General features: G+C 33.3%; 8 protein-coding genes across 12 annotated transcripts; 3 read left to right on the top strand and 5 right to left on the bottom strand.

The window, feature by feature from the left end:
• Positions 1 to 2,647: 2,647 nt before the first annotated feature.
• Positions 2,648 to 41,852, top strand: LOC132736827 (uncharacterized). Its single transcript, XM_060724042.1, is given in 35 exon segments — positions 2,648 to 2,886; positions 3,367 to 3,534; positions 4,255 to 4,583; positions 5,087 to 5,222; positions 5,822 to 6,046; positions 6,344 to 6,554; positions 7,216 to 7,263; positions 10,003 to 10,014; positions 12,961 to 13,510; positions 13,764 to 13,874; positions 14,342 to 14,452; positions 18,469 to 18,606; positions 18,933 to 19,025; positions 19,719 to 19,736; positions 19,739 to 19,955; positions 20,403 to 20,587; positions 21,236 to 21,941; positions 22,179 to 22,384; positions 22,808 to 22,921; positions 23,380 to 23,453; positions 24,014 to 24,159; positions 24,736 to 24,827; positions 25,464 to 25,601; positions 26,566 to 26,724; positions 27,170 to 27,290; positions 28,007 to 28,085; positions 28,641 to 35,431; positions 35,996 to 36,211; positions 37,602 to 37,676; positions 38,064 to 38,197; positions 39,416 to 39,651; positions 39,937 to 40,066; positions 40,332 to 40,427; positions 40,978 to 41,045; positions 41,520 to 41,852. Coding segments are annotated over 35 exon segments (12,453 nt in total). The 5' UTR covers positions 2,648 to 2,672; the 3' UTR covers positions 41,626 to 41,852.
• Positions 41,853 to 51,483: 9,631 nt separating this feature from the next.
• On the bottom strand, positions 51,484 to 66,150 carry LOC132736829 (TBC1 domain family member 23-like). 2 transcript variants are annotated; one of them, XM_060724044.1, is made up of 15 exons: positions 66,009 to 66,150; positions 63,469 to 63,577; positions 61,961 to 62,066; positions 61,270 to 61,474; positions 60,775 to 60,898; positions 60,318 to 60,489; positions 59,405 to 59,508; positions 58,509 to 58,643; positions 58,087 to 58,212; positions 57,281 to 57,356; positions 56,686 to 56,823; positions 56,176 to 56,315; positions 55,470 to 55,665; positions 53,152 to 53,290; positions 51,484 to 52,630 (listed from the first exon to the last, which is right to left on the bottom strand). In XM_060724044.1, exons 1-15 carry the CDS (start codon positions 66,035 to 66,037, stop codon positions 52,354 to 52,356), a joined length of 2,076 nt encoding a protein of 691 aa, XP_060580027.1. In that variant the 5' UTR covers positions 66,038 to 66,150; the 3' UTR covers positions 51,484 to 52,353. The 2 variants fall into 2 exon arrangements, with proteins under 2 accessions (XP_060580027.1, XP_060580028.1); XM_060724045.1 differs by having other exon boundaries at positions 51,487 to 52,630; positions 58,087 to 58,182; positions 66,009 to 66,149.
• A 4,809-nt stretch (positions 66,151 to 70,959) lies between these two features.
• On the top strand, positions 70,960 to 115,098 carry LOC132736830 (E3 ubiquitin-protein ligase CBL-B-B-like). 4 transcript variants are annotated; one of them, XM_060724046.1, is made up of 10 exons: positions 70,960 to 71,540; positions 90,338 to 90,484; positions 94,212 to 94,343; positions 96,345 to 96,482; positions 97,730 to 97,949; positions 98,862 to 99,166; positions 100,359 to 100,468; positions 102,294 to 102,443; positions 107,153 to 107,270; positions 108,335 to 115,098. In XM_060724046.1, exons 1-10 carry the CDS (start codon positions 71,002 to 71,004, stop codon positions 108,570 to 108,572), a joined length of 2,097 nt encoding a protein of 698 aa, XP_060580029.1. In that variant the 5' UTR covers positions 70,960 to 71,001; the 3' UTR covers positions 108,573 to 115,098. The 4 variants fall into 4 exon arrangements, with proteins under 4 accessions (XP_060580029.1, XP_060580030.1, XP_060580031.1 ...); XM_060724047.1 differs by having other exon boundaries at positions 107,174 to 107,270; XM_060724048.1 differs by lacking the exon at positions 102,294 to 102,443.
• Positions 115,099 to 116,952: 1,854 nt separating this feature from the next.
• LOC132736828 (protein AAR2 homolog) lies at positions 116,953 to 122,028 on the bottom strand. The gene is made up of 6 exons (XM_060724043.1): positions 121,889 to 122,028; positions 120,910 to 121,083; positions 120,478 to 120,530; positions 119,985 to 120,111; positions 119,301 to 119,460; positions 116,953 to 118,517 (listed from the first exon to the last, which is right to left on the bottom strand). Exons 2-6 carry the CDS (start codon positions 121,074 to 121,076, stop codon positions 117,927 to 117,929), a joined length of 1,098 nt encoding a protein of 365 aa, XP_060580026.1. The 5' UTR covers positions 121,077 to 121,083; positions 121,889 to 122,028; the 3' UTR covers positions 116,953 to 117,926.
• A 1,817-nt stretch (positions 122,029 to 123,845) lies between these two features.
• On the top strand, positions 123,846 to 147,000 carry LOC132736832 (PHD finger protein 14-like). The gene is made up of 23 exons (XM_060724050.1): positions 123,846 to 124,003; positions 125,307 to 125,420; positions 126,560 to 126,658; positions 127,117 to 127,438; positions 128,411 to 128,567; positions 128,979 to 129,034; positions 129,758 to 129,869; positions 130,333 to 130,427; positions 131,248 to 131,290; positions 132,031 to 132,171; positions 132,753 to 132,828; positions 133,183 to 133,277; positions 134,925 to 135,018; positions 135,716 to 135,822; positions 136,128 to 136,223; positions 136,731 to 136,825; positions 137,252 to 137,383; positions 138,305 to 138,452; positions 139,317 to 139,667; positions 140,415 to 140,511; positions 143,861 to 143,978; positions 145,248 to 145,365; positions 146,207 to 147,000. The coding sequence occupies exons 1-23, from the start codon at positions 123,937 to 123,939 to the stop codon at positions 146,234 to 146,236; spliced, it is 2,763 nt and encodes a 920-aa protein (XP_060580033.1). The 5' UTR covers positions 123,846 to 123,936; the 3' UTR covers positions 146,237 to 147,000.
• A 925-nt stretch (positions 147,001 to 147,925) lies between these two features.
• Positions 147,926 to 153,898, bottom strand: LOC132736833 (uncharacterized). Its single transcript, XM_060724051.1, has 3 exons — positions 153,600 to 153,898; positions 151,858 to 152,007; positions 147,926 to 151,197 (listed from the first exon to the last, which is right to left on the bottom strand). Exons 1-3 carry the CDS (start codon positions 153,859 to 153,861, stop codon positions 151,037 to 151,039), a joined length of 573 nt encoding a protein of 190 aa, XP_060580034.1. The 5' UTR covers positions 153,862 to 153,898; the 3' UTR covers positions 147,926 to 151,036.
• A 44,691-nt stretch (positions 153,899 to 198,589) lies between these two features.
• LOC132736834 (zinc finger protein 862-like) lies at positions 198,590 to 207,317 on the bottom strand. The gene is made up of 5 exons (XM_060724053.1): positions 204,696 to 207,317; positions 200,498 to 200,683; positions 200,208 to 200,351; positions 199,803 to 199,995; positions 198,590 to 199,631 (listed from the first exon to the last, which is right to left on the bottom strand). Exons 2-5 carry the CDS (start codon positions 200,606 to 200,608, stop codon positions 199,450 to 199,452), a joined length of 630 nt encoding a protein of 209 aa, XP_060580036.1. The 5' UTR covers positions 200,609 to 200,683; positions 204,696 to 207,317; the 3' UTR covers positions 198,590 to 199,449.
• LOC132736835 (zinc finger protein 862-like) lies at positions 200,846 to 203,920 on the bottom strand. The gene is made up of 4 exons (XM_060724054.1): positions 203,608 to 203,920; positions 201,818 to 202,031; positions 201,309 to 201,681; positions 200,846 to 201,115 (listed from the first exon to the last, which is right to left on the bottom strand). The coding sequence occupies exons 1-4, from the start codon at positions 203,912 to 203,914 to the stop codon at positions 200,846 to 200,848; spliced, it is 1,164 nt and encodes a 387-aa protein (XP_060580037.1). The 5' UTR covers positions 203,915 to 203,920.
• Positions 207,318 to 212,487: the final 5,170 nt, after the last annotated feature.

The raw sequence follows: 212,487 nt of genomic DNA on the forward strand, positions 1-212,487 counted from the left end.
TTTAATCGAATTCCCCCAATTGTTGTAATGTTCTAAGCGACTCATAATTGGTTATTTTTGGAAGTAATCATGGCGAGGTTACGTTTTCCTGGCCGTCCTGGCCATCGCTTTGATCGTTTTAAGCCTTCGGTATTTTTGCAGATGACATTAAGAATTCGCAGGATCCATTCTTTAGCATTTTTGCCACAATTCCAACACGGTCTCAAGTCATTTAGAGACATCGGTTGGCTTGTCGGATGAGGTAAAACATATTTGTATTTCCATCGGCTTTCAAAATGGCCGACATCGCGAATAAAAACAAGCGTATGAATTGAAAAAGTGAACGTATTTAATGCGTAGAGAACAAAATAGTTATAACAATGATTCCCGTAATTGTTGATTCAAGCTGATATGCATCACATCTGAAAAATAGTAATTGATAACGTGAATTGAGATTATTTACAAAAAATAAGAGGATTCCTTGAGCATAGCATAGCATTGACTGATGCATTTGTATCCTTACCAACATTAACAATTTTTTGTCAACAAAGCAGGCCATACATTAGTGCTTTGAAATTTGCAATTTATTTAATTATGATATCAATCTTATTCAAACAATATAATGTCAGTGCAGTATAGATAATGTGTAACATATTTGTAACAATCTTAAAAATTCATTTGATATCAATAATGTAGTAACATATCTACTTCTGTGATTATAAAAGATATTACACATTTACTTTTGGTCAGTAAAGCATGTATGCATGTAGTAAAAGCAAATAACCCTTACACATTGGATTGATGGAATTGTATAGATTTGCAATACAGTAATTTTATTAACCATATTATACATTGAGGTATAAAATGCAGGGTTGTCATTAACATTTTTTGCAGAAGGTTTGTTTTTTGAACTTGAGGCGGTCATTTCTGTCTTTATCATGCATAACAAGAGTGTTTTCTTAATTTTGAGGCGGCCCATAATGCATTTGAGACAGGCAGTTTGGCCTCCTGCCGCCTCTTAATGGTACACAAACATATTTACAGGTTGCCCATTGCAAAAAAAAACTTCTTTGATACACTGAAGAGTAAGTAAAAACCATTTTCTGCTGAAATTATTGTAAATTGTGACATGTGTAATTGTGTACAATAAAAAAAAGGCAATTGGAATAAAATTTCTGTCCAAATTATATTCAGTGTGGTTGTGGATTAATTGGTACAGTAACATTATAATAAACAACTGTTTTAAATGCATCTTCAGCAAATGTTTACTGCGACTGTTAACAGTTAGGTATTTTGTGGTTGGTTTTTTTGAACTTTTGAATTCTTGTTTTTAACTAGAATCATTTCTTGTCAGCAGAAAAAGAAGAAGCATTTTACCACCATGAATGTGTTTTTGCAGTTTTCTATAGAACTGAGTTAAACATTTGATTTTTTTTCTTTCGTTCCTCTATAATACTTAATTATTCATCAATTTAATCAGTAAAGGACATTGGGCTTCTAACCTTAATTAATGGAAAAAAAATTGATATTTGACAATTTGCCTCTAATAGAACTATTCACATTCTTTATGTCTCCTGTACATTTTTATTTAGCCATTATCAGGTTCAGAATTTTGCTAGTGACTTTATTTTTAATGTTGGAACAACCCATTTCTTACATATAGAGGATTTCAATATCACAGAGCCCCCGTTAGTAAATAGTATTGAATATGGAATCTGATGGTATTGCATAGAAATTAGATGACAAAGGGGATTTTAGGACTAGTCATTATTGCGCTACTGTTAAGAGTAAGAATATGGGTTTAATTAGGAAATTCATAATTGACACTCTAATTACAGGATGATGAATTTGAAGGATTCACTGCTAAAGAACTCAAAGATGGTGAGAAGAAGCTTACTTTGTTTAATAAAAGAGCAGCAAAAGAAAGAAGAAATGGAGGCACAGATGTCAGAGCTGGGCGAACCCGTAGAATATGGGGGGGAAAAGCTCAGGAAAATACGTATATCTTAAAATCTTGGCCAGCGCCAGTAAAACCTGGAGTGAAAATGAAACATGTTGAAAAATCCAATGAAGTCTTACTTGAAGACAAAAAGTGTTAGTCCAGGTAAAGCTAAATTTCATTCTACAAAGTTAAAAGGTTCAAAGTTATTTGACCACAGAAAGAAACCAAAGAAATTTAAATTGGACTATAAACATGGACTTCATGATACTGGTAATTTGGAAGGGAAAAGTAAAAAATCCGACATGGACATGGCAAAGTTCTTGCTTGAGAAGGCTAAACAAGCTAACAAACTACAAGAGCAAGCTAAAGCCCGCCGTTTGCTGCTTCCAAGAAACCGTCCAAGTTCAGCGAAGAGAGTTTGTATTGCCAACACAGAGTTCGCGTTCATCTCGGGTGATTAAACCAAATAAGAGGTTCTTGGAATCAGATACTGTGAAATACAACTGTTTATTAAAAAATCCAAATGTGAAGAAATTGTCGAAACTACACCAGAAAAACAACCAGACTTGACTTTCAAACTTGAACGAAAAAAGAGTTTAGACAGTTTCCGTCCAGTTTCAGTGGCAGTCCGAACAGTATAGGGTTACTTGACCAACCACTCATAGTGGACGGTAAAAGACAGAAAACCAAGTTTGAAATTACAAATGTCTGATGATATGAGTCCTCCCTGTTCTCTCCTACAAAGTCTGCGATGACCAGTCCATTGGCAGCACCCAAACTGGGAACCAGTCTGTTTGCAGGGTCCCAGTTTCAGAAGGCATCAGAGAAACAGAAATTTAGCATGATGGGATTTGGTGCCTCTAGGTTACACGGAACATCTATTGTTCAGAAAGCCAAGTTGCAACTTAATAGGGCAGCCCTGAATAAGTCAAAAGCAGCGTTGGCGAGGTCACTGAAGCAGAAATGAAACGTGAAGCTAAATATGCAGAACAAGCAAAACAGTATGAAGCTGAAACCACTACGGCAGTACCAACTGATAAACCAGTCATGGAGAAAGGTATGTTGTAATTTGCACTGTTTTATAATGAAAATATTTACACAGTTGCTTGTTTTTCTTACAAGAGATGACTGAATGTAAATTGCTTTGTGTGTAGATATATTTTATGAATATATAGGAAACTGTGAATCCTTTCTGTAATTCGGTGCCATACAAACTTCATGAAAATGTCAGCAAGTTGTCATGATGGTGTCTTAAATATAATTAAATAGTACTGATATTTAAATGATCTCTGAGCGGGCCCTGTTCACATGGCATAGAAATCAATTTCTTTTTTGGCTGCTGGCTTATTAGTCACAGGTTTCTGTGATCATTGATGCTGGTTTTTTAAAAAAGGCCATATTTTGCCATTTGCAGTGAGTAATAGTACAGAACATACTGTTTTCAGGGAAAAGGGGACGAAAGAGAAAGAGTTGTGCTGTCTGCGGAAAGAAAACAGATTTGACTGTTTGCTATGAGAAGATATTGGCCTGCATGTCTTGTAGAAGATTTTACAAGGAAATTAAATGGTTCATTAATGTAGGCACTTTCACCAAACCAATCTGTTATAAGAATGGTATGTACATGTACTTATGATACAAGTTTTCTTCCCAGTTCAGAGTGTTTTCCCATTCACCTGTCACAGTGATATTTGTGCAAGAAATAAAAGTTGGGTAAAGGCCTTTTCTTAATTGGCCAAACGCTTTATAGTAGTCCTAACAAGGCTAACATTTAGGGTGATGGAAGGTCATGCAAAATAGATGACCTCGATTTATTTGAAAAAAAAAATCATTGCACAAAAAAGGTTTTATAATGAATTAAGAACGTATTTACATTATGTGGAAGAGTTAAACCATATGCTTATTCACCAGTACTTGGCAATGAGGACAGTGTCACAGAATATCATTGTCACAATGACCATATTAGCAGTCCTGATCTTAAAAAAGTTAACAAATCATCATAAGACCATGTGTCATAGTTCATTGGTTCCCATTGAGGGGGTCATAGTACTCATACATGTTTCACAAACATCTGTGATTCAGACTTGTTTTAAAATATTTGCAGAAAATTCCAACGGATTTGTTTCATGCATAATTTGTTCAGAAATTCTAATTATTGATAATGAATAATCTTCACTCCTGATTATGTTTATGCTTTTCTAAAGTAGACAAAGCAGTACAAGTAATGTGGATAACTTAAGACTCGTTTATCTTATGGTATTTCTGTATTGTAATGAAAAGTGTATAATATATTGAAATAATCTTTAAACTGACTGATATATATGTAACTGTTTCAGACAAGTGTAAGTTGATACCTGACAAAATAAAATGTAGATTTTGTCGTATAAAGAAAGCTCTTCAAGTTGGGTTTCCAGCCTTACCTGAGATGACAGAGCTGTTTGTAGAGGAAAAGAGGGAGGTGAAGAAAGCTGTAACGATCGAGGAGCCAGTTTATGTAGATGTCGAGACTTGTTCCCCGGCTGTAAAGAAAGTTGAAGAGATTTGTTCCCCGGCTGTAAAGAAAAGCGTACGAAAAGGCACACCTGTACAGTCTCCGATACATGTATCTGAAACACCAACACTTTCTATATCGCCTCCTCCATTGCCTCCAACATTAGATGAGACGGTATGTATATATTCCTAGTTATGTAGATGCAGTATGGTTTTAATAACTTTAATTATATCTGCAATAGGGGTAACCTTCTTGACAATGTTTGTTGAAGTGATATAAGTTGGCTCACAGGGTTGAGGAAAATTCATTCCTCTGCTCTTATTTACTCACATAATTTGAGAGACTGCAGAAGGACAAGAATAAAAAATGTACCCTGTAGAATTTAGTACTTACTTGAAAGTTGATATGAAAATGTTTTTGAATCCCTAGCTCACACATCTGTAATTATGTATTTGTGTCTTTTCAATTGAGGAAACTTTTCAGGTATTTTATGGAAGTGGTTCTACTCAAGTGCCTTCAGTAAAGCTGGAAGATCTCTTTGCGTGCCATAATTGTCAGTGTGTCAAGAACATAAAAAAAAGAAAGAAAAAATTGCATTGTCACATCACTTATTATGTTGTTTCTTTTGATAAAATTGCAACTCCAAAAGTTCATTTGTCTAATTTCACTTATTTCAGCCAACAAAAGAACAGGAGTTATCACCCCTGAAAGCTGGGGAAGGTTCTGAGAAGCGACAGAGAAAGAAGAGGGCATTTAAAGAGCTATTGCGCAATAAACAGGATAAAGTGGAAGAGGAAGAACCAGTTCAACAAGGTAAACATGTACATATTTTTTTTTTTATTGATTGGAAATAAAATGGTTTGTATCATAGTGTGTAAAAGGGGAAAAGCAATTGTTATCGTTTTGTTTTGCTATTGAAAATTATTGTGAAAGTTTATTACTTCCTAATGGTGGATTTTTGATATCTTTTCATACATTCAACACTTGGCTTATATAGAATGTATTTTAGTTTGTGTAGGAAGCTTTAAGCTTATAAACACACTTTCAAATCTATTCCTGGAACCAACCAGTACTGATCAATGAGTGTAAAGTTTCTTGCTCAAGTAAACAACAACTTGCCCCAGGCGGGGTTTGAACCCATGCGGCTAGCAATCATTAGATTACTACTCTGACGTGTTAACCACTCAGCCATTCCCAACTTAAATTATGAAACACACACAAAATTTGAAACTTTCTTAGCGAAGATTTTGTGATAAAAACTTATGTTTAGCAGCTAATTGAACAAATTTTACCAAAAAACATGAAAGAGTAGATAGGACTTGCTGGGTACTCTGTTTATAGACATTGTCTAAACCAATTGATAGCACTTACAAAAACTATTTAACTATTTAAATTTCTTTGTTTACCTACAGAAAAACCTGTCATTCAAGAACCCATACCTGTAGTTGCAACAGGAAGTGTTGAAATCTCCCCACGCGGTGGTCCAGGTCCAAGGATCAAGCATGTGTGTCGCAATGCAGCTGTTGTCCTAGGACAACCTCTGGCCACATTTCCTGAGAAGTCAGAATTACGTCTTAGTGCACTGCCAACAAAAGATAAGGTTCAGTTGTGGAAGAAAGATGAAGAGAGTAAAGCAGGTTAGGGGTTTAACTTTCTGTATTTCATTGTTCTTGTCAACAGTATTAAAATCTAGATACAATTCTCGGTCGCTTAGCTCAATAGGGAGAGCATTGGATTTGTAATCAAGGGTTTGCTAGTTTAATCCTTGGGCAAGGGGAAATTTTGAGTGACAACTGATCTTGGACATCAGATCTTATGGTTAATAGTCGAGTCACTTGGTGGAGAAATTGGTAATTACTGGTTAAATATCAAGGGTCAAAATGTCAATGCCAATTAAAAAATTCAGTCAATAATCAGATATGTACATATTTCAGCAAATGACGAGTCTGATGATGATCGACCAATGGAAGAGATCATACAGCAGTCTGGTGATAGTGTTGTGATTATGAAGAAATCTCCGGCAAGGGGAAAGATCAGCAAGAAGCTGACCGGAGCTGGCGGTTTACATCTTTACAAGAGGAAGATGAGGTGTCGTCAGTGTCCGGGCTGCGTCAGACAAGACTGCGGGATATGTCGGCATTGTCTGTAAGCTGTAGTGTTTGTTATTCTTATTAAGTATAATATATTTTAATTACATTATGATATCATACATTGTTATTTAACTCACTACAGTGTTGGAAGCGCTTGCAGAATTCATGATCACAAGATAGAAAAATATCGCTTTTTTACGCTGATTTTTACATTTTTAATTCATAATCATATATAAATCATGTGTGAGTATTATTGTATATAAATCGTGTGTGAATAGATGATTTTGACACCTAAAAGTGCATTTTGAAGGGTGAAAAGGTGTGATATTAGCATTTAAAAATTCAAACACTTTGTCTGGTATATACTGGAATACAGTTTTAGTGTGGTACTCCAATCCTGTTTTTAAGTCTCACTCATAATGATTAGTTGAAATGTTTTTGTTTGTGAATGTTGTAAAGGAGGTGTAGTTCACTCAACCATATGATAGCATGTATTAAAATCAAAACATATGTGTCTATATACAATGTAGATCAATTTTCTTTTATTATCTATATTTAATTGATTCTATTTTCTATGTACATTGTAGATGTTTATCTGATGAGTTTGTTTCAGGGACATGAAAAAGTACGGAGGCCCAGGGACAATTAAGAAAGCTTGTGTGTAAGTGAATAATTTTATTTCCATAGATTTCATGATTATGATTTTATAATTGCAGAGATAAACCAAAATTTGGTGGACAAGGCGTTCTCAAACAGGGCTGTGTGTAAGTCTATCTGTGTAGTGTATAGTGCTGTGTTAAAGTAATCAGTTACGCTTGTAGTGCTGTGTACTCGTATATGTGTTGTGTATCTTTATAGTATGCTGTGTACTTCAATTTTAGCTACATATGCTTGTGATAACTCTTTTAAATGGTTATTTGTATAACCAGACTCTCTTTAATGTCATTTCTAACTATTAGACAAATTTTATTCAATGGAAAGAATGTATTTTTCTTAAATTGATTTGATATGTAATAGAATAGTTGACTCACAGAATATTATTAAAGGGATATTCAGGCAAATAAATGACAAACATTTCAAAATTATCTTATTTACTCAAATCATGCTAAAATGACAGTTGTATAAGTCCCAGCATGAATTTCTGTATAAATTCTATATGTTGGGTTTGAAGGGTAAATATATCTTTATATGCTGAACGAAATTATGCCACTGACAGAACAAACCCTGGAAGTTACAATAACAGATATTGTGGATATTGCATGATTGAAACAAACCTAAATCATTCATTTGGCCTGTTCTTTAACATTTCAAGAGTTCACTAAGGCTTTGAAACTTTACACACTTGTTCACCAGCATGACCCCAACCTGTAGACTGGAGGAGTTAACTGTATCAAACATTTTGACAGAATTATGCCTCTTTTTGTGCCCCCACGTTAGTGGCGGGCATTTAGATTTACCCTTGTCCGTCCGTCCGTCCTTCCGTCCGTCCTTCCGTCCGTCCGTTCACTTTTGTGTCGCACGTAACTCAAAAAGTATTTGACCTAGAGTCATGAAACTTTACAGGAATGTTGATCAGCATGTGTAGTTGTGCACCTGGGTATTTTCGTCTGGATATTTTTATTATTTTCAGTGTTATTGCCCTTGACTTAGTAAAATTTTGCAATTTTCAACTTGTGTCGCATGTAACTCAAAAAGTATTTGACCTAGAGTCATGAAACTTTACAGGAATGTTGATCAGCATGTGTAGTTGTGCACCTGGGTATTTTTGTCTGGATATTTTTAGTATTTTCAGAGTTATTGCCCTTGACTTAGTAAAATTTTGCAATTTTCAACTTGTGTCGCATGTAACTCAAAAAGTATTTGACCTAGAGTCATGAAACTTTACAGGAATGTTGATCAGCATGTGTAGTTGTGCACCTGGGTATTTTTGTCTGGATATTTTTAGTATTTTCAGAGTTATTGCCCTTGACTTAGTAAAATTTTGCAATTTTCAACTTGTGTCGCATGTAACTCAAAAAATATTTGACCTAGAGTCATGAAACTTTACAGGAATGTTGATCAGCATGTGTAGTTGTGCACCTGGGTAATTTCGTCTGGATATTTTTAGTATTTTCAGAGTTATTGCCCTTGACTAAGTAAAATTTTGCAATTTTCAACTTGTGGCGCATGTAACTCAAAAAGTGTTTGACCTAGAGTCATGAAACTTTACAGGAATGTTGATCAGCATGTGTTGTTGTGCACCTGGGTATTTTCGTCTGGATATTTTTAGTATTTTCAGAGTTATTGCCCTTGACTTAGTAAAATTTTGCAATTTTCAACTTGTGTCGCATGTAACTCAAAAAGTATTTGACCTAGAGTCATGTAACTTTACAGGAATGTTGATCAGCATGTGTAGTTGTGCACCTGGGTATTTTCGTGTTGATATTTTTAGTATTTTCAGAGTTATTGCCCTTGACTTATTAAAATTTTGCAATTTTCAACTTGTGTCGCACGTAACTCAAAAAGTATTTGACCTAGAGTCATGAAACTTTACAGGAATGTTGATCAGCATGTGTAGTTGTGCACCTGGGTATTTTCTTCTGGATATTTTTAGTATTTTCAGAGTTATTGCCCTTCACTTAGAAAATTTTTGCAATTTTCAACTTGTGTCGCAAGTTACTCAAAAAGGATTTGACATAGTCATTAAACCTTATGGGTAGGTTGCTCAGCATATTTAGATTTGCACCTGGGGTTTCGCTTGTGGATTTATCCAGTATTTGTAGAGATATTACCCTTGACTTAGTAAAAAGATTGACAGAACAGTGGCGCGGTGGGGGCACCCGTGTCCTATGGACACATTTCTAGTTCGACTTGGAATTTATGTTAAAGTTTTTGTAATATCTCAAATATTTTCAAAGCCAATTGACATATGGCTTTGAAACTTTGCACCCTTGTTCACCATCATGACCCATCCTGTAGACAGGAAGAGGTAACTGTATCAAGCATTTTGATAGAATTATGCCCCCTTTTCAACTTAGAATTTACATTTAGGTTTTCATACCACATCAGATATTTTCATATTCTATTGAAACAAGTTGAAATGTTATACTCTTCTTTGAGAGCATAATAGGACTCTCTTCAAGGCCTCAAACTGTAACATGGATTTAAAGAAAAATTTTGCCCTTTTGTTAACTTAGAAAATTTTACATTATCAAGGCTTTTTTTAACTATCAAGCACTAAGAATAGTCGAGCGTTGCTGTCCTACCGACAGCTCTTGTATTCTTTATAAGGAGGAAAGTTTTGTTCCTGTGACTGTCCAGTGTATTCATGTTAAACACATTTACAGAATGATAAATGAAAAGTTCAAAACGAAGAAATGAAAATTTTGCCTGTGTCTCCCTTTAAGTATTTAAAAAAGGTTGACCCGCCCCTGTAGCTTGTTATTTAGATTGTAAGCTTTTAACTTTCTTTGCTTGATATATAATTAACAACTGTATAGTTTTAGCTTTTTCTTTTGCTTTAGTGTGGCACTTGGGTAATCTATTGTTGCTCTTACTGACCTTTAATTGTATGAATGGACACGATCTACGTCTGAATTTGTGTAATATACACTTTCTTCTTTCAATTTAAACTGGTCTTTAAACCTTGTTCCGCTGACTGCAACTTAATCTATCAGTAAAACCAGTGCAGACTAAGATCAGCTGGCACATCCTTGCCATCTGATCATGGTCTGTACTGGTTGCTGTGTACTTATTTTGCGAACTTATTTTGCGATTTTCACTAAAAATAATAAATGGTTTTGTCCGGATTAAAAGATGGACAAGTCAAATTAAGATATTTAGTGTGGTAAGATTTATCTTACTTCCATAAAGCTTGAGATAGCAATACTTATATTGAACAACAATCAACTGTATAAAACAGCTGGTCTCAGCCGTCTGGCACCGAAGTGGTGACAACGGCTTCATAGAATCTAACAAAATTGACTGTTTATAGAAAGTAGTGCTTAGCAGTTGTTATTCAAATGCAGCCATGTGTCCATTTATACAATTATTTGAATTTCTTTTTTAGCTCAACTGTCACAAAGTGACAGGGTGAGCTTTTGTGATCGCTTTTCCTCTGGCGTCCGTCCGTAAACTTTTACTTTAAATGACATCTCCTCATAAACCACTAAGCCAATTTCATCCAAACTTCACAGGAATGTTCCTTTGGTGGTCACCTTTAAAAATTGTTCAAAGAATTTAATTTCATGCAGAACTCTGGTTGCCATGGCAACCGAAAGAAAAAAACTTTAAATATCTTCTTTTAAAAAACCCAAAAAGCTAGAGCTTAGATATTTGGCATGAAACATCTTCTAGTGAGTGTCTACCAAGCTTGTTCAAATAAAAGCCCTGGGGTCAAAATTGGCCCCACCCCAAGGGGTCATTGATTTTCCCTATATGCATATACTAAAAACTTAAAAAATCTTCCTTTAAAGAACCCAAAGAGCTAGAGCTAAGATATTAAGCATGAAACATCTTCTAACGAGTGTCTACTAAGTTTGTTCAAATAAAAACCCTGGGGTCAAAATTGGCCCGCCCCAAGGGGTCATTGATTTTCCCTATATGCATACAGTAAAAACTTAAAAAGCTTCTTTTAAAGAACCCAAAGAGCTAGAGCTAAGATATTTAGCATGAAACATCTTCTAATGGGTGTCTACAAAGTTTGTTCAAATAAAAGCCCTGGGGTCAAAATTGGCCCCGCCCGGGGGTCATTGATTTTCATTTTATGTGTATAGCAAAAATTTAAAAATCTTCTTTTAAAAAACCCAATGAGCTAGAGCTTAGATGTTTAGCATGAAACATCTTCTTGTGGGTGTCTACCAAGTTTGTTCAAATAAAAGCCCTAGGGTTTAAACTGGCCCCGCTCTGGGGGCCTATATACAGGTGAGCGAGCTCAGGGCCATCATGGCCCTCTTGTTTTTCCTTTTTCATTGTTTTGCTTGTGTTGTTTTATTTCCCATTTAAAGTTTGTGTTATATGTATAACCTATGTCCTTATATGAATTTCTTTGCATCATTTTTAAATAGTAAACAACACTGAGTGCCTTATAGAATTATAGTGACCGTTCAGGCAGCTGGCAAACTTTGAATCTTTCAATGTTTGAGGCCGACTGGGAGGTCACTATACTGCTGTGAGGTCCGAAGTAATGTGTACAATTTCTTATATTGTACGGCGCTTAACTTGAATAAAATGATTAAAAGTACAAAAAAAAAGAAATTATATTGTTAAAAAAAGTCCAAGTAAATTATACTTTTGCCAGCCAGCTTGTATCGTGTGCGTTTTCTAAAATCTACCTGGCGGTAATACATTACAAAATTTTAGCAGGCACAGGCCTGACTATACTTTTTTTGTTGGACTGCTGATGTCATTGTGAATATTAACATTTAAAGGCCCGCTAACAATTGTATAGATAAAGAAGGAGCACATTTATGTAAGATATTAGATTGCATATTAGTAATTAATTTACCTTATTATGCCTTCCTTAAAAGAACCGAGGATATGTTGCTTTGTATATTTCTGTTCACCCATTTATGGAACAAACTTTGATGATTATAACGGACAAAAACCTGTCAAATTATGAAATGAACTCAAAAACTGTTAATTTTGGTTGCATTGCCCATCACCACAATAGGTCACCTATAGCCTTCAGATTTGGTAGGGTCTTTGATAACATGAGAGTTCTGTTGCCATTAAGTAGTCAATGAGTTTCACTTGACAAACATCTAAAAATAATACTTCACATTTACATAGCTACCCTTTATTTGAATGAACTATTCTTGAAAATATGAACTATTCTTGAAAATATTATTGTATTTATTTGTTTTTGGTCAGATTTTGTTTGCCTTTACACAAATTGTTTATTAGAATGGAAACTATTAAACTGAAAATTTTAGTTAGGCAATAGCAAATAAATTAGATTCTCATCCACACCAGCTTTGCCAGTATTGATCTTCCGCAACATCTTTGTATTTTGGGAAAAAAATGGCATATCAAAATTTCAATTTATTATTATTCAATGCTAGTTAGTACCTTTCAATGTTTAATATTCAAATTATTTGTTTTCCTACCTGAAAAGCATGCAGTGTTGATTTTGATTTTCATCTTATAGAAAACCCATTTCCTCGCGATAGAATTTGAAAACTTTTGAAAATTAAGAAAAATGAAATATAGATACATAACAAAAATATATAACATAGACCAGGCTCATACACCCTAATTTTCCCCAAAGTTTGGATGAGAATCTAGTTATTCATATTCTATTATATTACCTGAATTTTATAACTGTGCCTCTAAGTGAAACAGTTTTAACATGGTAATTTTTATTCTGCTTATAAATTCATTCAGATTTGCTTTAAAGTAAATTGTGCCTCAAGGGAGTGGATACACATGTAGATATAAAGGTTCATATTACATTATAATAGTTTTTGATCGCAATTTTTCAGGGAACGAAGATGTTCCAAGCCTTTAATCAAGCGTTCAGCTACAGAAGCATTCATCGATGAAAAAAAGAAAGATGTAACTGTACCAAGAATTGAAAGGACAAGAGCTGTCTCAGAAAGTGATGGGCAGGAGGGTCAAAGTGATTTTGCTCCTGGTGATAACCTGGAACCAGTCATTCCAGGGTCAGAGGTCACACAGACTGTGTTTGGACTAGAAACTCAGACTGGTACTCTCCTTGAGGATGAAACCCAGTCCAATAATAATGTCTCTGAGAAACCAAATGAAAATATTCCTGCAGAAAAAGAAGTCAAGCCACTTCCTGAGCAAACAAGTTCGCAGAAATTTGATTTAGAAAAGCAGAGGATTGTTACTAGGGGTCAAAGCACAACCACTAGAAGTCATAGTACAGAGGTGAGAAAGTTGACATTCGAGGATATACCAAATTTCCAGCTGGAAAGAATATCCTCACGAAATAAAGAATCTGGAAAGATATCATCAAAGTTGATGAAAAAGATGGAAATGCAGGAAAAATATTCAAAGAAAGAAGGAGGGGTAGGAATTTTTTTCTGTCTTCGACATTTTACCAGTATGCTGTTTTGGTGTGTTTCATTGTTTATTAGTTTTTTATACATAAGAGAAGATTGATTTTAAAAGAAATTTAAGCATAAAAGAAAACATGTGCTATGTTGAATTGCTACAACTTTAGCTTTTTATGAAACATATTTCTTACCATTGTTACATATGACATGGTCAGTTTTGTATATTTATGCTAATGAATACAATTTATATTTTTATTTCCAAACAGAATGATGGCCAATGTTATCCAGTAACCTTGCAGTCAGTTCTACCTGCATCAAGGCAGTGGGGAAGTCTACTTTCACAACCAAAGTACTACCCTATCAAGGTGGACTTCAAGGTATATAATCATTTCTTAACATGATGATTTATAGAGATTAACACTAGTGTAACAAATTTATCATACAATGAAACTTTTGATCAAAGGCCACTCAATATAGGCAAAACATGGTCTTAGTAGAAAAGTGGTCTATATTATAGGTTAGTTTAATCCATTAGTCAATGATAAGATATCAGAAAAATGGTCTTTGTTTACAGGGTTATCTTCATTTAGAGGTGTTCTTTAACACAGGATTGACAGTACAAGAATATAATGAGGAAGAGAAAAAAATTACCTTGGCATTGACCAAGCTTAAATCTTTGAATGGGCCTCCGATCTTTTAATAGGAACTAGCCATTGTTCATTTTAAAGATTTCAAAGTGAAGCTGCTAAATTCACTAGGCCTAAAGGAAAAAATGTACAGTCAGATTTTAGACTGGCCTATGTACTGTACTATAATATATCCTTTGTATATGTCTTTTTTTCAGGGTAAATGTGATTTAGGTTCAGCTTGGAATTATGGGATGGCTTTAACAATATCAAATGCTATGAGTGTTAGAGCCTTGTGTTTCCTGTGTGGAAGTGCTGGTAAACATGAGGTCAGTTGTATGTTTATGAATAATAATGCAAATGAAAATCGCTAGTCAATAGATTGTTAAGCACCCTTATTTTCAAAAGTCTGTTAGTCTCACAGAGAAATTGGTGATTACTGGTAAGTTATCTATTAAAGTCTGTTAGTGGAACCAGCCTCTTGGATTTTACCATAAATGTGTTAAAATTTCACACATTAAATCAATTTTGAAGATAAACTTTGAAAACAAAAATGTGGACATCTGAGGTGTCGTCTTTTGATCATCTACCAGTTATTTATATATTTTGTTTGTGTCAGTTGTATCTAGCTTGGGGTGAAACTTATTTACTTTCGTAATTTGGCTTTGCAAAACAGTTAACCATCAGCTAATTATTTAGGTCTGTACTTGAAGCCAGTATTTGATTTTTATGCCACCGCAGCATCTGCGATGCGGTGGCATATAGCGATTCACCTGTGTGTGTGTGTGTGTGTTTGTTTGTGTGTGTGTGTGTTATATAGATTCTATTTCGTCAAAACACTTTCGGTCTAAATGAGATAGTACTGCGCATGCCGCCCAATTCAGTTTGCTGCATGCCGTCGTAAAGACGACACGCTAATTTCATATCAAATAATTTTGTAAACGCGGGTTTAACAATAAGATTATCGAGTTTTTGTTGTTAAATATCGGATATATTTTGAGAAATATTCATCAAATTGAATTATCGGACGACGTTCGATATTTATATCATTGTGTATTTTGTGTAAAAATAGGATTTTTCGTTGTAACAACGTGGTGTTCAACATAAAATAATGGCGGAATCAAGTAAGAAATTGCCGGAAGAATTTCCCTCTGGGAAAGGGGAAAAACAAGAGACAGGTCCGAACGTAGTTCGGAAAGGCCTGGAAAGGCAAATAAATTAGCAAATTCGTCAAAAAGGAAAATCACCGCGCAACCCGGTAAATCCGGGGAAAAGGAAAATTCTGACGTTGGTCGCGAATACTAATGATAAAATGTTGACGTTGTTTGCAAACAAATTCAAGAGTCCATGAACGAACAAGATAAAAAGTTGAACTAGTGTTAGCAACAGAATGGACTATTTTGAACAAAGTTTTGAGTACGCAGGACGAATGTTCTTACGTGCCTGAGCCTTCGGAAGATGAACTTCCGGTTGAAAATCGCGTAGACGAAAACGCGAATGTGACAAAACGCAAAAACACTGACAGTCGTTTCTCTTCCATGGCGAAGAGGTTTTAAAATGCAAGAACACTGCGATAAGAGTGTTTGATGAAACATTGTCCGAGAACGTTAATGAAATTATTCAGGAAGGAATTGAAGATGAACGTTATTCAGAACTTGTTAAAAGATGAAACAAAATGCCTAGACTGAAAACTGTGACAAGTCTAGTTTTGTTAAAAACAAATCATTTGATATGGGATGCCATATCACAAGGTGCTAGAACAAATGATAAAAAATTACAGAATGTTGAGACTTCTGTAATCAAAGCTGCCACTCATTTGGTGAAATCAGTGAAACAAAATGGCAATTTTTGGAACGTGAACAAAATGAGAAATATTGGTGAGTTAATTGAAAATTGTAAATGATGTTTTGGCTCTTTTGGTCACTCTAAATAGACAAATAAATTTGTTACGTAGAGATTTGATGAAGCCGGAAATAAAAACAGAATATGCACATTTGTGTACACCTGCTGGTTCATATGATCCAAAAAACTACTCCCGTCGGGGAGTGGGGCCATTAAATGCCCTCCACACCCATCCCATTATGTATGAAATTTGTGTTCATTTATGACTTCAGTATAGAAATCGCAGATTTCTTAAAATTTTTAGGCAATAATGCCAAAATGCTTTAAAGACTGAATTGGCGCATGCGCAGTACTATCTCATTTAATCCCTCAAGTGTTCATTTGACTCATAGAATTTCAATCAAACATCGACTTAACCAAGGTAAGTCTCGTTTAATTTTCCAATTATATAGTGAACTTAAAAAATCTTCTTGTGAAAAACCACTAGTCCAATTTCAACCAAACTTGGCAGGATTGATCCTTGGGTGAAGGGCTTCCAAAGTTGTTCAAAGAATTTCATTCCATGCAGAAATCTGGTTGCCATGGCAACCAAAAGGAATTATAAGAATAAATTTAAAAAATCTTCTTGTAAAGACCCAAAAGGCCTAGAGCTTAGATATTTTGCATAAGGCATTGTCTGGACGACCTCTACCAAGATTGTTCAAATTATAGCCCTGAGGTCAAAATCGGCCCCGCCCCGGGGGTCATTGATTTCACTATATGTACATATAGTAAAAACTTAAAATACCTTCTTGTAAAGAACCCAAAAGGCCTAGAGCTTAGATATTTTGCATAAGGCATTGTCTGGTAGACCCTTACCAAGATTGTTCAAATTATAGCCCTGGGGTCAAAATCGGCCCCCGCCCCAGGGGTAGCATTGATTTTCACTATATGTACATAGAGTAAAAACTTAAAATACCTTCTTGTAAAGACCCAAAAGGCCTAGAGCTTAGATATTTTGCATAAGGCATTGTCTGGTAGACCCTTACCAAGATTGTTCAAATTATAGCCCTGGGGTCAAAATTGGCCCCGCCCCAGGGGTCATTGATTTTCACTATATGTACATAGAGTAAAAACTTAAAATACCTTCTTGTAAAGACCCAAAAGGCCTAGAGCTTAGATATTTTGCATAAGGCATTGTCTGGTAGACCTCTACCCAGATTGTTCAAATTAAAGCCCTGGGGTCAAAATCGGCTCCGCCCTGGGGGTCATTGGTTTTCCTTATATGTATATAGTAAAAACTTCTAGTAAAACTTTAAAAAAATTTCTTCTAGCAATTGACAAATGCTAAAGGTTAGCTATTTTGCATGAAACATTGAGAAGTGAAGTTCTAGCAAGATTGTTCAAATTATAGCCCTGGGGTCAAAATTGCCCATGCCCCGGGGGTCATTGATTTTCAATATATACATATAGTAAAAAAATCAAAAAATCTTATTGTCTGAAGGTTCAAGGCTTAGAGCTTTAATATTTGTTAAATGATATCATTTATAGGTACTCTACCAAAGTTGTTCAAATTTTGCCTCTAGTGTCAAAATTAGCCCCGCCCCGGTGTCAGTGATTCTTATTATGTACAAATAGTAAAAACAGAAAATAAAACAAATGTTTTCTGAATGGGAGAAAGCTACAGCTTAGATATTTGACTTGAAATGTTGTTTGGTGGATCTGTATCAAGATTGTTTTGAATTAAACCCTTGGGTCCAAAATTTTGCCTTCCCCAAGGAGACAGTAACCTACTTTCTTAGCAATGAAATTTTAACCATGTGCACAGTTTTAGTTGTAAAATTGAAACTTTGATATCAGGTGACCTAGATTTTGATTATGTGACCTACTTTCTTGTCCTTTGATGCACAGCTAAGAAATTTGAACCATGTGCACAGATTAAGATGTAAAGTGAACCTTGATTTCAGCTTGACCTAGATTTTGATAAAGTGTCTTACTGTATTGTCCTTTGATGTAGTCATAAAATTTAGGCTGTGTGAAATATGACCTTCGCCACCAAATTCACTAAAAACTCGAGTGCATTGATATATTCCTACATGATCTTTTATTGAGTTAACAACAGATTTAACCACTAATCTGATAATAAGAATTAGATTATTTATAAGGTCAGGGATCTATGCATTATGACAATCTTCAAAATTGTATAGAAACAAAAAAAAATCTGTTCCTATTCTACTATTTAGTGTTGTATTAATGCGGTGGCATAGCATTTTTCTCAAATGCAATCTTGTTCCTTCTAAAAATGGCTACTGAATTTACAACTTCATTTATAACGGCAAAATAATATAATCTTAAGCAAGAAATTCATTCAAAAAAAGATCAGGGGAATAACAGCATTTTAAGCATGCAATTTGTCTTATACAGGGGTGTTAAGAGTTTTTCTAGCACTGATATAGACAGTTGAAAATCCCGTCTTACATACAAGAAAAATCCTATTTGTGAGAATTAAATTTTTTTATTTCAGATGATATATTGTAACATATGTTGTGAGCCGTTCCACGAGTTTTGTTTGGAGGATTGGGAACAGCCGACGCCCGATCACTATGACGATTGGATATGTGCAGCATGTCAGTTCTGTCACGTTTGTGGGAGACAGAATAATGTAAGTATATTCATACTGTAAGCTTTGACTTTAGATGAATTAGTAACGAAGCTGACTAGTTTGTGGATCAGCTTCGTGATATTTGTTGTTTTTTTTTGTATCAGCTATTGTGCCTGATTTTAAAGAGTTCATTTTAATTATCATAGTGGAAATCTAAATGTTCATTGTATTTGGCATAACACAGGTTTGGCTTTATACCGGTGGCAAAGGCTGATTGCCTAGGGATCAGCACTTAATAGACACTATTATACACACTTAAAGTTTCCATGTAAAGTCATATTACGTAGAAAGTGTACGTGTATCTTATATTTTATCTTTCATTACAGCTTTTACAATGTGATAAATGTCAGAACACCTACCATCCTGGTTGTCTGGGACCTAATTATCCCACTAAACCTTCTAAAAGAAAAAATATCTGGGTAAGTATAAAATATTTATAATATAATTTACTGGAAGTGCAGTATCTAGGTGGATAATTCTTTCATCTTGTTAATCAGTCACAATTTGAGATATAGGGAATTATATGTATTCTGGTGTCTAATATCAGACAAAGGTTCAAATGTTCCCTTTATTGTACCTTTCTGAGTCCTATTGAAACCAAACTATAATCTGAGCCCAGTCTATTTGATGACTTTTTGATATACATGTACAATGTTTTGAAAAGCTGAAGTGTGTTAGTGTTTAAAATATTTTTGGAAAGAAAATTTGCTGAATTCTATAAATTTCTGAGGAAACAATTTGTATCCATTTTAAATATTTTGCTTTGATCAGTGTGTCAGGGTATGTATATGTTTTGAGTCATAATTATTAATGAGCAGCCCCACTTGAAAACATGTGTAAGTGATATTGTTGCAAGACACCCGCCCATTGATTGAGGTATTTAATACTTAATAGTTGTTGACGCAAACTGCAAAAATCCCTTGTACAAAATTTAGGTTTAAAATGTTATTTGAGTGACTTATAAGTAATGTAAACTTAAGTAGAGGAGGATCATACAAATTGTTACCTCTTCTCGGAGGTTCTCTGTGTATCCTGTAAACTTTATTTTATTCTCTTAATGTTTGAACATTATTCACATAATATAAAAGTTTTGTACTCCTGATTTCTTACAGATTTGTACAAAATGTGTGAGAAATGTAAAAGTTGTGGGGCAACAACTCCAGGTTCGGACTCCCAAGCCACATGGACATATGATTTTTCACTGTGTTTTGAATGTGGTCGTTTGATGGACAAGGGTAATTTCTGTCCTATATGTCGGAAATGTTACTCGGATGATGACTGGGAGTCAAAGATGATCCAGTGTAACATGTGTGAGAGCTGGGTACATTCAAAATGTGAAGGCCTTACAGGTATGGTGTAAATTTGAGTACTTGAAATATTGATGTTTTAATTAAACATGATACACGTCTATTGTTTTGAACCTATTTCGTCTATTGGTCAATAAACTAACATCTAGTTTGTTTAATATGAATTTTGTAAACAAATTTTGATAACATATCATCACCTTAGTGCAATGACTGTTTATCTCTTACTAAGTTTTATAAGTTAACACATTACTGCACTAAGGTGGCAATATAAGAAATGTGCTTGAAACATAGATGAATATCAAAAATTTTTACTTAAATATATTAGTTTAGAAAATATTTTATTCAGAAAATCTTTAGATTTCCTTTACTATTATTATTAAAGCCTAACTAAACCAAGACATTACCTATTATAAGAATTAACCATTTTCAGCTTTTTCAGAATTCTTTATGGTAGATAAACATTAGTTTTCTATCAATTTTTTTTTCCAGATGAAATGTATGAAATATTGTCGTATTTACCAGAAGATCTCTCTTTTTACTGCCGTAAATGTTTTCCTGTTGGCTGTCCTGAATGGGAGAGTACATTAAAACGAGAATTAAGGCTTGGCCTGGAAAATATTCTACAGTCTTTAATACTCTCTAAATCATCGCAATATATACTTAAACAGGAAAAGGTAACATTTATCTATAGGATAATAGACTTAGTTTTATGTTATTACAATGTATACCATTTTATATTTGTGTATGCTTAAGATTTGGCCTCTGTGGTAGAGTGATCTAAGTTACTGACTTCGAATCATGTAACCCTCATTGCTGTTGATTCATGCCTTACAATGTCAACGGATTCATTCATGTGAAGGGAGCTCTCTAGAGATATCTTCAAAAGTCATCTTTACTTGGTTCTACTCGGGTGCCTGCTTATACCTAAAAATATGCATGCTTGGGGTCTGGAAGTTCATAGCATTTAAAACCCCAGGTGCTATACATTTCATGGATTCCACCTGTAGTTATAAGTAACCATATAACAATAAAGTGTTAGGGTGACTTGATTGATACACACTGTCCTTTCTCCTCCCTTTTTTCCCCCATTTTGTTTGTTACCTTGCTGGATGCCTTATAGATGGTCCTGTATGGCCATGTACTGTTGCAGGCTGCTTTTAGTGAATGTCTCCCGTGTTGATATTTCCTTTATATTTAACCAAACTAAAACTTTTAATAATAAAAAATGTATGCTAGAAAATAATGTATAGGTTTTAATTTTCAAGAAAATCGTAAAATATAAAAATGTTCACAAGGTTATGTATGTTTATCCTCTTTTTCAGAAATCTCCTCCAAAACAGCAAGCACTGCCCTCGCATCAAACTCCAGAAAAACAGAAGAAATCCTACACATTAAACAACACTAGAAATACAGAGACCACACAGGAAAGGGTGAAAAGAAACATGAAAAGTTTTGAAAAAATTAAACAGTTGTTAAATTGTGGCAATAGTAAAGGGTTGACTAACGGTTTTGTTGAAGATTCAAACATTGATAATCATGAGTCAAACACAGAAGATTCTTGTGAAAAAAGTCTTCAGACTGATACTAAGTTAAAACAAGCTTGCGTAAATGAGTTTGGTAATACAATAAACGACGCAAATTCAAGAGAAAACCATGTTGCTATGGAAACTAATGATAATTCCGGTGATAACTCGCTGTCTCAGACTAATAATATTGTTGGTGATAATTCTGACATTGCTGAACATGTGATAAATACTGTGAATAGTGAGAATACAAAGCAAAGCTGTGATAATAATGATAATAATGACCCTAATAAGGGCTTCCCTCCTAATGAGGGTTGTCCTGTAACCAAGGGTTGTCATGTAAGTAAGGATTGTGCCACCAGTGAAATTGTTGAAAATAAAGGAATGGTGGAAGATAAAACTATGATCTGTGATAAACAAACAGTTAGTGATTATGTCAGTAAAGTGCAAGGTTGTGATGATGAAAGTGAAATTAATAGCAAAACTGAAGAAATTCAATGTGATAATTCATAATACGTGGATAATCATGAACTTTGGGAGTTTCTGAGCTTCCACAAGATGACGATTCTTAGGTCCAGAAAAGAATCGACGATGAGTTAAAAATGGAGAAGCAGAAGGGTTAGTCCAGCGGGGTGTCACACCATTTGAAGGTAAAGGAAACAGTGTTAGCGTTTACTCAATCAAAAAGCTTTAATGCTGTTTAAATGTGCAAGTTGTGAATGTTGGAATTTCAGGTGTTAAGAACTAAGGCCGTCAGATTTAGCCAACAACAGGCACGCTGAAAATAAAGGGGAAGTTGTTCAGAGAAGAAATACTCGCGTACATTTTAATGTGGATGATTCCAGGAATGAACATGTTGTAGGAGAGATAAAAGAGACTGAAAATAATTTTCCGAAAGATTTGATGGAAATTGCTCAGAAAATGAAAACTGGGGACTACAAAAGTGTGGTAAGTTTGTATGTAATCTTTTAAACAGATACAAAATATAGTTTTAATTCATATTTTCGCTTTACTTTTAATAAACAGTGATATAAAATTAGAATGAAAAAAAGATAATTTCATGTTTGAGAATTTTGACTGTCTGAATTGGGGAAAAAAGAATTGTTTTCCCTATCGGCTATAAGAAAGGACCTAAAGTACCTTGTACACATGAGAATATGACAATGTCAGCAAAAAAAAGGCCTTAAAATACCTTGTTTGTTTGAGAATGATGATATTAACTAAACACAGGCCTTAAACTACCTTGTTTTCTTTAAATATGACAATATAAATGGCTAAATACAGGCCCCACCCTGAATTACTTTGTATAATTGAGAATATCACTGAAAAAAAAACAAAACAGGTCCTTATATACAATTGGTTATGTTACAGGTAATATTTTGTGAGGATATATTACGTGTAATACAAACCTACCTGGATAATGAAGAAGAAGCTAGAACATCCAGGAAGAAAGCCACACAGTCTGCTAAATCAATATTTGCTAAGGTAATAATTATATTTTATCTGAAATTTAGTAACTTATAAAATAATCGGGGTTAAGATTCCTGATTTTAAACGTGTTGCCCCTGATAATTTAAAACCCTGTAAAGGATATGTTATTGTGTTGTTTGTAAGGAAGTAGTTGTGGTATTTTGGAAGTTAACAGGCAGTTCTAATTTCTTGACAAGTGTGTTGCAAAGTGTTCCTGGGATCCTTTTACCAGGCACCACCTGCAAAGCTAGATTGTCATGGTATGACAATTAGTGAATTACAAAGTTTGCTTTCCTATTTTATATCTACACAAAATGTATTAGTAATGTATCATATATTCATGGAAACTGAAAATCAAGTTGATATTTAGAATGAATATAAGAAAAAAAATCATGAAATTTAGTCTTTACTATCTACAGCTTTGTTATACATGCATAGCTAATAAAACTTATTACACTTGCATTATTTGACAGCAACTAGAGAAAGTGTTTCCATGGTTTAACGTGAAGACATGTAGACATTGGTACAGCATGAGAAGTCTACCAGAGTAAGTGTATATTACAATATTTTATTTCTGTTTTGAATGACAAAATAGTTTGATTTTACACCCACTTTATCTAAGTATGGATTTTTTGGCAGCCCAACTTATGGCTATTACTTTTGATGTGCTCTTGCTTAGTGATAGATATTTTCTGAGACTGCAGTTTTGTATTTTTAAGCCATTCTTTTCTCAATTCGAAAAAACTACATGAGCTGCATTTTCTGAGGCTGCAGCTAAGTATTTTATAAGCCATTGTTTTCCCTAAGTGGAAAAAACTACATGAGCAGCATTTTCTGAGGCTGAGTTCTGAATTCTAAGGCATTCTTTTCCCAAGTTGGAAAACTATATGGGTAGCACACTGCCATTACATAAATGATGAAATGGGACAACTTATTAGATTACAGATGATTTAATAAAAAAATATTAAAATCTCAAAGATTCCTTTAAGCTATTTCAACAAAATAATTTATCTTTCATGGATATAATTATTTTTCGTCAGAACTCTTCAATTTTCCTTACTTAGATGTGAATTATCCTTACCCAGATGTATAATGTAATTATTACAGTGGAATGTTACCAGATGCTACATTGCCTCCTAACAATGACCATACTTATGCTCAGTGGTTAGAGCGGATAGAAGTGCCACGGTCACCTCAACCATCGCCATTCAAGAGGAGGACGGCAACACCTGTAAAAAAATACATGCCAATTGGTTAGTTCATGATAATATTTTAAACATGGGGTCATTTTAGCTTGGTTGTGATAAAGTTCGAATCTTCAGTTTGATTTATAAAATAAATAACCATGAGATAGCATGTTTGATACCCCAATAGTTCTTGAACCTACAATCCCTTGGTTGAGAGCCAGACTTTAATGACAAGACAAGGGCAGCAAAATCAATTGTTTATCTTTTTGTTTGTTCGAATCATTCCTTTTTTTTTTTTTTTCTCAGTATGATATTTCTGAAGTAAATTCTTGAAACATTTCACTGGTCCATACAGGCTGTGGGATAAACTGGCCCAGTGAAATGTTTCAAGAATTTACTTCAGAAATATCATACTGAAAAAAAAAAAAAAAAAAAAAGGAATGATTCGAACAAACAAAAAGATAAAATCTTTGAACTGAAAAGTAAGAAAAAAAATATTCAGATAAAATGGACAATTGGACATATTAGTCAAAATCAGATTTTATTGACCCTGCTAGACCAACTATTAGTTTTGACTTTTCTAATACTTTATCTGGCATCTTTTTCATGTGACACATCACAAAATATTTATTATGTACATAGATGAGGAAGATTATGAGCCAGGTCAGATGTATGATGGTGATGATGAAAGAAAGTGTATGTTCTGTCAGACATTTGGTGACCAGGAAGCGAATGTAAGTGCCTTACTTTATATTTTATAATTATAACATGATGTATCTTATCCCTTTCCCACATGGACACGGGTTTAAACATTAGTGCGACCATTGCAGATCCAGTTCAGCCTGCACATCCACGCATTCTGATTAGGATCTCCACTGTTTGCTTTTAGATTCATAAAAGAATTTTGACTGAAAAGCAAACAGTGGAGATACTGATAAGACTGCACAAAGGTACAGGCTGATCTTGATCTGCAATTGTCGCACATGCGTTAAAAATGTATCCATGTGGTAAAGGGTTAAGAAGAGGAAGAATCAAACTTCAAAGGAATGTGCTTTTGGTGACAGTCTTCCAAATTCAAGTTAATTAACATGATTAGAAAGGAACCTTTGAAGTTATTGTACACATTTTATCTTAATCCATTAAGATAAAAAATTCAACCTATATTTTGGTAAATACACTGAATTGTGTTGCCTTAATTAAAAGAAAAGAACTGACATATATGGAATTAAGTAGTTTTATTGATTTGGCTCAATGTTGAGAACTTATTTTATAGTTAAGCCCTACTTGTTATAGTAGTTAGCTAATACTGGTAGTATTTTAGTTATTCTGTAAGAGACGCCCTTTTTAGAAATTGTATATTTTATATAAAGGATGCTGGACGATTATTGTACTGTGGACAAGATGATTGGTGTCATATAAACTGCGCATTATGGTCGGCGGAGGTTTATGAAGATGCTGATGGTGAACTTAAGAATATTGTAGAGGCCTTTAGTAGGGGCAAAATGTTGGTAAGTTCTTAAATGCTTTTCTTTTGTATGGAAAATGATGAGTTGTTTGAGTGTAGAAAATTGGACAGTTAAAGTGCATATGCGATTCTATAAATCAATCAAACCACTTGCCCCTCACTGTTGCTGTTGGTTCGAATCCCGACAGGGACTTTGGATTCTTTCATGTGAGGAAGCTATCCAGCTAGCTTACAGAACGTCGGTGGTTCTACTCAGATGCCCGTTCGTGCCTGAAATAATGCACATAAGGGCACCTGAGGTCTTCCTCCACCAGTAAAGCTGGAATGTCATGATATGACCTATACTGTGTCGATGTGACGTAAAACCCAAAACAAACAAACAAACTATAAATCAAGCAAGTTTTGTTATGGTATTAGAGTAAAAGATTGTTTCTATATAATGAAATTTTAATATAAAAATTACAAGATACTTAAAATTTTTACTAATTTTCAATAGGATTTTCATTGTTTGGTAGGTCTATTTTGATTTTAACTTTTATTAGTCCAATGTCAATAAAAATAATGCAAGATTTGTTTTGTTGTTTAACCAATCTATCTTGATAGTTTGATGGTTGTATTAGTGGTTGTTTGTGTGGTAAACAATAAAATCTGAAATTCTAAAACACTTATATGCTATCCAGTTATCTTGGGAAGGTTCATGTTCTACTAAGGTTTCCACTGTTGACTGAAATTGTGCACAGACTTGAACTTGTCCTCTACCAGTATTTTTTTTTACTGGGTTTTATGTCACACCGACACAGTATATTATAATCATCCATATTTACAGGTGAAGGAATACCTCCGAAGCCATTCTGTGCATTATTTCAGGCCTTAAACTGGAAAGTTTCAGTGTTATGTTTGTTGGTGTGGTTTAAAACCCAACCAAAATTATTTTAACTCATACCACACAAAGGAAAGGAAGCTAAAAGCAATTTTTTATTAACATTATTATTTTTTTGCTTGAACAGAGATGTGACTTGTGTGATAAAGCAGGAGCCACAGTGGGATGTAACACAAAGGGTTGTAAGTCAAATTACCACTTTATGTGTGCACGGAAAGACCAGTGTAGATTTCAGGAGGACAAGAAAGTGTTCTGTAAACAACATAGAATGTACATAGATGCCGAGGTATAACCTTTTACAATTTATTGTATGTGTGACTTGTCAATTAAAATCAAAATAAAAGCAGTAAAAGATTAAAGATAATCTTGTTAATGCAGCCTTAAACTGTGTAAATGAGGATTTTTACCACTGTTTTTGTCTTTAATTAGCTTAAAATGAAGTAATCCATGACATTGTTTGGTTTTAGGTGAAGAATATTTTAATTACAAGTATACAGTTTAATTTTGATGAGAAGTTATATTAATACATAATTTAAACATAAATGAATTTTTTTATGTCTGACCAAAATACTACCTGATTATTCAATGATTTGAAAAATACTGTACTCAAAGAAAATGGTAAAGGGTGAAAAGACCTTCATCAGGGAAATGCTAAAAAAAATTTTGTTTAGAATTTTCTATAGATGCATTTTGAAAGAAGTTCTTAATTATTATTTCTGTTTTTTTTTCAGTTGTTAACAGGAGATCGTTTCAATGTGTTACGAAGAGCTCATGTGGGCACACTATTTGTTCGGAGTGTAAAGAAACGCTGGTCTAAAGGCCTTCACTGTGGAGATGTCAGTGTTCTAATGGGTAATTAATTTGTATTATTCCTGTTATATAGAAAAAAAACCCAGCATTTATTCATTTATGTATTATAATTTTCAAGATTAAAATTTTCAATCCATATTAACAGGAATAGAAAATGTCATATTGCCATGCTGTACCTGCTGAACGTTTTTAGTGTACATAAATGAACATGGATGATCTAGAAACATCAGAGTTCATTTTTGGTGCTCAAATTTATGTATACGTCTGTAATGGTTTTCTGTAAATCTATGTTGAAAGCCATTCAATGTTCATCTCTGATTCATGTATTTAAAATTAGCACAGTAAACCCACACTGGAATACCTTGTACAGGTTTTGAATCAATGTTTTAAGGCAAGCAAATAATATATTTTAAGATTTTATGTCCAGTGTTCTAGCATGACATGACATATGTTGATTTTCTGTAAATGGTACTCTCTTGCCCAAATTTTATTCACTGTTTTAGCTTTGTGTGTTCTGAGGATGCATGATTTTTATTTTCTCAACACTATTGAAATTCTTCTGTGTTTTAATGATATAACAGTCTTCTTTGTCATCAAATGACAAAAGTACTTGCCTTATTTTGAACAAATACTTCTACATTAGGAAAAGACTCCAATAAGCATAAGTTTGCTTCCAATCTAATCCTTTCTTGTATTGATTGTAAATGTCATGTATGTAAACATGTTGAAACCAATATGATTATGCTGATATGTTTCAGGTTCATGTTGTGTGGAGAATCTTGGAAGATTGACTGATTTATCTGACAGCCCTAAATTCTTACAACCAGTAGACTTCATGTAAGTTTATTCTGTTATATTATCACTTGTAATATTTTAACCTTCCCATATGGTTGCTGCATAGCTAATGCAGCGATTATGTAAATTGGCCGTCATCCACATCCATACAGTTTGACCATACTGTAAACAAATGGCTGTTAAAATTTTAATATTTTGATATGAAAATCCTTTATGTTTACAGATTCAGACAGGGCAAGTCTGATCCTTAAGCTTATTAAGGTTGTTGACTTCGAACATTTTACCTCTTACTGCTTTTGGGTTTTAATCCTGCCAGGGACTTAGGATTCTTCCAGTGAGAAAGCTATCCAGCTAGTATTAGAAACATCAGTGGATTTACTAAGACATACAGAGGGACACTCAATGTCTTCATCAGTATTAAAGCTGAAAAATTGTTGAATGACCAGAGTGACTTAAGACCCAACCAAAAAGATTTTTTTTAAAAGTAGAATATTGTAATCTAGATATTATTACATTTCATTACAACAAGTTTTTTGTTTTCCTACATGCTTGTCCAAATTTGATATCCAAATTTATTTCAAGACTTTCACATTACAGAACAACAAGGATGTACTGGAGCACAAAAGATGCAAGGCGAAGGTGTGTGTACACATGTCGTATTGTTGAAGTCCGACCAGAAGCACTGAAGTCACCAACTATTACCATCAAAGACATGAGAATCGTACATGATCAGAATCATCCTGACTTTATACCGTTATCAAATCTGGATCTCACTGGCATCAATACTGTTTCTGAGCAAGAAAATCTATCTATTTTAGGAACAGATTCTGAAAACCCGTTAGTGGATTTAACGTCTGAAACTGCAGATATAACTGCTAATACTGCAGATATCACTGCTGACTCAGCAGATATTACTTCGTATACTGCTCACACTGTTTCAGAATCTGCTGAAGAACGAACGATGGAAATAAGTTACAACAAATCAGAGTTATCTTTGAATCAAAAGACTGATGCTAATTGCTGTAAAAGAAAAGATGAAATTACAAAGAGAAGGGCAAGTTTTAGTGGTAGACCATCTGATAATGCTGTAATAAAGGGCTCGGACAAGTTGAGTATGTCATGGCCAATAGGCAGTATGAAATCTTGTAATGAAAATTTAAAGCAAGCAAACTTAAGCTTTTTGTCACCTAACACATTGAAAATGTTAAACATTAAGGATCCAAGCAAATACATTAAACCTGTGCAAAATAATGAGAATACAAAAGAGGATGAGGAAGAATTTAGTTTGCTTAAAGTAGCAAATAGATTAAACAAAGCAGCTGCAAATAGTTCTAGACGTAATAGTGAGGAGAGACGGTCTGAAGGAAACTCTCCATTACCTTTAAGATCTAACTCAAGGTCACCTTCAGTGGAGAGAGGATGCTCACCAATGCCAACTAGAACATTTTCACCTATTGTTGGTTTAAGACAGAGGTCCCAGTCTGTTGACCGATTTCCTGAAATTAAACCATCGTTAAATCTTCATACAAAATTCTCCTCAATGCTTGAAAGTCTCCCAGAAAAACCATTTTCTCCACCATCGAGAATGCTTTCTAGATCAAAGTCATTATCAGTAGAAAAAGAGACATTATTATTCAAACCTTCATCTAACACTTCTTGTATTTCCTCAAATGAGCCATTTCTGCCAGCAGGTAATGATGAATCACCACAGTGTTCAAGAAGGGGAAGGTCTGTGTCTGATCCTTTGGAAAACATGCCTGAACCAATCAGTTTCTCGTCTCCACTTGTTCGAACAACAGATATGGTTCAAAAGAAGTTTGATTTATCTAACTTGAGTACAGGTAGTGAGGGAAGTAAGAAATTAGAAAGTTGTTTATTTAGCATCACAACATCATTAGAAACCGAAAGTTCTGTTACTGGAAGCACTAATACAGAGGATAATGTACCAAGAGAAATAGCTGAAACAGATACTGAAACATCTGACATGATAACAGAAAATGAGGTTATTGATATAAGTCAGAATATTGATACTGATGAAGAAACTACTGAAACTATTGTTGTAATGACTGAAAGCGGAGAGAGTTTAAGTGAAGAAGATGCAATCAAAATTGTTAAAGATATGATTGAACAAAGAAATTCATCGTTACAAACTGAATATGTGGATCCTAATACTGTTACAGAAGACGATAACAATCCTGAACCTGAAAGTAACCATGTTCACCCCCATGAGAATCAAAGTGAACAAAATGGATGTACAGAGAACAAAAGGGATGAATCAGGAATTGTGAAAGAGGATAATTCAGATAGTCCATTTATTCCTCAAATTGAAAATGAAAGTGTAGTGAATAAGAGAGTGAGAAGAAATACTAATGATAAGAAAGTAGATAATACTGAAGAGAAAAATGATAGTGAAGAAAACAGGTTACAATGTAATGATGATAATGACATTCTTGATATCACAGACAAGGTTGAATGTGATTCAAATGATGGAAAACAATTAGCTAGGAAGAATTGTGAACAACTAGAAGCAGTCACACTGGACATTGTGTCTGACACAGATAGTGATATTATTGATATAACTGATTCAGTTGTAAATGCAGGTAAAGCTAGGGTGGAACAAGATGAATTTGAATCTGATGGAAATACATGTAAAACAACTGAAGTAGAGTCCCAAGACAATGCAGAATCAATAGTTAATGAGAATAAAATGAAAAGAATAGTTTATGATTTAGATGAATCAATTGATAGTGATATTGAAATACTTGATGATTTAAGTACAACAAAGGAGGATGAAAACTATGCTGGTAATATGAATAGTGAAACTGTGAATAATCTTGATAATGAAAGTAATGAACAAGACAATTATGAAATGGAGGATATAGAAAAGGTAGATTTGGTGTCAACAGAATTTAGTAATAATGTAAAACAGTCAGATAATTCTAATAAAGTGCATGTGGGTGAGTCAGATAACAAAACATGTGGAAAAGATGATGAGATTGATGGAGATTCTGTAAAATCAGTTACTCAGAATGTTGAAAGTGTTTCAAAACAGATTATCACATCATTATCTAGTGAGATTGACATTGAAAAGAAAGATAGAGATAATTCAGGGATGTCTAATAATAAGAAACATATTGATTATGATTCCCAATGTCATAGGAAAGATACTGAATGGGAAAATGAGAACTTGCAGCAGTGTGAGAAAGCTATAGTTCTAGAAGATGATAAAATAATGGAAACAGAGAATAGTGATGAAAACTTGGATTCTTCAAAAGAGGAGGTTTTGAGAGGGTTGGGGCTAGGTACTTTTGATGAGGTTGAAAAGCTGAAAAATTCACCTCAGAAATCACCATCTTTACCAATGTTGACTTTTGAAAGTAAGAAAAAATGTTCCAAAAAGATACCTGTGAAATCATACCCACTAAGGAAAAATATTACTTCACCATCAAAGATACAAGAGAAAAATGATGCTAAGTTAAAATTAAGGAACACTAGTAAAGACGAAATTGATGGGTCAAGGGATACAAGTGAAAGTAGCACAATTGAAAGTGGCAAAAACATTATAGAGTTTGATCAAAATCTGAGGAAAGAACTTTCACCAGAATTACCAGTGTTAGATCCTATTGCCAAAAAAATAAAAGAAGAAAGCATAGCTAAAAGCTGTCCTGAAGATAAAGGCCCATTTAAATGTTCAAAATGTCGTAGACAGTACAGGACAGAGACAAGTTACTTAGTTCACATTGAAAATTGTAATTTCCTTGTTAGTTCAAGTGATGATGAAGATATTAATCAAGATGATGAAGACAGTACATCTAAAACTGAAGGGAAAAGAAATACAAGATCTAGAGTAAAGAAAACAAATGAAGAGTGTAGTCAGAAAAGAGAAAGCATATGTAGCTCAGATGACAATACTGACAATAAAAGAACTACCTTACGAAGAAGCACTCAATTCCAGAGAGTTGCCATAGAGGTTGCTGAGAAACGGCAGCAAGAAGAAGAAATCCCAAAACGTGGACGAGGAAGACCACCTCTGAAACATAAAGATAGTTTAGAATCTGACAAAGAAAAGCAGCTGAGAGAACATAAGATCAAGGAGAAATTCAGTAGTATGTCTGATGAGGCTGATGTAGCGGAAAGTACAGAAATACCTGTCAAAAAAGGCAGAGGTAGACCAAGGAAAAGTGAAATTGTATTAAGGAATATGGATGGTGTCTCAGCAGATATTGAATTTGAAGAAGAAAAAGTTTCAGTTAGAGAATCAAGAAGGAAATCTCGGGAGACTAAAATCCTTGAAAATTTATCTCAAAGCAGTGATTCTGAACAAGAAGAAAAACATGCTCATACAAATCTTGTTAAAAGGAAAAGAGGTAGACCAAGGAAAATTGATATCAATCCTGAAGAAGGAAAACAAAACAATTCTGATGGAGAGCCACAAGTTGCTAAAAGAAAACTAAGACATGAAATAAGCAAAAGTGTGGACTCGCATTCTGTAAAAGAAGATGATCATGATAATATGATAGTTAAGTGTGCCGACTTTCAGAAAGTAAAAGATGATCTAAAATCTCAGATTGACAATATAAGGAAAAATCGTTATAGACCTGCTAAAATGGTTCATATGAAAACCAGGAATAAAACTATTCGTATATATGTGAAAGACAGAAAGAAATTAAGGGATGGAAACAACAAATTTGGACTTAAATCTGTTTCAGTAAGATTGCACAAGTCTGACTGCTTAAATAAAAAGAAAGAACTAAACAAAGCAGAAGAAAATGAGAAATCAATGGATGTTGATAAAGATATATTAAGTGAAAATAAGTGTATGTCAGATACTTTTAAAACAAAAGAAGAAAACCAAGAAAGTAAACTTAATGAACACTCAATTCAGGATGATGATGATAAAGTAAAACACGATCTTGCTACAACTGATGGTATTGACCAAGAGAACCAAACAGATTCAGCCGTGTTCCAAAACCAAGAGAGCTCTGAAGAAGATGGGGATATACTAGATGAACTGACTGGTTTGATAATTGACAAGAAAACTGGTGAGACTATTAGAAGTCCTACACAACATACACAACACAATGAACTGAATGATAATGAAACAGATGAAATGAATAAAGGAAATGAGAGTGAAGATACAATGAATGATGCCAGTGAAGAAATAGATAAAGATCAAGGATCTAAAGATGTTTTTAGGTTCAATAGTCCAGAAGCTAAAGAGAAAAAGTTTGATGAAATTGATAATTGTATGGAAGTGGAGGAAGTTGAAAAGGAGAAAAGTACTGACAATATAAATAGTGAAACAATGAAAAGTCCTGCTCAGAATACACATGCTGTAAATGAAGTTAAAATTGAAAATGCACAGGGTGCAACAAAGTCAATGGAATTTAAGGATTTCTCTGAAAATTTACCTAGCACTGTTTTAAAGTTGTTAAAAGATGGACACAAGGTTGTTATTAAAAATCCCAAGCTGAACAAGTGTTTCATGTGGCAAAAAACAGCAGATGGCTACATTGGCAAACCATTTAATAAGGATCTTGCAAAGAGTCCCCCAGTAAGTGAAAAACCAGATAAAAGTATAATACTGCCTAATGTTAGTAGAGTGAATAATGTTGCTACTAATTCTGTGGAAAAAGATTTGCAGGGTTCTATTACAAAAATACAATCTGCTTCTGATATCTTACAGGAAAGGAAAAAATTACAGACACAAATGCATGAAAAACAAACGGTTGAAGCAACAGCAGTAGGTCATTGTAAAGAAAACACGAAAGAAGAACCAGATCTGATTAAAAGAAAGGCAAAATTTGTTGTAGAAAACATTGAAAGACTTATTGAATCAAACTTGAAAGCAAAAGCTAGATACCCCGCTCCTGAAAAACTGAGAAAAGGTTCTGCAGAATATGTTGGAGGTATATTGATTTCAACTCCAAACTCGGTGTCTGTCGATAAAGTTAAAGAGACTATTCAAAATACAGCACCATTAGCTGCCAATGTGTTACAAAATACACTAATTCAAAATAAGGTGTTTAATGACTACCAAGCTAGTGTTCAGCATGTACAGAATAATTTCATGAGTTCAGCTGTCCAGCCAGCTGTACAATCAGCAGTCCCTGTAGTATCACATCCTCTTATACAGCAGCAGCTACAGTCTGGTAATGTGGGAATGTATGTGCAGACTGATTTACAAACTATCCCCCAGACTGGTCTACAAACATTTCAACAAGTCAGTCCTCAGCAGACAATCTCCCCAGCTGGATACAGTAATATTCCTATGAGTAATATGCAGTCCCTATCTCCCGTGAATCAGCAGTACACAGCACAGTTGGTACCATCCCAGGTCATACAACAGACATACCAACCGGTCCAGGTGCAGCAGGTTCAGCAGATGTCTTCCCTAGAGATGGGCATGCTTAATATCCCGATGATGACGTCTGTCGGATTCTCTAATGCACAACTCGTTCAAGCTATTAATACAATGAATCCAATTGCATCTCAGCAGTTTTTGAGCACGAATGCTCCATCACCGTTAATAGTGAATCCGCAGATATCGCAATCTGTTCTAAGTGCTCATTCACCGCAGGCTTTAATGAATCAGTATGTGAATCAACCTATGCTTAGTCCACAGCCAGCACAGTCTGTGATGAATCAGTTTGTTTCTCAAGCACAGTCATTGGTTAATCAAATCTCGCCACAGTCTCAGGTAGCCAATGGCAATCAATTTAGTTCACAGGTACCAGCAAGTCAGTCTTTCGTTCATCAACTCCCATCTCATCTAACAGTTTCGCAAAACGCAACTGGTCAGCATTCTACATCAAATGTGTCATACTTGAAACCCCGAATTATTTACAATCAAACTCAAATTGTTAATAAACTGTCGGGGAATGATGCAGCCTACCAAAAAAGTTCAACAAGAAATGTACACAACACTGGACAAAAACGATTAATAAAAACCCATACATATTCAATATTAAAGCAAAAGTTAGAATCACAACAAGAAGCTGGAAAGAATGAAACAGAAGTTGTTAAGAAAGTACAGTACTTTAATGTGAAACCAGGACTTGGTGGTGGATCGAGCAGTTTAATGGAGAAGATGAATACCTACCTTGCCTTAAAGCAACAGGTTTCTTCCGAGCCACACTCCTCTCTTAAACATAAAAATACTTCACAGATACCTGAAGTGGTAAAATGTTTGGACAACAATGGTGTAATTCAAATGAGATTGGAACCAAAAGATTCTGGGTCACCGAAAAAGCAAAAAATTAAGAAAAAGTTGAAAGGGAAGGCAAAGTTGAAGAAGGAGTTGTCACCAAGGAAATGGAGAAGGCCATCCTTGAAAAAGAATCCTAATTCAAATGTTACAAGTGGCATAGCACTTCCTCATAAACCAGGTTTGTTGATTATTTGAATTATGCAATATTGTTTAATTGAATATACCCATGTGACCAATGCAGTCCAAGATCAGCTGCGCCATCTGAATCCCAATATCATGGTCTGTAGTATATGCTATTCTATCAGTAAATATGACTTTGTCCTAGTTGAAAGATAGGCAAGTCCATTTAAGATGTTAGGCATTATAAGAAACAATTTGATAATTTAAAAAAGTGTTGAACATTTAAAAATATTAATTTAATATTTCTTGATTGTAATGAAAGCTTGATGCTTATTTGACCTTCGCTTATGTCCATCTGTCTGAACTTTACTAGTACTGATCAATGCTATTATGACTCGAGTAGGCTTTTGACCCACAATCCCTTGTTTGAGCTGCAGACTTGTCAAGTACTTGGACACCTCTCTTTTTAATTGAATGTTAACAATATATAGCCTATGTTATAGTTTTAATCGCGTACACACAAAATTTTAGGTACATATTTGACATTAATACTTCTAATGTAGATTAAACATTTGCCTGCCAGCATGATGAAAAACATTTTGTGTTTTTATTTGTTATTCAGATAAAGCAAGCCACCCTATGATTCATGGTCCAAAGGAAGTGACATCACTTCCTGTAGCTGCAGTAGAAGAGGAAGTGAGGGATGTGCCTCTGACTGCCTTCGATGACAATGATGGTAGACAATCTGGTCCAGGCGGCACGTGTCAAAATCTCGGACATCTTGAGTATGAGATCACCAGTGATGATGGCTTCACTTGTAGAAGTGATTCTCTTGATGGTAAGTTATCATACTTGTATACAAATTGTTTCGATTTAAATACATACAAGAAAGCCTACCCAAAGTCACTGATGGAATATAAATAGAAGTCTGACTTTCTTTAAAGTAGCTTGATAGTTTCCTTACACAGGTACAAAGCCCCTGAGGGGATTGAATCAAAATCTGGAGAGTGAAATCCACAGGGGCGAGGGGCATTTTATTAGAACTCTGCAGCTGCAAACACTTGGCAACTATGTATATGGGCTTGCTAAGCAATACAAATGAATATGTCCATGCTTACTTTAAAGGGACTTCGCTGAGGTCTTTTAAGATTTTATGTTTTTAGGCCTCAGTGAGAGGTGCCTGTAAAAACTTCTCTTTTGTATTAAATTGATTCAAGCTAGATTTATCAGAGATGTCACCAAAATAAGATATTTTCAAATAATTCAAAATTATCATGAATTCCTATAGTAGATGGAAAAAGAATAGTAATCTACTCATGGGTAGATAATTCTGAACAGTTTAAAGTACAGTCTAACTTGCCCATGCGACCACGTGTATTAAGCGACTTTTGTCTTAAACGACCACTTTAAATGCCCCCCGATCATTTTCCCTCTATATCTTTAATGTATTAAGCGACTTTTGCTCAACGCGACCAGCGACCGCTAATTAGTCACCTAATTGAGATCAATCTTTTCATTAAACGACCACTTTTACCTGTCAAGTAGTTGTGTTTTTAGAGAACGCCACCTCGTAATGTCACAAGTGTCTACAATCAAAACACAATAAATAAACGTGTGAAAAACTCACACACCGTTTTAGCGTATGCAAATGAAGTTAAGTATACGCTTGACGTGTATTATCCAATAATATCGGATAAACAATGCAACGCTCCGCCCCTACTGAGATGGTGTATACGCTTCGCTTGTTGACATTTAGACTGCATCGAATTGACCTTGAACTTGATCAGCAATTAAATTAATCGTAACAATTAGATGTAGTTTGTTTATTTCAAATGAAAAAATGCACAACAAAATACATCATCACTAATAGCGTTTTCGTGTTGGAGACAAGGAAAAACAATGGAGAAGTTAAAAAATTCTGGAAAAAATGTCAAACATGTACGTAATGGATCAAAACTGTTTTGTCAATAAATATCAGAAATTTATTTTTTACATTTGCATCCATTTAGGTTAACGGAGCGTACTAATTATTCATAATTTATATAAAAATGAAGTTGAAAAACATTCCTATCGCATAAGAAAGGTGTCATTTATAAATTTTGACTTTAACATCATGCTGTCTTAAGAGACCGTTTCATTTAGCGACCGTTTTGGGTGTTTCCCTTGCGCGGTCACTTAATACATGTTTGACTGTATAGTATAAAGAAATTGGTTTTGATTTATTGCAGGAGCATGGAAACAAGTAACAGAGAAAGTACAAGATGCTCGTACAGCCAGTAGACTGAAACATCTCTCCTATGCTGGTAAGAGATAACTCTACCAATTAACACAGCACCTCACAAGAGGGGAAAATTGTAGTGTTTGTAAAAAAATCTTACCATTAAATGTTTGATAAACAGATAAATTTTATCAAATTAGTTCTAGGAAGTCTTTGTTATCAGGATCTTTCTCAAATCAAGTATTTTTCCATTTTTGTTGTTATTCATTTAGGAAAATAAAGTGTATGTCTTTCACAAAAATGTTTTGTATATGCATTTCTTCTTGTTGAAAATAGGGTTTTGTGCTAATAAAATTCCTTTTAAAGAAATTTAATTGAACAGGGGCAGAATGATGATTGAAGTCACCTGCTAAAGAAGAATGCAATTCAAGATCTATATTGTACCTGTATGCATTTCTGTTTCTATTTTAAGGATTGACAGGTGTACAGATGTTTGGGTTAAGTCACCCCAGTGTTGTTTATCTGGTAGAGCAACTATATGGAGCTAGCTACTGTCGCAGATACAAGTTCAAGTATCACCGTCATGAAATGGTGGAGAGGGAACTGGTAAGTTCAGATATATATATATATATTACACCTAAGTTTTATTTCGACTATTTGGAAGATGTGTATGTTGACCAGACTGTTTACTGTTTGTAGCTCAAATTTTATATTTCTATATGAAATACTTTGAACTTTGAATGGATTGTTTCAGATTTAAATCGGGGAATAAAGTCTTCAGGTTAAAGGTTAACAGAGGTTTTTTATGCCCCCACAGAGTGGGAGCATATAGCGTTGCACTTGTCTGTCCGAGTGTCCGTCTGTCCGGAAGTCCGTCCGTACGTCCGTCCGTACGTCCCGAAATCTTGTGAACGCAACTCCTCTTAAACCGAATGGCAGATTTTGCTTAAACTTCCAGGGATGAAAACCTTAATGTGTAGATGATAATAAAGGAAGGCATTTTCGCTGCAACCAAATTTAACAGAATTATGGCCCTTTGTTGATTTTTTCACTATATACTATGTAGAAATTTTGTGAACGCAACTCCTCTTAAACCGGATGGCAGATTTTGCTTAAACTTCCAGGGATGAACAACCTTAATGTGTAGATGGTAGTAAAGGAAGGAATTTTTGCTGCGACCAAATTTAAGAGAATTATGGCCCTTTGTTGATTTTTTCACTATATACCATATAGAAATTTTGTGAACGCAACTCCTCTTAAACCAGATGGCAGATTTTGCTTAAACTTCCAGGGATGAACAACCTTAATGTGTAGATGGAAGTAAAGGAAGGAATTTTTGCTGCGACCAAATTTAAGAGAATTATGGCCCTTTGTTGATTTTTTCACTATATACCATATATATGTTGTCAGTGGGGGCATCCGTGTCCTTTGGACACAGTTCTAGTGTTGTTATGAGACAGATTCTGTTACTATATTACAAAATAAACAGACAAGCCACACAAACACAGACATTCAGTTATTATTTATTGCATACGTTTGGGCTATATGCCTTCATCAGTGCAAGTTTTAAGATCATTCTAGGCTGTTTGTGAAGGAAATTGAAATCTTGTTTATTCTATTTTCATGTTTGAAATTTGCGTCATAAATTTTTGCACAGCTATTATCATCTTGTTGATAAAACATTTAATCTCTGTGCATAGTATTGTTTCTGCAATAAACTTTCTTTATTACATTAATTTGTGATGTTAAAAATCAAATTGAGCCATTCTATTTTAATGAAAACTGCCTTGTTAATTCATAAAAATATTTTTTTTAATTTTATAGGAATTAGTGAATCCCTCTGGTTGTATAAGAACGGAGCCGTTCAGTGGCCGCAATCCGACAGATATGTTCAGTTTCCTGATGTCACGGTACAGAACATTACCGGAATATTGTGGTAGAGACATTAACGAAGAAATAGCCATGAAATCTTCACGAAGAGCAACAAGCATGGATCTACCAATGGCAATGAGGTTTAGAAAGTTAAAGGGCTTCTCGAAGGAGTGCGTTGGTGTATACAGGTAGTTTGATTTAAATGATATATAGCCATGCATGGCTTGTCTATAATGTTTTATTATATACACATAAGTTAAATTATGAAAAATGTCATTCTCATCTAAAATGCCTATACCCGACAAGTCTTCTTTGTTTCACACTTTGCACTGCTGAAGTTAGATTACTGAACTACAGTAGATGTAGTTTTTGTTCGTTAATTGGTTAATGCAATTTAACATTTAAGTGAGTTATTCACAGAATTCAGTATGATTTAGATTTTGTTTAATTCTCGTTTTAATAAATATATACAGATCAACCATACATGGGCGTGGCTTATTTTGTAAGAGAAGTATAGACGCAGGGGAGATGATTATTGAGTATGCAGGGGAGGTAATCAGGAACAGTATGACCGACATACGAGAAAAATACTATGAGAGCAAGGTAGGTACACAAATTTTTATATACATTTTAATGCGCTTAAAAATTTTTGTATTGAATATATATTGCTGATTTATCTTTGTTTTCTTCCATACTTCTGCTCCAATTAAAATCTCTTAAACTTTGAAGGTATGTTCCTGTGTGTTTCCAAATTCAAAGCATGGCAAATTTATGAGGTTAATATTAGAAACAAACCCATGTTTGATTTTATCATTATGCTATTAGTTAATATTTGGCTAATGAAAATGACTTTCTGTGTTACCAACAGGGAATAGGGTGTTACATGTTCCGTATAGATGACACCGATGTTGTGGATGCTACAATGAAAGGAAGTGCTGCCAGATTTATCAACCATTCTTGTGATGTAAGACAATTTATGCATGATATTCTTATAACATTATCTATAAATAAAATAAGTGAAGGGTTTAATTTTCTAATAATGTCTACATTTACTTGCGGTATCGATCATGTTAGTACATTCTAAAGTTAATTTATCGAACATACATTTACTTACCTGATCATAGTGTGAATTGCTTTTGGATACATTAATCTGAATGGTATTTTTCATCTCTAAACTGCCTGATAGAAGGTTTGTTTTGGTTCTATTCAGACATTTCATGCCTGGTATAATGCAGAGTGGGGTATATAAAGCTGGAAACCTTGTGTAATGACTTTAAAGCATCATCTGTTTAGCTAAATAGATTAAGCGTTGGACTGTGAATCTGGTGATCCAGGTTCGATTCACTGATGATGCAGGTCACTTTCATTGTGATTGATCATTAAATCCTTTTTACGGCCATTCATACTGTACCTATGCTGTGGCATGTGTATAGAAAGTATCAGTTCCTTGCAAAAGTGAAGGCAACTTGCAACTTTTGGTACAAATTTTTAGAGTTTTCTTTTTCGTATTTCAGCCTAATTGTTACTCTAAGGTGATAACTGTTGACAACAGAAAACACATTGTGATATTTGCCATGAGGAAGTAAGTACAGTTTACAGTGTTACTTTTGGTAGTAAATTTTTAACTTGTAATGAATAAAATAGCAGAATTTCACAGAAAAAGATAACAGATTTTGGACTAATTTTTAGCTTGTCTGTTTGGAAGTAATTTGAGCTATTATGATTGCTGCAGCGTCATTGTCATGTATAACTTTAATGTGGCATATTATTCAAACATTTTAAAAGGTATCAAAATAAAACTTGAAATGCTAGCTTATCATGACAAAGTACAGATGTTAGACAAGGGGTATAATTCTTTAAGCAATATTTAAAGAGTTCTGCCTTCTTTTTAACTTAGATTTTTTTACAGACAAGTGTTAACACTGCATGTATGGTCTATTAGTGAATCTTTGACCCAATATGAGGGAAACTAAGAATGTATAATTTACTGTAGTATTCAACATATCACATATCAACAGAATCAGGACGTTCTATAGTCCTCTTTCCTATATTTCAGAATTTTACGTGGAGAGGAGCTGACATACGACTATAAATTTCCTATTGAGGAGATCAAGATACCTTGTACATGTGGTGCTAAACGATGTAGAAGATATCTCAACTAGATGTGACATAATTCCACTCTCGGAATACGACAAAATTCCACTATTGGAATACCACTTAACCTGTTATATTTCTAAAATGGATTTGTCCAGTTTCCAGTTTTAGAAGCGGTTTGTTATTGATGTAAGAAACATGATGATGGAAATTTCAAATTGATAAGCCAACAGTATAGATAGAGCTTGGTCACAGTATAGACTGCACAGCAGTGCAGGCTAGGCTGGCTCTATACTGTGATAAAGTCTAACCACTATCAGTTTGTGCAGGATATAGGCTATCTATGCCTTATTACACAAATGATAAGTAAGAAAGATTTGAAGAAAAGTATTTCAGAGGATTTTATTTATTTCACAACCAGACTTTGTAATGAAATTTAGAGCCAGTCTGATTTTGGTTTATACAGGTGACAATAAAGATGCTCCAGTTGAACTGTCAAGCCACCAGATCAAGCGTTGCTATGGAGATACATTTATATAATTACTACAAATGAAATTCGTACATCTGTTTGCAACTTGAATAAAAATACCAATGATTGGGAGAGAGAGGAAAAAAAAAACTAGAATCAAATCATTGATATGAAAAATCAGGTCTGTTTTGAAAATCAGCTTTTTTTACGCCAGTCCTTCATTTGGGTAGCAGCTATTAGAGTGAAAGAAACGAAATTTAGGTTAAAAAAAATACAAAATTTTTTTTATTTGTATATTGAACACTTTCTGATATCTTGTCCAGAAGAATAAGTGACACGTTATTGAAATCAATATTTACAAAATATTATGTTGAATTCATTATACAGTGTTAAGTTTGCAGTTGAAGTTGAAACGATGAAATTGTGAATATACTGTTACAATTACGGTTTATCTTAATATCTGTGAGAAAATTATTTGTGATTTTTTTATAACATATGCAAAACTGTTAAATGTTTATTGAACAAGAACTTTTAGTTCCAAATGATTGTGTTCATCAATTTATGTTATGTGTTTGATACATACTTTGAAATATTGCATTTATAGTCATTTTGTACAAAAAAGAAAAAAAATTATTGTTGAAGGTTTCTGCAGCCAAAGCTCTATTAGTGTTTTTGATGCACTTTGCACACAGTCGGACGGGTCAATTTTTGTTTTGAGTCTATTGGTCAATTAACTTAGTTAAAGAAGAAATTGTTTAAATTTTTGATGATATTGTGGTTTTACGTTGAAAAATTTAAGTGTACATGTAGTCTTTTATATAAAGATTTTAATAGGTATCGTCATGAAACTTGGAGTACATGCTTATCATAACAAGGTACAATTGTGGCATGATTCTGAAAAACTACATTTTTGAAATTATGCCCCTTTTTAACTTTTTAGAAAATATTGTGTTCAAAATTGGCCATTGATAGTCTATGACAGATGTGCTTGTATTTAAAGGATGGCCTTATTGAAGAATGTATTAGTACAACAAGTAGATTTATTTCTGAAATAACGTGAACTATCCTCAGTTTATCTCGAGTCTTTCATGGCTATAGTTTTGTATAAATGGCGAACCTTCCTGCCAAATAATTTTATATTTTTTTTCATGGTAGATAACGGTCCAAACCTCTATGTGTATTACATGTATAAAATGGTGGCGTTGTGCAAAAATTTGTAATTTGATGTTGTTTTTTAAAAAAAGAGTATTACTTAATATAGGGCTATGAAGATACTTTATTTAATTGTAATTTAGTATGACAATTTAGTATGTTCTGTCAATTGAATCAGCAGACGGATTCAGCCTGGGGAATAATGGAAGTATTTATGTTAAGATGATCAAACCCTTATCTTTACTTAATGCTCTTGTGGTATGTGTGGGAATAATTCTTGGCTATTTTTGAATGCCCTTTATAAACCCTGCTTTGATGGGGTGTTTTAATGGAAAAAATTTTTAAAAATTTTGCTCCTTTTCCAATGCTCCTGCAGGGGGGGAACATTCAATAACCTTTTATAATAAAAAGCTTGTTTATTTCCAGTTAAAAAAATGGAACATAAGTTGTGATTATCTTTTTATAGTTATAATGTTTTTTTTTTTGGCACACTTTCCCGGTAATTGAAGATGTTAAATAATTTGATTTGTACACCTAACAATATTCTTATCCAATAAAACAAGTTTTGAATTTTTATGAAATCTGGAGACTTGCCACTTTAACAACTGTCAAACATGAAAGTAAAGTGCTGATGGGCATTTTTGTTTTAGAATTAAGATATTATTTCGATAAATCTCGTTTATGGGTGCTGTTACTGTAGTCATATAAATACCACCTTTGTGTGTTCTTATTTTTATTATGTTTGTGTCATTGTTTAAGTTTGTCCTGTTTAACTTTACATTTAGAGCATTTTCATTTGTACTTCCTATTATTTAATTTGCTATTTGATATTTTCCGTATTTTGTTTTTTGTTTTGTTTGTTTGTTTTTAGCTGGACTATTTGAGGAATAGGAAGTGCTGTTGTACTCATCGGCGTCAAAGCCGACATTAACGTCATACATCAGTTGAGTTTTTACTTGCAATTTGGTATTTCCAAAATTATAGACAAGAATGGGTTGAAACTTCCCACACTTCTCTGTGATTATCTTACAAAATGGACACAGGTCCCATAACTCTTTAGTTACCTTTCAACAGAGTTAAACCCATTTTTTTACTGTCCAGCACTAAGAATAGTCGAGTGCGCTGTTTAACAGACCGCTATTATTTTTGCTGATCTTAAATACTAACGATGTTGACCAAAACATGGTGTCATGATACAGAATAGGCATTTTCCACCCACTTTCCCCTAGAAAAAAGCTACATGTTTGTCTTTCCTGAAAAATTAGCAGTTAATCCTTTTGACAATGCCTTACATTAGTCTTGAACATAATTGGTATAAACCATGAAAAGGTTAATATGTTTTTCAATTTTTGATCTTTGTGTTAATTGAAATGAAAAGTTGTTTCGCTTTTTGTATTATGTAAGATAAATATGGGTATAATCATAAGGTTATGTAAAATAATGATTTTTTTTTTACATTAAATGAATTAACAGACAAATACTGTGTGTATTGTTTGTGTGTGTTTTGTTGTCATGGATAAATGTTGAAAATCATAAATTTATTTGTTAAAGTGACCTTACATTGAATGTTTCATATGCAAAACTTGTAAATATCATATCTATAACCTATTTAAGTAAGTTGTTATAAATATCAAAATTATCCCAACTCCTCACCCACCCATGTTGTTCAAAAAGGTTTGATTTGACCATCTTTGTACATACTGTAAATATATACATATATCTGTTATACATATTTTTGATTCTACTATATAAAAGGCAGCTGTTTCGTAATATGTTAATGATGAGCTTATGTTTTCTTATATAATAATGATTGACTGCTTATATGATACACTGTCTCTGTCACTGCAGTTTAAAAGTTTCTTAATCTAAAATCTCATTGCTTCAGTGGTAGAAATCATATCTGGATAGCTGATGAATTTCTTAAATGGACTTGTCCAGCTTACATTATTTGAAACTGTCCATTATCGTTTTTTTTTCTTTTTGGGGGGGGGGGGGATTTACAGAAAGATGAAAATGTCACAATCAAAATGAATAATTAACCAAATGTTAGCAACAATTATAATGATTTGCCTATTTCATTGGTAAAAAGATTTGCAAGGAAGCATACTTGTTCAATCTGAGCAGATTCTTTACTTTTAGCTTTTTCCATGTTAAAACTCTTTAACACTTAGACAATGATTTAAGTAGATGTAAGAATTTTTTTTATTATATTTAAATGTCTCTTGGGTAAAGTTTAACGTGTATGTTGTTTTATATTTAGGGAAATACATGTAAAATACGAATGTTGATTTTTTGTCAGACATACTGTTGAAAGCCTTCCAAGATTTTTGCAGTTATTGGAATGGTTATTTACATGTATTTAAGAACAATATTACTATCTATTACTTTGCTAAATTTGTGCAATGGTCCTGGTAAGGAATTGGAACAGTTCATTAAATGCTTAGGGGTTTTTATACAGAAAAATAAATATATTGGGTAAGCGTTATATTTGAGGAAGCTATCCAGCTAGCTTATGGAAGTTCTATTAATATGACTCCTTTCATGGATTATTTCAGACACGAAAGTCGTACCTGAGGTCTTCCTCCACCAGTAAATCTGGAAAGTCTCAATATGACAGTTATTATGTCAGTGTGACTAAAAATCCAACAAAACAAACAAAGTCAGTACTTTGATATTGAATCCCATTGAAACTTAGAAACTGAATAAGTCCATGCAGGTATGTATATTAAAGTATGTTTATATATATACCTGGTCCGTGATGGGGGGGGGGGAGCAATAACTTGCATGTTGATTTATATTCTGTATGAAATAATTACTTTGTATAATGTGTATATAATAGCTGTAAATGTGTGCATATTTCACTGTAAATATCTGAGCAGTGTGACCTCTCTAACATGTGTGATTCTACATAGATTAATAAAAAAATATTTATTTATGCAAAACTATTCTTGTTTTATGTAATTTTTGTGATTAAAATGAATGGCTATATTAAGAGTTAAGTATTAGTTAGAATTGTACATAATTAGTTAGATATACATGTAAGTTTAGTGGCTAAGTTTACAGTAGATTACATGTAGTTATAAGGTTAGAAGAATAGTATAAGTTTAGAGGTTTGGTTATAGGTTTAGATGGTGCGTTAAAGTTAAGAGGTTAGTTATAAGGTTTTAATTTAGGTTATTTAGAGTTTAGAGGGTTAGTTATGAGTAGTGATGTTCAGATTGTCGCAAGTCGCCGATAATCAGTTACTGTTATGTAAAACGACAATAATCGATTCACAAAAATTTGTTCTGCGACGTCGGCGAAAATGTTTAAAGTATCAAAGGGAATTAATTCTGACGGTAATTTTCTATAAGGAACACTTCGCTGTCGCAAAAAATCACTCAGAGACAATTTGGAGTTGAACAGGATCAATAAGTGATGCAAACAAGAGTAATATAATGTGATGTGAATGGTATTATTTGACATCCATTGAAAATAAAATCTATTTCGGTTGGTTATAGGGTAGTTATAAGGATTTGAAGGTTGGTTATAGGGTAGTTATAAGGTTTGAGGATTAGTTATAAGGTTTAGATGATAGCTTTATTTTTAAGGTTTAAAGGGTTAGCTATAAGATTAGATTTAGTAAGGAGATAAGAAGTTTAGAGGAATAGTTACACATGTCAGTTCAGATGTTTGGTTATAAATTTGGAGTATAAATGAAAAATTGTTCATTTGTCATGTGCTTATTCAAAGGTACTTTTGAATAACAGTTCATTTATGTTGAATTCTTTTTATGCCCCCACAATGTGGGAGCATATAGCGTTGCACTTGTCCGTCCGTCCGTCAGTCCGTCCGTACGTCCCGAAATCTTGTGAACGCAACTCCTCTTAAACCGGATGGCAGATTTTGCTTAAACTTACAGGGATGAACAACCTTAATGTGTAGATGGTAGTAAAGGAAGGAATTTTTGCTGCGACCAAATTTAACAGAATTATGGCCCTTTGTTGATTTTTTCACTAGATACTATGTAGAAATTTTGTGAACGCAACTCCTCTTAAACCGGATGGCAGATTTTGCTTAAACTTACAGGGATGAACAACCTTAAGGTGTAGATGGTAGTAAAGGAAGGAATTTTTGCTGCGACCAAATTTAACAGAATTATGGCCCTTTGTTGATTTTTTCACTATATTCTATGTAGAAATTTTGTGAACGCAACTCCTCTTAAACCGGATATCAGATTTTGCTTAAACTTACAGGGATGAACAACCTTAAGGTGTAGATGGTAGTAAAGGAAGGAATTTTTGCTGCGACCAAATTTTACAGAATTATGGCCCTTTGTTGATTTTTTCACTATATACTATGTAGAAATTTTGTGAATGCAACTCCTCTTAAACCGGATGGCAGATTTTGCTTAAACTTCAAGGGATGAACAACCTTAATGTGTAGATGGTAGTAAAGGAAGGAATTTTTGCTGCGACCAAATTTAACAGAATTATGGCCCTTTGTTGATTTTTTCACTCTATTATTATAACTATGTAGAAATTTTGTGAACGCAACTCCTCTTAAACCGGATGGCAGATTTTGCTTAAACTTACAGGGATGAACAACCTTAAGGTGTAGATGGTAGTAAAGGAAGGAATTTTTGCTGCGACCAAATTTTACAGAATTATGGCCCTTTGTTGATTTTTTCACTATATACTATGTAGAAATTTTGTGAATGCAACTCCTCTTAAACCGGATGGCAGATTTTGCTTAAACTTCCAGGGATGAACAACGTTAATGTGTAGATGGTAGTAAAGGAAGGAATTTTTGCTGCAACCAAATTTAACAGAATTATGGCGCTTTGTTGATTTTTTCATTATATACTATGTAGAAATTTTGTGAACGCAACTCCTCTTAAACCGGATGGCAGATTTTGCTTAAACTTCCAGGGATTAACAACCTTAATGTGTAGATCGTAGTAAAGGAAGGATTTTTTGCTGCGACCAAATTTAACAGAATTATGGCCCTTTGTTGATTTTTAGTTTTCAACTTGTGGCACATGTATTTTAAAAAAATATTTGACCTAGAGTCATAAGATTGACATGACAGAACAGTGGCGTGTGGGGGCATCAGTGTCCTATGGACACATTTCTAGTTTCAAATAGAACTGTGATCTTTAATTCCTTTCTGAGTGATATTTTTTGTCGACTGTTGATGCTGCTATTTCTCTAAGATTTTAGGAAATAAAGCAGACAGTTTTATGCTTTGATTACTTGTAATATCAATAAATAGCTGTTCCTCAAAAAAAATACCTTCAAATATTTCATATACATTACCCATGATAATGACTGGCATTTTAACATTGTATATTGATCTTGAGCCAACAGATTCTACCCATGTGCCTAGTGCAGACCAAAATCAGCTGGACACATCTATGCCGACTGAGATCATGGTCTGCACAGTTTGCAATTCAGTCAGTGTATGTCTCAATTTCTCCTGAAAATGATGTATAGTTCTTTCCAGATTGAAAACCGGAGGAGTCGATTTAAGATACTTAGTAATTAAGCGTGGTAAGGGTTAAATAACATGAGGTACAACACGTTATATTGCACTTTATTTGATCAGGAAATTTGGTACAAATTAAATAATTTCCAACATTAACAACAACAACACAACTTGAACCCAATCTACAGAAAAAGTGTTCTTATATTAAGTTAATAACATTAAATGCCTAATATGTAATATCAGAAATGTATCCACAGCTCGTAAAACTATAAATAAAAAGCTACAGAAAAGCATTTTCAATTTCTCACCGAAATATGTTTTTGATTACAAATAAGAAATATTTCTTTAGTAGAAAAAAGAGACTTGACAATATTATGGCTTTGAATTGCTAGTTACGGGTGTAAATGTTAAGATTAAAATGTGATTGAATTTTAATTTATATGTATAGCAAAAGCTTAGAATGACCCTGTGTTAATTGATGGATGTAAATGAGAAGCAAATAAAAGCAGACTGCCAGTTCAAGACTGGATTCATTCATGTTTTCAATGATGCCAGATGACCGACGAACAAGATGAATACTTTGAAAATCTTTATATAATTACATGTATCATAAAGTAAGTTTATACCATAACCCTCTCTTACTGACTTTGGTTAATTAAGCTTTAAACTGATAATATTGGGTCATGCAACCTGTCAAAAATATTTCCATTTAACTTGTCAAAAATCTTTCTATTTTTAACTTATAATGTACAACCAAAATAAACTTAAAATTATCATTATTTTCATACAAAGCTTTCCATATACAGTTCTCTCTGACCAGCAATTAAATCTGCATTCATTATAACCCATCCTCATCAATACCTAGTACTCCTTGAATCAATATAATAAGTTATGCCCCCTGTCCCTACCCATTGCATCATTGTTTTAATAAATCAAAAGTGGAAGGTAATTTTCATCATGGGAAACAAAGTAAATAAGTTAAAACTTCACACATTTGTAGACTACATAGAATATCTGTCCAAGAGCACATTCTTCAATAACATAAATGAGGTAACAAAAATCAAGCTACATACATACAAATGTATTTTGATCCTGAAAAATCAATTATAATTTGTATTTTAATTAAGTATGCATAGATATTTTTCAGCATTGTAAAAACAATATAAAGTCAGACCCATTAAGGAGGTAATTTATAACTTAAGCATTTGATAACTTGTTTTAAAACTTATAAATATATAGGGTAACTTCCAGCGCCAAAGTAATTCATAGAAATTCCTGTAAATCTGGCGCTTTTCTGAATTTTTATTTTATTTTTTTATTTCAATTCATTGTGGTATCTGCTTGAAATTTAAAATGGTTAAATAAATAACTATAAATAAAGAAAATGAAATTATTATAAACAAAAAAATTACTTTAATTTAATTACAATTTAGAAATAAATTAAAATTTATATTATAGTATAAAATCGCAACCATGACAGTGAAGCGGTTCATGCCCAGTACATCTGGATGTCAAATTGATTGTATACTTACATGGTGCTTCAATTTCATTTCAACAAAAGATAATTATATTAAAAAACAGAAATCTCTAATTTCAAGACTAATAGAATCTCTAAATAAATACATATTTTTTGTAGTAAATTTCATTTGAAGAAGAACAATCAAAGAAATCAGATTGAAAGAACATAGTAATCAAAGTTTAACATGGCTACAAACGGGGCAGTGTTTATATAAATCTATTTAAATAAATTAACATTTTAGAATGTACATCTGTATAATTATAATATATACATATATATTTAAATACAAAAACAACGGTAAATTTCATTTTTTTTTTCCAGTCCATAATTATTATTATTTTTTCCATAAATACAAACAGCAATAAAGAATGCCTTTACACATAAAAATTTTTTATTTTTGACCATTATTTCACTAATCATTCAAGAAAATTTTTTTACTTTCCCTTCATGTTTTTAAAAAGATTTGAGTCAAACTTTCCAGTTAACCCAAATTTCAAAATGCGAAATTCTTGCGAGTATTTTTGTTTCACTCATAAACGCACAACAATCAATATTTTCACCAATGCTAAGCATAAAATGCCTGTGCAAAATGAATAGCTGCTTTTCAAAAAGGCTTGTAGCTTTTCCATTTATCACCCTACTTTGGAAAATTGAAAGCTGTGATTCCTTGAATTGCTAACAGATAATCCCAAAGTAAAACAAATTTAGAACATTTATTCAGCATGAAAATAAGTACCAGTATAGTGTTGGGCCAACCAGCAAATTTGTGCAGACTGACCATTCTCTATAAATTGCTGGGTAATCAATCCAAGTATTTTCATACCTTATAATAGCCTTTGCATTACTAATGGATTGTTCCAACAGAACAAGTTTAATACATAAATTCAGCATGCCGAAAAAAAGAGTTAAATATTCATTCTTTCCCCCAGAGTTTCCAAGGCCAATGACACATGTAATTAACTACCACACAATGCACGTTAAGCTAAAAGGTTTCAAAATACTATACAATGTCAGGGGAAATGGGATAAAAAATTCAAGGTTAAATGAAAATCAAAAAATAATTGCAAGTGGGTTTCTAATTGCTACGCAATGTTAATATAACCCCCTTTGTACATAAGTGCGGTGGATTCAACTATAAAAAAAAATAAAAACATCTATTAACAAGACAGCCAACATACTCCCCCTTAACCTGCTAATTTTTTAAATGGGCTTGCCAGCTTCTGTTTTAGGACCTGTCCATTATCATTTTTGGGGGTATGAAGATATTTTTTTTTAAAATATTCAGCCAACAGCATAGAGCCTGGACAGACTGCATGGGTGTGCATGCTGGTGTGGCTCTATACTGGTGGCAAAGGTTAATCATTTTTGGTACCAGCAGGTCAAAGGTTCATCAATCTCTATGTGGAATGATGGCCAAATGAAAACATTCATACATCAAATAAACCAACGTGGAATGAATGTAAAATATTTTCACTGAAAGAGCTCTGAGTCCTACCCAAGCACATCTGATTAAAAGTAATGCACAGTTGCAATAGAAACTATACGATGTCTGTATGCATGTAGTTATCTATGCAAAAGCTCCAACAGAAATAAAGAACCAAGATTATAGTACAAATTAGCTGTACAATGAAAAAAAAACAACATTATAATATGTTAACATTTATGTCTTTTCCATTTGCATAAAACCTTGTATCTTGAAAAATAGACCAGAAATCAAACCTAATCAAGACCTTTTATGTCATTTTTTTTTCAGAAATCAGTAAAATGCAATTGCATGATTAAGAATTAAGTGTCAAACAATTCTAAATATTTCTTATCCTCAATTCCATTAATTAACCTTTATACAACGTATGCACTAGTTCTGATAGATATCAACTTGATTGCATCATCAGTATAAATTCAGGCTAGCCTCCTCACCCATGTAGTATCCTCACACCAGACTCTATATTTATAAGTTCTCATATTTTGATATTGACACCTATTCCAACAACAATGGACAGTCAAGGTAAAGTCCATTTTACAAATATAGGGTATGAAAAAGCTTAAACTTTCACTAAAGCAATATTTTCTGGGATAGGGGGATTTGAGTATTTTATGACAAAAACTGGGAAAGTTGTCAACAAATTCACTAACTACTTGTATGTTAATCACACTTTTCATGCATTCGAAAAAATTCAACACAACACGTCATCAGCTTTCCAAAGCATCTAAAACTTTCATAATCTGTTGTTTCACAATCTTGGTTGCCTCCCCTGCGGTCGGTATGACGCATCGGTCCCTATTGGTAATCTTAATCCCTTTCTCCTCGTTGGAACCGTATGAAAATGTTATCAAGTCCGGATGCCGCTTTTTAGATGTAATTTTAACAATTGTTCCCAGTGCACGACGGCTCTGAATGTATGCCATTCCTTTCTTCTTTGGTATTTCACGTAAAATATATAAGTGTGAGTCTGTGACAAGAATATGGCTGAAGTAAAAATCATTAAAAAACAATACATTATTAGAAGAATAAAACAAAAGTTTTACTGTAATTCCATTTAAAGCAGCATGCCTTTAGATTCATGCTAAATAATGTTATTTTTCATAAAAATTTTAATCCACGAACATTACCAAAAAAGTGTCCAATTATGCAAAAACAGCTCTTACTGCATTAGTCATGCAGTAGAAAAATGGTGATACTGCAAAATCAGGCATTAACCACAATTAATGCAATTCATTCAACAGCTTAATTGAAAGCCTTTAAAGGTGATAATCTCAACCTTGTGGAAGTCAAAAGAGAATTTCACCAGAAGTGGTTTCAAACCCACAACTTCCGAATTAGGGAGTCTGATGCTTTACCCCTACACCACTCTTCCTCCACTACAACCTGAACCACCCTTCATGTTTGACTTCAACTACTGATTCTTACTAGAACGTGTGTATAATTACAAAAATTCATCAGGGTTAGGGTTTGAAATATGATAAAAGATGCATGAACATCAGATTTACCTAGGATGAAGGAATCCATTATTATCAAGTTCTCTACACTGACATGAGTAGACAATGTCTGGTTTTTTCAGCCATGTTTCCAGACTAACTATCTCCCTCCTCTCATCATCAGACTGGTCCAGAAACTCTCCTTCATCACCTTAATTAAAGGGGGGATATATATTATACAACCATTAAAAAACACAGTTATCATACTGACAGGAAAATCTTACTTCTACAACAGTGTTCATAAAAGATATCATCTGATTTCATATACATCTCATATCTCAATATTTAATAATAATTGTTTTATATAGACATGATTGAAAAACTCCTTAGTCCAGATACCTTACTAAATTGAACAAAAAAATTGGTTTGGAAGCATTCTGGTATAAAAACAGCCAGTTCCTAAGTTTCACTGCATTTCAAAATAGGAATAACATTTCATTAATGAAATGATTTATCTATGTTAACCTTTAACCTACTGGACCTGAAAATGATTAGCCTTTGCCTCCAGTAAACTGAGTAAAGCGCCAGGCCATCCTACACTTCCAGGCAGTCTGACCGGGTTTAAAACTATTGGTAGCTCTAGATGTACAGTCAAAACTGCCCTATCGGCCACCTTTATAAAAGCGCCACCTGCCTAAGTGCGCCATCTCTGGACATCCCCAATGTAAATTTATATATATTTGCCACCCATTTTCATCCCCAGAAAGCCGAAATTACCAGATCAAACGGCCAGTACAAGAACGTTTGTCGCCATTTTGAATCCAATATTTTTTCTGTACCATACCGTTTTCGTACCGTTTTACATTAATTCTTACCAGTAGTCGGTAAATTTGTTTATAAGTTGGAAGCTATTTATTGTCGCAAATCAAAACGTTACTCGACAAATTTCTTCATTTGTATTGAGAACAACTTGTATTTAATTTCCTTTTGTATGAATAAACGTAATTGATATCTTTTCCTAAAGTTTACGGAGTTGAAAGAAATTAAATTGAATCAATAACCGAGCATAGTTAACTTTGTATGTGCGACGTTTTAACAATAATTATGCCTGTGAGATAATCACAGTTATATAAACAGGCATTCTATTTGTTGAATTGACCAAAACATTTATTTTAAATGGCCATAATATTTCTAAAACTGTTTGAAATGTTTAAAATGCACATTTTAACACTTTTTATCAATTACATGTATATGTTCTTCTTAACATTAGATTTTTAACATTACATATTAAATTCTATGGTTTAAATGTTTTATCTAAAAATAAAAAACGAAATCATTGCAAATCATGGTGTTTTACATCATATCTAAAAAATAGTTAAAAATAGTCACTTTTCCTAGCCAGAGTTCAGCCCTGGATAAGAGAGCCACCTGTATAAGAGAGACACTTTTACAAATCTCTTATACAGGTGGCTCTCTGGACATCCCCAATGTAAATTTATATATATTTGCCACCCATTTTCATCCCCAGAAAGCCGAAATTACCAGATCAAACGGCCAGTACAAGAACGTTTGTCGCCATTTTGAATCCAATATTTTTTCTGTACCATACCGTTTTCGTACCGTTTTACATTAATTCTTACCAGTAGTCGGTAAATTTGTTTATAAGTTGGAAGCTATTTATTGTCGCAAATCAAAACGTTACTCGGCAAATTTCTTCGTTTGTATTGAGAACAACTTGTTTTTAATTTCCTTTTGTATGAATAAAATGTAATTGATATCTTTTCCTAAAGTTTACGGAGTTGAAAGAAATTAAATTGAATCAATAACCAAGCATAGTTAACTTTGTATGTCCTAAGTTTTAACAATAATTATGCCTGTGAGATTATCACAGTTATATAAACATGGCAGTCTAATTGTTGAAATCACCGAAACATTTATTTTAAATGGCCATAATTTCTAAAACTGTTTGAAATGTTTAAAATGCACATTTTAACACTTTTTATCAATTACATGTATATGTTCTTCTTAACATTAGATTTTTAACATTACATATTAAATTCTGTGTTTTAAATGTTTTATCTAAAAATAAAAACTGAAATCATTGCAAATCATGGTGTTTTACGTCATATCTAAAAAATAGTTAAAAATAGTCACTTTTCCTAGCCAGAGTTCAGCCCTGGATAAGAGAGCCACCTGTATAAGAGAGACACTTTTACAAATCTCTTATACAGGTTTGACTGTATTTTTGTATCTTATTTTTGAATTTCCTAAATTTTTTTAATGGACTGTTCAAAATTCAAAACAAGACAGAAAACATTATACAAATTCAGCAAGTTCTGTGTTTGATATAAAATGTATTTTCACTGTTAATAGAATAATTAACACTATACCTTCATCTTCATCACCTATAGTGAACACTGATGCCATATTTCGGTACCGTTTCCCCACCCTGTCTGTATTACTAATATGTCTCTCCTCTGCAATTTGGTCATTCTTGATGTAGTTAGATAATTTCTCTTTCATCTCTGTTGATTTACTCTTCACAACATTTGATAGTCTTCCAAAAATAGAATCCCCAGTATCACCCTGTAACAATAAATTCCCTTCATTATTTTTTACATTTATCTTCAATTCCATCAAAGCTTAATTTTACTGCTAGCACATATATTCAATTTAATTATTCATCCTTGTTAATATTTTCATGCACTTATGGGAGGTATAGCATAAATTATCAACATAGTTTATAACAAACTTCATCCAGATACAGTCAGCACACAAGCACTGGGTCAAAAACATCATCACTTATCTACTCCAGGTTTTTCGTCCTTTTTGACATTTTAAAGTTTTAAGTCAATCCATATCCAACTTCTTAAAGTCACACAAACACTATTAAAGTAACTAGGAAACTAAATTAAATAGCAACATTTTACTTTACATCCAAAGGAGTAACAAACTTGCCACCTGTGCTAATATCTAATGCTTGAGTAAGCATATGGTAAGTATAAACATCCTTCCATCAGCTAGCTGCATTAGAGAATTTAACATTCAAATTGTGGTGTAAACACCTTATTCTGTAATCATATTTAAATTATCTACCTTGGCACTGGCAGGTTTAAAGTCGTCACCACTCTCTGCATCACTTATATTACCAAGTTCCGGTACACAAACTATACAAGATTTAGGGTTGTGGTCCACTATACCATCATTTATTTGCCCATTTAATAAATGATGTAAAGCTGAAACATAAAATAGTTTTATGATCCTACATTTTAGCACAAATGAAAAATACATCAAGGAATTATTTTTTTGCTCAGTGGTCTAGAGTGTTCGTACTAGGTTTTAATATTCATGGTCATAAGTTCGAAACTCAGTCAAGGTGGAATTTTTTCCAATGCAGTTAACAATTTAAAATGTTAATCATTTTTATTTCTAGGCTAACAAAACTTCAAACATATGAACTGGAAAAGTTTTGATAATTGTAAAAGCCCAAAGAGAATTATGAGCTCAAATTGTGTAATATTCTAAGACAATGCACTCTCAAAAATTCCTAACTTTATAACTATGACATGTTAAAGCAATAATCATGTCTATAAAATCAAATCATACCAGCATAACCTCCCCTTGCTACGCTGACATATTGTTGATGTTTCTGTAGAAAGTTGGCAACTACCATGTTAACATATTGGTCCTCCTCATCACGTCCACTGCCAACAAAACAAAGGTGTTCCCCACCAGCGGCTGATCCTAATAATACATCATATATAAAATATATTTACAAAGTCGGACCTCGGTCGAAAAAAAAATACATAGAAATCGTTCACTTAAAGCTTCACATCTTCAGTGTATCAAATTAATCAAAACATCAACTCTAGAAAATAATATCAATAGTTTATGATATCTATAAATATTCACAATTTTCAGAATGAACCCCCCTTGAGGAATGTAGGAGGGATTTTGTCTTCCATAATGGAAGGGCTTTTGTCCTACCCGTACATTTCCCTAGAGACCATTTGTCAAACTTATCAAATCTAAATGAGATTATTTTATTCGGGATGATTGGTTGGTGTGGAGGGTTGTTTTGTTCTCTCTATTTTAACATATCCCACACCCTGTATTCCAGCAGATGCATAGCAGAGCATAATTATATTCTTATTACTCTAGAAATTAAGAATATAGAATATTTATATAACAGGGTACATACCAGCAAGTATGGCTTGCTGCTGTGCTGAGAACAGTCCCTGTACAGCAGTGTTAAACTCTTCAGGATTTTGTAACATCTAAAATATACAATAATTTACATGAAATTACCATAAAAATAAATAGCAAAGATTTTTTCTACATTCAAAATCTCTTGTTCAATATATATGAGATATACAAAAAATCAACTCTACTTATGCCACATAACCTTAACAATGAAATATTACAGCTTAGTTATAAAAGAATTAGACAGCCTAGCGGTTAGGTGTCTGCCTTTCAACCAAAAAATTAAGGGTTCAAGCCCTACCGAGGGTCACATGTTTCCTCATATGACACCAGGTTTGATTAGTTCCCGAAACCAGACTCAAGAATAGTTCAAAAACATGTTACCTCGTTTCCATTAAAAATGATCTAACAACTGTAGAGATGCCTTTATTTACAATTGTTGGGTATTTTTCTGGGTTTTTTTTGTTTTGTTTTTTTCTGGGGTTTTATGTCACATCGACACAGTATAGGTCATATAGCCACGTTCCAGCTTTACTGGTTGGGGAAGACCTCAGGTGCCCTTCCGTGCATTATTTCAGGCACGAACGGGCACCTGAGTAGAACCACCGTAGTTGGATAGCTTCCTCACATGAAAGAATCCAAAGTCCCTGTCGGGATTTGAACCCACAGCGGTGAGGGGCAAGTGGTTGGAAGTCAACGACCATTAATCACTTGGCCACAGACACCCAAATGTATTTTTCAGGTAAATAACAGGTAAAACAATCAGGCAATAAATATTATAATTAAAGAAAATATTTTACTCACTAGATTTGCGTCTAAATGCATGGCAGTAGGAAGATGTCCACTGTTGTATTGTTCTGCTGGTCGACAATCTACTACAAAATATCGTACTCCATCTCCCTGTAAATTACAATCTTCTATACTCTTATACTGCAAACAATAAAGGCTTGTTCATGTCATCAGAATACACAAAGGATAATCTACACATCCATACAGCCCAACAAGACTCTTTACCTTCTGCAACTTAATTTTAGTGCTTTGATCTTAAATCCCTTCCAGTAATAAAGTAAAAATCCAATTTCAAAGAAGGATAAACAACAAGGAAAAGGTAAATAATGTAAATTTTATGAATACAAAGGAATGCTTAATTCAAAATTGATAGTTTTTTAACTGTCCTCTCTCAAATAAAAATTGGTTAAATATCACCGAATAAGTAGGAAATTTACCCCAGCAGGACTGTTGGCTTGTAAAAGTTCGCCTACACCGACAGGTAGGCACAACATCTGCGATAACTGTTGATCGGACTCCTCTGAGATTTTCAACTGTCCTAGACTTGTTCCATACAATGGTCGCTCATAGTCCTGTAAAACAATGAGGAATGCACATTACATACCATTCCTCTGTCAACACACATGTACATAGTGTTTTTGAAAGTTCAATTATATACAAATGTACAATAAACACACTACTTCTCTGTCAGCATTCATGTGAATAAAGAGTTTTTAAAAGTCTATTTTAACAGTCACTTGTCAACAGTCTTGTAAACAACAGCTGTAAGTATGAAAGCATGCTCAACCATTAGTAAAAACCTTGATAATGTAGATTTTCTAAGTTAAAAAAGAGCCATAGTTTTGTCAAAATCCATGTTAAGAGATATGGGCCTTCGATAGTGACTTCATATTATGCTCTCAAGTAAGTGTTTGAAGTTTCAACCAATTTCTTCAGTAGTTTTGTAGATACCAACTTGCAACTTAACCAAAGTGTGACGCTGACACCTGGGTGAATATAATGGCTCTCCCTATTCTTGAAATCAGGCTAATACAGCAATTGAATAATAATAAGTTTCTAAAAAATTTCAAACCACTTATTCATCACAATGTTAGCCAGAATGATGTAGATGCAACAAATCTGGACAAATTCTGATTTTTTAAAATTAAACTATCCTTGCAATATTTCTAGATTAAAAATTCCTAAAATAAAATCTTGCATCACATTTTGTTTTGCATCTGCAAAGGTGCAAGCCAACCATTAGCATACTGGCAGCAACTTATTTTACCCATGCAACCAGTGCAGAACAAGATTGATCTACAATATACCTAGATGTTACAAAGTTAAAACTCACCCGTCTAAATGACTGTGGTGTTTTAGAGGCGTAATACTGTGCTAATGAACAGAAATCTTCAATATCCTCAGCTTCTAGAGCACTTGGAAATGATGCTATCAATTCTGATAAAACACACAAGTTTCATTTATATAGACAAAGTAAAAACCATTTACATATGACAAAATAACAAAATGAAAAGTCACTATATAAATCAACAGAAAATCATATGTGAAACAAATATTAATATGTGGCAGAAAGTTTCCCATATAAATGAAATTGTCTTTTTACTAGAAATATGTCCATATAACACAAATGCCTCCACCATTCCAATGTTTTGTCAGCCTACAAACGGACAGCATGAAGAATGGACAAGGAGTAAACTATATGCTCCCCTGAGTAGTGGGGGCATTAAACAACTAATGTACAAATTTTCATATAGATCTAGGAACCGCATGCATCAACATGGATTGTAGCAAAAATCTTCTTAGGTCAAATCAATGTTTTTTAAATAAAAAAGATAACCAAATTTTGAGAGTAGGATTTCATTTAATGTATACTGTGACCAAGAAATTAATTTACAATTAAGCCATTATATTCACTGACCAAAACCTGAATATAACAACAAGTGTATTTTTTCTATAAGTCTTATACATAAGAGCAACATGGTGGGGAGGTTGACTGGTTAAAGCATCAGACTAGATATTTAAGAATCACTAGCTGCATTGCTTTATTCCCTTTTCAGATGCAAGCTGTTGTTTTCTTGAGCAAGAATCTTTACACTCATTGCTTAGTACTGGTTATTTCCAGGAATGGATTCAAGAGCCTGTCAACAAGCTGAAACTTTTCTACAAAATCTAACTAAAGATGAGTTCAGTATAAACTCCCAACAACATACACTCAAATATTTACAGCATATAGTTTCTATACTAACCAACTATGGCCTGTTTGTCTTTATCTTCAGCTTCTAACAGCTGATCTCTGGCATTAACTAAGATAACAAGAGCCATGAAAAAACAGAGGAACGGATCCGACGTTTGTAGATATACATCCCACATGTTGAGTATTACCTTTAAATCACAAACCGAGGCAAACAAACTTCGAAACTGAAAATGTATAAAAAATGAGGGTTTAGTTACTTTATGTCAGTAAACCATAACTAATTGCAATAAACCATAATTAATTGCAGTAAACCATAATCAATTGGCCAGGAAGTCCAACCTGGCACCTAATATCAAGACAAAATACATGACAACAATGAATGTGAAGCTAGGTCTTTTTAACTCCATTTTAACCTTGAATAAATTCTTCATATAGGACAACTTTATAATGTCATATAAATTCTCTTGGTATCTGTTTCAAACTATCACTAAAAATTACATTCCACTTACCCAAGATTGTGCATAAATATCAGGTGTGATACGTTTTGTGTCTAGAAATGAGCAGAGCTCTGGGTCGTGATACTGCAACAGTAAACGAAATAAATGGAAAGGTTTACCATTCTTTTTGCAATCTCTGAAATAAAAGATTACAAAGTGAATATCAGATACAACTATCACTGCATTTAAAATAGTCTAGTATGTTCATAGTTCTTGGAAGTTCTCAAATGAAAAGAGAAAGGTCATACATTTTTTGTCAAAAATATTCCATTGGAAGATTATATACAACACATATACTGACATTTAATTTGTATTTTGCAAGCATATTGCATCAACCACAGAAGGCTCAAAGTTGCGCAAAGAAAAAAATGCTACACTATTTCCTTATACTCTTTTAAAATTGAGATATTTTGTGATTTCAAATCTCAACATAACTGCCTTTGTCCTTCTTTACACATAAGTTTTACAGATATGTCATTTTTCTAAGACAGAAATTTTTTTACTTACCTTGTAATGTATTTATTTGTGAGAGCATAAAAGCAGTTGTATAGTTCGGATTTACTCAGTTTTAATGCCATCAGAGGTTGTAAAATATCTAGCCAGCCGTTGTCAGACTTATAAGTCTCTCCTCGTGATTTACAGAAGAATGTGATTATAGACTCAATATCTCCAAGTACAGACACTTTCTCTTCTTCTTCATTACCTAATCTGTCTGTAAAACAAGATATAAACATTTTTGTGTGTGAAAAAAGGAATAAACATTATTGTGAAACATTCCTTATTACCCAAGCTGTCTGCAAATGTAAAATAAGAAATCAACTTTTGATGTTTGAAATATGAAATGTCTTCTTCTTTTTTCTTGAGACAACTTTTACCTACAAGAGGCATAATCAGGGATTATCTGCATTAAAAAGTAGGCCAAATATAAGACATAAGTGCCACTATGAAAATTCTTAAAATTATGCCAAGATTTTCTCCTAATCAACTTATGGTTCTGTATTACTTATGTACAGCAATAAAATAGTAACACTTTGTTATACCATAAATCATAATTACACATATTAAATGACTCCAGAATTATGTAAAGTAAACATATAGATAAGTACAGACTGAAAAAAAAAAACAGACAAGACGAAAATCAAGAACAACAAATAATTCAACTTGAAAAACAATTGAAATTAACAATATGAGTACTTACCAACTAATTGTGTGCAATCATCTCTAAGTTGGGCTTGCTCTTTCAGGTCAAAGAAACCATCAAAGGAAGCAAGAGCATCTCCTTTACCTTGAACTTGTAGGCATATCTGTAACAAGTCAATAATATACATACAAGTATTATTATTTTTTTCCTTTCATCAAATGGTTTGCCCTGGTAAACAATTTGTTTTTTTTTCATGACTCGAAAATTTTCCAGTATGACCTGACCTTGACCTACATTGCAACCTTTCTGTAGAGCTATAACCTGTTTACAACAACAGTATCATTTTCCCCAATCTTATCAAATGTTAGACATCATAATAAATTTAACCTCTCCAGAGCAAAACTCTTTCGGAATAGCAAAAGAGTTTGTCTTCGTTTGTCTTCCAAAGGGTGTTGCTTTGCAGAGGTTGCACTGTATAGTATTCCCAAAATGGTGAAAAAAACACAAGCATATTTTCTAGTTTCATTTTGATATATTTTTCTTTAGCACATGATATTGCTGTCTATCCATACAGACCCATAAATGTACATGCATAATATATGTATTTGCAATAATACACTAACAGCTTTTGTTGATATGTTTTGAAACAAACTGCTTTCAAATGGATATCTGTTTCTTCAAAAATCATTTTCAAATTAAACATTATATATTTCTGTTTACAAAACATCTACTGTTATAATAAAATAAAAGAGCCATGAAATATTGTTATAAGTGGAGGAATATACAAATGTATCGTATAAGTACCTAATCTCACACCCAACCTATTCTCAAACCTTTCATTCATGTGCTGTTATTTTTTTACTAGAAGTGACTATGATGTCCTAAATTTGTGTGCTTAAAAGCTTAGTTTCTGACAGATATGTCTGCTGATGTCAAATGAAAACAGTGCATAGGAACAAATATTTACATAACATATTTAATTACTTAGTGTAATTTCATACAAACTGCTATTACCTTTGTAAGTCCCATAAATACACCATTAACTATTTGTGAAAAAGAATATTATAGACAAAAATATCTTAAAGCAGGTACCTGCATCGTGTAGGGTACTTCATTGTCACGTGATAGTCATATAACAATCACTTAATTGACTAAACTAAACAGTAGAATTTTAGAGATACTTGAAGGGGTTTGAGATTAGGTTCTTTATTTTAAGAGGCCATGTCAGTTTTAAAACAGAGGGTTGTGCTTTTCCAAGATGGACATAGAGCTTTTTTAGTTGTTGAATTTCAGTCAAATTTTACAGAAATGTTACATAAAGATGAAAGTGTAAATATGTAAAGAATTTTTATAAAGATATATCTTTATTTACACTAAAAGACCTCTTGAATGCTAAGCGGTTTGAGAACTGGTTAGTCCACGATATATACCCGTATATGTATATGAAAGATTGATCTACATTTGATGAACTTATAGTTTAGTTAGTGATTTTTTTAAGGTACATGTACTATTACTATTGCTAAAAAAATCTGAGATTATGAAATAAACTATGGGCACTTCATTACCTGCCATACATCTGCTCTGTGTTTTTGTGGCACAGGACGTCCCTTGCAAATATTGCGCAATGATCCAAAATCACATTCCTGAAGTAATGCATCTTCTAACTCTTTATTCCTGAAATAAAACAATATAGGTAATGCATGTTAAATGAAGAATGCACCATAACTTCATTCTTTAAAATCATGTAATTTCTCCTAAAATTCAATTTCAACTAAAACCCGAAAAAGATGCTGAAAAACTTTAATAGATTGTCAAACATTTAAATGCCAAACTTCTTTTAATTCTATGAGTATGCTAAGGTATTTCCTTGTCAGCAATAGCTTTACTAAGGTGACTAACAAAATAAAACTATGTGAGAAAATAAAGTAAGGCTATTAGACAAATATTTTATGTTTATCACTTTATTTATTCATGGACAACCTCATTAAAGGAATGTGTATACAAATTACATTATAATACTAATTATCATTTCCATTAGCAACAACACAACTTTTAGTGCCAGTTTTTGCCCAGTAAATCTTGTAACTTTGCGACTACTGGTATAGTCTGAACATAAAGCCAGGAATGGTTTGCACATCAAGCAGGGTCCATCAAAGCCAATTTCAAGCACTGGTCAAAATGCCATAATTAAGCAATGGTCAGACAAATGTATGCAGGTAATAATCAATATAGTATACTATTAAAAGAATGGTTTGTGCCTCTGGCTCAGGCACTTTTTTCCCCACAAATTACTACACACTTCAAATTGCATGATTTACTCCACATGACTACAAAATGTTTGTTACTTTTGAAATACAGTCCTTACAAGTTTAAAAGATTCACTAGATATCTCAAATGAATCTTTCATCATTCATATGAAAACATAAACTCATTTAGAATCCAATTTCGTTACATGTATCCAAACTGGATAAGAATTGCTTTTAGGAAAAGGATACTTCTATTTATTCTATATCTTAGATATTGAAGTATTATTCATGCTAGGCATATTTTTCAAAACCATCATTCTTTGCTAGATACTTGCATTAATGTAATGATTACTTTAGTAGCAGGCCCTTAGCTAAATCAAACACACCAACTAATATGGGGAGGTCAAAGACCGGGCCCGCATCGCGAGCCCGGGCTTTGGCTTGCACGGCTATAGACGACACGTGTATATTTAAAAGAAAATCAAATAAAAAACAATTAAAAAATACATAGAATTCTATACCTATCAATGAAATTTTCAGTGTCAGTTCTAGTTGGGCACCGCCATTTACAATTCAACTCAATGATAATAGGCGGGTATTCCTATAACGGAACAAATCTCAACTTTTCGGATTAATAAAAATCGTTGAGTGTTCCGAGTGAAAACGGAAGCAATGCTTTAAATACCGAATGACACCTTTAAAACGGAAAGAATGAAAATAATTTTTTAACGACTTCCCCGTTCATATGCTTTGCCTAATTTCATAGTATGAATAAGGTTATGCTTTAAAGTCAGCTCTCTGATACAATTTTTTATACATTCACAAGTTAGTATTATGACCATATTTTTTAGACCCATCAGCAGCTGCACACTTTTACTTCACATTGACTACCACTGGAGCTTTATAGCAAGCTCGAAGGGCCCGCTCGCAAAGCGAGCTTTATGGTAACATGAGTACTTGCTAGATAGTGATGGTTTTGAAAACTTTCGTCGGAAGTGCTGATTGGACACATCACAACTTTTCAAATTACAATATAACATGAAATGCCGAGGAATTCTGATTGAAAATGGATGCGTGAACTGGTGTCCTGCACACTTTCAAAGGATCCATGATGGGACAGGGAACCAGAATAAACGGAAGCAGTGCATGAAATACCGAATGACAAGTTTTAAAACGAAAAATGTTAAATAAGAATGAACAATTATTTTATTCTATTCCAAGTATTTCATGGCAAAAGTAAATCAAGCTCGCTTTGAGACTTTGCCTTTTTCATATTATGTTTACGGTCTATAATAAAGATACAACACACTTAGTTGTTATGTTTAGTTGTGTACATCTTGTACAATAAGTCAATATCATTATTTTGCAGGGTTGTCATTAAGAGGCGACAGGAGGCCAAAATACCTGTCTCAAATGCATTATGGGCCGCCTCAAAATTAAGAAAACACTCTTTGTTATGCATGATAAAGACAGAAATGACCGCCTCAAGTTCAAACCAAACCTTCTGCAAAAAATGTTAATGACAACCCTGCTGTAAATGCCCATGATTGGCAATAACATTCATGTTACAGAATGAACTCCCGTCAATAAAGCTAGTATTGTATACCAAGCACTGAGTAGTTCTAATCTATTACAGACAGACACTCAAATTATAATTTAACAAAAATAGCTTACAGTGACCTGGTGACAGCTTTTTTCAAGTTTTGCATGAACTAAGATAGTCCATCAGCTATGACTTAGGTACAACAATCCTAAATCATGTATATATTTGTTAATCCGAACAGATCAGCGATAAAGGCAAAAATCTTTGAATGAAACAAAAAGATTTTGATTGACAGAAGACACAGATTAATATTTACCAGTCATTTTCGTCTGACACTTCCGCCATGTTTGGATTTGACGTGTTTGCCACAAATCAACTTGTCGTAAAATAACATGGTAAAGTAATAATTTAGAATATATTATTTAGATTTACAAGGATAAGTCATCGCCTAATGAACGATACTCATTAATTAAGCTTAATTTAAGTTTGTTAAAGATTTTACGACATTTGACCTGGATAGACTGGTTTCGCTTTAATAGTTTTGCCTTTGCGCTTTTTATAAACGTTGAGTTCATTTGCTTTCTGAGAAATGTTGTATTTGATCTACATAGAAATCGAATTATTTGTATTTTGAAATGAGTCTGTCCTACCTTGTTAAACATTTACGCAAATCTGATATATCAGTTTCATGATAAATACGTTTCAGAGCATGACCGTCACGGGTTTTACTGCCTTTAGTACATTTGTCATTTATATCTTCACAGCGGTACAAGTCAACCCGGCCCCAAGTCAACCCGGCCCTAAGTCAACCCGGCCCCAAAATTGGTCAACCCGGCCCCAAAATTGGTCAATCCGGCCCCACGGTATTTTAATTTGGTCAACCCGGCCCCAAAATTGGTCAGTGCGGCCCCAAAATTGGTCATTCCGGCCCCAAAATATATATTTTACAAAGAAAACTTTTTAAGTCATTTTGTTGTATGATGGAATAAAAATGATTTATTATTAATTGAAGATTATTAACTATAGAACAATAGTAACAACAAGTGTCGGTAAATGTAATTGCGCCGATTAAGTCTTTTATACGCAATATTGATAAATTATTATATAACATCAACAATTATATGTACATCAACATTAATTCAGATGTGATAATCAAAACAGTTTAAAGCAATCAATTAACAAAAAAGGTATAGCTGTGAAAACAAATTCTTTTAATAAGTTGGTAGTATCTTTCATGTCTTTATTCGATGTGTAAACGGGGAACAGTCTTTCGGTTCGATATCACAGGACCGTTTGTGTAAATTAAACAAAAGAAATGAGAATAAAGGCAAATGTAAGTTTTATGAATTGTATTAAATATTTAAGTCATCATATTTCATAATTAACATGCATATAAAATAAATAAGGTAGGGGAAATAAAAGAAAATTGGAAAACTTCCGAGAAATAAAAACAACGGCTTACCGCAATGGTGGTCAGAGCGCTTCTCCCTTTTATGACGTCAAACCTTCACGTCCAAGTGTTCGTTCAAGTTTGACGTCATAAGGTGACGTCATAAACGTGTTAATTAACAGGACACTTGTTAATAGCAATTAACATACAGAATGGGATAAATTTAAGTTGGCAAAAGTGCCAAATGATTTCAAATACTTATTGTTTAGCAGCGTAATAATATTGCCTAACTTTAAACAAGAAAAGTGATCGTATAGTGTTTCAAAAGTGATCGTATAGTGTTTCAAAGGTGATTGTAAAGTATCAGTACTAGCATAATGGAAATTAAGATATCAGAATTAAATAGAAATATAGTACTTATATAAAGTAAATTTGGTCATCTATTACAGATGTAAATTAAAGATGGTTTCGTGAGTGTTAATGCGATAATTAGGAAGAAATGCATAGAATTTCGAGTTAAAAGGTTTGTATAAATATAGTTTCCAACAATATTTTTTTCAATGAATTTGAATGTTTTTATTGAATACGTTCATTATTATAATTAATATTTGTTTCGTTTTTTATTAACTTATTTTCAAAGAATATTTACTGTGGAAAAAAGTATTGGAATATTACTAAGTGCTTGGAAAATTGATAGTGTTTTGTGTTTAATCACTTTATGTCATAAATAAAAAAGTATGCAATTGAATGTATGAAAATTATTTTTTTTTTATATTATTTTGTGTGATTCTTATAAATGGTTACAAACGTTTTTACAGGCTAAAGAGGTTGCCGCAATCGATGTCATGAAATCTGCTGCTTCTTTCGTCTCATTGAACTTTTGTTTTTGTTGTTAATTTTTATCTTATTTCTTGATAAGTGTTTACATTTTAAAGCAAAATAAATAATAAAAAAAAATGGGGCCGGGTTGACCAGAAATAAAATTGTTTTGGGGCCGGGTTGACCAATTTGGGGCCGGGCTGACTTGGGGACGGGTTGACTTGGGGCCGGGTTGACTGTAATTCTCTTCACAGCACGGAGTTCTCGTGTATAGAGACATGGTGCTACTGCTATTGCATAGCAACAATATTGCTTGGTTATTATTTCTGTCACATTATAGGTACAAGTATACTAAATCCAGATTTATTAAATATGTATCTGGTTAGTCGCTGTCTCAGACCTGGGCTTCATAGCTTCAGCGCCAAGCTCCTCACAAAGAAAATATAGCTGATTATATTTTCTGAGAACTTTACCGATCATCATGATTTGTTCAGGAGTTCTTCTTTTTCTTTTCTTTGTATATGTTTATACACTGTGGAGTCCATAAAGACTCAGTCCTTTTGGTCTTTTTATTTTTAATATACGTAAACGATATAGCTCAATCATTTCCAAGGCCAAAATCAGGTACGTGTATGTTAATATACGTACCTGCCAAAATTAAGAAATTTGTGATTCAAATCGAAGCAAATAATATGCGATGGGCTTTATCAAGGTAATGATAAAAAATGCATTTGAATGACTGGTTATATTTCCAGGTATATCTTTATGTAAATATCAATTTCCCAAATCTTTGCAATTATAATGGCATAAATAAAAGGCGTTAAAATGCACAGACCTGTATAGTATCATTTGAAAGACAAACTTTCAAAATGTTAACCCCTTTCATGTTGTAACAAACCATTTCAATTACTGTCCGCGTTCCGCTGTCATGAGATCTTGTTTTTTATCTATAGAGTAGATCTAGCAAAGTTGAATTTAGTATAAATAAGGAACTAAAGATTGTTGGCTCACACATTTTAGTTATGACGTAACAAATAACTTGAGTTTTTTTCACCAGAATTGGTAACATGCAAACCCAACACAGCAAAAATTGAACATGTTATAAGATAGAAAAAAATTATTAGGCCCATTTATTGACGGCAGTGGCAAACGCTAATTACAGACTATGCACGAATTCCGTCATTATTAAATATGAAAAAGTTCAGAGTAAGAATGTAGATGTTTCCAAGGTTACCTAAGATCAGACTCATTGCGGCAGTTTACGGCATATTATTTCGATTTTATAGTAATGCATTGTGTTTTGGTATATGTTGTCGCATCATTTTAAAATCATATCATTTTTGTTTTTGTTTAACTTTTCACTCGAACTGATTTGTTTAAGTATTAACTGCTTTATTTCTTAAAAATGCACATTGATTGTACTACAAACTTTATAATAGCATATTACGGTTAGTAAAGTCAATTCACTCATACATGTATGATAAGTTATAAGTTTCTTGTTGCTCATAAAATAATGTTGAATGACAAACAGACACCATCAGTAGATTTTTATAAGATGATGCTCTAACGAATATTTCAAGTTTCATACTATAAACCATTCAAGTTTCAAACATAGATAATATACGGGTAAATGAATTAAAGATATGACAACGAATATGCTCCCTTAAGGTAGAACGCGACACTTTGCGAACTTTCGAGTAGCGACTTGAAAAGTGACATGCAAAAAGTTGACCATATTTCTGATTAGGTTCCGTTAATTTTATTTCAATAGTTTCAGCCAATTTTTGTACACATGGCGTCAAAGTTATCCATCAAAGCACGTTTTTGAACATGACGTCGTTGCGTATCCTTGGCAACTGTTACGGGTATTTCAACGCCATTTCACGCCTGCCCAACAACCGTTAGCAACAAATAACAAAAAAAAAACAAAAAAAAAACAATATTCCCAACCTAGATTTTTCCATGTTTGCGTGCACAGTAATACATCGGAATCGGAAATAACACACCTGATTTTAAGCTAAGCTATATAAGTACCTATGTGCTATAGGTGTACGTGCTATCAGCAGACAATGGTCCATCCCAAATTGACCCAATAAAGAGGTTAGATCTTATAACGTTAGTTTTAAACAAACTGTTCTCTTCGCAGATTGATATAATTTAGATAGAATTACTGTAGGTTAAATAGATGAATAAGATATTTTATGTTAGAACAATGTATATAGCAGTATCGTCTGCAAAAAAAAGCGGATATATATGTTTTTGTGGGAGGTCATTTATAACGATCCTAGAACTGTGACTTGGGGGACGCGTGAGAATGCTGGGATCGTGTTTGAGCTGCTGGCATTAAGCACAACAGACTGCAGCCTGTTATCTATAGAAAACATTTAACCTATCTTAAAGTTTGTCTGTCGTGTAGTTTTAGCTGTACTTTCTCATGACTGACCGACCGAGTCTGCAATTTTCATGTAATTTTGTTGTGATTAATGCTTCCGAGAGATCACTTTGTTTCTATATTTTTATCGAAATTCTGACTGAAATCTAAGAGTATCAAATCTTCTTGCTTTCCCTCATAGTCTGGCGTGACTAGGTCATTTACCAACATAAAAAATTGCGTAACACATGACATTTTTTCCCTCAAATCATGCTGAAGGTGGAAAAGATGTTATGGTTGGTATTTAATGTTTGATAATACAAGAGGAAACTATGTGTTCCATTACCTTATAAAAACACATGTTTAGTTAAGGAAACGCAGAGATTGACCTAAACATTAAGTTTAGACGTAATGCTTGTGACGGTTTTATTGATATTTTGGACAAACGTTTGCCCAAGAGGACAAATATTTCAATCAGTGATGTCATATTTAGTGAAAGGCTATACAGTACTGTACTGCAAGTGTTAAAACGTTTCATAAATACGTAAAAAAACATTAAATCTGTGTAGAATATTGTATCAGTTTCAAACCGATTAACAATTTATCATTAGCTACTCCTTACTGTACAATGAAATAATCGATACAAATTATGAATGAACAGATATTTTACAGTCAGCGTAAATACTACAAACTGTAAACCAGTCTAATTCAGAACCAGGAAGATGCAATATGGCGCAGGGTAGTAGAACCAGATCAAATCAGCAAGGAATGAACCTTTCAGGCGTGATAGGCGTCTTGCAGGGAGTTTTTACCCCAAATAAATTAGTTGTAGATAAACGGACTATAGAAAAATCATGGAAATTAATGGACAAAGTGGTGAAAATGTGCCAACATCACCGAATGAACTTGCGGAACAGTCCACCGTTCATTCTTGATATTCTACCGGACACATATCAGCACCTTAGACTTATATATAATAAGCACGATGACAAATTGCATACTCTTAATGAATGTGAATATTTCAGGATTTTTATAGATAATTTAATGAATAAATGTAAGAATACAATAAAGTTGTTCAAAGAAGGAAAAGAAAAGATGTTTGATGAAAATTCTCATTACAGAAGAAATTTGACTAAACTTAGCTTAGTGTTCTCACATATGCTAGCGGAATTAAAAGCCATTTATCCGAATGGATCATTTGCAGGAGAAAATTTCCGCATTACAAAAGTTGATGCAGCAGAATGGTGGAAGAAATCATTTGGTGATAGGTGAGTCATGACATGACCTAATTCTATTTAAGTATGTACATGTATAATAATTTGATATTGTTTATCGATACATTTGGATAAGAATAAGGCCTTTAATAATATTTCCAGACAGTGTAAATATGAAAATTAAGTTGGGGAATTTGAATAATGTTAATGATATTTGAATCTGTGAATGTACAGTATTGCAAGGCAGTAGATTAGTTCGCTTAGTGTGACACAGTTAGTCACTACGTCAATGTATGGTCATCCTCAGAGTCACAGTCACACACCTTCCTCGTTTGAAGATCATAAAAATGACTCTGATGACTAAAAGTTATTTTTCTGAAATCAAACGTTAAATTGGGGTAATGGTTGTTAAATTAGTTACATTGTAATTTGGACAGTTTATAACTTATAAGTAGTAATAGTAGATAATCATGATGTTAGCCTGCATGTTATTGTTAAAAATTATTTAGTTTATTAATATTGACCTGTTTGTCACATGTAAAAAAATGTTCATGAAAATAAAGAAATCACAAGGAAAAAACCACAAGTACTAGAATATTTACAACACAAATGAAATGTAGAAAAATGTTGGATTATTATATTTATTTGTTACATGTACATCTGTAAGTAATTCTTTTAAGAACTGCCTCTTATTTTTGTAATATTCGTCTTATATTATAAGTACTGGTTGAGAACCACCAAAACCGGACAACCATCAAATCCGGGCGCCCCCAAAAATGCTTAATTTAGTATTTTATTTGCTAGCCTATGTGGTTGTAAGTCAATTTTTTATCAATAATAAATGTATGTTTCTTCTTAAATTAAGTAAATAAATTTATTTCAATCTCCGTAAATGGTAATATTTTAATGTCTATTTCAAGAATATTGACGTTGAAATTTGGGGGTCAAGAAAGCAATGCCTCACCTCATATACCAGCTATAATCATTCGCAGGTTAAACAATAGAACATCCAAAAATTCAGCATTTGCTGCTGAAATACTGTATAACGTGTTAAAAATAAAAAATAAAAACACCCAAGCTTTTATCTGAATTAAATCACGCCATGTACATATCTGTCCGGACACATGGTACTGTAGTGTAGACAATTTAAATAATTTTGATACCCTCCTTGATGAGCCTCAGATGTAAGTGTCAATACAATCAGAAATAAACAAACTGGTTTGTTAGTTAGGAGAAGAACCTAGCTGTACTGTGTCAAATTTTTAGGTCTCTGGGTTGAAAATTATAAAATCTGTATGGAAAAATATTCAAAAAGTGTCCGGTTGATGGTCCCCGACCAGTATTGCCTGTTTATACTATGGCTTGAAAAAAATCCCAGAGCAGATACAATGGTCTTGTACGTGACAGTATTTTTATGCCAAACTTGTGAAGATTTTAAAGCCTCTCAACATAAAAATTTGTATTTTGTTCTACATTGAAAGTATATTGTCACTGAACATCAAGTGCAAATTATTAGGTTGTTATGTTTACTCATTTATTATGCCCCTTTTTATCGTCTATTTCTTTCAGTGCTTTCCATACTTTGTGCTTTGTCACACTAGATCTATTTAAGTTGGTAGGGGAATTGTCTGCTCTGTCAAAATTACAGGAAAGGAATTGCCCAGGGTAAAAAAAAACAATGGGTATTTACCGTAAGGAATTGTACACCCAGCTGTAGTTATGGGGCAGGAATTGTTCATTTGTCAAAAATAGCTCCAAATACTCTGGAGGGGAATGGTCCAGGAGGGGAATTGTCTGGGATTTCAGAACTGATAAATGTGCCATGAAAATAGACAAAGGTGTTAGGGCTTTCCCCCCAAATTGTGCAGTGTTTAATCTTGTTAGAATGAGTGTGCCTAGGGCCCTATAAATACCACCAGACACAATCTGTAAACTATATTTAGCCTGTTTGAGCTAGAAAACTGTAAACCTAATCTTGCTGTGACTTTTGAGCCTGTGACACAGTTTTTAGTTAAAGACTGATGGTCTTTTACTCATCCTGCTGCATGTTTTCTGAATTGCTCATATAATGTAATAAAACAGAAATTGTGCATTCTACAGATAAGTCCTTATATGTATACATATTATATATCATCATTACATAATTTGTTTCTATGTCTTGCCAGATGATTCCCTGTCTCATATCGCCTACAGTACTGGCAATGGGGCTCCTTTGGACAAAACTGAAGTGAACATAGTGAAGGGGCCCAGGGCTTTCTAAGCACAATTATTTTTCTTGAAATTTCAAATTGTGAGGTTTTATCATTACTTCCTTAAAATTGTGAAAGAGAAAGCATAATATTAAGCTATCCAGCTAGCTTAACGAGCATCATTGGTTCTAATCAGATGCCTGTTTGTGCCTGAAATAATGTACGGAAGGAATCCTGAGGTCTTCCTTTATCGGTTTAGCTGGAAAGTTGCAATAAGACTTACGTCATGTATATACAGTGTTGGTGCAATGTTAAAACCAACCAAAGAAACAAACAGTGACTGATATGGTTGATGTGCAGATTCTGGGAACATTTATAGTCTTTAGCAAAGTGATTTGTCATGTTTTCATGTGACAAGTATATTTCTTTAGATGGTAAAATAGTAAGAGCCAGTTACAACCTAAAGGTTCTTAAATTGAATTAGATATAGCAGATCTACTTGTGTCAGATTGTTGTAATATCCTTTTCTTCCTTTATTTTGTATCCGCTTGAAAAGCATGTCAAGATTCTTTTTCCGACACAAAAGTTTCCAGGCCGTTTTTGGGATTACCCCTTTTTCCTTTTGATATGTTTTTTATTTTGTGTATTTAGCTGTACATTTGTAAATATAAAAAGCAACAATGTTAAGTAGTTCATTTGAATCAAGTGCTAAATTGAAGGGTTTTATTGTACACTATATTTATAGATCATCAAGCTCTCCCTTAGTGAAGGAATGTATACAGTGATTTTTTTTCCAATTTTCAAAACAACCTGTGGCTTTCTGAAGGGGAAAATATAGCGCGATAAATCAGAAAAGGGGGAAATCGAATTCCAATAACTGAAAATGGAATTTACCCACACATTTTATAAAAATCTTAATTTCAATTCAATTTAACATGCATGGTACACAGCAGAGGCTTATATAGGGACAGCTTTCCGTCTTCTAGCTGATATAATAAGTGACAGTCAGATGCTGTTAAGTAATGGTTCTGGTAAAGAAGTGCACAGGGCATTACAGGGGAAAATATTAACTGTTTTAGGGGAAAATATACCTATTTTGAGCTAGGGGAAACAGCCTTTATTCAGCTGTAAAATACATTGAAAAAAATCACTGGTAGATAGCTCATTTGAAACCTTTGTATAAGTACTGGTAGCATTTAACAGTGTATGTTTATTGTTTATTTTTTACTAGTTTAAATATCATAACTTTTAAACTTAAAAGATTAGTAACATTGCCAACTTATATTATCATGACATGTGTAACATTTGCTTTAATAATGTGGAATAGCATCAATCAAGTTCATTATTATGAAATAGTTTGAATAAAAGCTTTTTGTGTCACCAGCTACAGAGTAGTTGCCACATACAGGGATCACTTCTCCATCATTGTCTGTCTGTCCATCACAAAACTTGTCTAGATTACTCCTCAGAAACTATTAGCGCAATTTCGTTCAAACTTTACAGGAATGATCAGTACTTAGTGTAGTTGTGCATTCAATGATTTTTGGCAGAGTTATAGCCCTAAAATGATTTTTATTTTTTTAAACGTTATCCAGAGGCACTACTCCTCTTATACCATTAATGCAATTTCAGTTAAACTTTACAGGATTGATTAGTAGCTTATACATATAACATGGGTTTTCCGGTTGAATGATTTTTGACTGAGTTATGGTCGTTGAATAAAAGGTGTGTTAGTCTGTTAATGATTTTTGTGTCACCAGCTACACAGAACCTGATGCATGCTACAATTTAACCCTTCTCAGTGTATGTCAGTCTTTCTGTCACACTACAAACATGACAATGAGATTTTGACTTTTTTGCACTTATCAATTTAAATATTACCTCATAGACGGTTGATAAGATATGCTGTCTAAAAAGTTTTGACCTGCCGGTGATAAATTACATATTGATAATATTGATTTCGAACAAGGACATATTATATTAAAGCATGTGCTAAAATGTTATTTGTTAGGAATACCATGTTGTTGTTTTTTTGTTTTTTTTTGAGAAAAAATATTTGTTAGGAAAAACATTTTTTTTACAACTTTTTTTTACTGTCACTGTTTCATATAAGTTCAATAAATATTGATACTATATTCTATGTGGCGACTGTAAGCTTAGAATTGGGATATACAGTTGACTCTCGGTAACTCGAAATCACCTAACTCAAAATTCCGCGTTAGTCGAAGGATTTCTAAAGTCCCGTCAAAAATCTTCTTTGTCTTTGTACTTTAACTTCGTTTAAGTCAAATTTTGACTTACTGAGACTCCTTTTTAGTCGAAAGGAGTCTATGGTCCCGTCAAATAAAGTCCAACATATTTTCATCTCAATAAGTCAAAGTGCGAAAAAAGCCGATCAAAGGTCGGCGACATCAAGGTGAGATGTTGTCATTCTGGTTCACACGTTTCATAGAAATTTAATTGCCGGTAATCATGCATTATTAAATGACTTTAATCGGTATAAGGACTTACTTTGTTTTGATAGTTAGATAACTAAAGTAATATGAACTTCCGGTTCACGATATTTGCTACTTATTCACGATCTCAAAGGTATTAGACATATTGTTGTTTAAATATTATAAATGTGTTATTGTGATTTTATAGTAATGAATTGTCATGAGTGTGTGCTTGATATTATTACTGACTTGATATGCATTACGTCATTGCTACGAATGTTTGTGTTTAAGTTTCACTGTAAATATACATGTATTAAATTTAAATTATATCTTTCTGTTCATTTATAATTTGTGGTTGTAGGTGATTAACTGCCAGCGGTTAAATATTGCAGCATTGCCATCAGCAACAATAACAATTCTACTACTTTTGAGATTCAATCAGGCACATGTATATACATGTGCGAATGTAAACATAATGGCCACAGATCCATGTAATACTCAAATTCCGTTTCTCTCGAAGTAAAATGTCCAGTCCCTTGAAATTCGAGTTACCGAGAGTCAACTGTATGTAAAAAACACTAAATATTTTTATATTTCTTTTACTTTGCCAATGCCATCATTTAAGGCCTTACATCACTTTATCAGACCCAAACTGAACATGTTGCACAATTGTAGCTTTTGATACTGAAATTCCTTATAACAGTAATGGACAGTTCCAAATTTAAAGCAGGGGAAGTCCATTATATAGATTTAGGTGCAAAAGGGTTAAAAACAATATAAAAAAAACTTTGTACATTAATCACTCCTCTTCACATTAAAGTGTCATTTAATTGAAATAAAGAACCCATTACAAAAGTCTTAAGCACTGCTGTGACAAGATCCTATTTGTATAATTCAGTAATACCATTAGACATAAACCTTTTTCTGTTGTTTTGTGCCATGAACATTTATTGCTGTTGATCCTCGTTTGGAATTAGAGGGATTGCCTGGTGATGCAATTGTTAACACTGTCTTTAAGGCACGCTACTGTGTGTGGTTAAAGTATTCCCCTCAAATTACTGTACAAGTAATGGATGGAAATAAATAACAGTCTTATAACTTATAGCTTAATAAAAAAAACTAGATTATGCTGAGAGATAAAGATTTTAAGATTATTGATATTTCTATAGAGGAAAAAAAACCCATCTGCATCTATTCTAGTTATGGCCACTCCTTAAGAAAATTAGGTTAGCAGTGATACACAGCATTTGGAGTTCTAAAATAAATAGATATTTTCCCCCTATAATCTGAAAAATTCCCCTCCAAAAAACCAAAAACAAAAACAAAACAAAATGGATAATAATTTTTTTTTCTTTCTTAGATCCATCTTATGATAAGAGTGGGACAGAGAGGGATATTGCTAATATTGAATATTTGAAAAGATAATATTATGTCACCATTCCACTAATAGTGAAAACAACAACAACAACACAGTAATGACTTGTCATTGAGCCATAAAAAAAGTATAGAGGTCAAAAAAGTATACAAAAGGGTCATTAAGCTAAAAAAAAGGTATACAGAAGTGTCAGGCTGTCCAGTTTCTCTTCCAGCAGGTTAAGGCTTAAAATCCTGAAATTAAAATCTGTCCAAGATTAAAAATGTGGAAAAATACAAATTTAAAGTACAGGGCATGTCAATTGATTAAAGGAATTTCACACTGTTAAGGTTAAACAGCAGATGTTGTTCAAGGTCAAATATCAGATCAATTTGTAATGTATTGAAACTTTAATTAATAACAATGCCTAATTGAATAGCAAGGGAATGGCTGTTACAAGTTGCTTTTAAACACATAATTTTTTACAAAGGTTTAAAGTTTCAGATTTTGATAGATAATAGATGGACCTGTTTTCTAAATGTATCACTGTTCAAAAAGCAGAAATCAGAAATAATTAATAGAGCTGTTAAAATTATCGGTGGTTTTTAAAATATTCAGTGGCAGCGGAGAGAAGGATGGGCTTTCAATACGCCTTATTTCAATATTTATTAGGGGGGAGGATAGGTCGCCACTGTGAATTTCATTACTCATTCATTGCAGTTGAAGAAAAAAGTGATGGTTTAGCCTTTATGTCTTTTATAGAACAATCATTGAATTGCATTCCTAGATATTGATGTAGGTGTGTGAACTAGGCAACAACGATATATTGCTGAATCAGCAAGTTCCATGGGAAAACATCTGTTCTGTTTTTACAGTTATTGATGAACATTGAGTCACTGTAAAAAATCTTGTCTATGCTTTTGTATTCATTATATATAGTTTTGAATCGATGCTATAAATACCTCAACAGAAGTTACATTCTTCTTTTATTTTATGGTGATCGTACTTTATATAGATCTGTTTCCTTCTGAATTTATAAAATGGACTTGTCCATTCTTTGAATCTGGAATTGTCCATAAGTGTTTATCTAAGGGTGAGGGATATATCAAAATAATGAAATTGATCAGCCAGTTGTTTATTGTTTGCTGTTTTTGTCCTATTACCTTTGAGAAAATTATGCCTATTTAACACACTGAATTTTACAACCTTTTTACCTTCATTTGAATAATTTTGAGTTTTCATAAAACATTTGAAAACTGGAGGTGATCTCATTTTTTTCCATTTTTAAATTTTTTTAGATTTTAAATAAATCTATAATTATTTGAAAACAACAATCTTCTGTCATAAGACTGGGAATTCCTTGTCAATTATGATTTTGCAAGCTTTAATTGGATTTATTTTAACTTTTGATTTTTAACCATTACTGTAATGCGAAATTTTTTTTACTTTAAGTTTTAAGTTTTTTTCATAAATAAGACGTCATGAGAACAGAAGTGTAAAAAAACAAAAAACTCATCTTAGTTGTGATTAATTACTTTGGGGATGACAAAGATAGATTTAAAAAATGTACAAAAAAATGTATACATGTATACTCTGTATGTAACATTGACTGTTTGTAGGCAATGTCGTTACTTATAGTTTCAAACATCTGATACATGTATATACATAATTTATAAAATTTATGATTTATACGGGTATCTTTCTGTGAGACTTGTCCTAGGTGCTTGCTGGTTTTAAAAATAAAACTCACTCACTGGATCCTCCTTTACTGTTTATGCTTGTCCTGTGACAATATATATAATATTATATAATAATACACATATTTTGGAATTTAAATGTGTTTTGTTCTCCACACCCCAAGTGTCTGTGGGAGGAACTAGAAATGTGGCACGGATGTCCTTGCTTTTAAAATTGGCAAATCTGTATGTGCTTCCCCACCCCTCCCCTGCCTATGAACATGTAGGGGCATAAAATGATAAATAGGGGCATGACATTAAAAGAAAAATGGGCTTGAATGCCTGTGTCAGTAAATCTTTGTCAGAGTTATAATATTAATCTAGCTGGAATGGTTTCATTGAACAAAGAGACTGTGGAATAATGTGGCTTTTTGCCTCTCCCTGTATTAATATTTAATGACATAGACAGACAGAGCTGAAATGATTTACTGTTCAATCAGTGCTCTTAAATGTCCTTGGGCAGGAGGAGTGTGCTGTAATTTTCTAGTGAAACTTTAATGAGATTTTCTAGCGAAATTTTAATGAGATTTGATCATTAAAACACGTAACAAATTAAAACAGTGTGATGTAATTTTGCGGGTTTTAATTGGTTATGTAGCACAGAGTGGATGTGACATAATTAATATTTAATATTGATGGATGGTTTTATGGAGACCCAAAGGTCGAGTTGCATTTTTAATACATTCACCTGTCATTAAAAGCAGTGTATTGACCTTGATTTTAGGAAAAAGTTGAATGAAATATGCAGTTAGTTGTTAATGCTGCATAAAAAAGTCAAATTAAACATCATTTATTTCCCTTAACAGAAAAGCTACACAATCACTATTGAGTGAACTTTATGCACCTGAATTTATAAAATCAACTTGTCTTGCTTTGAAGTTAGAATGTCCATTGCTAATGCACGGGATTTTAATATCACTTTAATCAAACTTCAGTACAACTATATATGTCTATATGTAATAGTACAGAATTTGATCAGTCTTTACTGAAGTACAAACTCAAGTGACATGATTATATGATGAATATCCTGAGTCAGGTTTATGATTGACTGGTGCATTTAGTTTTAATTTATGTTTGAAATTGAAAACAACTGTAGACCTGTCCAGACTCGCAATCCCTTGCGTGTGATTTTTTTACCCTTGGTGTTGACTGATTTTCACCATCTTGTTTTAATATGGCAAAGTTACACAGTAGCTTCAACATGCAATTGGCTATCATGAGGCAACACATAATGATCACTGATTGCTCTTGTGCAATTTTAACATATTTGCAAATAACTATAAATGTATTGTCATACTCATAATTTTATTTTTTTTGCAAATTTAAAATGGTGGAACATGGTCTTGGAAAATCTCATGAAAAATGTGACTTTGTGGGATTATGTCATTTTAAGTGTTAAATAATGACATCATAGTTTCCTCTCCTTGTTATATTTAAGCTCCAAATATTATTATACTAAAGTAACTACTGGGATGATATTATGTACTGAAAACATGTACACTATTTTGACTATAACCATATTGCTAATGAAAGGGTGAATGGTTTTGTTGTATGAAAATAATTTTGTGGTAGCCAGTAATTACCCTTCTGTTAAAACACCCACATTTGTTCACACAAATTGTTTACATGATGGTACATATAGTTACTGAATTGCTTAAAGGTGGCCTATCAAATTTTATCAAATCTTTACCAAAAACAAAACCAGTGATGCAAATTGTTAAACACACCCTGCTGAATTTGTATAATAGACTTGTCCTCTTTTGATTTTTGAATGGTCCATTAACAGTGAAAGGGTTTTAATATTTTAAAAAAATAATGGACATGTCTTGCCTGACTATACTGGTGGCAGTATTATATCTGTTATTATCATCACTTAGCCCTTAAAGGGACTCCCCTGCGATTTAAAAGCCTAAAAACATAACATTTGAATTTCTTACATAAATGAGCTGGGGCACTAAATTCAACAGAAATATATGCAAAGATAGTTAAGAAATATACTTTGAAATAAATTGAAAATCGTATTTTTATGCTTTTCTTAGACCGATTTGAGTCAAAAGTGCTTTTCATTTTGGGTCATTTTTTACAATTTGAATAATTTGGAAAAACGAAGTGCGCGAATGATCTAAAATTTTGCACAAAGATTAGTGGTTTAAACCTACATCAAATGGTACATTTATCTGGAAAAAATATTTTCAGTCCCATCTTGTCAAAAGAACTCAGTGGATTCCTTTTAACCTGCTGAATTTGTTCAAATGGATTTGCCCTTGTTTGAGCTTGGAACAGTCCATTACTAAACAAACAGTATTAGAACTGCACAGGTTAGCTGGCCTGGCACTAGACTGGTGGCAAAGGCTTATGAATTACAATGTATGTTTTATCATTTTTGGATCAGGGGTTAAGTGTTACAGAAAGTTTATTTAGGAGTATTATTGGTTTTCTAATTTTAAGCAGGAAAATAATAATAACCTGAAAAAATTTAATTATTTACCGTAAAAGTTAATTAATTAAGGACATTTCAGAATTCAAACAGGAACAATGTACTTAAGTGATAAAGATAAATTTCATTAACTATTTTTGTATTAATGATAGAATTATCAATTGTGGATAAATTGATTCAAATTTTTTTGTAATTAATACATGTACATGTAGGTAACTAATCAAAAAGCTATAGATATAGTCAGTTACATTGTACTAGGCATGCATTGTACCTGTGAGAACTGTATACTGATTAAGGCACACATTCTGATACACTTGCTACTTTTAAAAGGGCTAAATTATAACAAAGTGTTATACAATATATTGCTGTTAATGTTTAATTGTACAAAGTTTGTTTACTTCCTACAAAAAGCATATGGATTCTGTGAAGAAACTAAGTCAGTTTTCATGCTGGGCAGATGATGTCAGAAGAACATCTGTTGTTTCTATAATATATATATATGCCATACGCTGTTACATCTTTTAACCCATCATGATCAATTCATATTTGAATTCAATTTATATTTATAAACTTATTAACTAGTCTAACTTGCAGATTTTCTTAAATGGACTTGTCCAGCGTCCATTTAGAAACTGCCCATTTATCATTTTTTGGGGGATATCAAGATGGAAATTTAAAGTTTGATAGCCAACAGTGTAGAGCCTGGTCAGACTGAAGGGGTGTGCAGGCTGGCCTGGCTCTATACTTCCTGATGGCAAAAGTTAATCACTTTCAGTGCTTGTAAGTTAAGGTGACAACAGACACTTTCCGTGGTAATCACATAAATGTCATTTAAACCAACTTATTTTAGTAATAATTGTTATTTATTTAATCTTTGTGCATTAAATGTCGTTGATCATCATAAAAAATAACATATTTGAAAAAAAAATGTCTTTGTAAAATGATTTGATTTTTAATAAAAATCCTAAAATTTTAAATCGCCATATCAAAGTCATTTTTTTTTTTTTTTGTCATCAAACTTTTGGAAAATAAACATACTTATAATATCTGGGGAACCGTGTCTCAAATTTTGTGTCTATCTTTTCTCAAAAAAAATATTACGTAACGTCAAACATTTTATGCGACTTTTTTCACCATACATATTACGTAATTAAAGATAATTAAGTCGCTGATTGAGCAAACAAAAATCCCTGACACGGTTCCCTCCGTAAATGAAATTCCCTTTCATGTGCTTTAAACCGCATGTTAATTGCTTGATTATTAAAAAAGTTATGCCGATTCAAAGTTAGTCCGATCCGCATCAAACGAAGTGTCATAAATTGGCTGTTCTCTCTCGGACCCCTACGTTTCACGCTAAATAATTACATAAATACAAAATATCGCACCAGAGAGGGTCACAAGTTGCGGTAACATACACTAACAACATTTTATGACCCAGTGACATCTGACCAATTAAAAAGTTGCTGATTAATATCAGTTTATAACAAAATTTCTTCACATCTTAACGTGATTTACCGTTAGTCTGGTATCGGTTGCACATATCACGTGACTTTCGGTAAAATTTGAGGCACTCGGTGGGGGGGAAATGGGACGTATTTGTGCACCGCTAGCGGGGTATTTAATTGTTTCACATTTGAAGTTTATTATTATTATCATCAGCATTATTATTATATTATACCAGTGTCACTCTATCTGTGTACTCGTGTATGAAATTCCGTTAAAATATAAATTAAAATAACAAAAAAACTGAGCTTCTGACAGTATTTTAAAGTCCATGGTAGATGTACAAATAAGATCGGGATTTTATATATTTTTTCCTCCAAATTGATATAAATGCTTCACATATTTTAATAGAAATAAAAGGTATCACTCGATCATTATGATCTGACCTTCTTGACTTCTATTATCATGAAAATCATCTATGCACGGCATAGAGATCCAGTTTCTACTGGGATATACAATAAATTCCAAACTTTCTCCCAGGTTTATTAGTACTGTGTTCGATTTACTAGCGAACAATTTATTCAAAGCATTCACTGATAATTTATTTTATTATCCTTTTTATTGATTCATAGAGAAATAATCATCCTTAGACAACCTAAAATGGTTTAGAAATTTGTCAGGGAGACCTTACCACAAGTCATATAGGCGTTCACATAAAAAAATGTTGTCTGTTTTTGTTGTTGTTTTACTTGACATTGTTAGAAAACGAGGTTGAATGTAAAGCAAGCCCTTGAATCCGTACAAAAGTCCATAAACTCAATGTAATATCTATCAGATTAACGGGACAGACAATTATTTTTCACACATTATGGATATTTTAGCAACTATATTTTTAATCAACCCGTGGTCGTGCGATTTTGTCGCTATGCTTAATTATTTATGTTTCATACATTATGTTACGTACATTGGCCGACAATTTCTTATTTTATAAAAAAGGCTAAATAAAAGGTAGACGATATTCATAAAAGATGTACGGTATTTGTACGATACATGAATTACGAGTAGTATGGACCAGTATGGACCGGTAATTCACGCATATATGGAACTACCGATTTCCCTCATTGATGCCTCAACAGGGGGCGGAGCGTTATCGATAATTGACAGGTTACGCGATAGCAGATAAAAATAGTACAGGTACCGTTTTAAAACGTTTAAAAACACATTTTTTGGACTAACTGCTTCCAAAATTAAATCACGAATGTGTTCAGAAAAGGTTGATAAATATACTTAGCAAAAAATCTCATTTTAGGTATTTTCAGTGATAATTGACTCCGTTGTCACCTTAAGGGTTAATATATATTTTGATATATACTTTTTTGACGTGTCAAAGGGTGTTTTCAGCTCAGTGTGTCATTATCATTTGTAAAAGATACCATTCAGTGTTTGGAATCTTTAAAAAAGCCAATGTTAGTATTTGTGAAGAAACCAATGTGGGTATTGTTAGAGAAACCTATGTTAGTATTGGTAAAGAAGCCAATGTTAGTATTGGTAACGAAGCCAATGTAAGTATTACTTAATGGCAAAACTAATTACAGTATTGATGAAGAAACCTATGTTATTATTGTTAAAAAAGCCAATGTTTATTTTAAGTATTGATGTAGAAACCAATGTTAGTATTGGTTGAGAAGACAGTGTAAGTATTGTTAAAAAAACCTAGGAATCTTGTGGCAATTACCCTGTATGGTGATTAAAGTTTTAAAATTTAAAAATGGGGGGTGGTGTTTAAAGTGCAGTGAAACATTAAACAAAATTAAACATTTTAAGCTATTGAACTGATGAAGGTTTTTCAAAGTTGAAGAAAGTACATGTATAGTCAAAAAGAGAAAATAATTATAATAAGGAAATTTTGCTGTTGAAACATTAATCAGGATTTCCTTATGTTAAAAGTTGAGAGTCCTAGTGTAATAATTTATGGAGGGCGTTCGTTGCCAAAATTCCAGACATGTAAAGTGTTCCTTTTTTAAAATGACTTTTGAAAATGCAAACTTGTATGCCTAACATTTTTTATTGTACCCGTGCATAGCACATAATATGCCTCTTAATTCAATCTTTTTAATTGAAGGTTCCCGCCTTTATATAACAAGTTTACATATAGATAGTAACAACTGACCTAACATCTAAAACGACAACAAATTTACAAGTTCGTATCTTCCATTGCATGCAATACATATGCATGTTTGCACACTTATAGATCTGAAATATACAAATGAAATGTAAATCTTAAATACAGAAACTAGAGTTAAAGAAAACGTGTTACCAGTTGTAGAGCTACAAGAGTACGTTAACACAGTAACATGTTTAAAATGACAAAAGTAGATTCACAAAGTTAAACGATTTTAAGTCAAGCATAACGCCCCGCCCCTCTCGGAGTATTTACGAACTTCTATTGAGGACAGGTATAAAACGGCGCCTCTCCCATTTTTCTAAATAAAACTTCAGGACAACATACCGCATTTTTCATAACATATATTTGTTACATTTGTTACAAAAGTTTTGTCACTAGCAACATTACTTGAAAATTGCTGATTTTACCATTTAATTATGATGAAGATAACTTATACATTAACTTTTTATTTAACATCGTGTTTTCCTGAGAAACATCGGCGATTTGGAAGTTTTTAGGGGAAACAATGACCAACTTTAAGGGAGTAATTTTATTGATAATCTAAAAACCATCCAATATTTTTATTGGTATCATTGAAAAATGTATTGGCACAAATTTCATTTTCAACAAAAACTATGCAAGTATTTGCAAAAATAGGATTTTAAAGCGGCCACCGAGATTTCCTTTCCGAAATCAAGAAAATACAAAAACAATAAAAACTTTTTGCGCTTGTTCATTATTTCTCATGTACAGACTCAGTCAAACCGAGTCTGCAATTCTTATGTAATATTGTTATGATTAATGCTTTCTAGGGCTCACTTTGTTTCCAGATTTTTATACTTCACAACAGCAGGTGTCAAGTGCCGTGTAGCAGCTGTACAAAGTTTCCCCGTACTTCACTTTAGTGTTGTTATATTTTTCTGGTCCTTCGGGATCATTAATGCCAGCGCTATTAAGTGTTGAGAATTGAGTACCGCTCAAGCCGGTGCTAGGGGGCGTGTGGGATGTTGCACTTGTTCATTATTCCTCATGTGCAGACTCAATCAAACCGAACTGCAATTCTTATGTAATTTTGTTGTGATTAATGCTTCCGAGGGATCACTTTGTTTATACTTGTTTAAAGCTTATGGTCTTTACTTTAAAAAATCAATATTCATTTTCTTTTTCGAATAAATGATCTAAAGAAAGGGACGTGTTTTTCTTTCCGAATATATGAGTATGGTTTTATGGGTGAAAAAAAAAACAACGATAAGTTTGAAACACAATTTTTAATACTTCTAAGTTATTAATTTCCATTTTTAAGGCATCACTAGAAAGTTCATGAAGGATTCTTTTACTTGAGTCTAAAATTATCAAAATTGACCAAGAAATAAAAAAAAGTAAGTAGGGGGCTCCATGTTTCTCTTACTGAATTTCAGAGTTTTTTTTTTTTACTTGGGGACCATATGCCGTTTTTCGTGGAATGTCACATTGAAGTTTCCATGATAATCGCCATATTAACACATCTGTGGATGTTTCAAAATTCAAAATTGTATCAGTTCATGTTGAATTTTGCTTAAGCCGGTGCTAGGGGGTTGCGCTTTCCATTACCGTCCATGAACAGGCTCAATCAAACCGAACCTGCAACATTCTCAATTTTGTCGTTTTGAGCATTCTTTAGTGATTCTTATTTTCTCTATTTTACAGAAAGTAACATGATAAACTTTTAAACGAAAATTTAATTCATTTTGATTTAATTCATTTTTATTTTAGGCATTATATAAATCGTAAGAAGCACACTTTTATTTCAATCAAAATTATCAAAATTGATTACGAAATAAAAAAGTTTGGAGGGGACGCCGTGTTTTTCTTACCAATTCGAAAGTGCTATTTTCAGAGGAAAAAATGATAAATTTTGAAACGAAAATTTCAATACATCTGTTTAATTCATTTTTGTTTCTGAGGCACTCATAGAAAGCTTATGGAGTAATCTTTCATTTGATACCAAAAATATTTTACTTTTTATAGAAATAAAAAAAGTTGGAATGAACGCCGTGTTTTCCTTCTCTTCATTGAGAAATAGGAGAGATGCGACGGGTATTATACCTGTCCGTACATTTTCGTAATAGGTAAACGTAAATACTCAGAGAGAGGCGGGGCGTCATGCATGACTTAAAATCGTTTAACTTTGTGAATCTACTTTTGTCATTTTAAACATGTAACTGTGTAAACGTACTGTTGTAGTTCTACGACTGGAAACACGTTTTATTAAATTCTATTTTCTGTATTCGAGTTTTACATTTCATTTGTATTGTTCAGGTACAGATAGATATCTTCAAGTGTGCAAACATGCTTATTTATTATATGCAATGGAAGATACGAACTTGTAAATTTGTTGTTGTTCTCCATGTTAGTTCAGTTGTTAGTTCAGATTTACATGTAAACTTGTTATTTAAAAGCGGATGCCTTCAATTAAAAGATTGGATTAAGAGAATATCATTTGCTGTGCACGAATACAATCAAAAATGCTAGACATACACGTTCGCATTTTCAAAAGAAGTTTTCAAAAGGAACACATTACATGTCTGGAATTTTGGCAACGATCGCCCTCCATAATAATTTACTCAGTTTAAATAAGGAAACACATTTAAAAATATACATATTATTACATTGAAGATTTACAACAGTGTTGGAAAAATATGTAAATGTTCTAATTTGCATACAGTCATGTACATGTATAATTTAAAATTATCAAATTTAACATCCTGTTGTATGGATCTATTTTTAGCTCACCTGTCACAAAGTGACAGGCTGAGCTTTTGTGATCGCTTTTCGTCCGGCGTCCGTCCGTCCGTCGTCCGTCCGTCCGTCCGTAAACTTTTGCTTTAAATGACATCTCCTCATAAACCACTGAGCCAATTTCATCCAAACTTCACAGGAATGTTCCTTTGGTGGTCACCTTTAAAAATTGTTCAAAGAATTTAATTCCATGCAGAACTCTGGTTGCCATGGCAACCGAAAGAAAAATCTTTAAATATCTTCTTTTAAACAACCCTAAGAGCTAGAGCTTAGATATTTGGCATGAAACATCTTCTAGTGAGTGTCTACCAAGTTTGTTCAAATAAAAGCCCTGGGGTCAAAATTGGCCCCGCCCCAGGGGGTCATTGATTTTCCCTATATGCATATAGTAAAAACTTAAAAATTCTTCTTTTAAAGAACCCAAAGAGCTAGAGCTAAGATATTTAGCATGAAACATCTTCTAGTGAGTGTCTACCAAGTTTGTTCAAATAAAAGCCCTGGGGTCAAAATTGGCCCCGCCCCGGGGGGTCATTGATTTTCCCTATATGCATATAGTAAAAACTTAAAAATCTTCTTTTAAAGAACCTTAAGAGCTAGAGCTAAGATATTAAGCATGAAACATCTTCTAGTGAGTGTCTACCAAGTTTGTTCAAATAAAAGCCCTGGGGTCAAAATTGGCCCCGCCCCAGGGGGTCATTGATTTTCCCTATATGCATATAGTAAAAACTTAAAAATCTTCTTTTAAAGAACCCAAAGAGCTAGAGCTAAGATATTAAGCATGAAACATCTTCTAGTGAGTGTCTACCAAGTTTGTTCAAATTAAAGCCCTGTGGTCAAAATTGGCCCCACCCCGGGGGGTCATCGATTTTCCCTATATGCATATAAAAGCCCGGGGGTCAAAACTGGCCCTGCCCCAGGGGTGTCATTGTTTTTAACTATATGTGTATAGTAAAAACTTTAAAAATCTTCTTTTAAAAAACCCAATGAGCTAGGACTTAGATGTTTAGCATGAAACATCTTCTTATGGGTGTCTACCAAGTCTGTTCAAATAAACAAATAAAAGCCCTTGGGTAAAAATTAGCCCGGAGGTGTGGGGGGGGGGGCCTATATACAGGTGAGCGACCTCAGGGCCATCATGGCCCTCTTGTTTAATAAAACTCTTTACTTGCATTGCTTTTGAATTGAATTGAAACTATTTTTTAATAAAACTCTTTACTTGCATTGCTTTTGAATTTTGAAATATTATGAAATGTCCATCATAAGTTGAATTAACAAAAGAAACTGATAGTATAGGGTCTGTTAAGACTGCACAGTGGTGCATATTGGTGAACAGTAATAAATAGCATAATAAAAGCCATTATGCAGTAGATCATAGTGGTGCACTGTTGTTCATAATGGTGCAGTGTTATTCAAAGTTGTGCATAGTAGTTCATACTGGTGCACAGTTGTTCATTAGTGGAGTACAGTTGTTTATCATAGACATGCTCAGTAGGTAGTAGTGCATTGTGGTTTATAGTGGTGCACAATTCTGACAATTCTATGTCCAGAAGATGATAATAATAATAATAATAATAATAATAATAATAATAAAGACTTTATTTAAAGAGGCAACATAGTTGGGCAGGCCCAGTCTTCCCTATGACTGTATGAGCCTCTATGATGCGCTTATGATTGTTTATTTGACATTTTGGGCAAGGGTAATACTTTATATGACATTTTGGGCGGACACATCAGTTTATTTGACATTTTGGGCAATAATATAAGTTTATATGACATTTTGGGCAAGCATTTAAGTTTATTTGACATATTTGGCAAACGTATTAGTTCATTTGACATTTTGGGCTAACATAATAGTTTATTTGACATTTTGGGCAAGCAAATTAGTTTAATATTTGACATTTATGGGCAAGCGTATTAGTTTATTTGACATTTTGGGCAAACGTATTAGTTTATTTGACACAATGACATTTTAACATAATAGTTTATTTGACATTTTGGGCAAGCCTGATAGTTTGTTTGACATTTTGGGCATGTGTATTAGTTTATTTGACATTTTGGGCAATCGTTATAGTTTATTTGACATTTTGGGCAAGCATATAAGTTTATTATGACATTTATGGCAAGCGGGATAGTTTATTTGACATATTTGGAAAGATTAATGAACATCATAATTATAGAACCAGGCTCACTGGCATCATACTCCTAGCATAGGTTGGTCATTACCACCAGTAGCGCTGAAAGAGTTTACAAAATTAATAATTTATACATTAACACTTTGGTATTCATTTCTTATAATGAAATGTTTATATTTTCAGAACAATAGTGACGTGGAAGTTATTCCGACAGACGTTGAATGAAGTACATAATATCAGCTCTCCGCTCGAGGCAATGGCGCTGAAGTCAACGATTGACCTGACCTGTAATGATTACATCTCATGCTTTGAGTTTGATGTATTTTCAAGGTAAGACTAAGAATATGGAATACATGTGGTCTTTGAAATTAATTGTAATTTTTTTTTGCGCAAAGTGATATGTTTAGCTGTAATGTAAAACTGGACAGTTTGACACTGCCGCCTTTTTAGACTCATGCAGTGAATTTTGAAATGTTCAGATTACTTTGTAATGTTCAGATTAATCATCATTAAAGTCTTTGATATCATTCACGGTAATGAGCGTAATGTTCATAAAAGCATGTCAGGTTAACTTTGTTTACTTTTATGTGTGACTCAATTATATTTAATCTGAAACATCGTAGGCATGTGTTATATCAGTAAAGCCTGTCAGAGGTACTGGCTGATCTGACCAAACCGTTGGCTGCACAGTTTTAGTATTTTGATAATTATTTAGAACCATTCCAAATTCAAAGCAGGACAGATCAGTTACACTATTTCAGTGGGGGTAAATGTTAAACTTGATAGTATTAATGGTTGTAGTGGATCTATTGTTTCAGTTATATACACTATAACCTATTTTTTTGTCAACTTAAACTATATTCACACCATTTTAACCCTTAGTGTCCAGCTTTATTTATCATTCAGTGAAAACAATGTATTTCTTAAAAATTCTGTTTGTTAATTTTCAAAGAAGGACAAAAGTAGATATTATATTAAATTCAATTCAAAGTATGTTATAGAACCGCATTCATTAAAAATCCTGACATAATATTATAAAGTGAATTTTATAAAGCCAAATAAAGATTGACACTAAGAATGTAAGTGTTCATCTGTAGCTGGTTTACATAAATTAGAAACATTATCCTGTCGCTATGTTTCCCCAGCCCCCCCCTACCCCCCGTCAAAGTATCTTATTTCTGAAGAACAGCAGGAATAAACACTAACATAAACATAGACTGTAACCAGTGCAGACAAAGGTAAGGGGGCACCTGCACATCTGTGCCATCTTAATCATGGTCTGCACAGTTTGCTATTCTGTCGTGCATATTTGTATAATTTTCCCTAACTCCCTAAAAATGGTGAATGGTCTAGTCCATATTGAAAGATTAACACGTCCATTTCAAATATTTGGTGTTGTAAGGGTTATAATAATCTACAAAATACTATAGAGTTTAGAAATAGACCATGTTTTAGCTATAATATAATATATAAACTTGTTGAATACAGTGTACTGTTAACTGAATTGTTTATTATAGAATTAAGGAAGTTAAACTGAATTTGCTATCTGATAACAAGTGGTTTTCTTCATGTAAATATCTAAATTTGTCACCCGTTATCTCACTCACAATTTGCTTGAATATTGGGGACAATTTATCAAGCAGATAGTTATGTTTTTTCTCTCTTGTTTTATTTCATTGACTTAACCTGTACCATGCCCATAGCTTTCATTAAAATTTTTCCTGAACACATTTACAATGTTTGGTAGATATTGAGTGTCGGATAGGAATACATAAAAGTGAATTAATGTTTATTTTAACTGTTCGAGACGTCCACAGTGTTGTATGTCTTCAATGTTGTATTGCCAGTTTAAGGTGCCTCTATGACTTGGGGTAGGTATTATAATGGTCTCTGAGCCTTATGGCAGGTATTATGATTGCTTCTAAGCAGGTCTAAGTAAGCCACGCCGGACGTAAGCCCCCCCATTTTAAAATGACAAGGTGGACAAAAGCCCCCCCCCCCATTAAATTTACACATAGGACAAAAGCCCCCTCCCCCATCAAAAATACAGGTAGGACAAAAGCCGCCCCCCCCCCCCCCCCCATCTCCACCCCAAATCAAATTTTAAAATGGCGGGCTTTCGTCCGGGGCGCTTTTGTCCGTATCCCCCCAGAGGCAGGTACATGCATTATGATTGCCTCTAAGCCATCTATGCCATCTGTCAGAGCAGGTTTTAGTTTAGCTCTTTAGCAGGTATTATTGTCTTTGACCATAAACTATGGGTTTTGAGAATGTATAGTGACCTCTGACCATGAAATATGACCTTTGTTATTTTATCTGAGCATGCTCTTCTGTCAATATCTTGCTTTATTATAAATCAGTGCCAGATTGGGTGAATTGCAAAACAATGTCTTCTTGATAGGTTTTCTATTACTGATAGGTTTTCTATTACTATATTATCTCCTTTTATTGAAATGACTAAAGGGATGGACTTGCATCATTTCCCATGCAGGTGATTGTTTCGATATCAGAACAAGTGCTATTGATCAAAAGGAATAAAAGCTTTGTTTGATTAAAAACCTAATATCAAATTATTGTTGTTTGCTATAGGAAATTAACCAATCCTCTAGTTTAGACCTCTAGTTAATCTAGACAGCAGTATCTGGTGAGGAAAATATTTACAAAGCATCATGATCTAATTGTGTTGTATTAATTTGTAACTATTAATCTTTTCAAGTACACCAGCTGGTCAGATTACACTAAATTTAAGGAAAACTTCATACTTCAAGTGCTCATCTGTTATAATAACATATTTCTTATGCAAGTTTGTAGGTTTTTAAATTATAAAAGTTCAGTTATCTGATATTCACTATGCAGTGTTATAGTTCTTGATGGTCACATCTTCAGATAAGTTGATATTAATTTATAACTCTTATGGTAGACTGAGCACTTATAACTGAAGATATTATGGGTTTAATTTTTCAAGTTATGTATCAAATTTTCAATCAATTTTTATGCTCATTAATGTAAGTTTTAGTATTGACTCCTGTAACACATAATATAAGATAGGTGCATGTACCTAACCCTTAGCTGTCTGAATTTCTAAACAGAACTTGATAGGCATCCATTAGGCCATCCTTAAAAAAATGTTTGTTTGCAGTAACGCGACCGACTCACAAAATTTGCCCCTACTCAAAATTTTTTTTCATGGGCTGGATAAAAAAAAAATTTTTTTGGAATCAGAAAATTAAGCCTTGTGCTTTGTTTTCGTTCTTTTAAAGGTTTATAGAAGAAATAAAATGTAGGTCTTATTAAATTAGAATTCAGTTATCAATTTATTAATTGTTACCAGATTATCAAAGCATATATTGTCCAGCATTTTGAAATTCCATGTTTATTTGGGAGTACAGTTCAATAAAAAAAAAAAAAAATCGACCTACCTACCCACCTTGAAAATTCTGGGTCGGGTTACTGCAAACAAACATTTTTTTTAAGGATGGCCTTATGAGAACTGTCCAATATCAATTTTGGGGATATCAAAATGAAAATTTTGAAGTTGGTCAGACAGCTGTGTAGAGCAAAATCTTTGCCTTGAATTGATCGAACAAAATATTGTTAGATGAAACTTTACACATGTGTGTGTGTGGTATTTATCTTTCTTGAGTTCATGTCTATGTAAATATTGCTGGAAACAGTAAGGTTTGAACATTTTACCTGCTGCATCTGAAAAGAACCCAGCCTTTGCCTCCAGTATAGAGCCAGGCCAGCCTACACATCCCTGCAGTCTTACCAGGATGTTTACAGGATGTAGCTCTAATCTGTATTTTGATACTGAAATCCCATAAAGTTTGAATGGACTGTTCTAATTTCAAATTTGGCAAATCCATTAGTCAAATTTTATAAAAGGCTTATAAATAAACAAAGGGTAAATATATACAAAGTGCTAGAATCAAGTGACAAAAATAGAAAAAAAATCTGATGCCAACTTCCAAACACTTAAAATAAAGGATATATAAAACTATTATAAAGTATTATTAAATAAAGGATATATATAACTATTATAAAATGTTTATTTCAGGTTATTCCAGCCATGGTGTAATTTGTTACGGAACTGGAATGTGTTGGCGGTCACTCATCCTGGTTATGTAGCGTTTCTTACATATGATGAGGTCAAAGGTCGACTTCAAAAATACGCCAATAAGCATGGCAGGTTAGTTTGAACTTTTCTATTTCTTATTGATTTCCTGCCTAAAAACTGATAATGCTGCAAATGAATAAGTTTAATTTTTCCCATCCTCAATTTATTTCAATTTACGGAATATACGTAGAGTGTGAATTAATGTCAGCTTTTTAAGAATGTAAAGAACTTAGTACAATGACCCCTTTATTTCTTTTAATTGATATATGTCACTGCAACTTTATATTTTTGTTATAGTTAAAACATTTAAACATTATAATTATTATTAGAAAGCTTGTTACCACTCTCAAGTCCGTTTCCCGGAGGATCTCTGTTGGGTTTTTTAGGCTTGTGTAGGATATGTTGCTCTAGCCTTTAAAGGTTAGGGAAATAGATAAGAATGTGAATTTGTGTAAGAGGTAAAATTTAAAAAAACATTAAGTGGGAATAAATTTAAAGGAGTTAGTTTTCTATAAGGGGAAAATTTGAATGATTTCCAAGAAATTTTCTTGGGGATTTGGGGGGGGGGGGGGGGTGTTAGCTGAAGTAAATGTAAAAATTACAAGTATGAAAATTATGTTTAGCATAACCCTATATGCTCGATCTTACTCAAAGTGGAGATAAGCTGTGTATTTAGTTTTCTTACAAAAGTTATGTTCATGAATCAAACCTGGGATAGTAAAGTGAACCAAACTGTTAAGACATTTTATGAACATTTTGTTAATCATTCATAATTTGTTTTGACAGCATTCAAATGTATGCAATGGCTTACGAATAATAGAATGTATGTGGCTATCCCTTGTTATGAATTGAAGTTTTCATTAAAGGCAGTAAGGAAAAAGTGTCTACACCTTTTTTGCGTAGGCAAATCAATGTATATCACTAGCATATGACATCAGTAACATTTTGATTTTATAAGATTAAATGATTGTGTTCATTTAATGCCAGATATTTTTATCTGAGAAAAACAAAATTTTACTGGTGTCATGTGTTCAGGTCATGATGGCAGATAGATTTGAATGTTTTGAGATGTTCAAAAGTGTGAAATATCATTTAAGGTGCTTAGATTTCAGATATTTTTGAAAAATTTATTTGCTTCTGATTATGCAAAGCAATACAGAATAAAGCAGTGGACTTGTGGGTAAAGAGTCTGTGCTGCTCAAATTAGGCATTGTGAGTTCAGGATGTCAGACTCCTAATGTGCATGTTCTGAGCATATAGATAAAATGTTATGTCTAGCATCTTTATTCATTAACACATTTATTTTGAAAAATTTCAGCAAAGTTTACCATCATTTAAGAATTTTACAAACATTTTATTTTTTCCCACTTTTCACCACTTTGGTCCATGTTTATGGAAAACCAGTCTAATTTTTGTAAATATCAATTTGCACAAGTGCTTTAACACTAGACTAGGAAGATGACTCAAAAGTGACATATTTAAGTATCTCAGTGGAACAAAATTATGTAGGCCGGAACTAGTGATCTTGTAATACATTGTATTGTGTATTAATCATAGGACTTTTTATAATATATATGTGTTAATATGTCATTTGTAAAATTTGTAAATGGCCAAAGGCATAATTTTATGTACATTTATGAATTTGTAATTGCTAATAGAATGAAAATAATTTTGTATAGTATTTCTCTGTTGGGTTAAAATTATAAACCATTTTGACACTGAGAATTTCATTTGGCCACTCCCTGAGAAAGACCTCATTATTTCAGGCACAAGTAGAACTACTGGCCTTCCATAAACTTGTTGGTTAGCTTCCTCAAATGAATTATTTTGTTACAAGTCTTTTCTTACAGATTGAAAGACTTTTGGCACCTTTTCGAAAGAATCTAAACGGCAAGTAAGATTTGAACCCACATTGATGAGAGGCATCAATTCTAAATCAAAACCTTACCATAGTATATTGCCTTGAAGGATTCAAAAATGTTAAACATTCATTTATATTTATATATGTTAAACATTCTATTGAATTGTGTATGTTAAACATTCGTTAGTATTTGTATGATGTGTATATTTCAGCTATGTGTTTAGACTAAGTTGTACACGTCTAGGACAATGGGCGATAGGCTATGTGACATCAGACGGACACATTTTACAGACAATCCCACAGAATAAATCACTGTGTCAAGCCTTACTGGATGGACAGAGAGAAGGATTGTAAGATATTTTGTTTCTTTATCATTCTTATATTATATATTATTTTATTCTGCAAGTTGTGCAGTACACTCGCATCCAGTTAAAACGCTCATGTTGGGATCTACAGTCTCAACTCGCGATACATTGTTGGATACCCACGGTTGATTAACATGTAACATAACATGTAATCAAGTGATAAATCTTAATGGTTCGGCTGTGGGTATCTGACTATGCTCCCGATATAAATGGGGTTATGATATATAAAGCTCATCTTGAGATAGGATTGTTACCCCACCAAGACCATTGAGTGTTATAATAAGGTTTAAGGTTATAATGGGGTGGAGGTTAAACAGGATAACGGTTTGAACTGTATATAAGGTGAAAATACACGTTATCCGAAACTCGGCAACTAAGGTTATCCCGCCACTAACAACTTATACTGATAGAGAAAATTTCACGGTGTACATTAAAAAATATGTAGCATGGTAAGGATTAATAAAATGTTCTGCTATTAGCTAAGATTATCAATCATTCATTTCCTTGAATGCAGCTGTCACATATGGTTGTTACCTTCTTAATCTTGATTACATTGACCTGCGGCAAATTGTCACACGATTATGGCATAAAAAATGTAATGAAAAGGAAAGCATTTGTGACAGATTTTCTGTTCTAATAAGGAGAGATTATGTCATGATGTAAGTAAAGGGGAGTTGTCTTCGTCATTTATGAGAAAAATATAAATACACATGTAACAAGTATAGTCTTGACCCAGTTGATCCATTTGAAGGCTTTTATGTTGTTTAGTTAGAATTTTCTTCCCTTAATTCAGTTTCTAGATGTAACAGTCATAGTAGATCAATCAATAAATCAATCAATCAATCAGTCAATTAATCAATTAAGCAAGCCATTAAAAATTTTATTGTTTGTTCTTTCAGTTTTTTTACTCTCAGGTGGAAGATCAATCAGTCATCAAAGTACTGTATTGTTTTAGTTCCTTAATCTTAGGTGGATGATCATTTAAAATTGAAATGAAGATATCAATAAAATACAGTGTTTTTTTCCAGTTTTATTAATCTCAGGTGGGGAATCAATTAATCTAGTCATCAGTACACTGTATTGTTTGTTGTTTCAGTTTTTTGTACCCAGATGGAAGATCAATCAATCAAGTCATCAGTTTGTTTGTATTGTTTGTTGTTTCAGTTTTTTGTACCCAGATGGAAGATCAATCAATCAAGTCATCAGTACACTGTATTGTTTTGTTGTTTCAGTTTTTTGTACCCAGATGGACGATCAATCAATCCAGATCTGAGTTATCTGGTACAGGACTCGCAGGAGGATCATATCAAGGTGACACAGGAACAGTATGAACTGTACTGCGAGATGGGCTCAACATTTCAGCTGTGTAAAATATGCGCGGAGAATGACAAAGATATCAAAATAGAACCTTGCGGTCACTTACTATGTACACCTTGTTTGACACAGTGGCAGGTACAGTCCTTTAAGAATTCTTTGAATTATGATGATAAATATGTTATATTATACAGTGCTGTTGTTTGTAACATGTTTACGTTTAGTTATTGCTAAAAGGCAGATTTATAAACGGTTTGATTTTGAAAAAAAAAACATGTTATGTTAAAGAAAGCCTCCTGATCTTAATACTAGAGCCTTATTTTACCGTAAAAGATACTTAGAATGTAAGTTATAAGGCTTATATCACAAAATAAAGTGGAATTATATAAATTTATTACCTAGTGGATGTAAGGGATGCATATATGAATACTGTTCAGCTGGATCCAGTGTTGTAATTAGTGCCACCTATGCTCATTATTATTCTATAAGATGTCTATGGTGTCTTTGACAAACTTTAAGAAAGATGATGATTTTACATACAGTACAGTCTGTGTTACCATTATTGTAAAAAAAATCTTGCTTGTAACACAAAGCAATTAAGAAGCAATTTTTCATGGTGCTACTTTTTCAAGTGGGAGTTTTTTGCAATTTTTAAACTTTAATCCTTTGCAACCAAATCTGATAAGCCTTTGCCACCAGAATAGAACCAGGCCAGCCTGCTTATGGGCCTTAATGCTGTTGTCTGATTAACTTTAAATTTTGTAATGATATCCCCAAACTTGCTAACAAACAGTTCCAAGTTTTTTTGCAATTGTAAACTTTACTCTTGCAACCAAATTTCATAAGCCTTTGCCACCAGTAAAGAGCCAGGCCAGCCTGCTTATGGCCCTTAATGCTGTTGGCTGATTAACTTGATATTTTGGTAATGTTATCCCCAAAGTTGCTAACAGACAGTTCCAAAAATGGAAGCTGGATATGTCCTTTTAAGACAGTCAGCAGGATATTGGTTTATTAAAAGTACATTTCATCAACATTTCTTTAAAATTACAGGACTCTGAGGGTCAGGGCTGTCCATTTTGTCGGTGTGAGATTAAGGGGACAGAATCTGTCGTCGTCGACCCGTTTGATCCTCGTTTAACGTCGAGTCGACTGGACTGTAGCAACATCACCACCAGTAATAATACACATACAACCACAGAACCTGATGAAGGGGAGGAAACTGAGACAACAAAGTACTCTCCCTTTGATTCACCAAACTTACGCCGTCACGATCTTCCACCTCCTGTTCCTCCGCGGAGAGTCTCACCAAATCCGTCTCCCAATGTTTCTCCGACAACTTCCCCCAAGCTTCCAAGGTAAGTTAATATTTCTTTATATACATGTATTGTATATACAATGTATTATAAAGATGATATAATTTTAACAGATGAGATATAATAAAGACTGGCTACATTTTTGTTCATTCACATTCATCATGTTTCATAATACATTTATAAAATGCAGGGAAATACATATTGCAAATGAATTGACTAAATATTAGTTGATAATCAGCGTGACAAAAAATGAGAATTTTAAATTTGTTCATGAATATACAGTAAAACTTGATTATAATGAACATGTAGGGACCATGACCATTGTATGCTATATGCCATAGTTCCTAAACTACTTTTGGGACACTTTTCATAGGTGGTCACTGAGATCAGCAAGCAAACTGTATCTTTAATTTACATAGTGACATACAACCTTGATTACCAATATTTACAACTTGCAAATATTATAAAATCTCAAAAATAAGACAAATTGTCAATAATAATCTGTTGTTTATCCATCTTTTATAAAAGTTATAAGGGTCGGTTATTCAATCAGTCACAGAACAGCATAAGACAATGTTAAGTGTGGACTTTTTGCAATTTCCTTTGGTAAAAATAGCTTAAACATTGGCCGATTCCTGAAAACTTGAATACCTCTTATTCAGGGGTAATTTTCATGGTACATTGTATCTAGGAATTCAATTTATGTTGACTAGTTTTTTGACACCTTCAGCAAGCAAGCCACAAGGGGTAACTAATAAATCTTCTTAAAGATATAAATTATTGCTGTTAATTGGGAGGGAGGGCACACATATTAACCAATCAAAGGATTAAAGTCACAATGTACCAGCTACATAGAAGATTATTTTAGATTTCTGTTTTAATGGGGACAGTAATCATCTCGGGGACAACTCTTGTGACAGACAGCTGATTTCTGGGACAGTCATATTTTTGTGCTATTCTTAGGCCGATTTTAGTGAAAAGCATTGCAACGCTTTTAAAATTTAGGTCATTTTTCAACATTAGAATTATTATTCTGAAAAAACTGAGTGAGCGAATGATCTGAAATTTTGTACACAAGTTATAGTCAACTGTCTAGACCTACATCAAATCGAACATGAATCTCAAAAACTTATTTCCATCCTAGTTATGTCAAAGAACCTCAGTGGAGTCATTTAAACTTAACCATGATTCAGATATGAGGTGAAAATTTTATTTCAATTTGAAACTATTTCAGGCGTCAGTTGCCACCAGCTCCAGCATTTGCCGATAAACAAGATCAGATAACGGGACAAATTTCTCCGTCAGTACAACAGCAGAAACCTGTAGAGAAACAATCAGATACTGGTATGTAACAAAGCCTCTCATTGGTCAATTATTTATATTCTGGCTGTTGATTGGTTGGGGAGGCTCCTACTTTATCATAAAATATTGACATAACTCTAGAAATAAAAGAATGTAGATTTGCTAGAATGATCATAAATTCTGTATTTCATCATATAACATATTACAAGAACTTTTCTTTTTCACTTTAATTTTATTTCATGTAACTTGGTAAAAGATGGAAAAATATAAAGCACAGAAAGGAAGATTTTGATATCAATAATTGTATTTTTTTCCATATTTTTCGCTCTTGTGTCTATTGTTTATTAATGAGGAACATTCTCTATTATGTCTTCTTTGGCATTAAATCAGTGACATTGAAATAGCAAAATTATTATCAGCACATAATGGTAGCATAAGATATATAACAGGAAAAATTTTGAGATAATTGCCACCATGATAGCATTGGGGGTTTCTTTATAATTGCACAGAATACTGTTAGTAAAGAACCCTACATGTGCTACAAAGAATAAATTTGTATATTGTTTTTGTTAATATTAATATTTCAGATTGTTTTCAAAATTTTGCCTATATTTTAAGACAGTGCCTGTTTTATGTTTTCTTTTATTTATCTTTTTCATCATTGTTCTTTATTTTGTGCTTACCACAGCTGTATTATATGACAATGTTACCTAAGCTTTCAAATCATCACATGTATAAAAAATAAGTCCTTAATTCCTATAACATATTTAACAATACCACTTACTCACTTTGTGTCTTGTTTCTTTTAATCGGGCCTACATGCACTTATTTTTACTGCTACATGTATGTATGTTATATAATAATTATATATATCGTTTAAAAATACCAGTATTTAATTTGTTTCTGCCTTAATGAATTTATGTTGGGTTTAAGGTTTTTTACTTGCAAACTTGCAATGGGCAGTATTGCTTATATAAACTGGCTTTGCTAATTCAAATGTACTTTTTCCAATCAACGATATATACAATCAGCTTCTAAGCTAAAATCTGACCATTTCATATGCAAAGTTGTGTACTATTTACTATATTATTCCAAGATAGATTCAAGATAGGTTGACTTTTTTCACAGCTCAGGCTGTATTAATAAAGACAAAAAAAATTACATAGCCATAGTTATTTCTGAACTCAAACCCTGTATAATTTCCTCACAAGACCTGTTTTAATTTTACACATGACCGGTATTGTTTACATTAAAAGCATGTATTATTTCCACACATATATAACTTCTATACAAGACCTGTATTACTTCGGTACTAGACATGTGTTTCTTCCATACAAGAACCAAGACCTGCATTACTTCCGTACTAGACATGTGTTACTTTCATACAAGACCTGTTTTACTTCCATACAAGACTTGTATTATTTCCATACATTTATTATTTCCATACAAGACACTCCTTAATTTTGTTTCCATAATTTATTATGCAAGACCAGAATTGTGTCCACACCAACCAGGGTCTGTTATACAATTTGAATTATTACTATTTGCTTAGCCATGGCTATATATTTACGATGACAGTCTGGTGATATATAGTTTTTAATGTCTGAATATTAATAAACTGTAACCTCAAAACCTGCTTTTTGCAATTCATTGGAGATCTTTTGTTTCTTAATGAAATTGAAAAAGGAGCATTTTTTTTCCTGAATGAAAGGGAAATTATGGCTACAGCTCTATTGTGTTTTCATAACCAGGGTCATATATGTGTGTTCAGTCACTTTCACTCTTATACTGTACTATAAATAGATCACTGCCTACACCTATAACCTACTGTTTACTCTTGTATCCTCATTTATATTTGCTTGTATAGGAGTATCATATGCAGAGCTTCGTTACGAAGTGCCAAACATTAGTACGAAACCAGAGCGCATGGAGACCGCGTACAGTGCCCCGCCCCCGGGCGTTCACCCCGTCAATCCTTCTGAACACTCACAAGCACATACATCAAACATGCAAGGAGGTGAGCTCGCTGAAATATTGTTGTCATCGTGTTGCCTTAGAATCCGTTACTTAACAACCAATGTCTTGTCTGCCAGGTGGAATGACAAAATATATTACGCTCTTACTGGAGTTTTCGCACTTGCATGTTTTTGCTTTCACGTAGAGGGTTTTAGATTTGCTGTGGATTTATACTTAATATATGTAGATATTTAGGTCGGATGATTTTAAATTTGGTATGTTCGTATCATTTTCACTTTTTTTGTTGGAGTCATATTGAAAATTTGATGATTTAGTCTCCATTGTTAATTCATGTAATTTTTTTCTCCTCAAAAGATGATTATTTTTTTTCAAAAAAGATTAATATTTAACTATACAACATAAATGTATGAACTGTATTTCAAACAGTGTTTTAACCAATCTTGTTTAACCCTGAACCATATTTGTACTGAAGAAGACTGTATAGTCAAAACATGTATACAATGATATTATAAAAAAAATATTACTGATAAATTCTAATGGAGTTGTCTTAATTATTTATCATTATTTGTTTAACCGTAATAACATAATGTTAAATGTATATTCAAGTCCTAGTTGCATTTCACCCTAAAACTTTATAAGATTTAAAATTATTTTGTTCAATCTGATATTTCATTTATTGAACTTATAAATTTAAAAGAGCAGAAATATAGATTTTGTTTTACAAAATTTCCTGTTAAGTGGTAGGGGATTTTATTTCAATAGGACATACTTCCTGAATAGTTTAATCAAGGCTAGAGGGTGTGGATTTTTTATTGTCTTTACTAACATTGTCATGATTAACATTATCATTGTTGTCTGTCTTATACATTTTATGCTTCCCAAAAAGTCCCTGAGGCTAAAAATAGATTATTATTTTTCTTTTTTTCGTCATAGAACCTTCATCTACTGCAGTATTGACTTAATATCTTAGAAAAGTTTTTGCCAAATGACTAAAGTAGGACTGTTGGGAGTTTTTTTTCTGTGCATTTTACATAATAATGATTCTCATTTTGTTGACCATAAGTCCAACCTCTAAATTATCTTTGTTTCCTGTCCCAAAACAATGCCAATTTAGGCAGGCTAGGTAGGAAGATAAAATATTTTTTGATATTGAAAACATTTTTGTATTGTTGAACATCATTATAAATTATATGTGAAATACATGGATTTCAAAGAAAATAAATGTTTAGCATCTGTTTAAAATAGGGAACCAAAAAAATGTTTGGGTAGCTTTGATTTTTGTGGGTTGGTAGCAGAAGGGGATACATAAATTTTTTTATTTTATGCCTATTTTAAACCTTAGTCTGCTGGAACCAAAAGTGATAAGCCGTTGCCACATCTGCCGATCTGACCAGGCTCTATATTGTTGGCTGTCAAACTTTAAATTTTCATCTTGATATCCCCAAAAATTATAATGGACAGTTCCAAAAATGGAAGCTGGACAAGTCCATTTAAGAAATTCAGCAGGTTATGGGTTAATAGCTTTTGAATATATGATTTCTTATACCAGTTAGTCAGTATTTGACCTTGTACTGATGACAAAGGTCAAGCATGTATACATTGTCAGATCAGACCATATATACTGTAAAATCATTATTTTTCGTGGGGCATGAATTTTCGTGGTTTTTGTAGGTAAGTCAATCCACGAATTTAAGATCCAACGAAATTTTATCCCAAAAAGTATTTCTTACCATGCCTCTATTCTAGATATTACAAACATGATATAAATTTTGGAGGTTTGTGCTACATTTGTGCTGCTGTGTAAGTGCCGCAGATTCAGAATGGAACCCAGAGTTATATATTTAACATCAATACATATAACTGAAATGTTATATGTTAAATTATTTAACATCAATACATATAACTGAAATGTTATATGTTAAATTATTTGACATCAATACACATAACTGAAATGTTATATATTTGACATTCATTATACTGACAATTTTAAGGCTGCATGCCTCCAGATAAGCCAAATATTTCAAGAAAATCAACCTTAAAAAAAATGTGCTAAAATTTTAAGAGAAGTAAAAATATTCACTGTTCAAGAAAAAAACCTGTATGCAAAAATGGCTGATTTTGCTTTATCACCACATTTCTAGTGCATGACTAATACAGTAAAGGCTATTTTTGTAAATTCTGACCTATTTTTTTGCAATTTTTATAGATTTTATGTGCTTTTTCCAATTTGTAAATTACTCTCTTTGTTCATATCACAATATTTTTACTTTTTAAACTAGCATGAATCCGGAGGCATGCTGCTTTAACCTTTCATCCCATACTAATAGTAGAAAAAGCCAAAATATTAACAAAGACATTGGTTTTGTATTGTTTTGCTGGACAATGATCCTTGTTTTAATCTATGTTGTTGTTGTTGTTATTTGTGCTTAGCAGCTTCCACCATAACTTGCTTATAGAAAATGCCAACTTACCTTATACATGTACATTGTATTGTATTACTTTAATCACAGATTGAAGAAAGGTTTACTTTTGAATAGTTCACTCTACCTATCTTGCATGAATTTTTACATAATTGTGTGAATTTTGGTGTAGGGTTGTAATGGTTTTGATATGTTTTCATTTTTTTGGAAACCTGTACTCACTTAACATTATGCTTAGTAAGCTAGCATTTTGAGGTTTTTCTCACCAATTTCTACAGGATTATGTATCTATCTTAGATTAAAAATAAAATGATATATTGCTTTTATTTTGTATATTGTTTGTATATACAGCTAATTTTTAGATTTGCATGCCTTTTCAGTATGTTTTATATTGTAGTGTAATTTGTAAGGGTAATTTGTTCAAGTATATTGCCTGATTATAACAGGTATTAAGACTCTGAAATTTTATTTCAACTGTAAAGGAAGTAAATTTTACTATCTGTTTATTATATTCATATCATGTTTCCCATATAGAACATTTACATACAGGATCTTACACAAGTTGTCATTTCAAATAGGCCATACATTTATCATGTTTTGGTAGGCAATATAAAGTGAGCCTGTAATATTTCTGGGTGACAATTTAAAACACTAACCACCCTAAATATCTGAAATGGACTTTTCCATCTTTAAAATTGAGCCGTGTCACGACAAAACCAACATAGTGGGTTTGCGACCAGCATGGATCCAGACCAGCCTGCGCATCCCCGCAGTCTGATCAGGATCCATGCTGTTCGCTATCAGTTTCTCTACTTGTAATAGGGTTTGTAAGCAAACAGCATGGATCCTGATCAGACTGTGCGGATGCGCAGGTTGGTCTGGATCCATGCTAGTCGCAAACACACTATGTTGGTTTTGTCATGGCGCGGCTCAAGTGTGGATATACCTATTCATCAATTTTAGGGAAAATTTCAAAATGTTTACTAAATAGCAAACAGTGCAGAACATGTTCAGATGGCACAAATCTGATCTTGGGCTGGACTGGTTGCACGGTTAGTATAACCATTTTTTGCCTGTTGTCTGAGAGTTGATGCAGGTCTATGTAAAATAAAACAAATGTAAGATTCATTTATCACATACCATGCAGCTTTTGTGACTCTGTAAAAATGGTATTGCACAACCGTGCATATATTTTGAAATGAAGTCATTTGTTGTAAGGGTGCACTAAATGTTAGTCTTACTCTATGGGCTTGACAGCGAAAAATGATTCTTTTTCACTTTAAACAGTCTTTATATTTTGGGTTTGTGATAAAAAGAATATTGTATTCATGTAGAAATTTATTGAACTCGTTTTATTGCAAGAGGCTTGTATTATATAGTTATATTCAACTCGTTCAATAATTTCACTATTAAACCTACTCATTCAATATCTCTATTTATTACATGATTTTATTAAGCCTTGAAAACAACTCAAATATTAATGGCTAAATCATAATTTATTTGGTAATTTTTAGCTGGTCTGTTGCAAAATAAATATTCAGGTATTTCGATCACAGTTGTCGTCGTTGTGCAAAAATCTTATGTAGTTCATTTAAACTCAAAAAATTCAACATGAAACTTGGGATACTTGCTTATCATAACAATATGCAGTTATAAGATAGGGGGCATTATTGTGAAATTTATGTCTCCTATTAACTGAAGTGTTTAATTGGTTATTGATAGAAAATTTATAAATCTATCAAAGATATTGTTCTCATTCTTAACATGCTTGATGAAAGATGTATTAAGATATAAGAAAAAGAAATATATATTAATGATTTAGGCTACATTGTATTAAAAAACAAGGGATATTTTGTGATAAAATCTGACCAGAACTTCTTGGAGGGAATTGGCCTTTAGTTGACTTACAATTTTGTGTTGTAAGATAATTTCAGGTTATCAGTCAGATGATTGTTAGAATAATCATTCTTTAATTATGAGCCGCATCACACAAAATCAACATAATGGGTTTGCGACCAGCATGGATCCAGACCAGCCTGCGCATCTGCGCAGTCTGATCAGGATCCATGCTGTTCCCTATCAGTTTCTCTACTTTTTGTAGAGTATGTAAGCGAACAGCATGGATCCTGATCAGACTGAGCGGATGCTTTGAATCAATGTTACTATCTCTGTATAAGATAATGTTTGAAAAGAATAAGGAAAATTTCATGCATAATCAGAAATAGATTTATAGTGGTAGACTGTGTGAGCTGGAAGCTAGTGCAGTTATCTGCCAGTTACTGCTTCTGCTTGGCTTGCTTTATCTTGTATCTCTACACTGTTTTTACAGGGACTATTTTCTCTGTGACAGGAAACACCAAGCCACCTATGTACCGTGTACCCAGTGAGTATGATGTACCCCCGCTTCCAGCTCCAAGAGGGCGTAATACACCAACGTTAGACACAAAGTAAGAACTACTTTATCTATTTATGTACTTAATTATTACACCTTCACTGCATAATGAAGGATTTTCTTTAGAGTTGTATGAAATGTTCACCTCACCAAGGCAATGTTAAGAACCTTTGCAGCTGCTGTGACAGCTCAAGGTCAAGGTCACCGTGGAAGGTCATAGACAGTTACAATGTCATGTCTGTGCTATAAATATTATACTCATTGAAAGACTTACTTAAAACTTGGCTTAAATATTCACCTTAACAAGATATGTGCAGAACCCGTGCCAATGTTGTGTTAGCTCAAGGTCACCCTTGAAGGTCACATGTCAGTTCAATTTGTGTCCACTGTATTATTTAATCCAATACCCCTTGGAGTTATTTCTGATGTTCACCTCAATAAAGTGTTGTGGGGTGCTGGCTCAAGGTCAGCCTTGAAGGTCATTGATGGGTCAAGTTCAAATGCGTAGGAATATAATCATCATGGTCCACCCACCTTCATAATTTAATACAAAGCATTTGAATGATGAATTGTACATAATTGTACTACATTCCAAAAAAAATATCTGTTATAATTCTAACATGATAATAAAAAATGAAATAAAAAAAATGTTATACTACATTGAGGGGAGCTTGTGAAATAATATGTCATAAAGGTTTGAAAACATAAATAAAATACTACTACATGTATATCATTATGCATGCACTCATTAAGAAAAAGCAAAGGAAGTGAAGGAGGTGCTTTTGATATATGGCCAATGTGTACTTTTTCGGATAATGTAACAAGACACCAAAAACAAATGAGGAAAAACCAAGAACATTTTCGGGAATTTATAGACCTTTAAGCTTACATCATTTCACTGAAAGTAATGAGTTATTTAAAGCATTTTGGTCTTTTTGAAAGCATTTGTACATGGGTACAAGTTTTCATGCATTTGCACGAAGTTTAGGTTTTGAAAACTCCTGAAAGCACTATATAAAACCAGTGAAAATAATGCTAAATTCATGTTTTGCTAATACATGTTTAACTTGCACCCATGTTTTTAACAGTATAAATTATTTTCGTATATTTATCTTGTAGAAGCCCTGATGCAAGCAGTTCAACAGACATACCATTGCCGGCTAGGCGCGAGAGATTACGAGAAAATCACGATGTAAATAAAGAAAACAGTATATTAGACAGTATTAATGAAGAACACGTAGAAGCCCTAGTTGGTAAAGGATATAATCGACTAAAAGTCGTTGAAGCGTTACGAGTTGCTAAAAATAACATGGCAATGGCAGAGGAGATTTTAGAGACGTTTGTAAAACAGACTTAGCGTAGAAGGCTCAAAAAATAAAAATTGTGCTATAGTATATAATTGATATCTATTTTCTTATATAAGATTTTTTTTATATATATAAAAGTGCTGGATCCACCAATTTTTTTTTCTTTTTTTGAGGTATACCAGCCATTTTGTCGATCATTGTCTATTGTATAGAATCATGTACTAAAAACATTAACATTCTTTTTTGTATTTTCTTCTTTAGGCTTTTTGACAAACTTTGACATACAGTATCTTACAATATAGGCAATAACCTATCGTCTGTATATAAAATGACAAAAATATTTTAATGGATGTGCTGGAAAATGTGAACAAAGGTAGTCGTTTCCTAATTTTGATCTGTTTGGATGAAACAAGAAGAATTCTAGTAACTGAGGCATTTGATAGTTATGCATTTATAAGAAAAAAGTGTTCTGTACTTAGTTTTGTAAATGCAATAATTTTAGAACAGTTGTGAGTCTTATGGAATGACCGAATGAGCTACCAACAAGCTGGCAGTAATGGAACTTGAATTGTCGTGTTTCAACTCAGTACAGTTTCATATGTATAAATTGTACTAAAAAGTGTAACAGACGCAAAACAATTGGTTATAAAAGTAGTAATTTGATTATATAGATCGGTAATGAAACTAATGTATATAATTTTGTATTGCTTTTACATGAAAAAAAAAATGACCATACAAAGTTGTACTCACTTCAAGTTTTGAACAATATTTGTTAACATTTTCTAACACATTTCTTTACATGAGTCATTCCTCATTTCATATGAACAGTTTTTTTTTTTTTTTACCAATTAGTTACTTCTTGCAATAGGTGAACACATTTAAGTTTCATTCATTTTTGCTGGCTATCAGAATTTTTAAGAAAAAATAAGAGTGTTTTAACTTGGTATCTTGAATTAAAGTTTCTAACTTTTTAAGGTATGAAAAATTAAAACATTGCAGGGAGGAAATGCATCACTTTACCAACTACTCTTAGTAAATCTTTTTTCTAGACATACATAGAAAGGAAATGTATAAAGTTTTCATTATGCATTTATTAAATCTATTTTCTAAGAAGGAAATGCATAAAGTTTACTAGTTTGAAAATTCAATATAAAATTATTTTTTTACTAGACTACATAGAAAGGAAATGCCAAACATTTTCCTCCTTGCCAAAATAAACACAGGACTTTGCAGGTCTGTCTTTGAGCAATGCTGTCAACACAAAAACGCAGAAAAAGTTTTCCATGTAAATACTCTCATGTGTAGGCCATCATGTTAGCTAACATTGACAAGATTGATTGAAATATGGACTGATTTTTAAAAAAGCCCTGAAAATAAACAAACTTGAACAGTTGTTTAATCTACTGACCCACTCATGGTCGTTTTAATACAAAAAAAAAAACAACAACATAAATATGAAATAACAGCACAGATGTATATATCTAGATGAAACTGGATGGTAAATTTTTTCACACTCTCAGGAATATGAGCTTATTGCAAGTGTCACACTTTATCCTACAGTGTCTTCATTTTTTTCTGAGGCAAAAGATATTCCAACAAAAAAAAACAACAGTTTGGCCAAGGGTCAAGGGGGATAATTTAATCTACAGGCTGAAAATAAATGGATTTTGACAGCATTTCAACCGACGATATGGATTGCCAATCTGTTAATAATGAAAACCCTGTATCATGTTATAATGTTTACACCATTGCTTCAAGATATTTTGTCAACAATGGTCTTAAATAAGAACTTCAAGCGGCATTCTTTTTAGATGCGACTATACTGTTATCTGGGCACCTAAAAATCAAGATTGCATTATAATAGAACTATATCATTAAGCTTTCGTCACTTGTATCAAGTGATAAGAGCAAGATTTGTGCTGGAAGTAAAGTAATTGCACTTTATATTCTAAGTTTCATGCTCATGCACGTTCACCGACTTTACAGCTATTACCCCTGGTCATCGGGCTACTGGTATCTATCTATCAATCTCCCTGGGGAGTCTTTTAACTCCGCTTAGTGCAGCCGACACTTTGGCGCAACGGAATTATACCACCCTCGCAGGTACCCATTTACACGTGGTTGAAGTGAAGCAATCGCAGGTAAATTTCTTGCTCAAGGAAATTAGCAGTGCCCCTGGTGGGGTTCAAACCCGGGACCTCTCGATCCCTAAGCGTGCGTCCTACCACTGGACTACTGCTCCTGTTACATCTTTCCATGTACATGTAATCCTGTATTTAAAACAAAGAATAAGCTTGATAATCCCTCTTTTTTTTAAAAAGTAATCAAATGTTTCTAGCAAAGTTTATAAAAGATACATCATGATAATAACTATCTGTAAAATACAGGTGATTTTCTTCTGAAAGTTTTCAAATTTTTATGACATCAGAAACCATCATGAGTGGGTTTTGAAGCTTAGAATATCTACAGCATATTTTATCACTCCATTTTCATTCTTATTATTGAAGTATAACAAAGCAAAATTTTGATTTCATTTAATATTTTCACAATTTTTTTTTTTATTTTATATCAAACATGAAAAAGTACTCATTTTGTATAGACTTGTATCATTATTTTTTTTTTCTTTGTCATTTTTGTGTTTTTTTTCGCCCTCCCCTTAAAATTTATTGTTTTGATTCTGTTGATCAGAATAAAGAATTCTATATGTGATATCATTATCTTATTGATGTATACATGTTCAACTTTATTAACTTATTTCATGTGCTATTTTCTAGAGATCTTTGACCCGCGTTTTGTACGCCCATGTACGATTTCTTTTGTAAAATATTTTTTCTTTATTTTTTCTTTGTCTAGTGCTGTGTATAGATGGGGTTTTTTTTCTTTGTGTTATTACATGTTACATCTTTCCATGTATATAATTGTACTACTTTACTGGATATGTTTTTTTGTATGTTTTGTTTTTTGCTGTGAAAAATGATTAAAAATATTTTGGTGCTTTTAGGGTACAGTATAATAAGGCCAAAACACTTTTTTTATTTTGAGTGAATAATTATTGTATTCTAACTAAGTGTATTGAACAGATATCAGATAGAGAAACTTTACCAGTTTATAAAGTATTGCCTTCTAATTTTGCAACAGAAAACTTTTTTTTTTTTAAGAAAAATTTAACACCAATAAGCATTTGATTGTATCAATATTCTTTATAGGGAGAATGAAGTTCTTACTACATATCCTTTGTATCTACTGTAATGTTTTTCAAACCAGTTAACAGAAAAATGTAATTCATTTCTTTAAGGCCTAAGTCATAGTTTTGAATCCCTTGCAAGATCTATTAGCTTTTATAGAACATTGTTTCACTGTTAATTTACATTGACTGTCCAATTTTCGGTCACTGATGTAAAATAGTCTCTGAAAATTATTTTCCTTAAAAAAAAAACATAACAAATACCAGTTAATAATTTAGGATTGATATACAGGCTCATTGGTGACCTAAAAATTCTGTACAAAAAAGATTCTTGAATTTCGATCAGAATTTAAATTCTAATGTATCCCTCTTCCACTGTTGCCATGACAATTTTGTTAGATAAAATGATTAAACACTCATTTATTTGGAGGATTATGCTTTATATGGAAAATTTAAAGCTATTGGGCTTCCAATGTGCAATTTTAAATGTAAAAACTGTATCTTTTGCTTTGTATTTTATCAAAATACTGACCTTTACACTTCTTTGACATGCTTGCTTGCCTGGCTCAATGCCGAGACCCACATGGAAGATCAGGGAACAGAATGCGTAAGCCTCATACAATAAAGTATGTATAAATACCCTATCCCTTTATCCAGTTTCAGAGCTGCTTAATGAGAATTGCACCCAGTAAATGCACATTTTTGAGAATTCTATATATTTATATATATTTCCATGTTGTAATGTTTTACAGTGTGATGTAAATAATCGAAATATGAAAGAGGCGGTCTGGCCCTTCCCACATGTATAAAATAATATATTAAGGCCCTCCTACTTCTTGTACAGATCTGGCCCCTCCCACTACTTGTACAAAATTATCTGGCCCCTTTCATTACATATTCTTATTTGACCAGACCCCTTCTACTGAAAGTACAACATGCTGTGCCCCCACCCACTACATGTGCAAACTAGTGGCCCCTCCCACTGTATTGTACAAAATGGGCCTGATCCCTCCCACTTCTTGTATTAAACCCACTACTTTCCAGTGGTCATCTTATACTATATATATATATATAATAATGTTATGCTGATTTATGAACAATCATATAAACACTTTATGCATACAGTAATTGTTATTGTATAGATTTTTGAGTGACTGGAACACTTTTTCTAAGAGTATATGTAAAAAAATTAAAATTTGTTTATAAAAAATTTGTATTTTCTCTTTACAAGTGTTTTTATTATTATTATTATTATTGAAACAGTTTGTATAAAGGAGAGATTTTTGTTGGGTATTTTTCATAGTTTGTTTCAGAGTTTATTACCCCCTTTATCTGCTGGAATGAAATGTGATAAGCTTTGCCACCAGTGTACGGCTAGGCCAGCTTGCACACCAGTGCAGTCTGACCAGGCTCTACACAGTTGACTGATCAACTTTAAATATTCTTTTCAACATCCCCAAAATTGAAAATGAACTGTCTCTACATTGGAAGCTGGACAAGTCCATTTAAGAAATACAGCAGTGTTAGGGTTTTGTATACATGTATTTGAGAGCAAATGTATAAGGGGGAAAAATGAATCAAAATAATAAGCATCACAACAACCTAGTTCCGTACTTATTTATTTTAATTACGGAATTAAAAATTTATAGGGTCACCTTTTGGCAGATAATAATATTGAAGGACATGAATTGTGATATGTCCAGGGTCTGTACTCTCAGTGCCGGAAAGAGCCGATTGACCCTCATTAAGCCTAGAATACATACATACAAAAACCGCAGAAATAATGCAAACTGTATGAATGGTTGAATTATGAAAAAAAAATATCAGAAACAGAAAAGATATAAAGGTCAAGTATTGAATTTATTAGGGAAGTAAAGTTTATACTTATTTTCATATGTAATAGAAACTGGAAGTTCTAAAGTACATATTAATGTTTTATGTATTATTGTATTTTTTTATAATGCAAGGAAAGAAATTACTGAAATTTTGTGAAACTAAAAACAGCAAAAAATGGTTTTTCCTATTTATGTTTTATATTGCGTTTGAGGCAATGTGACATTGGTTACATTAGAAAAAAAATGAATATCGTTGACCTTTAGCCACTTCAGTTGTATGACTGACCCTCTTGAGTTGACTTTGGAATTGTTAATTATATATTAATGTTCTTTGAAAATTTGGTGTTACAGATCTTATTCCAAATGCAGAAAGTCCTTTTATTGCTTAAGTGATATTTAAGTGCTACATTTATTTCTGAAATAATTTTAATGTTTTGTACTTTTCTCGACTCTATTGGTGCATTATAGTTGACCTTTTAAGTATCTGTTGCTCTGATCATGGACTGCAATGTGGGTGAAAGACATTAGAACTGGAAGAAATACCAGTACGCCACTTGCCTGTCACCGCTGTGGGCTCGAATCCCGACAGGGACTTTGGATTCTTTCATGTGAGGAAGCTATCCAGCTAGCTTATGGAACCTCGTGGTTCTACTCAGGTGCCCATTCGTTCCTGAAATAATGCACGGAAGGGCGTCTTAGGTTTTCCTCAACCAGTAAAGCCGGAACGTTACCATATGATCTATACGGTGTTGGTGTGACGTAAAACCCAATGAACAAACAAATACCAGTACTGGAACTATTACCAGTACTGAACTGCTAATTCACATACATGTACTTGCTTATACCACTGAATTAGATTACAGTTTGTGGTTTAATCTGGTAAATCTGTGATATTAACTAATACCCTGCTGGAACCCAAAGTGATTCCCAATTGCCACCAGTATAGAGCCAGGCCAGCCTGCACAACCAGGTTCAATACTGTTGTTTTACTATTTAATATTAGACAGTTCCAAAAATGGAAGCTGGACAAATCCATTTTAGAAATTCAGTGGTTAAAGAAGATCCAACAATGTTGAGAAAGTCTTTGATTAGCTGGTAATGTTATAGAAAAACATGCCTGTCGTAATAGGTCAAGCATGCCAGGACAGATAATGATGTTATAGTCAACTGTTGATTACTTTTAGTTTGAAAGAAATTGCATTTTTCCCTTGATACCCCTTGATACTTAAAATTATCTCCCTTTTCCGTCTCCTTTCCCCCCCCCCCCCTTCATTGTTTGCTATATCAAAAAATTTGTTCTGTAAATTGTCCACTTTCATAAAATACATGTGAGTATTACTGAATTTGTGTTTCATACATGCCCAGTTTCATGTTGAAACTTTCCAAGTATATATATAGATATATAATAAAACACTTTATGTAAGAGAGCTGAAAGTGTGAATGATTTTACATTGTAAATTATAGTATATAATAATTATAGATAGAAGAATATTTTTTGTTATTGACTATGTAATGTAAGCTTACAATTTCAACAAAAATAAATAATAACAATCATTATTTGTTTTGTTGGTTATTTGGTGTTTTCCCTATGCTTTATTTGAAATAAGATCTATTTGAAAGGGGTATCACTGTAGGTTGTGTGAGCTAAATTGGACTACCTGCGTACTTCATTTGAGGTAAGATCTTTTAGATAGGGCTATCACCATGGGTTGTTTAGCTTTAGATACTAGTATGTTATACCTGGGACTCAATATAACGGATAGGCAACTATATGTACCCACTTGATCAGTAATCTTACGCTGCAATCTATTTGACAGCGGGGCGCTCACTAAGCATAATATTGAAATAATTTATAAATTCTTTTATTATAAAAAAATTACATGGATATACATATGTATTTTGTAACATCCATTTAAATACAGAAGAACAGTAAAAAGTATACAGCTTTATATTTGAAATTTTTAATACTTTATGAAGATTTCTACGTACGATAATTTCCCTTTCAACGTACAATAATTTCCCTTTCACAGTGATCAGCAAGGTGAAAAAGGCGACGCGTGCATAATTAATGATATTTTGACATTAATATCCAGTTGCATATCCCATAATACTGTGTCCCAGGTTATACATTCACAGAGAATATACATTTAGATGCTTGTATTTTGGAGGACTTGGGATTATTGTAAGATCATTATTAGCAGCAAGAAAGGGAAAATAATGTTCCTTCTTGGGTCATACACAAGAGACATCAGTAGTGAGAGATTGCATATTTAGTCTTTATATTTTAAAGTGCCATTTGTTTTGTATGTTATGTAATAGGAGAGGATATCAAAATTTAATTAATTTACACATGTAATGCTAAAGACCTGTAGCTGGTGCAGAGGTTTTGCAGTAACATTAACTAGAAATCCAGGGGTCACCAGCAAAACCAAAAAATGCCAAATCTTTCAGACGAGACTAAAAACAATAGACATGTGAAATGATGCTTAATGCCTTAAACAAGAACCAGTTGTTTCCTTGAATAAAGTAGATTCTTTATCCAGAAATTGAATTTCCAAAACAGTCTTTTGGGAGTGAGCTGCAGGTATGGGTATAGATTAAGGTACATGTATATTGTTATCAAAAGACATATTAACAAGAATATGCTGGTTATTTGAATGAAACTGGTTGTATTTTACTAAACTACTTAGACCACTGCAAATATTCCTGGGTATTTATTTTATCAAAACAATGATATAAAAGTGTGTAGAGTGGGAGACAATCACCCAGCAAGCACTTGTTGAAGGCTCAACTTTACCAGGCACATGGTTTGTTAAATCCCATTATACCCTTGAAACGCTTATATTTCACAAAAGCTTCTTTATTTCCATAAGGTTACTCATTGAGCAATAAACTAAACCATCTTTTGCTTATTTTGCCATTTAGCAATTTGAACAGTTAAAGCAATTTGGTATTTTGTATTGAAGTCAAAATACTACTTTATTCACATTTTGCTACTTTATGACAAATGAAATATAATTTCACATTCAGCCCTATTTTCTTTCCGTGATAAGCATCAAATATTCTTGTCAACCATTATTTAAATGTTAAAAAACACTCTTATGTTGCTCTTTTTAGGGAAGGAAAAATTTACTCGTTTCTGAGGCCTGAGTAGAAATGTCTGATATTATACATATTGTCACTAATAAGTTAAGACAATTACATGCTAACTATTATTTCATTTTATTATAATGGGAAATTATATGTCTTTATGAAATTTAAGTATATTGCTAGCTGGCAAAAGATTGTCAATGTCAAATCTGAAGCAAATGTTATCAATTAAAATTGACAGTGTGATCCCTTGGAAAAAGAAATGAAAACATAAAACATCACACAATCTTTTATCCGTTTATTGTTATCTTAAAAATAATTATATGCACTCTGTAAAAAGGTTATTAAAAAGTCCTTGGATTTTTTTTACTCTTAAAAATAGCCTCCTTTTCTTCACCTCTTCCATTGAATCAATAAAAACAGTTGCAGATAGAAGAACATGAAGAATTTCTTAAACTGACTTGTCCAGCTTTCATTTTCTAAACTGTCCATCACCAATATTGGGTACTGGTATGTCAAAATGAAACAGCTCTGTTCTGGCAGGGTAACGGTTAAAATACAATTGAATTATCTATGTCTACCTCATGCCTTTTAATTTATTTCTTGAACTTTTAATTTGGAAATGTTACGTTCAGTATCACTGAAGGGATTCAGTAATTACACAATAAATTTAAGCAGGTAACAGTGTCTGTTAAGACTAAAAGCTGACTTAGCTGTATTGTATTGGGTATGCGAATCATGACTTCTCAAAGCATTTCAAGATACATTGTATATCATTCTAACACACTTCACACTATTCCCCTATCTAACAGATAGGGATTCCCCTATCTAACAGATAGGGTTGTCAAGTGCATTATTACATGATATATGCACAGCTAAAAAAAGAAATGCTTACACTTCATATGACGTCATAGATCAATTCTATTTCCCATAAGCATATATAAGAATGGATATAGATATATATTTTGCTTGCTTACAAAGCAGTTTATTGTTTTGTAATTAATCACTAACGCCTATCATCCTTCCTTTTTATATTACTACGCATTTGAACTTAAATCGTGCATTATTCTACAACAATGCACTTAAAATTGATATCTATTTCCTAAACAACTACATGTACTTTTAATATGGATAAAAAGAGAGTGCATTTATATCTTACTAAAAGTTTTTGATTGATATCTGGTCAGAATTAATAGAAAATAGTAACAAATTTTGACTGAGTTTACAGTTGTTGTGGTTTTTAGTTGTGGGAATTCTTGGCACAGTTCTGTTATCTTACATACACTTTTTTGTATTCATGCATCAACAATAACAGGTGCATACTCATCTGGTTCTGTCATAAAGTCCCACTTAAACTTTTTTGTTAAATGTTCGCGAAATTTTCTCCCTCTTTGTCTAAGACTACTATCTCCATTTCCCTCCTCTAAATTTGAAAAGAACTCTTGTAAAGTTGAAGTTAAAAAGTTATTAGCTGACACGATATCAACAAAGAAATCTTCTGGAATTTCATGTACCTGAAAATGAAGCACTGATATTAAATCCATGAACAATTCGCTGTGAGAATTCAATGCAGACTCACTACTGCACATAAGATGTACCAACTTTTTCCATTGGTCGAAAGCATCATACACATGACCAATCAGAAAGCAGATAAAATCAATTTGAATTTCACCAAGAATTTCATTATTGTTTGCTGCATAGGCAGTAGAAAGAAGTGTTTCAAGTATAAATGTGGAGTCAATGCTGTGTTTTGTGATCTCCTGAGGGCTGGCATCTTTTGGATATCTCTGTTTAGGTATCTTTGTGAACCTCATTCCCGTACCAGCAACTTTATTCAGTTTTGGAAGACCTTTATGTTTCTTTGCTTTTGTGTCTGGTGATTGTCCCTGGTAAATACAAATACCACTGGTATAAAACAGATATAAACATAATCTATGGTTACAGAAATTAGAATCTGAGCTTGCTACAGCATCATAACTTTGTCTTATGTTGTATCAGTTATTTAATTTTCATTATTCATACAACAATATTTTTTAAATAACTTGGTAAGCACCTTAAAAGTTTACTGATAGGAGATTTTACAGATCTTTTAATTCCTACATAATACTGTTTAAGATTTACAAATGTAATTTATACGCTCAACCTTAATTGTGAACGGAAAAAGTTTTGCTTATGTAAATCCGTCAGAGGTCTGCATCCTAGAATTTGTTTTGGCCAAGTTTTACAACACAAGTTCACTATAAAAGTGACATAGAAAACTTAATTTGTGGAATAAAACCTCAAGCGCCTCAAATGCATGAATTATTTCTGACACAAGAGAGAAGCTGGATAGATACACCAACCTTCTATAAGCTAGGAGGATGGCTTATTCACTTGAAATGCATGATTCATGTGGGACATGTCATGGTCAGTCTTTTCCAAGACACAGACAGAGTGTCTTATGTCATATTTAAGAAAAGATGGTTCTGACAAAATGTAGAATTTGACCCAATGAACCTTTGCACATTGATTTTTGTTGGTTGAGTTAAATACCAAACTTTTTCTTTCCTATTTTTCAATGACACTGATAAGATTTAGCTTTGTCATTTATAATTTATCAAATCAAAATTTTCACCCTGTATGCATATTGAAACTTATAAATTAAATAGAAAAACCATCAATGGACTTACCTCCTCAGATAATTGCTTCTCTGCAGCCTCGCGCCTCATTTCACTGTTGCTAGACGGTGATTCAAACTGGGTCACTGATGTTATAGTTCCACATTCAGGCTGTAACCTTGACAACAAGTCCTCTGTTATATGATTGGTTAGTGATACCCATTTCTTATAGCTATAAAAAATAATAGAAAAATAATAACAATAAACTATACATTGAGAATTATTTCATGTTTTTATCTTTGATTAAAATTATGATAAATAATAAATTATGTTGGATTCACACAAAATTTGTGTAGGAAATCAATTGCATTCGGCTATGCACTCTAAAATTTCATGATCTTAACAGCCAATTTGGAAACTTGTCTGTTTGTGACAACTTCCCTTAAAGAAAGTTTTAAATTTTCTTATTAATCTAAGACCTGAAAAAATACCTACAAAACTGGATTTCAAATGTTACCAAAAAGCCAAACAGGGATGTGAAAGAGAAAAAAAAGATTTAAAACATAAATACACTGGAAGATTATTTTCGGTTAGTCTGAAACGATAAAACTTTATACACAGTTACTATCAAAATGAATTTGACCTTCCAGCTTAAAAAATAGTTAAAGAGATCCAAAGATGCAAAAACAGCATTATGACACATTATGTTAGGATGGTCAGAGATCTAAACTTTCTATATTAATATACCAAAAGTACCTTTCATAAGGGTAAGGTCCAAGATATTGGTCCAATTCCTTCATATTAGACATAACTCTTTCCTGATCCTCTGGTGAGACAGGTTCTACAGATATATCTAAAAGAATGTAAAATAATTCCAGTATGCCTTTTTATGTTATTTGCATACATTTGTAAATATTTTTTTTTTCATTCAATGTGCTTTTCCTTAAATTAGATACTACATGTAAATCTGGATTGTGATTGAGTATCAGTCAAATGAAACTTGCCCCTAATACTGGCTGTTCTATTTAGAAGATGAAAATAAGTTCATTCAAGCAACAAGGTAAATCACAACTGCCTCTGGTTCCCAAAACCAAATATTCCCCTTTATGTGTGAATTTTCAGAAATAAAAAACTGAAATCCATGTATCCTTTTTTAAACAAAATAAATTTGATTAAACAATTTTGATACTTTTTACCTTCTTTGGTATTTGCCCCCAATTTCTTGAGCGGGAACTTTTTTTCTTTTTTTAAAAGTTATGGAAGAAACCTGTCCTCATTCCACCTAGAGAGCTGCTCCTTGCACTGAAATTGTTAAATATTTCAACAATATTTACTTTTCTAATCATAAAATACAGGGTCATTCAAACAGTATTTGAAAAACCATATAATATAGAATCTAGATATCACTTACAAGGACCCTACTGAGGGCTTTTTAACATGAAGGATGATTAAAACATTAAAACTTTTTCAATACTTGTTTACCATTTGATGTAGGTCTGGACTATTAACTTGTGAGCAAAATATCAGATCTTTCCCTCACTCCCTTTTACCCAGAATATTTTTTTTATTTTGCAAAACGACCAAAAATTATCATTATTATTCACTCAAATGGGATAAAAAAATATTATTATTAACTTAAAAAGTATGCAAAAGCATTAGATTTATGATGTGTAATATGTACCTGTAGTAAACAAAGTGTATTCCTGGGGGAATCATCTTTACCCCTTTAAACTTAGGCCCTGTAGTCCAGGAGTTGTAATCTATGCCAAACTCGGACCCCTCTGGCATATCCAGTAACACAAAAGTTGCTCCTTCTCGGAATAAAACTTTAGCTGTCTCATTGTTCATCCTTGACCTTTATAAATCATACGTAAAAAAAAATTATAATACATTATCCTATCCATAAAAAATTCTGTAAAGCATGATAAAAATAATTTCAGAACATATCACAGGGTGAGAAAAATGTATGGTCTGAGACTGACTTGGACTCAAAACTTACATCATATATTTATTCATTAAATTGTAAAAATAAAGTACTGTTCAATATCAACTATGCATGCATTTTGTGTGTGTTAATTCATATCTTTGCCTTTTGTTTTAACACCTAGGAAGATGGGCCTGATCAGTTAATACAAATTCATTTTTAAGTTTGATTGTGTTGAAAGGTTTAATCTTATTGAAACACTCTCAAATCCATTCCTGGAACCATCCAACCAGTACTAATTAAGCAATGAATGTAAAGTTTCTTGCTCAAAGAAACAACAGCTTGGCCCCAACAAGGTTTGAACCCAGCTGGCCAGCAATCTTTAGATTACTAGTCCGACGCATCAACATCCGTAATGATAAAGCACATCTTGGTGAAACTGTTAACAAATGTGGCAAAAATATAATAATGCAGTCTAATTTATCCAGCAACAACGCTTTGACAACTGTTGGAAAAAGACATCACCTGTCCAAAATTATCCCGATAACTCGCCTAAAAGTCTAATTAGTATCACTATCACGTGGACACCACTACCAGCTACTTTGACAAAAATAAATTTTATCTGGTACCAGTACGGAGGACCATTTCTTCTAATTTAACTACATCTGATATAAATTTGAAGGAGAATAGTCATACTTAATCGTAAATTTTTCAATAAATAAAGCCATTAAATTACCTGTCGTATGTGGTTTAACACGAAAAACGTGCAAATTTCGTTTATTTACGTTTTCAAATGCCCGTTTTAATTCCCGTGTAAAGCCGTACCATAATTAATGACTGGTCGGATGCTACTATCTAATTTTAAAATTAAATATTTTTTCTCGGAGACTTATATCACATTCTAATATTTTATTTAACATTAGGTTCGTTCAGAGTAACCAATGACACCTTGTCACCAATATTAAAAATGAGCCTTGCCATTTGGAGCGTTCTGAGTAAATCCATTTGTTTTAATAACAAAATTTGTAACTGAAATTCATATGCATTAGACAAGTTTAGTGGTCGTGTTGATACATGGAAGGAGAGATCATCAATAGAGAGTGGCATTCACTGAACGCAGTCCGAAAAATAAATTCCCAGCCATTTTAGGGTATCCATAGTTTTCTATATTTGCTTATATAACTATAGCTGTAAAGAAGAAGAAAAGAACAGAAAAAAGAAGTCCTGTGACTTAATCCTTAATAACAGTGAGTCACAGTGATTCCATTTTTCAATATATTTATGAACTGCAAGAAATAGTTTTTCATTACCTGAGTCTTGAAGTGCCGTGTTACCAAAATGATTAGTATTTAATGAACATGAGAATTATATATACATATATACATTTTATCAGCTGAGGTCTTATGTTTTGATAAAATGAACAGTCAAGATAAATGGGATGAGCAGCATCCCTTTGTCCTTAAACACAATAGGTGAAGGTATGATATTCTTAGAAAAAATGTCATCGGCAAATGAACTACAATTGGTCCACAGATGTTGTGAAAATTTTAAAATTTTCCTTTTTCACCAAAGGAAAATTTTTTTTTTTTCCCCCGGAAATTTTTTGAATGTTATGCGAAAAAGGGTTTAAAAAATTTACGATAAATTTTTAAAAGGGATTTTGCAAAATTTCCATTTTTAAAGACTTTTTAAAAAGGGCTTAAATTTTGGGGAAATAAAAGGAAAGAAATTTTTAATATACATTTACCCATGGGTATAAAGCTAGGGGAAAGCTCTTAACAGTTTTGATATTGTAATATGTATGATTGTTCATTGGTGGTAACTAGGAGCATTTCAGAAAGGTAAGGTGGAACGAGATTTTTGGACATTTTATAAAAAAAAAGAACAAGTTTGAGTTGGTTACAACGAGATTCAAATGATTCCCACCCTACTTCGGACATAAGTTTGGGAAATGAAACAAGTTTGGTTTGTAACCAATTTATATTGTTTAATGAGCCTTTCATGGACGGTAAATGGAAAAAGTGCACTTGTTGAAATTTTGACCTAAACTAAAATATTGATGGTATTCATTTAGAAAAAGCATTTAAACTTTTTAGAATTTTTGATTAGGGTGTAAACGTAACTGTAAAAGTTGCTGGTAATGAAGATATTGCTTTCAATGAAGTCCTAATCATGGAATTGCATATCTACAACATGCTCTTGTAAACCTTGTTTGAAACAATTTTTATAAAGCCATGCCATGCATTGTTCAGCAATTGTTAATAAAAATAAATTTGTATTTTTTTAAAACTTGTCATACACAGCCCAAAATGATTTCATTCATTCATTCATTCATTCATTCATTCATTCATTCATTCATTCATTCATTCATTCATTCATTCATTCATTCATTCATTCATTCATTCATTCATTCATGCATTCATTCATTCATTCATTCATTCATTCATTCATTCATTCATTCATTCATTCTTTAGAACTAATATTAGAAAGTGAACGTTTCTTAATTCCTGGAACCTTAATGTAGCTTATATTATTTAAAAAAATCTTTCAGAACATAAAGATCGCCATGAAAAAATCAAATGCCAATTATACGTTTTCCTATACTATTTTTACATTGTCCTGAAAAATAAAATGGCTTGCTGTGATGAAAAATATTTAGTAGTGTATTGCCTAAATTATAAATGTACGGAACAAAAGGGTACGGAGTTTAAACTCGCGAAGAAGCGACAAAATAAAATATATTCAATTAATTAGCTTATTGTTCAGCATTTTTAATAGGAACATATGATGGCAGATGATAGTGATGTTGATGAAAATGATAAAAATGTTGGATTTCTTTATAGAGCAATGAGTAATTACTTTATTATAATTATTAGAGAAGTTGAGTTGTGTATGATATTTTGGATAAGAAGAGTACTCGGACAAATTGAATAATTTGAGAGAAGGGATGACTGTGAGATCGATATAAGATAACATTTGTCTAATTTGAATCTATGTTGTTCGAAGTAAATTGTTAATCAATAGTTAAAAGCGTTTTTTGTTCATAAAAAAATTTCCCCCAATTTGGATGAGGTTTCATGTGAAAGTGCACACAATAAATAAAGGGCATGTGCTTTTTCTCATTTAGGTCATAAAAACTTTGTTACTCTCCCTTTTTAAAAATAATTTTCAATATAAAACACTCATAGCATTTTTAAATTAAATTGTTTTTCATGCAAATTTTTTTTCTTGTTCAAAAAAAGCCATTGAAAAAAATTTTTCAGTTTGTAAAATTTACAAGATTGTGGGTTTAAACAATTTGGCCCTTTTTTTTTTATTTTTCAAAAGTAAATTTAAATGTTCACCCAAATTTTTTGGGGGGACAGTATGGAAGGGAGGGTGGATTTGCTCAGCCGGGGAAGCTTTGGTTTCAAGGGATTCCGATGGTCCCGGGGTTTTAGTCTTGGGGCACAAGGATTTTTTTTTTGGGTTATTTTATAGCCAATATTTGGTTGCATTCATTTAATCACTGACAAAAAATTTTAAGTGATGCATTTTTCACAATTTTTAACAAAATATCGCTGAAATTCTCAATGCCATGGGTTTGGGTCATGTTCCCAAAACCCTGGAAAAAAACCCTGGGTCGGGCTGCACATATTCTCACCATGATATTTGGTGCCCAACTTGGCTATAGCTCAGAGTTTAATCAGGGCCTTCGGTCTACCAAATCTGTGGTCCAATATCAGCTGCAGGCCCCCATCAAAATAGTAGGCCTATGTTTTTTTCCCCCTTATCAGAGGTAAAAATAACCCTCAAAACATCAAAAATCTAAAGGAAAAATCAAAAACCTTGTACTGTTTTTGACATTGTAAAATTGATCTGTTTCATGGTGTTACTGTCCGAGGAATATTATATGTCTGCTCCATTTTTTCATGCTCTGTTTTTTCGATTGACATGTTGACATGAAGGATCAGGTTCACTGAAATGTGTGTCTTATAAACTAAGAATAATAAGGTTAATAGGTTTTTAAAGAGACCTCTGTAAATATGTTAACTAATCATTCATTGATACTTTGCATAAGTATGACATGTCTTTTCATCTGGATCATGAATTTTAGTTTGCGGCAGAGAAATTTGGATTATGATGCTACATTTTTTGTATTTCATGTTTCTCAGGAAATAGGGACCCTGGTAAAAGACGTGTGAAACCTGTGCAGAAACATTTGATACAAGTTAACTTTGGTGGAGATGATAGTGAGAATGACAGTGACTATCATGTCAAAAACTCAGGTAGGCAAACTTTGCTGTAACTGCATGATGACTGTTAGTTAAGGCATAAAATGAAATATTTATTCGTTTCCCCTCCCACTACCTACACTGGAAAAAAACAAGGTACCTCCAAAAAATTCATTGCCAAACAAAAAATTACTTCTTTTGCTGCATGCCTTCAGATGAGTCAAAATATTTAAAGAAAATCAAACTTGAAAAAAAATGTGTTATGATTTTTAGCTCGACTATTCGATAAGAATAAGTAGAGCTATTGTAGTCACCCGAGCGTCTGCGTCGGCGTAACCACTTATGTTAAAGTTTTTGTAATAGTTCAAATATTTTCAAAGTCCATTGACATATGGCTTTGAAACTTTGCATTCATGTTCACCATCATTACCCCAACCTGTAGACAGGAGGAGGTAACTGTATCAAGCATTTTGACAGAATTATGCCCCTTTTTCGACTTAGAATTTACGTTAAAGTTTTTGTAATAGTTCAAATATTTTCAAAGTCCATTGACATATGGCTTTGAAACTTTGCACACTTGTTTACCATCATTACCCCAACCTGTAGACAGGAGGAGGTAACTGTATCAAGCATTTTGACAGAATTATGCCCCTTTTTCGACTTAGAATTTACGTTAAAGTTTTTGTAATAGTTCAAATATTTTCAAAGTCCATTGACATATGGCTTTGAAACTTTGCACACTTGTTCACCATCATTACCCCAACCTGTAAACAGGAGGAGGTAATTGTATCAAGCATTTTTTTTTACTATCAAGCACTAAGAATAGTCGAGCGTTGCTGTCCTACCGACAGCTCTTGTTAAAAAGTAAAAAGATTTACATGTTATGTGCGATTTATGACTGATTTTGCAGTATTTATCATCATATTTCCACTGCGTGACTTTATTTAAGGACATTAAGGACAAATTTGCAAATTTTGACCCCTTTTTGGTAATTTATGTGGATTGTTATTGCCATTTGCTATGTGTTAATTATTTTCTTTTTTCACATAACAATAATTATTCTCATTTTAGATTTAATGGTTATTAGGGAGAAATGAAAGCATCATAGAACTTTAAGTATGAAAGTCATCTCATTCGTAAGGAAAAATGTCTCTTAAAAAATGTAATTTTTGTTGTTGCTGATTTTATTGTAGATCTGAGTGATGATGATGAACAAGAACTGGAAACAGATGAAGACCGTGATGGTGACAATGATGACAGTGATGATAAAAAGAAAGATGAAAATGATAATGGTATTGTTTGGTTACAATTTACTTACAATTTAATTTTCTTTCTAAAGTTTTTTTTTACATTAGAATAATACAGAACAACCTCTTTAAAGCAATAACCTTTTTACAACAGCTACAGATTTTCCCTTTAGCCTACCTTCATAACCTGTCTTGGGTTAGAATTACAATTATGTATCTCTTAGTTCCAGCAGTTGAGGTGGTTTTGAACCCTGGTATTGCTTTAAGTTTGTAACGCCCAAATTGAGCCAAAATCTCCTTTCCTGTTTCAGTGCCATACAACCTAAATTGTGTTGTTGCGCTGTAAAACCAAACTTAACAAAGGGCTTTCTCTGCCTGTAAGAGACAAACTTACTATTGGACCATAATCATTACAGTAAGTTTTTAATAAAAAAATTATAACGTGAAAAGAAAAAAATGAGAAAAGAAAGAAAATATTTTCACTAGTTTTGTCTGGTTTTTAGGACCTGTATTATCATCCAAAAGTGATATATCAGATGATGATAGTTTGAGTAGTGATAGTAGTGAAGACTCCAGTGATGATGAGGGAAGTGACGATAGTGATAACGGGAAACAACGGAGAAACTTACTGGACGTGATCAACACAGATGATGATGAGGATGACGAAGATTACGTCCCGAAGAAGAAACAAAAACACATGGAGAAACACGTAGAGAAACAGAGAATACGATCTCCTGATGTGGTGCCAAACGATATACAGGAAGAGTCCACAAGTTCTCATCCAATGAAAGTGCTCATTTGTTGTGTATGTTTGGGAGATATTAGGTAATATTGATTATATAGAGGATATTTGTTTAGTTCAGTGTAAGATCGGAATATATTTCACCGAGTGAGCACCAAAAGGTATAATATGAACTTTGGTGTTCACAAGGTGAAATATATTTCGATATTACACTAAACTAAACAAATTTTCTTTTTATTACATGCAAAGAAACGTTTTAAAAAGACATTAACCCAATACTGAATGAAAAGCGCGCCAAATCATAATACAACGTGACGTCATTTACGACATCACGTCATTAAGTTGGTACCCAGTACTGTGCACGCTGGTATTTCACTGAAACAACATAAGGGGCTTAAATTCAAAACAGTGAAATTATCAAAGTGGTAATTTCACTGTTTCAAACAGTGAAATTACCAGTTTTATATCACTGATATATTTCTATAAACCACTGGAAAGCATGTAATAAATCATATTTGATAGCACTAATAAATTAACAGATCTGTTATAATTAATTCTGACTGAAGCTTCACACAGCAAATTTGGTGTGTAAACTTGAAGAAGCAATGTTGATCTATTAAAATGTAGGAATTTTTGTAGGCAGCGCTGTGGTTCATATACAGTAAAATGACATTATTTCTTAAAATTACATTATGCTCTTTTTTTTTTCAAGTTCAGTTAACTACATGTATCTGTTTGTGTGTGTTTTTTTTTAAAAAGACTGACTATTATTATTGGGATTGAACAGTAACTGAAAATGACAAAGAATTAGTAAAAAATGTAAAAACCTGTCTAGAAAATACAAAGATATAACAAGACTGTCAGTGAATGTTACCTCTAAATTGCAAAGAATTTATATAAATTTCCTTGAATCATGACATCTGAGTTATTAATTATTTTCGTGAAGCAGAATAAAATATTGAAAGCAAGTGTGGCAAATTGTAAAGTTATTATAACATTAACCAGTACACTCACCATTTACGCTTGAATGGGGATAATATCACTTTACATTACAGTGAGACGGATGATGAGATTGTGGAATGTGACAACTGTGGTGTTGCTGTTCATGAGGGTTGCTATGGTATCAGTGATAACCAATCAATAGCCAGCACGGAATCCTCGGCTAGTACCGAACCCTGGTTCTGTGATGCTTGTAAAGCTGGTGTGAAGCCGGTAAATATAACCTTAAAATTTTTACTTTGACTTTTACACATGTGTCAGAATTTTAGATTGATGAAATTATTCTATTGTTGACGGAACAGTATAAATATTTCTTGATAGTCACAATTGTATCCTATCTCAAGTTAAACAGAAAGCCTCTGTAGCCAATGGTTTAGTTTTCTGATATCATTTAATTTGCCCCTCATTGCAGTTGGTTGGTATCTTTCCTAGGTTTTTAATCCTTTAGTTTTATCCAGTAAGTTTAGAATCCCGTCTATCATATAAGTCATTTGTACTGTTTTGTAGAACACGTTTGTAATGCATAGTAAGGTCCTTAATCAGAAGTGGCAAAAAAAATTTAATGTTAAAAATGAAGTGATACATTATTTTGAAAATGTAAATATAAAGTACTGATATTTACAGGATTGTGAATTGTGTCCAAATGAAGGAGGAATATTTAAAGAGACAGATGCTGGGAAGTAAGTCTGGTTATATTTGTTATATTTTTCTGGTCCTTCGGGATCATTGATTCCAAAACTTTTAAGTGTTGAAAATTAAGTACCAGTCAAGCGGGTGCTAGGGGAGCATGAGGGATGTTGCACTTTTTTATTGTCCCTCATGTACAGACTAAGTCAAAATGAGTCTGCATTTTTGTTGTGATTAATGCTTCCAAGGGATCACATTTTGTCCAGATTTTTGTTATACTTTAGCTGAATCTGAAGTTTGATCTAAAATATTTTTATCAGTGATGAACCCTTATCTCACTGTTGTCATGTAAATAAATTTGAATTTGTAATTTAACATTTGTTTGTTTCAAGCAGCATGCCTCCATATTCATGATAATTTTTATGAAAATTATTAAAAAGTGTTTAAAGTAGTCAAAATATTGTCTTATGTAATTATTCCCTGTAAAAAGCTTATGTATATAAATTTGGCTGTTCGTCCAAATGTCTAACCAAGCATATGATAAGATACAATAACAGTAACAGTAAATTCTATTCATTCCATGTATGTTGTTGGTTATAAAGTTGACTTGGTGTTGGGTATATTTTCAACACAGGGAAAATGATATGCTGTAATCCAAGCATGTCTGTTAGAAAAGGAAATAGTGCGACTAAGCTACACATTTATGTCGATTTTGTCATTGTTATGAATATACAACATATTAGAGAGAAAATGTCATTATAATTCTGTATTTCTAGATGGGTACATCTTGTGTGTGCTCTATACACCCCAGGGGTAGCATTTGGAGATGTGGACAAACTGTCACCTGTTACTTTATTTGAAATGCCATACTCAAAGTGGGGATTAAAGGTACATTTTTGTAATATTGAAGAGTAACAAACTATTGAACTTTTAAAGTTTGAGATTAAAAAATACAGTCAAATCTATTTATAGATGATAAAAAAGAAGATTAATGTGAAAAAATATTTTCAGTCACTCATCCAGCAGGACAAGCAGCTTCTAATTACAAGTGCAGACAACATTTTCTACTCGTCCTGCATTGAGTTTTCTTAAATTCTACTCGTAATTATGAGTGGATGAATGACATTTTGGATCCATGATAACCAACATAAGTGATTCATAGTTTAGAAATGTTAGGTTGTTACCAGGATTAGGCTGCCTTTGAAATTTTGTTCGCTACTTCAATACAATCAAGTATTACATTCACAATATATTTCAATTCTCTAGAGAAACTTGTCTTAGCAACAACTAAAAATCTTTGTATCTCAGAGGGTGTTGCTTTGCCGAGGTTTTACTGTATAATAATTTTCAGGAATGCTCACTATGTGAAGATTCAAGGTTTTGTAAGACGGGTGTATGTGTGAGTTGTGATGCTGGAATGTGCCGAAGTTTCTTCCATGTTACATGGTAAATAACCATTATATAATAAATACAATTGCCCCTTACCTATGTGGGTGGTGTCTGTTCGTGCCTGAAATAATGCATGGAGGGGCACCTGAGGTTTTACTCTACCAGTAAAGCTGGAATGTCGCCATATGACCTATACTGTGTCAGTGTGACGTAAAATTCAATCAAAAACAAACGAACAAGACAATTATAATAAATATTTAAATAAGTAACTAATTGACTAATTGTTGTACAGTCTCCAGTGTGTTTCAAGCCACACTATAATTGTCCATACTACAACCTATGATCTACATTGAGCTCAACTGTTATATTTATATTGTTGAGAGACAGACTTGACTTATATTTATATAAGTGACAGGTTCTTCTTGCAATCAATGTCAGTATCACTGGTTAAGTTTTAAAATTATTATGACTCAACATTTCTTCATAGAACCCATTAAGTATTGCTTTGAAAGTTATAACGCTTGTTAAGAAAGAACATAACATGCTCTTCAGCCAATTATTTTTTTCTAGAGTTTTTTTTTTAAAGAACAGGTGATAGTTTGGTGACTTTTCATTGTAGAATTATCTAATGCATCAATATGTAGGACCTTAGTTTAAAGTTTCACTTGAAATCTGTTATTAATTAAGAGAAAGCGCATTAATCCTCATCTTAGTGCAAAAACTGGTTAACTCTTATTAAATTTAGAAGGACATAACCCATTACTGCAGTAAGTAGACCATTTAATCTGCATTCTATAGATTTATATTGAGACACAGTGTTACCAAACAACTTCTAGAGTCTAGTTTACAATGCCTATCCTATTATAATATTTTTCAGTGCACAAAGAAATGGATTGTTGTCCGAGGCATCTCCAGATGAGGTAAATATTGTCTGGTTATACTATTCTGTACATTACAGAGGATTATTTAGATTACAGAGGATTATTTAGACTTGTTCCAAATTTGAAAAAAAACATTGGCATTAAGACCTATATTGTTGTTTTTTTAGCTAGGTCAAAGTCCCACATATAACCTATCTTGAACCAACCATTGTTTAATGCCCTTTAAATCTGTACATATTTCATGAAATAACAAACTCCTTCTCTCCATTTCACATACATGTATATGTATACATATTATTATTTTTCATAATCATGTTGTATTATTGAACAATATTTAAACTGGATTTTATAAAGTCTTGTAAACTGGTTTATCACTTTTGGTCTTTGTTATTAGGTTTTCATGATCAAAGAACAGCTGAACCTATACTAATTTATTGAAAGTATAGGATTTTATTTTTGTTTTGAAAATTCAGTTTTATGCTTTTAGTTTAGTTTATAAAGAATTTAATTTAGTTTTATTAAGTAGGAAGCTATAAGCTTGTTAAAACACTCTTAAATCCGTTCCTGGAACCAACCAATATTAAGAAATGAGTGTAAAGTTTCTTGCTCATCGAAATAATGGCTTGCCCCTGATGGGGTTTGAACCCATATGACCAGCAATCCTTAGATTACTAGTCCTAGTTTTAGTAAGCGTTAACCACTCGGCCATGCTGCCACTTTGATTTTGAATGATAAAAAATCATTTGATATTAATGACATGATTATATTGTTTGTATCAGGATATAGCTGACCCATTTTACGCTTACTGTAAGCTACATGCTGATAAGATAACATCTAGAGCTAAACGTAGAAACTTCCTCGCCATACAAAGCCATGTGAGACAGCACACTGCACAAAGCATACCAGATGAAAAGGAGAAGGTAAAATTTCTGGCGACATAACTTAAGGATATTTTATTTTATTTATATGTACATTTACTGTAAATGCACATTAGCTGTGTAGCACCAGTATGTGTAGTTTGCTCATGTTATAGTAATTTTCCCCTTAGATTAGGAATGAAGAAATATTTAAAAATGACTTGTCATGAACCAAAAGGAGAATGAATCTTCTCTGAACTTGTCCTGCAGCATTCTTAGATGGTCTTCTTAAAGTTGTTTTAAATAAATTGGTTTGCCCTTTGAGCCTCTTTCATGGGATGCTATAACTTCAAACAGATTTTAACATTATAAACAACTTCTTATTGTAAGCTAATGGATGGATCTTCTCAAACATAGTACTCTTAATCCTTGGTTTAATTGCTTTTTAATTGAAATTGAAAATTGAAGATGACCTGAGCAGGGGTCGCTCTGACCAAAACAAAAAACAATCCTGAAACAACATTTTACTGATAATAAATTATTGCATATGTTTGGCAAGTAACATTCTTTTATGTTAACTGTCAATTTGTTTCAATGATATTATTTTTGAGGCAAGGTGTCAGATATTTGATACTATATTTCAGGCAAGATTTAAAAGAAAATTAAACAAACATAGACAAAGATATATGTTAGCAAAAGCTGCTAGACCTCCATCATGGGGTAAGTGTACTAAAACTTGTCAATTTACTTGTCTAAATTGGATGATTTAATCCAAATACCCAGATTCGGGGAATGTCATACATTATCCTTTCAAGCAGATTTATTAATATATAAGCAAAAATTAAATATTATAAATTATTTTGCAAAGATTCTCATGCTTTTTAAATAAAACTTTTAGAATTTTCTCATTTAGCTAATGGAAGTCCAAATTTTTTGTCCAGTATGCAAAAATATATGAAGTGGCTCTTCAGTGTTGGTATGACTTAAATTTCACTGAAAGATTAAATGAATAAACATTTCACATAAATTACAAAAAACAGGATTTTCCATATTCATATACCGGTATATTTTCAGTGCCCCCTCAGAAGATGATAAGATATCTCACCTCTAGTCCGTCTGCTGTGAAGAAAATGTTGAGGAAGGCAGAACTCATGGGCATTATAACACAGGTTTTATCAAGCAGAATGATGCATTATAAATCAATTTCACATGATGTAAAATGCTTTACAAATCAATATCACATGATGTAAAATGCATTACAAATTAATGTCACATGATGCAAAATGCATTACAAATTATTATTATATGATCTAAATATAGCTGCAATCTCGTTGGTCCAAACAGTAGTCAACAGAACTTTTTATAAAATCATATTTACTGGGTGTAGTATCATATTCACTGGCTGAATTGGTTATTCCCAGTCTAAAAATAGATTGAGAGTCATATTCAATGACCATACACCGTAGACTGTTAATAACGTGTGTAAATTAAAAAATAATTGTTGCGTTTTGTTCTTTATGGCATATTTCTCGATTAAAATATCAATACATTACCATTTTACTTAAAGGCTACACCGCAATGATGAGTATAAACTTGAATTACTTTTGTATGCGCAGCGTTCGCGAAGTCGTTGCACGCCTAACACGTGCGTCTTTTTCCCGCTTCAACGAGGCAAAATTTGCACATGTATATAAGGTTGTACTTTTCGTGTTTTTTTTTTATTTCTTAGCCTATTCATATAATAAAACGTCTCGCCTCGGTCAATATGTCATCTGCCGGTGAATATCACATCATATTCAATGGCTCACTAGTCAATAATTGTATAATATCACATGATGTAAAGTGCATTACAAATTAATGTCACATGATGTAAAATGCTTTACAAATCAATATCACATGATGTAAAATGCATTACAAATTAATGTCACATGATGTAAAATGCATTACAAATTAATATCACATGATGTAAAATGCATTACAATTAATATGACATGATGTAAAATGCATTACAAATCAATATCACATGATGTAAAATGTATCACAAATCAATATGACATGATGTAAAATGCATTACAAATCAATATTGCATGATGTAAAATGCATTACAATCAATATCACATGATGTAAAATGCATCACAAATCAATATGACATGATGTAAAATGCATTACAAATCAATATCACATGATGTAAAATGCATTACAAATCAATATCACATGATGTAAAATGCATCACAAATCAATATGACATGATGTAAAATGCATTACAAATCAATATCACATGATGTAAAATGCATCGCAAATCAATATTACATGATGATAAGGATTTAACTTATATCTCAGCTTTGTATGGACATTTTTTGTAATTTGAAAAGTTTTTTTTTTTAAACCCAAGGATAAGTATGAGTAACTTTAAACTATTATATCATCTACTTGTTTGTTGACACAGTATTATGATAGTTTGAGCTAAATTTATAATTTTTATTACACAAACATTTTAAAATTAAACATAGAATATTTATCAGAAAGAATATCTTTAAAGTTTTAAAGGTGTACTCGCTACTGTAAAAATAGATGAACAGGGGAGTGGTGGCATAAAGGATAAGGTGTCTACCTCTCTACCCAGGAATCATGGGTTCCAGTCCTGCCCAGGTCACAAACATGTATCCTTAAATGATACTAGTACTGGTAAGGTTCAGAAAAGGAACTTGAGACTTGTTTCAATAAGCTGCAAGCATTCATCACAATCCTTCTTTGATAAAAAACATTTGAACTGATAAATTCAAAAAGGTCAGGGCCAAAGTATTTTATGTTTACAGTCTCACCATGTGGTACATACAGCAGAGAAACAAGAGAGGAAGAAATCCCATACAGGACCAGCTTTCGCTGCCGACTTTGTCACCTATTATCTAGGTAATTCCTCTTTATTGTTTATACAAGGCTTAGTATATAGTAGTATGAATAAAGTTAATCTGGCATGGCCGTGAAAAAAGCTAAGCATCATTTCATTTAGAAGATGTTGGATCAGGGAAATCAAATCAAATCAATGTTTTAACATTTCAAGGGTTGACTGGGAAACTGTTGCAAGTCCTTCTTTATTTCATATAACTAACTGTTGTGATGTGGTCAACCCTCAATTTATCAAAGTCAGCACTGCACATTGATGGGTTTTTTATAGGCTTATTCATTTTCGGCAACAGAAAAAAAGAAATCTGTAAAAAGTGTCAAATATGTAAAACAGGTTTATTAACTATTGTTTATTTGGGTAAAAGACATCTGAACCAAAAACAATACTCATCATTGTTTACAAAACATACTCAGAATGTTTTCCAAGAATTGCAGACACACTATTAAACACAATTGATTTGTGATGGACAGACTTTGTGAATTATTGGTGGAATTTGTAAACACAATCAATATACATGTAAATGGACATGCATTAGAAATATGAATTTGTATTTTTCAGATAATAATTTCACATGTAAATAGTACTGCAAACACTTTAATATGTTTCTTTTATTCTTATAATCAAAATATAATTTTTTAAGAACAAATGAAACTTTAATCAAACAGTGAAAACGAGGAACTGACTTAAAATAATATTTTACAGATCGCAATGTGAAGATAGAGAAAATGAAGTCAGATTTGAAGGAACTAGAAAAACAGAATGCTAAACTGCGGAAACAAGATAATGCATTGAGACAACAGTATGACAAGGTAATTATCTTATTTTGTTACCTTATTTAGTCTTTTTATTGTGGAATACTATCCCTTATATTCATATATTTCAAGTATGTTTGCAGGCATGAAATAGTTTGTTTCCCAACTGCAACACTATTATGTCATTCATTTGACTGAGAAACTCATAAGTGTCAAAGGGTGAGAAAAATGTGTAGCCTGACGGGGACTTGAACCCTGGACCTTTGGACTACTGTTCTGCAACTGTACAGACTGAAAGTATGCATTTTATTTCATAAATATTTCTCAATATTTAATTTATAAGTATATACTGTGTTTTGCAGCTGTTGAAGCAGACAGAGAAACCCCATGATCCAAGCAGTAAACTGAGAAAGACTGGTGAAGATATATGGGCTATACTTAATGCACTGGCTGGAAAGGTACGCTGTTTTGTCATTTCAAGGTTACGGGAACCTCTGTGGTTGATATGACAGTCACTGAATTCTATTTACCCTCGCCACTGGAGGTTTTAATATCACAAAGAATGTAACATTGTTTATGTGTTTTATGAGGCAATCACTCAATTTGCGTTTGTTTGTGTTTTATATCACATGGACACTGTGGACTTTAGACTTTCTAGCATTACTGGTGCAGTTAGATCTCTTGAAAAAGGTGCTTTATTATAATTATTTCTGGCATCAAGTTGCACCGGAGTAGAAATACTGACCTATTAAATGCAAGCTGGATAGCTTTCTCACATGATGGACGCCAAAATTAGTTTGAAAGTTAAAGCTGAACGTTTCAAAGTGCTGAATTGAAGTAATGTTTGAGTGCTTAATTTACAATACACATCATTATTGTGCCAAATGGTTTTGTCATTGTCTCAAAATACATGAATTTTGAAAAATAGACTCATGTTTAGGAATTCTGATCATGTCTCATTTCAGCCCATGCCACTACCTGAGATTTTCAGGCAGAAGAAAGTGAGCAAATCACCTGCAAAGAAAGAAGTTCTTAAATCTCCTTCTGCTGTCATTAAACAGTAAGTCCCTCTTTCTTTAATGAAGTATTTCATATATGCCATTTTGTATAACTTTATTGAATCCTGAAAAGTTTATTGTAGCACAGGTGTGGCTTATGGCCCTTTTGTTAACATTGTATTTGATTGCTTAGTCACTTGGTTTTCTATGACCCCACTGCTTGTCCTTGTCAGTCTGTTCATCCTGCTGTCAGTGGAAATTTTGGGGCATGTCTGTCTATAGACTTATTTTTACTTTAGTTTTTATATTTTTTTACAGAAATTGTTGTTATCAGTTTGATGACAAATAACATTAAGTTAAAATTTGATATGTTGAAAATATTTTACTCAAATTATGAAAAATGCATCTGCAGCAGTGTATTTTAGCACATGTATATAGTATAAGTGTTTTATGGTTGATATGATTGATATCTATGTTATTTCCTTCAGATGTGGTACATGTGGGAAGTCACATGATCAGCACCTGTTGGCTAGATGTGACAAGTGCAGACTGTGGTATCACCTGGGATGTCTTAATCCACCACTTACCAGAATGCCAAAAAAATCCAGTAGATGGGGATGGTAATATAACTTGTTTTTATCTTTCATTATAAATGTATGATCTTAAGATGGTAGAAAATTGTAAAGCATGTTAGAGAAAATTTTCACTAGAGATTAAAGTGCATTCTAAAAGTGTAAAAGGAGTTTTTTCCCTATAATATTTTTGAGATTTATGTACCATTGATGTAGGTCTTGACGAAATTTTATATCATTCATTCATTCACTGTTTTTCCAGAATACTAGTAATTGTTTTTATTTCTAAAAAAAATAGGTTCAGAATTACACTATAAATTGATTTCCAATTAATTCTTAGTTTATTCCTTTATTATCATTTGCAATTTTTTCTATATTAATACCATATCATACCACACCACACCATACCACACTATACCACACCACACCATACCAATACCACACCATACCATACCAATACCACACCATATCATACCAATACCACACCAAACCATACCAAAACCACACCATACCATACCAATACCACACCATACCAGTACCATACCAATACCACACCATACCATACCAATACCACACCACACCACACCAATACCACACCAATACCACACCACACCATACCACACCATACCAATACCACACCATACCATACCACACCAATACCACACCACATCATACCAATACCACACCATACCAATACCACACCACACCACACCATACCAATACCACACCATACCAATACCACACCACACCATACCAATACCACACCATACCAATACCACACCACACCACACCAATACCACACCACACCACACCACACCATACCATACCACACCAATACCATACCACATCACACCACACAACACCATACCATACCACACCACACCACACCACACCAATACCATACCATACTATTCAGTTTTTTTCTACTTTTTTATGTTACAATTAAAGAAAAAAAACGTGATTTTCTAGGCAATGTTCTGAATGTGGAGACAGCAGTAGTGAGGAATCTGAAGAACCTTCCAATGTTGATATAGATGCTCCACGGCGACTCCGTGAGAAAATTAAAGAACCTGCAAAGTTCTCCAGAGCACAGCAAGATATGGAGTTTTTATTCCCTGTAAGTTTCTTCATCAATTAGAATTTTTAAATTTTTGTTTGCTGCTTGTAAAAATTTTACAGTGGAATAATACTTATTTTTCAAACATTTTATTTAACAATGCAATATTAGTCAATATGTCAATATGTGAAACCAATCAAATATGAGTTTGAAGCTTTTGCCATTTTATTTTTACACATAATGTATGTGATTGTGCATGGTATTATAAGTGACAAAAACAAGACATTTGAAATTCAGTGCAGTTTTACACTGTTGATAAATATTATAAATAAGTGATCATTTTACACAGTCCTAGTGTCTGAAAATTCAGCAGTTTAAGTCAAAGAGCAAAGAAGCAATTAAGCATATTCAGAATGTGAAAGCAAGAGTTCAATTAAATTAAAACTTTCTGGGTTCTTAGTTTCAATTAGTTGATCCAGGATTAAAAATAAAGAAAAGTAAAGGTAGATATTAATGTCCCAAGGTTGCTACATTTATTTGTTTTGCCGGTCTGTCTACAAGTAGATAACTTTTACCTTGACCTTAGCATTTTCATTAAATAAGTCTTTCATACTTGGATGAAGCAAACCTCTTTGACAATATATTATGATTTATTTAATGTCCTATTTGATGAAGGTCTAGACCAATAATATGTGTGCAGAATTCAAGATCATTCGCTCACTCTGTTTTTCCAGAATAATTTTTATTATTGTGATCCAAAATTCCAATCAAAACAATAGCACATTAATATGATTTACAATTTATTTCTGAACATATTTCTTTACCCTATTTTTGCTTATCATTCCATTTAAGTGCACCAGCTGATCTTAGTATGAAATTCAAATTTTAATATATAAACTTAAATATCTTCTCTTGTAATTATAGAACATGCATGGTCGTCAAGACAAAAAGAAGAAAATGGTCAAAGGACGTATTAAAAAGAAACCTGAAAAGAAGAAAGCTGAGTCGGAGGAGAGACAGATAGACGGCAATAAACCAAAACCCGAGGAATCGAGCGTGAGTAGCCCTCCTCAACCGGAACCCTCACCAGCAGCCTCTTCACCAGCAAACCGTTCCTCTGCCGAGCCTTGTCAAGACGATCAGTCAAAAGCACCGTTCTCCCCTGCGAAACAACAACCACCAGATGAGATAGTGATTAGTGACGATAGTTCGATGGAAGTTGAAATCAAAATTGTCGAGGAAACAACGCCAATACATAGGCAGTTAACTTCATTTGTAAGACTTTTTTTGAGTTGATACACTATAAATGAAATGTGAAGTAGCACTTAATTTATTAATAGGGGACTCAATGGCTGAGGGGTGACGTTTTCTGAGTTCAAATCTCTTGCCTTTCACATGTCACTTTGATTATGAAGTCTTTTACAAGACACATGAAAAAAGCTATCTTGCCAAATAGTTTATGTAATGTTGTTGGTTGTAATTGACTGAAGTAATACAGAGAAAGATTCCAAAGGTCTTTATTTGCCATAAAAACCTTTATAGTGTAAAAACTTTTATAGTGTCAGTTTGACTTTAAACGTTGTCCCTAAAACCTGACGAGTAAAACTGCAAAGTCAAGATAAATACTCTTAGCAAGTTGTTTAAGAATTTTAATGTTTACAATATTTAAACTATTACCAAATATTCATGTTTTTCAGCAGTCAGATTTTTGCTAAAAAACTTGTTCTATTTATAACTACTATTTTGTCCACAACCTTTGATATTTGATATTTAATATAACATTGATATTCTAAATGTGCAGTCTAGATAATGGTTGAAATTAATTATCTTGAAGAAGTGAACCATTCTGAAACTTAGCTTTTGATTGGTCAGTGCTGAGCTAAATATTATCCAATGGAAAATTACCATTTCAAGAGTGGTCCTCAATTGCTAATGTAAAATGTAGTTTAATCTACTTTTGAAATTATTTAAAAAACAAACCGTTTCATAAAATCATAAAGAGAGGATGTATTGTCATTTCAGCATGAAGTATCAAGGAAAGGTCGGAAGATTATCAAGAAAAGACATTATGATGATGATGAAGATGACAGTGACACATCACCAAAACAGCTGGCAACGGGTTAGCCATAACCTAACAAATGTTTTAACATTACATTTGAACTGAGTCATGATAAATCAAGCTTTTGATTGACTAAAATAATCTAACATTTCAGGGATGTCTACAAGCATTGTTAATTTTGCACATGTTGTTGATTTTGCACATGACTTAACTTAATACTCTTGCAAATTAACACAATTGAATGGAAAAACAATATTGGCATTTATACTGTGACGGGCATAATGCGACTTTAACCTTTTTGATTGCATGTTTTGATATACATTTACACTCAAATTTAGTGTTGATGTTAGGGATCATTCTGAAACAGATTTTAAAGAAACTCCACTGAGGTTCCAAAGCTTGAAAATATGAAATTAAAAAAAAAAAATTATAAATACATTGAAAATCACATTTTTTTGCAATACTCTGCCGGTTTTAGTGTAAAATGTTACAACTTTTCATTTTTTGGTGACATTTCACAATTGTAATAATTATTCTAAAAAAGTGAGAGAATGACCTGAAATTTTGACACAAACTGTTAGTCTAGACCTACATCAAATTGAACATTAATTTCGAAAAATTATTTCCAGTCCTGTTATGTCAGAAAAACCTCAGTTGAGTACCTTTTATCATGTTTAGTAAATTGCAATGCTCTCCAGATGAAGTGTTACCTGGCAGGTATTATCCTTGAATGATGGAAACCTTAACTTTGTACATTAAAAGCTAACAATAATGGGCCTGTTGGTTAAATAGTGGGCTTTTTAATGTTGTAACTAGGATAGTATCAAACCAGGTTTTTAATTTTGAAATACAGTAAGACTGCTTTTGGTTATGAAGAATGGTGGGTTCGTCATATAAAGGGGGTGATCATAAGGTGGGGCTATACTGTACATGTAAATTGGTATTATCTGTATAAGATTATCTGCTGGGTTTGGATTTATAAGGTTGTTCTTGTTTGATTAGGTGATTGATTTATTACCTCTTTATACATGTTCTGTGCTACATATAATACAAAGGACGGAAAGGGGTGGAGTTTTGAGCTTAATGCTTAAAAGCTAGAAAAGTGAATAAAATGCTCTATTTGAAATTGGTGACAGCTATAATTGTTTAGGTCATTGGTAAACAAGTAGAAATTTTGATGCTAAAGCATCAAGTCGCCGGATAGAAATATGATTGTATTATCATAAATAAAAGAAAATATCAGTTTAATGGTCCGAGTATAAAGAAAAGAGGAACAATAAGTTGAGTAATGTTTATTCATTAACACGTTTTCATTTACATGCCACAATTATATCTTTCTTGCTGAGAGTTTTATGCAAAAAAATATCTAATGTTATAATAAAATATCATATTTGAATCAAACTTGCTTAGCAATTATTTTCGGGAGCTGTTTCGTTTGCTTACATAACTTATAACTTACTATGATTAATGTTAACGATTTTATTGTAAGTATAATTACATGTATAAGTATATTAATTAATACTGCTCGATGGCCTAGTGGTAAGTATGACAAAGTTGAAACCTACATGTAGTAGGCGCAAGTTCGAATCTCGGACAAATCCTGTGTGTAGTTTTCATAAATTGATTTTTATTATATCTTTTAACTTTTGAAACATAAGTTGATAAATCGTGTGTTTCATTTCTAGCACTTTTTTATTTCATAATTTTGATAAACGGTCAAGTTTTGCAAAATACAAAAAGTATTATAAAAGAAAACATAAAAAATCACTTTATCGAACCTACAGTCTTCAATTTGAAACTAACTTTAAATCTAACACCTTGTCATCGAGGCTTGTAAAGCAAGTGATATGATTATAATTCTTTTTGTAATAAATTATTCTACTTTATACATATACCGTTGTACGTATGGTTTTCTTCAGCATCCGATAATTACCGACAAATTATTACCGATCATCGAATATTTGCAAAGTGACTATGAAAATATATATGCTTAATTATTGCATAAAACAATGCAATTCTACTGTAAAACTGGTGTCTGCATAAACAAATTATTCTTATGCACTATCGAAAAAATATATCATTTAGCTGAAATCAATATTCCTGTCGTTACATACGATAAAGTTAATGTTTAAATAATTGCCTTTCAGTGCGATAAACTATCAACACAAAGATAGTTTATTTGTTTTCTTCGATTCCGACCCCTACCGTCATACCGAGATTTTTCATACAAAATTACTTTGATTTGCACTTTACTATTCACATGTTACCTGTATATCTATCTTATCAGCCATTTGTTACTATTAATAGATTCCATAACAATAACATATACAACGTGTAGTCACGTGATTCTGGGAGAAACTGTTTATAATAAATAAGATAACAAATAGAAAAGGTCTCATAAGATACAAACAACCAGATAATTTAAAAGTGTCATTTCAAATATCATGCATGATTTATTTATCATAAAATAGCAACGCTTGACACTTTAAAAAAAGTAAAAGCATCCCTAAATTCAATGACTGGTCCATAGGGATACGTCACTAATTCATTTTATAAATATTGTAATGTTGCTTTTTACGATGTCAGTATTTGAATATTTCATTTCATTTGGCAACATTATTGTATGTTTGAATTTTTGAGATTACTGAAAACAATTGTAGTCTTTAATTGTTCAGTAATTGTTATGCTTTTATTTACAGAAATTAATGCCTTCTCCTACCATAGGTATAATATTAAACTGTTACAAATATAGTCGCCGGTTTCTACCGGCGACTAATTACAAATTAAAAACCTGGTTTTACCGTGGCATAGATGTACATGTTAAACATGTAATATAGTTTATTATTTTATAAGGAATGTCATTTGTTAAAAGCTTACATACACATTCCTTTGCTCTAGATTTAAAAAGAGTCATTATATGTTATGCAACACACAAGATATTTTGATTTTGTAATATTTTATGTAATTGTACTATATAATGGAAATTATCATATTGCATGTCGTTTGTTAGGTTGATTTTTATTGGACAATAGCAATATGACAGTCAGTACTTTTCTTCATGAAAATTCATATTTAACAAGCATTAATTACTGAAATCAGTTCTTTTACAACATTGTTGCATTACATATTTGTCTCAGTTTTTTGGTTTGAGTTTTGGTATCTGTTATCTTTTTTAAAATGTTGGGATGTTTGATTCAGTGGAATGTTTTGTGGGATTAATATTGTCTGAAAATATCAATTTACTATTGTCAATATATCCTACGGTTGTCTGAATGTCTAAAGGGACTGAAAAAAAAATATATGACCTATTTTCCAAACATAGAAAGGATACCAAAAGTCAACTCTATGCCAGGCATTGTAAGGATTGAAACTGTCACATGTTACTTTACACCACATTTTGAATTGATAGGCAGAAAAATAACGCCTGAGAAAGATGGAGGAAAAAAGGTACCATCAAAAACGCCCACTCAAAAGCCGACTCAGTGTGTCACATGCTCAGAGACGGGGAGCAGAAAAACTATGGTCCAGTGAGTATAAATTATTATCTCTAGTATATACATTTACCTTTTATATTGCTTCCAAAAATACTGACTTGTCTATGAACTTTGACCAGTACAGTCAGATTTTTTTTTGTACTGTTTCATTATATTGCTTCCAAAAATACTGACTTGTCTATAAAATTTAACCAGTACAGTCATTTTTTTTTGTACTGTTTCATTGGTCTGAGGAAAATTTATATTGTTTTATGCAGTCTTTCCTTAGTTTGTATTGTTTTATGCATTCTTAACAAACTTTGTACTGTTTTATGCAGTCTGCCCATGATTTGTACTGTTTTATTCAGTCTGGCCAGAATTTGTACCGTTTTATTCAGTCTGACCATATTATGTACTGTTTATTCAGTCTGGCCATAATTTGTACCATTTTATTCAGTCTGACAATAATATGTACTGTTTTATTCAGTCTGACCATAATTTGTACTGTTTTATTTAGTCTGGCAATAATTTGTACTGTTTATGCAGTCTGACCATAATTTATACCGTTTTATGCAGTCTGGCCATAATTTGTACTGTTTTAGGCGGTCTGCCCATAATTTGTACTGTTTTATGCAGTCTGACCATAATTTGCACTGTTTTATTCAGTCTGACCATAATTTGTACTGTTTTATTCAGTCTGACCATATTGTGTACTGTTTTATTCAGTCTGACCATAATTTGCACTGTTTTATTCAGTCTGACCATAATTTGTACTGTTTTATTCAGTCTGACCATAATTTGTACTGTTTTATTCAGTCTGACCATAATTTGTACTGTTTTATTTAGTCTGGCAATAATTTGTACCATTTTATGCAGTCTGACCATAATTTGTACTGTTTTATTTAGTCTGACAATAATATGTACCATTTTATGCAGTCTGACCTGAATTTGTTCTGTTTTATGCAGTCTGACCTGAATTTTATCCTGTTTTATGCAGTCAGACCTGAATTTATACTGTTTTATGCAGTCTGACCTAAATTATGACTGTTTTATGTAGTTTGACAAGAATTTTACTGTTTGACATTGAATCATCTTAAAATAACCAGTTAATGCTTTGCAAATTATTGTATAACTGCAACAGTGTAATGGTAAACAAGTCTTTTTAGCTGTATTATAAAGATGTCTGGTATTTAGATATAGAATTTCCTTTCTTGGATAAGACCTAATTGCTTGCCTAAGGGACATGTCTACAGCAAAAGTGGTCCATATTCAGAAGTTATTTTTAGCACAGTTTTGACTGGGGTTCTGTTTATATTTTGTAAGGTGTGACAGTTGTGAGCAGTGGTACCATCTAAAATGTCTTGACCCTCCATGTACACGAACACCTAAACAACGGGGATATACCTGGTTCTGTGAAGCCTGTGATAACTCAGACGATTCTGTAAGTATAAATGTTAGGTAACTCTCAGATTTCTTTAATGATAAGGTTATTAATTTATAACTTAATTCTTAGTACAGAGTGGTCAAGGTTGTTGGCGTCTGATCATTTGATCCCTTAACTAGCAGCAATTAGATCTTGTCTATGTCACCAGTATATAACCGGGCCAGGATGTATCTTCTTGCAGTCTGACTAACTCTAATCTGGTGGCAGAAAAAATTATCAATTTGGTATAGAAATCCTTCTGACTACCAATTGACAGTTCTAAGTTCAAAAGACACACAACAGAGTAAACATTGATATACGAAAAATCGATGTTGAAAATTGGGAATACTAGTATATGATGTTGAAATCATGAATTCACGAAGTTGAAATCATGACGTTCAAAATGTGAATTTGTGAAGTTGATATCGGGAATTTGTGAAGTTGAAATCTTGAATTCCAGAAGTTGAAATCATGAATTCATGAAGTTGAAATCATGAATTCATGAAGTTGAAATTGTGAAGTTCAAAACATGAATTTGTGTTTGTGAACTTGTGAAGTTGAAATCTTGAATTCATGAAGTTGAAATCCTGAAGACGAACCTGAGAATTCAAGAAGTTAAAATAGCATCACTGGTCTTTAATATTAATAAGAAAACTTCTTAGCTTCACTACTGGAAGTATGCTCCAACTTCTAATTAAATTTAATTATAATGTTTACAGATATTTTTAAATAAATAAGATTAACATAATGATAAAAGTTTTATTTATACACATACATTGTAAATAATAGTAAAAGGTCATCCAATGATCGTAAAAGGTCATCACATAATTGTAATCTTCTTTTCTTACCTTTTTCTCAGGAGGAAGACGAGACTGAAGATAAAACATGAGCGTAAATGTCCTCTGTCCTAGAAAACTATTTCCACATAGCATTATGAACATTGTGCTGTCACCAGTGACTTTCATATCATCAAGTACCAAAATGTGTTCTACAGTTATTATATGTGTAGATTTCACTACTGATGCAAAATAATTGTAGATAGGATAAGTCTGTTAATCCCATGTTGGAATTAATCAACTTTGAAAGTACATGTATTGTTATTTGGTGTTTTTGATATTCTCTTGACAGCAACCAAAGAAAAAAGTGTATTTACTTTCATAATGTTCTCTGAATAAATGTTTTCAGAGAATCAAGTAGTTCCCAGTGAGCCCTTCTATTCTTTATACTTTTATACTGGCAAGTTAAAACTTGTATTCTTTCAACACACTTGTTTATCTCTTTTCATGACAGTTTCATTTATTGACTGATTACTTACAGGTTTGGGCTATATTAAGGTCGTGGTATATCAGTTATTGCAATATTTTCCCCTCATGATACAATAAACGGATGTAATTTTGAAAAACTGGTAAAATACTGGCATGATTCTGCACTGAAAAGACAATCTACAGGGAAGGAGATTTGCCATGCTTATTCAGATTTCACTCTTTCAAAAGCTCAAAAAGAGGTCAATTTTGCCAAAAATTTGTTTAGATATTTGGTATCTTTCACCTACTTCCACCATTGAGGTCAATTGGTTGAAGATGACTGGGGGGTTATGAATAGATTTTTTTTCTACTTTTCATCTATGAACCTTTATTTACTGAAATTAGAAATATTTGAGCCGCGTCACTACAAAACCAACATAATGGGTTTGCGACCAGGATGGATCCAGACCAGCCTGCGCATCCGCGCAGTCTGATCAGGATCCATGCTGTTCGCTATCAGTTTCTCTACTTGTAATAGAGTTGGTAAGCGAACAGCAATGGATCCTGATCAGACTGCGCAGATGCCATGTTTCAGGCAATTATTTGCCAATTCAGATGAAATATAATTTTCCAATATATCTCAGCCTCTTGTACCTTTCCTGGGTATGCTTGAAGATATTTGTAAATCAATGTGACCACATATTTTCGTTAAAACCTTTGCACAAAGAAATATTTGAGCGGTGTCATGACAAAACCAACATTGTGTGTTTGCATCCGCGCACTCTGATCAGGATCCATGCTGTTCGCTATCAGTTTCTCTACTTGTAATAGAGTTGGTAAGCGAACAGCATGGATCCTGATCAGACTGCGCGGATGCGCAGGCTGGTCTGGATCCATGCTGGTCGCAAACACACAATGTTGGTGTTGTCGTGACGCGGCTCATTTCTACAATCATATCAGCCTGAAGTAGCTGCTTCAAAGCATGACAAGTTAATGGCACAAATTTATCAGAATGAGTTTGTTTGTTTATTGTTTAATTGGGTTTTACGTCACACCTACACATTATAGGTCATATGGCGACTTCCAGCTTTACTGGTGGAGGAAGACCTTCTGTGCATTATTTCAGGCACGAACAGGCACCTGAGTAGAACCACCATCATTCAGTAAGCTAGCTGAAAGAAACAAAAGTCACTGTCGGGATTCGAACCAACAGCGGTGAGGTGCAAGTGGTTTAAAGTCAACAACCATAACCACTTGGCCACATACGCCCCTTTATCAGAATGAGGGCTTAATTCAGACTGTATTAATGTTAAGGGTAAAAAAAGAGACCCAAATAGGTTTATATACTCCAATTTAATACTAAGTATTTTCGTTCTGATACATTTGATTTCAATACAAAAATATACAAGAAAAAAAAAATATATACAATAAAAAACAAGATGGTTTCTTTTTTACATGATGAATAAGTAATCTGAAAAAGATGGACATTTGAATTAAATGACAAAAAAATATAGAGTCAAAGTCTTTAATGTAACAGTCTACCAAAAGTTATTGATTTAATTTAACCAGCAGAGTAGCTTAATCTACTGAATATGACAAGAAAAATACTTTAAATACAACAGTATGTATATATTTCGATAGTACTTACAAACCAGGTGATACACCATTCAAAAATTATCTATGGTTTATTAATGAAAATCTAGTCGATACCAGCAAATATAATGCCCTTAATTCAAAGGTCCATCTTTTAATAACATCAACAATTAAATGGTTAAAATATGAACTGGAGGTATACACAATCCTTAAAATACTTATCTTGATATAGCAGTATCCATTACCAATGTCCCTGAATTTTATGAAATAGAAAGTAACCATTAAGCTTGCACAATGTTCCATTAAGCATGTAAAAAATGACTGCTTTGGTTTTATAATGATGAAATTATCTAAATGATTATCTTGCTAAAGCGTTACTCATCATTCACTCTTTGAATTTTAAAAGAATTAACGTAAGAAAAACAAGACTTAATTTGACAGAGCAAAAACATGGGCAGAACTATTTTATGCAAATCAGGGATTTTTTAATTTTGATTTTGGGAACATAACCCATACCCATGGAATTGGGAATTTCAGCGATATTTTGTAAAAAAATTGGGAAAAATGCATGACTCAAATTTTGCAGTGATTAAATGGATGCAAACAATTACTGTCTAAGATGACATCTTCAAACATTTAAGCATTATTACAGTGAAGAAGCCCTTTTTTTCAAAGATTTTAGTATTTTTATTCAATATTTTTATTTTAGTAACTTTCAATTAGGAATATTTTCCTGTGGATTGGGAAAATAATATACTATTTTCAATTGGGAATATGACCCAACAATGGCTATAAAATAAGCCAAAAAAATCCCTGCAAATGAATAGCGCACTGATTTGAATAATTAATTAAAAAGGAAATTAGGCTTCTACTGCCTGATTAAAAGGCCCAGTCCTCCGTTAAAATGAAGGAAATAAAATAATATGCTTATTGAGGCCCAGTCCTCCGTTAAAATGAAGGAAATAAAATGATATGCTTATTGCAGCCCATTTAGAAAACGAAAGTAAGGTGTTGTTTCCGACAAAATAAATCAATATGTTACATAACATAAACATCTTGAAAAACCTAATGGCTTATTACAATTTTACATAAAACAATTGTTTTATCTATGTGGTTTGTTGCAATCACTAGCAAATTTGGAACACAAAAGCATTATTTTTCAACAAAATAAATCAAAATGCTACAAATCACAACATAAACATCTTGAAAAAGTTAATGGCTTAATTTTTTACATTTTTCCTAAAATAAATTGTATTATTTTAGTGACTTGGTGCAATGACTAAGGTACGCATGTTTTGGTGCATCACAAAATGGCAAGGTTTGATTTTCTACTTTAGATGATGCTATTTTCTTAGTAAAAATTGTAGGAAGGGAAAAACTACCTGCACATATCATTTTAATGGAATATTTACAAAATATAATAAAAAATTAAACAGAAGATAAACTTAAATAGGTTGGGGGTGTTAACATTTTTTGTGATAATAGGGGAGAGAGTTTAAAAAATTAACTTGCACTGTAATTGGCCATAGGACCTTTTAAATTAACAAATTCACAGCATCATTAGTGCAAGAAGGACTCTGTGTGTGTGTGTGTGTGTGTGTATTATTTTACACAACTGTACAGATCTAATCATAAAGTGAGGATTTTGACTGGCATGAAAAATTCATGGCGAGTACATTGCGATATCTTTCCTCTTAGGTTAGGCAAAAACAATGTTATATTTACAAACGAGTGCAATTGAAATTGCTAAAAAGATAGAAAAAGTTAAAAACAACTGTATACATCTATATACAAACATTATTTTTTAAAGTAGATAAGAAATTTTCAACAACAAAAATATGTGTATGTGTACAAAATGTTAATGTAAATTGTTTGGTTTCCTGTAAGCAATGAAATGGTTACTAATTTTATATTATGTCATATTACAACAAATGCTGGCATCACGTAAAAAACCATCTACCTTCCAAACAAAAAGAGAAAAAACTATAAAAAATTTGTTTCTATGATATAAGTAGATGTGAAAAAAAAAGCACTTTACGTAATTGTTTCCTGAAACATGATGATCAAAGTCATGAAATTTATCTAATTAAAAATCTCCGAGAGATACAAATATTTTAAATGATTATACTAGTTGAAAATTAATGAATCTGTATAAAAATTCTATTGGTCATTTAAAGGTGCATAAATAACCTACTAGAATACATTAGTGCTTACTGTTAACTACCTTTTTCTTAATAATTACTCCAATTTTATTTACCACAGTGTATTAAACTATTTTATGTTTTTAAACTCTTTGTTGACATTTATTGGCAGAATTTTCCCTTTTATAACAAAAAATAAATTCCTTCTAAGATAATCGTATAAAGGTTGCAGTATTTTATTCTGCCAGCTTTCAATTTGTATACACTTAAAGGAACTCAACTGAGATTTTTCAAAATGAAGGGACTGGAGATATATTTTTTCCAGACTTGAAGAAGTCTTTACTAATAACTTGTGTTCAAATTTTCAGATCATTTTTTCCCAGAATGATCATTTGTATTGTGCAAAATGTCCAAAAAAAGGCAAGTTTTTCACTCAAACTTGGCTAAAAATTGTGCCAAAAATTTGATTGTCAATTTAGCTCTGAGTATATCTCTTCAATATTATCACTTTAATCTTTTGCAGATTTTACTATTTTTAGAGCACCACTTGATTGATGCAAGAATATAAAATTTTAAGTTTTAAGCTTTTTTACCTCAGTTGAGTTCCTTTAAAAATACCAAATGTTTTAAACAAGTGTAAAGAAAAGCTGAAGACCAGTCAGCTGTATATAGAATGTTTTGGTGTGGAATGTATAACACTTGGTATATTTTTCATGAGATGAACACTGCCACACAGCTTGCCAGATAAAGAAGTGATGCTGTAACGCTGACGCCAAACCCCCATGACAGGAACGTCTCGCTATCTATCTGAAATGCTTTCTGTGTGTCCTTCAATGCTCCAATAACAATACATCCAATAATGATGAACAGGACTGAAAACAAACATAAACAAAGATGAAACTTAATACTCATTATCACACAGTTAACTCGTAGCTTGCTTGAGGCAACAGATTTTACCCATGTGACCAGGTTTGTAGAAAATCTAAGAAAAAATCTAAGTAATGATCAAAGTTCAAGTTACTTGCAAAGAAAATGCAAATACTGGTTAAAGATAATGTTCATTGTAGTGTATTTAATTTATTGCCTGCTGGTATATGACTGTAGTATTAACTCTTAGCATGTTGGCGATAAGAGAATATACCCATGCCACCAGTGCAGACCAGGCTCAACTGGAACATCCATGCTTCCTAATCATGGTCTGCATTGTTCCCTATTCAGACTCGCCCATAAACTCAAATTCGCACACACAATAGATAAAAAAAACAAGAAAATATATGAGCCGCGTCACAACAAAACCAACGTAATGTGTTTGCGACCAGCATGGATCCAGACCAGCCTGCGCATCCGTGCAGTCTGATCAGGATCCATGCTGTTCGCTTACAAACCCTATTACAAGTAGAGAAACTGATAGGGAACAGCATGGATCCAGATCAGACTGTGCGGATACGCAGGCTGGTCTGGATCCATGCACGTCGCAAACCCATTATGTTGGTTTTGTTGGGCGCGGCTCATATTTATAAGTAATTTCTTACAGGCTAAGAAAAGCTGAACAATGCTCATGATTTTCAGGTTTCTATTTTCCCGACAGGTGCCGACAAAGTGGTAGAGAATCATCATAAAGAAAGCAACAGAGCCGAAAATAAACCCTATCACTTCAAACGTCTGTACTGTCCGGAACCAATCTGAAAAAAGATAATTTCATACAAAATATTTTATAAACACTTACTGGTTGGAGAGATAACTCCGACACAAAATCACATATTTTCTGTAATAACTTAATTATCTTATTTATTTAACTTATAAGATATCTTAACATGATAGAAATTAACTGTATCTCAGTGGAACCTTGTGTAACCTTTGTATCCAAGAGGGTTGGAAAAACATATATGACCAGTAAAGCAATGAAAATAAGATATAAAACTTTATAATATAATAAATAATATTGATTTGTGTTTTATATAACAAAATAAAATCTCTACAATGATAATTTATCCCTTTCACTGCCTGTAAGACAAGTTAGTTTATACCCGGCCTTTACTTGCTGTATCATTTAGGCCATCCTTAAAAAAATGTTTGTTTGCAGTAACGCTACCGACTCACAAAATTTGCCCCTACTCAAAAGTTTTTTTCATGGTCTGGATAAAAAAATTTTTTTTTTTAATCAGAAAATTATGCCTTGTGCTTTGTTTTTGTTCTTTTAAAGGTAAATAGAAGAAATAAAATGTAGGTATTATTTAATTAGAATTCATTTATTAATTGTTACCAGATTATCAAAGCATAAATTGTCCATCATTTTGAAATTCCATGTTTATTAGTTCAATAAAAAAAATCAAAAAAAAAATCGACCTACCTACCCACCTTGAAAATTCTGGGTCGAGTTACTGCAAACAAACATTTTTTTAAGGATGGCCTTATTAGCCAGCAAGAATTGAAACTTAAAAAGTCTATTTATTTGATCAAATGGTGACATTAATAATTTATGTTATTTTTAGCATATTTTTGGTTTGTGGTAGCTGGAATAAAAGTTGTGTGTTTATGCTTACTTTGCACATTTTCTTCCATACAAGTATAGGTTTTATATATTTTACATACATGAATTGATTAATACTGATAGACAATATATACTGATGTGCCAAAGCTAGATTCTGATATAATTTTGTTCTGGGTCACAGTCTGGCTTTTAGAGGCGAGATATTTCCCAGACACAAAATAGCACAAATTGTGCTATTTTGTGCCCTCTAAAAGTTGTCTGAATATCGATCTCGTCATGTGGTAGCAGGTACAATTAGTTGTAATTCTTAAGCTATTTCTCTGCCACATGAAGCATTTTCTGATTATTAAATAATCCTAGAATGAATATATAGTGATCAAGAGATTTATATTATTATTACATGTAAAGGTATTTTATGTCATCAATCAACTGTCCTTCTGTCAAACCGTTGGAAATTTAAAGACATTGCCCCCCAAAAAAACTGATTGATGTTTCTTTGACGTCTAGATCTATATCAAATTAAGTCATATATTACATGACTTTACCTGACTATTTTGCAATGTATTATTTAAATGTAGAAGCGATATAAAAATATAAAAACAAACCTTGAATGTAAAATACAATGTATATCTACAATTATTGTTTTCTACCTTTTGTTTACAAATATGTTACTATAAATAGACAGTGATTCACACGAGTTTCAGGTAACTTACATATAAATTAATGAAGTAAGAAAAGGTAAGAAGAGCATTATTGTGTTAAACAGGTTTCGCTGTAACTTACGAGAAACTTGTGGGTCTGTCCACTGAAATCCTCGGCAAGAATCTTTGGTAAGGCCGAAGTTTGTACAAGTATGCCAAAGCCCGTTATAGCCAACTGTGCCGTAATCCTCTGTGACCGTATCTACCCAGTGATCTGAGGCCAAGCCAGCTATCTGGAAAAATGTGGCCAAAGCCATTATTATAAACCCGATCAACACAATGAAATCCATCTGAAACTTGTCATCTCCTCCCCGATTTCGTTCATTTCCTCTACCGAACGCCATTTTGAAAATAGTATCCCAGAATGCTTTGATCAATACACAGGTGACATACCTGCTCAGGTATGACAGGTATTTTCACTGTACAGTATATGCGCTACGAAATGCGTGATCTTTAATACAGGGATTTTAACATTTTAATTAATTTCGCGGGATCTTGACACAATTGTTATAGGTCGGGATTAGTAAAGGCAACTTAAAAACGCGTCTTAACTCCACCATATTTGAATATTGACAGTGAAGATTTAAAATTACATTTTAAACGGTTATTTTAAAAAAGTCAGGTAGATAACATATATATGTCATATATGTCTCTGGGTAATTATATTGTCTTAATTTATATAGCATATGTTAATTAGTGGCAACAACTCAATTTAACCATGGTGTGCACGTGAAAGTACATGTATAATATACCGTTGGAACCAACAGTCTATTTTTGCACGATTTGCACGTGCAATAAAATTTTAGCTTGTCATGTGAGACATGTGTTTTTGTGTACTGGTTGTAAACATGGCTAAGTGGCATTGTGATTTGAGAAAGGGGCAAAGAGCTTATTACAAAATTCATGGATTATTGAATAAAAATGCGCGTAAGAAATAACAACGGATCTAGATTTAGTTTATGGAGAAAATGCCCTCTCATATCGTACAATTGCCATTTTCGCTGCCAATGTTTAAATATGGTAAGGATGTGCGGCAAATTCCCGCTACCTCTGCACTGTCAAAGCCATGGAGGACATAAGTGACATATAGGGCGTCACACGTGTTTTCCACATTGAAATAAAAGTTAAAGTCGCCCGTTGGATCCTGCATTTGTTGAAAAAGCCTCGGCATATTGACTAGGTTCAAATATCGAGAACCTAGACGCCTGAGAAAAAAATTGTCGCAGGGGATGAAACGTGGCTTTTTTTTAGTTTTTTTTTAGCCAGTAACAAAATGTGGGTCGGTGAAGACCGCGATCGGTTGCTCGGCGTAGCAAGAACATTAAAAGAGTTATGTACGCTCTACTTTAAACATTTGTGGAATAGTGGCCCGTGTCACTGTGGCTAAGAGGGGCAGTGTCACTAGAACATTTTACCATGACCATGTTCTCATTGCTGTAGTTTATCACTACATTACAAAGAACCCAAGGTCTGGGGTGCGCAGAATCAAATTACGCCATGATAATGCACCTGCTTACCGCTCAGCCTCGGTTCAAGCTTATTTAGAGGAGCAGAGATTTGAGGTTTTGTTACATCCCGCTTAAAGTCTTGATCTCTCTCCTTGTGACTTTTGACTAGATCCATACATTAAATCTTGCTTTCACGGTCGCCGGTTCGAAATCCTTAGTGCCGTTGGAAGCGCAGTTCAAAAATGCTGCTGGAAAAGTGTGTAGAGGTCCGTGGTGAATATTTTGAAGGACTCTACTAATAATTTTTCACAGGTATCACTTACATGTATTAATACATGTATAAATAGTAATGCTTTCATGGCAGCTCTATAACTTATTGACAATTCAAAGGTTTTAAAATAACTTGGCACAAATGATTCTCACCATGACAAAATCTGCAGAGCTTAACATCAAGGTTGCTACCCCCAAAGTCAAGGTTATATGTTCTCCATAACTTTTTGACTTTATGGAAATAATCACCATCGTGAGACTATGTGCTTATGATATGCATGGCACAAAATCAAGGTCATGGCTGGTAAAAGGTCAAGAAGTTCACATTCATGTTCACTGTGCAAGGGGATTTAGCTGTCCTTCAGACTGCCTTGTATCAAATAAGAACCTCTAGAAAGGCCCATCACCGTGGATTGTGTGAATTTACTTTATACCACCACGCTTTACACAGATAAGGTCCCTCTAAAAGGCCTATCACCGTGGGTTGTGTGACCTTTAGATCTACAACCATGCTTCTTATCCGATAAAAACCCTCTAATTATAAAATGCCTATCACGGTGGCTTTTGTGAGCATTACTGTATTCACTGGGCTATACCATCATGCTTTTAATCAGATTAGAACCACTAGATATGTCTGTCACCTTTGGTTGTGTGAGCTTCACTGTATTTCCCATGGCTCTATCACCGGTTATATATAAGATGAAAACCACTATACCAGGCCTATCACCGTGGGTTGTCCTCTCTACCACCGGTTTTATATCAGATAAGAACCACTAGACAGGCCCATCACCGTGGGTTTTGTGAGCTTTACTGTATTCCTTGACGCTATCACCTTGAGTTAGTTGCAATTAAACTATTAGATAGGCCTATTACCGTGGGTTGAGTGAGCTTTATTTTTTTAGGCTACCACCGTGTCAACATTAGATATCATTTGACAAGTATAGGTTTCTGGTGACTTTCATAACAATGTAGCCAATCTCTAATACATGTAGGTAAGGCTCAAAATTGAAAATTTCAATGTAAATTTCTGTTTTAAGTGCCCCATAACAGATTAGAGTTCTTAAGCAATGTACTCCTCCTAAATGAGATATATCAACCTTTAAGTAGATAACTCCATTAGTGTTTAAGATATGCGCTAGACAAGTAAACCACTGAAGATGGAGTTCCAGTTTATTTCCCTTATAACTTGGACTGATGACATCCACACTTATACTAAACTTTCCGATCATATTACAGAATGTCATGAATCTTATCAAGAATGAATGTCATTAGTATACTTTTCTCGATTGCTATCATTTTAGCTGACAACTTTCGAACAGAAAACAAAACACTACAAAAAGTAGTCATATTTTTTATTAACGAGAATCGTTTTATCTGGGTGGGAGCAATAATCGACTTTTTTACTTTAATAAAAAGCAAATAAATAAGTAAATAGCAAACAAATGAACAGTTTAAACAAATTTTTTAAAAAGATAATTAAAAAAATAAATAAGTTGTTCCTTTTTTATTTTAATAGGTATGTCTAGTCACACTTGTTTTCTGTCCAAGTAGAATCATTTCCGTAAATAAATAACAAAGTCAGGAAAAATGACCTTGGCAGTCAATGTCATTTAAAGGTTAAGGTCATATCTAAATTATTCAACATGTTTGTTAGTTCAGAGGTGTTTTTTATATATATGATTAAATCAAATCCGTAGATAAATAACAAAATTATGATAACTTTACCAAATTCAATAATTTGAACTTGTCAGTTCAAGTTATTTAAAGGTCAAAGTCAGTTTAACCTTTTAGAAGGCTTTGTCCAAATGGCTAAGGTTGAAGATAATCCCTTGATTAATTATCAAGTTACAGCCAATTATAGCAACAAGAGCTGTCTGTAGGACTTATAATGAAATCCCTCTATGCATATATAAGTTTTGCTCCGGGCAAACGTTTTAAAGGACCTCTTAGTGTGACCTTGAACTTTGACCTAGAGACCTAGCTCATGTGCCCAACACTCCTCCTTATAGTGGTGAACATTTCTATGAAGTTTTATTAAAATTCCTCAATGCATGAACAAGAAATGCTCCGGACAAAAATTAGAAGCCAGCTGGGCGACCTATAATAGGACCCGTTTTTCAAAACACAGTAATCAAATGACATTTGCTTGACATTTAATCAAAGAAAATTAAACATATACAATATTTGTTTTAAATAAATTACAAACAGTATAAACAATATATATTATGAAGAAATTACAAACAGTAGTAAACCAAAAATAGAAACAGAACGTAACAAAATTGACATAATGAAGAATTTAGAAACAAGAAGTAAACAGTATTCATTATGAAAAATAGCAAATAGTAGTAAACAATATTCATTATAAAGAAATTACAAACAGGAATAAACAATATTCATTATAAAGAAATTACAAACAGTGGTAAACAGTATTCATTATAAAGATTTTACAAACAGTGTAACCAATATTCATTTCAAAGAAATTACAAACAGTAATTAACATTATACATTATCAAAAAATAACAAACAGTAGTTAACAATATTCATTATAAAGAAATTACAAACAGTGTAACTAATATTCATTTCAAAGAAATTACAAACAGTAGTTAACAATATTCATTATAAAGAAATTACAAACACTGTTTAACAATATTCATTATAAAGAAATTACTAACAGTAAACATTATGTAGAAATAACTACTGTAAATCACTTTATATTCGGTGATCTTTATTTCAAGAAAATTCCCTTCCTGAGTTATTTCGCATATTTATGAAGTCGTGACAGCAGGGTAGGCAATTTTAATTTGCGTTTTTAACTTAAAGTCACAATATGAAATGGAAGAAAGTCTTAATACTCTATTTTCCTTGGCAAACTTATTTATAGTAAATGTAACTGTTGGCCGGTAATGGTCATTTACTGACAGTTAACCATTTCACATACCCACATAATTGATTTATTTTTCAAAAGAAGAATGAATGTTTATTTTCTAATTCTTTGTCATATTGACACAAAATTTCTTTTGAAAATCGTTACATGTATTTCACGAATCCGTACTGTATGCATTACTTTAGTTTTTAGTACACTTATTAAGCAATTGAATTGCACAAACATGACAAGAAGAATTTATTCATGTTGGTTTGGAAAAATAACCGATTCCATAGAGTCTATAAGAAATTTCTGCAAAGCAGTTACTGAAGCAATGGAATGTACGCCAACATGAGGAGTGAAAAGAAAGCGTGGACAATATTGCAAATATTCACCTGAGACACATTGCAAAATTGCAAAATAAGCCATTGAAAATGGCAAATACAAAAGCTGCACATCATTTCAGTGGCACACAATATTCAATATGAAGAAATAACAAATTACAGTAAACTAGAAATGTGTCCATAGGACACTGATGCCCCCACACGCCACTGTTCTGTCAATCTTATGACTCTAGGTCAAATATTTTTTGGACTACATGTGCCACAAGTTGAAAACTAAAAATCAACAAACGGCCATAATTCTGTTAAATTTGGTCGCAGCAAAATATCCTTCCTTTACTACCATCTAAAAATTAAGGTTGTTAATCCCTGGAAGTTTAAGCAAAATCTGCCATCCGGTTTAAGAGGAGTTGCGTTCACAAAATTTCTACATAGTATAAAGTGAAAAAATCAACAAAGGGCCATAATTCTGTAAAATTTGATCGCAGCGAAAATTCCTTTCTTTACTACCATCTACACCTTAAGGTTGTTCATCCCTGTAAGTTTAAGCAAAATCTGCCATCCGCTTTAAGAGGAGTTGCGTTCACAAAATTTCTACATAGTATATAGTGAAAAAATCAACAAAGGGCCATAATTCTGTAAAATTTGGTCGCAGCGAAAATTCCTTCCTTTACTGCCATCTACACATTAAGGTTGTTCATCCCTGTAAGTTTAAGCAAAATCTGCCATCCGGTTTAAGAGGAGTTGCGTTCACAAAATTTCTACATAGTATCTAGTGAAAAAATCAACAAAGGGCCATAATTCTGTAAAATTTGGTCGCAGCGAAAATTCCTTCCTTTACTACCATCTACACATTAAGGTTGTTCATCCCTGTAAGTTTAAGCAAAATCTGCCATCCGGTTTAAAAGGAGTTGCGTTCACAAAATTTCTACATAGTATCTAGTGAAAAAATCAACAAAGGGCCATAATTCTGTTAAATTTGGTCGCAGCAAAAATTCCTTCCTTAACTACCATCTACACATTAAGGTTGTTCATCCCTGTAAGTTTAAGCAAAATCTGCCATCCGGTTTAAGAGGAGTTGCGTTCACAAGATTTCGGGACGTACGGACGGACTGACTGACGGACGGACGGACAAGTGCAACGCTATATGCTCCCACATTGTGGGGGCATAACAATATTTGTTATGAAAAACAACATACACAATATACTAAATATATTAAGAAATTACAAAAAGTATAATATTATTAACTATATAAATACAATAAATAATTACAAACATTAGTAAACAGTATTCATTATGGAGAAAAAACAAACAGTAGTAAACAAAATTCATTATGGAGAAAAAACAAACAGTAGTAAACAAAATTCACTATGGAGAAAAAACAAACAGTAGTAAACAGTATTCATTATGGAGAAAAAACAAACAGTAGTAAACAGTATTCATTATGGAGAAAAAACAAACAGTAGTAAACAGTATTCATTATGAAGAAAAAACAAACAGTAGTAAACAAAATTCATTATGAAGAAATTGTAAAACTGTCCTTAATGATAAATGTACAAAATTACTTGCAATATCAAACACTAATTTTCCTTTCTACCAGTAGAAGCAACTTAAAGTGAGGCAGATTATAAAGTGAAAAGATCAATCAAAAATATCAGCGCTCCTCCAGAAATTGAAGGAAAATAACTGGAGATCTTAAAATCGACATGTGAAATTTGTTGTGTTTGGCCATTTTAAGGCTAGATTTATATATTATAATATAAACTAGAAATGTGTCCATAGGACACTGATGCCCCCACACGCCACTGTTCTGTCAATCTTATGACTCTAGGTCAAATATTTTTTGGACTACATGTGCCACAAGTTGAAAACTAAAAATCAACAAACGGCCATAATTCTGTTAAATTTGGTCGCAGCAAAATATCCTTCCTTTACTACCATCTACACATTAAGGTTGTTAATCCCTGGAAGTTTAAGCAAAATCTGCCATCCGGTTTAAGAGGAGTTGCGTTCACAAAATTTCTACATAGTATATAGTGAAAAAATCAACAAAGGGCCATAATTCTGTAAAATTTGGTCGCAGCGAAAATTCCTTCCTTTACTACCATCTACACCTTAAGGTTGTTCATCCCTGTAAGTTTAAGCAAAATCTGCCATCCGGTTTAAGAGGAGTTGCGTTCACAAAATTTCTACATAGTATATAGTGAAAAAATCAACAAAGGGCCATAATTCTGTAAAATTTGGTCGCAGCAAAAATTCCTTCCTTTACTGCCATCTACACATTAAGGTTGTTCATCCCTGTAAGTTTAAGCAAAATCTGCCATCCGGTTTAAGAGGAGTTGCGTTCACAAAATTTCTACATAGTATCTAGTGAAAAAATCAACAAAGGGCCATAATTCTGTAAAATTTGGTCGCAGCGAAAATTCCTTCCTTTACTACCATCTACACATTAAGGTTGTTCATCCCTGTAAGTTTAAGCAAAATCTGCCATCCGGTTTAAGAGGAGTTGCGTTCACAAGATTTCGGGACGTATGGACGGACTGACTGACGGACGGACGGACAAGTGCAACGCTATATGCTCCCACATTGTGGGGGCATAATAAGTTAAATGACTAGCTATAAATGGGAACAAATAATTTGCCTTTGTCAATTCTATTGCACACTGACTAGCCTACCATTTAATCCATCATCATAATGCCGTTATATATTAACACTACAGCAGAGGACCAGGTATTTGCGTCTGCCAGGAAATAGCCAAAAGACAGCTTAAGTGATAATTGAATATCGTAACACGTATGGTCATATCACGTACAGAGCACTCACGGGCTAGTATTCAATTTATAAGAATATCTCCAGGATTATGAAAGGTATTGGTATTTTTAGCTTAAAATGACCAAAGCCAAGCAAATGCAAACAGCCGAGTCAGCCATGGAAAGGGCCAGCAATTTGGTGAAGGATTTCACCATATATATCTAAGCTATGCTTTGCATAGCAAATTTTATGTAAGCAGGTGAAAGGAACAGGATAATGGTACTAGACCCTTAAAGATTGTCGGACAATGAAAATCTAGTATCCCCTTAAAAGAATGTCGGCCAAAGAAAATTGTTTACCCTTATCAGTACACCGCTTCCAGAACTAGTTACGTTTGCAGCCGGACACTCTTAACAAAGAAAATCTTTCATTTTAAATATTGTGTTATTTCTTATATCTATCATATTATTACAATTTCACTGGAATATTAAGTTTTTTGAGATAAAATCATTATCTGGCTGTAGTGTTGTCCTGCAAAATTCAAGTTGATCCGTCGAAAACAAGTTTTTCGGCAATAATTTGTCACATGTCTAGTGCGGAGAACAAAGAAGTTTAAGAACAAAGTCATTTATTTTTTAAGGTAAAATCTGACATTATGTGGGAATCTAAAATATCTGTTGGTGTATTAGAACATAGCTATATACGACAGCTTCAGTACGACATAAATCATCGAATGCTGCCTTCAAATTATGACTTGGCGAAGTGCTTTTTGTTCCATAAGGGAATAGGTAGGTTCTCAATTTGTGAGATTATGGGATGCACAGAACATTTCAAGGAGCTTTTTCACAATTTTCACTGTGCTTTGACTGCTTATGTTCTGCATTCATACTTGCATAATAATTTAAGACAATGGTGACGTTTCTAAATTTTTACATTACGGCAATCTAAAAATACATTACATATTTCTATATCTATAGTTTTTCGTATTACAATTTCAGCCTTTAAAAAAAAAAAAATAAATATGAATTTAGTGCAGTACAGTTCAAGGTATTTTGCTGGTTTATATTTATAGCCTTATTACGAGTCTTTTTTGGCTTAAGTGCGGACACAGTTCTGTTTGATAAAACTAGTTGTTTACATTTATAGTAAACTTGTGCGAGTTGTTTTTGACTTAAGCGCAGCCAAAGTTCTGTGTTTATGGTTGGTTGTTTACATTTTTAGCCTTTCTGCGAGTCTTTTGACTTTAACGCAGCCATATTTATGTGGATATGGGCATATATTGCTGGTTGTTTATGTTCATAGCCTTTATACGAGTCAATTTTGACTTTGTTGTGGCCACATTTTTGCCAATATGGCTATTTGTTTATATTTATAGACTTCATGTTAGTCTTTTGACTTTAACGAGGCCGCAGTCCTTGGGATATGACTGGTTCTTTAGGGCTTATAGATTTTATACAGATATATTTTGGTGTTATGGCAGCCTCATTTATATGTCCCGATTTTTATAGTTGTTTGTTTAATTTGGTTGTTTTGCCAGCTTATTTTGGAGTTAAATTTTCCATATACCGTATTGTTTCCATTTATCGCCCCCGGGGCGTTGCAAAAACGGAAAAGGGGGGCGTTAATTAGAAGCACATTTGCATAAAATGAAAATTAATTTTATGTTTAAAAATATTTAAAAATCTCCAACTATTTTGGTCCTATAAACCCCTTGTTCACGTACGATAAATAAGCAGCACAAAATTATTGTAGACAATCCATCACATGGCTCAGATATGGATGGAGACGGAGAGATGGGTAATCTATTATTTATAACAAACATGTACTCTACTGTTTTATAAAGCTTTTTTGTTTTCATTGAGTTTTGGTGTATACATTCAGCAAACTTATGAATGATACAAAAACTACTACCAGGTTTAGTTTTTTTGTTATTGCTCGGGCCATATTCTTGAAATTATTTGAAAAGGAGATAGTTGGTGTAAGAGGTAAAGAAATGCTTGTTTTCATAATTATGCCCCTTTTTCGACTTAAGAAATTCTTGGTTAAGTTTTTGTATGTAAGCTGGTATCTCCATAACTACTGAAGGGGATGGATTGAAACTTCACACACTTGTTCTCTGTGATTATCTAAGATGATTGGCACAAGTCCCAGAACTCTGATTTGCTTTTTAGTCCCCTACCGGTTTACCGGAGGGGACTTTAGGTTTACCCTCCGTCCGTCTGTCCACAAAACTGGATCCCGCGATAACGCAAAAAGTACTGAAAATATTTTAATGAAACTTGATATATGGATAGATGGCAGTATGGAGATTATGCAGGTCTTTTTCATTTCTTCCTATGTTGAAAATTCTGGTTGCTATGGCAACAAATAAGACTGAAAATATGGCAAATTTTACACATAACCTGGATCCAGTGATAGCGCAAAAAGTACTGAAAATATTTTTATGAAACTTGACATATGGGTAGATGGCAGTATGGAAATTATGCACATCCTTTTCTTATCTTCCTATGTTGAAAGTTCTGGTTGCTATGGCAACAAATAGACTGAATTTCAAGATTTCTGATTCTAGTTTTTAAGTTTTTTAACTATAAGTACAGTCAAAACTGTCTTATGTGACCCTACAGGGGTCTTTCTTAAGAAGGTCACATAAGACAGGGAGTCTCTTAATACAGGTTTACAGTAAAACATCCAAACACTATTAAAAAGTTAAATAATACTAATACAGCATATACATTTAGTGTTAAAACATTTATTTATGATAAGAGCAGTAAAAGTGTGTTAAGTGTTAAAATTGTATACATGTAAAATGCTATTTAATATATGATTGTAAAATTGTTTATTAAAGATTAATGTTTATATATTTTATAAAATTATTAAAATGTCAGAATTAAATTGTTTCTTTACCGTGTTAAAAATTTATACATTTACAATGTTATTGATATTTAAAATTCATGATTACAAAACTAACAAGAGCCGGTTGAACCGGGTGATGCTCACCGAATAGGTTTTGGACACAGGAAGGCATACCTCTTGTTGTGTCAGAGTTATGTCACAGACAAAGTTCAAAGTGTAAAAACAACCCAAATATTGTGCATGACACATTGTCTAAATATGGTGATCATTTTTGTGAAATAGTTGTAAAATCCGATTTCAAATAACAAAGTTATGCACCTGACATTATTTTGCTGCAAGGTCATGCTGTGACCTTGACCTTCAACGAAGTGACCTAAATGTTGCATGCGACTCGTCGATTCAATATGGTGATCATCTCTGTGAAATAGTTGTTAAATCTGACTTCCAGTAACAAAGTTATGGGCCGGACACGATTTTGCTGCAAGGTCATACCGTGACCTTGACCTTCAAGGTAGCGACCCAAATGTTGCGCGCGACACAATGTCTCATTGTGGTGATCATTTCTGTGAAATAGTTGTAAAATCCGACTTCAAATAATGAAGTTATGTGCCGGACACAATTTTGCTTCAAGGTCATGCTGTGACCTTGACCTTCAAGGTAGCGACTTAAATGTTGCGCATGACACGTCATCTTAATATGATGATCATTTCTGTGAAATACTTTTTAAATCTAACTTCAAATAGGGAAGTTATGGGCCGGACACGATTTTGCTGCAAGGTCATGCTGTGACCTTGACCTTCAAGGAAGCGACCCACATGTTGCACGCGACACATCGTCTCAATATGGTGATCATTTCTGTGCAATATTTTTTAAATCCGACTTCAAATAAGAAAGTTATGGACCGGACCCGATTTTGCTGCAAGGTCATGCTGTGACCTTGACCTTCAAGGTAGCGACCCAAATGTTGTGCGCGACATGTCATCTCAATATGGTGATCATTTCTATGGAATATTTTTAAAATCAAACTTCAAATAACAAAGTTATAGACCGGACCCGATTTTGCTGCAAGGTCATGCTGTGACCTTGACCTTCAAGGTAGCGACCCAAATGTTGCGCGCGACACGTTGTCTCAATATGGTGATCATTTCTGTGAAATATTTCTAAAATCCGACTTCAAATAATGAAGTTATGGACCGGACACGATTTTGCTGCAAGGTCATGTTGTGACCTTGACCTTCAAGATAGCGACCCAAATGTTGCGCGCGACACGTTGTCTCAATATGGTGATCATTTCTGTGAAAATTTTTTAAAATCCAACTTCAAATAATGAAGTTATGGACCAGACACGATTTTGCTGCAAGGTCATGCTGTGACCTTGACCTTCAAGGTAGCGACCCAAATGTTGCGCGCGACACGTCGTCTCAATATGGTGATCATTTCTGTGAAATAATTTTAAAATCCGACTTCAAATAACAAAGTTATGGGCCGGACACGAATTCGGGACGTACGTACGTACGGACTGACGGACGGACAACCCGACGACTATATGCTATAATAAAATAATGTCAGAATCACATTGTGTCTTTCATTTAAGTTGTCCTATTGAAATAATCACTTATTTGTGACTGTTTATTTTTGCTTGCAACGTTTAGAATTCAATGGAACATTATTTTCAAAGTCCGAAATTACTTCCAATTTATGTTAACAAAGGTTTTGGATTTGTGTTTTTCCAACACAAAGTTCTTCTGCCACTTTATACGCCGATATTCCTTTATCCAATTTTTGTAAGGCTTAATATTTCTGTTGAAGATCTAAAGCAATACGTGTTTTCTTTCTTTCCGACATTTTTTTCAATGAAACAGGAAGTAGGAACAGAGTTATCTTTCATAACATAGTGTCTAAAAACAGTGCTTAGCCCGTTCCGGACCGTTCAAATCACGGTCGCTAGTCACGTAACACAGTGAGTCGTTTAATACAGTGCATCTTTATAGCCAAAATCGTTGGGCGGACCCAAATAGGGTCACATAAGACAGGAAGTCGCTGAATACAGTGGGTCACTATGGCAGTTTTGACTGTACTTTATTTCTTAAGGTATTTTCTTCGAACTTTAAATATAAGTTGCTTGTCATCAACCTCATCATATGTGACAAAGTTTACAACTCTAGCACAAAATTTATCAGAATAACCTCCCTTGAACATAAAATTTTCATGAAAAAAACATTGTTTTTTTTTAATAACTTCTTTTTCTGAATGTATCTACTTCAAACTTCATATAAATGTTTCTTATTATCACTCAACATTTGTGAATATTCAATACTCTAGCAAGATTATATCCAGAATATATCCAGAATAATGCCCCTTTTGAACTTTTTTTTGAGAAATTGGTAATTTTTACTCCAACTTCTTTAATCATGATAGGATTTTAAAAATATTATATTTTGATAACAGGGATGTTTAAAAAATAACTTTAGAGTGTCCTTCAGTCTGTCTGTCTGTCTGTACATAAAAACTGTTTCCTCTGATCACTTTTAGAGTACTTTTTCAACAAAGACAGGAACATAAGTGAATGGCCAATGGCCCTTCAGAATGTTGCTTGGGCTCTTACTGGTAGGGGACTTATGGATTGCTTGCAATACTATGATAATTGCTTGTATTTAAAAGTTTACTTCAGGAAAATGTTTTACAATAGATAAGATATGTTGCCAGTTTTGTTTTTACACTCTATGTTTTATTGCATTTATATCATGTTTGATGTATATGTTTATTTATTTCTCTTCAGCAACAGAATCAATAAAACCAAGGAAATGGAAATGTCCATTCAATTGTCAAAAAGCATATATCCATAGGGGTTGGCTACGGAGACATCTGCGGCTCAAACATGGCTCAGATATGGTAATCAAAATGTTTCCTCTGATCACTTTTAGAGTACTTTTTCAACAAAGATAGGAACATAAGTGAATGGCCAATGGCCCTTCAGAATGTTGCTTGGGCTCTTACTGGTAGGGGACTTATGGATTGCTTGCAATACTATGATAATTGCTTGTATTTAAAAGTTTACTTCAGGAAAATGTTTTACAATAGATAAGATATGTTGCCAGTTTTGTTTTTACACTCTATGTTTTATTGCATTTATATCATGTTTGATGTATATGTTTATTTATTTCTCTTCATCAACAGGTGTTGAATCAGTAAAACTAAGGAAATATAAATGTTTCCATTGTGAAAAAGCATACATATATACTGGTTGGCTGAGGCGACATCTGCGGCTCAAACATGGCTCAGATATGGTAATCAAAATGTTTCCTCTGATCACTTTTAGAGTACTTTTTCAACAAAGATAGGAACATAAGTGAATGGCCAATGGCCCTTCAGAATGTTGCTTGGGCTCTTACTGGTAGGGGACTTATGGATTGCTTGCAATACTATGATAATTGCTTGTTTATATAAGTCAGAAATGGAATTTATATTATGAAAGTTATAATTATGACTTCCAAATTTAATGGCTGTTTTTATTACTATTCAGGCAATGTTAAGAAAAGCTATTTACAGCTTAAATCACCTGGACATACTATTTAATATAGAGTTTATATATTCATTTTAATAAGATGTCATCTGGCTTGCATTCAACATAAGGTGATCATATAAAGGACATGATTTTTTACTTTATATATAATACCTTAGTTTCAGGAACAACAAGAGCTGTCACCCAAGTGACGGATTCCCCCAAAAAGGTTTCTTAAGCATGCACTGGTAATATGAAAAGAAAAGCGAATGAAAGTAACTAATTGCTGAATATTGTTCTTTGTATTATTGTACCTGTAATCTCTAATTGTGATAGCATGAATTTTCAAAATATAAGTGTGACCTTGACCTTTGAAGAAGGGACGTGGTTACTGGATGCGACAAAATGTTGTTATGAGATAGACATTTGTGCCAAATTATTTCAAAATCCTTCAATGCATGACAAAGTTACAGTCTGGACATGATTGTGTGAACCTATTAATGATTGTGTGAACCTATTAATTCTTATTTTGATAATGTGAAACTTCAAAATGTTAGTGTAACTTTGACCTTTGAGGTAGAGACGTAATTCTTGAATGCGACACACTGTCTTGATGTGGTAGAGACATTAATGCCTAGTTATTTTAAAATCCTTCCATGCATGACAAAGTTACAGTCCGGACATGAATGTATATCTTCAAAATCTTCTCAAGAAAATGAGTACCTTCAAACTATAAGTGTGACCTTGACCTTGAAGGTAGGGACATGGGTCTTTGTCGCGACATGTTGTCTTGATGTGGTAGACATTTATGCCAAGTGATTTTAAAATCCTTCGATGCATGACAAAGTAACAGCCCCGACACGAATGTGTGTACCCATAAACTCTAAATGTGATAAAGTGAACTTCAAAATGGTAGTGTGACCTTGACTTTTGAGGTAAGGACGTGATTATTTGACGGGATACATAGTTTTGATGTTGTAGACATTTATGCTAAGTAATTTAAAAATACTTCCATGCATGACAAAGTTACAGCCCGGACACGATTGTGGGAACCTATTAATTCTTATTGTGATAATTGTTAGTGTGACCTTGACCTTTGAGGTAGAGACGTAATTCTTGAATGCGACACATTGTCTTGATGTGGTAGACATTTATGCCTAGTTATTTTAAAATCATTCCATGCATGACAAAGTAACAGTCCGGACACAAATTAAGTGGGGACGCACAGACGAAAGACAGACAGACGGTGTGATTATATTATGCCTCCCTTCGAGGGCATAAAAATGCCATCCAGGTAAAGGGTCACAACTTCTACTAAACAGGGAGGAAACAAAAGAGAAAAAAACTGACAATATGGCGTCTGTCATGGAGACAAATGACAACACTGAGGCTATTGTAACTGGTAGCCACCATAACACATTAGGACTTGAGACGCCCGTCTGCACCTCAACCCACAACAAGTTCAATGGATGCTGACCAGATTGGAACAATCGTGGACACATTGTCAACCAAGCTGGAGGCAATCGTAGATAAAAAAATTCAAGACATTTTGGAGAAAGACAAGACGGACAGTACTACTTCTCAAAACATGCCTGTTTTGGAATTACCACACCCAGAGATGCCAAATGCAGTTTCTAACTTTGACCATCAACAGGTTTCTATTATAGTCATCTGTATTTAACAAACAGGATGAATTACTCAACATTACAGTAACTAAAGCAGGTATCAAGCCATAACCCCTCTTCAGCCTTGGAAGTTTCTATCAATTGAACATTATTATGGCCAGATTTGTTCGCTGTATTTGCCTCTGTCTATAGACAAAGGTATCCTGAGGCTGCTGAACCTCTCACCCAGTACAGTAATACTATAAGAACAATATCTAAAGCTAGAAGTAACTGACACTATAATGACAATCACTTTGGCCAGTTACGTAAAAGTCATCCAATAGCTTGGGACTAGATTCACCATGAATTATATATAAAGGCACTTAATCAAAGGCAGCCCTTTCTCCCCAATGGCCCACAAATAGGCCAGTCAAGACAAACCTGTCATAAATTCAACAGGGGGGTTAGATGCTTTGGATGCTCCTACGCACATAAGTGCAAGGGATGCTATGGAAATCATGCATTCTTCAAATGCTGGAAAGGTCCAGCAAATGCATCTCAAACAGGGCCTAAACCTCCACGAAGTCAACCAAGCTCTATCAAATCTAACCAGGTCATCTCTTCCCTCAAAAGATAATTCTTCATTACCCATACCAGTTAAATGGACTATATTGCACAATTTTCTTTCAGGTAACGACAATACAAAGAGGGAATATCTCAAAAACGGGTTTCAGCTAGGTTTCAAACTCAAGTTTCAACGTCAAAGAATCAAAGAATTTGAAGTCTGCTGCCAATATAAGATTATAGCCACTTAGATCGCTAAGGAACTTAAAGCTAATCAAATCATCCGTCCGTATTCAGAAAAGCCATTTAACAATCTTAAAATCTCCCCAATCCGAGTTGTTCCAAAGAAACAGCAAGGGGAGTATAGAATGATCCACCATTTGTCATGCCCCGGTACTTCAGTCAATGATCAAATCCCATCAGACTTAACAGAGGTCTCATATGAAAACATTGATGATGCTATATCAATCATTAAATCGCTAGGGGGACACACTTATATGGCCAAAAACAATCCTGAATATTTAGCTGACACTCTTAGCAAATTGTCATTTACAATGAGTGACCGGGCATCAAATGAAAAGAAAGCTGACCGACTATTAGATGAATGGTGCAGTGAGATGCTTGCTGAATATTCTGGTGAAAAGGAGGATGGTCTTCATTTCCACTGCATGGCACATGTTTTGTTAGGCCTACATAATTACTCTACACCTGTGCTTAAGACTTTGAGAAATCACTGAAGTCCAATGATCCCTCTGAAAGGTAAAACAGGTCTTTCTTCACTCCATGGAAGTCTGAGTCAGTCACTAACCGTGTTGTACGCCAAGTGTCACCAGCAGGAAGCCATCTAGGAGTAAGAGATCGGTTGGAGGCTTATTGTGCCAAAAATGGCATTAAGTCTTTGTTTGGAAATTATAAGGACAATCGCTTCAACGCTTTGTTTCAGACATCAGCCGAGGTGTTTTTGCATACAAAGGACTTTGTTAATGTGCTGGACACTGTTACCAATCCTAATGGTAAGTTAGCTTCTGTGAAAAAAGAGCTACAATCTGACAATATTGCAGCCATTGTTCAGTGCTTAGGGCTATTTTATTTGAAATTTACGGGCCCATATTGGAATCTTGTGACATCTGGGAAAGTCTCCTACCTACAGCATGGAAACATGTAAATGAAATTGTATCGTTTCTGGAAACATTGGAATCTAATCCAGCTCATTTGCTACTGAACGACCAACATTGGTCATCACTTGACCCCCTACACATCAGGCTAATGTCCCAAACAACAAACTTCTTTCAAAGTCACTGATTGAAGTTCAAGAAGAATCCCACAAGATCTTACTCAGTGCTATTCCAGTTATTGCAACTGCCATGTTGAAATGTTCGCAAAACAATTAGTTGACTTTTTACCAGAAGGTAAATTCCATAATACCACCAACGACAAAAGAACAGACTTTGCTTCTGTCACAAACCTTAGGCATGTGAGCGCCAGTTTGGTGGACTTGATGCCAGAAAAAACTAAATATTGGGTTTACACTAAAATTGATTGCTTAAACAGAAAGAGCATGAACAAATACATTGAAGTACTAAGTTTCATTTAGATATCTTTAGAAATAAAAACGTTATTCAACATTAAAGGAAAATTTAAATAATTTCAGGTCCCCGAACGCGCGCAATACTTTGTATTACATACATAGTGAAGAAATTCCAGAAAAAGCTTGATATTAAAATCTTTAAAGTTGCATAACTTTTTTATATTTCATGATATTCTAAAAATTTAAAATGTTCCCTGTTTAATTATACAGTGGCTTTAAAGAAGTATAAATCCCATTGTGAAACACTTTAAAAATTTAGAGTGGTTGCTACCGATTTATGTTCAGCTTTCCGAATAATTCCAATACATCCATCCGATTATAGCTTACTCGGCTTCAAATGGGAGGGGGAATATTTCTACGATAAATGTCTCCCCATGGGGGCCTCTTCCAGTAAAATTAATCATGTTTAAAAAGACACAGGGTGCTAGAATAAGACCCTAGTGGTCAGTTTAAAAAGACAAGAGGGCCATGATGGCCCTGAGGTCGCTCACCTGTATATAGGCCCCCGGAGCGGGGCCAGTTTAAACCCCAGAGCTTTTATTTGAGCAAACTTGGAAGACACCCATTAGAAGATGTTTCATGATGTAAAGTTTTTACTACACACATATAATGAAAAACAATGACCTCCGACCCCCAGCCCCCCTCCCCCTTTGGCAGGGCCAATTTAAACCCAAGGGCTTTTATTTGGACAAACTTGGTAGACACCAACAAAAAGGTGTTTCCTGCTTAAAATCTAACCTCTAGCTCATTGGGTTTTTTAAAAGAAGATTTTTTAAGTTTTTACTATACACATATAGTTAAAAACAATGACACCTCTGGGGCGGGGCCAGTTTTAACCCCAGGGCTTTTATTTGAACAAACTTTGTAGACACTTACTAGAAGATGTTTCATTCTTAATATCTGAACTCTAGCTATTTGGGTTTTATCAAAGAAGAGTTTTATGTTTTTGCCATACACATATAAGGAAAATCAATGACCCCCTGGGGCGGGGCCAATTTTGACCCCAGGGCTTTTTTTGAACAAACTTGGTAGACACTCACTAGAAGATGTTTCATGCTTAATATCTAAACTCTAGCTATTGGGTTTTTTCAAAGAAGATTTTTTAAGTTTTTGCTATACACATATAAGGAAAATCAATGACCCTCGGGGCGGGGCCAATTTTGACCCCAGGGCTTTTATTTGAACAAACTTTGTAGACACCCATTAGAACATGTTTCATGCTAAATATCTTAGCTCTAGCTCTTTGGGTTCTTTAAAAGAAGATTTTTTAAGTTTTTACTATAGGCTTTTATTTGAACAAACTTGGTAGACACCCATTAGAAGATGTTTCATGCTAAATATCTTAGCTCTAGCTCTATGAGTTCTTTAAAAGAAGTTTTTTTTAAAGTTTTTACTATATGCATATAGGGAAAATCAATGACCCCCTGGGGCGGGGCCAATTTTGACCCCAGGCCTTTAATTTGAACAAACTTGGTAGACACTCACTAGAAGATGTTTCATGCCAAATATCTAAGCTCTAGCTCTTTGGGTTTTTTAAAAGAAGATATTTGAAGTTTTTTCTTTTGGTTGCCATATCAACCAGAGTTCTGCATGGAATTAAATTCTTTGAACAATTTTTAAAGGTGACCACCAAAGGAACATTCCTGTGAAGTTTGGATGAAATTGGCTTAGTGGTTTATGAGGAGATGTCATTTAAAGTAAAAGTTTACGGACGGACGGACGCCGGACGGACGCCAGACGAAAAGCGATCACAAAAGCTCACCCTGTCACTTTGTGACAGGTGAGCTAATAAGTGGGCGGAATACTCACTGTGGAATGTGTAAGGAAGACAGATTGTGGTATCGCCCAAGGTATTTTGTCAGTACAATACATGGACCAGGAGTAACATTGAAGAATGAACTGATTCAAGATATATTGATTAGACAATATTCTCTTGCCAGGAAATTAGGCCGTAGTAGTTTTGAAGGAAAGCTCCAGCGGCAGGCTGCCCTACATCAAAGTGATGACTGGTTCATACAAGAGGGCCATGATGGCCCTGAGGTCGCTCACCTGTATATAGGCCACCCCCCAACGTTGCAGGGCCAATTTAACCCAAGGGCTTTTATTTGCGCAAACTCAGTAGACACCCATAAGAAGATGTTTCATGCTAAACATCTAAGCTCAAGCTCATTGGGCTTTATTGAAAGAAGACTTTTTTTAAGTTTTTACTACATGTATACACATATAGTTAAAAACAATGACACCCCTGAGGCCAGGCCAGTTTTGACCCCAGGGCTTTTATTTGAACAAACTTTGTAGACACTTACTAGAAGATGTTTCATGCTTAATATCTAAACTCTAGCTATTTGGGTTTTTTCAAAGAAGATTTTTAAGTTTTTGCTATACACATATAAAGAAAATCAATGACCCCCGGGGCAGGGCCAATTTTGACCCCAGGTCTTTTATTTGAACAAACTTTCTAGACACTCACTAAAAGATGTTTCATTCTTAATATCTGAACTCTAGCTATTTGGGTTTTATCAAAGAAGAGTTTTAAGTTTTTGCCATACACATATAAGGAAAATCAATGACCCCCTGGGGCGGGGCCAATTTTGACCCCAGGGCTTTTTTTGAACAAACTTGGTAGACACTAGAAGATGTTTCATGCCAAATATCTAAGCTCTAGCTCTTATGGTTTTTTAAAAGAAGATATTTAAAGTTTTTTCTTTCGGTTGCCATGGCAACCAGAGTTCTGCATGGAATTAAATTCTTTGAACAATTTTTAAAGGTGACCACCAAAGGAACATTCCTGTGAAGTTTGGATGAAATTGGCTTAGTGGTTTATGAGGAGATGTCATTTAAAGTAAAAGTTTACGGACGGACGACAGACGGACGGACGGACGGACGCCGGACGAAAAGTGAGGTGAGACAGGTGAGCTAAAAAAACTTAGGATATAAGCTCAGGAAAGCAAAGCCAGAAGCTCTCACTGCTAAGGGTCTGTTGTCAGGGATAGTATTGAGGGATTACCTCTGAGCAATAATAAGATGCAGCCGTAGAAGGAAATCTTGACCTTCGTATCATTTGTTTTATTTACCTTTTCGAGGATGAGTCTATGGAGGTACTAAGAATGAATGGCAATGGACAACTGTGAAAATGTGACGAGTAACAATCTGGATGTGTTAGAGACTCCGTAACTCAACTTACAGTCTCAATGTTAGAAGTGAGTGATTATGTTTGTGTAGATACTTTGACGTTCAAAAACTAGAGAGAGATATTGAACTTGACTCAGTAGAGAGTGATATTCCCGATGATACAGTTGTGGAGGTACCGGCAACCTCAGAAGTGACTTACCAAGTAACAGAGGAGAGAGGGACAGAAAGAGGGAGGCAGAAATTGGTTACATCAGATGGTTATTCATTTGGTATGAATAGAAAATTCGGGCAAATTCGGGCAAATTGTAGAGTGACGGTGCAGTGTACGGAGAAAGGACTTAAAAGTGTAGCGTAACAGTTAAGCAGAAAGGGCATTCATTTCAAACATCGAGTGGTGGCCACTTTCATGCGACCAAACCTGGACTGAGTGTGTCAGTTCAAGTGAAAAAGAAGGTATCACCCATTTTCTACATCAAAATCAAAAGCTTTAATTAAATTACAATGGTAAAACAAAGTGATTTCTAGCATTAGCATATGTAAGAAATAATTTAAGCAAATCGTAACGAACACAGTCAACACGACGAGAGCAACTAGCTTATTTTGCCGAGCCAAGAGAAGATGAATTGTTGTTTACACTAATATATTTCATTTATGTATTGAAATAGAATCTTATTGAATTGTGTTATGTTTTTACATAATATATAAATATACATTTAACTCGTGTCAATTTTACATTTCAGTTCTCACTTCATCAAGGTAGATGAGTTCAGGGTGGATGATTTTCATGTGAAAGAGGAACGCCATATTATGTTTGCCACTGCAGCCCAGCTAAGCCACCTTCAGACTGCTAGGCGAAGGTTGATGGACGGAACTTAAAAAGTGGTACGACGACCATGTTATCATTTGATATCGGTTCATGCTTTTCTCAAAAGTGGTGAGCATGCAAAACAAGTACCTCTTGGAAAGTTGGAAAGAAGACTACATTTGAGAATGTTTCTCAAAAAACAAGAGGGCCATGATGGCCCTGAGGTCGCTCACCTGTATGAAGGCAGCCGGAGCAGGGCCAGTTTAAACCCCAGGGCTTTTATTTGAACAAACTTGGAAGACACCCATTAGAAGATGTTTCACTATGTTAAGTTTTTACAACAAACATATAATGAAAAACAACAATCTACCCCCCCCCCCCCGGCAGGGCCAATTTTAACCTAAGGGCTTTTATTTGAACAAACTTGGTAGACACCCATAAGAAGATGTTTCATGCTAAACATCTAAGCTCTAGCTTTTAGATTTTTCTAGATTTTTTAAAAGAAGATATTTAAAGTTTTTTCTTTGGGTTGCCATGGCAACCAGAGTTCTGCATGGAATGGAATTCTTTGAACAACTTTGTTAAGGCTTCACACAAGGAACATCCCTGTGAAGTTTCATTATGATCTGCCTTATGGTTTCAGAGGAGATGTCGTTTTAAAAGTGTGAACGGACGACGTACCACAGACGAAGAGTGATCCTAATAGCTCACCCTTAGCATATGTTTCATGCTAAACATCTAAGCTCTAGCTCATTGGGTTTTTTTAAAAAGATTTTTTTAAGTTTTTACTATACACATATAGTTAAAACCAATGACACCCCTGGGGCGGGGCCAATTTTGACCCCAGGGCTTTTATTTGAACAAACTTGGTAGACACACATTAGAAGATGTTTCATGCTAAATATCTTTGCTCTAGCTCTTGGGTTCTTTAAAAGAAGATATTTTAAGTTTTACTATATGCATAAAGGGAAAATCAAAGACCCCCTGGAGCGGGGCCAATTTGACCCCAGGGCTTTTATTTGAACAAACTTGGTAGACACTCATTAGAAGATGTTTCATGCCAAATATCTAAGCTCTAGCTCTTAGGATTTTTTAAAAGAAGATATTTAAAGTTTTTTCTTTCGTTTGCCATGGCAACCAGAGTTCTGCATGGAATGGAATTCTTTGAACAACTTTGTTAAGGCTTCACACAAGGAACATCCCTGTGAAGTTTCATAATGATCTGCCTTATGGTTTCAGAGGAGATGTCGTTTTAAAAGTGTGAACGGACAACGCACGACGTACGACAGACGAAGAGTGATCCTAATAGCTCACCCTGAGCATATGCTCAGGTGAGCTAATAAAATGTGAGAGGAATTGAATTGAGAACTATATTTTATATGAGAGAATTCTTACGCACATTTTTCAGGTTTTTACACGACTGAAGGAAAAACTTGGAGATCCGATGGTAGAGTGGTTCATGCTGGACTATAAAGCAGGTTAATAATACAGCTTTTTTAATTTTTTTAAATAATTGAAAATAATGTGATACATGATTGTATACATCTACTTATTCTTGCGAATTACTCTTTTTCAGCTGCATGACAGGCAATCAGACAGACCTTCCCAAACACCATCATCAAGGATTGTGATTTGCACTGGCTCAAATGGGTGTATAGAAAGGTCATTCAGCTTGAACTTGCCAATGCTTACTCTGATAAGAGGGACAAGTTCCTTTTTTATTAGAAAGCTGATGGTCCTTCCATACCTTCCTGAGGTGCACATGAGACCCACTTTTATTTAGTTCGAGTCTCAAGCTAAAGAGTCCAAATGTGTGCCTATTTTAGATTTGACAACATACATCTGGGAAACATGGATTGACAGCAGACTGTGGAAAGTGGAGAACTGGTCAGTGTTCAGAGAAACTGAACATACAAATAATGATGTTGAAGGTAAACATTTTATTGCATCAATTACAATTTCACTTAATTTGACTGAGTTTTAGACTTTTAGATTGATTAATCATGTGGTATTTTATATTTTGTAAATGTATACATACATGTGTGTTATTATTATCATTACTTTTTGTTTTGTGAAGTTATTGTAAATGTTTATAATTCCATAGTAAAGCACCTATGAACATTTTATTTTTGACAAAGGCGCCATAAAAATGTGGTGATTGTTATTATTATTGATATCAATACTGACTTTTTATAATCAATTTGCGTAAGTGTATATGCTACCCTACTCTAGATACAACATATCTGTTGAGCTTTTCAAGACTGTCACAGAGGTTTTAATTCACATGCAGGCAGGGCACAGCTTGCATTCAATATTTTGATTCCTTTCATTTATGGTGAGGCTCAATTCGTCGACTGTCTCACATAACATGCTGACAAAGATACGCAGGAAACAATACAAGGCCATCCATGACAAGCCATTCAACCTGTGGGACAAATATGAAGAAGGAGAAATAACGACAAATCAGCTTTTGAAGAATTCAAGCCATATCATGGACCTAGGACCAATTCCTGCAACAATAGATGACCATGACGACGACAAAGATCTTAAGTAGATTTCCCTGCAAGACATGACAGCAGCATTACACATATATCAAGGAGTGGTTTAGATGAACTGAATGAACTAATAAATTGATTTGTTTGTAAATACGCGTATATGAGTCTTTAAATAAAATGTTTTTAGATGTAATATAATATTGATGTATGTATGTATGTATGTATGTATGTATGTAATATAAATGCATAAAATATGTAGAAAAGTACCTTTTTTCTTTTTTTTTTCTTTTTTATTCTGGGTACAGAACAGATAACAAGGAATATGCAAATTTCTGCAAGTTTTGAGAAATCTCAAAAAGAGTGACTCCAAGTGGATTATAAATTTCTAGGGGGTAAAATTATATTCCTGGGTCCGTATTCAATATACATCTTAAGTTAATCTTATCCTTAAATATGACCTTAAAGATAAGAAAATCTTAAAATCAGCGTTTTTTCTAAGAAAAATCTTAAGTGATATTTAATAAACATCTTATCTTAAGTTTTTCCTTAAAAATACGATTTTCAGTCCTTAACTTTAAGGAAGCCACATAGCAACCTTAACTTTGCTCTTAGAAATAAGGAATTTAGATTGATTCATCAAAAACGCCATTTTCTCGGGCAGGTAAATATCTTACGATGTACATGCGTGTTAATTGAAATATTTTTCGTTCAAAATGATTTATATGCTTATTTGCTAATTTGAAGGGCGATAAATCGATGTATGTTCCGTAAAAGTCGCGCGTCACAGGTCGAATGTTTACATCGTTTAAGCTCAATTTACCTAAAATATTGCCACTATTGGAGGCGAACATTTAGAAGGCAAATGATTAACAGAGTCAAGATATACCATAGCATTGGCTAAATGCGCATATGTTTTGTTGTGCTTACGTATGTGATTTTTTACCGGAATTCGCGAGTTTACAACTATGATTGAAGTAGACTAAACATATTGTTTACATGTATTATGACCCACAAACTCTTCAACAATAACTTCCGGTGACTGTTACCAGTTATAAACAATGAAGTGTTTAATTGGTTAAATAAAAACGATGATGACACTGCATGAAAGCACATCTTCAACGGTAACTTTTATAAGGAAGCTTATATAAAAAATGGGCACACTGGATTACTTTTATATGAACAACACCGTTGATGTTGAGGGATGTTGAGGATTTACAGGTTTGTAACCTTTAAACTTCGTGATTTTAATATCACTTTATCATGGAAAAGACCTTATTGTCTATAAAATCTTCATCTGTTTTCTTTATTGTACATTAGTATTTTAATTGATACATTCAAGTAACCCCCCTCCCCCTGAAATATACAGCAGGGTCTTGTCCAGGAGATATTCTTATATATATATATATATGTGTGTGTAGGAACATGTAAAATATCTTAGCATCTCTTAGTCTTTTATCATGTATGATGTGTATTTGACTGCCTCTGTGGTCGAGGGGTTACTGGTTGGGGACCACCAAAACCGGACAACCACCAAACCCGGACGGCCCCGAAAATGCTTAATTTAGTATTTTCTTTGTTCAGTGGTTGTCAGTCACATTTTTTATCAACAAATAAGTGCATGTTTCTTTTAAAATTAAGTAAATGAATTTATTTCAACCTCTGTAAATGGTAATATTTTAGTGTCTATTTCAAGAATGTTAACGTTGAAATTTGAGGGTCAAGAAAGCAATGCCTGACCTCATATACCAGCTATAATCATTTGCAGAGTGATTAATAGAATTTCCAAAACTTCAGCATTTGTTGCTGACATATTGTATATCATGTTACAAATCAAAAATCAAAACACCCAGGCTTTAATCTGAATTAAATCACATCATGTACATATCTGTCCGGACACATGTTACTGTAGTGTAGACAATTTAGGTAATTTTGATACCCTCCTTGTCGAGCCTCAGATAAAAGTGTCAATACAATCAGAAATAAACAAACTAGTTTATTAGTTAGGAGAAGAACCTAGCTGAACTGTGTCAAATTTTTTGGTCTCTAGGTTAAAAATTATGAAATCTGTACAGAAAAAATGTTCCAAAAGTGTCCGGTTGATGGTCTCCGACCAGTAGAGTCGATGATTTCTAATCCAGTTACCTCTCTGGCATAGGTTCGATCCCTAGGAGATGCTTTGGTAGTTTAGCGTTTATTTCAAATTTTGGGTAATATTTGGGTAAATGTTATTGTATAATTCAAAATGAAAAACTCAAAAATGAAGTTCATTTGCTCAAACTAATAAACAGACATAATATTATGCTTTTAAATCCAAGTGCTTCTTGATTCCTTTTTGCTGGACATTTAAATTGTGCCTGTTGGTATACAAGTAATTGTAAGTTCCAGGCAAAGTGACAATTTTTCTAAGTTAGTAATATATCTATATTTAGCAGCTAATAAAGTTTACTAGAACAAACATAAAATGTTATTCACTTATATGTCTGTAAAAACATTGTTTAAGCTAATTTGAAACATTTCATTATTTCATGCTTTCCAGTGTTTTATTGTAATATATCAGATGATTATATTCTGATTAATCACTAGTGAAATTTATAAAATATAATTTTCACTGTAGCCGGACTACATCTGAATGAACAAGTTTTGTGACAGACAGACAGACAGACGGACAGTGCACAACTAGACTTGGGTACTGATCATTCCTGTAAAGTTTGGATCAAATTGCACCATTAGTTTATGAGGAGTAGTCCGGACAAGCTTTTGTGTATCTGGCAACACACAGAAATAAACCTTTTATCAAAGGGCCATAACTCGACCAAAAACCATTCAACCGGAAAACCAGTTGCAATATGCGCAAGGACTTGAGCTACAAAATCAATCCTGTAAAGTTTCATTGAAATTGCATAAGTGGTATAAAAGAAAAGTAGCCCAGACAAATTAAAAAAAAATTATAAAGGGCCATAACTCTGACAAAATTCATTGAACTGGAAAATGCTGACAATATGCACAACTAGACTTGGTACTGATCATTCCTGTAAAGTTTGGATGAAATTGCACCAGTAGTTTATGAGGAGTAGTCCGGACAAGTTTTGTAACAGACAGACAGACAGACAGACAGACAACGGAGAAGTGATCCCTATATGTCGCCACTACTCTGTAGAGGCGACACAAAAACCAGCATTCATTGTTCAATTTTTGAAAAATACTGAATTTGAAGTTCAAGTTTCTTTCTTTTCAGTTGTCTCATACTTGAACAGTCTAAACATTGGCACTTTGCGCAAGATGTTGATGTTGATGGAAGACTTCTTTTTGATGTTTTCAGCCCACTAGATCTACCTCACTGTCATGATCCGATAACATAATTTCTGTTTATAACTGTAATAATGAATCAGTTTAGTGGAAAGTGAAAAATGTACTGAGTAAAATGTTATTTTTCAGTACACAATAAAATATTATTTAAGGAAAGCAGATGTTTCTTTTTAATTCAGATATAAGCATTGTCCAACAGAGAACAAACAGCATTTAATATCAAAAGTTAACACAAACTGAAAAATAGTTTATGATAATTATGAGATAACAGGCAAAGACATATCTCATATTTTCTCAATTAAGTATTACAAAATCAATAATTTAAAAGTAAATTTTACATGTCAATATCCTCTGTTGTTTTGGTGTTGTCTGTGGTCTTCTGTGTCAGTCTGGACAAAAAACAGAAAAAAAATAGATAGTAATAGAAATGAAATCTTGTGAAAATAGATTTTGTAACATTAAACTCAAACATGACTACAATATATTTCTATGAATCACTGAAGAAAACAATGTTTGTACACATTTTATTTCATAGAAATGATAAAGGATAAATGATAACCTTTATGAAAAGCTGATATTTTTTTGATTCCAGATAAGCATTGTTGATGTAATCAAAAGAGACCATTTATTCAAGTTCATTACAAGATAATAGGATTAGACACATCCAACATTTTTGTATAAAGTATTGCAAAATCAGTAATTGAAAATTAAAATTGTTACATGTCAATAGCCTGTTAAAACACAATAAATATGAATGTTTTAGAATTTAAATATAATAAAACTGCTTCAGATGAACTGTTATTTTGAAATGAAACTATCACCTGCTAGGTCTAGAACTTTCAGTGTACATTTGTACATACATGTACAGCATATGTGTTATCTTGTATGCTGTATAAAACAGACTGGTTTTTATCAAATTATCATACACAAAATATACCTTTACCGGTTTATACAATTTTGTGATGAAAATAAGTATTTTCTATGCATCAAAAAATTGGGTTTAACTGACATGATTATGATGTTCTTAAATTCTGAATTTTAATAACACAATTTTCTGACAGCTAATGGAAAAAGTTTTATAAAATGTCTGTATTGTTACATAATATTATGAAACAAAACAAACTGTATACAACTATTCATTTATAGGTTAAGTGTTTACTGTGTTAAATGATTAATAAAATGATACCTTTCTAACATCATCAAGGAAGAATCATAATTTGTAGAACCAGGAATTCCTACTGTATTTACTGAATTCCTCCCAATTACATCCATCACTGCCTCAGTAATTGCAGACATCTGTCCTGGTTGTGGACCACACCTGAAAGATAAAAAAGTTAGGCTATAACTTAGATAAAGTGAATATATGCATCATGTTATCATTATTCTTGACATTGATTGTTAATATTGATGTAAAGGAATTTCTTAATTTTAAAAATGATACATTTTTTAAAAAAGATTGAATACTATACCTATATGTAGTTGGTGCTAGTGGGCCAATGTGGTTCCAATTCTTATTTATACTTGTAATAATGATAAGATTATCCAAGTAACAGATTGAATATAGAAGAAAGCCTCAAACACCTACAACACATTATATAAACATTTGCTTTACTCAAGCTTGAATATTAAAAAAAATTGTATGTTACCTGTAGCAGACTGTTCCCTCTGGAAGTCCTGATACTTTAACCTGTGTGTTTGTACCAGGTTGTCCCATTTTTTTAACAATGTCCTCTGTCTTCCTTGGGAACTTCTGCCACAGTATTAAAGTTTCTCAGTTATTTTGGTCCAGTTTATTTTCTTTGTTGATGATGTTATGCCTGAGCAAAAAAGAAAATACATATTGATGAGCGATAAAATATAATGCTTGGGTTTCCATACACTTTAAAGATATACCATGCTCATCTGTAGGTAAAATATTTTAACCTTAGAAATGTACTGAAATTCATGAAATTCTTACTGAATATGTTTAAAATTGAATACAATAATGAATAGACTACAATGTAATACTATGTATGGGAAGCTGCATTCCGTATTACATGTCAAGTGAAGTTGATCTTTTCTTAAAAAACTGCCAGTTTTTTTAATGACACTATATATATATATATTCATCTTGTGACCGCCTATAGTGTGACTAGTTCAAAACATAACATATCTACTTTAAATGAAGTCGAAACATTTTTATTTTATACATTCAAAGAGACTGTGTAGCAATTATTAATATTTTTAAAATTCAAATTTGAGCATGCTAACATGCTAACTTTTATAACAACATATATACAGAGTCTCTCTTAAATGTGAAAACACTGTGGATATAGTTTCTATCAGCCAGGTAGACAATCAAATACAAAGTGAATCAAATTTAAATTTCAATAGTATATGTTGGTTAACAGGAACTTGAAAGTTCATATCAACAATTACAGTAAACTTTAAGTTTCTAGAAAAAAAAACATCCTCCATACATGTATCTTTTTATATTAGTCTAGCACCGTGGAATTTAATTATATACAAGGATTCAATATTAAAGCATACAAATGAATAAATGCACCTTTTTTAAGTTATCATATTTTTATCCAATTTTATTACCCTGCCTCCTTATTTTAATAGTATCTCTTACAGCTAGATCTAGGTCTACTATCCCACACATTGTAGTTTTTGCGTTTTTGAAACAAAATGTCATAAAAAGAGAAAAATTCACCACAGACGATTGCATTTAGATTGTACTAAATGGTTAATAAAAGTATAAGTTTTTTGCTGTGTTTTAAATTCTGTACTGGTTGGGGACCACCAAATGCAGACAACCACCAAACCCTGACAGCCAAGATAATGCCTGATCTATATTTCTGTTTTGTTCAGTGGTTGTCGATCAATCACTGTCACTTTATATCAACAATAAAAGCATGTTTCTTCTATTATTAAGTGTTAAAGTTTATTTCAACATAACAATAATCGGGGACAGTGAGTTTAAAATACATCGTTAGTCCAAGATCGAAGAATGAATTGTAAAACACAAGCTGGTTATCTCCCTTCAACTCCCGCCATCTGTCAAATGTAACATTTCATGGTAATATTGGCAAAATACTTACTGCTGGTGAACTTATGGCGAACGTACTGGTAATTCGTCAGTGTTTTATTTAAGTTTGATGACTGCCCCATAATGTTTGCCAGCAATAAGCAGTCATTCGCCGAAAAATTGGCGTTTCGGCGTTTCTTTACGTCTGCTGCCTCCGCCATGTTGAATGAGACGCTGCGCGCGCATAATTCTCATTTCCGTTACTATTTTAAGCGATGGAAAAACCAGAATAGCCTGGCAACGTACTTAAGAATTTTCTCAAACGAAATAAGAAAATTCTTAACCTTAAGAAAAATTTTAGCTAAGAAATTACTTAAGTAGCTTTTTAAGTACTATTTAAGGATAAGAAATATCTTATCTTTAGTTAAGGAAAATATCGCGTAAGGATAAGAAAAATCTTAAGATGTATATTGAATACGGGCCCAGATCTGTTATGACAAACAACGGGAATAAGAAATTAAGACGCATTCAGCCTCATTTCCACCTGTCTCCGTCCATGAAGCCACAAGAAATGGGAAGCCAGGACGAACAATCTCTGCGAGTATTGAACAACCAGTTCGTTCGGCTGGTCTTTTTGTTTGTGTTTTGTTGTGTTTTATCGTCACATTGCCACAAGTTTTACGTCTTATCGGCCTGACTCTTTTAGCAAGTTTTACAGTATGAGGAAGGAAAGAATCAAGTGCCCTTCCCCTTGATATTTCGAGAGGCACGAAATGCTTGGCAGATTCTCTGAGTGAGGAACCCTTAGTACGTTCCGTAAGAAGGCTGGAATGCTTCCTCACATGAAAGAATCCAAGTCCTGTCAGGATTCGAACCCACAGCAGTGAGGGGCAAAGTGATTGTAGTCAACGACCCTTAACACTTGGCCACGACGCCCCCGCGCAGGTTAGTACTCTTGAATCCTTCATCGGGGAGACCATCATCGCTTTGAGAAAGGATGTCTTGGCCTGATGGTAAAACGGAGATATAAGAGTCCTTCACGCCGGATCTAACCTTCAAAAAGTCCCAACAAAGGAAAGCATTCAGAAGTACGCACCACACTACAGACTCTTACATCAGAATTCGGGAGTGGAGGAAAGTCGATTTCAGATTTTTTTTAACACCACCGGTGATACTGTAAGGTTTAAATAATTAAATGAAAGACAAAACAACAAACATGTGCAATTGTTTACGTACTGTTATAAGAGAGAAAACAGTAGTATTAATCTGCTCATTGTTTCGATGTACTGATGATATAGAACTTTATGTTATATGATTATGATATATATGGCAGCAACAGACGATTTGAAATATTATTGTTTTGTAATTGTTACAAATACATGTAAGCATATGCTAAGTGTATTTGTACTGATCTAAGAACTATGTTGTTATAATAAAATTTTGTGTTTGAAAATGGTCTTTGCCTCTTAATTTAGCGCCCTGAACTGAATAGTGATATATTTCAATTCTTTAGTTGTTTTCAACCTACCTTAAATTTCTAACAATTTCTGCCACAATTTCAGAATGCTATTTTTAGAATAATTAGGGGATTTCACTGGATCTGAATACATCTGAATGTAAAAATTTCCGCAACATGTAGTTTTATATATATCTTATATATGTTTTGATCGGTTTAAATACATACATCTTAAATGCAATAGTTTAGAATGTTCATGTTGGGCAATGATAATGGTACGATACGCAGTATTGTCACAGAGTTGTACATTGCAATATTAAATACGTGACAATGATGACAATTCTATGACTGTACTGTAGTAAACCCATGATTATTTTCATATATAGCATATATAGTAACATATTGAAATATTAGTGAACACAGAAAATAACTAGAGGATGCTTTTGTAAAAAAGCGCATGTCTCCCCCACTGCTGAGAATAACTGTGAATGGAAACAGGAATGGAAATGGAGATAAGATAATGTAAATACCCGGTAGTCACTTCAATGAAGGCTGTCTATGGATGGTTTCTATTGTTAAGGTTGTATGAGAAGATGCTTCCTAAACTGTTTGTTTTTAACCAGGTATTCAATTTTGAAAATCCTGGTTATTCAATCAGCGTATGGCAGGCGGGCGTCAAACGAAATTGCACTTGATGGTCATATCATATATAGTTTCACAAATGAAATTAAATGAAATTGTGTCTGCTCCATAATTCTTCAAACCTTTAAAGGATTTTGATGATACTTGAAACAAACGTTCATATTGTCAGATTTTTTTACACTATTGAAAGACAACTCAAATTACAATGTATGTAAAATCATGATAACTGTAGTGTGTTGGGATGACTCCACTCGTTTTCACAATGAAGCCTCTAGGTCAAAAGGAACTCTAGTTATCATCCGGAAATGAGAAATTGACCAACGGTCACTGTGACCTTGACCTTTGACCTACTGACCCCAAAAACAATAGGGATCATCTGCTCTATAAGACCAATCATCCTATGAAGTTTGAGGGCTGTAGGTCAAAAGGAACTCTAGTTATCATCCGGAAACGAGAAATTGACCAACGGTCACTGTGACCTTGACCTTTGAACTACTGACCCCAAAAACAATAGGGATCATCTGCTCAATAAGACCAATCATCCTATGAAGTTTGAGGTCTGTAGGTCTAAAGGAACTCTAGTTATCATCCGGAAACGAGAAATTGACCAACGGTCAGTGTGACCTTGACCTTTGACCTACTGACCCCAAAAACAATAGGGATCATCAGCTCTATAAGACCAATCATCCTATGAAGTTTGAGGCTGTAGGTCAAAAGGAACTCTAGTTATCATCCGGAAACGAGAAATTGACCAACGGTCACTGTGACCTTGACCTTTGAACTACTGACCCCAAAAACAATAGGGATCATCTGCTCAATAAGACCATTCATCCTATGAAGTTTGAGAGCTGTAGGTCAAAAGGAACTCTAGTTATCGTCCGGAAACGAAGAATGGACGGACGGACTGACGGACGGACAGGGCAAAAACAATATGTCTCCCCCCGAGGTGGGGGAGACATAATTAAATCATTGCAAACGGCACTAAAAACTGTTTGTTTTCAAAAAACAAAAAAAGTCCTTTTTGCATAAGTTACACAGAAATCTCTATAAAATCTTTTTCTTTACATAATTAATGACAATTAAACACAATTAAAGTATTAATATTAAAATAAAGACTAACCGACATATTTAATCCAATGAGCACATTTGATACATTTTGAAATGTTACTTACATACTTATGTTAATGTAATACTCAACTTTCATGAAATAACATGCATTTCATATCAATTTTCAGAAAGAACCCGCTAAAAAAAAGTGAAACCCAAAGCCCAGGTGCTCCAAAAATTATTTAACTGAGGTTACTATTGACAAGGGTACTTTAAACAAACACGCTGATGCCAATGAGGTGGGGTCAATAAACTGTAATGACGAAACGACAAGCGTAGATTACAAAAACTGTCAGAATCAGGTCAATGATGATAACTCCAAAACAACATCCGCAACATCAGAAACACCATCAAAACAACAGATGATTCCATCCGAAACAGAATCACCGTCCATGTTAACCTTTCGTTCAACGAGGAACCAGCCGTCGATGACTTCTATGCAGTCTGTCTTGCTAAAGATGATGAAGAAAATGAGTGACATGGAGTGGACTCTAGTGGGTATATCCAAATGTGTTTCTGACATATCAGGGCAAGTGACAAGGCTTAAGTGTAAGGTGGATGGTTTAGCCACAAGACTATGTCTGTGTCAAGTGGTAGTTACTGAGATCTGGAGTCTATCCAGTCTGTGCCACAGTCAGAGTTTTTTATGGATAAAGTTGTCATGACATTGTTTCTGGAATCTAAGGGAGCAGGACACTTCGCCTGTAAACTTGTAGAGGTCATTTTTCCAGAACTGTTTGGGCCTGAGAATCTTCGTCTGAGATACAAATGGAATGGGTCGCATGGGAAAAAAGAACTAGAGACGTCCAAGAAAGAAATTGTCAAGAGATATTTGAACTTTTTCTTTCCAGAAATCTCAGACACCTTCAGCATGGCCAATGTTGGCTGGAAGAGTAAATGAAAGACTTCGACAACCGGTCAACAAAACAAAAAGACAACAAGACAGCTTCATCCTTCCACCACTAGACAAATTCAGCATGGAAGACTTCCTAAACGATGAATCTCTTGAGACATCTGAGGCTGAAAAGATGACTAGATGAACAGAAAGATAGATTATGTTGTGAACATGTTATGAACATATTGAGTGAACAATTGTGTAAATAATGTATTATAATTAATGTATTAGTATCTTAAGCATGAACTTAATGAAAATTATTTTATACAAAATTGAGTTGATTAAATGTTCAGTTAAATCATTTCCTTGTGATTTTATTTTATATATTTCACATTAACACACAATTATACATAAATGAAATAAACAAAAGGGTTAGGCCAAAAGTTCAAACATCACCCTTTTCTTTAATTTTATTTAATTTGTTAGTATACATGTACTGATTTTTTTTCGTGTGAATGATCAATCAGCACACTTTTTAAACCTTATGTCAGCACGTATATTGATGAATTCATGTATTATAAAATGTTCCCTCCCTTACATGTTGGCATCGTCGCCTGAACAGAGGTACAGGTGTATCATCCGGTGAGGCATCAGTCTGCACAAAGAGGCACTTGAGGTGGTGACTCAAATAGGGCTGAACTGAAGTTGAGAAGAGTCAGCAGAGGGCAACGTACCGCTCAATGCAGTCGAAAATATACAATGCCTGGGATAGGTAATAATTATTCATTGTATGAGTTAATACAGCATTTCATTTGTGAATTAAAGAAAAATGGTAACTTGAATGTTCCAAAAATAATTGAAGAGTCATGTACCATCATTTTGCTAATATTGGAAAGAAACTTGAATAATATATCAAATAATATTTATTTAAACTAGTTACACTCTATAACTGTGTGCTTTGTTTCATTTCACAGATATCAATCTAAAGAGTTGTCAGCAACCGCCCTATAGAAGATAGTGTCCACCATGTATAGACCTATACAGGTAGAAGAGACATAGAAGAAGATGAGAGAATTGGTGGAGAACATTGGCAGTAAAAATCTAATAATAACAAGTAGAACTTATGGACAGAAATTATGCGTGTGTTTGCTTGTTTTTATTCATAGTTTTTTTTTATATAAAAATAAAAGATATCATCGTTAAAATTTTGGGGTTTTTTTTTTGCTATTTTTTGTTCATTTTTATTTTCTTTCTTGAGAAGTGTTTATATTTAAAGCAAAATAAATAATAAACAAGAGCCGGTTGAACCGGGTGATGCTCCCTGGATAGGTTTTGGCCTAGGAAGGTATACCTCTGGTAGTATCAGAGTTATGTCATAGACAAAGTTAAAAGTTTTAAAAAACAAGGTAGCCACTAAAATTTTGCGCGCAACACGTCATCTCACTATGGTGATCATTTCTGTGAAATAGTTGTAAAATCCAACTTCAAATAACAAAGTTTTGGGCCGGACACGATTTTGCTGCAAGGTCATGCTGTGACCTTGGCCTTCATTGAGGTAGCGACCCAAATGTTGCATGTGACACGTCGTCTCAATATGGTGAACATTTCTCTGAAATAGTTGTAAAATTCCGACTTCAAATAACGAAATTATTGGCTGGACACAATTTTGCTGCCCCAAATCAATACTGTGACCTTTGACCTTCAAGGGTACGACACCCAAATATTTTTCGCGCGACATGTTGTCTAATATGGTGGATCATTTCTGTGAAAATAGTTTTAAAATCCAACTTCAAATACACAAAGTTATGGGCGGCAAGATTTTGCCTTTAGGTCATGCCGGACCGCTTGGACCCTTCAAGGTAGTAAACCCAAGTTGTGTGCACCCATGTCGTCTCAATATGGTGATCATTTCTGTATAATAGTTGTAAAATCCGGCTTCAAATAACAAAGTTTTGGGCCGGACACGAATTCGGGACGCAAGTACATAAAAAAAATTATGTACATACGGACCGACGGACAACCCGGCAACTATATCCTCCCCCTGAATTTTTTCGGGGAGCATAAAAAATGGGGTTGGCCAGAAATAAAAATTGGGTTTGGGCCGGGTTACTTGGGGGCCCCCTTTTGACTTGTTCCCCATTTCATTGCACTTAAATTTCACCTTTTTTGGGTGGGAATTTCAAAATTCCAAGACATACCAAAAAAAATTTCCAAAATTTTTCTAAAATTTCCTTTAACATAATTATTACGCCCCTTGACAATTTTACATGCAAAAATCATTTTCCTTTAAAAAGTTTTTCAAAAATTTTAGAAAAATCTAGAAAAAACCCTTTTTCCCAAATAAACATTGCTGGGGGGCAGAAGGGGGCCCCTAAAAAAAAAAAGAAAAAAAAAAAAAAAAGTGTTTGGGGGGAAACCGCCAAAACCCCATTCCCGGAAATGTTTCCAACAGAACAAAATAATTTTATTTAAAAAGCCTTGGGAAAAAAGGAGAATAGAAATAAATTTTCCGGAAAGACCCCCAAAACAGGCGATTTTTAAATTTTTTTCAGGAAAATGAAAAAATTTGTGAAATTTGCAAAAAAAAATTCAAAATATTTTAATTAAAATTTTATTATTTTTTTGGATTAAAATTTTTAAAACCCTGTTTAAACCCCAAAAATAAATTTTAAAAGTTTATATCATAAATAAAAATGCCAAAAAATTTTAAGATTTATTCCGGGAAATTTTTTGGTAAAAGGGGCCAAAAAAAAAAAAAATTGGGGTTTTGGTAAAGGGTTATTAGAAATTTTACAAAATTTAAAAGTTAAAATTTAAAGGGAATTTTTTTGGGAATTAGGGAAAAATTTAGTTTAAAAAAAAATTTATTTAAATCTTCAAAATGAGAACAAAAAAGGAAAGCGTTTAAATATTTTAAATGGGGGTTTTAAATAATTTTTAGGAAATTGTTGTGGAACAAATTTTTATTTTGCCCGGGTACTTTTATTTTACATTTTCTTCGAAGTTTGAAAATTGTTTAAGAAGCATTATAGTTATTTACATATATAAAATTTCACTTAAGTGTAGTAACAACCTTAATTACAGCATACAGGATCTTTAAAAAAATATCACAATTGTATAGTAGGACTGTTACTAACTGGAAAAAAAAACAACAAATTATCAATGGGACAAGAAGCATTCAAATGACAGACCAGTCAGCCAAGAAACATTTAACAGACTGCATGAAGGCTGACTAATCCATTGTCTTTGCCTTTTTTTTTTCATTTTCCAATCAATATGAGACTGATACACAGAAAAATATCAACGCAAGAACAATCTAGAATTTATCTTAACAGCACTAGTACCTCTAACTAACCTCCAGCTATCTTCTCCCATACAAAATTTAAAAAACCTTTTTTTTAACCCATTTTACATCAAAGTTGTTTTTTTCCTTTTTTTTACTTGGGGCCTTAACCCTTTTGCCTTTTTAATTTAAGGGGCAAAAATATCCTCAAAGTTTCTTTACTAACCAAAATTTAAATTTTAAAGGCGATTCCCATATAATGATTCAAAAATTTCCAAAATTCCTTAGCCTTTACTCATATAAAAGCATGGCCCGCAACAAAAATAACTGAAAATTTTTTCAAACTCAAGCTGTTTTGGCTGGGCTACACATTTATCCTTTTTATTCTTGAACGGCCCCCAAAATTTCCAAAGACTTTCATTTTATACCCTAAAAAATTGGAAAAAAAAATAAAATATGGAAATTTTAAAATTTTCCCCAAAAAACCATTTTCCCTTCACTTGTATAAAAATTTGTGCAAACAATATAAAAACCTTTAAATTTCTCAAAAATCATTCCTTAAAAAAATTTTTATAAATAAACCCTTTTTGGGGATAAATAAAGATTAAATTTCCCCAAAATTTCCCCGCCCCTTTTTTTTAGATTTTTTTTGGCCCCATGGTTTTAAAAATTTAAGTTCCAAAAAAGTCACCATTTTCCAAAATTTTAAAAAATTTGCCCGCCCCTATAAGATTTAAAATCCCCTTTAAAATCCATGGGCCAATCATATAAACATAGCTCCCCCACAAAGGGTTTTTAAAGGCTTTAAGTTGGGTGGCCCTTCTCTCATTTTAAAAAAAACTTGGAAGCAAATGGTAAATTACAAGTAAATTAAACCTTTAAAACCCTTTTTTCCAAAAACACCTATATATTAATAACCCGGTTTTATTTCCTTTTTAGTCCCTAAAAACTTAATTTTAAATTTAAATATTAAAAACTGGCCCGCACATTTATGATAAATCCCAAAAGTACAAAACTTTTAACCCCATTTTTAATGGTAAGCACAAAAAATCATAAAAAGGAAAGTTTCCCAAAAGTTCACATTTTACTTTTTTTATATATAAAAAGTACAAAAAATTTAAGTTTTGGTTGACTGCATGCAAAAACACCCTTTTTCTAATAACTGTCCAAAATCATTTTCTTATTTGATGTTTAGGGGCTAACAACACAATTTAAAATTTTTTCTCTTTTTTAAACAACCTTACCCTGACCTTAATCTTTTCACTCCTTTTCTTAAAAGGGGTTTAGTTTTAATATTTTATTATAGCACTAAATTTAGTTGTTGCATCACATTGTATTAAAATGTCTTTCATGCGCATATATGTCATGAGAAACCACAATCCTACACATATCATATGTATGTGTATATATCTTCAAATTCATGTTACCACTCATACTGACAGCTTGCTTTACCTTCAAGTACATGTTTACTTTGACATAATACATGGCTTGATGCGAGCTGAAATTACTTTTACTGTAATGCAGTCAATCCTTCTTTTTCTTCTCACCAGCTGATTTGCTTGCCCTGAAATAGCATGAATGAAATCTAACTAGACCTATCACTGAAGGTGATTAATACCCCCACCAGCAACTCTGACTTTTTGAAAAAAAAGTAGTCTGAAGAAAAATTTGAACACAAAACTATCAACTGTGTACAAAGAAATATTGCAATTAATTGTAATCGCAACTGGGGTCTCAAAAAAGCTTGCTATACACCAAGTTTGATTACAATATCTCATTCCAAACTCTAGTTATTGTCCGGAAACCATTTTTCTATTTTTAATGACACTGTAACAGTGACCTTGACCCTAGGGGGTCCAAATGCAATACCAACCCAGGTCTTCATATAAGCTTCCTTAAAATTAGATTACAATATCTCATTCCTAACTCTAGTTATTGCCCAAAAACCATTTTTCTAATTTTCCTTACTGTGACCTTGACCCCAGGGGGCCCAAATGCAATACCAACCCAGGTCTTCATATAAGCTTGCTATACGCCAAGTTTGATAACAATATCTCATTCCTAACTCTAGTTATTGTTCGGGAAACTAATTTTTCTTATTTTTAGATAATGGTGACCTTGACCTTGACCCCAGGGGGTCCAAATGGCAATAACATAAACTGGAGTCATTCCCACATAAGGGTTTGCTTAATATTACCAAAGTTTTAAATTACAATATCTGCTTTTCCCAAACTCTAAGATATTGTCCGGGAAAACCATGATGTAGGACCGACGGGGTTTTTTTCGGAATTCCGACCGACTGACCAAAAACGACCCAAAAAGCTTGACTCCGCTATATACCCCTCCTAAACTTCGTTTTGTGGGGTTTTATAATAAAATGAAAAAATGTCACCAACTAATAAATACTAAATTTAGTAACTGAGTGTATTACTAAAAGGGGTTATATTTTAAAGAGTTACAGTATATAATAAAAACATGTTAACATTAAATGTTATGAATGAAATACATTGAAATATCCCTGTGAAAAAATGTAAAATGCAAGCTGTGTTTTCAAATTTTTGGGGTTTAAAGCTGCCCAAAAACCGAAGGTCGAATATAAATTTCAGCAAGCAATTGATAATCATTTTTCGGGTACCCATGGGTGATTTAACATGACAATGTAACCCAACTGTCGGGTAAATTTTGAAAAAAAAAAAAATAAAAAAATTTTTTGGGGGTTTTGGGGTTTTTTCAAAAAAATTATTGGCCCCCAAAAACAACAGGTGCGTAAAATATTGACCAATGAAATCCTGTTTAGCAAAATTTATATTGTTCGTCAGCAAAGGTAAACAACTATCAGAAACAAAATAGCAGCGCCCATGGTGTAGACCTGTTTTCAAGTGTCTTAATAATATAAAAGGCAAAACTATCCCCAAACTAAATCATTCCAAATGCAGAGACCACAATTGTAATATTTTTTCTAGAATTAACATTTCACCAACATATAGAACGAGCCTTTTGATTGGTTTTAATCGCCTCATGAAATCATGAGGCAACCAATGAAAAAGCTATCTTTGACACACCTCTTATCAACTTGATATCCGTAAAAAATCCAAAAAGGCCCGTTAAATGGGTGATTGATTTTTTAAGTTAAAACAAACGTAAAATTTTTTTATTGTTTTTTATTATTTAAAATTTGGTTTTATCATTTTATCAATGTTTTCTTATGATGAATTTAATTTTTAAATGTTATAGATTTAATGGCCCCATTAAAATCCCAAACAAATTAAATCTTATATAATTGTATAGAATTTGATTATCATTATGGGAAAAAAAGAACTTTTAAAATTTTTAAAAATTTTAAATTTTCCCTTTTTATTTATTGCCCTTTAAACACAGATCAAAAATTAATATTTAGATTTATCACATAAACTGCGGCGCAGGAGTGTAATAAAAACGATATTACACTAGTGTAATAACACTTTGACGTGACGTCATTTGGGCTATATAGAAACATAAATTTAGCACGCTAATGTTAGCGTTACACTATAGGCACGTCGTTGAAAAATTACTCATTTCTACAGTTTATTGTTCTTATTTTATATTATGTGATAAACAGAATATTATATTTGTGTATATTCAATACTAAATTTATTGAACTCGTTGAATAAAACAATATTATGCTCGCCAGAGGCTCACATAATATAATTTTATTCAACTTGTTCAATAAATTTAGTATTTAGCTACACTCATTCAATTTCCTCTATTTATTAAATTAGCCTAGGAAACTGTGTTAAAAGAAAGTTAAGAGTCAGAAACTGTTGAACTTCCAAAAAATGTTTGTTTGAACCGAAATCAAGATAGTTTTGATTGACATATAGCAGATGAGAATTGTGTGCTTCTGATCATTTAGGCTAATGAGACTCAATGACTGAATGATTGTCATTTTCATGTACAAACTTAAGTAGGACTGCTATGTGCTTAGGATATAATACCATTGCATCTTTGTTTTTCATTAACCATTACTAGAAATTTTGAAAATCATAGTCATATATTATTTTGCATTTTTTTAGCAAAACACCGCTGAAATTCCCAATCCCATGGGTATATGGGTGAAATTGAATTTCCCAAAATACTGAAAATCTAGAACTCCCCCAGTCGGATGTGTAGACTTGTGAACAATATAGTTTAGGAGATATGGCCAGAACAAACAAGAAATGTCAGAGGACAGTAACGCTGGACTATTCGAAAAGTTGTCACAAGTGTGTTTCATTGAGTATAATAATGCTTACCTATATAAATACATAAAATTGTCCAAAAAGGTACAAAGGCTTGTTATTAAGATGTTTTATCGAGTTAATCACTGCTTCATTGTTATAAAATGCATAAAATTGTTCAAAAAAAGCACAAACCCTTCAGTAGTTATGGAGATATTTGCTTAACCAAGAATTTCTAAGTAGAAAAAGGGGCATAATTATGCAAAAAAGCAAATCAGAGTTATTGGACTTGTGCCAATCATGTTAGTTAATCACAGAGAACAAGTGTGTGAAGTTTCAAGCCATTACCTTTAGTAGTTATGGAGATACCAGCTTGCATGCAAAAACTTAACCAAGAATTTATAAGTCGAAAAAGGGGCATAATTATGCAAAAAAAGCAAATCAGAGTTATGGGGCTTATGCCAATCATGTTAGATAATCACAAAAAACAAGCGTGTTAAGTTTCAATTCATTCCCTTCAGTAGTTATGGAGATACCAGCTTGCACGCAAAAACTTAACCAAGAATTTCTAAGTAAAAAAAGAGGCATAATTATGCAAAAAAGCAAACCAGAGTTATGGGACTTGTGCCAATCATGATAGATAATCACAGAGAACAAGTGTGTGAAGTTTCAATCCATTCCCTTCAGTAGTTATTATAAGAGATACCAGCTTGCACACAAAAACTTAACCAAGAATTTCTAAGTCGAAAAAGGGACATGATTATGTAAAAAAGCAAATCAGAGTTATTGGACTTGTTCCAATCATGTTAGATAATCACAGAGATGTGTGTGAAGTTTCAATCCATTCCCTTCAGTAGTTATGGAGATACCAGCTTGCATGCAAAAACTTAACCAAGAATTTCTAAGTAGAAAAAGGGGCATAATTATGCAAAAAATCAAATTAGAGTGATGGGACTTATGCCAATCATGTAAGATAATCACAGAGAACAAGTGTGTGTAGTTTCAATCCATTCCCTTCAGTAGTTATGGAGATACCAGCTTGCAAGCAAAAACTGAACCAAGAATTTCTAAGTCAAAAATGGGGCATAATTATGCAAAAAAAGCAAATCAGAGTTATGGGACTTATGCCAATCATGTTAGATAATCACAGAGAACACGTGTGTGAAGTTTCAATCCATTCCCTTCAGTAATTATGGAGATACCAGCTTGCATGCAAAAACTTAACCACAGGGACGCTGACTGCATTAGCTCGATTATTCTGCGAATAGTGGAGCTAAAAATGAAATATGAAAATTAACAAATGGCAATAACTCAAAAAACAAGAGCCCGGTTTGAGCTGGGTGATGCTCCCCGAATAGGTTTTGGACACAGGAAAGTACACCTCTTGTAGTTTCAGAGTTATGTCCCTGGAAAAAGTTCAAAGTGCAATAATTCCAAAATTAGGAAAGGCAGAGTTACTGTTCTTTCCACTGCACTTCTAATCACTGTTATCAATCAACTTACAAAGTTTCTTGTTGATATCTCCGGACAACTTCAAAAAGTAAAAATAAACAAATGGCAATAACTCCAGAATTAGGCAAGGCAGAGTTATGATTCTCATGCACTGCACATCAACCCATTGAGATACATCTACCTACAAAGTTTCATTTTCCAAAATCCAAGCGCCCCGGTGATCCGTAAACGGAAAAACAAGCGGCCCGGTGCCGGGGCGCTAAATTGGCCTGGGGAAGGCCTTGAATGTTTCATCTTGATATCTCTTATAATTTTAGAGTTATGTTCCGGACAAAGTTCAGTGTTAAAATTAACAAAGGGCAATAACTCCAAAATTAGGACAAAAAGAGTTATTGTTCTTATGCACTGCACATCTACCCATTGAGATCTATTCACTTACAAAGTTTCATGTCGATATCTCTTATAGTTTTAGAGTTATGCCCAGGACAAGATTTTTCTTTAAGGGGAGATAATTCAAAAATGAGGCTTAACAGAGTTATGGTTTTTTTGCACTGCACTTCTACTCAATGAGATCTATCTACCTACAATGTCAGGGCCTTCCCCAGAAATTTCTGTAAGCGCAACTTGGAGGGGGTGGGTGGGTGAGGGGGGATTCCCCCCTCCCGCATGTCGAAAATTTTTTGAAACCTTACAATGGAATGGTGTATTTTGGTGCATATTTAATGAGAGTTTAGACAAACAAAAGGTGTTCAGTATTTACATATTTTATTGTCTTTTCAAATAACTTAAACAGAAAAATATATATCACACATAAATACAAGAGCCACCGCCGGGCGGGGGCAACGCTCGACTTTTTACTTTTTCTAAACGCAAACATAGAAAGGTTTGAACATATATTGATGTTTCCTTTTTATAAATTTAGTTGGTCTGTCTTGTCACATTAGTTTTGTTTATATATTTTGTATATATATGAATAGAAACATTAAGCATATTTCTAAAAATAGCAACAGTACGCAATGTCTAAAAATAGCAACAATGACGCAATTTCTAAAAATAGCAACAATGACGCAATTTCTGAAAATAGAAAAAAATGACGCAATTTCTAAAAATAGAAAAAATGACACAATTTCTAAAAATAGAAAAAAATGACGCAATTTCTAAAAATAGAAACAATGACGCAATTCCTAAAAATAGGGAAAAAAATGACGCAATTTCTAAAAATAGAAAAAATGACGCAATTTCTAAAAATAGAAAAAAATGACGCAATTACTAAAAATAGCAACAATGACACAATTTCTAAAAATAGAAAAAATGACGCAATTTCTAAAAATAGAAAAAATGACGCAATTTCTAAAAATAGAAACAATGACGCAATTTCTAAAAATAGAACAAAAATGACGCAATTTCTAAAAATAGAAAAAAATGACGCAATTATATACATGTATATATATATATATATATATATATATCTGATATATTTGATATATATATATATCTATATATGTATATATATATATATATATATACATGCATATATATATATATATTTATATATATATATACCTGCATATATGTATATATATACACACACACATTTATATATATATATAATACATATACTATACATACACACACACCAATAAATGCACAATCTGAGAAAATTCAGTAATATAACCTTCAAGGTCAAGGTCATTGAAGAGCCCAAGCAAATTTGGGTTTGATAAACAACAAGGTCTGGTCCTTAAGAATGTTCTGTTATAATATGAAGTTTATCCCTTCAAAAATAGCAAAGTTACAGTCAGTTACTGCCAAAACAATGAAAATTTCAATAATTTGACCTTCAAAGGCAATGTCATTAATGAGTGAAGGTCAAGGTCTTTCGGTATATTTTTAACAATTATCTTTGAAGATTATTTTGTTCAAGTTTGAAGACAATCCATTCAAAAATAACAAAGTTACAGCCTATAATAGCCAAAAAAATGAAAATTTCAATAATTTGACCTTCAAAGTCAAGGTCATTGATGAGTGAATGTCAAGGTCTGACTGGTTATTTTTAAGGGATATCCTTGAAAATTCTTATGTTCAAGTTTGAAGACAATCCATTCAAAAATAACAAAGTAACAGCCAATAACAGCATGAACAAGCAAAAATTGGACTTTTAACCTTGAAGGTCAAGGTCATTTATGGATGAAGGTCAAGGTAAGTGTGGTCTACTGAAAGGTCTTATCCCAAGGGTTGTTGTGGCCAAGTATGAAGACAATACAGCAAGAAATAAAAAAGTTATGATCCAGGTACAAGTTTTCGGACGGCAACGGAGACGGCAACGGCAACGCCGACCTGACTATAACAATACCTCTACTTTTTTTTTCAAAAACAAAAAAGTCGAGCTAATAAAACAATAATGTTTTATCAGTTAATTCATGACTGTCTAGAGCTGGCTACACCTTGGTTTCTCCTTGTGCCAGATTTTCACCATGGCGTTGATATAAACCTTTTCTATTGCTGGTCCTAACATCCCAACAGTAAGGATGGCATTTAGAACAGGTGGGCTCAAAGATGCCCTGTGTGTTGTTTTAACCCTCTTGAGGGTGGAAAATCCACGCTCACAGTCTGTAAAAAAAATTCTTTCATGAATCAAAATAAAAACAAAAAAAAGAGTAATGTTGTTTACGTTGCAAAAAGTTAGTTATTGTTTTATTTTTGTTTTGTTTAATATTTGAAATTTTGTGACTGAATAGTTTGTATGATTTGATTTATATTTGTAGTTTTTATTTTTCTCACCTGATGTTGATGTAGGGATCAACAGCCCCACAGCAGCAAGTTTGAAGAGGTTGGTGTGGCTGACTTTCAAATTTATGGTAACCCACTCCATGGCCTTGTCTGCAGCAAGCCCACTGTCAGCAATGGATTCCCTAACTTGGCGCCACTCATGAAGGGTCTTGTCAACCACAAGTCCAAAGTGCTCAGCCAGCACCTTTAATACAATTTTATCTTATAAATGAAGTTACAAACTACTTTCTTTGACATTATACTGCAACAGTTAGAATTTGTTTTATATTAAAATATTTAAAACACTCAAGTTCTATTATTTTAACAACAATCATGCTTTTTTTATTAACTTGTCCAGTTAGCTAAATAAAAGAACAACAAGCATCTGTTCATTAGAAAATTGTTATTTCATTATACCTTGATGTCCTCTTCCCCATGACTGGTGCTGTTGTCATCAGGAAACTTCCTTGTGTTAAAAACCTCAAACTTCTGTATAAGAGGCAGATCTGGAAACCTGCCCTCCAAATTATTCACAATGTTCTCCATAAATGGATTGAACACCTAAAATAATACAATGTCATGTTTCAATATAATGTTTAAATTACACCTTGTTCATTTCAGCTTAGGAAACTTTATAAACAACATATAGGGAAACTTCAGTATTCTCTATGTAAATAATTTTTTAGATTAAGCAAAATTTAATTTACCTTCTCTCTAAAGTTTACAGTCTCTTGCTCAGAAGGAGGCTTGATGTTGAACCCCTGGGCCTGAAGGTCCTTTACCCTCTGCACTGCACTCTGGTAGGCCTCCCCTGGCATGGTCTGCAGACCCCGCAGAATGGACAGTGTCCCAGTCACAAGTGGTTTTACAGTAGTGTAAATAGCATCCCGGGCCTGAAGATATCAAACAAACGTACAATGTATACAATGTACCTGTTTTCAGCATTTTAATTTTTTACCTGTTGAAAAAGACAAGTTTAAATAAACTAAAATAATAGTTTAAAAGTTTTAAACATAACTTTAAATGATACTATTTCACTTGGGAGTATCTTGTATTTAATCTACACATACATGCATGACAGTTGATAGTTCTGTGAGATGAGGTAGAGTGTCGCACATCATATGAAGAGACATTACAAAGTGATGGTTCTGGGTGAACTTTGCAAGTCCTGCTGCCCTGACATCATTCCTCTCCTCAGCCTCCCGTTCCAGACTTGTAAACACTGAAGGAATGCACTTCATCAGCGTGCTTGTTGCCTTGTCATGGCTCAGCCACCGTACATCCTTAGCTTCTACCAGCTTGAGAACTGGCTCATTCAGCAATTTCTAAAATAGAGATCAATAAATATTTGCACATGATATCATATACAAAACATAGTGAAGATTATACACTGTTAATTCTCTGCTCTATTTCAGGCATTCATTTTTTATATTAATTTCCACTTAGGAGTCAATTATTTTAATTCTAAGTAGAGTACAAAGTGGAATCACACAAAAAACTGGTTACATGAGTAATTACCTGTATGTCCTTCAGGCCTGATGTGCGTACTGGACTGTGATCATAAAACCTATGGAGGTCCCCAAGGATATCCTTAAACCTTGGGAGGTAAGGAACCCCTTTCACAGCCTGTGCTACAGCCAGTGCCAATCGATGGGCCACACAGTGGTTGCTGATCAGGTGAGGAACTCTCTGTCTAAGCTGGACAGCAACCCCAGTCTTCTTCCCAACCATCACTGCCGCTCCATCACTTCCAAAGGCACACATCTGCTGCAGAGGCAGGTTGCATGATGACAGTAACTCCAGGATGGCTGTTGTGATGGTATCTGCCTTGCCATCTTTAAGAGGCACGATCGACAAATACTCTGTCTGGCTGCAACCATCCTTTAGAAATCTATTGAAATAATTTGAAAATTGAGAAATTGATAAGTGTCTGTCAAAATATGTATTTTATGTTGATTTTTTTAAAACTTTGCATGTACTAGTTTAATGTTAACTTTGAAATATATTTCATATTAGTTATCTCATACCTTATATAAACAATCATTTCACTGAGGACGGCAACATCTGTTGTTTCATCCACCATTATGGTGTACCATGGTGATGCCCGTACTTTTTCCAGGAGGTTGTCCCTCAGGCACTGTCCCATGGTCAAGACAGCCTCTTGGATGAACCGCTGAGACTGGCCATTGTTATTTCCTCCCTGGTCAAGGTTTGACAAGATATTGACACCTTGCTCTTTGCCTGTAAGAAAACTGTTATAACATGATAAAGTTCAAACAATTTTACAAAAACAAGAGGGCCATGATGGCCCTGAGGTCGCTCACCTGTATATAGTCCCCCCTCCCCCCAATGTTGCAGGGTCAATTTAACCCAAGGGCTTTTATTTGCACAAACTTGGTAGACACCCATAAGAAAATGTTTCATGCTAAACATCTAAGCTCTAGCTCATTGGGCTTTTTAAAAGAAGATTTTTTTAAGTTTTTACTACACACATATAGTTAAAAACAATGACACCCCTGGGGCCGGGCCAGTTTTGACCCCAGGGCTTTTATTTGAACAAACTTTGTAGACACTTACTAGAAGATGGTTCATGCTTAATATCTTAACTCTAGCTATTTGTTTTTTTTCAAAGAAGATTTTAAGTTTTTGCTATACACATATAAAGAAAATCAATGACCCCCGGGGCGGGGCCAATTTTGACCCCAGGGCTTTTATTTGAACAAACTTTGTAGACACTCACTAAAAGATGTTTCATGCTTAATATCTTAACTCTAGCTATTTGGGTTTTTTCAAAGAAGATTTTTTAAGTTTTTGCTATACACATATAAGGAAAATCAATGACCCCCTGGGCGGTGCCAATTTTGACCCCAGGGCTTTTATTTGAACAAACTTGGTAGACACCTATTAGAACATGTTTGATGCTAAATATCTTAGCCATAGCTCTTTGAGTTCTTTAAAAGTAAGATTTTTTAAGTTTTTACTATATGCATATAGGGAAAATCAATGACCCCCCTGGGCGGGGCCAATTTTGACCCCAGGGCTTTTATTTGAACAAACTTGGTAGACACTTATTAGAACATGTTTCATGCTAAATATCTTAGCTCTAACTCTTTTGGTTCTTTTAAAGAAGATTTTTTAAAGTTTTTACTATATGCATATAGGGAAAATCAATGACCCCCCAGGGCGGGGCCAACTTTGACCCCCAGGGCTTTTATTTGAACAAACTTGGTAGACATCCATTAGAACATGTTTCATGCTAAATATCTTAGCTCTAGCTCTTTGGGTTCTTTAAAAGAAGATTTTTTAAGTTTTTACTATATGCATATAGGGAAAATCAATGACCCCCGGGGCGGGGCCAATTTTGACCCCAGGGCTTTTATTTGAACAAACTTGGTAGACACTCACTAGAAGATGTTTCATGCCAAATATCTAAGCTCTAGCTCTTATGGTTTTTTAAAAGAAGATATTTAAAGTTTTTTCTTTCGGTTGCCATGGCAACCAGAGTTCTGCATGGACTTAAATTCTTTGAACAATTTTTAAAGGTGACCACCAAAGGAACATTCCTGTGAAGTTTGGATGAAATTGGCCAAGTGGTTTATGAGGAGATGTCATTTAAAGTAAAAGTTTACGGACGGACGCCGGACGGACGCCGGACGAAAAGCGATCACAAAAGCTCACCCTGTCACTTTGTGACAGGTGAGCTAAAAAGTACAACAGTGACTTAATTAAAGAACATACCACTAGATATTTATATTTCTTATAAAAATAAGTATTCAACCATCATGAATTCTATACAAAATACAAAAGAGTGTCTTACATAGCTGCATAAGTGGCAGGTAGTTTGAGGTGTGTGGCATTTCCTGCTTAATAAGCCAGTACAGGTTGCGGAATGCTGCCACCCGAGCCTGGAGCTGCAGGCTGGTCATCTCTTCCACCACTCCATGCATTGTCTTTGGTGCAGACCTGTTAGCCTCAAATGCTGCAGCTTCTTTATGAGAATCACTGGTCTGGTGGCGTGTGATGGCCTTCCTGACAATCCAGGTACATGGCTGGTCTACCCATGTTGCCTGTCCTACTGCTGCTCTCTTGGGGCGGCGCTGGTGGCGTATGCAGAGGGCACACATCAAACATAATACCACATAAATGAAATAATTACAGTTTGTTAAAATTAAATCTATAAAATTAAAGAAAGTATTAAACAACTGCAAACATTCAACTTACAAATAGGTATCTAACATTTTCATGCAGATATCCCTCACAAAAAAAATTACAAAAAGAAAGTACAATATTAAAAACATAATACTTTGTTAATTAAAAAATAAAACGACTAATTTTCACAGAGTTAAAATACATTATGCTAACATTTATGATTTTTAAATCTTTTTAAGAAGGCATCAAACTACAGCAAACATTCAAGAATAAATTATGTTTAAAAAAATTATTTTTGCAAGTGCAACATTTTTTATGCAGATAGGCCACAAAAAAATAATAGAAAGAGAAAGTAAAATATTAAATACATAGTACTGTGTTAAATGAAATTTTAACTAACTATTTGAACAAAACAAAATTCATTATTTACCTCCATCAACCTCTTTAACCAAAGGAAATTCCGATTTCCACTTTAAATCAAAACCAGTGCATCTCTCTTTTCTCATTTTTTTAGAAGGGGGACTTGTACATCCCATAATTAAAGTGTCTCTACACTCGGTTTGATTTTCACTCGTCTTACAAAAAAAATTTGTAATGCTAATCGATCCTGATGCAGGCCTTTTCTTAGCGCCAGACATTTTTTCAAAATTTATTTTAAGTTACGAAACAGACTCTTTAAAAACTTTTTGAGAATGAAGTTGTCCTTGCTCAAGTACTCAAATTTATATATTTTTTTAAACAACAAAACAATCTTACCTAAATCACATCGCATTTAGCACCTCCCATGAACCAATAAAACACACACTTATTGCAACATAAATTATCCATAATCCTTAATCGCCGTTGATCTGATAATTGATTTCAATCAAAAGCAATTAATTGCTAAGTTCTCCAAAAACAGATTGCTCTTTAATTACATCAACAAATACTGTGCATTATTAGCGGTCATATGTTTATAGACACATCCTGTCATAACACGAGATTAATTGATCGATGACGCAATGCGACAATGTAGCACGCGCTATTACGTTGATAAGAAGTTTCTCCTGCTGTCAAAATACAAGCGCCCCGGCGCTAAGATCAACATGCAAGCCAAAATCCAAGCGCCCCGGTGATCCATAAACGGCTAAATTGGCCTGGGGAAGGCCCTGAATGTTTCATCTTGATATCTCTTATAGTTTTAGAGTTATGTTCCGGACAAAGTTCAAAGTGTTGAAATTAACAAAGGGCAATAACTCCAAAATTAGGACAAAAAGAGTTATTGTTCTTATGCACTGCACATCTACCCATTGAGATCTATTCACCTACAAAGTTTCATGTTGATATCTCTTATAGTTTTAGAGTTAAACGCAGACAAGATTTTTCTTTAAGGGGAGATAATTCAAAAACCGGGCAAAATAGAGTTATGGTTCTTTGACACTGCACTCCCCCTCAATGCCCTCTACCACTGTATGAAGTTTAAACAAATTATCTCCAAGGGTTTTCAAGTTATGCTCCGGACAAGAAAACGGACGGACAGACGGACGGGCGGACAGACAGATGGACAAGGCGCCGACTATATGCTCCCCCGGAATTTTTCGGGGAGCATAATAAAAAGTGCAAAGCAGAAGTTTCTATGCACTGCACTTATTATCAATAAGATCTATCATCCTATGAAGTTTCAAGTCCATAGCTTTAATAATTTATGAGAAATGGCCTGGACAAAAATAAAGTATGAAAATTTATAAAGGGCAATAACTCAAAATATAAAAATTGCAGAGTACCAGTTAGTTCTTATGCACTGCACTTTTTCTCAATGAGATCTATCATCCTATGAAGTTTCATGTCCATAGCTTTTATACTTTAGGAGAAAATTGGCCTGGACAAAAATAAAGTATGAAAATTAACAAAGGGCAATAACTCAAAAAAGAAGAGATGCAGAGTACCGGTTCTTGTGAACTGCACTTCAAGTCATTATAAGAAGCATGCATACCAAGTTTGAAGTCAATCCGACTTATAACGACTGACTTTTGCTCCAAACAAGCTGAAGGAGACACCGACAATGACGCACATGCCAACAAAAGTAACCCCTTTATGTCGCCTTTTTAAAGGCGACACAAAAAACCACCTTGAAATATGCCATTACAGTGAAATAAATTAAGCAGAATTAGTGATTTTGACTATACATGTATTTGACAGCTTAAAGCATTTAAGCAAAATGAATATAAGCAATAGTTAAAGTTTCTCCAAACAAAACTTAAATGATTTGGACACAAGATCTCATGGGCTTTATCCGAGATGCTGTAACATTTAAACATTATGTGTAATTACTGTTGTGAATACAATTTAATACTAGCATCCCTAAAGATTGCCCATGATACAAAGAAATTTTGTCCGGTATGTGGTCCTGTCTGAGGGTAAATACACTATTTTGGCCAATAGACAGAATAAATTTATATGTAGACAGTGTTTCCGCTACTCTCCATTTTTTGCATTTTTGACTCAATAATTTAAAGAATGACTCTTTCAAATTTGCAAAGCGCGTTATCTATGACGCAGTTTTAATCTTCCTTATTTGGATGTCTTTTCATTAAGTTGTTTCTCCTATTATTAGCGCCATCCAATTTAAATCAATTATTTGAGTATCCGAAATTTATTTATTTCCGGTAACTGCGTGTATGTATATATTACTAGATCTAACTGATTCTGTGTCGTTATTGGCACATTTTCTGTCCAACTTTTTACCATTCTGCAATAAGTTATTAGATTTAGACATGTGTGGTCTGGGTAAACAAGCAATTGTGCATGCAGACACTTTTCTCACAATGGCAAACACACCATAAAAGACAGGGGCTTTAGTGCACAAAATATCAAAGTTTCTGCAATAAAAAGATGTCTGACAGGTCAAATGTTTAAATGCAAATAAGCCTTGATTCTTGCTTTGCAACGAAATTGAAGTTAACATGTGAAATCATACTGTTCTTAGATTTATACTGTGCTTCTCTTAACTCACGGTACTTAACACTTTAAAACAGTAAAAAACACAAACAATAAACTTACACTACAAAAACTGTCATAAACTGTATCATTTAGTCATTTTTTCTGCTATATGACACAAGGAAACAACAATATATTCAATCAAAATTAGTTTTAATTTGTCAGATGTAAACCGTGTGTCGGCCATTTTGAAAACCGTATGTCATCATTTACCTCGCGGTAATGGTGTTTTATTTCAGATTTTTCATGTTTCAGTTAAAATTTCTTTAAGTTATTTTGCATAATTTTAAATATTAAAAGTATTTTTACATTGTAACTCAAAATTTATTTTTTCAACAAACAAGAACATTTAGAAAATGATGATTGTTTCAGACGTATGCACAAATTTAATGGACTATTGTTGTTGTTTGCTCAAGTTTGTAAGCAAACTAGTCAAATCGGCCCCAAGTCAGATCGGCCCCAAGTCAGATCGGCCCCAAAATTAGTCAATTCGGCCTCAAAATTAGTCAAATCGGCCACACAACAATTTCAAAAAGTCAAATCGGCCCCAAAACGAGTCAAATCGGCCCCAAAACTAGTCAAATAGGCCTCACAACTAGTCAAATCGGCCCTAAAGTTATTTTTATGAAAAATCCTCTTTTTGGTTAAAATAATGTTATTCGCCAAAAATTACAAGGTTATTAACTAAGAATTGTACTTTAACATAAATTACAATTAAATATCTGAACATATAAAGGTCGGTCTACGTTTTGAAGATAAATAATTATGTGAAAAACAAACAATTATCATGTGTCTTTTAATCAATTCAGTCATTGTCTCAAATAATCATGCATTGAATTCGGCTTATTTAACAAACAATTTTGCGTGAAGTGAATTTAATAAGTTATGTATAAAAAGGTTGATTTTTTTAGCAACAGTCAAAAATGTATTTTACTAATTTTCTAAATACATTTTTTAAAAGAGTAGTTTTTAATTTAAATTATAGTTTATTGATAATAATAAATAGAAATGCAATGCTACTGGATTAACGAATGATTGATGCAATTAACGATAATTAAGTATGAACAACGTGCTACCTGATTAAACGTGACGGTACAAAATTATGTGATGTTCAAACTTAATTTGATTTGTCGCACATGAGTGAATATAGGAACACGCAGACAATATAGATATCATATATGAATTTATAATTTGATATTTAATTGATGACCATCTTATATAAACGTAAATTCTCAAACTGTCCCTTTAAAAAAATCGGTATATAATTATGTGAATATAACTTCTTGAATTTATTATATCAGAGACATAGTTATCTATGTCTCTGATTATATCATGATTTCTTGGTGCATGCATTATAATAAATATACATGTATATGTATGTTGAGATGATGGCCATCATGGGTATTATGCCCAAGTCAGAAATAAAGTATATGTTCTGTTCTGTTATGATTATTTTGTCCGAAAAATACTTATTTATAGAGACATCCATCCAATTAAAGAGTGAGACGTTTAATCGGGAAGCATGTTGTTCACACTTTAAATTAGCTGTTTATCATACAACAAATCAATCATAATAAACAAAATTGAAAAAAGTCTTAGTATAATTATAAAAAAACATATATATTAAACTCTTGATAAAATGATTTCAAATGAATATAATAAATTAGATTGATTATTATATGTTTTGTTCTTGTTTTCTATGTAATCCATTTTTTGTCATTTGGTATTCCCATCCACACAATTGATTTTTATCAACATTTAAAAAATAAGAAAATGAATAATGAATTAAGAAAATAAAAAAAAAAATGGGGCCGATCTGACTTGAGGCCGATTTCACTTGGGGCCGATTTGACTATTTTGTGGCCGATCTGACTTGGGGACGATCTGACTTGGGGCCGATTTGACTGTAATTCAGTTTGTAAAATGTTGTTCAGTTTTACGTAAAAATCTATAGATTTAAATTATTTTGCACAAAAACTTTGTTGTTAAGGTGTTTGAATAAAATATGTCAATTCTGACCAATTTTAACACTGGTCACATGAAAATATGCCATTACCGTGAGATAAGTGATGACGCGGAATTAGTGATGTTGAGTATACTTCTGTACTTTTTTTTTTTTTTCAAATTTGACCCTTCGTTATTTCAAATGACCATATTTTTATACAGAGGGTCACAAAGGACGCCCCAAAAATCTAGTCGGGCAGAAACACTGTGTAGATTAGCTGAGCTGACACGTACCGAGTTGGTTTCAGGTTGAACAGTGTTGAAACTTTACCCGGAAGGGGAACAACTCGTTGTCACATAATGCACGTGCACATGATAAACATGCCTTTTCCTTTTAGTTATAGACATAACAACCTTACCTGAAACTTCAAATGCGAATCTTTTAACCGGGTAGCACATATTTATTTTCTTTCACATTGGTTAAGAGCATACAGTATCTATCAGTATTTATCTCTGAGTGAGTTGATACGGTAAGATGCCCGTTCTTCCGCCAATGAAGTGGCGCTTTTAGCGTAGGGGAAGTAATAAGAGGTAAATATAAAGATTCGCCCTGCTCACAATTCGCCCAATAATTTGTCGAAATTATTATTTCATTGTAAAACAAATTCTTGTATAATAATTCACGATTTTGCTCCTTGAACATTTCCACCACTAGTTTTATATAAGAAAATAAAATAATAACGATTAGCACCACTGACGAACGTAAAATAAAAAATCGTCTCACATGGGTCGCTGATATAGTGGATGACTGATAAAAACGAGTCATTTTTGTGACAATCCGACTTTTTCTAATAAGATTTTGCACCTTTCTAAAATAATCAAATAGAACTTACTTTCAGCCATGAACATTTATGAATTATTTAAATTAAATGCTGTACCTGGAAAAAGGCATAATAGACCTTAAACACTGCTCACAATAACGAATTACCTAAGTTCGCCCACTTCAATAATTTCATTTCAATAATAGCCGGCGTTAGGGGCTGTGAACGGTAACTTTCACATTCCAGTACTGTCCATGTACAGGCTCAGTTAAGCCACGGATATAATATAAATCCGTGGTTAAATCGTGCCTACAACATGTTCAATTTTGTCGTTTTGAGCGTTCTTTAGGGATTCCGTTTTCTTTACTTTTCTGAATCAATTATATACATTGAAAAACATTCAAATGAAATTATCTTGCGAACAAGTGGTCAAGATCCACATACTTTATGTAATTTAATCACGTGTAATTGAAGTCCGTGTCAAGACCAGAATAGGGCTTTAAACCTCGATTGGCAGACACCTTAAACACTAGTACAACAAACTATACCCTTATGTCAAGAGATACAAGGGTTACACAAGGTTACAGTGGGATTCAGTTAATTTTCATTATGTTACAGATATTTGTTAAATTAAATCTTTGATTTTTTTTGTTATTTTTTCATGTTGATAGTATCAGAAAAAAGATATCAAATTCTACTTATAATCAACAGACCATCATCACTTCAAAGGGGCAGCTTTAGAAATTGCCTTTGTCCAAACAAAAATCTTACCTGATTTTTCAGGTAAAAAAATTGTTTCAACGATGTACTTAATTAGTTGGCGAAGAACGACATTTAAATGTCTGAAAGTAGCTTATGTCAGAGGTCTATTGCGAAACATAACTAAATAGCCGAGAAGACCAGATTGAATCTAGTGTAATATTGTCAAGTCCTTTAAGTCAAGCCAATGCAAACCCTTTTATTCACATGACGCCAGGAGATATAAGAGTGGGTTGAGTTAAATACTGAATTTATTTCTATAAATACAGGACATATTACATGTTGTGGTATGAAAACTATTATATTTCACTCGTGGCTACCGCCACTCATGAAATTTCATTTTCATACCACTCGATGAAGATAATTCCTATATATTTAGATAAAAAAAACTCGAATATCGTCTATATCATGCGAGCTCTGTCGAGCATACACGTAGTTTTATTTTATTCAATGAGTTCAATAAATTTAGTAAAAAACTTTCACGAATTCAATATTCTATTCATCACATATCAAAAATAAAGAAAGTTTGAAGTGAAAAGAACCATTTTTAACTGGCGCGCCTATGGTATAACGCTTACATCTAGCGCTATATTGTTGTTTTAACGCGCATGATTATTGAACTTTGTTGAAGAAATACTCATTTCACTTCCTGGTGCACAATTTCCGTTTCTAAAGTATTCATAAGCATTGATGCAATTAAAGAGTCTGTAACCGCTTATTAATTATACTTCCTAAAGTGATTTACGCATACACATTAACTATATTTTCACTGAGGATTTTTTCCGTCATTTTTGGGGGCGCAAGCCCCCAATGTAATTACGATAAATTCAGCTTACTACCCTTTGAACGCGTTTAGGCTATCTAGCTGCGCTGAGCAAAAATAGTTCCAATATTTTGCCATAATATTCAGATCATCATTATACCGTATCTATTTTGAAATTGACTGGTCATTTTATTACTAAATTCTAAATCCTTTTATCACAAAATTACATATACCATTGCTTTACGCGATTTGAATATTACTACGCTAGCAGTCGATAAAAATTTAATGAGAACCAGTTAATTTGTTCTACCTTCTGGTTCCCGATGCACGAGAGCCAAAGTACTTGCATACATTTGGTGCCAATTTTATCAAGTCATAAATTAACTAACTATCATAGAACACAATAATTCAGGAAAAATGGAATACGATTTTCATATTAGATAACTTTCAAGCTTAAAATGGTTAAAAAGTGTGAATGACAGAGTAAAAATTTGTATGCGTATGAATACGAACTATATTCCCTCTGACGTCATTTTCCCGAAATCGCCATCTTGGTCAGTTATTCCGAGAAAAGGCTGAGAAGATTTGCTATCAATTACGAAGTCCCAGCTATTACGTTGATATTTTGGTTGCAATCTATTCCGTATGTATAATCAAGTTTTCTTCACAATCTGGTAAAGCTATTGATATATTTCGCTTGATAGACTGCAAATTTAAGTGCATTACAAACTCGGCCCTAAAACGTACTCGGCCCCGAGTCAGCTCGGCCTTTTTTCAACTCGGTCCACTTTTCAATTTATTAACATATTGGTTTGCTTTATCACTCTTTATTGTTGAAACCACATAATTAATATCTGGACTTATTCAGAAACATGGAAAGATATTTTTCTTAAATTATTATTATTACATTTTTGACTACTTTTTGAACACATCTCTATAACTCAATTTACTGTATTAGCTATCTAAGCTAAACAAAATAGGCCCAAAACTTGTCATGGTATACAGGTAAAATGTTATAATTGGTGAAAAATGATAGTTTTCAATTTTGTGATCATGATTTTTGCAAGCGACTGGAGGTACTGCCCCAGCCCTGTAATGAATAAAATCCTATCCTAGAGGTCCCAAAATTTTAAAGGACTGGTAATAATAATAATTGTTAAATACAATATGACTTAAGTTCAGATATACTTATTTCATACATGTAGATCTGATTTCCACAGTTTTGCCTTCATCAGATGTAGGATTTCATATTTATGGTCAGTCCATAATTTCATAGATTTTTTAT

The sequence above is a fragment of the Ruditapes philippinarum genome, unplaced genomic scaffold, assembly GCF_026571515.1.
Source record: "Ruditapes philippinarum isolate M1 unplaced genomic scaffold, ASM2657151v2 ctg2521_1_1_1_1, whole genome shotgun sequence".
Taxonomy (NCBI): domain Eukaryota; kingdom Metazoa; phylum Mollusca; class Bivalvia; order Venerida; family Veneridae; genus Ruditapes; species Ruditapes philippinarum.

Excerpts from the sequence above, each read along its gene's own strand:
- LOC132736835 (XM_060724054.1), bottom strand. The coding sequence starts at position 203,914 with ATGTGTGCCCTCTGCATACGCCACCAGCGCCGCCCCAAGAGAGCAGCA. Across the intron at positions 202,032-203,607 it reads CCTGCCACTTATGCAGCTAT|GCAAAGAGCAAGGTGTCAAT; the intron begins GTAAGACACTCT and ends GTTTTCTTACAG. Across the intron at positions 201,682-201,817 it reads GAAATGATTGTTTATATAAG|ATTTCTAAAGGATGGTTGCA; the intron begins GTATGAGATAAC and ends TTATTTCAATAG.
- LOC132736832 (XM_060724050.1), top strand. The coding sequence starts at position 123,937 with ATGATGGCAGATGATAGTGATGTTGATGAAAATGATAAAAATGTTGGA. Across the intron at positions 136,224-136,730 it reads TTAATGCACTGGCTGGAAAG|CCCATGCCACTACCTGAGAT; the intron begins GTACGCTGTTTT and ends GTCTCATTTCAG. Across the intron at positions 140,512-143,860 it reads ACCAAAACAGCTGGCAACGG|GCAGAAAAATAACGCCTGAG; the intron begins GTTAGCCATAAC and ends TTGAATTGATAG.
- LOC132736830 (XM_060724046.1), top strand. The coding sequence starts at position 71,002 with ATGGCGCAGGGTAGTAGAACCAGATCAAATCAGCAAGGAATGAACCTT. Across the intron at positions 71,541-90,337 it reads AAGAAATCATTTGGTGATAG|AACAATAGTGACGTGGAAGT; the intron begins GTGAGTCATGAC and ends TTATATTTTCAG. Across the intron at positions 97,950-98,861 it reads CTTGTTTGACACAGTGGCAG|GACTCTGAGGGTCAGGGCTG; the intron begins GTACAGTCCTTT and ends TTAAAATTACAG.
- LOC132736833 (XM_060724051.1), bottom strand. The coding sequence starts at position 153,861 with ATGGCGTTCGGTAGAGGAAATGAACGAAATCGGGGAGGAGATGACAAG. Across the intron at positions 152,008-153,599 it reads GACAGACCCACAAGTTTCTC|ATTGGTTCCGGACAGTACAG; the intron begins GTAAGTTACAGC and ends ATCTTTTTTCAG. Across the intron at positions 151,198-151,857 it reads TGTTCAGCTTTTCTTAGCCT|TCCTGTTCATCATTATTGGA; the intron begins GTAAGAAATTAC and ends GTTTGTTTTCAG.
- LOC132736828 (XM_060724043.1), bottom strand. The coding sequence starts at position 121,076 with ATGAACAATGAGACAGCTAAAGTTTTATTCCGAGAAGGAGCAACTTTT. Across the intron at positions 120,112-120,477 it reads AGGTTTCTTCCATAACTTTT|GCATACTGGAATTATTTTAC; the intron begins AAAAAAAGAAAA and ends TAACATAAAAAG. Across the intron at positions 118,518-119,300 it reads AGAAGCAATTATCTGAGGAG|GGACAATCACCAGACACAAA; the intron begins GTAAGTCCATTG and ends TGTATTTACCAG.
- LOC132736834 (XM_060724053.1), bottom strand. The coding sequence starts at position 200,608 with ATGCCAGGGGAGGCCTACCAGAGTGCAGTGCAGAGGGTAAAGGACCTT. Across the intron at positions 199,996-200,207 it reads ATGGGGAAGAGGACATCAAG|GTGCTGGCTGAGCACTTTGG; the intron begins GTATAATGAAAT and ends ATTGTATTAAAG. Across the intron at positions 199,632-199,802 it reads GATCCCTACATCAACATCAG|ACTGTGAGCGTGGATTTTCC; the intron begins GTGAGAAAAATA and ends TTTTTTTTACAG.
- LOC132736829 (XM_060724044.1), bottom strand. The coding sequence starts at position 66,037 with ATGGCGGAAGTGTCAGACGAAAATGACTG. Across the intron at positions 56,316-56,685 it reads AGCAAGGGGAGGTTATGCTG|CTTTACATCATTTATTAAAT; the intron begins GTATGATTTGAT and ends TTTATGTTTCAG. Across the intron at positions 53,291-55,469 it reads TATAGGTGATGAAGATGAAG|GTGATGAAGGAGAGTTTCTG; the intron begins GTATAGTGTTAA and ends CCTTTAATTAAG.